At 42.8% G+C, this 243,793-nt stretch overlaps 7 protein-coding genes and 2 pseudogenes across 17 annotated transcripts; 7 read left to right on the forward strand and 2 right to left on the reverse strand.

Annotated features, from left to right (window-relative positions):
- Positions 1–100,375: 100,375 nt before the first annotated feature.
- On the forward strand, positions 100,376–107,460 carry DUXB (double homeobox B; the record flags this gene model as incomplete). Its single annotated transcript, XM_079907887.1, is given in 6 exon segments — positions 100,376–100,424; positions 103,024–103,185; positions 105,622–105,772; positions 106,380–106,398; positions 107,017–107,397; positions 107,401–107,460. Coding segments are annotated over 6 exon segments (822 nt in total).
- Positions 107,461–112,557: 5,097 nt separating this feature from the next.
- Positions 112,558–120,318, reverse strand: TERF2IP (TERF2 interacting protein). The gene is made up of 3 exons (XM_079908456.1): positions 119,510–120,318; positions 115,083–115,207; positions 112,558–113,778 (listed from the first exon to the last, which is right to left on the reverse strand). Exons 1-3 carry the CDS (start codon positions 120,183–120,185, stop codon positions 113,383–113,385), a joined length of 1,197 nt encoding a protein of 398 aa, XP_079764582.1. The 5' UTR covers positions 120,186–120,318; the 3' UTR covers positions 112,558–113,382.
- A 70-nt stretch (positions 120,319–120,388) lies between these two features.
- On the forward strand, positions 120,389–134,893 carry KARS1 (lysyl-tRNA synthetase 1). Of its 2 annotated transcripts, XM_079908453.1 has the most exons (15): positions 120,389–120,486; positions 122,004–122,183; positions 124,094–124,253; positions 125,181–125,346; positions 127,811–127,904; positions 128,247–128,433; positions 128,744–128,869; positions 130,275–130,394; positions 131,432–131,594; positions 131,702–131,875; positions 132,032–132,117; positions 132,441–132,526; positions 133,132–133,258; positions 133,920–134,063; positions 134,606–134,893. In XM_079908453.1, exons 2-15 carry the CDS (start codon positions 122,038–122,040, stop codon positions 134,702–134,704), a joined length of 1,878 nt encoding a protein of 625 aa, XP_079764579.1. In that variant the 5' UTR covers positions 120,389–120,486; positions 122,004–122,037; the 3' UTR covers positions 134,705–134,893. The 2 variants fall into 2 exon arrangements, with proteins under 2 accessions (XP_079764579.1, XP_079764580.1); XM_079908454.1 differs by lacking the exon at positions 122,004–122,183 and having other exon boundaries at positions 120,391–120,486.
- A 4,074-nt stretch (positions 134,894–138,967) lies between these two features.
- ADAT1 (adenosine deaminase tRNA specific 1) lies at positions 138,968–184,287 on the forward strand. 6 transcript variants are annotated; one of them, XM_079908279.1, is made up of 10 exons: positions 138,968–138,988; positions 141,098–141,288; positions 141,572–141,640; positions 142,605–142,659; positions 143,345–143,475; positions 146,220–146,823; positions 148,599–148,744; positions 149,276–149,375; positions 157,496–157,582; positions 160,395–161,942. In XM_079908279.1, exons 2-10 carry the CDS (start codon positions 141,120–141,122, stop codon positions 160,525–160,527), a joined length of 1,494 nt encoding a protein of 497 aa, XP_079764405.1. In that variant the 5' UTR covers positions 138,968–138,988; positions 141,098–141,119; the 3' UTR covers positions 160,528–161,942. The 6 variants fall into 6 exon arrangements, 5 of the variants coding, with proteins under 5 accessions (XP_079764405.1, XP_079764403.1, XP_079764406.1 ...); XR_013825360.1 differs by lacking the exons at positions 138,968–138,988; positions 160,395–161,942 and adding exons at positions 140,184–140,459; positions 153,166–153,227 and having other exon boundaries at positions 157,496–157,545; XM_079908277.1 differs by lacking the exon at positions 138,968–138,988 and adding an exon at positions 140,184–140,459.
- Positions 165,133–173,254, forward strand: LOC307179320 (growth hormone-inducible transmembrane protein-like; annotated as a pseudogene). Its single transcript has one exon. The product of its transcript is annotated as a growth hormone-inducible transmembrane protein-like (transcript).
- Positions 181,808–193,476, reverse strand: GABARAPL2 (GABA type A receptor associated protein like 2). The gene is made up of 4 exons (XM_079908282.1): positions 193,284–193,476; positions 192,897–192,952; positions 191,574–191,746; positions 181,808–182,687 (listed from the first exon to the last, which is right to left on the reverse strand). The coding sequence occupies exons 1-4, from the start codon at positions 193,315–193,317 to the stop codon at positions 182,597–182,599; spliced, it is 354 nt and encodes a 117-aa protein (XP_079764408.1). The 5' UTR covers positions 193,318–193,476; the 3' UTR covers positions 181,808–182,596.
- Positions 193,477–199,971: 6,495 nt separating this feature from the next.
- Positions 199,972–221,654, forward strand: TMEM231 (transmembrane protein 231; the record flags this gene model as incomplete). 2 transcript variants are annotated; one of them, XM_079907752.1, is made up of 7 exons in its annotated part: positions 199,972–200,110; positions 200,211–200,380; positions 214,023–214,151; positions 214,472–214,615; positions 217,580–217,661; positions 219,341–219,457; positions 219,819–221,654. In XM_079907752.1, coding segments are annotated over 7 exons (783 nt in total). In that variant the 3' UTR covers positions 219,821–221,654. The 2 variants fall into 2 exon arrangements, with proteins under 2 accessions (XP_079763878.1, XP_079763877.1); XM_079907751.1 differs by lacking the exon at positions 219,819–221,654 and having other exon boundaries at positions 219,341–219,654.
- Positions 203,113–206,046, forward strand: LOC307179077 (putative coiled-coil-helix-coiled-coil-helix domain-containing protein CHCHD2P9, mitochondrial; annotated as a pseudogene). Its single transcript has 2 exons — positions 203,113–203,134; positions 205,561–206,046. The product of its transcript is annotated as a putative coiled-coil-helix-coiled-coil-helix domain-containing protein CHCHD2P9, mitochondrial (transcript).
- Positions 221,655–236,906: 15,252 nt separating the features above from the next.
- On the forward strand, positions 236,907–239,925 carry LOC307178912 (carbohydrate sulfotransferase 6). 2 transcript variants are annotated; one of them, XM_079907577.1, is made up of 2 exons: positions 236,907–237,360; positions 238,183–239,925. In XM_079907577.1, the coding sequence occupies exon 2, from the start codon at positions 238,199–238,201 to the stop codon at positions 239,384–239,386; it is 1,188 nt and encodes a 395-aa protein (XP_079763703.1). In that variant the 5' UTR covers positions 236,907–237,360; positions 238,183–238,198; the 3' UTR covers positions 239,387–239,925. The 2 variants fall into 2 exon arrangements, with proteins under 2 accessions (XP_079763703.1, XP_079763702.1); XM_079907576.1 differs by lacking the exon at positions 236,907–237,360 and having other exon boundaries at positions 237,968–239,925.
- Positions 239,926–243,793: the final 3,868 nt, after the last annotated feature.

Genomic DNA, 243,793 nt, shown 5'->3' on the forward strand with positions numbered 1-243,793 from the left:
GAAGTCCCCGCTAACAGCAGAGAAGGAGAAACTTTGAGGCAACTCACAGAAGACATGGTCTCAGGAAACCAACCTGACAATACCTGGGAAATCAATACTGTAGATAACTTGGCTTTGAGAAGAGATGGCGAGGGTTTTTAAATCAAAGGTATATTGATCTCACATGGAGTTTGGGGGAAATGGCTGACATATCAAACCCTGTTCCCTTCTCATGCCATCTTACAAACACCCCTCAGTCCAATTCCACTCTTATTCTCAGCAAAGTGACCTTGAGAAATAGGAAGGAGATTAACCTTCCCTAGGCAACTCATTCTACTGTTTAACCCTAGCTTTCCACACTAATGCCCTTAAATCCTAGGTAAATCCTCCAGACGGGCAGGCTATTTTGGAACCATAATCTCTTCTCACCACAGGATCAAACTAACTACCTCTTCAAATACAGCCAGGTTTTGTTTTGCCTTTTTAGTACACTGAATGTAAAAGTTGACATCAGAGTCTGAAAGGGTAATTGTACGTGATTATATTTCTTTATCACTAATTTTAAAAGCCTGCATAAACCATAATTTGCTGTGTCTTTGCAGATGTTATCTTGTATGGCTTATAATCCATTAATTGCTACGTTGCTCAAATGTTCTTGTGAATTTTCTGGGTCTGCCTACTTATCTCATTTGAAAGTTACTCTCAGGTACACTTTTTTATAACCTTCAGTCATCTTCTTGAGTTTTGATGTTATTAAATAATAGCTTTTCAGAAAATGAAAGAAGAAAATCAATAAGCAATGGTAGAGGTGCTCTGACATCACTGATCACTATACTTTCCTATTTTACATTCCTTGCCCATATTTTATGCTGTATTTGTTACTTCCCAATTGTGCCATGTTAGGAAGCTGAACATTAATTAATTTGCTCCCCAGTTAGAAGGCTTAATCATTGGAATACCTAAATTGTTTTAACAATACCTAACAATACCTAAATTGTTTTAATTAAATGAGAATAACATGCATGTCCTTTTTCTATCTTCTTCATTCCTGTGTCTGGCACATATTGGGTACTTAATGAGTATGTGCTGTATGAGTAAATGAGTGAATGAAAGCATTTCACAGACTCTTGGCAGAATGTGCAATGGTCTAAACATGCTGCTATTAAAGGGGAAAGGAAATTACTGTGTGCATTTAGAGGTGTGGGATTCGTCAAATCAGTGCTCTCCTAGAGAAACTTCCAAGATGAAGAAAATGTTCCACGTGGTGTTGTTCAATTTGGTGTCCGTCAGCCACATTCAGCTACTGAGCACTTGAGATGTGACTAGTACACCTGAGGAACTGAACTCTTAATCTGATTTAATTTTCACTAATTTAAATTAAATAGCCACATGTGGCTACTGTAGTGGACAGTGCAGCTTTAAATGAATCATACATGCCCAGTCCCGTCCTTTTGAAAACTAGAGGCATTTTCCTGATAGGCCCATACAATGTTAGAAACAAACTAATTCAAACGCCAGTGTGAGGTGTTTATACCAGTTTGAAACATCAGCATCAACGACTAAGGCAGGGATGTAGTGGAGCTGGCTGGAGAAGTACAGCCGTTGACGGCATCTGCCCCCAGCACACACACGCTCCTCCACCTCAGTCATCTGTACCTCTCCCTCAGGATTTACCACGTTCACAAGATACGGTTTCTGCAAGCCCTGGGGCTGAGTCTCATTGAACTCAGTATATCCATTTCCCAGTGTGCCTGGCACAGAGTAGCCACTGAAGTGAATGCATATACAGAAAGGCATATACGTTGATTTTTTCACTTAGGTACAAGTAGGTCTATGTAGCACAAAGCCATATATTACACATACATAGACATAACCATGATTAGGGTTACCACATATCCCAGTTTAACCTGGGCAACGCTAAAACTTACTATCCCAATGTCCCCATTTGGGTTCTCATCCTCTTAGATTCTCAAAAGTGCCACTGTTTGAACTCTATCAAATCTCTACTCTTTATGAACTCTCCAGAGCTGTATTTATGTGGATTGCTACATTTTGGAATAACCAATTTATTATTGTTATTATTATTATTAATAATAAATTCTCCTTCTTGGTCTGATCATTGTAAATGTACATTAGAGGTATTTCTTGATTAACTACAGTATGTTCTTTTTTTTTTTTTACATCTTTATTGGAGTATAATTGCTCTACCATGGTGTGTTAGTTTCTGCTTTATAACAAAGTGAATCAGTTATACATATACATATGTTCCCATATCTCTTCCCTCTTAGTATGTTCTTATTAAGTAAAAGAAAATAATATTGAAATAGAGCCACTTGGTTTCCATAAAAATTAAAGACTTAAGTCATAATTAAAAGGGAATTATGTACAAAATTAAGACTGAACAGTGAAATTAAACCCCTGCTGCCACCCCACGTGTTGCAAAGAACACTAGAACGAGTTGAGAAACCACTCAACCAGCCAGGGGTGGCTCTGGCTCACCATGGGGATGAGGAACAGTGTGCTTACGCTTCAGGACACCCATAAATCTGCCCATGCCAAAGTTACCTGGCAGATCAGACCGGAATTAGAATTCCTGTGTTGAACATTATTCAAGCTAATTTGAAATGTAATTGCATAATCACATCAATATAGTCAAAGAAATGTGGCTTTTACTGAAAAGGTATAATCATTTTCTAATTACCAATTAAGAACTCTCCACAGTTTATTAGAATTGGAGAATTACAGTATGTGAATTAGCCCAATTGCCCTCTGGAAGTCCTCAGGTGACAGAAATATAAATAATTCACTGTGAAACTCTGGCTGTAATTGGTATCCTGAAACCAAAATTCATGCCCCCATGCTTTTTACCTTCTCATCTTCAATACCAGTTTATTTAATCCAAGTTCCAAGGGAGAATAATATTGATCCCAGTGGCTCTGAACAGTTTGTTTGTTGTAACTGCCGGTGAAGGATCAACTTTTGTAAATACCAGTTATTCAAAAATGGTCCATTTGCACAATGAAATTTAAAGTACAGCTAAGAGGGACTTCCCTGGTGGCCCAGCGGTTAAGACTCTGTGCTTCCACTTCAGGGGGCACGGGTTCAATTCCTGGTCGGGGAACTTAAGATCCCACATACCACGCAGTGCAGCCAAAAGCTAATATATATATATATATAAAATACAGCTAAGAGTTCCTGAGTAACCAGTTAAAATAGTTGCCTAGATGTCTGTAATGCATGGCCACTGGATGAGCAGTCAAAACACCTGCATTCTAGCCCAGCTCTCATTCTTATTACTGAGCCTCCCTCTTAAACTGTCTGAACCCCAGGTTCCTCCTGTACGGAATCAGCATAATTACCCCAGAACTACATATCAGACAAGCTTAGAAGGGCTCAAACAAAAGAAATAAAGTCTGTGGAAGTTCTCTATAAAATTAGTCTCACTATGCACATGCAATCAAATATTTTAAGGTATGCTTTAAGTAGAATTATAATGATAGAAGTCCTTTCTCTAGGAATCAAAATGCTCAATGAAACTAATAAATATCACTTGCTAGCCTGAAGGGTCTCTGTTTCCTCAGCCCTGGAAAGCTCTGTGAGAGACCCATCTCTGCCTTCAGAGTTTCCAGTCCAGCCCTCTACCTACCACCTCTACTAGTTTCAAAATCTGCCCCCAAAAATCTTACTGGAAAGACCAATTTTGTGTTTTCTCCCAGATGGATCTTTATTCCCTACGTACCTCAAGGCTGCAGGATGTTTCATTCTACCTCTCAAAACATTTTGACCAAGACCCCTAGCTGCCATTATATACAAGGATCAGTGCAAATATTCCATGGAAAAAATGCCTGACATTGTTATTGTTATATCAGCCCTGCATGACCAGGAAAATCTTTGTTGTTTATTCTCTCCCCCAAGATAGGATTTCTGTCTGTGTAAGCTCCCAGTTCACACCCAGCATCAGGAAATGCCCCTCCCCCAAATTAAAAAAAAAAAAGCTGGAGATCACTACCTCACCTCTGATACTTTCTCTCCTCCATGGAATTTTGGTTCATCTAATCCCTGTGCCTCCACAGCTCTCTGATATTTTCAAAAAAATTTTTTTATTTTATTAGGCATTTCTTTTTGCAATGGACACACTTGCCTGCTGTGTCTATTACATCATTCCTGGGAGTAGAAGTCATAACAACATCTTTTTAATTCTGAACTAATATATTTTGCACATATCCTTTAAGTAAGTTTTAAAATTAAACCTTGAGGTCCAATTTTCTAATGAATGGTATATTTAACCTTGAATCCTAATTGATGTTTTTTTTCAGAAAATGTTATCATTTGAGCAGATTCTCTAGCACAGGTACAAGGAAACTGACACCAGAAGTGTTTGGCTTTGTTCTTACACCTCGCAGAATGGCCACTCATGGGATCACCTACAAGCTTCTTTTTGACCTTGCCTTAGAAAAGATATTAATCATAGGATTATCTTAAGATTATATGATACCTTTTCCATAGAAGTGAAAATAAAATTGAACATATTGCTTATGCATTATTAAGTATTGTGTGGTATGCATCTAATAAAGATATATATACACAAAGGTAAAGTAAATTGCCCAAGAGTACAGAATTACCTGGTGGAAAAGTTTCAAAATAAATTAACCTGAATTTCAAGGATTGTCCTTCTTAGAGAACTGACTCCTACCTCTATTTGATACAATAAAAAAATTAATAATTCCCTCACAAAAAAATTAATAATTCAATCCTTCTAGTGTGAATAAGTAGTGGCTTTTGGTCAGTTCTGTCAAATTATTAATTTTAAAACTGCAAGTATGGTTTGCTGAACCAAGATGTCTAAGTAGAAGGTCCTGCTCTCACTCCCTCTTGTGAGAACACCAGAATCACAACTAGCTGCTGAACAATCATTGACAGGAAGACACTGAAACTCACCAAATAAAATACCCCACATCCAAAGACAAAGGAGAAGCCACAATGAAACGGTGGCAGGGGCACAATCACAGTAAAATCAAATCCCATAACTGCTGGGTGGGTGACTCACAGACTGGAGAACACTTATACCACAGAAGTCCACCCACTGGAGTGAAGGTTCTGAGCCCCACATCAGGCTTCCCAACCTGGGGGTTCAGCAATGGGAGGAGGAATTCCTAGAGAATCAGACTTAGAAGGCTAGTGGGATTTGATGGCAGGACTTTGACAGGACTGGGGGAACCAGAGACTCCATTCTTGGAGGGCACACACAAAGTAGTGTGCACATCAGGACCCAGGGGAAGGAGCAGTGAACCCAGGGGAGACTGAACCAGACCTACCTGCTAGTGTTGGCAGGTCTCCTGCGGAGGCGGGGGTGGCTCTGGCTCACCGTGGGGACGAGGACACTGGCAGCAGAAGTTCTGAGAAATACTCCTTGGAGTGAGCCTTCCCAGAGTCTGCCATTAGCCCCACCAAAGAGCCCAGGTAGGCTTCAGTGTTGGGTTGCCTCAGGCCAAAAACCAACTGGGAGGGAACCCAGCCCCACTCATCAGCAGTCAAGCGGATTAAAGTTTTACTGAGCTCTGCCCACCAGAGCAACACCCAGCTCTACCCACCACTAGTCCCTCCTGTCAGGAAACCTGCACAAGCCTCTTAGATAGCCTCATCCACCAGAGGACAGACAGCGGAAGCAAGAAGAACTACAATCCTGAAGCCTGTGGAACAAAAACCACATTCACAGAAAGATAGACAAGATGAAAAGGCAGAGGGCTATGTACCAGATGAGGGAACAAGATAAAACCCAGAAAAACAACTAAATGAAGTGGAGATAGGCAACCTTCCAGAAAAAGAATTCAGAATACTGATAGTGAAGATGATCCAGGACCTCGAAAAAAGAATGGAGGCAAAGATCGAGAAGAGGCAAGAAATGTTTAACAAAGACCTAGAAGAATTAAAGAACAGACAGAGATGAACAGTACAATAACTGAAATGAAAACTACACTAGAAGAAATCAATAGCAGAATAACTGAGGCAGAAGAACGGATAAGTGACCTGGAAGACAGAATGGTGGAATTCACTGCTACAGAACAGAATAAAGAAAAAAGAATGAAAAGAAATGAAGACAGCCTAAGAGACCTCTGGGACAACATTAAATGCAACAACATTCGCATTATAGGGGTCCCAGAGGAGAAGAGAGAGAGAAAGGACCTGAGAAAATATATGAAGAGATTATAGTCAAAAGCTTCCCTAACACGGGAAAGGAAATAGCCACCCAAGTCCACGAAGTGCAGCGAGTTCCATACAGGATAAACCCAAGGAGAAGCATGTCCAGACACATAGTAATCAAATTGGCAAAAATTACAGACAAAGAAAAATTATTGAAAGCAGCAAGGGAAAAATGACAAATAACATACAAGGGAACTCCCATAAGGTTAACAGCTGATTTCTCAGCAGAAACTTTACAAGCCAGAAGGGAGTGGCATGATATACTTAAAGTGATGAAAGGGAAGAACCTACAACCAAGATTACTCTACGCTGCAAGGATCTCATTCACATTCGACAGGGAAATCAAAAGCTTTAGAGACAAGCAAAAGCGAAGAGAATTCAGCACCACCAAACCAGCTCTACAACAAATGCTAAAGGAACTTCTCTAAGTGAGAAACACAAGAGAAGAAAAGGAACTACAAAAACAAACCCAAAACAATTAAGAAAATGGTCATAGGAACATACATATCAATAATTACCTTAAACGTGAATGGATTAAATACTCCAACCAAAACACAGACACTGGCTGAATGGATACAAACACAAGACCCATATATATGCTGTCTACAAGAGACCCACTTCAGACTTAGGGACACATTCAGACTGAAAGTGAGGGGATGGAAAAAGATATTCCATGCAGATGGAAATCAAAAGAAAGCTGGAGTAGCAATACTCATATCAGACAAAGTAGACTTTAAAATAAAGAATGTTACAAGAGACAAGGAAGGACACTACATAATGATCAAGGGATCGATCCAAGAAGAAGATATAACAATTATAAATATATATGCACCCAACATAGGAGCATCTCAATACATAAGGCAACTGCTAACAGCTGTAAAAGAGGAAATTGACAGTAACACAATAATAGTGGGGGACTTTAACACCTCACTTACACCAATGGACAGATCATCCAAAATGAAAATAGATAAGAAAACAGAAGCTTTAAATGACACAACAGACCAGATAGATTTAATTGATATTTATAGGACATTCCACCCATAAACAGCAGATTACACTTCCTTCTCAAGTGTACACAGAACATTCTCCAGGATAGATCACATCTTGGGTCATAAATCAAGCCTCAGTAAATTTAAGAAAATTGAAACCATATCAAGCAACTTTTCTGACCACAACACTATGAGATTAGAAATGAATTATAGGGGAAAAAACGTAAAAAACGTAAAAAACACATACACATGGAGGCTAAACACTACGTTACTAAATCACTGAATCACGTTACTAAATCACTAAATCACTACGTTACTTGATCACTGAAGAAATCAAAGAGGAAATCAAGACAAATGACAATGAAAACACGACAATCCAAAACCTATGGGATGCAGCAAAAGCAGTTCTAAGAGGGAAGTTTATAGCTATATAAGCCTACCTCAAAAAACAAGAAAAATCTCAAATAAATAATCTAACCTTACACCTACAGGAACTAGAGAAAGAAGAACAAACAAAACCCAAAGTTAGCAGAAGGAAAGAAATCATAAAGATCAGAGCAGAAATAAATGACATAGAAACAAAGAAAACAATAGCAAAGATCAATAAAACTAAAAGCTGGTTCTTTGAGAATATAAACAAAATTGATAAACCATTAGCCAAGGCTCATCAAGAAAAAGAGGGACAGGACTCAAATTGATAAAATTAGAAATGAAAAAGGAGAAGTTACAACAGACACCACAGAAATACAAAGCATCCTAAGAGACTACTACAAGCAACTCTATGCCAATAAAATGGACAACCTGGAAGAAATGGACAACTTCTTAGAAAGATATAACCTTCCAAGACTGAACCAGGAAGAAATAGAAAATATGAACAGACTAATCACAAATCATGAAATTGAAACTGTGATTTAAAATCTTCCAACAAACAAAAGTCCAGGACCAGATGGCTTCACAGACGACTTCTATCAAACATTTAGAGAAGAGCTAACACCCACCCTTCTCAAACTCTTCCAAAAAACTGCAGAGGAAGGAACACTCCCAAACTCATTCTATGAGGCCACCATCACCCTGATACCAAAACCAGACAAAGATACTACAAAAAAATAAAATTACAGACCAATATCACTGATGAAAATAGATGCAAGAATCCTCAACAAAATACTAGCAAACAGAATCCAACAACACTTTAAAAGGATCATACACCATGATCAAGTGGGATTTATCCCAGGAATGCAAGGATTCTTCAGTATACACAAATCAATCAATGTGATACACCATATTAACAAACTGAAGAAGAAAAACTACATGATCATCTCAATAGATGCAGAAAAAGCTTTTGACAAAATTCAACACCTATTTATGATAAAAACTCTCCAGAAAGTGGGCATAGAGCGAACCTACCTCAACATAATAAGGCCATATACAACAAACCCACAGCAAACATCATTCTCAATGGTGAAAAACTGAAAGCATTTCCTCTAAGATCAGGAACAAGACAAGGATGTCCACTCTCACCACTATTATTCAACATAGTTTTGGAAGTTCTAGCCTTGGCAATCAGAGAAGAAAAAGAAATAAAAGGAATACAAATTGGAAAAGAAGAAGTAAAACTGTCACTGTATGCAGATGACATGATACTATACATAAAGAATCCTAAAGATGCCACCAGAAAACTACTAGAGCTAATCAATGAATTAGGTAAAGTTGCAGGACACAAAACTATTGCACAGAAATCTCTTGCATTCCTATATACTAATGATGAAATATCTGAAAGAGAAATTAAGGAAACACTCCCATTTACCATTGCAACAAAAAGAATAAAATACCTAGGAATAAACCTACCTAGGGAGACAAAAGACCTGTATGCAGAAAACTATAAGACACTGATGAAAGAAATTAAAGATGATACCAACAGATGGAGAGATATACCATGTTCTTGGATTGGAAAAATAAATATTGTGAAAATGACTATACTACCCAAAGCAATCTACAGATTCAATGCAATCCCTATCAAATTACCAATGGCATTTTTTACGGAACTAGAACAAAAAATCTTAAAATTTGTATGGAGACACAAAAGACCCCGAATAGCCAAGGAGTCTTGAGGGAAAAAAACGGAGCTGGAGGAATCAGACTCCCTGACTTCAGACTATACTACAAAGCTACAGTAATCAAGACAATATGGTACTGGCACCAAAACAGAAACATAGATCAATGCAACAAGATAGAAAGCCCAGAGATAAACCCACGCATCTATGGTCAACTAATCTATGACAAAGGAGGCAAAGATATACAATGGAGAAAAGCCAGTCTCTTCAATAAGTGGTGCTGGGAAAACTGGACAGCTACATGTAAAAGAATGAAATTAGAACACTCCTTAACACCATACACAAAAATAAACTCAAAATGGATTAGAGACCTAAATGTAAGACCGGACATTGTAAAACTCCTAGAGGAAAACATAGGAAGAACACTCTCTGACATAAATCACAGCAAGATCGTTTTTGATCCACCTCCTAGAGTAATGGAAATAAAAACAAAAATAAACAGATGGAACCTAATGAAACTTAAAGGCTTTTGCAGAGCAAAGGAAACCATAAACAAGACGAAAAGATAGCCCTCAGAATGGGAGAAAATATTCGCAAGTGAATCAACGGACAAAGGATTAATCTCCTAAATATATAAACGGCTCATGCAGCTCAATATTAAAAAAACAAACAACCCAATCCAAAAATGGGCAGAAGACCTAAATAGACATTTCTCCAAAGAAGACATACAGATGGCCAAGAAGCACATGAAAAACTGCTCAACATCACTAATTATTAGAGAAATGCAAATCAAAACTACAATGAGGTTACCACCTCACGCCAGTCAGAATGGCCATCATCAAAAAATCTAGAAAGAATAAGTGCTGGAAAGTGTGTGGTGAAAAAGGAACCCTCTTGCACTGTTGGTAGGAATGTAAATTGATACAAGCACTATGGAGAACAGTATGGAGGTTCATTAAAAAACTAAAATTAGAATTACCATATGGTCCAGCAATCCCACTACTGGACATATATCCAGAGAAAACCATAATTCAAAAAGATGCATGCACCCCAATGTTCATTGAGCACTATTTACAATAGCCAGGACATGGAATCAACCTAAATGCCCATCGACAGCCGATGGATAAAGAAGATGTGGTACATATATACGATGGAATATTATTCAGCCATAAAAAGGAACGAAATTGGGTCATTTGTAGAGACATGGATGCACCTAGAGACTGTCATACAGAGTGAAGTAGTCAGAAAGAGAAAAACAAATATCGTATATTAACGCATATATGTGGAACCTAGAAAAATGGTACAGATGAACCGGTTTGCAGGGCAGAAATTGAGACACAGATATAGAGAACAAACGTATGGACACCAAGGGGGGAAAGCTGCGGGGGTGTGGGGGTGGTGGTGTGATGAATTGGGCGAGTGGGATTGACATGTATACACTGATGTGTATAAGACTGATGAATAATAAGAACCTGCTGTAAAAAAAAAAGATAACATTCTTTTCTCCCAGTTTAAAATATATATATATATATATATATGTATATATAAACAGTCTGGAAAAGGCAAAAAACAAAAAATCTGCGAGTATGATCAGCAAAAGAGAAAGGTAAGAAAGACCAGTTGATGCTTGAACTTAGTAGGAAGTCAGATGAGTAAAATCCTGAAACCACAAGAACACTCACTATCCAAGGTGCTAAAGCATTTCCCACCAATTGAGAATAATGGAAAATTTACCAATTCATAAAGAGTTACTTGTACAAAGAATCCCTCCTCTTTAATGTTGGGAGTATATTTGAAGAGTCCACAGATGAATCCATGTGCGATGCCCCATGGGCAGGGACACAAAAGGAACCTCAAGTAGCTACAGACATGCGGGGAACCAAGGGCACCACTTAGCCTCAAATACAGCTATTTATTTAATGAGACAAAATAAATACCAGATCATGATAAAAAAAAGATAATGCTCTTCACTTTGTATTATCTAGGAAATTGCTTGGGGAAATAGCACAAAAGAAAGCCGGATAACACAATTTTTAATTCCAGCTTTGTCGATGTTACCAATCTGAAACAACTTGTGAACTCTGTACCACTACACGTAAATAACATGTAAATATAGGAGAAATCCATTATTTTTATAGAATTGAGAACCAGTCCAAAACCAAGTCACTTTCATTTGTGTTGATTTTTCCTCCTCTGTACTACAAATGTATTGGGTTGGCCCAAAAGTTCGTTCGGGTTTTTCCATAAGATACAGAAAAACCTGAATGAACTTTTGGGCCAACCCAATACAAGTAGGAATAAAATCAAAGGGAATACAGAGATTTTTAAAGGGGTTGGTCGCTCCGGCCAGTTCCTCTTTTCCTGGCAAAGAGAGTTCCCTTGACTAACACCTGGATTTAAACATTTCACTAACGGCAAAATAACTTGTTTGCAGGTAATGCTAGATCAACTATGTATAAGTACAGACATTGAGAGGGACATGGCTGCTTTCTGGTATCAAATGTAACTGAAGTTCTTATAGAAACCACAGTTAGTCTTTGTTGGAATAACAAAAGGACAGCAGGACATTAAGAAGATAAGAGAGGTGAGGTAGTTGGCAGCTAAAAATAGATGCTGTTTCCTTTCAAAAAAAGCAAAACAAAGGTAAGAATGGAGAAAGACACTGCAGCAGTAACAGCCTAGGGGTTCGGGTGAGGGGCCGACAGTAGTTTTACTTTTAGGTTCTGCTAACAACTGGCATGAATTACCTTGGAGTAGAGTTCAAACCATAATAACCTAGCACATTTTCCCTCTAAGAGGATTATTGAAGTTTTACTGAAAACCTTACCTGTTCATAGCATGCTGGCTATTCTGTCTTTAGAGTCTCAGACCCAAAAATGAGGCAAAAAGAATTTTTTTTTCAAGAAAATCACTTTGATATTAGGCAGGAAGATAAAAAGTCAATTCATATGGCTTTACACTCATTTGTGATTATCAAAATAAAGTGAAAACAGTTGATTTCTGAGGCAGACATTCTCTGATACCTTATTCGCCAAGCCTTAGAAATTAGAACCAGCTGTCTGGGTTTGGTTTGGGAGCTTGTTTGTGTAACTTCTTGGTGGTAGAACTTAATTTCTGAAGCTCATCTTTCCAACAGTTTTTGCTGCCTACAGGGCTTGTGAAGGTGCCAGGCTGAGCCGTGACATGGAGGCCAGTCGCTCTGGAGCGTCCCAAACTTGCAGTGGGAGTTTGTGTGAATGAAAAATAAATGCTTGCTCTTTTAGGCCATTGGAATTTGGGGATTGCTTAGCTTTTCATCTGGTTCTTCAGGGGTCACCGCTAAAATCCTTAAAATCTAAATCTTAGTAGAGCCTTGGTTTAGAGAATAAGCAGTAAGGAAAATTATATTACAAACTGCAAAGATGGCAAGCCATATTATGAAATAGCAAATTATTTGGTAAACAATCATGTCTCACAGTTTTTGAGACAATTCATGTACCTCATCATATTGTAGCTCTACAGAAAGTAATTGGAAAACAGAATGTTAAAAGCATGAGTTGGTTATTATTGGATGCATTTCACAAAGTGCTTTAAGAGATTAAATGCTCAGAAAAGAATTTACATTTGTAAGAAGGAAAAAAAGGGAATAGAGAGAGTCCAAAAGTTCTAGGATTTGCAAAGTCAGAAGAGGGAACAGCCCCTCATACCCAGCTGTGTTTTAAACGCATCTGTATGCTATGATCAGAATAGATACTAGGTGGCTGGTAAGCGAGGAAGGAGGGAGAAAAATCAGGAGCCAGTGGGAGTAATTCTGGAAACAGATGAGGGTACTCACAGTGAGGTGTTAATGGAAGAGGTACTGAGAAGGGGTCAGATTCTTGATGTAGTTGGAAAAATAGAGCTAATTGGGTTGCTAATGGATTGCATGTGTGCTGTGAGGGAGAGGAGACAAGCAGGGCAGCAAGGCTTACAGCACTGAAACTGGAAGGATGGGATCTCCATATGCTAAAATGAGAAGCCTGTTGAAAGAGCAGGTTTGGGGGACTAGGTATTTGTTTGTTTGTTTGTGGAGGATGGATTCAGTTTCTGACCGAAAGGTTAGGATGTCTATTTGCCATCCAAGTAGAAACGTCAAGAAGACCTAGAATTTGGGGCAGAAGTTGGGAATTGTCAGTTTACGTGTGGTGTTGGAAAGCCTTGAGGTCTCCAAGGAGTGAGTGTACACACGGATGTGGAAGATGCCCATGGACAAGGTACGGTGGCCCTACACTGTTAGCAGAGAAGATATCAGAGACTGAGTTCAGGTTCCTCACAATTAGATGATATCCCGAGGCAAGCGAGCTTGCCCAAGATTGCACAATGTCTGTGGGCTAAAGCACAGAGACTGCCTTTGAAGCCATAACTCCAGGGCTTTTTTACTTCACTCAAAGCACTACTTACACACACACACACACAACATACACACGTGCATACATACACACATATGTGTATACACACATATATGTATATGCATATATTCATGTGTGTGTGCACACGTGTATGTGTGTGTATCTAACTGGTTTCTAAATACCTTAAGAACCAACTTGCCCTGAGTGACCCTGCAACAACAGGCTGCAGACTCTCAGGTCCTTGATTTCTTTATAAACTCAATATAGAGGCTAGAATCAATAATACCTAAAAATACCGAATTTTCCTTCCAGGACTAAAGAATAAGATATCTATTTTATATTCCAGCACTGGCTTCAGAGTTCAATACAAGGATAGGATTTGCACCCTTAGCAAATAACACTCTTTGGATCACCATAAACATGTCACGAAGCCTGATTTGGCTCAGCAAATCAGCTACTAATGACCCTGCTTTTCCTGCAGTGTTTTTTCCTGATACCAGGAAAAGTATTCTTCCTAACGTTTCAAGATTCCCCACACTCATGTTTTAAGATGTTTTTGCAAATTGTCCTGTACTAGTTTTAAGATTAGATTTCCATTTCAGTACTCATGTTGCAGTTTAATGAAAACTAAATCCTCTTACAAATCATGTGTCAACAGTCCAAATACCACCATGGCTGCACGTAACCAACCCAGAAAGATAAGTAAAGTATATGCTCCTACAACTCAGTCAAACCGCTAACAGCACCTCGTAGATGATACGCTCTGATAGATAGGTAATTAACGTTACTTGGAAGATCTCAATCTTAAATCTTATCTTTTTGCTAACAGACTCCCTCATAATAAAATTGGAAACAGAATTCAGAACTAAAGGAGACATTTTAGTCACTCCTTCTCTTGCTGTTCATAAGAGATGTGTTTTTCTGTGTGCCAGTTCAGTATATGTTTGGCTTAATGTACCTGGATATCAGTAAATCCAAACACAAGTGTATTTTTCATTAGCCAGGACGCTACCTGGAGATGCCCAGGCTTCATTTACAGTTATCCACCCAAGCAGACCAAGGCAGAGTCCATCCAGTTATGCTGGCTGTCCTGTATTTAAATCCCCCTTTATACACTGTTTGCCATGAACACTGCTGTGCTGGAATCAGTGGCCTAGAAATGCACATCCATTACAAGCAAGCTGAAATAAGCAAACCTCACTTGTACCCTGTACAGTAGTTGTTGGTGGTATGTGCCCAATGTACTCATGTCCTAAGAAGAAAATGGGATGTGAACATCCATTTATCTCAATTCCAGGCTCCATTAAGGTAATTATAAATCAGTTCCCCTGGTGTGAATGGAATACACGATGCTCAAAATGATGCTCATTTTGGGGAGACATTATATTCATTTATAACCACCCCATCCACATAAAGAAAACATCCTTCCTCTCATTAGTCTGAGAAAAAAAGCTGTCAAACTCTCCCTCAGTTGAACTAGTGGAAACATTTTACTCTAATACACTGTCTTGGTGTTTCCACCTTTAAAGCCTAAATATTTTCCTGCTATGTGCATTCATGCACTGCTGGCATCCACATCCTTGGGTATCTCTTTGTCATATCGGGGTCATGGCCGCTAACCTTTTAAACAATCTACAGAGATGCAGCAAGTTTGGAGAAACAAACGGATACAGCAGGTAAACAGGAACTGAGAAGTTCCTTTTCTGTGAGCTAGTGAAATCCATGTAATGCTTCATTTCCCTTTTACTATTCTCAATCATGTATTTTACATATCAAACACAAACTGGTTTGCTGCATTTCTCTGGTAGCTGGAAAGAAGTTAATATACAAATTACTCCATTATTTCACTGCCTTCGCCTATGTCTCTAGTGATTGATCCCAGGAGATTCAATTCTGGGAATGTTACTAGACGTGGTCCTAAGAGGAACAATCACCCACGGTCTCACTTTGTGTGTTTGCCTTTTTTCATTTTATAGACAAGCTAATCCACAAAGAAAAACTCCTTCAGAAATGAGTGAGCTTTTTCCATGGACCCAGTAGTGTCCTGCAGCATTTTAAAGACATTAAACCCTTGGCTTCTTTTTATTATGATTTAATCTTATACATATGGAATTAGTACCTCCAATTAATTCTAGTGTCTTAAAGATATTTGGTCATTTTGTTCCCATAATGTCTTCTTCGGTGCAGAGCGTTGAGTAGGGGTTACATAAATACTGAAAGAATGAAGGAATGAGAGAGCAAATGAGTGAACAAATTGTGTCTTTGTTGACTTCTGGGATGTTCTATTTCTCGTTTTCTTCAGAGAATACTCTGCTTTATTCACTGGTTTTGTATGTGTGTGTGTCTGTCTGTGTGACTGTGTGCATGAGCACACACATATATATGTAAATTATTTCACATTTTTGCCTCCTGCTGTAGTCTGTTTCTAATCTGCAAGACTCCGTGCATCTTCTCTTGAGTGGCAGCTTGCCAGCGTCCTCATCCTCAGCCCTGGTTCCAACCAGCCCCTTCTAGAGTCACTACTCATCTTCTGCACAGGTTCCAAAAGCAGAGGAAGCCAAGTCCTGGATAACTGGAGATTCAAGTACAGTATGACATGAACTCTTAGATAAGGAGAATGAAAGCACTGGAAAGAGCAAAAGATGGCTATAAAAATAGTTTCTATATGACTTTTATTAGTATAGCAGTCATCACTATACTAATACTTTTCCATTGTATAGCCTTTTTATCTCCAAATTATTTTTGTAGACCATCCATTAATTAACACTCACAGTGTTTGGAGTCATATCACTTGATTAATTTTGTGCTGCCTTGAAAATTGTCATATAAACTAAATACTGGAGTTTCACCAGCCATATTTCTGAAGCAATTTGAGCCAAGTCTCAAGTTCTCACTTCCAGAATTTCATCGCTATTAATAGAAGACATGCATCACAAGAGTGGAGTCGGGAGAGAAGACACACTTCTATTCTGCATGTGTCAAAACCGGATTCAGAGTCCTTTAAAGCAATGAAAAAGGACAAAATGCTCAGGTGTGAAAATTTAAAACATTTTTATTCTCAAACAAATACGAAAGGCTCTTTTCCTTAAAATGTAAGGAAAGGAATATAAATTTTTAATCTTATTTTCAGATAACTATTCCATAATAACAATTATACATTAACTTCCAAATGTCTTGCCCACCCCCTACCATGTAATAACCACATTTAATTAAAGTTGTTATTTATTTTTAAATACTTTTTTTAAGAAATAGAAACATGAACCCAACAAATAAATAGCCAAATTTGGATGATTCGAATGTGTTTGGGATGTTGACAATCTATTTACATTTTAATAAGATATTTCCTCAGTGCAGGTATTAGATAAATCTCCACAGAGCTGGGGCTAGGACACAGAATTAAGAAGAAAGAAGCGCCCTTGACAATTTGGAGAAAAGGAAAGATAAGCAGAATGGTGTTTAATAGAAACAGATGTGGATGTAATCTCTTTAGGAAGAAAAAAAGCTGTACAAATATAACATAAGAGATGGGGAAATGGCTTTAGACACAAAGAATGGAAAAACCTGGGGAGTTCTGAGAAACGCAAGCTCAGAATGACTTCATGACTCAGACTCTCTTCCAATTCACAGCCTAACAACGGGTGTGATATGCGGATAACTTAAAGAAAGACATGGTGTTAAGCGCAAGATGTTATTTATAAGAAAGATTAACACGAGTTTCTGAAGTGGCAATGGAGGCCTGAAAAAAGGAGGATTAATCAGCCTAAAATGTATACATCATATATATAGTCACAGATATATATGCTGGTTGGCACGTCTCTAATCTATGACCAGTGACAATTGTTTTCTATTCCAGCAAGAAGAATTTGAGTCAACCTTAAGGAAAACCTATTGACCAAAGGTAGAACATTAAAATATGTTAATGGAGGCTTCCCTGGTGGCGCAGTGGTTATGCAGGGCACATATGCAGGGACATTTCCTGGTCTGGGAAGATCCCACATGCCACAGAGCAACTAAGCCCGTGCACCACAACTACTGAAGCCTGTGCACCTAGAGCCCGTGCTCCACAACAAGAGAAGCCACTGCAAGGAGAAGCCTGCGCACCACAACGAAGAGTAGCCCCCGCTCACCGCAACTAGAGAAAGCCTGCGCACGGCAATGAAGACCCAATGCAGCCAAAAATAAATAAATAAATGTATAAAATATGTTAATGGGAGTCAAGAATTCTATTAACTCCTTTTTCTTTTAAAAATGACCACCTGTACTTGTGCAATGCTTTGCATAGCTTGCAGGAGTATAAAATAGGTTTAGACTTACAATCCCACCATCAGCTGATAAACGGTTAACAGTTAAGTGATAAGGAGAATTTTGTGGCAAGTTGGGTAGGAGAAAATGTCTCCCGGTACACATTGAGTCAGAACAGCACTCCCTCACTCTTCAAAGATATTCTCTCCACCTCTGAGAAAATATTTCCATTCCTTATGTTTTATGTTGTCCTCAATTTTAAGGAATTGAGACTCTGTGACTCCTCCACCTTCCTCCTTAAAGAAAATGAAATGAACAGAGATGCTGTCACGGAAAACCTTTACTGGGGAGGACTCAGAGACACAGGTATCCAAATCTGCCTTCCTAAAAACAAAAAATAAAAAGTAGCCATTCTGACTCCTCTAAACCTTGATCCTTCACCCCTACATCTCAAGCTGGAACTTGGACAGAACTCTAAACACACTTCTCAAAGCCACACCACATCACTGATAGTCATTACAAAATACTGTGAACAGTATTACAGTGAATCAACTAATCTAAGGCTGTGATTGCTTTAAATAATTCTCCATAAATGTTAAGTAAAATTTCTCCACCAATAAATGTGTTGTGCATAGTTGTGGCTATAACGTGATACAAAAAAGCAGCATCCTTCAGCTAGTAGAGTCACAGGGAGAGTAGCAAAGCAGCACAATGTAGGATACGTTCTCCATCTGAATCCACCAGTAAGCTACGCTTTCTGCCTCTTAATGCAAGAAAAGAGTCTTTAGAAGAGGAAGACAGAAGCAGGGCCAAGCCAAACTGAAACGTTTCCTGAGCTAACAAGTAAAGGATCAGCATTTTGTGATGCATATTATAGATCAGCAAAGACATTGGTATAAACAAATTTTTTTTAAATATTTATTTATTTGGCTGTGCCGGGTCTTAGTTGTGGCGCGCAGGATCTTCGCTGAGGCATTTGGGATCTTTTAGTTGCAGCATGCGGGATCTTTAGTTGCAGCATTGGAACTCTTAGTTGTGGCATGCATGTGGGGTCTAGTTCCCTGAGCAGGGATTGAACCCGGGCCCCCTGCATTGGGAGCGCGGAGCCTTAACCACTGGACCACCAGGGAGTCCCGACAAATTTTTTTAATCATTCATCAAGTTAACTTTAAGTATAAGTAGATTCAGAATAAATTCTCTACACATGATAATTATTACTATGATTAGTATTGTAAGAAGGTTCACAAACTCTAAAGAAATTATTTCAACATCATCATAAAATCTTGCATTAAAAACTTCATCCATGCTTTTTAAAATAGACGGTGGATGTTATCTATGATAAAGTGAGATACGGGTACCCAGGGTGGACCAAACTAGGCAAAGAGCACCTTTTCTAGGATCTGTATTAACAGCAATTCTCTCTCTCATATAATTTTTTTTCTTAAATATTCTGAGTTGCTTTGAGCAGGTCTTCATATTTCCATGGCAGTTTATTTAATTCATGGTATTGTATATCTGCTGTGCCTAGCACTTCCTACCTACGCCTAAGCTAGGTAGGAAAAGCAAAGGGCATTTCAGAGTCTACCCACAAGAGCCTAGATGGAGACACCTCAAACACACACAAACACACACCAGTGGTGTGCGTGGATGTAATAATCCAAGTGTAAGGACACTACTTATGCCTTGGGGGATAGAAGTAGGAATGGGAAGCGTTCCTTGGGTAAGGCACATTGTAAAACAAAAGGCAGGAGGTGGGGCAAGAGGAAACAGAGAGATCAAAGGAGACTTCTGTGACCCCTGTGACCGGAAACAGGAGCCGCCGCACTGGGGGAAGAGGTAACAAGGTTGGTTTTGGACATCATTAGTTAATGATGGCTGGACAAGGAGCTACCACCCAGGGGCCTTGTGCTGCCGTTCTCTGATCAACTGTAAGCTCTGAGCTGGGAGCTGAGAGGCGCCTGCAAACAGAGGAGGAGTGCTTGAAGCCATGAGTGTGTCAGCCCAGTGGGTTTGTTATGTCACAAAACGAGACATCACGGCATCGTTGCTACCACATAAAGAGATTTTCCTTCGTGTTTACACAGTAGGGAAATCTAAACATTTAACGCTTGACTGCATATGTGCGACATCATGCACCTTGGATTAGCCTATTCAAGAAACTATCATTTCCAGTTGCAGCTCTTTTCCACTCCTTCCTCTCTGTTTGCAATAATAATCTCATTCTGAAGCTCACCCCCAGAACAAGAGCTGTGCCCAGCAGACTTGCCTGATTCATATTCTCCACGTAGTTTGTGGGAAAGTGTCTGGAATGATTGAAGCTTATTAAATACCTGTTGTGGTCTTTAGAAATCACCAGGAAAATATCACATCTAGAACTACCACCAAATATTTCAATTTAGTATTTATAAATACAGGCTTCTTATCAAAATGGATTTTCTCTTCCTAGAGAGATAGTTAAGCCAGTATTCCTAATTCATATTCATCTTTCCTCGAAAATTAGTTGCTCTTAGGGCTTCCCTGGTGTCACAGTGGTTAAGAATCCGCCTGCCACCGCAGGGGACACGGGTTTGGGCCCCGGTCTGGGAAGATCCCACATGCCGCTGAGCAACTAAGCCCGTGTGCCACAACTACTGAGCCAGCACTCTAGAGCCCGGGAGCCACAACTACTGAGCCCACATGCTGCAGCTACTGAAACCCACGCACCTAGAGCCCGTGCTCCTTAACAAGAGAAGCCACCACAATAAGAAGCCTGTGCACTGCAACAAAGTGTAGCCCCAGCTCGCTGCAACTAGAGAAAGCTCGCGCGCAGCAATGAAGACCCAGCACAGCCAAAAATAAATAAAAATAAAATAAATGAATTTATATTAAAAAAAATTAGTTGCCCTTAATAAGCGGTGCTGATCAAGAGGGAAAGGACCTTGTATGTGGGCTAGCTCCTTCCTGCCCTTGCCACCTCTTGCCCAGGTCAGTGGAGAGCTGAGTGAGTGCTATGTTGCTAGGCAACTCTGAAAAGATTTATGAATCTTGTTAATTAATTAAAGAGCTCTGAAGGGCTCTTGGACAACATGGACGTATCCTGTCCAGCCAGGACAGGGGAAATACTTACAAACAACAGCAAGACACAGTGTGAAAACCAATCACAGAAGGAGCTTGATGGACACAGTTTACACAAGCAAGATTTCCTGCCATTTTTGACAACATGGATGGAATGTGAGGGCATTATGCGTAAATCAGACAGAAAAAGATAAACACTGTATGATATCACTTAGATGTGGAATTTTAAAAAGCCGACCTTGTTAAAAACAGAGAGTAAGATGGTGGTTTCCAGCAGCTGGGTTGTGGGGGTTAGGGGGTGGGGGGATTGGGGAGAGTTGTTTGAGGGTACAAACTTGCAACTAGTAGATGAATAAATCCTGGAGATTTAATGCACAGCATGGAGATTAGAGTCAACTATACTGTATCATAAACTTCATAGTTTCTGAGAGACTAGATCTCAATTGTTCTCACCACAAAAAAAGAAATGGTAATTATGTGATGTGATAGGGATGTTAGCTAATGTTGTGGTAGTGATCACATTGCTATACATAAATGTATCAAATCAACACGTGGTACTCAAACTTACACAATGTTATATGTCAAGTATATCTCAATTTTAAATTTTTTAAATAAAAAATTAAAAGAGATATTGAACCAAAGGAGTAAGAAAAAGTCAAAGCATACATAGATACCGCATACCACATACCCTGTAGAGAAAGCATAGTAGCAACTGAATTCTCCTGAAAATGTCTCATCTCGGGGTTTAGTAAAAACTCAGATATCCCATTTATTTCTGAAACTTTCCAAGCTTTGTCATTTTTCAGCAAATACTTTGAGTAGATGAGTAGACTGAACTGGCAGAAGGAGTGTCCTGTAGGTAGGCTCTCTCTCCAGTCATTTTTTTTTTTTTTTTTTTTTTTTTGTGGTACGCGGGCCTCTCACTGCTGTGGCCTCTCCCGTTGCAGAGCACAGGCTCCGGACGCGCAGGCTCAGCGGCCATGGCTCGCGGGCCCAGCCGCTCCGCGACATGTGGGATCTTCCCGGACCGGGGCACGAACCCGTGTCCCCTGCATCGGCAGGCAGACTCTCAACCACTGCGCCACCAGGGAAGCCCTCCAGTCACTTTTCACTCTCCTCATGCTTTCTGAATTCAGTGAGTGCATGCTTACTCTTTTTGTTGTTGTTTCGTTCTCGTGGGTACCTATTTTGTGCTTTACTCAATTAGAGTAAATGTATATCACAATATTTCACTGATAAAAGTAGAATCAGTTGTTTTAGTTTCCGCTTCTGTCACTGTTAGTGAGGAATCACCATCATTTTGTGCGTCAATTTCACTCATTTTTTTTTGGCATCTTTGTGTGGATACAGTTCTCCATCTGCTCTTGTTTCTATTATACTTGAAGAACTTCCTTTAATATTCCTTGTAGTACAGGTCTGCTGGTGACAAATCCTATACATATTTGTCTTTAAAAAGAATTTTGCCTTCATTTTTTACTTTTGGCCAACTTAACATTCTAAGTTAACAATTCCATTGTCCTTTGACTTATATAGTTATTGAGTAGACATCTGAAATTATTCTTATCTTCTCTGCCCAATATGTGATGTATCTTTTATTTCTGATTGCTTTTAAGACATTTTTTTAAGCACTGGTTTCCAGAAATTTTATTATGATGTGGCTCCGTTTGTTTTCTTTTTCTGTATTTACCTAGCTTGGCTGGGTTCATTGAAAACTTTTAGATCTGTGGGTTTATAGAGTTCATTAATTTTGGAAATTTTTCTGTCATTGTTTGTTTAGAAATTTTTCTGATTCCATATTTTCCACAACAGCAATTAAATGTAATTTAGAACATTTGATATTGTCCCACAAATCACTAAGACCAATCACTGTTCTTTTCTTATGTGTTTACTTTTCTCTGTGCTTCATTTTATACAATTTCTTTTTGTATAGCTTCAGGTTCACTGATCTTTCCCTTTTCAATGGCTGCTCTTGGTTCCATCCAGTAAAATTTTCATTTTGTATACTGTCTTTTTATGTTCATCAGTTCATGGTTTATTTTTATATCTTCCATTCCTTTCCTAATTATGTCTAAAGGGAAGATTTTAAACATAATGATTTAAAATAACTGTTTTAGGGCTTCCCTGGTGGTGCAGTGGTTGAGAATCTGCCTGCCAATGCAAGGGACACGGGTTCGAGCCCTGGTCTGGGAAGATCCCACATGCCACGGAGCAACTAGACCCGTGAGCCACAACTACTGAGCCTGCGCGTCTGGAGCCTGTGTTCCGCAACAAGAGAGGCCGCGACAGTGAGAGGCCCGTGCACCGCGATGAAGAGTGGCCCCCATTTGCTGCAACTAGAGAAAGCCCTCACACAGAAACGAAGACCCAACACACTCAAAAATAATAAATAAATAAATAAATAAAATAACTGTTTTAAAGCCCTTGAGCTAATTTCATCACCTCTGCTATTTCTAAGTACATATCTATTGCCTGATTTTCTCTTAGTTAACCATAATGTTTTGTATATAAAATATATATACACACATATACATGTATGTATATATGTTTATATACACACCTATATAAAATATATATAACTGTACATTTTATTATGGATAATATGATTATATATTGATTTTAATATGTATACATTTCTTTGCATGTTTCATAATTTTTTATTAGATTTTAAGTGATATGTTGTTGAGTGTCAGATTGAGCGATGAAATTTGGGCAAGCAGTTGAGTAACTTTCAGATCAGTTTATTTTTAAGCTTTATTAGGGCTGAATTAGCCTTTATTCTAGGACTAAGTTAGCCTCACTATTAAGGCCTAACCTTTCAGCCATCTCTATTGAATAATCACCCAGGTTTCAAAGAGATTTCTCTACTCTGGCTGGATGGAACTTGTCTCCCAGCACTGCGTGAGTTCTAAAGTTGTTGTTCTTTGTGTTGCCTCATGGAGTTTCATCCTACATATACATATTCATCCTACATAGTACTCAGCAACAGATTCAAGAGGACTCCTCTTCTGATTTCTGGAACCATTTTCTATAGGATTCCCTCTTCTCTAGTACTCTGCCCTGCAAATTCCACCCACTTCATTCTCCCAAAACTCTAATCTCTGTCTTCTCAACTCAGTGAGAATGCTGAACTCTGCCTGGGTTAGCCTTTCCTATGCCATGGTCCACTAAGGATTTCCAGGTGATTGTAGCCAGATCAACTGTAGTGTTCACATCATTTATTTTCCATTTCCCTGGATTACAGTCCTTCACTGCCTATTGCCCAATTTATGAAAACTGTTATTTCATACGTTTTTCCAGTTTTTAAATTCTTTACAGCAAGAAGACAAATCTAGTACCGCTTACTTCAACATGACAAGAAGTGGAAAATCTACAATTTTAGTGGGTAAGGTATTCAGAACAACCTGAATGGGTATTTCTGACACAGGGTCCCTCATAAGGTTGCAGATGACTTGTTGGCCAGGACTACAATAATATGAAGGCTTAAATGGGGCTGGAGAACCAATTCCAAGGTGACTCGCTAACATGGATGGTAAGTGCTACTAGTTGTTTGCAGGAAGTCTAGTACCTCACCTCCTGTACTCTGCTTGAGTGTCCTCCTGGTACAGCAGCTGGCTTCTCTCAGGGCAAGTGATTCTAGAACAACCTATGCTTTCTATGGCCACCAGAACACATAAAGCACAGGGATAAAGCACCTTTGATTCTTAGGAAATGACCAACCATTGACATTCTCTTTATTTTTTTAATAAATGTATTTATTTATTTTTGGTTGCATTGGGTCTTCATTGCTGTGCACAGGCTTTCTCTAGTTGCAGCAAGCAGGGCTACTCTTTCTTTTTTTTTTGTCTGTCCGGGGGCCTCTCACTGCTGTGGCCCCTTCCGTTGCAGAGCACAGGCTCTGGACGCGCAGACTCAGCGGCCATGGCTCACGGGCCCAACCGCTCCGCGGCACCTGGGATCCTCCCGGACCGGGGCACGAACCCGCATCCCCTGCATCGGCAGGCGGACTCCCAACCACTGTGCCACCAGGGAAGCCCCAGGGCTACTCTTCATTGCAGTGCGCGGGCTTCTCACTGTGGTGGCTTCTCTTGTGGAGCATGGGCTCTAGGCATGCAGGCTTCAGTAGCTGTGGCACTCAGGCTCAGTAGTCGTGGCTCGTGAGCTCTAGAGCGCAGGCTCAGTAGTTGTGGCGCACGCGCTTAGCTGCTCCGTGGCATGTGCGATCTTCCTGGACCAGGGCTCGAACCCGTGTCTCCTGCATTGGCAGGCGGATTCTTAACCACTGCACCACCAGGGAAGTCCCTGACATTCTCTTTAAATCAAACCACTCTGGATTGCATTCAGCACACAGAAGAACCATAGCTCTCAAATTCTTCAAAGAATTACTTATGAAAAAACCAACCAAAGTTCAACTTGGTTAAAATGAGTGCAACCCGCAAGGAAGCTGAGCAGCCGCTCGACAGTCACTGTCCTCCCTTCCTTTCACAAGAAGGTCGTCCTGTTATTTCAGAGATTCTAGAGTAGAATGCCCCCCAAGAGCCCCAAGAGGGCATGAGGGAATTTTGCGTGACACACAAGGTGAGGATCCCCCACATAACTAGAGCCCTGACACAACATTCCGTTGGCACATCTCAGTGTACTGGGCCACCCTCGCTGCTCATTTCTACAAGGCTAAAGCCAGCAACCTCTTTCTGAGAGTTCTGCCGGTCCATGCCACCACCTCAAAAAATATAATAAGAAAAGAAGAGAAAGCCCTTTCTAGTGAGAGGTATGCCAAGGACTAAGGAAAAGATGACCAAGCAGATGCTGCTTCACTATAAAGGGTCAATTCAATGATGGGCAAGGCTGCTTTTCCTTCTAACTGGAGGCAACTTGCAAGTCACATTTTTAAAGGTATGCATTTCCTTAGACTTTATGTATTCATTCCAGAAAATCCACTTTTCTTCCAAGCGCATAAGACTCATAGCTCTTAGCAATAAATTTAGCATTTAACATGCAGAAGACTAAGCCGGGAAGTCAACAGAGGGGAGAGATTCCAACTGAACTTTTCTGGCTCACACAAAAGTGAAAGCATTTTTATATATATTCATATTCGTATCATACATATAATTTCCATTTAGCTTTTCTAGATAAGAATTAAAGGAATAAACAGGTACAAAGTCTAGCAGTCAGTTCACAAGCATTTACTGCTACCTGCTCTGTACCATTCACTGTGCTAGAGACAGATGTTGAGGGGCTTGCCTTGAAGAACCATAGACTGGGCAACGCACAGACAACTAACACACTTTCAACTATTCAGTATATATAAATTCGGTATATACAAATTACAGCCCCTACGTGATAGACCTTCTGTCAGACTCTGAGGGTTCAAAGAATGACAAGAGAAAGATTCTGACATTAACATGGTCCAAAAAGAATAAGCCAGAATTGGAAAGAGGACATTGGGCGAGACACTGATACCATTTCTATGACTGTCCAAAATTTTAAATTAATTAATTTAAAATAAAAATAAAATGTTTGTATAGCATGTTTCTTGGTTGATGGTCTGAGATTTGATAATCATGAAATACCATACAGATTCTATGCTAAGATGTTTTAAAAAGAAAAAAAGAATGTCATCATTTCTCAGCCTTATTTGTACTCTCATTAATGCACTCTGGCATTTTCTAATGGCAATTTGTAAATAATCTTCTAAACATCTAATGATCCAACCTTCTTTTAGTGTCTTAATTTTCACCGTCCATAGCTGTGTTCTCTAATATGGCAGCCATATGTGGCTATTTAAATTCAAATTTATATTAATTAAAAGTGAAAAATAACATTCACTTCTTCAGTCATACTATTCTCATTTTAAGTATTCAGTAGCTACTGTATTATAGAATATTTCCATCATTGTAGAAAGTTCTACTGGACAGAACTAGTTTATTGATTTCTAACATAAGAAAATAGTCTTCCAACTCAAATCATATTGTTTGCCAAGCAAGTTTCCTTTTTTTTTTTTTTTTTTTGGCGGTATGCGGGCCTCTCACTGTTGTGGCCTCTCCCGTTGCGGAGCACAGGCTCCGGATGCGCAGGCTCAGCGGCCATGGCTCACAGGCCTAGTCGCTCCCCGGCATGTGGGATCTTCCCAGACCAGTGCACGAACTCGTGTTCCCTGCATCGGCAGGCGGACTCTCAACCACTGCGCCACCAGGAAAGCCCCATTTGTTTATTTTTTATTAATAAGTTAACTTTTTTCACTCCAGTGGATGACCTCAATGCTATTCATCTTATTATTATTAAAATAGTAATTGATTAATAAATGTTTCCTATGCTAAGTCTATTCTCTACCCAATGTCATCGCCATTTGAAGACATCATATTAAAAGTAACAATTCTGTATAAAAAATAAATTAAATAAAATTCAAAAATTCAAAAAAAAAAAAAAAAAGGTCTTGCTTTTTTGTCCACCTGTTCTCCACTCAGCCAAATCTCTTGAAAGAGTCTTACCTCCATGTCCTCTTTTGTCCCCATTCCCCATTCATTATTCAACCAACAATCACGTTTTCAGCACAACACTGAAAAATAATAATAAAAAATTTTTTAATAAATAAAAGTAACAATTTTATGTCCATTAACAGATGAATGGATAAAGAAGATGTGATATATAAAGAGATATATACACACACACACGCGCACACACACACACACACAATGGAATACTACTCAGCCGTAAAAAAGAATAACATTTTGCCATTTGCAGCAACATGGATGGACTTGGAGGGCATTACGCTAAGTGAAATAAGTCAGACAGAGAAAGACAAATACTGTATGGTATCACATATGTGGAATCTAAAAAATACAACTAGTGAATATAACAAAAAAGAAGAAGACTCTCAGAGATACAGAGAACAAACTAGTGGTTACCAGTGGGGAGAGGGAAGTGGGGAGGCACAATACAGGGGTAAGGGATTAAGAGGTACAAGCTATTAGGTATAAAATAAGCTACAGGGATATATTGTACAAAACAGGGAATATAGCAAATATTTTATAATAACTATAAATGGAGTATAACCTTTAAAAATTGTGAATCACTCTATTGTACACCTGTAACATAATATTATACATCAACTATATTTCAATTTTTTTTAAGTAACACTTCTAAATTTTTAACATCAAATTTGAAAATACCATTAAAAATTAAACATCAAGGACTTCCCTGGTGATGCAGTGGTTAAGAATCTGCCTGCCAAATAGAGACACAGATGTAGAGAACAAACGTATGGACACCAAGGGGGGAAAGTGGGGGGCGGGGGGGTGGGATGAATTGGGAGATTGGGATTGACATATATACACTAATTTGTATAATAAGAACCTGCTGTATAAAGTAAATTAAATTAAATTTTAAAAAAAAAGGAATCCACTTGCCAGTGCAGGGGACACAGGTTTGAGCCCTGGTCCAGGAAGATCCCACGTGCCACAAAGCAACTAAGCCCGTGCACCACAACTACTGAGCCGGCACTCTAGAGCCCACGAGCCACAACTAGTGAGCCCGTGCACCATAACTACTTAAGCCCACGCACCCTAGAGCCCACACACCACAACTACTGAGCCCATGCACCACAACTACTGAAGCCCATGCCTCTACAGCCCATGTGCCGCAACTACTGAGCCCGCGTGCTGCAACTACTGAAGCCCGGGCGCCTAGAGTCCGCGCTCCGCAACAAGAGAAGCCACCGCAATGAGAAGCCTGTGCACTGCAACAAAGAGTAGCCCCCACTCACTGCAACTACAGAAAGCCCGCGTGCAGCAATGACCCAACACAGCCAAAAATAAATAAATAAATAAATTTATATTTTACAAAATTAAAAATTGAATACATTAAAAATTAAATCAACTACTTATTTTCTTGATGAAACTCTCTGTGGAGGACACACTGAAAATACATCCCCCTTCCTTCTTGGAAACTTGCAAACTACTTGCTAATGAAAATTATGCAAATTCTGAATCTTGTACAATATGCTTCTAGATTTTGTTTTCCACAGTGAGACTGGAAGAAATGGATCTGCATATACTTCTTCAATTAAAGGAACTTTCAGATTGCTTTTTTTTTTTTTTTTTTTTTGCAGTAAGCAGGCCTCTCACTGCCGTGGCCTCTCCCACCACAGAGCACAGGCTCCGGATGCACAGGCCCAGCCGCCATGGCTCACAGGCCCAGCCGCCCCGCAGCATGCAGGATCCCCCCAGATCGGGGCATGAACCCGCGTCCCCCGCATCAGCAGGCGGACTCTCAACCACTGCGCCACCAGGGAAGCCCTCAGATTGCTTTTTAAAACTCAAACTGATATAACATTAAATACAGTGATAATTTACTTGTTATTGGACAAAGACTTATTAAACAATGATATTTGGACTCAGAGCTCCTCCTTGGAAATTTTATTATAATTGTTCATATTAGATAAGGGAAAATTCAACATGATAAATTCAAATATTCCACCAGACAAGGAGAGCTAAATAATACTGCATGGCATGGCCTTTTTTTGTGAATAGGCTTTTTCTCTAGCTTTACCCACAAGAACATCTTTCTGTCAAGGATTTAAGATGACCTCACCTAATTTCCTTGGCAGATAAAGGCAGTTTTTCTGTCTTGTGTTGGATCTCATGTTTGCTTAGATATTCTTCTACATTTCCAAGTTCCTCAGTTAAGTTTGTTGATATATCTGCTCTTTGGGGATATTGCAAAATATTTTCCCTAGTATGGAAGACTACCCATTCTCCCCAAATTCTATAACCCACAATTAGATTAAAAATTTAAATAAACTATCAGTATAACTAACTCTAAGAGGAAAAGACCCTCACTCCTCAATATTGGACACCTCAGAGTTAATTGTGGCTCAGCTGAACACAAAAATCTTGGAAAGAGACATGTTTCTTGCCTGGGGATTTATTTCTTTATGATTACACTATTCTAATTTTCAGTAAAAATTAGTTTACTAATATCTGAAGAAGTCTGTCTACAATCCTGGGACCTTTGCTTTCCCAACATTCTCATCATACACTTTCTCCTCTTCAGATCCAAGCAGATACATGCAGAGATCAAACACCAAACCCCTTGATCAAAATAGCTGTCATTCTCTTGCTAGAATGACTTTCCCCTTCTCTCTACCAAAGGGCTGGTATGATTTTTCTGTCAAATATGTCAAGGGAGTCTTTAAGGTGTCCGTCAGTTGCCAACATGTGTTCTGCTCAGACAAGAGTGCTGCCTTCAGGAAGGAAGCAGAAACTTTCAGAGTTACACTGTAAAAGGCGGTGAGTCTCTGGGTATCCAGGGAAGAAACACTTCTATTTGAATCTCAAATCTGGATTTTCATATGTGGACACATAGGAAAACAGTTTTCTACAAAAGCTTTGTAAGGGAGAGATATTCCTTTATTTCCAAAACAAGACTAATGGCTCATTAAACTCAATGTTCTATACGGGGTAGATAAATTCAATGAATTTAAATGTTATTTCTTATAGATTTTCAGGGAACTGGAGACTTCCTACTAGGATAACCTATTGATATCCTTTTTTATAACCTACTGAAGTCAAAGCTATAAGAACCTCCTTTTCTTTTCTCATCTCAACTAGATAGAAGGCAAGCCTATATTTAGGATGAGTCACTGAATATGGGAAGGGAGTTTCTGAAGTGGTCTAGAGACTTCTCGACAGCTAGATGTCCCATATTATCATTTCTTAACAGGGAGGGCTAATAAAGAGTTACCTCAAGTAGTTGGTCTATTCAAGCCTCATTTCAGCTCAGCTGCTGATTCATCAGATACATCTCTTGCTGTGTACAAGGGCTTTCCATCTGACAGAGTTTGGCTTAGAAACCAGAGTTCTGGTTGCTGTGTTTTCTGCCTTTCATAATATGCTCTCCTAAAGATCCTGCAATAAATAAACCAACTCTTCTTGCTGTCATCCTCTTATACTTTCTAGCAGAAACTAGAGAGGCACATAGCTGAGCTCTGTATCAACTTGATAAAAAGCTGAGAAAAAGAATGCAATGAATTTAATTTTAAAATAACAGATAAATGAGAATTTCCAAATGGTCTAGAGTATGATTAATAAAAACTGGCAATAATAGAATATGTGGGAGAAGTATTACTGGTTTCTTTTGAGATGATAATGGGATAGATAGATTACTTATTCAGAAAGTGTTCAAGGATTTTTGGTTGCTTAAGAATCAATTAAGGTAGAATGCATCCTTTATGAAGTAAAAATTCAGATGATTATCTGAAAAGTATTACATACTTGAATAAGTGAAAAGAAACTGTATATTGAAGAAGAAGAATATAAAGTCACATCACTCTGTTTATATAACATTACTCTTAATAATAAATATATTTAAATCAAACTAATGCCTAATAACAGAAGAAGAAAGTGATTTTATATATATAACAGAAGAAGAAAGTGACTTTATATATATACATACACATGATTCTCTATACACAAATATGCATGTATGAATATCTTCCAATTATATATACATATTCTATATTTATAAACATATATATTCCATGGATGTATGTATAATTTATTTGGAATTAAACTATAAATCTAAAATACTACATTGGAATATTTTTTTAAGATATCACAAAACATCAATATATTAAGTAATAAAGGTATAAAAATATTTTTAAGTCACTCAATAGAATAAAAAGTATTAAAACTCATATATATCATACATATTTATGATTATATAATATATAAATGTATTATGAAAGCAAAACTGGAAATGACACTTCAGCACAGATTTCAAAAGCCTTCTGTAACTTTTGTGCCTCATTATGAAAATTTTTAAATGTCCGTCTTAACAAAGATAAAAGTAAGTTTTTCTCTTAGAGGAAAACATAGGCAGAACACTCTATGACATAAATCACAGCAAGATCCTTTTACACCCACCTCCTAGAGAAATGGAAATAAAAACAAAAGTAAACAAATGGGACCTAATGAAATTTAAAAGCTTTTGTACAGCAAAGAAAACCATAAACAAGACAGAAAGACAACCCTCAGAATGGGAGAAAATATTTGCAAATGAAGCAACTGACAAAGGATTAATCTCCAAAATATACAGGCAGTTCATCCAGCTCAATATCATAAAAACAACCCAATCCAAAAATGGGCAGAAGATATACAGATGGCCAACAAACACATGAAAGGATGCTCAACATCACTAATCATTAGAGAAATGTAAATCAAAACTACAAGGAGGTATCACCTCACACCGGTCAGAATGGCCATCATCAAAAAATCTACAAATAATAAATGCTGGAGAGGGTGTGGAGAGAAGGGAACCCTCTTGCACTGTTGGTGGGAATGTAAATTGATACAGCCACTATGGAGAACAGTATGGAGGTTCCTCAAAAAACTAAAAATAGAACTACCATACTACCCAGCAATCCCACTACTGGGCATATACCCTGAGAAACTCATAATTCAAAAAGAGTCATGTACCACAATGTTCACTGCAGCTCTATTTACAATAGCCAGGACATGGACGCAACCTAAGTGTCCATCGACAGATGAATGGATAAAGAAGATGTGGCACATATATACAATGGAATATTACCCAGCCATAAAAAGAAACGAAATTGAGTTATTTGTAGTGAGGTGGATGGACCTAGAGACTATCACACAGAGTGAAGTAAGTCAGAAAGAGAAAAACAAATACCGTATGCTAACACATATATATGGAATCTAAAAAAGAAAAAAAAAAGGTTCTGAAAAACCTAGGGGCAGGACAGGAATAAAGACGCAGATGTAGAGAATGGACGTGAGGACAGGGGGAAGGGGATGGAGAAGCTGGGACGAAGTGAGAGTGGCATGGACATATATATACTACCAAATGCAAAATAGATAGCTAGTGGGAAGCAGCCACATAGCACAGGAATATGAGCTTGGTGCTTTGTGTCCACCTAGAAGGGTGGGATAGGGAGGGTGGGAGGGAGACGCAAGAGGGAGGAGATATGGGGATATATGTATATGTATAGTTGATTCACTTTGTTATACAGCAGAAACTAACACACCATTGTAAAGCAATTATACTCCAATAAAGAAGTTTTTAAAAATCATAAAAATTAAAGTCAAAAAATAAATAAATAAATAAAAGTAAGTTTTTAATTAAGTTTTATAAAGTAGATTACAGTAAATTATTTTAAAGAAAACAGCTACCACCCAAAGACCATGAGCATAATTTGATATACAATCTTCCAGTCTTGGTTTCAAAATGTACCCTAATGTGTTCCTATTTTCTGAAGGATTTGTTTATTCACTGTGGTTCAAATTCAGATAAGTAATCACTTGCATGTTTAGAATATTCTCTTTCAATATTTCACATTGTATTAGTTTGTTTTTTTTTAATTTTGTATTGTGTTATCTCCTATTCCACTCTCCACAAACTACTTACGTCCACATGAAGGAAGAGGAAGAGAAGAAAGAGCAGACACTGCTACAGTAGATCAACTTTGAAACCACCGTTCTGTATACACTTGTGGTTTATAAGAAGTAGTTCATAGAGTCTCTATAATCAGAGGTCAGTGTGTTTTATTTCCATGTTGCCCATTTCAATAGGCCTATTACTTAGCAATCAAGGCACATTATACATATGATTACAAACACATCTGGAGACTATGAGGTTCCAGGTAACCCAACATCTACAGCATGCGGAGAGGTTTCCCCAGGCTGGATTTTTTTTTCATGAAATAACGCATGTTTATTTACATTTATGCTGCTGCTGTGTTCCTGTGTTCTATGTTTTGGTTCCCCTGTAAGGAGAGGATGTAAACAACATTTAACGTATACGAACACGATGGAAAAGTGAAGGTATAGTTAGTATGCACGTTAGTAGCACAACGCCAAACCACTCTGTTTGAAGTCAGCACTTCTTTTTCAATAACTGAGCATCAAATTTTTTTTATCATAGAAAAATGGAAACTGTTCTTGGATGCTTTTCAAATCAGTCAATACCACACACACTGATTGAATAGCATCTATATATGTGCCAAGCTACTGTTGCTGGTACAGGCGCTTATGGTAAATTATTCTATCTCTGCAACATGTTATTTGGAGGAAAATTGGCACTATTTGCAAGGAACTTTGGGTTTAATTTGCATCTAAAAATTTTAAATACCCATAATTGTATATGGGCAGGAACATTACCCATGGTTAATTTGCATATTGTTCCTATTGTCCCTAAGATGCAGGACATTTAACAATGACTACTTTATGCCACATGACGTTGCACACCAAAGTGAGAGCAAAGATCACTCAGGGCTGATGAAACTTGGCATTGAGGACTTTTGGGGTCATGATGAACCACCAAACACTTTAGCACCCTTTCATCTCATGCCCACTGAATTTCCCTTTCGAGCATACCTTCTGCCCAGGCTTTTGCAGACTCATCCCAGGACTGTCTGGCTCAATTATCTTGGTCCTAGGTGTCTGTAAGCAAAATCATACTTCAGAGGTTCAAAGGGCTCAGGGGCTATCCATCAGGCCAGTTCCATTTCAAATATAAAAAAATCTTGTGCACTCTGATCAAATTGATGTTTCTCCTTCCTTACGTATCAGTAGCACAAAAGCTGACGCTCCCTTCCATCTTGAGAGTCTGAACTTCATTCTCCTTTAACGTAACAGTCCTTTCACTAAATCCTTTCTCAGGCTCATTGGCTGCTTCTGTTGAAAATACTCTAACCTTGTATCCCTTTCTTGTTATGAATAAAACAGTTATCCAAACCCTAATGCTGAGAAATTTTCACAGTTCTCCAGCACTTTCATACTGCAGCTCTGTCAACAGTGGAAAATGAATCAAGGCTCTGGAGGGAAAATTTTCTGCTTCAAAGGAAAAACTATGTGTTATCTATAGCATGTCTCCATATTATCTGTTTATGATTCTATGGCAGCTATTCTATATCTCTTTAAATTATAGATAACTGATAGCAGTGAAAAATAATTCTTATCTATAGTTATACAAATCTGCGCTGTCCATAGAGAGTTAATTGACCTCCCTCCGTCACTGTGGAGAAGCCAGGATTTTCTTTTGAACTGTTAAACATCTACTTGATTTCCTCATTGATTCACGAGTTAAATAAAATCTTTAATAATTATTCATTTTATATCTGCATGGAAGTCACATATTTATCTTTTTCTAATTACCATTTAACAGCTGAAAATGAGGAAAAATAAGCATAACGAGGTTACTGATCAGGGAATTTATAAAAATGAGATGGTAAAAGAGGACATATCCAGCAAGAGGGGATCAAGAGTCATATTCTCTCATGCTTTTCTTAGCATTAACATGCCATAATTTAGGGGGGATGAAAATAAAGTGTTATTTAATAAGTTTCTCTAAAAGTAATGTCACATTTGCATTCATATTGGAGAGTCTTGATGGAAATGATTAAAGGGTGATGTTTAGTATCTGAAACCACTGTCAAGGCAAAAATTGCATCAGACAAAGTTAAGCAGGTAAGGAAGGCTTTATTCAAGGCTATTGAAATAGGGAAGAGAGACAGTCTGAACTCAACTCCACCAAAACAATGGGCATGAGAGTTTAAAAGCTGGGTCGGTAGATATCATAGATCATCTGTGTTTGCTAATTGGCCTTACCCAAGGAAAAGGGAGGCAGAGGGAGATTCAACACACAGAGAGGAGAAGGCAGTGTAAAGACAGAGCAGCGAGAGATTTGAAGATCCTGGCCTTGAGGACTAGTGTGATGCAGCCACAAGCCAAGGATTGCCCAGAATCCACTAGGAGTTGGAAGAGACAAGGAAATTATTCTCCCCTAGGGCCTCCAGGGTGAGAACAACCCTGCCCACACCTTGATTTTGACCCAGTGATACTTATTTCTGACTCCTGGCCTCCAGAACTACAAGAGAATAAATTTCTATTATTTTAAGCCACCAAGATTGTGGTAACTTGTTACAGCAGCCAAGGGAAAACAGTACTGATTTTGGTACCAAGGAGTGGGGTACTGCTGTAACAAATACCTAAAAATGTGGAAGTGGCTTCGGAGTTGGTAATGGACAAAGGATAGAAGAATTTTGAGGCACATGATAGATAAAACCTAAATTGCTTTAAACAAACTACTGACAGAAATATAAGCATTAAGGACAATGCTGCTGTGAGCTAAGGAAGAAGGGAGAAGCACAAAAGAGGAAACCTGTATCATCTTGGAGAATAAGTATATTGTCACAAACAGAATACTGGTAGAATGTGAACATTAAAGGTGCTGCTCAAGGGTCTCAAAAGGAAATGAGAAACATCCTAGTGGAAAATGGAAGAAAGGCAATCCTTGTTATACAGCGGCAGAGAAATTCACTGAATTGTGACCTACAGTTCTGTGGGAAACAAGAACTTATAAGCGATGAATTCAGATATTAGCTGAGGAGATTCCCAAGCATAGCCTTGAGATACAGTCTGGCTTCTCCTTGCTGCTTGTACTAAAATGCTAGAGGAAAGAGACATATTGAGGAAAGAATCACTAAGCCAAAAGGAACAGGACTTGTTGATCTGGGAAATTCCCAGACTGCCCAGATTGCAAAAGATGTTAAAATTAGGAGACTCACTGTTACAAAAGCGTACTCTGGAAAGAAGTCCAGCAGTCTGGCTGGAGAACCTTTCGTGAGTGGGGAAGGGATTAAGCATGAGTGAAGGGGAGCACAGTTGAGGGACTGGACATTCTGGGTGAGAGAGAATGGTGCATTGATCTGCGAAGTACATGTGGCGGTCTAGCACTACAAGCGATGAAAAGTGGTTGGATTCTAAATGTATGCTGAAGACAGAAACGATGATATTTTCTGACTGACTGTATACACTTTGTGAGAGAGAGGGTTGAGGATTATTCCAAAGCATTGGGTCTCGGTAACTGGAAGGATAAAGCTGACATTTCCTGAGATGTAGGAAAATACCAGGAGCCCAGTTTTTAGCATAATAGGTTGATATTTCCATTGGGAAAAGCAAGTGGAGATTCTGGGAAGGTAATGGAATATAGGACTCCAGAGATCAGCACCTAGGTCCAGACTACAGCTATAAGTTTGGGGTCATCCAAAATATACAAACAACTCATACAACTCAACAACAAAAAAACAAATAACCCATTGAAAAATGGGCAGAAGACCTTAACAGACATTTCTCCAAAGAAAACATACAAATGGCAAGTAGGCACGTGAAAAAATGTTCAGCATCACTAATTATTAGAGAACTGCAAATCAAAACTACAAAGAGGGGCTTCCCTGGTGGCACAGTGGTTGAGAGTCCGCCTGCCGATGCAGGGGACACGGGTTCGTGCCCCGGTCCGGGAAGATCCCACATGCTGCGGAGCGGCTGGGCCCGTGAGCCATGGCCGCTGAGCCTGAGCGTCCGGAGCCTGTGCTCTGCAACGGGAGAGGCCAGAACAGTGAGAGGCCCACACACCACAAAAAAAAAAAAAAGAATCCGCCTGCCGATGCAGGGGACATGGGTTCGAGCCCTGGTCCGGGAAGATCCCACATGCTGTGGAGCAATTAAGCCCATGCGCCACAACTACTGAGCCTGCGCTCTAGAGCCCATGAGCCACAACTACTGAGGCCACGTGCCACAACTACTGAAGGCCACGTGCCTAGAGCCCGTGCTCCGCAACAAGAGAAGTCACCGCAATGAGAAGCCGGCGCTCCGCAATGAAGAGCAGCCCCTGCTCGCCTCAACTAGAGAAAGCCCGCATGAAGCAACAAAGACCCAATGCGGCCAAAATTAATTAATTAATTTTAAAAACTACAATGAGGGGCTTCCCTGGTGGCACAGTGGTTGAGAGTCCGCCTGCCGATGCAGGGGACACAGGTTCGTGCCCCGGTCCGGGAAGATCCCACATGCCGCAGAGCGGCTGGGCCCGTGAGCCATGGCCGCTGAGCCTGCGCGTCCGGAGCCCGTGCTCTGTGACGGGAGAGGCCACGACAGTGAGAGGCCCGCGTACCCCAAAAAACAAAACAAACAAACAAACAAAAAACTACAATGAGGTACCACCTCACACCAGTCAGAAGGGCCATCATTAAAAAGTCTACAATTAACAAATACTGGAGAGGATGTGGAGAAAATGGAACCCTCCTACACTGTTAGTGGGAATGTAAATTGGTACAGCCACTACGGAAAACAGTAAGGAGATTCCTCAGAAAACTAAAAATAAAATTACCGTATGATCCAGCAATCCCACTCTTGGGAATATACCCAGACAAAACTATAATTCAAAAAGATACATGCACCCCTATGTTCATAGCAGCACTGTTCACAATAGCTAAGACATGGAAACAACCTAAATGTCCATCGACAGAGGAATGGATAAAGAAGACGTGGTACATATATACAATGGAATACTACTCAGCCATAAAAAAGAATGAAATAATGCCATTTGCAGCAACATGATGCAAATAGAGATTATCATACTAAGTGAAGTAAGTCAGAAAGAGAAAGACAAATACCGTATGATATCACTTATATGTGGAATCTAAAATATGGCACAAATGAACCAATCTACAAAACAGAAACAGACTCATAGACATAGAGAACAGACTTGTGGTTGCCAAGGGGGAGGGAGAAAGGGAGAGGGATGGACTGGGAGTTTGGGGTTGGTAGATGCAAACTATTACATACAAAATGGATAAACAACAAGGTCCTAATGTATAGCACAGGGAACGATATTGAATATCCTGTGATAAACCATAATGGAAAAGAATATTAAAAAAGAATGTAGGGCTTCCCTGGTGGTACAGTGGTTAAGAATCCGCCTGTCAATGCAGGGGAAACAGGTTCGGGCCCTGGTCCAGGAAGATCCCACGTGCTGTGGAGCAAATAAGCCCATGCGCCACAACTACTGAGCCTGTGCTCTAGAGCCTGCAAGCCACAACTACTGAAGCCCACATACCACAACTACTGAAGCCCGTGTGCCTAGAGCCCATGCTCCACAACAAGAGAAGCTACTGCAATTAGAAGCCTGCGCACCGCAACAAAGACTAGCCCCCGCTCGCCGCAGCTAGAGAAAGCCTGCCTCAGAAATGGAAATAAAAACAAAAAGAAACAAATGGGGCCTAATGAAACTTAAAAGCTTTTGCACAGCAAAGGAAACCATAAACAAGACAGAAAGACAACACTCAGAATGGGAGAAAATATTTGCAAATGAAGCAACTGACAAAGGATTAATCTCCAAAATATACAAGCAGCTCATGCAGCTCAATGTCAAAAAAACAAACAACCCAATCCAAAAATGGGCAGAAGACCTAAATAGATGTTTCTCCAAAGAAGATATACAGATTGCCAACAAACACATGAAAGGACGCTCAACTTCACTAATCAGTAGAGAAATGCAAATCAAAACTACAAGGAGGTATCACCTCACACCAGTCAGAACGTCCATCATCAAAAAATCTACAAACAATAAATACTGGAGAAGGTGTGGAGAAAAGGAAACCCTCTTGCACTGTTGGTGGGAATGTAAATTGATACAGCCACTATGGAGAACAGTATGGAGGTTCCTCAAAAAACTAAAAATAGAACTACCATATGACCCAGCAATCCCACTACTGGGCATATACCCTGAGAAAACCATAATTCAAAAAGAGTCATGTACCAAAATGTTCATTGCAGCTCTGTTTACAATAGCCAGGACATGGAAACAACCTAAGCGTCCATCGACAGATGAATGGATAAAGAAGATGTGGCACATATATACAATAGAATATTACTCAGCCATAAAAAGAAATGAAGTTGAGTTATTTGTAGTGAGGTGGATTGACCTAGAGACTATCACACAGAGTGAAAAGTCAGAAAGAGAAAAACAAATACCGTATGCTAACACATATATATGGAATATTAAAAAAAAATGGTTCTGAAGAACCTAGGGGCAGGACAGGAATAAAGAAGCAGATCTAGAGAATGGACTTGAGGACACGGGGAGGGGGAAGGGTAAGCTGGGATGAAGTGAGAGAGTGGCATGGACATATATATACTACCAAATGTAAGCTAGATAGCTAGTGGGAAGCAGTCGCATAGCACAGGGAGATGAGCTCGGTGCTTTGTGACCACCTAGAGGGGTGGGAGGCAGGGTGGGAGGGAGGGAGAGGCAAGAGGGAGGAGATATGGGGATATATGTATATGTATAGCTGATGCACTTTGTTATAAAGCAGAAAGTAACACACCATTGTAAAGCAATTATACTCCAATAAAGACCTTTAAAAAAAAAGACCCAACTCAGCCAAAAATAAAAATAAATGAATAAAAATTTTTTAAAAAAGAATGCCTGTATGTGTATAACGGAGTCACTTTGCTGTAGAGCAGAGATTGGCACAACATTGTAAATCAACTACACTTCAACAAAAAAAATTTTTTGATAAAATAAATTTGGGGTCATCAATATACAGATAATATCTAAAGCCACGAAGCTGGAGGAAGTCATCAGGAAGGGACTGTAGATACAAAATAGAAGAGGTTTCAAAAGTGAGTCATGGGGTTTCCCTGGTGGAGCAGTGGTTGAGACTCCGCCTGCCGATGCAGGGGACACGGATTCGTGCCCCGATCCGGGAAGATCCCACATGCCGTGGAGCGGCTGGGCCCGTGAGACATGGCCGCTGAGCCTGCGCGTCCGGAGCCTGTGCTCCGCAACGGGAGAGGCCACAGCGGTGAGAGGCCTGCGTACCGCAAAAAAAAAAAAAAAAAAAAAAAAGTGAGTCATGGGAGCCTCCAAAATTATAAGGTCAAGAAGAGGAGAAGAGAGCAGCAGAGGAGACTGAGAAGGAGTGTGATAGGAGAAAAACCAGGAGAGTGTGGACTTCTGCTGAGTCAAGTGAAGAAAGCGCTTCAAAAAAGGAATGATCAAAAGTGTCAAGTACTGGGACTTCCCTGGTGGTCCAGTGGTTAAGACTTTGCGCTTCCACTGCAGGGGGCACGGGTTCGATCCGGGGCTGGGAAACTAAGATCCCACGTGCCACGTGGCCAAAAAAAAAAAAGCGTCAAGTACTGCTAAGAAGGTAAGTAAGAAGAGGATGAGAAGTGTCCATGGTACTTACCAGCCTGGAAGTCATTGGAGATGTTGACTACAGACGTTTTGTTATGATATTGACATGACGATTTCAGTGGGGGATAAGAGAGAGAATTTAAGGACAGTATATATAGGAAATGAAACGAAATGAACTGCAAAGTCAATTAATTTTGCTTTTTAAAAAATCCACAAATTTGGCCAGAATAAGCTCATTACTAACTTAAAAGAGTTTTGCTGAGAGGTACCAGGTGGCTAGAGGTACGGAGGAAATGAGTAACCAACATGGATCCTTCAGTTAGAGGGTTCGCTAATTAAAGAAGGAGGTGGTAAATGCATGGTAATTTCCAAGAGCTAAGGGGAAAAGCAAATGTGATTGTTTTAATCTGTTAAATCTGTTAAGTCTGTGAGGTTAAAAACAGAGAGAGAAGAGACTGAAGGGGGTTCTTGAAGAGTCGATGGCAATAAAAAAAGCAAAGGTGAAGGAACTGACTTTAGAAGTGAGTAATTTCTTCCTGAGACATATTAGGGACAGATGAGAAGGGAACTGCACACCAGGCTTTCTCAATCTCAGCACTATTGACATTTTGACCTGGATAATTCTTTGTTGTGGGACGGCCTCTCTGTGCATTATTGGACACTTAGCAACCCTGATCTCTACCAACTAGATGCCAGCAGCACTCTTCACCTGTCATGACAGCCCCAAATTGTCTCCAGACATTGCCAATGTCCCCTCAGGGCGAAATCACCTTGGTTGAGAACCACTGATAGATAAATTGAAGGGCAGAGATTGCACTGTGGGCGTTCTGAGTACTATGAGAAATTGGAATGGTAACTGCATACAAGGTATTAGAATGAGCTGAGTGATTAAGAGAATTTCTGGGAAGAATTCTTAATAACAACAGATACTATGGTGGCTTTGTTTTGTGTCAACTCGGCTCACTGGAACTGTGTCTGCCAGAATGCCCTTCCCTATATAGTTCTAGACTCATGTGGGCCACAAGAGACATTTTACATGAGATTTGAAGGTGGAAGGAAACAGCCACTACATTCGTTTCATAGTCAGAAGGCTACTGTAAGGCACCAGGCACGACTGCAGCTCACACACATTGTCACTAATCTGCTGGCTCACCTTGGAATGAAGCAACAACCAGGCCACGGCTCCTCCAGCCCCTCCCACTCCTGTACTAGGTGCCTCTTTAGCTCTGTGCTGAAGGGTGCCAGCTGCCCCAGCAAGTCATCCATCTCATCGAAGTGGGAGGCCTGGAAGCAGTGAGACACCCCTGTGGGTTCCATTTCATCTCTGAGGGCTCCAGGCCATCCCTCTAGTTTCCAGTTTGTGCTTACTCTCCCCTACTTCTTGTCCATCTTTCTTCCCAATTGCCAGTCCTGCTGACTTGAAGCGTCCCACACAGAAGCAATAGCTGTATATAAACTCTTCAATGCAATCTCTCAATTGTCTAAGGTCAAATCCCTACAACAAATCCCACATTCCATACCATTTATTTACTACTGCCTGTATGTCAAGTATAACAACACCATAAACTACGTTGTAGTATCCTTATTTTATAGGTGAGGAAACAGGAGTCAGAAAGACTAACTCTATCAAGGTCCCACATTTAGTAAGCAGTAGACATGGAGTCTGAACAGCATCCACCTTCCTTTAAAATCCTCTCTCTTTCCATTCTCCCAGTCTACAGTGCTGGCAGTTAGCGATTTTAAGAAATAAGGAGGCGTAGAACTTTTTAAAATTAATGACCTTGGCCTATTGGTAAATGATTGTACACTGTATTCTAATAATGGTGGGAAATAAATAAAAGCCCTTTTCGAGATAGCACTTAATGACGTTTTAGAGGTAGGAGGCACAAAAGTTAAAGATAAAATCTACTTGCTCTTCCCGGATATGAAATAAGAAGAGTTTCAGTTTTCCATTTTCTATTACTGCATAATGCCTCTGAGACACTAACATTTGGCGGCAGCAGATGTCCTGAAAGTTTAGAAGGAACCTGAATCAATCTATCAACACTCAGTTTAATCAAAACTAGCAGAGGGTGATCAGGGAGTTTATGACTATTACTTGTGCCACGGCCAATGTCCTGGCTTCTCCTTTCCTGTCTCTCACCTCCAAGGCAGAGCGTCTAGGCCTTCCCACGCCAGCTGACACTGACAGTAACAACAGCAGCCATGTTCGCAGTACACATGGACTGTGGCAACAGACCAAGATAGAATAAGTCTTGCTTTTTACTTGCTGGTATTTTTAAAAGCAGCATCATAACCACAAAGGCATTGATGAAAATGCATTAGGTTCGCTGGGTGAACAATCTTATGTGTACATATCTCCGTGTCTACTATAGCATATAAAGTCCTGAGGTACCGGGATCAAATCTATGAATTACTTTCCAAAAAGGCTAGAATGATAGAATATCAACATTGGAAGGGGTTTTTTTTCTTCAAGTCACCTAATCCATTCCCCTTCCAAGTGGATGAATCCATTCTAAAACTAACCAAGTAGTCATCCATGCTCTTCTTTCACTCTCCAAATACCATGCCACTAACCAATTCAAAAGGGAGCCCATGTTATCCTCTGATAGTTAAAAGCTAGACTATGCCTGCCTGTGATTATGACCCAAGGGTGTTGGAAGAGTCATTTTGCATCATCCAGAGAATGTCTCCTCCACCTATCATGTGCCATATTTATTAGTTAATGCATGTTCTATTGTTATAATAATGGCAATAATAATGAGATTGATATTAAAGCAGCTACTTTCTAAATCATTTTGTTCCATTAGTAAAATCTTTGTTAGATCGATTATTGGAAGCACAAATGATTATTGCTTTTGCCACAATTTTTTTTCATTTTATACCATAGTAGCACTATGATTATATTAGCTCAAAAGGTAATAATTATTTTAGTAGTCATTTTGAAAAGCCTCTTTTTCGTGATTTCCACAGAAAATTATTCACTTGAACGAAGTTTTATTTTTAAAGTTATATTAAATGTAGGCTATGTGGGAGTTTATCTTATAAAAATAAGCTTTGTATTGAAGCTCACTTTAAGATCACAGTTTTATTATCTGAGAAAAGGATAAAATTTTGAAATAGAATATCTTCATCAAAACTTGGGAACAACTTCTACAGAAATTGTCAATTAACTCTTGCATATTGTCTGCAGGTTTCTATCAGCACAAGATGGATCTTGATACATGTTATACCCGTTTTAAGAGCTGGAGAAATCAAGTCACAGGTAGTTCTTACTGTTTATGAGATCTCACAGCCATCTGCCAAAAATAGAAGGAAGGGCTTGCGGTGACCATTCTTCTGCTTTGTAACTAGAGCGTAGTCTCTCCAGGAACACCTTATATTTCACCTCATCAGAGTCTATCTCCACTAAGAGAAAACAGATAGCGCAGATATTGACAATAAGAACGACCTCAAGAAAAAAAATTACAGACACTGCCGACATGTGTTAAAGAGTTTATCAGGATTAAAAACTGATTCATCAGGGAGTTCCCCGGTGGTCCATGGTTAGAACTCCACACTCTTACTGCCGAGGGCCCTAGTCAGGCAACTAAGATCCCACAAGATGCGCGGTGCAGCCAAAAAAAATACTGATTCAACAGTTTAATTTCTCAGTAACTGGATTAGTATCTGTCCTCTAAATAAATCTGCTTCTAGGGTGACTGTGTTCTGATCAGTTATAGGTAAAATATGTTCAATAAAAAAATTGAGGTGGGATTGTTTCTTTCAGATAAAAGAGTAGAAAAGTCCTAGAAGCAAAAGGCTAGATATAATAGGAAGCTAAGTTTGATAATTCAACTTTATATGGCAGTACTCTATGGGAAAAAATACAATTTAGTAGGATTCAATAAATAGTTTTCTTAAATTAAATTATTTGTTAGAATTAAGCTGTGTTCTGGGTTTTTAAATCAAAGTGAATATGCTGTAGTAATTGGGGATATGAGAAAAAATACATTAACACTACTTGGAACATAGTTAACGTGTCTGAATTTGTGCCAATACCTGTTTGTAAGAGAGAACAATTTCTAGTAGATGAAAGTTGCCAATTATGTTTTAATAGGTTCATATACAATGATAGTAGAATTGTAATACTGATTTTCTTCTGAATACTCCAATTTGCACTGTTTTCCTCCAACAATTTCTGCTTCAATGACTGTATATTGATCTCCACTATGTATTATTTTTCCTTAAATTAAATACTCTGTTTCTAAGTTGCAGGGGAGGGGGAGTACACACACGGAGACTAATCCAAATTCTGGTGAAACCACCTGATCTTTCATCAGTTTGCCACTTCATTTTCAAACTAATTCCCATGACTTTTTTGCCTCGAATGTTCAAGAATTGGCTATCCAATGTATTTGTATTTATTCACCTTGCTTTCCTTCATATTTGATCTTTGTTTCTTGCTTTGAGTCATTTCACGACTAATGAATTCCTCTACCTTCTATGTGAGACAAAGAAAGACAAAATAACATAAGCTACTGTAGTAGTGTCAAAGGAGAAAAAAATAGAAAGGTACTAAACTGTTGCTCCAAAGGTCAGTGCCAGCTAACCCCAGGTCCATCGACTTCCTTCAGCACTGCCCCGGGTATGAAGAACCCTTGACACGCAGCTCTACCCCTGCCCGACTCAGAGATGGAGCCACTTCTGCCAAGCCTGGCTGTATATGTGGAAATAAACGCAGGCGCACCATGCCTGTAAGGTTGCAGGTAGTCTTGCTTCCCCAGGACAGGAAAGCCTTGGACACAGCCTGATTACTGAGCATTCCCTTCATTCCCTCCAAATCAACTTCTTCTAAGAAATATAGCTCTGCCTTCTTTTCCTGACTGATAATCTGTCCCAAGAGGGTCTAGATTCTTCCTCCCTTCCTGCTCTCAAATGGATAGATTTCCAACAACATACCCAGCCAGCTCCCACTACCACTCTTGCCTGCTCCCATCTCCCAGGGCCTAGAATTTACACGTGTACCATCAGGCACTGTTTCAGAGAAGACATACCGGTGGGAAATCTGCACCATCCACTCACTACAACTATTTCCACCACCTAGAAATCCCGAGAAGGCACCCTGTGGAACGCCATTGCTGGCTGGTGTTACCAAACCAGGTTTGTTTGCCCTGCTCGCAGCAAGCTGAGTGCTGAGATGCCGAGCTTTGCAGCAGAGAAAAGGTTTTCTCACAAGGCAGCCAAGCGAGCAGATGGGAGAACAAATCTCAAATCTGCCCCCCCCAAGGTGAGGGGCTCGGGATATTTATGGGATATAGCTGAGGTGTGGAGAATGTGGGGAATGGTGATTGGAAATAAGAAAAAGATGAGGTACTCCTGTGCAGGCACAACTAAGCTACGTGTTTCTTCATGGGACACGTGTTCAGAAAATAGCAGAGTTAGCATGCTCTGAGGGTGGAGTTTTGGGCCCTCTGATGTTAAAAGGTCACCAATCAGACACTCACGAATGCCCAGTTGGAGGGTTGGTGGTCCCAACTAGTCTTAACCATCTCGAGCTCAAACTGGACACAGCTGACTCCAAGTTCCCAAAAAACAACTGGGGCAAGCATCTTATTATTTAAGCTACATGAGGCTTGGAGGACATGCAAGCTTTTTGTGGCAACGATTAAAGCCAGCTTGATCAGTGACGGCAGCTTACACGTTTAGTGGATCTAACTGATGACTATCCTCAGTTTCACTAGAATACTCTTCTCTTCAGTCGTTCCCTCAAGGACAATATTCTGGAGACGTAGCCACTTCATTGAAGGCAACACAGCCTTGGGTTTGTCCTACTAATTACCCCCTGCCCATTCCTGGTGCTCTCTGCACCCCTCAGCAGCCAACTTTCACAGTCCCGTAACAGCTTATACATTTTAGGTTGATTTAATTTCACCTTTTTTGTTCTGTTTCTTATTATTCCAGATAATAAAAATGTGTCAGCAATTATAGTAGTCGCTGAGAACTGATGTTAGGTTTCTCTACAGTAAGTTTCTTTTTAGCAAGGTTGATAAAATATGCAATAAAACTGTGTACAAAATATTGATCCAGCCTCTCTATGGGTCTACGAATGCTTTGATGAATATGAAGAAGGCCTGGAGGGATTGCAACTATCAGAAAGAATTAACCATGCATTGATGTCTTACTTGGTCCTGTGATAAGGAAACTGGGGATCCAAAAAGAGTGCATAAGGTCACTCTATCTTAATCGTTGCTGCATCCCAAGTACCTGTCACAGTACCTTGCCATAGTGGGTTTCCATAAACATTAGTTGAATAAAAAGTGAATGGATAAATACAGGATCTCATGCCTGAATTGAAATTATCAAAAATAACTGAATAAACATCAGTTATGGGAGAATAATGAAAAAATAGTGAGGTGCTGCCTAAACAAGTACTATAAAAGTGAAAAGAGAGAATACGGTATAGTGAAGAAGTTAGAAAAGAGTACATTGAGAATTTAGACCTAATTCAGCCTTAAATTTGGGACAAGGTTTAGCATCAGGTAGAGACAAAGGCATTCCTGGCACAGGGAAGAGAATACATGAATATGTGCAGGTGCATAGGAGCATGGATCAATGAGAAGAAATGCTCTGTCAGAGTAGAAAATGTGTGGGAAATACAGATAGATGGGTGGATTGAAGCCAGAACATGGAGATCATTAAAACTCAGTCTGAGGAGGACTTGGAAAAGCACCAGAGAAGTCTGAGTCTGGTCAAGCAAGATGTTTTTTGTATGTCAGGACATTAACTTCCTCTCTATTTCACTAAGTCCATTTTTCCAAAAGACGCGTATTTCTTTCTCATGCTCTGAGTTTGACAGAAGACCCCATGATAGGTGGGGCAGGGCAGGGGGTAAAGAGCTCATGGTAAACCGGGAAAAGAGAGGCACAATCAAGTAGAAGACACGGTAACTTGGACAATGATGCTGTCAAATCCTGGTTCCCCAAACTATCACCAAAGCAGCTACTAACAAAACAAAGCACAGTTAATTTCTTACCATGGTAAGGGAGGACACTAGGTCAGCAGGGTCTTAATAATGTCCTGGAGAGGGAAGGACAAAGTCGGTATATTTATTGAAATTTTGAAGTCTGGTTTAAAGCGGGTCTTACAATGTGGAGGCTTGATTACTACTGGGCAGGAATCATGACATAAGAGTTTAGGATTAGTAATAGTTAAGGACATAGCAATGCAAGACTTTCGAGGCAGGGATTCAAAGAGTCTAGTGTAAACTGTCCATGGATGCTTTCTATTAATGAGTTGATAGAACTCTCTGGGAGTCCTTGGAATGAAAAGTAAACTTATTTACAGCTTGTATCCTCCAGGGAAAGAGTCTCTTGAAATACTAAAGTTAAGTCAAAGACAGTGGGATAATAAAGTCATGTTAATGTACATGGTAAGGTGCATAGATGGCTTCTATTCTGAGTGTACATGCATGCAAAGAACACAGGAAGCAGAACCAAGGGAAGAGGGCTGAGACCTGCTCAGTAGATTCAGAAGAGTCTTCAAAGAAGAGGTGGCCTCTGTGCCATGAGCTAAAAAATGAGCAGAGTTTGATCTGTGTACAGAAGGGAGAAGGGATTCAAGGAAAGGGCATAATGTAGTGTAAGAAAAGGGGTGAAAGAATGTGTCCGGTCTGAGGGACTATCTATAGATTCCACAAGCAGAACCCTTCACTATTGTTCTAAGTTAGAAATTGATGCACTTCTACTGTGTTCATTTTAACGATTCAGAGTATTTTGTTGGGAAAGAACTTTTTGCATAAGTTAAGGATGTTTTAAATTTTCCTGAAACTACTCTTGTGTTTTGAGATGAGCTTAAAAACAAATAATGATTTGGGGATGTAAACTTAAAATCATGTGGGATTTTTTAAATATACTTTTTTAATAAACAAATTGTTGAAACACATAGAAACTCATTCCTATCTAGAGAGAATGAAAAAGAAAGGAAGCACGGAGCTTCCAGCAGTGTTTGTAGTTTCTCTGAGGTAGTGTAATAGCATTCAAATCCTCCAGGAAAAGAAAGGAAATTTTCTATACTACCAAAAGCCAGAGTCGAGACCATTTAGCTCTCTCTTGCATGTCAGGGAACTTCTGGTAAATTAACCTAGAAATAAATCCAAAGGGATTATGATTGCTGTGCTTTATAATAAAAGAGATGGCCTTAAGGAGATTTAATCAGAAAATAAATTTCAAAATCTAAAGCATGCTTTGATGCAAGAACACCGGGAAACCAATCAGCATTTGATGCTGTTGTGTAGCCTTTCCTAGAAAGCACCTTATCCCTTTGGTGCCTTTGTCTGATAAAGGTCAGGACACCCCTATGTGGCCCTTTCGTGAGTTGGTCAGACCCAGGTCCCCCAGTTAGTGATGAGCACAGCTCAGATTCAACAAGCTGCAAGCCTGCTAACCCCACACCTGAGAGCCCAGACAGATTCAAAACAACCAGCTAATTAAACCTGGAGCACCAAGCTATCATCATCCAAGATTCATGGGCATCCAACAAGCAGAAGAACTAGCAACACGGCATTCGGCAACAGCTGTCACCTGCTATAATATTCTTTAATTATCTTCAAATCTCTAAGAACTGACAAATGGGTGACAAAATGCAATTTTCTGTGTCAGGAAGTGAGAGACAAGCCTGTGTTACTTTGATGAGAGGAAATACTGTAAAATCATCACTCTCAGCTCTTCTTATTGGGGAGAAGGGGACTGTTGTCACTCAATTCTTGTCTGTAAACACGCTCATTACAGGACTCCTGGAGGGACACTTTCCTTCTTTACAAAGATTGAAGAAGAGGAGCCAGAATGGGTTCTGGGCTATGCTGAGCTGTCCCCCATAGGTTTAGCACGTCTTTCAAATTCAGCCCCAGCTCCAGCGCTAGCCCCACCATGGTGCTTATGTCCTGTGGACATGCATTCCTAGTGTGGACCCCTAGCAAAGCCAATCCAAGTTCCCTGGAATCAAGTCATGCCTCTTTCCACAGATTCCTCCCGGTGCCTGTCCAAATTGTGACCTAATCCCTCTACATTGCAGTGATGTTTATTTCCATTAGTCACTAACTTCTGGTCATTACATTCTACTAAATGTTTGTGATAACATCCTTTGTCCCCTTGAGGCAAGTTTGCTTCTATCACCTACACAGCTTTGCCAGCCTTTGTGTGTCAAAAATGTCCATGAGAACACAAAATAAATTGCAGAAAGAAGGTCACTATGTAGTAAATAGCTCTTAACAACATCAGCTAGAAAAACTATATCATCTGTATAGAGTAGTAGGGCACTCATATGCTAAGAGCACTGTACCACTCATGGTTCTAGAACATAAAAATAGAGAAAAATATGGGCTAGCTCACATTGGCTGAAAGTATAAGAGAGCCCTTAGAGTTTGAGGAAAACATACATTAACAGTGTGCTACAATAAACTGTTATATACAATTAAAACTGATACATATATATAGGTTTTTTTTTAGTATTTGAGAGACAAATGACCACTCAACATGATGTTACCAGGTGCTGACAATCTAAAAGCATAATAATTCTCAAAACATAAAGTGTTTGTGACTTGTTCTTAAAATATGCATAAATATATTAACACAGGGAGAAATGATTGAAAGCTCTGGTTACATTTCTGAACCATCCAAACAAAATTTTTATATTAAGATTTAAATTAGAGTGTCAAAAGCTGATCAGTGAACGTTCCTGTCTACTAGTTATAGTATAATCATTTAAATTTTGTATTTAAAATTATTTTATGCAATTAGCATATTATTTTAAATGTCAATTAATACAATAGTTAAATTAGTCTGTTTTTATGATCTCTGAGATGTAAGTTCTCTGGGGATAAGGACAAGATCTGTTAGGTGATCTTGTTCATGGTACTCTGATAACCAACATTTGGTATTTGATCATTTTAATAATAAAGTCAAGTGTTTTCTCCAAGGCCATGAAGTCAAATTAATTTTTTTCTTCTTTATTTTCAATCTTATTATCCACACCATCAATGCTTCTCACCTTATCACTTCAGAGCCCACAGGTCAAGGAATCTTAGTGTCCAGTACATGATTAAACCCATTAACTGAAATGGCACCTGAAATGGACATGCCACGAACCTAAAGAGATAACAGGGGGCTTCCCTGGTGGTTCAGTGGTTAGGAATCTGACTGCCAATGCAGGGGACATGGGTTCGAGCCCTGGTCTGGAAAGATCCCACATCTTCATTGCCGTGGAGCAACGAAGCCCTTGTGCCACAACTACTGAGCCCACTTGCCACAGCTACTGAAGCCCGCGCACCTAGAGTGCATGCTCTGCAACGAGAGGCCACCACAGTGGGAGGCCCGCGCACCGCAACGAAGAGTAGCCCCCGCTCGCCACAACTGGAGAAAGCCCACGCACAGCAACGAAGACCCAAGGCAGCCAAAAAGAAATAAATAATTTTTTTTTAAAAAAAAAAGAGATAAAAGGAGATCATTATTTTCTCCAATCAACTTCCACTGAAAATGCAGGGCAAGGCAGGAAGTTGATCTAGAAGAAGGTACAACATCAGAATGCTGCCCAAGCTACCACCCAAAAAACATCTATATTCCCAATTTACCTATTTTACTTAAGGCAGAAAAAACTTCTGGGGATTAACATACCCATTTTATACATTTAATGTAATTGGAGAATATTAAAGCTAGAAGAAACCATCGTTTCATCTCTAAAAACAAGAGCAAAAGTACAAGAACCCTGATTCCCAAAGAAACAAATTGCAGCTTCTAAAACATGGACATTTAAATTACATATCACAGCCCCTTTGGTTCCTTTCAAAATAGAATAGATAAGAGGAATGTGACAAGGGTCATATACCTCCCCTTTCCCCATCTCTGCAAGGGTGGCCTTCAGTGGAACTTGGCCATAGACAGGGAGCCCAGACAATGCTGATAATCTAACAAGACTGAAGAAAGATTAGGGACTTCCCTGGCAGTCTAGTGGTTAAGACTCCACACTTCCACTGCAGGGGGCATGGGTTCAATCCCTGGTTGGGCAAATGAGAACCCACATGCCCCATGGCTCAGCAAAAAAAAAAAAAGAAGAAGAAGAAGAAGAAGAAGGATTAGATGGTACAAAAGATATTCTTTCACCATGTGTCAAGTCAGTCTCAATAAATTTATTTTGTTTTCCATTGTAATTCATTCATATTTGTGAAATAACAATGTCAAATATTGAAAACAACTTCACAATTTACTAAACATTTCCATAGACATTCTTTAGCACTGACAGCAATTGAACAGAGGTAATGGGCTGACTAACAGAGATCCGCGTTCCTCGTTCATAGTGAAAAGTTGATGGAAAGAGGTGGCCCAGCTAGGGACCATGTGATGGAATGTGAGCCAAAGTGATGTGTGCCATTTCTGGGCTCAGATGTTAAGTACTAGGTGCTCAATCCTCTACACTCTCACTCTTCACTACCTAGCCAACTAAATGCAAAGGATCCAGTAAAAGACACCAAGGAGGTCTTAAGAGATAGAAAGAGTCACAGCTTAAGAGGAGATTCACAGATCTGGGATGTGAGCAGGAAATTACAGAGATTTGAAGATTTTTTGTTTTATTAGCTAGTGAAAACAACAGTGCAAAAAGAAGTGACAATGCAGGTACCAGTCAGTGCCTAACTCACATCAGGCACTCAACAAATGTTGGGTGGACGGATGGATGGATGGATGGGCAGGTGGATGGACAAATGGCAGAAGCATTATATTCTAACCTATTAAATCTGAAAATCATAAAGTCCTGCCACAAATATAACACTAGGTAGTGATGTTAATTTCTAACGCATGTGAACTGGGCCAATGATTATTTTTAAAGAAATATGGATGACCTCTAAAATAGTAATGTACTTTCCAGAGGAATATCAGAAAAATTGTAAATGGCACTAATTAGAGACTAAACTAAATAATGTGATTGTCTCAAATCATCTGAAGACTAGTAACCATGACTTTGCCAAATAATTCAGAATAAATGGGGATTGGAGTACTATTACATAGGTTTAAGAGCATTGGGCTTTGAGATTAGGGAGATGTTAATTCAGATGAAGGTCACAGCGCATACTAGCTGTGTAACTCGAAATGAGCAGTATCCTCCCTAAGCTTCACTTCCCACATCTGTAAAATGTGAAAATGGAAGTAGAAACCTTAGCACAGTGTCTGGCACATAGAAGACGCTCAATACATGCTAGGCTATTATTCTTGAGAGTGAATCTACATGCTGTTTTTGTTAATTAAAATATATTCAAGTTACTCTGCCACATGGCATGTAATTTCAAAGATACTAAACCATAGAAATCTTTAAAAGATTCCTCCAATTTTCAAGCATGGTTAAAAGACAGTCAATAACTAACTCTCATATTGCAGAACTGGAAGCTTTTCAAGGGTGGCTATCAGTGGCTGCAGTATGATTTTATAACTGCTGGGCTATTCTTTCTAAAATACAAATTTAACTTGTCCATCCAGTGGTTGCTAGCCTCTACTGGATATCAAGGTCCATATTCATGACATTTTCATTCTCACTCATTTGTTTCTTTTCTCTCCAAATGTGCTTCCCAGTGCTCCTACCACCATCTTCCAAACAAGCCACAATTTCTGCTTTTGAGCCTCCCCAGTTCTGTGAACCACTTTCCTCCTATTCTTTAATCTCCTGAGCAAATATCAGACTCAAGGTCACACTGATAAAGCCTCTTGCAAACTTTATATACTCAGCAAATGTCAAGGCTCTTAGCTCTCTCCATCTACTTCTACCACAATGGATCTCTCCTCTCTTTGGATTCCTAGAGCATATATAATCCACATAAAATAGAGTATTGGATCCTATACTCTTGTATACTCATATTTAATTATTTCAAGTTTTTTTTTAGTCCTCTTAAATAAATAAGATTGTCAATTTCTTGGGGGCCTTAGTATCCTCATCTATGAAATGAGGGTATTGTATTAAAGATGTCTTGGCTTCTTCTTACTCTCAAATTCTTATGATCTCTCGGGTCATCTTGTCTGTGAAGCCCAAAGCACTGAGCACAAATATGGGTACATCTTAGCTCAGTCACTACAAAAAGAGTTAAGAGAAAAGATAAGCCGTACTTAACAAAATTCAATCAAGGTCAGATCTAAAGTGAACCTTTTTTTGTATACATCAGCATATAGAATAACATTCACAAAGATTTTCTCTTGACAGGTTTAGCTCTAAGGTAAGAAAATTCATGGGATTTCTTTTCTTTATTTTTGCGAAATTGAGAGGCAACACAGGGCCAGGCAGCCTGGTAGAAACTTTCTTGTGCCTCCGGAGGAAGTACCCTATTTTCAAAGGCTTCCTCGAATGCTCCGGGATTTCTGCTGCCCTCACAAAAACCGACTCAGACAGAATTCCGCTTTCTTCTACTTTCCTCATGCTCAAAATTGATTTACCGCGAAATGAATAAGACTGAGCTTTCAGGGGCCCTTATTTGAGAGAATTCTAGCAATGTGTCCACGTGGTCCAATGTTGTACAATTTGCAAATGTAAGATATTTTATTCATAATTAAGTGACTGCTGTCTCTTTCTACCCTGATTTTTCCCCCTTTTAATTCCCTTTGCTGAAGTGGTAGTGTTGTGCCCGTGGGCACATGTGAAGTCCAGGTAAAAAGATGTAAGTTTGTGATAGGTAGTTGGGAACACCGTCAACTTTTGTTTAGTCAAATGTTTTCACGTGGTTCACCATCACTTCCATAAAGTTAAGCTCTAGCTTGTCCAGTAAGTGGCAAAGCTAAGATTCAAACCTAAGTTTGTCTGATTCTAACGCTACCATATCATATTATTTACTCCTTTCATATTCTTTGGGATGTATTAACAAGTCTTTGATTCCGTAATTTAAGATATGATGCTCTATGCTGAGCAACTTAGCAGCATCTGGCACTTCCTCCCATCTCTCAACCTGGCGCCAACAGACTTTCCGAGCCCTAACATCCACCACTGTCCTACCTGTACAAACAATTCTATCCACGTGGGATTCTTCGTTTACAGACCGTGCTTTTGTTCATGATCTTTCCTTAGGCTAAAATGGTCTTGACCAATCGCATTTATGTAAATTCTTATTAATTTTTCCCTAAATTGACATAAACCACTGACATCAATGAAAAGAATATATAACTCATATTATGCCACTACTATAAAGGCATCAATGAAAAACTGGGTCATGATTGTTGTCAAATTTAAGAGCTGTCCATTGAAAAAATCTGGAGACAAAGATCAAGCCAGTAGTACTAAACACCTCTAGCACCCAGGTTTTGCTCTCTAAATGTAAGTAAATGTTATTTTTTAATTTAGAAATTAAAGCACCTTGGAAAAAATTACTAATTACAGGTCAGGGCAGGAAATATACAAAACTAGATAATCTTTTGTCATAGCTGCAAGCAAAAAAGATTTCTAACACTGCAGTTGTCCCCCCTTATCCAAGGTGTCACTTTCTGTGATTTCAGTTACTCCCATGGTCAACCACAGTCCAAAAATATTAAATGGAAAATTCCAGAAATAAACAATTCATAAGTTTTAAATTGTGCAACGTTCTGAGTAGCATGATGAAATATCGCACCATCCCACTCCATCCTACCTGGAATGTGAATCCACCCCCATTGTCCAGCATATTCTCCCCTATGCTGGTCACTTAGTAGCCATCTGGGTTATCAGATCGACTGCCCCAGTATTGCTTGTATTCAAATAACCCGTATTTTACTTAATAATGGCCCAAAAGCACAATAGGTAGTGGTGCTGGCAATTCAGATATGCCAAAGAGATGCTGCAAAGTGCTTCCTTTAAGTGAAAATGTGTCTCAAGTTAATGAGGAAAGAAAAAAATCCTATGCTGAGGTTGCTAAGATCTACGGTAAGAATGAATCTTATATCTGTGAAACTGTGAAGAGGAAAAAGAAATTCGTGCTAGTTTTGCAGTCGCACCTCAAACTGCAAAAGTTATGGCCACAGTGTGTGATAAGTGCTTAGTTAAGATGGAAAAGGCATTAAATTTGTACAATAAGATATTCTGAGGGACTTCCCTGGCAGCGCAGTGGTTAAGAATCCGCCTGCCGGGCTTCCCTGGTAGCGCAGTGGTTGAGAGTCCGCCTGCCCATACAGGGGACGCGGGCTCGTGCCCCAGTCCGGGAAGATCCCACATGCCGCGGAGCGGCTGGGCCCGTGAGCCATGGCCGCTGAGCCTGCGCGTCCGGAGCCTGTGCTCCGCAACGGGAGAGGCCACAACAGTGAGAGGTCCGCGTACCGGAAAAAAAAAAAAAAAAAAAAAAGAATTCGCCTGCCAATGCAGGGGACACCAGTTCGAGCCCTGGTCCGGGAAGATCCCACATGCTGCAGAGCAAATAAGTCCGTGCACCACAACTACCGAACCTGCGCTCTAGAGCCCGCGAACAACAACTACTGAGGCTGCATGTCACAACTACTGAAGCCTGTGCACATGCTACAGCCCATGCTCTGCAATAAAAGAAGCCACTGCAATGAGAAGTCCATGAACCGCAATGAAGAGTAACCCCCGCTCCCCGCACCTAGAGAAAGCCGGCGTGCAGCAACGAAGACCCAACACAGCCATAAATAAATAAATAATAGAAAGGAAAAAAAGATATTTTGAGAGAGAAACCATATTCACATAACTTTATTACACTATATTGTGGTAATTGTTCTATTTGTTATTGTTGTTAATCTCTTACTGTGCCTAATCAATCAATTAAACTTTATCATAGGTATGTATGTATAGGAAAAAACATAGTATAATATATGTGACCAAAAGTGGGGGTCTGACCAAAAGTCACATATAATATATGTGACTCAAAAGCCAATAAAGAGGCAAGTTTGGTGGAAAGGAAAGTTTGCTTTATTTTGGATGCCAGCAACTGGTGGGGGAAGGGCAGATCCCTGTCCAAAGGCCAATTCCCCCCAACTACAACCAGTGGGCAAGAGCATTTATAGGTTGAGGGAGGGGGCTACATGCAGAAACATCACAGTCAGCTCTGACAATCATCTTGAAATTGGTCATGCAGGGGTCTGACCAGCGTCATCCTGATTGTTTTAAGTATTGATACTATTAATCTTCAGTTCCAGGGTCGGTTTGTTCCCATTTTCTTGAGGCCAATTCTCAGAATTGTGGCAGCTTATGTCATGGCTACAGTCGGGTCATCATGTAGTTAACCTCTTCCACCTGGTGGGGGTGTCAGTATCTACAGGACAGGTCCCAGGATGTGGCTCAGAATATTATCTATAGCCCTTGAGGAGGAACTAAAGGTCCTTAAATGTGCTTAATGACTAAAGTATTATTATTTAGTTTTGTTGGACTGTTTTCCTTTGTTTCTGCATTTTCCCACTTCTCTGATTAAACTTATTCTTTGGCTAAAGTTTTTCCACAGACAAAAGGCAAGCGGAGCACATGGGGGTGGGGGGAAGGACCATAGGGTCCTGCTCCATTTCATATATATACAGAGAGTTTGGTACTATTCGTGTTTTCAGGTAAACACTGGCGGCCTTGGAATGTATTCCCCATGGATAAGGAGGGATTTCTGTATTGAAGTTATATCACAAGAACAGAGGAGTCAATTTGAAGAGGCTCCAATTGACCAAACAAAGTACTGATAAAAATAAAAATACGTCAGATATGTTAAACTGCAAAGAATAAAAACACTCCAAAAATGTTAAAAATTCATGAGTTTGAAATGTTACTAAAACAGAAAAAAGTAAAACCTTCATTAGTCACCTTTAAAAAATGCTAAGGAATCAACTCTTTTTTCTGAAAACTGGTAAATAAAGCAAATAAATTAAATATTGAATCTGCTTTTCTTTTTTTCCTTTTTTTAACTTTTTATTTTATATTGGAGTATAGTTGATTAACAATGTTGTGATTGTTTCAGGTGTACAGCAAAGTGATTCAGTTTTACATATACATGTATCTATTCTTTTTCACATTCTTTTCCCATTTAGGTTGTTATATAATATTGAGCAGAGTTCCCTGTGCTATACAGTAGGTCCTTGCTGGTTATCTTCTTTTTATTTTGGCTGTGTTGGGTCTTCGTTGCTGCACACGAGCTTTATCTAGGTATGGCGAGCGGGAGCTACTCTTCGTTGCGGTGCGTGGGCTTCTCATTGTGGTTGCTTCTCTTGTTGCGGAGCACGGGCTCTAGGCACACAGGCTCCAGTAGTTGTGGCATGCAGGCTCAGTAGTTGTGGCTCCCAGGCTCTACAGCGCAGGTTCAGTAATTGTGGCGCATGGGCTTAGTTGCTCCGCAGCATGTGGGATCTCCCCGGACCAGAGATCGAACCCGTGTCCCCTGCATTGGCAGGTGGACTCTCAACCACTGTGCCACCAGGGAAGCCCACCAGATACTTTATTAGGAAATTTTTCTCTCTATGGAATCACTCTAAGTGCTATAGGAAGAGGAAATGATTGAATAGGAACATTTGCAAACTCCTAACGAAGACAGGCAATGGTCATGAATGACTTCAAGCAGTCCCAAAGAGAAGACAACCAGACACCTTGTACCTGATGACAAAAATACATAACACCATTTACGAAATACTTTTGCCAATAATATCAAACCTAAATCAAATCAAGCTTCTCAATATAATTATAAATATTCTGGAAAAAGAGTAGACAGAAGAAGATACTGTGTGACATCATTAAAATGCAATTTGTAAAATCCAAACAATAATAAGGACAATAGATAAGTGTATTTTTACACCATTTTTTTACACTTGTATAACCAACAAAAAATAAAGATGTTTTGAAAATATAAAAAGGCAATATAACAAAAAAGAACCTTGGTTTACTTGTGATATTATTATCACCTTAACAAAGAGATTCTCTCCTTGAAAGATTATTCACCAAAAAATATCTTGAAGAATGAATTGTATTGGTGCATTTATACTTAGTCACAGATTATAGGCTCCTTGACTTAGGGTCCTATGAACAGAGAAATTCAAGAATGAAGTCTTAAAGGCTATTGTCAATGGAAGACCTGATAGTAATAAGTAAAAAGTGTCTTTAAATTTATATCTGAAAATGTTACACACTGAAAAAAACTTATAAATTTGCAAAACTCTCATTTAAATTTGATATATACATGTTTAAAATCAGGTCCAAATGTATTTGTGCTAGCCCAGCTTCCTGCAGGTCCCTATGGAGTGCAAGTCACTGCTGTGCATTGTCAGGGCAAATTCACCTTCGTATACAGCAAGGAAGCAGCACCAAAGAGCAAAGGCAATGGATCTGAGTCCTAAAGCAGGAGGCTAAAAGTCGTTGGCAAGATGTAAATAAGTGTCATGCATGCTGACTCATGTTAGGACCTTCTGGTTTTTTATTCTATTAATTCTATTTCATTATTTAACTCTCTTTTGCATAACCAAAAAAAGATATCTTTGTAAGTCTTTGGCACCATCTTTTGGACAACGTGATTATTTCAAAACTGAAATTTGTTTCAATGAAAAGGATTTCTGAGTACTTTATAGGCAAATTGAAATCAGACATATTTTTATGTATTTTTGAGTTTTTTTATAATTAATAGACTTTACTTTTAGAGCAGTTTTAGATTTGCAGAAAAATCCACCAGATAATACAAAGTCCCCATATACTCCCCTCCCACACTTAGGTGGTGCAGTGGTTAAAAATCCGCCTGCCAATGCAGGGGGACACGGGTTCAATCCCTGGTCCAGGAAGATCCCACATGCCACAGAGCAACTAAGCCCGTGTGCCACAACTACTGAGCCTGCACTCTACACCCCACAAGCCACAACTACTGAGCCCGTGCACCACAGCTACTGAAGCCCATGCACCTAGAGCCCGTGCTCCACAACAAGAGAAGCCATCGCAATGAGAAACCTGTGCACCACAACGAAGAGCAGCCCCTGCTTGCCTCAACTAGAGAAAGCCTGCACACAGCAACGAAGACCCAATGCAACCAAAAATAAATAAATTTTAAAAAATCCCTTGTGCTTCATCCTTCCTCCCTTCCCCCCAACCCCTGTAACCACTAATCTTTCTACTGTCTCTATAGTTTTTTGTGTCTCTGTAGTTTTCCACAGTGACAAATAGTGGATAATAAAATATGTATCCTTTTCAGACTGCCTTCTTTCACATAGCAATATGCATTTAAGAGTCCTCCGTAACTTTTTGCGGTTTGATAGTTCATTTCTTCTTGTCACTGAATAATATGGATTCCATTGTATGGATGTGCCAACGTTTATCCCTTTCCTATTGGTGAACATCTTGATTGCCTCCAGCTTTGGTAATTATGAATAAAACTGCCATAAACATTTCTGTGCAGGTTTTGTGTGTGTGTTTATGGAGTTTTCATTTGGGTAAATGCCAAGGAGTTTGATTGCTGGATTATATGGTAAGATAACGTTTAACTTTGTAAGAAACTGTCAAATTGTCTTCCAAACTGATTGTACCATTTTGCATTCATACTAGCAATGAATGAGAGTTTCTGTTGTCTTCATTCTCACCAGCTTTTGTATTGTAAATTTTTGGGATTTTAACCATGCATATTTGGGACAAATCCTACTTGGTCATGATGTATAATTTTTTATTCATTGTTGGATTCAATTTGCTAATATTTTGTTGAGGACTTTTGCATGTTTGTTCAGAAGTGATACTGGTCTCTGGTTTTCCTTTCTTATAATGTTGTTACCTGGTTTGGGGGATTAGTGTAATGCTACCTTCACAGGATATGTTAGAAAGTATTCCCTCTGCTTCCATTTCCTGGATGAGGTTGCAGAGAATTGGTGTCATTTCTTCTTTAAATGTTTGGTAAAATTCACCAGTGAAATCATTTAGAACTATTGCTTTCATTTTTGGAATTTTATTTATTAGTAATTCAAAATCCTTAATATATATAGTCCTATTCAGACTCTCTATTTCTTTTTGAGTTTCAGTAGTTTCTGTCCAATTGGTCCATTCTATCTAAGTTATCAAATTTGTGGGCATAGAGTTATATATAATATTCCTTTATTATCCTTTTATTGTCCATGAGATCAGTAGTGATCAGTTTTATCCATTTTTTACTTCATGTATTCTGATGCTCTATTGTTAGGAACATGCATATTAAGGATTGTTAATGACTTCTTGGAGAATCAACCCTGTTTTAATTATGTAATACCTCTTTTTATCCCTGATAACTTTCCTTGTTCTGAAGTCTGCTTTGCTTAAAAGTAACATAGTTATTCCAGTTTTGTTTTGATTGATGTTAAGATGGTATAACTTTCTATACCCCTTTACTCTTCATTTATCTGCATCTTTATATTTTAAAGGGCTTACTTATAGACAATAGGTAGATGGGCCTTGTTTTTTTATCCACTTTGACAATCCCTGTTATTTTAATTGGTATATGTAGACCATTCACATTTAAAGTGATTATTGATATAGGTGGATTAAAATCTACCATATTTCTATTTGTTGCACTTTTTATTGCTCCTTTGTTTTAATCTTCCCCTCTTTTTCTGCCCCTCTTGTTTTTTGGGCGTTTTTTAAATTTACTTACTTATTTTATTTACCTATTTTTGGCTGTGTTGGGTCTTCACTGCTGCACGCAGGCTTTCTCTAGTTACGGCAAGCAGGGGCTACTCTGTTGCAGTGCGCAGGCTTCTCACTGCGGTGGCTTCTCATTGCGGAGCACGGGCTCTAGGTGCGCAGGCTTCAGTAGTTGCGGCACACAGGCTCGGTAGTTGTGGCTCACGGGCTCTAGACCACAGGCTCAGTAGTTGTGGTGCACAGGCTTAGTTGCTCCACAGCATGTGGGATCTTCCCGGACCAGGGATCAAACCCGTGTCCCCTGCATTGGCAGGCGGATTCTCAACCACTGCACCACCAGGGAAGCCCCTGCCTCTCTGGTTTTAATTGAGCATTTTATATGATTCCATTTTCTCTGCCCTCCTAACATATTATACTTCTTTTTAAAATTTTTTTTCTGGTTGCCATAAAATTTACAGTATTCATTTACAACTAATCCAAATCCACTTTCAAGTAACACTATACTACTTCATGAGTACTGCAGGTATCTTGTAACAGAATATTCTCAATTCCCCCTCCCGTCCCTTATAACACTGCTATCACTTCACTTATCCCTATCTACAATCGCCCAATATGTTGCTATTACTTGAACAGCTATTTATCTATTGGATCAATTAAGAATAACAAAAATAAAAGATCCTATTTCACCCTCATATATTCCTTCCCTGATCCAATCCCTTTCCTTATGTACAGCTGAGTGCCTGACCTACATCATTTTCCTTCTCAGAACTTCCCTTTAACATTTCTTGTAAGGCAGGTCTACTGTCAACAATTTTCATCAGCTTTCTTTATCTGAGAAAGTCTATATTTCTCTTTCACTTTTGAAGGATGATTTGTCTAGATACAAAATTCTAGGTTGGTGGATATTTTTTTAACACTTTAAACAATTTCACTACATTCTCTTCTTGTGTGCATGGTTTCTGAACACGGAGTCCGATGTAATCCTTATACAGCTTCCTCTATAGATTAGTCCCCCATCCTCCTGACTTTGATTTTCTGTCGTTTGAATGTGATATGAACAGGTATAAACTTTTTGATATATATCCTGCTTGGTGCTATCTGGGCTTGTTGGTTCTGTCATTTGGTGCCTGTCATTAATTTGAAATATTGTCAGCATTATTCCTTCAAATATTTCTTCTACTCCTTTCTCATTTTCTTTTCTATCCATTACTCCCATTACATATGTGCAGCTGTCCCCACAGTCCTTGGATATTCTGATCCATTTTTTTCCTTTTTTTTTTTTTTTTTGGTTTTCAGTTTAAGAACGGTGAGTATGTTGTTTGCTAGTATCCTATTCTTTTTTTTTTTTTGAAAAGAAAATGATTCATAGATTTCAAATTCATAGTCCTAATCCCCAGTATCTCAGAAGGTGACTCTATTTGGAGATAGGGTTTTTAAAGAGATAATTAAGTTGAAGTCATTATGGTGGTCCCTAATCCAATGTGACGGGTGTCCTTATTATAATAAGAAGTTACAGAGGGAAAGCAATGTGAAGACACAGGGAGAAGAAAGTCATGTACAAGTCAAGGAGAGAAGTCTTGGAAGAAACCAATTTTGCAGACACACTGATCTCAGATTTTTAGCCTCCAAGACTGTGAGAAAATAAATTTCTATTGCTTAAGCCACCCAGTCTGTGGTACTTTGTATGGCCAACCTAGCAAACTAATATAAACACCAATCAGTATTAAGGCTTTAAGGACCTTAAAAACAAGTGCTTTCAATGTACATTCATATATCTACACTTCAGCCCAAAACTTTTATTTTGAAACCAGTATTTTCTCTTTGACTATACAGAAGCCATTCTTGAGGTTATTTGATGCAGTAATGAACAGGGAAATTTAGACAGAAATGTATCCCCTATCACACAGGTTTCACATAGCTCAAACTGCTGGCTGCTTCTTGGTGACTAAGAATTTTTATAATCCCCAAATAATACCAAGGTTAAAACCAAGTCCATGAGAATAGCTGTGGGGCTATGCATGGGCCTTATGGTATCTCATTATTTTCAAAGTCTCCCAGGGACTGGGCCGAATGCCCACACAAAAGGGAAATAATGTAGAGAAGACTGGGTGATAAGACTCAGGAGAATTGCAAACAAGGATTTTACTGAGTATTTCTGTTATAGCTCTATCCTGCAGTTTAAAGACTTCAGTTCTCCTCTAGACTCAACTACCAACTAGAGGAAGAAGCCAGGCAATTCCCTTCTCTTTACAAGGGGTGCTCATGTGTTTTCTCGTGTGTGAAACAAAAGGATCAATCCACTAGCCAATCTCTAAGGCTGTTTATAGCTCCCAAAATTTATAAATCATAAAAGTTTAAGAGGATGATATTCAACGAGGAGTTCCATGGTGATGGACTTAGAAGAAGCCTGAGTCAATCTTTCCATGGCATCCATATGACTGGACAAGTGTGTATGAAAAAACCAAAGGCAAAGCAGTCATCCCACTGTAATACAAGTCATGCAATTGAGGTGATATCAGTGAAAATGTCAGAATGAGAGCCTCTGAAAATGTATCCCTTCGTAAAAGTAATGAAAACAACTGGAAAAATTTGTCAGAATCAACTTTTTCAGACCTATGGATACTAACCAAAGAATTGTAGTAACCCAAAGAGCATTTGTTCAAGAAAAATGGCTAAGGACTTCCCTGGTGGCACAGTGGTTAAGAATCCACTCGCGGGCTTCCCTGGTGGCGCAGTGGTTGAGAGTCCGCCTGCTGATGCAGGGGACACGGGTTCGTGCCCCGGTCCGGGAAGATCCCACATGTCGCGGAGCGGTTGGGCCCGTGAGCCATGGTCGCTGGGCCTGCGCGTCCGGAGCCTGTGCTCTGCAACGGGAGAGGCCACAGCAGTGAGACGCCAGTGGACCGCAAAAAAAAGAAAAAAAAAAAAAGAATCCGCTCGCCAATGCAGGGGACACGGGTTCAAGCCCTGGTCCAGGAAGATTCCACATGCCACGGAGCAACTAAGCCTGTGTGCCACAACTACTGAGCCTGTGCTCTAGAGCCCATGAGCCACAACTACTGAAGCCCACGCACCTAGAGCCTGTGCTCCGCAACAAGAGAAGTTACTGCAGTTAGAAGTCCATGCACTGCAATGAGAAGCCCATGCACTGTAATGAAGACCCAACACAGCCAAAAATAAAAATAAATAAATCTATTAAAAAAAAGAAAAATGGCTAAATAGTCATGAAAGCAGTCATGAAAGCTTATTTTGTGGTGTTTTAACTTGCCCTAGTACCATCCTCCACTGCCCATCTCAACAGTAGCCTTGGAAACCAACAGTCTGCATTCCTATTGCCAGATGGAGCAAAAGACACCATCATGAAATACAACCCACAGTAGAAAATATCCACAAATCATATATCTAATAAGGATATAGTATCCAGAATATATAAAGAACTCTTATAATTCATAATGAAGGACAAATAAACCAAACAAAAAATGGGAAAATGTTCAAATAGACATTTCTCTAGATAGATACATAGGTAGGATGGATAGATAGATAAATAGATAAGCAGATAGATAGATAGGGCAAATAAGCATGAGTGCTCATCATTCATTAGAGAAATAAAAATCAAAACCATAATGAAATACCACTTCATACCCATTAAAATGGATATATATATTTTTTTTTAATGGGAAATCACAAGTGTTGACAAGGATGTGGGGAAATTGGATCCTTATATATTGCTGATGGGGATGAAAAATTGCACAGCTGTTGTGGGAAACAGTTTGTCTATTCCTCAGAAGGTTACCTGAAGCTACCATATGACAGCAATTCCACTCCTAGGAGAATATACTCAAGAGAAATGAAAACAAATGTTCACACAAAAACTTGTGCACAAATGTTCACAGCAGCATTATTCATAATAGCCAAGAAACGGAAACAAAGCAAATGGTCATCAACTTATGGATAAATAAAATGTGGTATAACTACCTATACAGTGGAATACAATTCAATGAAAGGGATTGAAGTACTGATACTTGCTGCTGAATCTTGAAAAGTTTTTGCTAAATGAAAGTAGTCAGACACAAAAGAGCACACATTATATATCATTTTATGTGAAATATCCAGAATAAGCAAATCCATAGAGACAGAAAGTACATTAGTAGTTTCATCTTTTCTGGATTAATGAAATATTCTGGAGTTAGTCATGATAGTGGCACAACCTTATCAATGTACTCAAAACCACTGAAATGTACACTTTAAAATGATAAATTGTGGAACTTCCCTGGTGGTGCAGTAGTTAAGACTCCACACTCTCAATGCAGAGGGCCCGGGTTCCATCCCTGGTCAGGGAACTAGATCCCACATGCATGCTGCAACTAAGAGTTCACATGCCACAACTAAGGAGGCTGAGTGCCACAACTAAGAGGCCTGAAAGCTGCAACTAAGGAGCCCGCCTGCCACAGCTAAGGAGCCAATGAGCCGCAACTAAGGAGCCCACGTGCCACAACTAAGGAGCCAGCAAGCTGCAGCTAAGGAACCCATGAGCTGCAACTAAGGAGCCCATGAGCCACAACAACTAAGACCCGGTGCAACCAAATAAATAAATAAATAAATTTTTTTAAAAGATAAATTTTATGGTATGTTAATTACATATCAACAACAACAATGAAACAAGACACACAATTAAACCAAATATTGCTACTGATTCCAAAAGATTGGCCTTAAACATGGGGCAAACAAGCTACATCAATAAGAATGAATAAGGACACCAGCACTGTGGCTTCTCTGGTTTTGACACATATTCCCAATCTTTCCAAAGTCCAATAGTGTTGCCAATAAAGCATTTTCATTTTAAGCTTCATAATAAGCTGGTCCGTTGTTATCATTATTCCTTTCCTGACATGTGATTTTATTTTATTTCCAAAACATATTAACTTTTGATACATCACAGTAATTTCAATCCATGAGGATCTTTCAATGTAGGAGTGAATTAGAAAGATATTTTTTGTCTATTTGAGATAACAGGTCCTGGCACCATGCTTTGGGCAAAATACATCAAAAGAATGAACTGAAGTTTAAGGTTCCTTTTAGATCACAATTTTTATAACATCAGAAAAATTCTTGCCTAAAAACAATCCGAATTATTCAACGGTAAGATATTCTATATTCACCTCATTCAGCCTGAGGGAAAGAACAAAGTCAGCAGCTGGAGAAACTTCTAAGTTTGAGGCACATTCATCTTCTCATTATGCCCTTCTAAGTCACCAACGCCTGAATTCAACACCAACACACTCAGAGAGAAAACGCAAGTAAAAGGTTTCTGAAAACCTTTCTATTATGTCGTATTTGCAAAGGTAATTCTCACGTGGAAAGAAGCCATAAGAAATTCAAGTCATGAAATTTAAATACCGTGTCCAATAATTACTACCATTCTATCCTACCCGTATCAGTCAATTAAATTTAACTAACTCTCCAAATTAGCGTTAGATAACACTTAATCCCAATTTGATAAAAAAAAATTTTACTTTGTGTATATCCTTGTTTCTATGAAAAAAAAGTTTCTTACTCTGATTATGAATCTTAGAGAATCGAAAGATTCAAAGCTCTTTGCCTCCAAAGCTGTTTATTATAGAGCAAGGTTTGTATTCAGTTTAAGGCGGCTCCATGGGAGTATTTACCCAAAGGGGTTTATTTACTGAACTATCCAGAGATTTTCATTATGAGATGACTTCAAATATGGAGGAAACCACTGACATTATCCATGAGCAACGTTGGTAACAAGTTTATATTTAATCAGGTCTTTCTTGGCTTCAGCCTCTTTTGTGCAAGGCCTGACCCTTGACACACACACAGAGCCCACTGGGATTTTGCAACACTGTGGTCCTGCTTAATAAATGATTCTTTTCTTAGTCTTTATTGAGATATAATTAATATACAAAAAAATCACTTCATTAATATTTATATCTTGATAAGCTCAGACATATACTTACACCTGTGATACTCACTGCAACCAAGGCTTTAAACATATCTTTCACCTTCCAAATTTTCTTTGTGTTCTTTTGTGAGTTTCTTGTTTATTTGTTTGTTATCAATTTAGGGGGTTAGGAGATCTACCCTCTTAACATATTTTAACGTACATGCACAATAATGTATTGTTAACCATAGGTACTACTTGAATAAATGCTTTTTTATATTGATGATGACAATGTGCATGACATCAGGTACTATTACCCACATTCATGCATTCACATAACCAATGGTTTTGTATCGATCACTCAATTTGTGCCAGGCCCTGTCTTGGCACTGGTGACAGGATGATAAAGAAGGAAAACACAGCCCCTGACCTCATGCAGTTTTTTGTTCGTTTGTTTGTTTTCTCATGCAGTTTTATACTTTAGTGAGAGGAGAGAGAAAATACACATAGCTTGAGTGAGTAAGATGACTTCAAATACTGCTAAGTGCTATGGAGAAAATACAGTTGAATAATGAGACAGGAAGTGACAGGGCAGGACAATTCACAAAGGTTCACTGAAGTGAAGAGAGAATGCTCAGCTCATCAGGCCATCCTGCCCCTGCAAAAACCAGTGGAGCTCCTACACGGAGAACACTGTGGGAACATGAAATACTCAAGTAGCAGAGGCCTGAAGACCAAGTAAGGAATCAGTGCCCCAATAAAAACATTCAACTCACATCAGGTTTACTCCGGGATCTGCTTCCAAAAGTCTCCCGTTAGATTTGGTACACACGTAGCTCTATCCTGTTTCAGCTTTCAGAAGGTATCCGCCTAAAGACTAGCCCCTATTCTGATATCTCACACTGAGAAAAACCACACTTGCGATTTTATCTGGAAGACAGAATTCAAGAACTGTGAATTCTGAAGTATCCCACTGAACTGTTGAGATCACCATCATACTCAGAAGTAAAAAGTGGAATGCAATTTTTTTTTGGTAGAAATTTATTTATTTTAGGGGCTTCCCTGGTGGCACAGCGATTAAGAATCCGCCTACCAATGCAGAGGACACAGGTTCAAGCCCTGGTCCGGGAAGATCCCACATGCTGTGGAGCAACTAGGCCCGAGCGCCACAACTACTGAGGCCCGCACGTCTAGAGCCCGTGCTCTGCAATAAGAGAAGCCACCATAATGAGAAGCCCACGCACCACAACGAAGAGTGGCCCTCGCTCACTGCAACTAGAGAAAGCCTGCACGCAGCAACAAAGACCCAACTCAGCCAAAAATAAATAAATTAAATAAATAAATTTTTTTTAAAAGAAATTTATTTATTTTTTATTTATTTACTTTTGGCTTTTTTTTTAACATCTTTATTGGAGTGTAGTTACTTTACAATGTTGTGTTAGTTTCTGCTATATAACAAAGTGAATCAGCTATATGTATACATATATCCCCATATTCCCTCCCTCTTGCGTCTGCCTCCCACCCTCCCTATCCCACCCCTCTAGGTGCACACAAAGCACCGAGCTGATCTCCCTGTGCTATGTAGCTTCTTCCCACCAGCTATCTATTTTACATTTGGTAGTGTATATATGTCAATGCTATTCTCTCACTTTGTCCCAGTTTACCCTTCCCCCTCCCCCATGTCCTCAAGTCCATTCTCTACAGCTGCATCTTTATTCCTGTCCTGCCCCTAGGTTCATCAGAACCTCTTTTTTTTTTTTAATTTCATATATATGTGTTAGCATACGGTATTCGTTTTTCTCTTTCTGACTTACTTCACTCTGTACGACAGACTCTAGGTCCATACACCTCACTACAAATAACTCAATTTCGTTTCTTTTTATGGCTGAGTAATATTCTGTTGTATATATGTGCCACATCTTCTTTATCCATTCATCCGTCAATGGACACCTAGGGTGCTTCCATGTCCTCGTTATTGTGAATAGTGCTGCAATGAACATTGTGGTACATCACTCTTTCTGCATTATGGTTTTCTCAAGGTATATGCCCAGTAGTGGGATTGCTGGGTGAGATTGTAGTTCCATTTTTAGTTTTTTAAAGAAACTCCATACTGTTCTCCATAGTGGCTGTAACAATTTACATTCCCACCAACAGTGCGAGAGGGTTCCCTTCTCTCCACAACCTCTCCAGCATTTATTATTTGTACTTTTTTTTTTTTTTTTTTTTGCGGTACGTGGGCCTCTCACTGTTGTGGCCTCTCCCGTTGCGGAGCACAGGCTCCGGACACGCAGGCTCAGCGGCCATGGCTCACGGGCCTAGCCGCTCCGCAGCATGTGGGATCTTCCCAGACCAGGGTACGAACCCGTGTCCCCTGAAACAGCAGGCGGACTCTCAACCACTGCGCCACCAGGGAAGCCCTGTACATTTTTTGATGATGGCCATTCTGACCAGTGTGAGGTGATACCTCATTGTAGTTTTGATTTGCATTTCTCTAATGATTAGCGATCTTGAGCATCCTTTCATGGGTTTGTTGGCAATCTGTATATCTTCTTTGGAGAAATGTCTATTGAGATCTTCTGCCCATTTTTGGATTGGGTTGTTTGTTTTTTTTGATATTGAGCTGCATGAGCTGCTTGTATATTTTGGAGATTAATTCTTTGTCAGTTGCTTCACTTGCAAATATTTTCTCCCCTTCTGAGGGTTGTCTTTTCGTCTTGTTTATGGTTTCCTTTGCTGTGCAAAAGTTGTTAAGTTTCATTAGGTCCCATTTGTTTATTTTTGTTTTTATTTCCATTTCTCTAGGGGGTGGGTCAAAAAGGATCTTGCTGTGATTTATGTCATAGAGTGTTGCAATTTTCCAATCAACAAATTAACAAGGTCAAAATGCAATTTGGAAGGGGAAAATTAGCTGCAAATTGTCTAGGTATAAATTATTTATAATCATTACTTTAAAGACATCTATTTTAATACTTCACATGATATTGAGATGAAACTTCTCTGAATTTATGTAATATCTTCCATGTAGTTGATGCAATTTACCAACAGTAGTTTATAAATTCATACAAGAAAGGTATCTGCAGAAATGGAGCAGAGGATTTCCCTGGTGGTGCAGTGGTTAAGAGTCTGCCTGCCAATGCAGGGGGATACAGATTCGATCCCTGATCCAGGAAGATCCCACGTGCCGCAGAGCAACTAAGCCCATGCACTACAACTACTGAGCATGCACTCTAGAGCCCATGAGCCACAACTACTGAGTCCGCGTGCCACAACTACTGAAGCCCACGTGCCTAAAGCCCATGCTCCACAACAAGAGAAGCCACCACAATTAGAAGCCTGCACACCGCAACAAAGAGTAGCCCCCACTTTCCACAACTAGAGAAAGCCCATGCACAGCAATGAAGACCCAACACAGCCAAATAAATAAATAAATAAAACCTTCATTAAAAAAGAAAAAAGTGAAGCAGAACGTGTGATACTCCTTGCTACACTTGGAAAACTCAGTATCTTGAGTTAGGAAGCCACATTCACCTGAAGGACTAGTGGATGGCAAAGAAATGGAGAGACGGGTGCCAACTCAAGTCTTCTCAGGCATCTTCTACAACGCAGTGGCAGATAACACAGGTCAAATACTCCAGTTTATCTTTGTTCTTTGTCCTACTCCTTTTGAGCTGCTACAACAACAATACCACAGACTGAGTGGCTTATCGCTAACAGAAATTCATTTCCCACAGTTCTAGAAGCTGGAAGTCTAAGATCAGGGTGCCCCAGTGGTTGGGTTCTGGTAAAGGCCCTCTTCTGGGTTGAAGACTGCCAACTTCTAGCTGTGTCCTCATAGCTAAAGCACCTTGTCCTTTCTCAGGTGTTGGCCTGAGAATCAGTCCCAAAGTTTTCTTTCTGAGATAATTCTAATCCATCTTCACTTGTGATACCAGAACTGTTTAGAACATAATTGCTCTTTTTTTAAAAAAAAGATTGATCCATTGATTGACTGATTTGGCTGCGCCGGGTCTTGCAGCACGTGGGATCTGCGTTGCAGCGTGCGGGATCTAGTTCCCTGACCAGGGATGGAACCCGGGCCCCCTGCATTGGCAGCGTGGTGTCTTAACCACTGGACCACCAGGGAAGTCCCCATAATTGCTCTTTTTAATGTCTTTGCTTTGTTCATTTACAAGAGGTCGAAATGAAATACATATATTTTTTTAACTGGACTGTAACTATTTATCTCAGTCTTAATTGAGTCTAATTCATTATCAACAGACAAGGTCAGGTATGGTGTCTGTGTGCTGGGCTCCTGCCTACACTCTGTTATCTCTTCATGCTGCAGTCTTAGCCACCCAACCCAGAATGCCTATGAAAGGGCACATGAATCCCAGCGTGCATAGAATGGTCCATGGGGAGCAAATAAAATAGTATATCGCCATTAGCATTTGTTTTATACTAATAAATAAGACAGAAATTAGACCTTTAATATTTACTTGGGAGAGTAATCTTGCTCAGTTTATATATAAGATGGTCGTGCTGCATGTGCAGTGTGCCAGGCTCAAAGAAATAGTGGACGTTCACCAAGATGTTCGCATTTTCTGAAGTGAACAAGAGAACGCCAAGACTAAAATGTCTTCGATTCCACTTAAATTAGCCTCATTATGGCAGAAAACAGTGATCTAATCAGACCTGACATTATCTGCAAAAATTTCTAAGTTGCCAATGCAATTTCATTATTAGCACAAGTGTCACAGTTTTGTGTATATTTTGTAATCTATACAATTGCATGGAATGTATGACATAGGTATAATTCATAAATAACTAGATATAAATATATTGGATATTTACTAAACCAATATTTTATTATAAAGTCTGTTCATTCAAAAGAGTTTGGAGACTCTAGTCTAAAACACCCTTTTAATCATATCAATCACTTAATCGAAAATTGTCATTTAATCTCCACCGGCTAAAAGGTATAGTCCAAATTCTTATTGTAGTAAATTTAGTGCTTCACAAAGTGGCCCCAAGCCCATTTTTAATTCTTGCTTCCTGCCACTCTTCTCATGGATTCACTCAGTGTTCCCTGGTCTTGTCATGATATTCTGAGCACCTGTCTCCTTCTACTTTACGTCACATTTGCACTGTTGGGGATAGAGTTATTTGCCCCTTTCTCAAGTGGAAAGCTTACACATCTTTTGAACACTGATGGATGGTCAGCTACTCTGTGAAGCTTCTCAGACTCCCCCTGACAGGGTTACAAAGCACGTTGCCTTGTGCTGTCATTAGGGGTCCACATCTGTGTCTCCCACCCCTGCAAAGACAGGAGCCCTCTGAGGCAGAGTATAGTTGCTTTACAATGTTGTGTTAGCTTCTACTGCACAGCAAAATGAATCAGCCATACCTATACATATATCCCCTCCATTTAGGACACTACAGTGCATTAAGTAGAGTTCCCTGTGCTATACCGTATTAAAAGAACCTAGAAATGCTTTGGGCTCTGCTGATTCTGAAAAGCATCTCAGCTGTATAACATTGCCACCTAGTGGTAGACTTCAAAACATTAACTCAAAATAATTCTGTTTCACTGTTTCAAAGCTAAGTACAGTAAGTCCCTTACATGCGAACGCGTTCTGTTCCAAGAGCGCGTTCATAAGTCCAATTTGTTTGGAAGTCCAACAAAGTTAGCCTAGGTACCCAACTAACATTGGCTATATAGTATTGCACTGCAATAGGTTTAAAACACTTTTCACACAAATAATACATCTTAAAAAATACAAAAAGGGCTTCCCTGGTGGCGCAGTGGTTGGGAGTCCGCCTGCTGATGCAGGGGACGCGGGTTCGTGCCCCGGTCCGGGAGGATCCCGCGTGCCGCGGAGCGGCTGGGCCCGTGAGCCATGGCCGCTGGGCCTGTGCGTCCAGAGCCAGTGCATCCAGAGCCTGTGTGCTCCACAACGGGAGAGGCCACAGCAGTGGGAGGCCCGCATACTGCAAAAAAAAAAAAAAAAAGAAAGAAAACATTTTTTGTCTTATAGTAATCTTACAGATACATGAACTAACTTACGTGGTTGGACATGCGAACACAGGTTAGCATCTTTGAAAGTTTGCAACGTGAAGGTTCGTATGTAGGGGATTTACTGTACATAAATAGGAGGTTAGCTTCTGGCCATGATGGAATAATAGGGAACATATTTTCCCTTCTACCAAGAAAAAAAAGAAGACAAAATATAGCACATAATGGTTTGCAAGACACTGAACAACAGGCAATAGAGGAGAGTGGCTCTGTGAAACCAGAGACAAGGTCAGCCCTACAATCTCCCCAGATTGCTGCCTTGAAAGAGATCGCAGACCACAGAGCAAGTATGGGGTGGGGGTGGGTAGTGGACTCATTACTTCTTCTTTTTAAGTTAACCATTTTATTTATTTATTTATTTTTGGCTGTGTTGGGTCTTTGTTGCTGCACGCGGGCTTCCTCCAGTTGCGGCGAGCAGGGGCTATGCTTTGTTGCAGTGTGCAGGCTTCTCATTGCGGTGGCTTCTCTTGTTGTGGAGCACAGGCTCTAGGCACGCGGGCTTCAGTAGTTGTGGCATGCGGGCTCAGTAGTTGTGGCTCACGGGCTCTAGAGCGCAGGCTCAGTAGTTGTGGTGCACGGGCTTAGTTACTCCATGGCACATGGGATCTTCCCGGACCAGGGATCGAACACGTGTCCCCTCCATTGGCAGGCAGATTCTTAACCACTGCACCACCAGGGAAGTCCCTGGACTCATTATTGATCGTGTATCAATATTTGTTCATCAATTGTAGGAAACGTGCAGCACTAACACAAGATGTTAATTATAGAAGAAACTATATGTTATAAATTGCATCTTTATAAGAACTCTTTGTGCTCAATTTTTCTGTAAACCTGAAACTGCCCTTCAGAGTGTGTGTGGGCAAGGCACGCAGAGCGCTGGGGGTGGAATGGGCCAGTTGGGGGTATCCGTGGGTGAGGCGTTCACAGCAGCTCATGAGCTGTCTTCTTGATGGAGTCTGCGATGCAGTTGGTACGATCCGCGTCCCTTAATGCCCTCTGAGAGTCCTCTCTGCCACTCTCCCAGCCTCTTCCACCCCCAGTCACGTAGCCCATATTCAGCCTTCTTGATGAGGTGAAAGAGGACCCTTCGGCAGTGTCCTGTGTTCCTCCGCGGGAGATCACAGGCCAAGAAACTTTCTCGTGGCCCTAAGCTGTGCTGTTCTGGGGAAGGAAAGATGTAGGCAGAGTCAAGCTATTCCTCTTATCCATTCCAATGCATCCAAACTTGTTTCCCCTCCAACAGTGTGCTGGAACTTCTCCTCTGGAAACTCAGACTTCCACAAAGGCTCTCTTTTCAATGTCTTTTAGAGGCTCCCTGGTCTGAATCACAGAAGGGCTGGAGCTGGTTCACAGGCCACTGCAGGGTCCATGACCAGGACTAAGGTGTGTGTGCCTATTACTCAATGCACAGGGGGGTGAGACGCCTCCTGGGTCACTTGGCATATGGTGCTGGATCCCACAGATCCCACAAAGGCAAGTTGTCTGTGGATGAATGCCAAATCTTTGTTGTTGGGGGGGAGGCGGTGACAAAAACGAGTGACATCTTACTCTGCCATGATGCTGACATCCTGGAGACATGTTGATTGTCATGGTGGGGAAGGATGCCACTGACATCCAGTGGGTAGAGAAACCGCTAAACATCCTACACTGTCTAAGACGCCTCCCACAGAGAATGATCCTATATAAAAATGCCAATAGAGACAAGGTTGAGAAATGCCGATGAATAATATCCAGTTTTGAAAAGGAAGAACAAAGTCAGAGGACTTAAACCACATGATTTCAAGACGTAATATAAAGCCACAGTGACCAAAACCATGCAATTGGTGTACAGATAGACAAACAGATCAATGGGACAGATTAGTGAGTGCAGAAATAGACTCATACATATAAACTGATTTTCCACCAAGGTCCCAAGGCCATTTGATGGGGAAAGGATAATCTTTCAACAAATGGTATTGAAATAATAAAATATATGTGTAAACCTCTACCCTTAATCTCACACCACATACAAAAATTATGTTGCGTCATAGACCAATTTTACGAGCTTAATCTATAAAATTCTAGGAGAAAACATAAGCAGGGCTTCCCTGGTGGCACAGTGGTTAAGAATCCGCCTGTCAATGCAGAGGACACAGGCTCGAGCCCTGGTCCGGGAGGATCCCACATGCCACGGAGCAACTAAGCCCAAGCGCCACACCTACTGAGCCTGCGCTCTAGAGCCCGCGAGCCACAACTACTGAGCCCACATGTTACAACTACTCAAGCCCGCATGCCTAGAGCCCATGCTCCTCAACAAGAGAAGCCACCGCAGGGAGAAGCCCGTGCACTGCAACGAAGAGTAGCCCCCGCTCGCCGCAACTAGAGGAAGCCCGTGCGCAGCAATGCAGACCCACTGCAGCCAAAAATAAATGAATAAATAAATTTATCTTTAAAAAAATAAGCAAAAATCTTAGTGATCCTGGGGTTGGCAAGGTTGCTTAAATACAATACAAAGAGTACAAAGGTTTTTTTTAATGTAAAAAATTGGACTTCATCTATATATATTTTGCCTTGCTAGGAAAAGGTCTCCAGGAAAATGTTATATGCATTGTCTGAAGTCAGGATACCCAGTGAGGGGAGAAGCCAGGGGCTGGCAGGTAGGTCCCCACCAGCCCAGGACCCTGAAAGCCCCACATTCAGACTGCACAGGGGCAGCCGCACTCTGCCACCAGCGTCCCCCCCGTGCAGCAGAGGGTAGAGTCCACGCTGCCACCTCCCACAACCAGGGCCTGCCTGTGTTTGCTCATCTTTGGAATAGGGGGGAGTGTGAGCCAGGCTAGTGTCCACGGCACTCTCATTCACGGTGTGATGGTGCAGCTGTGTCCTTGGTGCAGGGTCACTCACGCTTGGCTAAGCTGTTGGGTGCACGTGGATTTCCACCTCCCATGCCTGGAACCAGCTCAGTCCAAGCAGCCAGATCAGGCTCCTGGCTTGAGTGCTGTGACCAGCCCTGGCTCCAAACAAAGCCATGTCCCATGTAAAGACAAAGCATATTTCTGCGTGGAGATGGCGAGTGTGGAAACAACGGGCACTAGGGGATGGCAAGAGAGCTTGAGTTTGTGATCTGTCCTGGGCCAGGTCCTGACTGTGCTCCCACCTCCCTCATTCCCACCTCAGCCTGAAGCCCCCTCTCCCAAGGAGGGACAGGATCAGAAATGAAAGGAGGGGCTTCCCTGATGGTGCAGTGGTTAAGAATCCACCTGCCAGGGCCTTCCCTGGTGGCACAGTGGTTAAGAATCTGCCTGCCGGGCTTCCCTGGTGGCACAGTGGTTGAGAGTCCGCCTACCGATGCAGGGGACACGGGTTCGTGTCCTGGTCCGGAAAGATCCCACATGCCGCGGAGCGGCTGGGCCCGTGAGCCATGGCCACTGAGCCTGTGCATATGGAGCCTGTGCTCCGCAGAGGGAGAGGCCACAACAGTGAGAGGCCCGCGTACCACAAAAAAAAAAAAAGGATCCGCCTGCCAGTTAAGGGACAGGGGTTCGAGCCCTGCTCCAGGAAGATCCCATGTGCCGCGGAGCAACTAAGCCCGTGCGCCACAACTACTGAGCCTGAGCTCTAGAGCCTGCAAGCCACAACTACTGAAGCCCGCGCACCTAGAGCCCGTGCTCCATAACAAGAGAAGCCACCGCAATGAGAAACCCGCACACCACAAGGAAGAGTAGCCCCCACTCGCCGCAACTAGAGAAAGCCCGCGCACAGCCACAAAGACCCAACACAGCCAAAATAAATAAATAAATAAATAAATTTATTAAAAAAAAAAAAAAGAATCCGCCTGCCAATGCAGGGCACACGGGTTCGAGCCCTGGTCCAGGAAGATCCTACATGCTGCAGAGCAACTAAGTCCGTGCACCACAACTACTAAGCCTGTGCTCTAGAGCCCACAAGCCACAACTACTGAGCCCATGCACCACAACTACTGAAGCCCACGTGCCTAGAGCCCGTGCTCCACAAGAGAAGCCACCGCAATGAGAAGCCTGCTCACCGCAACAAAGAGTAGCCCCCACTTGCCGCAACTAGAGAAAGCTCACATGGAGCAACGAAGACCCAACGCAGCCAATAAATTAATTAATTAATTTTTTTAAAAAAAGAAATGAAAGGAGATGAAGAACAAGTGTCAGGAAATATTGGACATGAGGGTTCTTAGTGCAGTGATTGAAAGGTTCTAAAGCATATTAATGCTGATTGTCGCACCAGTCAGTAAATTTACTTAAATCATTGAATCATACATTTGGTAGGGGCAAATTTCTTATCTGTAAAATGTACCTAAATAAAGCTGTTTGAAAAAAGAGCATTGGCCAGGGATTACTGTATTTGTCCCTCTCCCTCAGCTCAGCTGAGGTCTGCCTGGTTGCCAGGCACTGGTGTGGTTCCAGACACAATGCTCTCAACATTCTCTGAAGTCTGTTGTGAGCAGCAGCGTTCTGGACATGAGGTAGTGCTGCAGTATCTGTGATGCTGTGTGTTCTGCTGGTCCAGGAGATGTGGAGCTGGGCAGTGGCGACACTATCAGGGGACCTCAGACCAGGCCTAGCTCTCCGCTCATTGCTGTATTTGATGGCAGTCGAGATGGTCATGGTCAGAATTATCAAGGTCTGACTTCTTCATTCAAATAGAGACAAACTAGACACTGGAGACTCTGCCCCTCTGGAGGAAAGACAACATATCTTTACGCTTTGCCTAATTGAAAATGAATTTGAAGGGCATGAGTCAACTTCGGAGGAACCCCTTTGGGAGACCACAGTATCAGTAATAAGAAAATTAGAAGCCATGAATAAAGACCTAGAAACATCTAACCCTTTTCTTAGGTGTAAAGTGGACATTCCAAAAACTACCAAAAGAGGACAAATCTCAAAATGTAAAACAAGTTGAGCTAATGGCTGGCATTACCAGAAAAATCTGGTCCTTAACAAGGCACAGCAGAGGACACACAAAATGCAAGTCGTTGCTCCTGTTACATCCTTCAAAATCCATCAGGCAAATGAAGAAGAAATTCAGGTATCTCTATAAGGAAAAGTCTCATCTTCAAGGAAGCCTAACACTGTTTTCAAGAGAAGCTGAATGAGTGAAAAGAGTGAGCACATTTACTATACAGAATAAAAAGATATTACAAAACTTTTTTTAAAAAGCCAGATCAAGCTTCTGGGTGAACTTCAGGGAAGAAGGAGGATTGGGCTTCTGCTCCTGGAAAAGATACATGGATGGTGGGAGCTTGCAGTTGGATGTAACAAGTTCACCAGAAAACAGAGACCACATGGATGACAAATCAAAGGGAGTTTTGAAGACTATGACTGTTGTGACTGAGTTAAATACTTACTTAAAAACTCTTGAAGAAAAAAGAAACCAACTGCATACTAACTGAACTGAGGAATATGAAATAATTGATGCCCTTAAATTTCATATGAAATGTCTCCAAACTGGGAAAGCTTCACTGCAGTCAGAAAAACAGACCTGATAGGTTTATAATGTTTAGGATTGTGTTGTACCTGATGTGAAAGTGAATCACATTTAACACTGAAGCCACAGCTGCTTTAACCTCCACAACCTAAACTCCTTAGGGTGTTGACTACAAGCAACCTTAACCTTGACCCTGAAAGCTGCCCTCGGGGGGAAAGGGAGGGCTGACTGAGTTCACAGGTCAAACCCAGCCACTCTTCACCCAGCCCTGCCCCAGACAAAATTATGAAGGTGACAAGGTTTTTTTGGGACCCCTGATTCCCTTGCCTGTCCCTGTCCTGTGTGCTATACCACTCCGCCCCATCATAAGCCTGGATTTGGGATTGGGAAGGACCTCAGAAGCCAGAGTCAACCCTCACCACTCCCTCCCTGAGCTTTCTCACCTTCACAACTGTGCAGTCAGTGGAACATTTAGACACCCTAAATGAGGGCTTCCCTGGTGGCACAGTGCTTAAGAACCCGCCCACCAATGCAGGGGACACTGGTTCAAGCCCTGGTCCAGGAAGATCCCACATGCCGTGGAGCAACTAAGCCCATGTGCCACAACTACTGAGCCTGCACTCTAGAGCCCACGAGCCACAACTACTGAGGCCACATGCCACAACTACTGAAGCCCACATGCCTAGAGCCCGGGCTCCACAACAAGAGAAGCCACCACAGTGAGAAGCCTGCATACCACAATGAAGACCCAATACAGCCAAAAATAAATAAATTAAATAAATAAATAAATAAAACCCTAAATGAGACCATGAGACCACCCTGCTGAAAGCCCATCAATGCCTCCAAGTCACACTGAGACTCAAATCCATGCTTCCATGACCCCCCCCCCCCGCAAGGTGGTGCATGGCCTGCTCCAGGCATGTACATGCCCAAGCCCCTCCTAACAGCCACTGGCCATCCTTCTGTTCCATTAGCATCTCAAGCTCACTTGTGTCATTCCCTCTGTCAGAAGCACCTTTCCACTGATAGGTGGGTGCTCCATCTTTCATTTAGGTACCAATTCTGATCCTGTCTTCTTAAGGTGGCCTTTCCCAGCCACTGTAGCTTAGTGATGGCATTTCATCTGCCCCCTCTATTCCTTTGCCCTATTTACTGCCTCCTAGCAGTCATCCTTCCTGAAATCATTTTATTTCCATGTTTATTCACGTCTACTTTCTGCATCACCCTCTGCACTATAAACAGCCAATAGGACAGAGAGATTATCTTACTTCCGCTGAGTCCTCTCCTGTCTGGCACATGACAGGAGCTCATTAAGGATCTGAGAAACTGAGCAAGAAATTAATGAGTCCAGTGGGAAGACCCATGAGATCTCAGACCTGCCCAAACATCAGAGTAAGGCCATTCTGGGCCTCCAGTACAGAACCTCCTTGGAGCCTGACCTGGGACCCAGCTGCTCCCACTACCTGAATATTCCCAGAGAAACAAAGCTTATGTCCCAGAAACTGCTCCTCTCTCACGAGTGGGTTTCAGGCCAAAGACTGTGCATTCACACGGTCCATGTGGAGGGCAGGGGAAGCTCCAGGTTGCAGGGAAACAGGGAGGTGGTATTAAGGAAAGAGACATGGTGGGGTGGCCACTGCCTCCTGTACCGCAGGGTTGAGCAGGAAAGAGCTGGGGTGCCTTTGTGGTAAAGGAAAAGCCACTGGGCCTCAGGGGCCCAGATTACTTCACTGGTTCGGACAGTCAGTCCCTAGCGAGGAGGGACCTGCAAGCGTTTAACACCCAGGTCCTCCTGGGAGTCATGACTAATATCTGCGAGGCGAGAAGTCACAAAGCACAGACCATCATCAGAGCTCCATGCTGTCTTCTACTTCATCACCTGTAAGCCCCCCTGATGGCTCCCCTCTAGTGCAAGGGTTACATACAGAGATGAGGAAACAGGTTCAAACAAGCTCCAAATTATGAAACACTGAGAGGTGGTTATCAGCTCAGAAACTTAAACCCGCTCCCTGGAATCCCTCAACTCTAACACAGAGACATGCAGGTTAAATGAGATGAATTTAGGCAAAACTCTTAGCACATGGTAAAATAAGTTGCTACTTTTATCATCACATTCATAACTGGCATTGAATCTGGGACTTCCATCCCCAAATCCCATTCATCTTCCACTCTCTGAAAAGCTGTTTTGCCTCTGTTTACGCTTTTTTTTTCCCCAATTATTTTTTTTTAATTGAAGTACAGCTGATTTACAATGTCGTGTTAGTTTCCAGTGTATAACAAGGTGATTCAGATATAGATATATATTCTCTTCAGATTCTTTTCCATTATAGGTTATTACGAGATATTGAGTACGGTTCCCTGTGCTATACAGTAGGACCTTGTTGTTTATGTATTTTATATATAGTAGTGTGTATCTGTTAATCCCAAACTCCTAATTTATCCCTCCCCCTCCTTTCTCTTTTGGTAACCATAAGTTTGTTTTCTGTGTCTGTGAGTCTATTTCTGTTCTGTAAATAAGTTCATTTGTATCATTTTTTTAGATTCCACATATAAGTGATGTTATATGATATTTGTCTTTGTCTGGCTTACTTCACTTAGTATGATCATCTCTAGATCCATCCATGTTGCTGCAAATAGCATTATTTCATTCTTTTCTATGGCTCAATAATATTCCACTGTATATAGGTACCACATCTTCTTTACCCATTCATCTGTCAATGGACATTTACATTGTTTCCATGTCGGCTATTGTGAATAGTGCTGCTATGAGCATTGGGGTGTGTGTATCTTTTTGAATTACAGTTTTGTCTGGATATATGCCCAGGAGTGGGATTGCTGGATCATATGGCAACTCTATTTTTAGTTTTTTGAGAAACCTCCATACTGTTTTCCATAGTGGCTGCACCAACTTACATTCCCACCAACAGTGTAAGAGGGCTCACTTTTCTCCACATCCTCTCCAGGATTTATTATTTGTAAACATTTTATGATGGCCATTCTGACCAGTGTGAGGTGATAGCTCAAAGTAGTTTTGATTTGTATTTCTCTAACAATGAGAGATGTTGAGCATCTTTTCACGTGCCTGTTGGCCATCTGGATGTCTTCTTTGGAGAAATGTCTATTTAGAGCTTATGCCCATTTTTTGATTGGGTTGTTTGTTTGTTATTGAGCTGTATGAGCTGTTTATGTACTTTGGAAATTAAGCCCTTGTCAGTCACATCATTTGCAAATATTTTCTCCAATTCCATAGGTTGTCTTATTTTGGTTTTGGTTTCCTATGCTGTGCAAAAGCTTGTAAGTTTGATTAAGTCCCATTTGCTTATCGTTTAAACTTTTACGGGCTGGCGAACTGCATCAAAATGTTTAGGGTGAGAGGACCTCTCATGGAGGGAAATGGTCATTTACTCAGGAGGAGGGCCCCCAGAGATTGTGAGCATGCGCATGCTTGGGCCAGGTCTGTGCAGCTTGGAAGCGTAAGAGCACACCTTTCCAGAGGCAGATCCAAACATCAGTGGGCGCAGGTGGGAAAGGGGTTCAGCCTTGAGTTCAGATCACAAGAACAAGGGAAACCAAGGGTAAAGGGGGTCATTTCAGGCTCACTATGAGTGGGGAAGAAACAATGGGAGCAGAATTAGCAAATACAATCCTAATTAGAACCACAGTGGGGATTCTTTCTGGAACTGGGCAAAACCTTTTGGAGGTAACTATGGGAATAAATGTGAGAGGGTAGTAAAGTCAGTAGTATGACACTGGAAATAAACGTGTGTGCTTCTCTGCAACATAACAGCTGAAGCCTAGTGAGTGCTCGCTCTGCCTCGCTCCGAGCCCTGACATCCACCAACCCGTGTCACCATCTGGTATCACCATCATTTGAGTATGTGCCTCTTTTCAAGTTCAGAGTGTGGAGTTGTTCCTGCCTCATTCTCGGCCATCGGTGACCTGCAGAGCTTTCCACAGACCACTAACTGCTTCATGTGGGAACTTAATAGGATTGTAATTCTTAGATAATGCTCCATAACTGTAGATTATTTCCATGTGACTCTGGGATGTCCTTCCTTGTTATTCTATTTGTAGGTGGTATAATGACAGTATTTTGTGGCTACCAAAAGACCACTAAAATCATCAGAAACACAGAATTTTCTTTTTTCTAAAATGATTTAGCTCTTTTTCTCTTCTATTTTTATTGCTAGTATTTAAGTAAGGGCAAAATTTTGGTTGTTTCTGTTTAACAGGGCCCCGTAACGTGAACACTGAGGGAGGATTTTACATGAGTGGACTCACAACTAGAAAGATGTAGAAGGCAAAGTTTATTTCAATGTAACAAGAGCTGAGTTACTCTAGTTACAGCACTAATATGTTTAACAAAACTGATTTTTGATTTAAGAAAAAGTAGGTCGTGAAACATTTTATATGACCCAGCATCCCTTTCTTCAGCATTTATCACATGTAGTTTTGTTTGGGTTTTTTTACTTTTTATTGGGATACAGCTGATCCACCATGTTGTCATCATGTATAGTTTTGTACTAATGGCCCCTGTGAGCTGTGCCACCTTCCCCCTTCCCCCTCAGAATGGAGCTCTGGCCCTGGATTAGCAGCCCAGAGTGGGTGCTTTCCTCCAGAGGCAGCCCAGTTTCTCACTCTCAGGAGGCAATGCTCTCCACCCACCCCCTAGCAGCACCATAACCCTGATTAACATCTCCAACCAGCCTTTCAAAAAACACGTTTCAGTTAAGTTTGGTGTAGAAGAAATAGCGTTATCCAAATATGCAACAGGGACACTGAACTTAGATTTAATCCTAAGGCTCAAGCTAAACTCCCCAGGACGATCCTTAAGACATAACCTTAATCCTAACTCTGAAATGTGCCCCAGTTGGGCCCCTACCCAGTTCACAGGTCAAACCCAGCACTTTTCAGCCAGGCCAGCCCATGGCAAGAATACGACTGTAACAAAGATTTTTTTCAGGACCCTGATCCCCTTCTCTTTTCTTTGTCCTTCACCACCTGTCCTCACCACAAGTCTGGACCTGGGGTTGGAAAGGACCTCAGAGGTCAAGGTGCCAATCCTGCTCCTCCAGGGTCGTCACCTGCATCCTCTCAGTGGCTGCCTAGACAACCCAGTGACAGTTAGAACCGATGTCCATGGACAGTTTACAACTGTGCCTTCCATCAGGGAAGGGCTTCCTAATGTTCCGTTAATACGTCAAGGTCAATTTTTTCTCAGAGCCTTGCACTGGCTATTTGCTCTGCCAAGAACGCCCTTCCCCAGACAGGTGGGTGGCTGCCTCCTCCATATAGAAACCAGTTCTGCTCCTGTCTTCTTAAGGTGCCATTTCCCAACCACCAAGGGCTAGTGACTGTGCTTACTGCATCCCTCTCTACTCCTCTGCCCTACACATGGCCTCATAGCACTCATCCTCCCTGAAATCATTTTACTTCCATGTTTGTTCCTTGTCTGCATTTTCCTCTGAATTGTAAAGGTTGTTAAGACAGATATCTTACTCCTGCTGAGCCCTCTCTCCTGTCTGGCACATGTGAGGCATTCATTAAGGCCCTGGGGAATTGAGTAAGAAATGAAAAAAGTGAATCCAGTGAGAAGACCTGAGACCTCAGATCTGTCTAAACTTCAGAGTAAGGCCGTTCTGGGCCTCCCAGTGCAGGACCCACACACCTGCAGATGCCTCCTTAGAGCCTTACCTGGGACCCTGTTGTTCCCCGCTGCCCACACATCCCCTGAGGAACCCTGGCTTTGTCTTACAGACTGCCCCACCTTCATGTACAGGTGATGGGCCAGCCTCTTTGAGGTCCACCCCTAACAGTGAGTTCTATGACTCCACATTAATGTAGGTCATGGAGATGGCTGGGAATCCGAAGGTTGTGGGGAAAGAGGACAGAGATGCTAAGGAAAAAGTCATGGTGGGTTGGCCACTGGACTCCTAAACCACAGTTGAGCAGCAAAGAGCTTGGGTGCTTTTGTGGTAAAGGAAAAACCACAGGACCTTGGGGACCTAGACGGTTTCACTGGCTTGGAGAGTCCCTAGCGAGGAGGCAGGAAAGTACCAGCACTCACCAGGTCTTCCCTGAGTGTGGTAACTAATGTTTGTGGGCGAACAGCTCAACGAAGCACAGAGCGCCATATAACCCCTCATGGCTATCTTCGAGAAAGGGAATTGTATTGTACGCAGAGGTGAGGAAACCGAGGTTCAAACAAGCTCCAGATCACACAATATTCACAGTTGGTGTACAGCTCAGGCTCTAAAACCAGACTGGGGACCAGTCTCACCTCTGCACCTTCCTAGCTGGGTACTCAGGACATATTCTTGTAACTCTTCATCCCCTCGACTTCCTTAACTCTTAGCTTAGCTGAGGGTTGTTGTACAGGTTAAATAAGATGAAGTTATGTAAAACTCTTGGCACATGGTAAACCCTCGTGTAAGCTGCTCTTTTTATCATCACAAACTAAGCTAATGACATACCTGGCATTGAATCTGGGACCTCTACCACCAAATCCTATTCACTTCCCACACTCAAAAACATTTTGCCTGTGTTTAAACTGTGTTTGCCTTATAGACTGCTTCAAAGTGTTGAGAGTATGAGGATCTTTCCTGGAGGGAAATGGTAAGCATCATTCACTCAGGAGGAGGGACTGAGAATAACTCAGCTGTGGCCAGGTGTGTGCAGGTGGGAAGCACAGGAGCGCACTCTTCAGGGGCAGATTCAGCCATCAATGGGGACATGGTAGGAGAGAGGTTCAGCAGGAAGCTTTGAGTGCAGATGGCAAGAACTGCGCCTGGGGTGAGGGATACCAGGGGTGGAGGGGGCATTTCTGGCTCAGCATGAGAGGTAGAGAAATGTTGGGAAATTCACTAACACATGTGATCCCAACTAGTCCCCTAGGAGATACTTTCTGTACATGGACAAAACTAGTCCCCTAGGAGATACTTTCTGTACATGTGATCCCAACTAGTCCCCTAGGAGATACTTTCTGTACATTTGAAGCTTACTATTGAAACAAATGTGAGTGGATACCTTAGGTAGTATTAGAATAAAACACTTGGGGACTTCTCTAAAATGATAGCAGATAAATGTCAGTGAGTGATTTCCCCCACCACTGCGCTGCCCTGAACACTCACATTCACTAATTTGTGGCACCATCTGATGTCACCACATTTGAGTTTGAGCCTCTTTTCAAGTTCAGAGTGTGGAGATGTTTCTGTCTCACTTCCAGCCATTGGTGACCTGCAGAACACCCACTGCTCCATGTGGGAACTTGATAGGATTGTGATCCTCAGTACTCTAAAACCATAGATTACTCAACATGAGTCTCAAGATTAAGTGTTCCCTTGGCACTCTATTTGTAGGTGGTATAATGACAGTATCTTTGTTCTTGTTAACAAGGCCACGAAAGTAATCAGAAACACAGCAAGAACTTTGTCTTTCTTCTGAAATAATTTTTCTTTGCTTTCCTGCTATTATTTAAGTGATCACACAACGTCTCAAATGGAGAATTAATACGATTATAACGTATAGGGTAGAGTTTTGTAAATGTTCATTATATAAAATATGAATTATACGGGTGATTTGTCCTCATATTATCTGCTTTCTGGGCAGCACAGAGAGAATATTTTTGTCAGTACTATTTAGTCTAGAGACACATTTTTTTCTCTCTTTTGATGTAATTTTGGACTTTCTTACCATTGTTTTCACTACTGTTGCTAAGTAACTGTACATTTGCTCAAGTTGAAGCTTGAGAGAATTATAATTTCTAAGATGGTGCTTCAAAAATGGATTTCATTAGGGAGTAAATTTGGTGAGTGCCTTGTTTTCCTTTCCTCTATAGCTAGACTGTGTAAGGACAGTATTTTGCTGATGGATATTTATTAATGTCCCGTAACTAGTGAGAGTTTACCGCGAGTGGCCTTACGACGACTAGAGAGATTTGAAAGACAATGTTTACTTCTGTGTCCCAAGAACTGGATTGACTCTAGTTATAAGACTAATATAGTTAACTAAGTTATTTTTGGTTCAAAAAGAAAGTAGTCTGTGAAAACTTTTAGAGGCCAAGCCTTACTTCCTTCTGTACCCATCTATCCATCCTGTGTTTAGTGTATAAACAGCATTGAGGAGACCTGCTCTGTGGATTCAGCCACCTTCAGCCTCAGAATCCAGCTCTGCACAACGATTACCAATATGGAATGGGAGGTTTCACCCAGTTTCACAATTTTTTTCCTACGTCACCCTATTCCATGCCCCCCACCCACTGCTGACCCACCGTAACCCTGATGAACATCTCTCAAAACCAGCCTTTCAGGGTGCACACTTTAGTGAATGAGAATGTAGGTGAAACAGAGTCACTGTGATGCATAAGAAGGACTCTGAACTCAGATTCAACCTTGAGATTCTTCACCCTCTAAACCCAGCCAGCCCAAGGCCAAATTATGATGATGAAAATATTTTTTTAGGCCTGCTGACTCCCATCTCTGTTCTAATGCCCTTCACCTCTCCCTCGCCACCCCAAGTCTTGTCTTGGGAATGGAAAGGACCTCAGCCAAGCTGTCGACCCTCCCCCACTTCCCAGTGGCCATCTCCATCCTCAGCCACTGATTGGCCAACCCAGTGACAGTTGGAGCTGATGTTCACAGACAGTTTAGAACTCTGCCTTCCACCAGGACAGAGCAAGGGCACATGGTCCAGGAGGCACAAGCCCCCGCTGAGGACCAGCCTGCTATGACTGGGCCTTGGGAACCCCTACCTCTCTCGGGATCATTTTCCACTCGCCACTGCAGACTGCCATGAGACGTAAGCAAGGTTGTGTGCAGCCAGCTGCCCTTCAAACCTCACAGCATTGTCGGTGCCCAGGTCATCCATGTCACAGGCAGAGACAACCATCTACACCAGCTGGGCTATAGCAGGCCCCCTTCCCAACGACCTGAGGTCCTTCAGAATGGCTGATCTGAATGAGGTGGTGGAATCTAGGAATAAATGTATTTTGTTGTTCAAATTAACAGAATACAGACCACTTCCTGGTCTTGTGGAGAAGAGCATAAAGCATGCAGTAGTGCATGTCTCTGACCTTGGCCACGGGTGAGCGAGACTACTATCAATTCTACTTTAAAAAATAAAATTTCAAAGTGTCTCTTATTTGGTTTTGATGGAAAAAATTTTCATATATTGAGGTATGGGGAAGTCATTCTGTCTTTCACATGATTTAACTTGAACTTTATGCTAACTAGAGTAGCTTGTTTTGTGGCCCATCGAACATGTACAGTACATCTGTTTTAACCATTAAAGAAAAGAATGCATTCAAAAATCAGAATGCAGTAAGTGTGGTTCAGGCGTCCAAACTAGAGCCAGGTGGCCATTGTGGATGTAGTTTCAGACAAGTTCCTGCATCACTGAGAACTCGAAATTTCTGAACTGGATGAATTCAAGGACACCACCAGCCGTTCTCAAAACAATATCTGCTAGCAGCTGCCGGCTGCAACCTTGTGGTCTCAAGGTCTTCACTTGTAAGTATACAACTATTTCAGACTCCAACCAATCCTTACTTGACAAGCACCCTTACTTCTTGCCAGCTTCAGTCCTAATTCTTGACAAACAACTTACGTAGTTTTGTGAGTTTTGCCTTTATAAGCCTCCCCCATTCTGTAGTCCAGCAGAGCACAATTCAAGTGCTTCTGGAATCTGTATCTCCCAGATTATAGTCCTCAGTTTGGCTCAAATAAAACTCTTTTCTATTCCCTTTATAGATTGTTTGTTGATTATGTCAGTCAACAATTTATTATTTTTTGTCACACGGTTATTATTTGGGGTGGGGGTGGGAATAGTAGACCAAAGAAAGCACCCTCCCCCCACAGCCAAAGAAGCATTGTTAGTTTTTAGTTGTATCATGACATTTTGCCTGATCATACAACTGAAGTTTTTCTTTGATCACATTGAATCATGAATGCTTTTGAGTTTGGCAGATATGTCCCCAACTAACCCAAGTATATGGGGTCTCCATCAGTTGATGCATTTTCATCCTAGGTGATGTTCTAGGATGTCTCTGCCTAGAGGCTTCCTGATGCAGCCCGCACCTAAACGGGTTTCCCATATAGGCTGGCCCTGGCCCTCTGCTCCCCTGACATGACCCAAGATGAGATCTGACCCCTGGACACATCGCTGAGTATTGATTTACCTGAAGTGTCCCTCAATGTCGAATGTGCCTGGGTGACTTCATGGTGTCCAGGACAAGCCCAACTCGGGTCCAGGCAAATTACCTCCCAGCAAAGATCTGTCTCTCAGCACACTGTTCTGGGCACTATGTCCACCATTCTCTTTTTTATCCTATTTGCAATTTTGTCTTTCCTTATAACTGTGGTTTTTATTCCTCTTGATGTAATAGGCATAAGTTTATGAATTTTGAATTATGGTTGACTCCAACTTAGGGATGTCTTAGAATTGGATCTTGTGGGGGAAAGGCATGTAGCAAATGAATATACATTCCATAGTAAACTGAAAGCTATTCAGCATGATTTCATGGTTTGTTCTAAAAACACACAAAAAAATCTTTTTTCTGTTAAATAAATAATTGTACTAACCATGGAACCTTAAAACAAAATCTGGAATCTGAGTTTCAGCGACAGCCTTTTTTTTTTTTTTTTTTCGCTGCGCCGAGCAGCTTGTGGGATCTTAGTTCCCTGACTAGGGATTGAACGTGCCACGGCAGTGGAAGCACTGAGTCCTAATCACTGGACTGCCAGGGAATTCTCCAGACAGACTTCTCTTTAATGACACTTTTGTACTTCCTCAGTACAATGGAAGATGTGTGAATAATTAAGAAAAATAAAATTAGAAAAGAGGAGAGAGTTTAGAATCGAAGGTTGATTATTTGGATAGACTATTTGTTTTGTATTCCTTCCAACTGATAGAATATTTAGGACACATCAGGTTTCAGAAAGGCAAGTGGTATTTTTCTTAGACAAAATAACAGAAGAATATTATCAGGATATATAAGTGTTCTGTAAATAAATATACATGCATCTATATTCATATACATAATGTGTTATATCCTTAGGAATATTAAGAAAGTGCTACACTTGATTATTTCTCAATGTGAAGTGTGTGCTATAATGAATACAAGGTTAGAGATAAGAATATGTGATCTGACATAAAAGTTGGTAGTAAAGGAAATCTTAAGGTCTAAATACCATTACGAAGGTTTTGGCTACATATGTCAAGTTTTCTAGGTTTTAGCCTAAAGTAATATTATCCAAGGATCTGAAATTGTCTCCCAGGTCATTAGCATCCCAGCCATGGCAGCTTAACCAATTTATTCCTGGGAAAATGTCGCTAGTGTGTCATGATTATATGCATATGAAACAGTTCTGAAAAGGACCCCAGGACTGAATAAGAAGAAATATATTTCACGTGTACTCAGTTTCATTGTATTAAAGTCTCTATTCTTGGGGATTTCACATTTTATTTGAACTTCTTAATTTGAATGTTAGAAATAAAATATAGGGAAGGATAAATTAGGAGTTTGGTATTAACATATACACATTCCTATATATAAAATGGGTAACCAACAAGGACCTACTGTATAGCACAGGGAACTATACTCAGTATTTTGCAATAACCTATAAGGGAAAACAATCTGAAAAAATATATATATAATATATATATAAAATATATATAACCTACTGTAACCCTGATGAACATCTACATTCTCATTCCCTACATTTACATATATAAAATATATATATAAAACTGAATCACTGTGCTGCACACCTGAAACTAACACAACATTGTAAATCAACTATACTTCAATTTTTTAAAGTAATAATTTTTTGAATAAAATATAATTAATATATTAAAACCTACTTACGTGTCTTCCTGAAGCACCCAGACAGCAAGAGGCCTCAGATTTTAGAACAGCAGAATTCAGTGGTATGTTGATTTTTATCAAGTCTGGGAGTCAAGAGGAAAGTAGCATGAAGATCTTGGAAAACCAGAATGATGTTAAAGCATTAGAAGAATAGAAGGGTAGATTTAAATGATATAATAATTATAATTTTAATGAGTAAATAATTAACAAGAGTTAAACATGAATTATAATTTAATGTTCTAATGGTAAACATACAGTAAATTTCAATTTTCTTAACATTATATCATCTGGGCTTATAATATTGATATTGGGTTATGAAATAATTATTATTTCTCTAATCATAAAATCTATTTTATAAATATAATAAATATGTAGTACTATTAAAATATTAATAGAAACTTAATTTGGAATTTAAAATGTTTTATTAACACCAATATTACATTAGTGATTGATAAAATATTATATTTTCATATTCTTTTAGGGCAATACTTTCCAAGTTTATAATTAATACTTATATAGAATCATATATAGTATCTGTTGGCCAATAAATAAAGTGATGTTCCTTATACTGATGTCATTTTCCATTTGACTGAACAAAGAAAGTGAATGTATTCCCTCTGGTGAGAGCACCAAAATCACAACTAACTGCTGAACAATCATCCACAGGAAGACGCTGGAACTCACCAAAAAAGATACCCCACATCCAAAGACAAAGGAGAAGCCACAATGAGACAGTACGAGGGGCGCAATCACAATAAAATCATATCGCATAACTGCCGGGTGGGTGACTCACGGACTGGAGAACACTTATACCACAGAAGTCCACCCACTGGAGTGAAGGTTCTGAGCCCCACGTCAGGCTTCCCAACCTGGGGGTCAGGCAATGGGAGGAGGAATTCCTAGAGAATCAGACTTAGAAGGCTAGTAGGATTTGATGGCAGGACTTTGACAGGACTGGGAGAAACAGAGACTCCACTCTTGGAGGGCACACACAAAGTAGTGTGCGCATCAGGACCCAGGGGAAGGAGCAGTGACCCCACAGGAGACTGAACCAGACCTCACTGCTGGTGTTGGAGGCTCTCCTGCAGAGGCGGGGAGTGGCTGTGTCTCACTGTGAGGACGGGGACACTGGTGGGAGAGGTTCTGGGAAGTACTCCTTGGTGTGAGCCATCCCAGAGTCTGCCATTGGTCCCACGAAAGAGCCTGGGTAGGCTCCACTGTTGGGTCACCTCAGGTCAAACAACCAACAGGGAGGGAACCCAGCCTCACCCATCAGCAGACAACTGGATTAAAGTTTTACTGAGCTCTGCCAACCAGAGCAACAGCCACCTCTATCCACCACCAGTCCCTCCCATCAGGAAACTTGCACAAGTCTCTTAGATAGCCTCATCCATCAGAGTGCAGACAGCAAAAGCAAGAAGAACTACAATTCTGCAGCCTGTGGAAGGAAAACCACATTCACAGAAAGACAGACAAAATGAAAAGGCAAAGGACTTTGTACCAGATGAAGGAGCAAGATGAAACCCCAGAAAAACAACTAAATGAACAACCTTCATAGTCAACCTTCCAGAAAAATAATTCAGAATAATCATAGTGAAGATGATCCAGGACCTCGGAAAAAGAATGGAGGCAAAGATCGAGAAGATGCAAGAAATGTTTAACAAACACCTACAAGAATTAAAGAACAAACAAACAGAGATGAATAATACAATAACTGAAATGAAAAATGCACTAGAAGGAATCAATAGGAGAATAACTGAGGCATAAGAATGGATAAGTGACCTGGAAGACAGAATGGTGGAATTCACTGTGGCAGAACAGAATAAAGAAAAAAGAATGAAAAGAAATGAAGACAGCCTAAGAGACCTCTGGGACAACATTAAACACAACAACATTCACATTATAGGCGTCCACAAGGAGAAGAGAGAAAGGACCCGAGAAAATATTTGAGGAGATTATAGTCGAAAAGTTACCTAACATGGGAAAGGAAACAGCCACCCAAGTCCAGGAAGCACAGAGAGTCCCATACAGGATAAACCCAAGGAGAAATACAACGAGACACATGGTAATCAAATTGACAAAAATTAAACACAAAGGAAAAATTGAAAGCAGCAAGGGAAAAACGACAAATAACATAGAAGGGAACTCCCATAAGGTTAACAGCTGATTTCTCAGCAGAAACTCTACAAGCCAGAAGGGAGTGCCATGACATATTTAAAGTGATGAAAGGGAAGAACCTACAACCAAGATTACTCTACGCTGCAAGGATCTCATTCACATTTGATAGAGAAATCAAGAGCTTTACAGACAAGCAAAAGCTAAGAGAATTCACCACCACCAAACCAGCTCTAAAATAAATGCTAAAGGAACTTCTCTAAGTGGGAAACACAAGGGAAGAAAAAGACCTACAAAAACAAACACAAAACAATTAAGAAAATGGTAATAGGAACATACGTATCAATAATTACCTTAAACATAAATGGATTAAATACTCCAACCAAAAAACACAGGCTCACTGAATGGATACAAAAACAAGACCCATACATATGCTGTCTAAAAGAGACCCACTTCAGACCTAGGGACACATACAGACTGAAAGTGAGGGGATGTAAAAAGATATTCAATGCAAATGCAAATCAAAAGAAAGCTGCAGGGGCTTTCCTGGTGGCGCAGTGATTGAGAGTCTGCCTGCCAATGCAGGGGACACAGGTTCGTTCCCTGGTCTGGGAAGACCCCACATGCCGTGGAGAGGCTGGGCCCGTGAGCCATGGCCACTGAGCCTGCGCGTCCGGAGCCTGTGCTCTGCAACAGGAGAGGCCACAACAGTAAGAGGCTCGCGTACCAGAAAAAAAGAAAGCTGGAGTAGCAATACTCATACCAGATAAAATAGACTTTAAAATAAAGAATGTTAGAAGAGACGAGGAGGGACACTACATAATGATCAAAGGATCAATCCAAGAAGAAGATATAACAATTATAAATATATATGTACCCAACATAGGAGCACCTCAATACCTAAGGCAACTGCTAACAGCTATAAAAGAGGAAATTGACAGTAACACAATAATAGTGGGGGATTTTAACACCTCACTTACACCAATGGACAGATCATCCAAACAGAAAATTAATAAGGAAACACAAGCTTTAAATGACACAATAGACCAGATAGATTTCATTGATATTTATAGGACATTCCACCCAAAAACAGCAGATTACACTTTCTTCTCAAGTGCCCATGGAACATTCTCCAGAATTGAACACATCACGGGTCACAAATCAAGTAGCTTCAAGATGGTGAAAGAGGGCTTCCCTGGTGGTGCAGTGGTTGAGAGTCCTCCTGCCGATGCAGGGGACACAGGTTCGTGCCCTGGTCCAGGAAGGTCCCACATGCTGTGGAGTGGCTAGGCCCGTGAGCCATGGGCGCTGAGCCTGCACATCCAGAGACTGTGCTCCGCAATGGGAGAGGCCACAACAGTGAGAGGCCCGCGTACTGCAAAAAAAAAAAAAAAAAAAAAAAAAAACCTATGGGCTGCAGCAAAAGCAGTTCTAAGAGGGAAGTTTATAGCAATACAATCCTATCTTAAGAAACAAGAAACATCTCAAATAAACAACCTAACCTTGCACCTAAAGCAATTAGAGAAAGAAGAACAAAAAAAACTCAAACTTAGCAGAAGGAAAGAAATCATAAAGATCAGATCAGAAATAAATGAAAAAGAAATGAAGGAAACAATAGCAAAGATCAATAAAAATATTTGCAAATGAAGCAACTGACAAAGGATTAATCTCCAAAATTTACAAGCAGCTCATGCAGCTCAATATCAAAAAAAAACAAACAACCCAATCCAAAAATGGGCAGAAGACCTAAACAGACATTTCTCCAAAGAAGATATACAGATTGCCAACATGAAAGAAGCTCAACATCATTAATCATTAGAGAAATGCAAATCAAAACTACAATGAGATATCATCTCGCACCGGTCATAATGGCCATCATCAAAAAATGTACAAACAATAAATGCTGGAGAAGGTGTGGAGAAAAGGGAACCCTCCTGCACTGTTGGAGGGAATGTAAATTTACAGCCACTATGGAGAATGGTATGGAGGGTCCTCAAGAAACTACAAATAGAGCTACCATATGACCCAGCAATCCTGCTATTGGGTATATACCCTGAGAAAACCATAATTCAAAAAGAGTCATATACCACAATGTTCACTGTGGCTCTATTTACAATAGCCAGGAGATGGAAGCAACTTAAGGGTCCATCGACAGATGAATGGATAAAGAAGATGTGGCACATATATACAATGCAATATTACTTAGCCATAAAAAGAAATGAAATTGAGTTATTTGTAGTGAGGTGGATGGACCTAGAGTCTGTCATACAGAGTGAAGTAAGTCAGAAAGAGAAAAACAAATACCGTATGCTAACACATATATATGGAATCTAAAAAAAAAAAAAAAAAAAAAAAGTGGTCATGAAGAACCTAGGGGTAAGAGGGAATAAAGACACAGACCTACTAGAAAATGACTTGAGGATATGGGAAGGGGGAAGGGTAAGCTGTGACAAAGTGAGAGAGTGGCATGGACATATATACACTACCAAATGTAAAATAGATAGCTAGTAGGAAGCAGCCGCATAGCACAGGGAGATCAGCTTGGTGCATTCTGACCACTAGAGGGGTGGGCTAGGGAGGGTGGGAGGTAGGGAGACGCAAGAGGGAAGAGATATGGGGACATTTGTATATGTATAACTGATTCATTTTGTTATACAGCAGAAACTAACACACCATTGTAAAGCAATTATACTCCAATAAAGATGTTAAAAAAAAAAAAAAACAACGGAGCTGGAGGAATCAGGCTCCCTGACTTCAGACTATACTACAAAGCTACAGTAATCAAGACAATATGGTACTGGCACAAAAACAGAAATATAGATCAATGGAACAGGATAGAAAGCCCAGAGATAAACCCACGCACCTGTGGCCAACTAATCTATGAAAAAGGAGGCAAGGATATACAATGGAGAAAAGAAAGTCTCTTCAATAAGTGGTGCTGGGAGAACTGGACAGCTACATGTAAAAGAATGAAATTAGAACACTCCCTAACACCATACACAAAAATAAACTCAAAATGGATTAGAGACCTAAATGTAAGACTGGACACTATAAAACTCTTAGAGGAAAACATAGGAAGAACACTCTTAGACATAAATCACAGCAAGATCTTTTTTGACCCACCCCCTAGAGAAATGGAAATAAAAACAAAAATAAACAATGGGACCTAATGAAACTTAAAAGTTTTTGCACAGTAAGGGAAACTACAAACAAGATGAAAAGACAACCCTCCGAATGGGAGAAAATATTTGCAAACTAATCAACGGACAAAGGATTAATCTCCAAAATATATAAACAACTCATGCAGCTCGATATTAAAAAAACAAACAACCCAATCCAAAAATGGGCTGAAGACCTGAATAGACATTTCTCCAAAGAAGACATACAGATAGCCAAGAAGCACATGAAAAGCTGCTCAACATCACTAATTATTAGAGAAATGCAAATCAAAACTACAATGAGGTATCACCTCACACCAGTTAGAATGGGCATCATCAGAAAATCTACAAACAACAAATGCTGGAGAGGGTATGGAGAAAAGGGAACCCTCTTGCACTGTTGGTGGGAATGTAAATTGATACAGCCACTATGGAGAACAGTATGGAGGTTCCTTAAAAAACTAAAAATAGAATTACCATATGATCCAGCAATCCAACTACTGGGCATATACCCAGAGAAAACCATAATTCAAAAAGACACATGCACCCCAATGTTCACTGCAGCACTATTTACAATAGCCAGGACATGGAAGCAACCTAAGTGCCCATCGACAGATGAATGGATAAAGAAGATGCAGTAAATATATACAATGGAATATCACTCAGCCATAAAAAGGAACGAAATTGGGTCATTTGTAGAGACGTGGATGGATATAGAGACTGCCATACAGAATGAAGTAAGTAAGAAAGAGAAAAACAAATACCGTATATTAACACATATATGTGGAACCTAGAAAAATGGTACAGATGAACCAGTGTGCAGGGCAGAAATTGAGACACAGATGCAGAGAACAAATGTATGGACACCTAGCGGGGAAAGTGGCGGAGGGGGGAGAGTGTGATGAATTGGGAGATTGGGATTGACATATATATACCAATATGTATAAAATGGATAACTAATAAGAACCTGCTGTTTTTTAAAAATTAAATAAAATAAAATTCAAAAAAAGAAAAGAAAGTGAATAACTTCGAAATGAATGGATGTTTTTGAGATATTTTTTGTTTTCTTTTGTTTTTTGTTTTTGCGGGACGCGGGCCTCTCACTGCTGTGGCCTCTCCCGCCGCGGAGCACAGGCCCCGGACGCGCAGGCCCAGCGGCCATGGCCCACGGGCCCAGCCGCTCCGCGGCATGCAGGATCCTCCCGGACTGGGGCACAAACCCGCGTCCCCTGTGCTGGCAGGCGGACTCCCTACCACTGCGCCACCAGGGAAGCCCTGGTCTTCACTTTTTAATAAACAAATAGATTAGAATCTAGGTAACTAAATCCAGAAAGGTCATTGTTTTACTTTCTTCCTAAAGTACAAATAAACATCTTCTCCAGGATTAAGGAAACACTTGGACAGATTCACTCTTTTCTCCCACACGTAGGCAACATCCCAAGTCTCTATCCCCTAAATCCAAGAGATTCCTTCATTTTCTGCACATCAGATGACCACATGAGCAAACAGCTTCCCATGATTTTCATCATGGTGGGTCCTGTCCTATGTACGGTACCTCCTTAGGCTTCACACCTGACACAAGGACAAGTCCCTTGGAATTCTTCATTTAGAAAATGGATTTCATGCCCTTCTAAATTTCACAAAAATTTACTGCAGTTGAAAAAAACAGGGTTGGGGGAGGCTATTAAACAGTTATAACAAATGGGTTTCTGGAAATGTTCAGATAATTGTTTTTTAAAAAAAAAGACAACTCTGGTCATAGAACTTAAAGATACAAAAAGCAAATTTGTATATCCATCACCTTAGTCTCAATTATGTCATTGTAATACGTGACCTTAAACACTAATGACTCACCTATTTCTCACTCATCCTTCTGGGATTCAGGTTAATGGTATCATTATCTAGGACCAAGAAGGCGCATGGTAGTGAGAAGAGAATGATGGCCCCAAAGATGGAGGATTCTGCTCAGAGATGGCACAGGCTGCCTCATTAAATCCATTCATATTTCACTGGCTGAAAGAAATCACAAGGCAAAGACTGAAATCAACAATTTGGAAAGTATAAGCCTTTTGGAAGACATGGCCTGATTGGGCTGGTGCCATGAAATATTCAGTCCCTATAAAATATATTGCACGGGGGCTTCCCTGGTGGCGCAGTGGTTAAGAATCCGCCTGCCAATGTAGGGGACATGGGTTCAAGCCCTGGTTCGGGAAGATCCCACATGCCACGGGGCAACTAAGCCCGTGAGCCACAACTACTGAGCTGGCGTGCCTGGAGCCCGTGCTCCACAACAAGAGAAGCCACCGCAGTGGGAAGCCCCTGCTCCCGCAACTATAGAAAGCCCGTGGGCAGCAACGAGGATCCAACGCAGCCAAAATAAATAAATAAAATTTATTTAAATAAATAAAATATATTGCACGGGACTTTCCTGGTGGCACACTGGTTAAGAATCCACCTGCCAATGCAGGGGACACGGGTTCGATCCCTGGTCCAGGAAGATTCCACATGCCGCGGAGCAACTAAGCCCATGAGCCACAAATACTGAGCCTGCACTCTAGAGCCTGTGAGCCACAGCTACTGAGCCCACATGCTGCAATTACTGAAGCCCATGTGCCTAGAGCCCGTGCTCTGCAGCAAGAGAAGCCACAGTAATAAGAAGCCCACGCACCGCAACAAAGTGTAGCCCCCGCTCACCGCAACTAGAGAAGGCCCGCACAGAGCAACGAAGACCCAACACAGCCAAAAATCAATCAATAAATAAATAAAATTTTAAAAAAAAGAAATGACTTTTTAAATTTTTATTTATTTATTTATTTATTTATTTATTTATATTGCAGTCCATCTATTTGGTCAAAATTATTGGCTTCTACCCCTAAAGTACACAGAATAATCTTACCCTTCTCCACCAGGCACAGTATGAAAGATTTTTCCAAACACAGTTAGGACTCAAAGCCCAACACCTCCATTCACACTCAAAGCAGCTGAAAGATCCAGATATAACTCTTCCTCATCAAAATATCAAAGAACAAAAGCCCATGCTATGAGCTAGTTGGAACATGGACTGGATCAATGTAATATCCTGCCATGATATGGAAGAAGAGGAGGGACACTGCACCCATTGAAACGTAGCAACAGCAAGATTCAGATGGGGGGATGTTTTGAGGAAGAGCTCCCTTTAGCTGAGAATGCTTTTCCCCCTAGTTAGGTCAATGTCTGATCCTAGATGAAGTCCTTACACCAGATACTTGGATGTCTTCTATGTTGCTTGGCCTCATTTGTAGGGCTATAGAGGCTATACCTCTTTGAGGGTTTTACCATCTGGATATAATATGAGGGGGTGCAGTTCACAAAATATTGTTTTTATCCAAGCTAAGTTTCTTTTAGTTAAAGCATGTGAATTTTCTGGTAATCCCACACATATATGTCAACAAAGAAAAACACACACAATTAAAGATGAATTAACCTATCTAATTATATCTATTTCCAGGTGCAATTAGCCCATCCCCCAATTCATTGTGCCTAATATTTCTGTTTCTCATCTTAAATATCTTGAGTTTATCAGTGTCTGTGGCAAAAGCACATACCATTTTTTTTCTGGTGGCAGTTTATAGTAATGCTGTCTTAAATAATAGAAGAATGATTGGTAGAAGTTATAATGCAATCACTGCTTTAAACCAAAGGTTTTAAGCCACAACCCAGGTTTTATTTTTGCTTTTTTTTAACTGTGTAAACTTTTTGTTAGAAAATATGTCTCCAAGTTCGTATTTCCTCATATAAATGATACAAAGTCTGCCTGTACACGTTATCTTGCAGTTCATACAATCTTTCTATCCCCTTCCATTTTTCCTGTTAAGGAACACATTTCTTTCTGAGCTCATTTCTCTCTAGCTGTTCCCAAGGCAATAGTAGCCAAGAGCACATGAGTCTTGACAGAGATATTCTGTTGTCCTTAAGTCAAGGCATAGAATATTTGTCGCATTTCCTGCCTTCCAGTTTTTCACAGCTGACGTTTACCAGAAAAAATTTACAGCAGCAAAATTTACAGTTGCCATCTTTTCAGGATTCAATAAATTTTTCCATCACCCATGGTCTAGCCCCATGACAAATCCACATATATATTTTTTTCTTGTTAAAGTCATCACTTCAAAGTAAATAATTTAATAATTGTATCAGATGATTGTATTCAACCAGAGAAGCAGAATCAGTGTGTATGTGGAGATTTATTGCAAGGAACTGGCTTACCTGACTGCAGAGAAGCCTTCGCAAGTCTAAAATCCGTAAGGCAGATTAGAACTCTTGGGCAAGAGCTGATGCATCTATCAACAGGCAGAATTTCTTCCTCTCAGTGAAGCCTTCACTCAGTCCTTCTGGCCTCTCAGATGATTGACTTAGGCCCACCCAGATTATATAGGATAATCTCCCTTAGTGAAGTGATTATGAACTTTAATCACATCTACAAAATACCTTCACAGAAACTCCGAGTAGGTGAGTGTTTGAATTACTAGGGTCTGTAGCCTAGCCATACTGACACAAAACTGACCAGCTCTGTCCATACCTTGTCAACCTGGAAACCATACACATCTCCTGAAACCATAAATAATTTCCAAATAAAGATAATAACAAAGTGGTATTTCTGCCTAATATGGTGCAACTATCATGCCTACAAGAGAAACATGCTAATCCTTTCCCCAAAGAGGATGCAACATCCTTGGCTGACGTGAATACTTCTCTTTTGATGCCCCTTAAATACGGTGATTTAATGTTAACTATTATTAACACATCTTATATTGGATCATCAGGGAATAAGAGCAGGAAGAAAGCAAAATATTTTGTTAATATTTATACAAACATATTCATAATGCAATCCTCATAATTAGTATAACCTCATTTATGCAAATGGTCACATGGTAATAGCTGGTATTTGTAACTTTTCTTCTGTTAGGGAACCGTTGACCAAAACTGCCCGCCTTGGCCAGGTATGATAACCGCTTACCTGAGTTGTCTCACAATAGGAGGTCCTGATAAAGAATGAAGTGCAACTAACCAGAATTCAGGCGGGGCCAAAAGGAGGAGGGAGGAGACGATGTGTCCTGCCAACCTCCCAGAAGCCCTCACGCTGAAATCCATCTTGACTGAGAGATGGGTGCGCCACCAGGAAGGATCCTGAGTCAGACGAAACATGGGCCAATCAAGATGACTGGCCAAAGACAACCTGGAAACTAACCCCATTACCATAAAACCTGAGACAGTGAGCCCCACAGGGTCCTGTTCAGTTTCAGTACCAACATCTGTATCATTTAGTGTTCAATCAGAGAAACAGAATCAGTAGCATTCTGAACTCAAGTCACACAGGGAACTTGTGAAATTATATACATACTTGTGTGTGTACATACATACATACACATACACAAATAAAGACATTTATTAAATGGAAATGGCTTATACAATTGTGGGGACTGGCTAGGCAAGAATGAGATTTCTAGGGTAGGCCCTTTGGAAGGGCAGGCTGAAAGTCTCTGGCAGGAGATGAAGCTGCTGTCCATAGGCGTGATTTCTTTTCCTTTACGAATGCACCCAGATTTGCTCTTAAGACTTTTCGCTGATTGCATCAGCCCCACCCAGATTATCGAGGATAATCTCCTTTACTTAAATCCAACTGATTATATAATTCAATTTATAGAATACCTTCACAGCAACACCTAGATCAGTGTTTTTTTTTAATAACTGTGGAATATAGAATAGCCAAGGTAACACATAAACCCTACTAACAATAATGGAAAGAAATTTGTTTCAGTAAGGGCTAAGGAAAACAGGGAGCCTACAAAGTGAATAGGAATATCGATCTAATATTAAAATAATATCATCAAGCCAAAATAACTAAGAAACAGGAGTACTAAAAATTATAGAGAACAAAGCATATATTATAATATATATTGATACATACATATGTACTATGTAAAGTAGAAAGCACAGATTCTAAGTCATATTTGGGGAGATATTATAATAGATGCAAAATTAGAATCTGGTAGAATCTGTATTTCCTCTTAACCTGATTACTTCAACTCTCTTCTGAAAAGTGTTAAATATTTAATGAAGGGATTAAATAGGAGGGTATTTAAGAAATGGGTGGGTCACTCTGGGTGTTTTATAAATCCTGTGTCTTGCTTAGTTGTCCACTCATCTCTGCAGAATCTGGATACCTCTTCCCAAGATGGATTTGAACAGCACTGCAAGTGGTAAATTCCCATCTGTGTTTTGCTCTCTTCTTTGATAATGCCACATGCTTTGTTTATTTTCCAGAGTTTATAAAAAGTAAAATCCCAATTATGATTAGAGGAATAGGTTGTTAAAGCAGGGGCTGTTTTGCAGTGATAAGTTGTATCAGGGGATTGATGGGTGCTTTGAAGTGAGAGAATGCAATTTCAAATTTAAGAGACAGCCGTGAGTCCCATATGTGGGTTTTCAAAAGTCTTAAAGTTAACACTTTAAATGGAGAAAAATATATATGGAATACATAATATTTTATGTTTAGTTTATATCTAATAATTTAACATTTTATATTTATTTAAATGTATTTTATCATAAAGTATCAGTTTTGTGTATTGTATTTAATTTATCCTTTTAATGTTTTTCTTGTTTTTGTTTTAATGTTTTACTTGTTTCATTTATTTCCATTTATTTTCCTAACTCCTATTTTCTTTGCATGTAATTTTGTGGATTTCTAGTAACTTCTTCCTTTGGTAACTCAGAGATGACAGACTGTCATTTTTTCTATTATATATATATTTGACCTGTATGTCTCCAATTTTTTCTTTTGGCCACGCCGGGCTGCTTGTGGGATCTTAGTTCCCCAACCAAGAATTGAACCCAGGCCCTTGGCAGTGAGAGCATGGAGTCCAAACCACTGGACCACCAGGGAATTTCCATGTCTCCAATTTAGAATGACTTTAGGTATATCCCTAAAGTAAAAATACAGAATAATCATTGGATTTACAGACTTTCAACCTGAAGTAAGATACATGCTCACCCAGTTTTTAATCCATAAACATATCCTTCATAATTCTCCCCATTTTCTCTTCATCAGACATACTATTACAAAAAGAAACCTGGCAAGGCAAGATTATTTACAACCAGAGTCAAAAGAATATCCTCCAAGCATGGTTTGAACATGACCCTTACCCTGAAAAAGCTAACAGGAAACAACTGGCCAAGGAAATTGGCATTCCAGAATCTAAAATTCAGGATAGTATCAGGTTTCTATTTCATTATCTGTCAGGTTCAAGGTAAAGAGAAAGGCCAAGCTTAGCACTGGCAGGTGATTCTCTTATGTTGGGTATGTTTCCTAAAGGTTTTTCCTGTTAAATAATATTTAAAAAAAAATAAAAACAAGAATTACCTCTTTTACCAATGGTAGAAAACTGTTACTTCTTTTACCAATTGGTTGGGGGCATTCACTCTTGGAGAAAAGAATATACTGGTTGAGGCTCTCCAAAAGGAGATAATTAAATCAACTTCTGAGATTTAGAGATTATAGGAAATTGGATCACTATGATAATGATATGGTATCAAGTACTGGAATATATACTGCAGAATAATGATTAATGTATAATTATGAGGAAACTGTGGGGTAAGCACTCATGTAAATTCCCAATTCTCAAGCTAGTTTTTTTTTTTCACTAATATCTGAAATGTGATTCATACACAGGAGTGTATGAAATAAAATCCCATATTGTATCATTTTGAATAGAACTACTGATGTAAAAATAAAAATAAACTGGATTTCTTCAGTCAGCAAAAAGATAGCTGTAAATAATACAATTATACCAACTGAAACAGTATTGAAATCAATAAAGGTCAATAAAAAAGGTGCTTTCAGAGGAGAATAATGAGTTCAGATTTTTGTTATCAAAAATAGTCTCCAGGGGCTTCCCTGGTGGCGCAGTGGTTGAGAGTCCGTCTGCCGATGCAGGGGACACAGGTTCGTACCCCGGTCCGGGAGGATCCCACATGCCGCGCAGCGGCTGGGCTCGTGTGCCATGGCCGCTGAGCCTGCGCGTCCGGAGCCTGTGCTCGGCAATGGGAGAGGCCACAACAGTGAGAGGCCCGCGTACCGCAAAAAAAAAAAAAAAAAAGTCTCCAATAAGTCAATATATATAAGGGCATCAGTCTGAGGGGACGCTGGGGAGAAGAAAAGTTCCCCTTTTCTTAATGCATTTGTTTTAGGTGTAGGAAAGAGTTTTCCCAAATCCCAGAATAAAGTGCACTTTGGGGGACTATCTAGTGATTAGCTGCATGAGAGGTACTAGGCCCATTTGAACTGAGGTGGAGGATGGCAAGTCCAGGAAACAATGTAGGATGAGGTTAGTTCTGCAACTGTGTTCGGTAACTTACTCATTAGTTTCCAGTTTCCACTTGGGCTTAAGACTTCTTATTGGAAAATATTTTTATTAATTAATTTAAAGAATAGATATAACCTTTTAGCACAATGCCTGGGATATGAGTGCTACATCAGATATTGGTTATAACTGACACCCTAATCTTACCATGAATTATCAAATTATCAAAATAAAACACTCAGAAATACTTAGAAAGCACCTTGCAATGTCAACTCCAGTAATGAGGAAACAAGCAGAATACAACTGGCTATGTTAGTGATGATAGTTTTAAAGCAAGATATATGGGGTCCCTAGGAGTTTCATTATCTATTGCTGACTATGGAATGAAATAAGTAAAAGTGTAGGTGAGTTAGCCCTGCTCTTGACTGTGGCTAATTCTACTGCCCTACATAAAGAAATTCTTTTCTAAGATCAATCCCATATGTATTGTGTATTATGAAATGGTATTCTAATGAAAAGTTGATACAACACAAGGGGGAGAGAAAGAGAGAGAGAGAGAGAGAGAGAGAGAGAGAGGGAGAGAGATTGATTGACTTCCTTTGAGAGAACTACACTGTTTTTCTTAAATCAGGGAAATTTATTTTGGATACCCTGAGGATGACCATACAAGAAATGCTAACTTGAGTTGAGAGCAGATTGTATACCATCCTGAATTGTATGCTAATAATAGCATCAATCCCAGGATAACACATTGTCTTTCTCTTAGGGGTATTATCCCAAGAGCAGTTGATCAATTCGTTTTGTTTAACTGCATTGATATTTGGAATGACACAGAATGAATTACATGACTTTCACGTCGTCTTTTCCCACTCAGATTTGGTTTAAAAACCACAGAGCAAGACAGAGCCCATTGGGGTTCAGCTCCTCCTAGGAGAAGACCAAACCCATGGACAGAACCAGCCTCAGCCTTATACTCAAGGTAAGAACCCACCAGTCCAAATGCAGTTCATCAGTGGGTCCCATTGAGAGGGGAATCAATTCTGCATGTTGTGCCCAAATTCTCCACAAAGAATCCTTAGTTTTGGAGCCAGTTACAGCTTGTTCTGAGCAACCTAAGGTCATCAATATAAGCATGGTCCCACAGTGGCTGGGACAGACAGGTTCTGAGCAACAAAGGCTTTGGACTTTTTGGTCCTGCTGCTCTGAGCAGGGCAACATCCTCCTCTTCTGTCATCTCAGGGGGATTCAGAGGGAGTAAGAGGTCAGCACTATCTTCCCAAGTTTGAGTTTCCAGCTTGAATGCAAAAATGTCCTAAAAACCCTATTGTCCCTGCGTTCTCTTTTAGAATACTTACCAAAAGGAGCCACACAAGACTACACATCGGTTCCAAGATCTCAATCAAACATTCTAGCTCAAGCCTTCAAGAGGAACCAATTCTTTGATATTGCAAACAGGAAAACACTAGCCAAACAGGCATTCCAGAATCGAGAATTCAAGTAAGTTTTATGTCTATGGCAGCAAATATCCCTAACCCATTAAACGATGTTACCCCGAGTGGTTGCTGGAAAACCTTGACTAACCTAGATTACCACAGCAATCAAGGACAAAGGCCTGGGATAGTAAACACCTGGCGTTGCAAGTCACATTCCTGCAAAAGGAAGAATTTTGTAATCAAATTGTCAGTGGTGCATCTATTCAGAATCACCAGCAGCAAAACTGTGGGAAAATGTGAAAATTAATGCCTATTTTGAGAACACTCTCGTTAGGTTTTCTAAAGCTTGGCACTGCTGTCATTTTGGGCCAGACAATTCTTTCTTGGGAGGGGCAGTCCATGCCAGGTATAGTGTTTTTCAGCATTCCTGGCCTCTACCAACTAGATATCCTGCCCATCTCTCCTTCCCCCACTTTTAACACCCCAAAAAAATCTACAAGCATAATCAAATAGGGGAACAAAAGCACCCTCATTAGTACCTTCTTCTACCTAAGCTATGGGGATAGTGGTTCCGTATACATTCAACGCTCATGACTAGGAAGCATGTTCATAGGTCTATCAGCACAATGACCCTCATAAACACTTATCTGTGTTTATTAATCCTTATTCAGATTTATACACGTTTACAAGGTATGTATTCCTGTGCAAACACTGATTAATAGGAGGAAAATGTCAACCTCGTCAAGAGACCTTGTTCCCTGATCCATCGTTGAAATTGAAGGGTGGATCCTAAAGCATATGCCTTTTTAGCCAGTTTCAATTCATCTATAGTTGATTGCTGAATGTGCTATGACCTAAATCTATGTGTTTGTATGTATGTATATGTATACATATACACACATAAACACACATATATATACACACATACTTATGCATATGCACATATATACGTGTCCACACACATATGTACATATATACACATACTGAACACATGAACAAGGGCAATTAATTTCATATATATGTATATATATATACGTATAGACACACACACACACACACACACACACCTCTTGAGATTTGGGCCTATATAATAGGCCCTTTGCTTTACACAGTTTGAGAACAGCCAGAATCGCTTGTCTTATGATATCCATGTCTCTGTTTTTCTCACGGAGATGTGGTTTCAGGACCCAAGATCTCTGTACCCTGGGCAGAGCACAAGTGAGCCTGTGAATTCCTTGGTATATGGCCCAAATGGGAGACCTGGTATGACAGCTCAGCAGCACGAAATTGACCTATGTACTCTCCCAGGCAGATCTCATCATTTTGCTTCCTCCAGTTCTTTCAGCAGGAACCAACCATTTCTACCTGTTCTTCTCCCATCCCACGTATTCTGTCCCTTGTGCGATCCAAGGACAAAGTGTCATGATGCAGCCCATGCAGGCTGTGCAGAGAGGAGAGAACTCTCCCTCTATTCTAACACTTGGGAATTATGTGCCAGCACTGCTGACTATGGGAGGAGACCCAGATACTCAGTACCCCTTCTGGCCCCAATACCAAGAACGCCAGGATCACCAAGAACAGACTGACATGGGAGTACTGCAGTTGGAAGACTATTCTCAGCCTCAAGCTGAGCACAAAAAACCACCACCACAGGATCTGAGCCAGGTGGACATATCTTACTTTCTGCAGTGATGGGATGAGTGCTGCCAGGCTCTGACTGCAGAGCGGGATCCTCAAAAAGGGACCCACTGAGACAGACTGGTGGCCACACCACACAGAGTCAGCTGGAGAACCATCTCATGCCCTCAGCCAACCGCACCAGCAATATATAGAAACCTCAAGAAGCGTTTAGGTCAACTCCTGCCATCCACAGATTGTCAGTAAAAGGTACAAACTTTTTTGAATCCTGATCCACAGGAAGAGGACCCTCCAGGATTTTCAGGTTCTTCTGAACATTTTGCAAAGCTCACCAGGGCTTGAGCTTCAGGAGGAAGAAGATAGCATTCTGAACCTGATCCAGTCCTCCTTTCTTTTGATGCAGATCACAGCAATTTAAAGAACAATGAATAAGGAGGTCATCCTGTCAGAGGCAAAACTAAAGCAGGGGGAAGGAAAAACCACTTGGAAACCCACATGGAGGTTGTTTTTCTTGTGGGCAGTGGTTATCTTCTATACTCCACTAAGTGAAGGATTGTTTCCAAGCTCCACACTGCCTATGGAAGCACCATGGGCACTAGGTGGTGGACATGTCTACTGAATTCTTCCAGAAAAAAAGTATTTTACTCAAGAATATGACCTTCTCTCTGTAATCACCATGTCCTCCACGGTCTGGAAAACCCACAAACTGTAACCTAACTCAGGTGAGAATAGATCTCTGAGGGACATATTAGAACTTCTTTCCCTCCTGGCATCATGAGAGGGCAAACTTGAAATTAGTTGACTGTGTAGAAAACGAAGGGATGCTGTACTTCTTGATGATGTGAGCTCATAAAAGTGAGCTTTTCCCCAAAGCTCCGAGGGTTTAAACTGGGAACTAGATACTACCTCAGCATCCATCATTACGGGAATGATTAAATGGATTTGGACAAATCCATAATACTGAGTAATCTTCACTTAGAAGTGTATTTCTACTTTGACTATTTAAAACATACAAAAAATTACAAGGAAATTATAATAGCAATACCATATCATCACTGAACATAGTCTAATGATGCTAATATTTCCACTTTTTTAGTTTTTTGTATATATTTGCATATATGTATATATATATGTCCATAATATTTCTCCTCTTATTATAAATACATTATACGTTCATCTAAAACCTGGGATAACCATTCTCATTCTCAGTCTTCCCCCCTCTTTTGAAAAGGTAAATTCTGAAAACAGATTTTGGTATATGTGGGTTTACCTTGGCAATAAAAATGTCTTTAAAAAATATCACTTCTGGGCTTCCCTGGTGGCACAGTGGTTGAAAGTCCGCCTGCCGATGCAGGGGACACGAGTTCGTGCCCCAGTCTGGGAAGATCCCACATGCCGCGGAGCGGCTGGGCCCGTGAGCCATGGCCACTGAGCCTGCGCGTCCAGAGCCTGTGCTCCACAACGGGAGAGGCCACAACAGTGAGAGGCCCGCATACCGCAAAAAAAAAAAGAAAAAAAAATCACTTCTTTGTTCATTTTATCAATTTGCTTTCTGTTTTGTCATATTTGCTTTGTTTACTTTCCATATGAAGGTGTTGAAAGAAGATCAGTACGCATACCATCTAGTTCTACAAAGATACCAGTTTTGCACAAATATAGTCGTGAGGTGGACATCCTTCTGGTATCCGGGTGCGTTACATGCAGGAGTTCTCTAGATGTTTATACACTGAAGCACAAGTGCCAGAATATTCCAACATCAGTATTTATGGCCAAATAACACTCAGCACAAGTTATTTTTCCTAATATGAGCTGTATCTTCATTAACCACTTAGGGAAATAAAAGTCACATGCGTATGTGCAGGTATTAGTGGCACAAATCTACAAAAAGAATCTGATATATTTAACAGTGTTGATACCATGCCTAGTTTGATTTTTAAATTTCTCCCCCACATGATTCTCATGTGGTCAGAGATGAGAGGTCCTAGTATCTTTCCTGTACTTCAAACACATACATGGACAGAGTTCTCCAACTTATGAAAACAAGTCTGATTATTTGTGAAGGGAAAACTATACATTTGTGTCTATAATCTACTTCTTCATTTATATGCATATCTGTATCTCCATGTTTATATGTATGGATCTATGTAAATATATTATCTATTGTTCATCTACATTGTCTCTACAGCTCCCCTCCATACTCTTTATGCCTATCTCTATATCTACACATCTAACTATAGCCTCTGGAGGGAGACAGATGGGATGACCTTCTCTAGAGAAATAGGTAAATTTTCACTTCTGAAGCAAGCAGTGGGATTAAGTCTCTAGAGAAAAAGGTAAGGAACAGTATCTGACCAAGAGAACCACGTTGACCAGTTCAGAATCTCCTGCAAGTCAAATGTCCCTTTCATGGATTGGGTGACCAGACATCCTATTCTTATAACAGACTGAGGTGACCATGAATGTGCACTGGGCTCACAGCCAGTGGAGGCCTTAAAGGCTGTCATGGTTGAGGCCTCTACAGCCTGAAAGCAGGGCTGAGAACATGGATCCTGCAGGGTGGCAAGTCCAGTGGACCTTGCTTGGTGCCCACGGCTGGAGCATCTGATTGCCCCATCCCAGCTCTGCCTCCAATAAAAGGCACCTGCCCTCTTCCTAGAGGCCCCTTGGGTCCCAACAACCTGGTCCCTTAGTTCTTGGACCCCTTGGGGCTGAAAACCTTTGGATGGGAGGGTCCGTGGATGAGGTCACGCATCTCGCAGGCCAGTCCTGGTCCAGGTTGTGTCCACTGTTTGGGTGATGGCCAAAGTGCAGACTTCACCTCTGGAGCAGAAATCACTGTATATCCTCTGGAGGGGGCATTGGGGATTTAGTCACTAGCTGTGCTGCCTGCTCCTGGGTAGAATATTCTTGCCCCTGAAGAAGGTGACTCGTCCGTACAATGGAAGTTCTTAGCAGACCCTAAACTCCCTGACTTTTATTTGGGTATACACCCTCCCCTTTCAGGCCACATTCCCAAGGAAGGATACACAATCCGCAGCCCAAGGAGTATAGTTCTTAATCACTCTCTGTCAATTTCATTTACCCTGCAGAGAGGTGGAGTTAGGAAGGGGCACGTGTCACAATTCTGGCCAGTGAGATGTCTATGAGGGGCTTCTGAGAAAGGCTGCCCACCAATAAAGGAGACACTTAGGAGGAAACCCTCCCTCTTCAGCTGCTGGAGCTGTAGCTGCCACCTTTCAACCACAAGGGGAGAAGCTGACAGAACACGTTAAGGATGGCAGAGCAGAAAACTAGAACCTTAAAGCCACCCAACCTCAGGGCTTCTTGTTATATATACAAAATATAAATCCCCTTATTTATTAAAGTCCTTTAGAGTTAGGTTTTCTGTTACGTTCAATGAAATACACCTTATTGCTATAGCCAGGTAGGCATATGATTCAGCCAAAAGCATTAGTCCAAAAGCAAGAGGATCAGAACAATTCAAACAGCAGCTTCAATTTTTAAAACTCAACTGCACCCACTTAAATGGAATAGGGAACAGAGGAAAATAATGAATAGCCTCATTGTTGCAGAGAAAGAGAAGACAGAATGTTTCTGCCACTAATGAAGTTATGGAGGTTATTTAAGGTCTAGAAAAATTTCAAAAGCTGGAGTAAGGGGGAGCCAAGAGGGAATAGTGAGGAAGGCCTAGAACTCAAGAGCTAAAATGAGTAAGAAATAACATATCCCACATCATAAGCAGAAAAGCCAAACTCACGAAGTCAAGGAAAGAAAACCCAAAGAACAAGAATCTGGCAGCACAAAGCAGAAGTATCTCAATTCAAGACTTCAACTGCTGGTCTCTGGAGTAGATACAGCCATAGCTCAATGCCATTAACCATTAAGATCCAACTCATTTTCCTTGCTTAGTTTTGTGCTCCCCAAAATATTTCTGATAATTTGTTTCCCCACATATATCCCAGCCCAAGAGATGAAATGACCAGAGAAATTACAAAACCAGATATTTGAAAATTACTGGTTTATAATGAGCACTAGAAGTTGGTGTGTGTTTAGATTTAAACATGTCTTCTGGGAGTCTGGGTATAATAAATCAGACCCTTTTGCACATGACTGACAAAACTGGAATTTCTAGCTCTGTAAAGCCAATAGGCTATGGTAACTTTATTGAGATACAGACATGCTAGATGACATTTCCATTTCATATCTAAAGCAATGATTTTCAACCACTCTAGGGTCACATCACAATGGAGGAGAACCCATTTTAAACAAATATCCACCACCCAACCCCTCCCAAGCCCCATTTAAGAATCACTACTGTGGGGACCTCCCTCGTGGTCCAGAGGTTAAGACTCCGTGCTTCCACTGCACGGGGCGTGGGTTCAATCCCTGGTCAAGGAACTAAGATCCCACATGCCGTGCACCACAGCCAAAAAAAAAAGAAACACTACTGTAGTGAGCTACGTTTACTGCTGGGTGTGTGTTGTATCCTTTCAACATTCTAAGGAGGAGTAAAAGGTTAAATGCATTGCTTTAGGCTGGGTTCTCCCAGAAGCAGACTCTAAGGAAAAAATGTGAATTTAACTGATGATTCCAGGATGCACTAGTAGGGAAGTGGGTATGTAAAATAAGAGGAGGTCTATGCAGGTGCATTCATACCACTGTGGGCAACTATGCTTTCTTCTACTGGCGGCCTCGGATGGTATGGGGTAACTCCACTCGAGGGGTAACTCAAATATTCAGCTGTCAGTTCTCTGGTGAGCAAGGAAGCTGGGATGCATCCTCTGATTCCTATTCACCATTAGCTGAAAGCTGCTCTCAGGGGCATTAACTCCACAGCACTTCAAGCAGAGAGGGAGCCTTAGGAAGGTGATTGCAGTAGGACTCCTGATGGTGGCAAGTGCTGGAATGGTGAGTGCTCAGGCATTTGGGACAGGCACTGACACCTTCTATTACACACCGGATGGTTCCTTATTGGCTTCTCTTCCCTTTTGACTCTCAGCAGTTCACCTTGTTATGCTATCTTTCACAGTCCCTGACACAGATCTTCTCTTTGCTCCACCCAGAAGAAACAGTTTCTTTCTAATAACCCATTAGTCTTAAATGGAACTCTTTATTAGTTCTAATTACTAAGAGCCAAAAATGTTAGTTCCTTTATGGTTTTTATACCTAAAAGGTTTTGTGAACACAATCAAAGAAAACACTTTGTGGAGACTCAAATACAAAGTTCTATTTATTTTCAATAATGAAATCAACACAACAAAGAGGAATTAATCCTCTAATTTTTAAATCTAACACTATTCTTAGCACAAAACTATCCTCAATAAATAAAAACACATTCCTAGTAACCAAGTAAGACTTTTCCCAAGACTCTCTAAATTTTTGTGTTTTAAACAAAACTGGATGGTAGATAAAGAAACACATGGTAGAGACTTAACTGACACAGACTTGAAGAAAAGAACAGCCAACGAACAGGCTCCCCAAATATAAGCTGGCAAAAGGAATATGGGGTTTTCAAAGCAGCCCAGAAATCAGAGTTCACTGGGGGATGCAAGGGTTTGGGACAGTCCATGTTCAAAGGCCTTGTAATTAAATCTTTCCACATTCCTAGATTCTTGATTTGGAATCTATCATAATCTAGAGAAGCTTCTGCTAAAGGATAGGAGGCTCTTTATTTATGCTTTCTGAAACAACCCATCTAACTTTCCGCCTTTGACTTTGTCACTAGCTCCTCTCACCAATACAGCAGGGATTCCATTCCAGAAAGCGGTTATTACTATGTAAACCAACCTCTCTGTTTTTGATTTTCCTTGTACAAACACATTGATACTGCCAGGAACAGCTCTAAATATATCCAATTTCTTTTATTTTCATCCTCCAACTTTGCTTGGCTACAAAATCTAGGACTCACAGAGCAACAATAGCATTGGTCAAAAGATGAGTGTCAGTTCCAATGTAAAAATCTCTGAAGTTCAATAGTCACAAAAAAAATTTTTAATGCCTTATGTGCCAAACCTTTTTTTTTCATTATCTTGCCAATTATTTCTTTCGGAATTCAATCCTCCGAGCTACATTCTGAGCACCAAATTTTTTGACCAGTGCATCTCGGGTACCCTCATCATCTTTTTGCAAATCTAAGTCATCCTGTCGGGACCAAATGGGATACCCATCAGCCCTCTGACCAGACTCTAAAAAGGAGGAAGTAGCCTCCAGCTCACCACTATTTTTTAGGAAGGCCTGTGTAACTGTTGACAGATCCAAGTTAAACTTTTCCATTAACTGCCGGATGATCTTAATGGCAGCTCCCACCTCTGGTGCGGAAACTTTTTCTTCTTCTTCTTCCTCATCAGGCTGTGTTTCTGAGTCCTCCTCAGGTGTGGGTGGATCATCATCACACATTGTTATATGTATTTCAAAATCAGGGCTCTCATCCACCTAGAGAAAGTGATGAATATGACCAGTTACTAATTACCAAGTCATGAATACTTACTCTTAAAATATCTGGTCTCTCCCAGCTACCACTTCCTTGCCCTTTTCACCCCAATCACACTGGACTTCCTTCAGTTCCTCTTATGTGCTATGTTCCTTCTTACATTTACTCATGTTGGATGTGTGCATATGTGTATGTGTATATATATGTATGTATATGATAGGGTAAGGAGAAGTGTGAGTGTGGATGGAGTGTGTGTGTGTGTGTGTATGCATGTGTACATATGTACGTACGTGTATGTATATGGTATTCCAACAGAACATTAGAAGCTACACTGAATGTGAAAAATAAATGTTATGTGCATACACATATATGTATACACATGTATGCACTAGATTATTTGTTAAAAATTTGACTTCACTCTCAGATTGTAAGCTCCATAGGGCAGGAAATGTTATGTTTTGCTCATCACTACATCCCCAGTGCCTACCAATGCCTTCACATGGTAAGTACTCAAAAAACATTGCTGTATGAATAGATTAGGGTCTCCACACTACACTATATTTAGGCACGTTACGAAGCGTGTTATGTGAGAGGAGACCTATGTAGGCCATGTTTGAGAGTTGTTGAGAGTATTTGAAAGTTTACAGAAAATGAACCAACTTTAAATTAAATGAACTTTAAATTATTTTCCTGTTTTAGACTGATACATAACCATTTTTCTTAGTGTTAGTAAGAAAAGTTAATTAACAAGATCCTTTTTCTTAGAGAAGATATGCACATATAATTTGGATTTTTTTATTACTCATTATTTTATGGTTGCCTTTCTCTATAACTATGATTAAATATGGGATTCCAACAAAGTTTTAGAACTTAACTGAATATGGAAGAGCTAAAAAATTCTAAAAAAGCTCTAAGTATACAAAGAGCTAAAATTGCTTGATAAAAAATTAACCTCTTTAAAAAATTACTTTTACCTGAGAATAAAAACATTTTAAAAAGATAAATCCGCAAACTTAACTTAGAAAAACTTACAGATGAAAGTACTCAAAGTAAGATGCTTTATACTGCTTAAAAATAATTCTCCCCCATCTTTCTCCCTCCCCTCCTCCTTAAATCATCCTACCAAAAACTAAAAGTACATGCCCAGAACCTTGATCAGTCTCACCTTCCATTTTCCTCCTCCATCTTGAATTTCTCTCTTACCTTTCTGGGCCTCAGGTATATAAAAAGAACAGATGGGAAGACCAGTTTCAAAGGAGGAGAATGGACATAGGAAAAAAACATGAGTTAAATCTAGTTAACATACCACAATCTCTTCAAACTCCCGGGTGGCTTCTACAAGCATCTTTTTGACTGCTTCTTCATTCTCCTTGATCTCTTCCTTTTCAAATTCTTCTTCAGGCAAGTCTGGAGTTCTCTTATTCTGTGGTTCTATTAAACAGAACAGCACCAGATTAGAATTAGCCTTTTTTACAGAAACCAAAAATATAGTAAATGCTCTGTGAGCTCTGGGCCAGAAGTGAGCCTGCACTTTTTTCCTATTAGAGAATATGTTTTTGATCAGAAGGGTAAGAAAAATATGACATGCATGTTCAATAATTTCTACTCTTGCTTCTGAAAAGTTGTACAATAAAAATGGTGGTAATTTTCCTAGGTTCTGATACGTAAAATAAAAATACTCTTCAAGTTTAATTCATTTTTCACTTTGTATTTATAGATCTTGCAAATTAACAAAACTGTGCCATAAATTGGGTTGTCTGGGAAGTAGGTTCTGAGATGGAGATTAACAGGTAAGGTGTTGATTAAGGAGTGTTCACTGGGCAGAAAGAAGCTGAGAGCTGTGAGAGTTCCAACAAGGCCGCAACTGAAACCATGTAGAAGTCTGGAGCTAGGAAGGCCCTACAGAGTTGACCAAGTTGGGGCAAAGGAGCCAAGATGTTATTTTAACCGCGCATAGATTAGTCATTGGATGCTAGCCTAGAATGACAGAACCTTGGGTAAGGCAGTTCTCCCAGGGGGAGATAGATCTGGGCGTCTACCACAATCCACCACATACAATCTACAGAAAGGAGAGCCTCCTAAAGCTAAACATCCTCCTATTTCCCTTTTAGTCTTTGTTCTCTGAGGACTTAACTCTGCTATTTTCCACTTAACAAAGACTGACTACTAAGGGGCAACACGAGAGAGATTTTTTGTGATGGAATTGTTCTGTATCCTGATTTTGGTGGTTACATCACCATCTGTACATGTGTTAAAACACCTAACTGGAAAACTGTATGGCAGTTTCTTAAAATATTAAACATATAATCACCATATGATCCAGCAATTCCACTTCTGAGAATACACCCAAAAAAAAAAAAAGCAGGGTTTCAAACAGGTATTAGTAACCCATACTACAGCAGCATTATTCACAATATCCAAGATGTGGAAACACTAGGAACAAAATTCTCACACATGTTGCAACATGGGTTGGTGTTTAATAGGTACAAATTTCAGTTCTGGAAGACGAAAATGTTCTAGAGATGGATCGTGGTGATGACTGCATCACAATGTGAACATACTTAGTGCTACTGAACTAAACACTTAAAAACAGCTAAAATGGTATATTTTATCTAATGTATATTCTACCACAATAAAAAAAATTTAAATACATAACTGTACACCAAAATAAGTCAATTTTATTTTACATAAAATTTTAAAAAGAAGCCTTACATTTTAGAGATACTTGCTGAAACTGATAAAAAAAAAAATGGGATAATGCCTGGCACTGGCTTCAAAATAATCCCAGAAGTCAGGATGAAAGGTGTAGATGAAAAAACTGGCCACAAACTATAATCAGGTGAAGTTGGGTGATGGGTACGTGCATTATACTATTCTCTTTCTACTTCTGTAAATGTTTGAAATTTTCCATAATAAAAAGTGTAAACAAATTATGGCTCACATAATGAAACACAATGCAATAAACAAGAAAGGAATGAAGCAAACAATGAGCAGACACACAAAAGCTTCAAGATCTATTAAGTTAAAAAAAGAAAGCAAACTGCAGAACAAACTTCTGTCTAGTGTGCTAGTGTTACTATGAGCAAAAAGGACACAAACAGGGGACAACAACAGTGGTTGCCTCTGGGAGAGGAAGCGGGGGAAGGGGTATGGAGCAGTGAGACTCACTTTTCACTATGTACTCTTTTACACTTGGAGTATATCTGAGGATAAATTCCTAGAGGCAATAATTACCATGTTTAAGGGAACATGTATTTTAAATGTTGTCAGATGGTGTCAAAATTCCTTCCAAAGAAATTGCACTGATTTCCTTCTATTAATAATGTAAGAGTGTACTTGTTTTCATATACCTCGTTAACTCTGGGTATTACCCATTTTGTTAGTTATTGCCAATCTAACTGATAAAATATGACATTGCCTTGCTCTGATCTACTTTTCTAAAAAACACACCAGACACACTTATTTCAGTTTCCATGGGCAGAAGTCCAGGCATGGCTTGTACTGGTCCTCTGCTCAGGGTGTAATTTTTTGTTTGTGGGGCTGCGCCTTATGGCAAGGGGGGGGGGGAATCTTAGTTCCCTGACCAGGAATCGAACCGTGCCCCCTGCAGTGGAATCACGGAGTCTTAACCACTGGCCAGCCAAGGAAGTCCCCTCAGGGTCTAATTTATTTTTATTCAGTAACAATATTTCTGCATTTGTTTATTTGCCATTTATCTATTTCCTTTTCTGGAAACTTCCTGTTCCATTTCCTTTGCTCACTTTTCTACTAGTTTTTCTTTTACTTACTAACTTCTACAAGCTCTTTGGATATTAAGGAAACTCACTCTGTTGCAACGTATTGAAAATACTTTTCCAGTTTGCCCTCTGACTTTATTTATCATGAGAAGCTTTAAATTTTAAGTAATCAAATATATAAAGTTTTTTCTTAGTCTTCCTGGTTTCAGAACTATCAACATGTAACTATTAAAAGGGATATTCGAGGACTTCCCTACTGGCGCAGTGGTTAAGAATCCGCCTGCCAATGAGCGGACACGGGTTCAAGCCCTGGTCGGGGAACATCCCACATGCCCCAGCAATGAGAAGCCTGCGCACAGCAATGAAGAGTAGCCCCCACCCTCCGAAACTAGAGAAAGCCCACGTGCAGCAACAAAGACCCAATGCAGCCAAAAATAAATAATAAAATAAAATTAATTAATTCAAAATAAATAAATAAAATTTTAAAATAAAAAGGATACTCGGGAATTCCCTGGCAGTCCAGTGGTTAAGACTCTGTGCTTTCACTGCCGTGGGCCTGGGTTTGACCCCTGGTCAGGGAACCCTGCAAGCCGCGGCCAAAAAAAAAACCCACAAAAAACAAAAAAGGATACTCATCCACATTTTCTCCTGGTCATTTTATGATTTTAATTTTTACATTTAAATGCCTGAATATCAAAACACTGAGTAGGGTGAATCCAGCTTAATTTTGTCCCAAGTTCCAATTGGTCTACCAGCCATCTCCACACCACTGATTTAAAATCAGGGCCCTACATGATCTCCTTCACCCATACACACAGCCCAGTCTCTCCAAGAATTCTCCCTCTTGCTTCCTCCATCCCAGCCACACAGGTCTCTGTTGCTCCAAGAACACACCAGCTATACTCCACCTCAGGACCTTTGTACTTAATACTCCCTAAGCCTGAAATACTCTTTCTCAGATAACCAACTGCTGAGTTCTTTCATTTCCTCTGGTCTCTGCTCAAGCATCAGCTTACAGTAGTGACCTTCCCTTCTCATCCTGTAGAAAACCTCCTCCTCTCCGGCCCTTACCCTGATTTATTTTTTTCTGTAGCACTTCCCGCTGCCCAGCTAGCATTTTAAACTCCATGACTGAAGGGAGTTTTATTTACTGTTATATCCCAGCAGGATAAAGGTCTGGCACTCAAACATCTGTTGAATGAATGAATCTCAAATGTCACTTTTACCAAAAACAAAATTCCTACTAAGCATACTGAATAGGATTAACAGATTTGCCTTCCCAGATTTCAACTGTTATGCAGAATAGCCACGTAAGGAAAGAGAAGCTGAGGAAGCAGCATGACTCTTTAAACAAAAGGGTCTGTCAGTTTACGCTGTCAATACCCGTTTTATCAGAAGTGAAGCATCTCAACAGCTATGCACTGTGTCCTAACCGGCCCTGAATCCCAATATTCTGTTCAACTGCGTTAGAAATACACTTCACCTAAGCGAAACGTGGAAACGACTTCCCACTGAGAACCTTCTTATGTGAATATGCAGTCATTTAAGCCAAGAAATTAAAATAAGCTGGTCTGGCAGGCATGGCTTTAAAACGTCTTATACTGAATGTACCTGAATACAGAAGAACTATTTTTTAAAACGAGTCTGGGAAATCTCTTAAAAGATACCCAAGAAGCTGGTTCCCCGTTGTCTCTGGGGTGGGGGGGGAAACTAGGTAGCTGGTGGGAAAGGAAAGGGGGGAGAATTTTCCACATACTCTTTCTGCACCTTTTGAATATCGGACCATGCCAATACCCCAGTTATTGGAAAAGTGAATTAAGAGAGACCTTAGAAAACGGCGCAATATTACCCGGATGTCAAAGGGGGGGTGAGGAGGGGGCTGGACGATGCTCCCCCAAGACGCCAACATGGACGCCCAACAGAAGAGGAAAGAGGCCGACGCCCCCGCCTCACACAGGGGACAGCAGAGGGCTCGCGGGTTCGCAGCAAGCCTCACCCCCGCTATCAGCATCCTCGGGGTCTTGCTCAGTTTTCCGCTTGAGTTTCTGGGAGGAGGGGCTCACTGGGGCCTCCCCCAACAGGTACTTATGCTCCTGGCCCCGCAGGCGCTTGAGGTAGCGGTCCTTCATGGACTGCCACGAGTGCTGGGTGAGCGAGCTCTTCTCCATCGCTTTCCACAAGGCGTTGCCGGTGACGGAGCTGGGCGAGCGGGCATGTTCCTTCACGTACGTCAAGATGGCCACGTCGTCCGCGTCCGTGAAGACGATCCGCCCCGCGTGCGGCTGCAGCTCGGGCTCCGTGGAGGCGGCGCCCCCAGCCTGAGCCCCGGGCTTCGTCTCTGGGGCCTGGTCGGCCCCTAGAGCCGGGCCCAACCGGTAGGCCTCCAGCTCGAGCCTCTCGTTGCGCTCCACGCAGTCCAGGATGTACTGCGTGGAAATGAAGTCGCCCGAGGCCTCGGCCGCCGCCTCCCCGGGCTGAGCCAGCAGCACGGCCCCAGGCTCCTGCACGCGACACAAGGTGCCGCCGCCGTGCAGGATGAGCGTCGAGAGCCGGCGCTTCGCCGGGCTGGGACGCACGTAGAAGGACATGGAGCTGCCATCCTCCCTCACGAATAGAGTCGAGGAATGGGTTGGCCCATTGGGGTCTTTGCCCAAATCCATCGCCTCAGCCATAGCTCACGCCGAGCACCAGAAGAAGGTGCCGTCTTGCCAACGCGCGGCGTACAGAGCCCCAGTGCCTGAGGTAACGCTCCAGACGCTACTGCCGCCGCCCCACAACCCCGTACTACGCCTGCGCTGCAGTTGCACAGAGCAGTGCCCGCCCCCTTTCCCCGGAAGAGGCGGGGCTTCTGAGCGTGACCTGGAAATTGCAGTGCGACCCTCGTCCTCTTTAGGTCCGGCCCTCTGGGAAGATGGCTGCGGTGCAGGGACCTGAAGTTAAAGTGGACGACTGCGAGCCGAAACTGAGCAAAAAGTAAGTGTCGCAGCAGGTCATTAAAACCTTTGCTGTCGGAGAGTCTGAACTAGAAGGCGCCTCGAGGCTCCGGCCGAGGCGGCTGTGCCTGGGGCCTTCCTGCTCGTTCTCGTGGGTATGAACATGCTGGGACGTAGTCGCTGCGCCCCGAAACTACATCCCCCAGGATGCCCGGGGGCCCCCCGCTGGTTGGGTCCTTCCTCCTTCTCGTACTCTTGGAGTAAGAATGCGGAGAACTGGGCGGGGACAGAGAAAAGCGAAATTTACTCCTTCCCTTTTCTCCGAGAAATGCGTTACTGTGCCACACCACGGTAAAGAAGTTGGAGAAATGTTAAATACCCTAGCTTTTCAGAAGCACCTTCAACGTTCGAACTTTATGTATCAAAGGCCATTCTGAACCCTTTGTATTAAAGGGATCAGTTGTTAAACTGTGTCGTACACCTCTCCATATGGGTTAGAGCATTGTGAGTATGTCTGGCAGTAGAGACTGTCTTATTTAGCCGGGTACACCAAACTGCACTTAGCTCTGCTGGATGTATCTTTGTTAATCACCCCAAATCCTTGGAGTATGAAGGTGAATATAAATAAGTTAAGATTAGCCGCCCTTTCACTGACTGTGTCTTGTATTCTCTTAATACTACACTCCTTCTCAACCGGAGTTCTTCATAGAACATAGGTAATGATCTGAGTGACTAGTTCCTCAGTACGCCTAAGGACAGTACATAAATATAGTACCGTTCCAGAGGCATCGGAGAGAAGTTAGTTTATTGCATATAATGCCTGCTTTAGTGCATTTTTTTAGTTCTGTTTCTTAATTGCTCTTGGAACTTCCTTGGTGTGAATCTTTAGTGAGCACCATTGTATGCCAGTTATTTTCTCCAAGTTTAAAAACAGATAGGCTCCCTGCCAGGTGATTCATTCAAGGCCACATTTATTTTAAGGCAATAAAGAACATGATCTCTGTCGTTCTGTTGCCTTCCAGTGTTAATGTATAAACTTAATGTAGTCTAAGACTCTTTCTGAATTTCTTCTTTCCTCCTTGCTCCTGGAGCTCCAAACAAGGCTTGTCTTTGATTCAGGTGCTTTTGTGTGGCTTGTTTTTAGCTTCCTCTAGAGTTTGCAGTTGATGGTGATGTTTTGTATGCTTCCCATTGCCATCTTTGTGGACAGGTATTTCATCACCAAGAGAGAAACTACATGTCAGGGGCTTCAGAAACATTCCCATTTTCTAGACTGTTGTGAGCATTTCTACCCGTAAACCATTGACTGACTTGCTGTTGACCCCAAATAAGCACCATCTTACCATAGCCAGGAATGAGAACACTGTCAGTTAATTTGCAGCACAGTGAGTGTTACAGGGTTGATGTCAGTTGAGAGGGTCTTATGTAAAACGGGACACTAAAAGGTTTCGTAACCTCGCCTTCTCCCCGCACCCAACCCATAAGAGTAGGAGTGCTGGCTGGGAGTATGTGTACTGTCTGTCCCATCTGACACCACATCTCTGTGTTTCCTGTTAGGTGGTGGTAATCATTAGTTCCAGGGTAATCTGCCATGTTGACGCAAGCTGCTGTAAGGCTTGTTAGGGGGTCCCTGCGCCAAACGTCCTGGGCACAGTGGGGGCAGAGGGAGCTGCGCCTGTGTCAACTTGCTCTTTTGACAACGATTCACAAGGACAAGCCACTTTTTGATAAAAGAAGGTTGGTGCCCATTACCTTCTTTATTGCTCTGGGAGCAAAAATCCTTCCCTTACTTGGTTTCTTATCTGCTAAGCCTCTGGCTAAGTCTTTGGACTTGCTAATGAAACAACCCTGCTACCTACCAAAACCAATAGTCCTTTCTCAGTTTCTCTTTAATAAATTCAAATTCTCACTCCATAGATTTTTGGGATGACTTTTAGGTCTTATTCTAGAACAGTGCTGAGAACAAAACCCTTTATGAATAAAGAATTTCTAATGCAGGTTATTTTCCCTTCCCTGTCTTTCTGGAATTTCTTTGCTCCTGAGATTAACTTGGTTTCTAGTCTTAGTTCTTACTCCTAGGACCTTTTTGAATTATCCTCATTATTGATTTGACTTAAAGAGCAACATCCAGTTGAATGGAAAACAAGTTCATTATGTTAATGCCAGGAAGAACCAGAGAGGCTTCAATGCCCACTGACTGAATGACAGCACAATAAATCTAGCACACTGTTCTAGAAAGGTGGCTTCACAACTGCTACAAAACAGATTTTATCCAGAGACACTTACTTTGAGGCCCTCAGAGTCAGTTTTCTTACTTAAAAGATAATCATTTCAAATCTCCAATTAAGTTTTTTTAATTGAGTTATTCTAAACTCATAGATAATTTAAAATGGACCCTGAAGCCAAACAGTATGCAAGCCTGACTAAGGATCATCTGCCATGGTTCGTTATGACAGGATATTCAGTTAACATTGGTGGTTTAAAGGAATGATCAAGTCTATTTGAATAATGAGGGTATCCCTCTCTACCCAAATCTGTTTGGTTTCTGGGTTCAGATAGCAAGTTTTCAAGTTATTTAAACCAAGTTGTACCAATCGCTTTAGTTTTTGAGTCTCAGGTGACGAGTATGAAGAGTTTGAATAGTGAGAGATTTGACAAGAAATTTATCCACATCTGTAAAATTTCTGTCCTTGAGGCAGAGTGTGAAGGGTTAAGATAGGGATACCTAGAATGGTTCACATTTTGCATGGTTACTAAAATGCTAGGGGTGGGGTCATCTCTTTATGTATATTATCTCAATCCTCACAACATCTGGGGAGGAGGGTGTCTATTATTATTTTACAGAAGAAATTAAGTTACTTGCCCAAAGTCACATAATTGGTAGGTAGGCATGTCGGGATTTAGCCCCAGGCAGTCTGGCTCCAAAGATGGTATATTATCCCCTGTGCTATGCTGCTTTGTACACTATTCTACCCAATTTGTTGTCAAAGTCAGGCTCCATTGTGGAGAGTGAGGCCAATGCTGAGGGCCATTGTCAATGCCTTGATCAATGGTGGGGGAGAGATTGTCAGTGGAGTGTCTCCCTGAACTCTGAAGAGCCCCCTCTTCCTCACCCCACCCCAGACTAACCCACTCCTTTCGGGAGGGGAGAGAGATGACAGACAAAGCTAGAGATGTCACCTTATCACACATCAGATCTGATGCTCTAGGAACTTCGTATTCTGCAGAGGAATCCAAACAACTAAGATTCAGTCCCTGGCCTCAAGGAGCTCCCAAGCCTGATTAGCTTGAGAAAAGCCTACCTTGCTGATTTTCTGGAAAACCTTTTTCCTATTCTAAATATAAATTAATATGTAGGGTTTTCTTTGTCCTTGTCTATCTTGATTTTAGTTGGGATCTAATGCCAAGGACCTCAGACTGGAAAAAAGAGACTGAGAAAGATCTTTCACATCTTTATTCTAAGTTTATTTTTTTCCCTTGTCTGTTTCACATATAGAGTTCAGTGACTGAGAGACTAACAGTGGGCATGTAGAACTGGGCATGAGTGTTTCCCCAGGTTATTCATATTTTTGATAAGTAGCTATGGGGCAGATCATAGAGGACTCTTCAGGCACCTGTCACGTTGAACATTTTCATCTTCCTGACAGTGAGCTAAAGAGACGCCTGAAAGCTGAGAAGAAAATAGCAGAGAAGGAGGCCAAGCAGAAGGAGCTCAGTGAGAAACAACTAAGCCAGGCCGCTGCTGCTGCCACCAGCCACACTGCTGATAATGGTGTGGGTGCGGAGGAGGAGAGCTTGGACCCAAACGTGAGTCTTCGGGACCACTGCCCTGGCTGGGCATAGGGAAGCTTCTAATGCGCATTATGGCAAATTCCTTGGGACCAGTGATTAAGGAGATAAATAGGAACTGAAACAGGCACAGGGACGGATGAGGGTGGGCCCACCACTCCATCTGGTTAAAGGCACAGGCCCTGCGCATTCTTCTTGTCGACTACTTACAGATATTTGGGAGAATCCAGTACTTCCAAGTGACTGATCTTCCTTGGAGCTAGCTGGGCCTTATAGCAGCCCCAGAGAAAATGTCTCCCTAAACGTGGGCTGGGGTTTACTTTAGCCCAGAGATTGGCAAACTATGGCCCACAGGCCAAAGCCACCACTACCCCAATCCCTCCTCCCTGGTTTTATAAATAAAATTGTGTCGAAACACAGCCATGCCCATTTGTTTATATATGTCTAAGACTGCTTTCACACTGCAATAGAGTTGAGTAGTTACATCAGAATAAGTTTGCTGACCCCTGATATAGAATATTCCTTTTACACATCCTCCAGGCCCATGGGCCTGCCTTGGGGAAAAAGTCTGGTGTGTGGCCAGGGGCAGGAAAGTAGGAAGATAAGTGACTCACCATGCAGATGTGTCTACAAAAGTGGTAACCAGGGCCATCTGTACCAATTAAACATTATTTTAGGCAGAGATTTGATTTTTCTTTTTGTTGAATCTTGTATTTTGGAATTCTGGCCTTTATTCCCAGCTGTGGATCTGGCCACCCTGCATATTTAAGTGCAAATCTCACTCCATATTCCAAGCCTATGATTTCAAGGATTCAGGTGGGTTGGTTAAAGAAACCTCACTGTATTGGGGCCCCTCTGAGGCAGAATACAGAACTCCATTAGACAAGCCTCTGGACTGACCATGTTCAACTTCTCAAAAGCTCTTTTGTTTTTTGTTTTTAACAGCAATACTTCAAAATCCGCAGCCAAGCAGTCCACCAGCTGAAGGTCAGTGGGGAAGACCCATACCCACACAAGTTCCACGTCGACATCTCGCTCACTCACTTTATCCAAGAATACAGTCACCTGCAGCCTGGGGAGCACCTGACTGACATCACCTTAAAGGTGGCAGGTAGGAAGATTCCCTGGCAGTTTGCTGAGCTCCCACAGCAGGCAGGCCTCTCCAGTTGCACAAAGGAAGGTCTGGGGTGGTCTTGCTCTCAAAAAGCTTAAGTCTGAGGCTACATTACTAGAGATGGCACCAGTATGTCTATTCACAGAAAGTAGAGCAGCCCTGAGGCATGAGGTCACATTCCAGTGGTGATGCTACAGAGGAAGGGGCATTCTTTGTGGGGGACCCCTGGCCTGATACTGCTACTCATTCACAGTCCTTTATGGGGACTTCCCTTCATCAGTGGGAGCCATGGCCCTGAGCTCCTAAAAACTGCAATCTGTGTTCCTAGACTACTTTACACTAGGCTATTTTTCTAGAGCACTGTTATTTTGGAGTTTACTGTCTTGTGTGGGATCTTCTCCTTAATTTAAAAGATAATTAAATCCTGTCTTTCGTTTATACCTTCCCCCCCAAAAAATATATAAAACTATTTGTTGTAGAAAATTTAGAATGTTGAAACATTCAGAAAGGCAAAGAAAGAAAAGTTTGATTACCCATAATCCCACCACCCAGAGAGAACCCCTGCCAATACTTAAATGCTCCCCAAATTTCTTTTTCTTTAAAGTCCAGTGTTTTCACTAAAATATGTCTTGATGTTAGTTGTTCTGGGTCAGTATTCTCAGGTACACAGTGTGCCCTTTATTTTTTTTTTAAATAAATTTATTCATTTTATTTATTTATTTGTGGGGTCTTCATTGCTGCACACGGGCTTTCTCTAGTTGCGGCGAGCGGGGGCTACTCTTCATTGCGGTGCGCCGTCTTCTCATTGTGGTGGCTTCTCCTGTTGCACAGCACGGGCTCTAGGCGCATGAGCTTCAGTAATTGTGGCACGAGGACTCAGTAGTCGTGGCTTGCGGGCTCTAGAGCACAGGCTCAGTTGCTCCGAGGCATGTGGGATCTTCCCGGACCAGGGCACGAACCAGTGTCCCCTGCATCGGCAGGTGTACTCTCAACCACTGCGCCACCAGGGAAGCCCCTGGGGCTCCTTTTTATCTCTTTTTTTGTACTTTGATTTTTAAATTGTATCCTCCTTTCCAGTGTAATTCTCTTAAGGCACTATTTGTTGTATTTATTCACTCTTATTTCCTTCTAATTTAGGCTTCCTTTCTGAGATGATTTTTTCCTTTATTTCTAATTTTTTCAACGTGTCGTCTCATTTCTTAGTTTCTTCTAATTCTAATTTGTGTTCTTTCACATTTTGTGTCATATTCTTAATGTCTTTCAGCTCATGAAATAGAATTTTTTGCTTTTTCCTGAGCATGTCTTTCTAGTGCTTTTGTTGCCTGTGATGATGTTATTCTCCTTATTGTCTTTTTTTTAATTTAATAACTTTGGTATTTGACCTCACTACTTTTATGTTGTTTATTTTCATGTGAGATTAATTTTCTTCAGTGTTAAAAGGAAGCTTCGTTCAGATAGCTTTTCCACCTTCACTGAGCTCCCTCTTCTGTTGTTTTTGTGGAGCATTCAGAAATACAGCAGCTTACTTTCTGGGATTTTCAGGCTCTTCTCCTTTCTCGCTTTTGTTGGACCTTCTCTTTCCTTTGTCTCTGTTTTCTTGGTCTTGTTCAATTTTGTGGGACCTTGTCTTCGGAGAGATCCCTTGCTGTTAAATTTAGAGAGTTCTTGGGGGCTACACTAAAGGGCTTCATCCCCTAGACCTTCTTAATGCAGCCAACTATATTGACTTGTATGTTAGTAAGCTGCCATCCTCTCCGTGTCCGCTGCTATCCTCCACTTAGCCCTGCCACATTTTCCAGTGAATACCTATGGCTTTTTGGCAGACTTCCAGTTCTCAGACCTGCCAGAGACTCCATTGCTTCCCATAGCTTTTTCCCATATAGAGGTCTTGGCGCCCTTAGTGGTTTTCCCCAGTGCTTGTATTTGGGGATTCTTGGGAATATCTTCCCACATAATTTTGTTGTAAATTTTGTCCATGGATTTTTGGGCTTGCCTGTCTAATTGTGCTTTCTTTTTTTTTTTTTTTTTTTTTTTTACTATTTATTTATTTGGTTGCACCAGGTCTTATTTGTGGCATGAGGGATCTAGTTCCCTGACCAGGGATCAAACCCAGGCCCCCTGCATTGGGAGCACAGAGTCTTAAACACTGGACCACCAGGGAAGTCCTTGTGCTTTCTATTTTTATGTGAAGATTTAGGAAGATCCCACAACTACGCTGCCATCAACATTCCAGGAATCCATTGAACACCTTTAAAAGCCAGATCTTCCTGCACATCTTTTAACTGGTTTAAATGAGGAGCCAACTTTGTCATGAAGAAAATGGCAGGGCTTAGGCCTCAGGCTAAAATCAAATTGTTCTAGTTTATATTCTGCCTGGGTGTAAAAACTGCAGAGGGAGCTTTTTTGGCACTGATATCATGAAATAGCTTCTGCTTCTGTCATTATTTTTGCTGTTCTCTAGGTAGGATCCATGCCAAAAGAGCTTCTGGGGGAAAGCTCATCTTCTATGACCTTCGAGGAGAGGGGGTCAAGTTGCAAGTCATGGCCAATTCCAGGTATATAGAAATACCCAGTTACAGGCCTTTCTAGTTTGGCCCAGAGCAACATGACTGGGGACAAAGGCCCATATAGTCTTCTTTTCCCATAGGAAATTAAAGTTAAAGGGAGTGGTATATGGTTGGGAAAATAAAAGGGCCATCTGGTCACCTGAAGAATAAAGACTGATCTTGGGTTGTGGAGCAATTAAAAATAAAAGATAATACTTTTTAACAGTTGACCTTGAATCTGAGATTCTTCTTGGGTACACATTAACACTTTAGTGAGGGTTCCACAGTAAAACCAGTGGTCAGTTTTAATTTGGGATACTGTATACTGAATTATGTTTTCCATTTATTCAGGAATTATAAATCTGAAGAAGAATTTATTCGCATTAACAACAAACTGCGCCGGGGAGACATAATTGGAGTTCAGGGCAATCCTGGGAAAACCAAGAAGGGCGAGCTGAGCATCATTCCCTATGAAGTCACACTGCTGTCTCCCTGCTTGCATATGTTACCTCATCTTCACTTTGGCCTCAAAGACAAGGTAGGGGCTTCCCTGGTGGCGCAGTGGTTGAGAGTCCGCCTGCCGATGCAGGGGACACGGGTTCGTGCCCCGGTCCGGGAGGATCCCACATGCCACGGAGCGGCTGGGCCCGTGAGCCATGGCTGCTGAGCCTGCGCTTCCGGAGCCTGTGCTCTGCAACGGGAGAGGCCGCAGCAGTGAGAGGCCCGCGTACCGCAAAAAAAAAAAAAAAAAAAAAAGACAAGGTAATTTTTCGTGGCCCCCTGGCTCTGGTTTATCATACCATTGAATCAAACGCATCAGTGATTTTTATCTGTTACTTTTCATTTAGGAAACACGGTTTCGTCAGAGATACTTGGACTTGATCCTGAATGACTTTGTGAGGCAGAAGTTTATCATCCGCTCTAAGATCATCACATACATAAGACATTTCTTGGATGAGTTGGGATTCCTAGAGGTGATGGAAAGTTCTTACCTGACATGATGAGCTGCATTCTGTGCTTGCCTCTTACTCTTCTTACCTTCCCTTCTCCACAGGCACATCCTGTGTCAGTATCCTTCATGCTCAGTGAAAAGTCTCCTCTTGCCAGTGTCTTTGTTCCACCTTGTTTATTTAGTGCCCTGATTAGGAAGGTAGGACAGGACTTCTAAGATAATGGACAAAGTAGAGGGCCATCCACATGCTAACAATGCCATGTTCAATGTGTTATCAACTCATTTTGCTTTTTTGTAGCATTAAAAAATATTTTTCTTGATTTTTAATTCAACTTATTTAAACTAAAAAATGTTGTTTAGGAAAATTTGTAGAGCAAAAGAAAAAAATTTTATTTTCTAATTTTATGGGAAAGGTGAGTACCTATTACCATACAACAAATTCAAACAATAAAGAAATAAATAGAAGCAAAACTGAAAGTCCCCTTTCATTTTTTCCCAGCTAATGTCCCTCTCCAAACTTGAATTTGAGGTGGCACAGTGGTTAAGGCTGCGCTCCCGATGCAGGGGTCCAAGGTTCAATCCCTGGTCAAGGAACTAGGTCCCACATGCGTGCCGCAACTAAGAGTTTGCATGCCACCACTAAGGAACTCTCGAGCCTCAACTGAGGAGCCTGCGTGCTGCAACTAAGACCCAGCGCAACCAGATAAATAATAAATAAATATATTTTTTAAAAAAAACAACTTGAATATGTATCCTTCCTCGCCATTTGCTCTGCATATTTATAATACCTCCACTCCTGTGCATGTTGCAGGTGGGGTACATGTGTAAGTGTTTTAGCAGGGTTTTATTTTTTGCTTTAAACATAAGTGAAATCACATCGTATGTATTATAATGAACCTCACACACACACACACACATACACGATATATTCTGGGACCCTTTGCATGTCCATATATATGTGTGTATGTATATTCCTTTTTGATGCTTTATAATTATTTCCCCTATTGATAGTTTAAGTTTCTGATTTTCTTCAGTAATGTTTTAGTGAACATCTTTGTACACATGGACAGGTGTTTCTGTAGGATGAATTTCTAGAAGTAGAATAAGTCAAAGGGTATAAGCAGTTACAATTTTTAATAAATACTGCAAACTGAACTCAAGAAAGGCTGTACCCATTTAGACTCCCACTAACAGCTTGTGAAAGTTTATGGTACTGTGTTAATGGTGTTTGGTATTAATAGAGACTCTATTCTAGAAAATCAAGCTATCTCTACTTTTTTTGTCAAGCACCTATGCATTATTATTGAACTTAACTTTTACTTGGGATATAGTAGGCTTAGCCTATCACATTCAAAGCCTGAGCCATTCCCAAGAACTCTAGTTTGAGGACCTCTGTCTGTGAACTAAATGTTTTTCCTCTCTTTTAGGTTGAAACTCCCATGATGAACATCATCCCAGGGGGAGCTGTGGCCAAGCCTTTTATCACCTACCACAACGAGCTGGACATGAATTTATATATGAGGATTGCTCCAGAACTCTACCATAAGGTAGTCAATAAGAAGATGCCCTGTGTCCTTAGAGAAGTAGAAGGCTGAAAAATACTGGCTAGACAGGTACAGTCAGAAATAAGAGGAACATTGAGGGTAGAACAACCAGGAGAGGGTTCTAAATTGTCAGGCTTCTGAGTGTTACATTTCTGGAATTTATCTATAGGATCAGTAGAGCATTATAGGGCAAAGGGGGTATCTTTCCTAGGTGTACCGATCCTCTTAACATACTTTGTTTCCCATAATCTCATAATACTTTTAAGTTTATAATCCTTGGATTAAATTTGATTTTAGTCTTTTGTAGAAGAATGAGTTGAATCTCTGTCTGAAAGTTGGAAATATCCTCAAATCACCAGAATAAATATCGAAGACTGTGTCGTTTAAGATTCTTACTTGCAAACGACAAAACCTGTTAATGGTGTTTAAGCAAAAAAAAAAAAAAAATGTATTCGAATATATAAGGAAGCTCACAATTTCCAGGAAGATCAGAGAATCAGGCTTGGAGGCCACACAACTGAAATGATTCTGAATCATATCACTGGGCTGTTCGCATGAAGAACCCAGTATCTTCCAGTCAGGACCGTTACCACAACTCATAAGCTTGGCACTAGGCACAGGTCATTGCCATTGGGACTTCTGCAGTTACTGCCTCTATAAGCCGGATATCTCTGGCCCCCTTCACCAGAAGGGATTCTGTGCAACACTGCATCTTCTTTGCATGTTGAAGTCTCACAGGTTGGGCAACTTACGTCACATGCCTACATCCTAACCCCAGAAGAGGCTTCTTTCTTGGGGAGGCTCACACTCACAAGATGGGGGACACCCCAGACAAAGGACGAGAGTTCAGTGATCCTGGACAGCCAGAATGATGACTATCCACGAAGGCCTAAAGAGAGTAGGGCACTCAGCATTTGGCTAGAGACCTGAAAGCATGCCTTGAGCTGTGAAATCCAAGTTACAGCTTTTGTAGGCAGACACTTTCCCTAGCCAGTAAGACAAGATTAGCTGCCATGACCATGGCCGTGTGTTGTTATTAGATGCTGGTGGTTGGTGGCATTGACCGGATTTATGAAATCGGACGCCAGTTCCGGAATGAAGGAATTGATTTGACTCACAATCCTGAGTTCACCACCTGTGAATTCTACATGGCCTATGCAGACTATCATGATCTCATGGAAATCACAGAGAAGATGATTTCAGGTGACCCCTCCTGTCCCTTTGTCTTTCACACGTGTCTGCAGGGCTGGTGTGCCTCTTTCAGTTGGACTTCCTGTTGGTCCTCTTTAAATGACACATTTCTTTCCCAGGGATGGTGAAACACATTACAGGCGGTTACAAGGTCACCTATCATCCAGATGGCCCAGAGGGCCAAGCCTGTGAGATTGACTTCACGCCACCCTTCCGGAAAATCAGCATGGTCGAAGAGCTGGAGAAAGCCCTGGCCGTGAAGCTGCCAGAAACTAAGCTCTTTGAAACGGAAGGTAAAGTGATGCACTCCTTCACTCTAGGGCCCTCCTTCCTGTTCAGCTCTGAATTAGATTAGGTCAGGGCTAGAATCTCCCATGTTATTCTCTTTATATACCTCTTAATGGGGTAGTGTGATGTCTTCTGTCCTAACTTGTATGTTTGCATTACAGAAACTCGCAAAATTCTAGATGATATCTGTGTGGCAAAAGCTGTTGAATGCCCTCCACCTCGGACGACAGCCAGGCTCCTTGATAAGGTGAAAGGCCGTGCACTTCTAGTACATGCCCTCATCCAGTGGTAACGCCCCTTCCTCCCTATGAAGGTGAACTCCACTGTAGAGAATGAACTTCTACAGCTTCACAGAGGAAAGCTCTAATGAGAGAACAAGTTTTGAACTCCTGCTGTACTAAGCTCTGTGCCAAATAGTTATGTTCGTTACCTTATTACTAACCATTGAGAAGCTTAGGATAAACCCCTATAGCATCAGGTATAGGGTTGGGGTCCGAGGCCTCTACCACCAAGACGGAGACGATCAAAATGCCATTTAGAAGGGCTCTCTAACTCTGCTTTCTCCTTAAGCTTGTTGGGGAGTTCCTGGAAGTGACGTGCATCAATCCTACGTTCATCTGTGATCACCCGCAGATAATGAGTCCTCTGGCCAAATGGTAAGATAAAGCACGGTGTTGCAGTTACCTGTTGCTGCATAACCTCAGAGCTTAGCGGCATAAAACAGTTTATTCTCAGGAGTTTGTGGGTAGTCTTTCTGCTCTACGTGGTGTTGGCTAGGGTAACTCAAGTGGCTTTTTTCAACTGGGAACTCTGCCAGGGCACCTTGCATCTCCTCCACATGGGATCTCATCCTCTGGGGCCTCTCTGGCAGCGTAGCCAGGGTTCCAAATGGAAGCATTCCAAAAGAATAAATCCTGATGTGCAAACACATATCAAGCCTCTGCTGATGTCCCATTGGCCAGAGCAAGTCATATGGGCAGCCCAGAGTCGGTGTGGCAGGGACTACAGAAGGGCATGAATACAGGGGGTATGGTTCAGTGTATCAGTCTATCACACAGCCTGTTGTGAAGATAATTAAAGCTTCTTTGTCTCTAACCCTCCTCACTAATGTACCAAATGATTTGGTGCCAAGAATGCATGCAGGCTATGGGTCACAATCAGTAACAATTTTGAGTCAACTAGATTTCAGGAATCCTTGTTTGTACCAGATGTTCTTGCTGAACCTGCATATTCACCCTCCCCTTTGGTCTCCTGTCCCCAGGCACCGCTCTAAAGAGGGTCTGACTGAACGCTTTGAGCTATTTGTCATGAAAAAGGAAATATGCAATGCCTACACTGAGCTGAATGACCCTGTGCGACAGCGGCAGCTTTTTGAAGAACAGGCCAAGGTAAGGAAGGAATGTGTGCCCACTCACCAGAAGATATCAGCCTTAACCCTGGTCTGTGTCTTGTCTGCAACTCCTGGTGACTTCAGCACAATGAAGGATGAAAGCCACAGGCTTCACTGGAGGAAGTCACATTTCAAGATGGAGAACTTGACTAGTTTGGGCCCTAGAATTTCTATATAAATGGAGCTTAGGCATGAATATCTGTTTGAGGAGTGTGACACCTGACAAGAACATAATTTTTCTTAGATGGTACATTTATTGAGGGGGCGTGAGGATGAGAAGCCACAGCACCCACAGGCTGCCTATGCTAGCACTGCCACTGATGGGTGGTTCAGGAAGTGGGAGAAAGACTGTTGGGAACCATCAGAGTCTCTGAAAGAAAATGCGTTTCGCTGGACTCGAAGAGCCCCAGGCAGTAGAAGTATTTTCATTTCGCAGAGAAATTTGCATGTATTCTGAGGTAGAATTCATCAGTCCTGACCTCCAGGTCTTTGAAAGAAATGACTCCATCCTGGAGTTACTGGGAAACCAATTCCCAGCAAGTGCTGGGTGTCCAGAGCATCCCTGGAATGATAACGCCTCTGGACATTTTCACGTGCTCACTCAGACGCTGAGAGAGCACAGCCTAGAACGACGTCGCTGTGTGGTTCTCCTCTTCCAGGCCAAAGCTGCTGGCGATGATGAGGCCATGTTCATAGATGAAACCTTCTGCACTGCCCTGGAATACGGGCTGCCCCCGACAGGTGGCTGGGGCATGGGCATCGACCGCGTCACCATGTTTCTCACAGACTCCAATAACATCAAGGTACGAGGAGACCCTGAAGGAGCACCACTGTGTTGGAAGCGGGGTGTGGTGGGCCTGGAGCATAAAGAGAGGGCTTTGGGCTAGGAGGAGGGGCAGGCAGAGAAGTTACAGGTGACTTCACAAGAGGAGGGGCAGAGCATCTGACCTTACAGAATTTGGGGGGTTTTCAACCTGAGGCAGGAGAAATACTGATTGTTCACATTTCTTAAGGATCCAAGGAACCTGCTAAGCCATCTACATGCATTACCTCATTTAACTTAAGTCAGCTTATGATGTGTAGAAACTGTTGCTATCCCATGTTTATGGTTGAGGAAATCATATTTGAAGAGAACCTCTCTGTTTATTCCTTCTTTTGACATTGTACCCTAGGCAGCGCTGTGCATTTCTTCTTTTCCATCCTCTGTAACTGAGAGGGACTGAATTGAAATAAAAGAACACAGATCTCCGGGTTTTGGTGATAACAGTAATGAGGGGAGAAAGGAGTAGGTGGATAGCCAGGAAAAAGTGTGTCTTAGCTTCAGAATGCATTCTCTCTCCTGTAGGAAGTGCTTCTGTTTCCTGCCATGAAACCCGAAGACAAGAAGGAGAATGTAGCCACCACTGATGGACTGGAAAGCACAGCAGCCGGCACTTCTGTCTAGAAAACAATAACAGCAAGTCGTATGACTTGGGCATCTTTGCGTTTGTGCAGAAGATCAAGGACTGCGAGGGAATTCCTGTGTGTGTTGCTATCTGTTTGACTATCACATTTCATGTCAGCCATCAAAAGAGAGAAGAGGAATTAAGAATTCCTTTTTACTCCTTGTTACCAAATAAACCATTTGTCTCTACTCCTGTCTCATCACTCTTTTTACTTTTGGAATGTCATCTTATTTCTCAGACAGCTGATATAATGAATGTTTAGGATTATACCACTTTATTCATTCAACAAATTTATATTAATGTCTGCTCTGTGCCAGCCATTGTTGCAAGGGATTGGGGACACACCAGTGAACAGAAGCCAAGTTCCTGCTTTTGTGGAACCTATACTCTTGCTTTAGGGGCAGGAGTTTGGGGGGCAACTAAACAAATAAGAAACAAGTAAATCCGTATTTGTGATAGTGATGCATGCTAAGAAGAAACATGAAGCAGGGAAAGGGGACAGAGGTGCTATTATATTTTATTTTAAAGTCTTTATTGAATTTGTTAACAATATTGCTTCTGCTTTATGTTTTGGTTTTTTGGCCACGAGGCATGTGGAGTCTTAGCTCCCCGACCAGGGATCCAACCACCCCCTGCATTGGAAGGCGAAGTCTTAACCACTGGACCTCCAGGGAAGTCCCCAGAGGTGCTATTTTAGAAGTGATGGAGGCAGTGCTACGTTGCATATGTGGTCAGGGAAGACCTCTTCTAGGTGACATTTAAGTAGAGATCTGCAAACAGAGATCTGAGTGGAAAAGGGTGATTCAGACTACAGGGCTGCATTTTTGAGGAACAGCAAAGGGGTCTGGTTTGGCCGGAGAGGAGAAAGTAAAGATCAGTAAGGGGCCAGATCATGCAGGCATCTGTAAGCCATGCAAAGGAGTATGTATTTTATTATGAGTGAGGTGTGAAGTCATTGGAGGGTTTTGAGCAGTGTTGTTTTGTTTGTTTGTTTGTTGGCCACACCACGTATGGCATGTGGGGTCTTAGTTCCCCAACCGGGGATCGAACCCATGCCCTCTGCATTGGAAGCATGGAGTCTTAGCCACTGGACCACCAGGGAAGTTCCCTTGAGCAGTGTTTTTATTTTTTATTTATTTATTTTTTTTTGAGCAGTGTTTTTAAAAGATTGTTCTAGTTAGCATGTGGAAAGCAAGAGTGAAAGGGAGACAGTTGCACTGCAGCAGTGGGCTGAGGAGAGATGATGGCTTAGCCTTGGGTGGTATAAAGTGATGGTGATGGTTGAGCCATTGGACTTTGCCTGTGTTCCTGAGGTCAACAGAATCTGCTGTCAATGTGGGTTATAAGAAGAGGAATCAATAATAATTTCAAGGTTTGGGGCCTGACCAACTGGAAAGTAGAGTTGTCATTGACTTGAGATGGAAAAAACTTGAGGAAGTGCAGGTTTGAGAAGGAAGGTTGAGTGTTTGGTTTTGGACATAATTAAATTTAACATGCTTGTTAGATATTGGGTGGGAAGAGTGAATAGGATGCTGAATAGTGAGTCTGGTGTATTCTCATTTTCAGCACAGTTCAATTGAGCTAAGAATGTGACAAGGATACGGCTAGGGACCTGCTGTTAAAAGAGAGCCCGTGACACAGGGAGGCAGCTGGGGGAAACTTTTCTCCAATGAGACAACAAAGGACTTGTCTTTTGCACTTCAGCAAAACCTCTGCAAGCGTCTCGGCTTGGGAGTTACCAGTCTACTTTCACAGAGCAGGTTTTTACTTTGCGGTTGGTAAAATGATCTAAGCACGCAGAAATTACCTAACTGGGAACTACAGGGAGTGTTGAGAACCTCAGTCCTTGCTGGTGTTGAACATAGGCTCCAGGAGCACTTGGCAGTGCTGGTTAGATGACCAGGTGGTATTTCAGAAGAAACGCATCATATGGCACATCCTTCAGCAAGGTGGTGTTAATTAAAATGAAAAGTCAACTCACCAGGATAAGGGACTGGACTTCAGGCACCACTGTACCGTCAATGTGGACCATTGGAAAAGGCAACAAGGATTAATGAGGTCACAAGTGATCTTTCAAGAGCTGTTTAGTAGTAGGCTGGGGGCAGATGCCAGCTGTCTGGTCTCAAAGAGCTTGGGGATAGAGGAACTGAAGCAGCAGTAGACATCTTGTCTTGCGGTTTAGCAGGAAAAATGACAGAATGAAAGCTGGAAGGGGACTTCCCTGGTGGTGCAGTGGTTAAGAATCCTCCTGCCAATGCAGGGGGCATGGGCTTGATCCCTGGTCTGGGAAGATGCCACATGCGGCAGAGCAGCTAAGCCCATGTACCACAGTTAAGCCTGCGCTCTAGAGCCCGTGTGCCACAACAACTGAGCCCACGTGCCTAGAGCCTGTGCTCCACAACAAAGAGTAGCCCCTGCTCGCCACTAGAGAAAGCCCGCGCGCAGCAATGTAGACCCGACGGAGCCAAAAATAAATAAAATTAAATCTTTAAAAAAAAATCCTTTAAGAAAATAGATATTTAATAAATCATCCCCCAAAAAACAAAAAATGGCAACTCTGGAAAATGCTTTGAAGGAGGGATCCATGGGGTATTGAGAAACTCTAACAGACCTAGTTAAGGAAGGCTTCCCTGAGGACATCAGATCTGAGATCTGAAGGAAGATAGAGTACTAACTAGTCAAAGAAGGGAAGGAAGGGCTTTCCATAGCGTGGCAACAAGTGCAAAGGCCCTGACGAGGAAAGAACAAGGAGAAGACCAATACCACTAGATATAAAAACCCAAAGAAATATGCCAACAGATGAGGCAGGAGGGTGCTGATCATACAGGGCTGTGAGCCCTACTATGGGACTTTGTCTGCATTTTAAAAGTGCTGGGAAACCACTGAAGCATTTAAGCAGGAGAGTGACATCATATCTGCATTTTGAAAACATCATTCTGGCTGCTCTGTGAAAAAGAATTGGAGTTGGGCAGAAAGAGGTTAAAGTCCAAGATTAACAAGCAGTCCAAGAGGGAGACAACAGCAGTTCACACTAGGGTGTTGCCATGAAAATGGACAGAATTGGATGGACTCAAGAGATAGAAAGCTCAACAGGACTTGGTAATGGATTATATATTGGATTATATTATGGGGGTGAAGGGAAGGGAAATGACAAGGTGATTCACTTTTCAGTTTATGCAACTAGACAAATGGTGGTACTAATCCCTGAGATAACCCTGGAAGATGATTCCCCCACCAGGAGTCTTTAAAGACAAGGAGTCAGTCGCAGATTAAAAATGCTGGAGGGACTTCCCTGGCGGTCCAGTGGTTAAGACCCCGCGTTTCCAATGCAAGGGACGCAGGTTCGATCCCTGGTCAGGGAACTAAGATCCCACATGCCGCACGGCCAAAAACAAAAAACAAAACAAAAAAAACTAAACATGTTGGAGAGAGGAACGAGGATCAGGGTCCTGACACTTGGAGGAGGCCTGTGGCCCTTTTCCTCTGATCTAGAGATAAAGATGGGGGTCAAGTAAGTTGCACTTCTTCTCTAGCTTTTGAGGGGTAGTAAGAAAAGTGAATTCTCTCATCTTTAGTAATTGAGGTATAGAGCTGCTGAATGGTACAGGCTCCTGAACTATCCAAGACAGCTATACTACCTATACCTGACAATCTGAAGGTTTAGAGCTGTCCAATATGGTAAGCCACTAGCCACATATGGCTATTGAGCATTTGAAATGTGGCTGGTCAGAACTTAGATGTAGTGTAAGTGTAATATACACACCGGATTTCTTAAACTTAGTATGAAAAAAAGAATGTAAAATATCTGAAATTTATTTTAAAAATATTGATTACACGTTGAAATATGTTGAATATGCTGGGTTAAATAAAATATATGGTTAAAATTAATTTCACTTATTTCTTTTGACTTTTTAAAATGTAGCTACTAGAAATTTTTTAATTACATATCTGGCTCGAATTATATTTCTACTGGACATCGCTGTTTCAGACAAAAATTCAGACTAGTGTTTCAAGATACGAAATCATTCTACTATTTGAATCTATCCTACCGGGGAGTCAGCTTCCCTGAGCCCGTTTAACCGCTACCTAAGCACAGCGCCGGAAGTCGCTAGACTCTAAGGATCAGCACAGCCGCCCCTGGCTCCGCCCCCTGAACGACTACAAGAGCCAGCGTGCACTGCGCCCCGCCGGAGACGGACCTGAAAGAGCCGCCTCTTTGTGACGTCACGCCCGTTGCGCCGCGCGGGTTCTGTTCTTTCTCTTCGAGAGCTCGCGTTGTAGAGGTGGGAGGGGAGCGTCTGTGAAGGGGGTGGCGTCGTGCGGCCGAGGGCGCGCAAATAAGGGGGACCTTAGGGGTCCTGGGTGAGGTCTCCTCTGTCCGACTTTCCGGAGCCCTTTTTGTGTCGGGAGAGGATATCAGGACCGCGCCTCTCGCACCGCGCGTCCGGTGGGAAAATGCGGCTCCTTTCAGGGAAATGCCAATGTCCCCCCGTGCAGAGAGCTCCTGCTGCGGACGAGAGCGGGGCGCGTGGCCTCTCGGCAGCATCCCACAAAGCCCAAGGGGGCAGGCACGCACGTTGTCCCTGCTGCAGGGGCGTGGAGTCTCCTAATGGGCCCCACCCGGGCCCCTGGAGGATATTGAGGAGGGGGTCTAAGGGAAGTAGGCTTCACTTCCAACCCTTCTAAAGCCTTTTATCCTCTGGCAGCCGAATTACCTTAACTTTTTTTTTTTAATTTAATTTATTTATTTTTTGGCTGTGTTGGGTCGTTGTTTCTGTGCGCGGGCTTTCTCTAGTTGTGGTGAGCAGGGGCTAGTCTTCGTCGTGCTGCACGGACTTCACATTGCGGTGGTCCCTCCTGTTGTGGAGCACCGGCTCTAGGCGTGTGGGCTTCAGTAGTTGTGGCACACAGGTTCAGTAGTTGTGGCTCACAGGCTCAAGAGCGCAGGCTCAGTAGTTGTGGCGCATGGGCCTAGTCGCTCCGCGGCGGGTGGGATCTTCCCGGACCAGGGCTCAAACCCGTGTCCCCCGCGTTGGCAGGCGCATTCTTAACCACTGTGCCGCCAGGGAAGCCCAACATGCTTAGATCTTGGTTTGCTTAAATAGGCCACCACAGCATTAGAGCCTCATCAATCTAATGGCTTCCTTGTTTAATCAATTTAACACAACGCAATTTTTCTCGTTGTAGAAAAGTCAGTTGTCTGCTATATGCATTGGGGTTCAGTAGAGCCTTTTTTGTTTGTTTGTTTGTTTTTGGTGACATGTCTGGCTTTGTCCATCACCATATGATCTTATTTTCTACTAGGAAGCTTTTCATACATTTGAGTCCAAATGAGGTCACTGAGTGAGCATCCATAGAGTCAAGAGTGAGAGAGTTTCCAGGGAAGTACTCTAGGCCTCTTTTAGGTCTGATCTGCTTCATGGTTTCTTACTCATGGTTTTACGTGTCCATTACAGTTCCACTACCTGATAAGGAGCCCAAGGCAAATCAATCAGGAAATTCAAGTGTTCTTTTTTGTAATATTAATCTCAGTTGACATTAATTATGCTCAACGTTGTACCAATTGCTTTTTGTAATTATTTAAGCCTCGCAGTAACTCCAGTGGATTACATACTACTGTCTCTATTATCAGATGATACAGAAAGGTTAAGTAATCTACGCAGTATCGCACAGTTACTTTGTAGCAAAAGCAGGATGAGAATCCGGAAATGCTAACTCCAAAGGACTCACTCTGAGAAGCAGAATACTTGACTGGTGAGAAACCACTAGACTCTTGTCACTTCTCCCCTCTGCATCATAAAACGCTGTAGAAGAAATTACAGGGTTGCTTTCCTGATGGGGGCATCAGTGGAGGTTTACTAGAGGGAGGTAAACTATCTGCTATGACGGAATGACAAGTATGACGGAATGACAAGTCTGAAAAAGAGGACGGAAAAGAAAAACCTTCTCCCCGGAAAGATAAACTTTGTATGGTGAGGGTCTGTCCAAAGCAAGCTGAGGTCTGCAGCCTCAGCTATTTTACATGCTATTTCCAAGTGAAAATTGAGTAACAAGGATACTTCCCTCTCATATGCTTTCATTTTGAGTAGTTAGGTTCAGATTCATTAGAAGCATGTCAAATATATAACATTAGAAGAAGAAAAAAAGCAGCTTGAAGAAATAGGGTATCTTCTGGTGTTGTGAGATTTGGGACTTCTTTAGTCTTTCATTAAAGATGAAAAGAAGGCAGAGGGGTAGTAGGAGAAGATGATACATAGGGTTCTGAACTGAGAAACCTCAGTATGAACATGAATGGGCTATATCTGAATGCCTGTTGAAGCACCGGTGCAGGGTTGTAGCATCTTGCATTCGTTCTCCTTTCTGCCCTTCTGATGGTTGTGGGTTTTGATCAGGGCCTCAGCGCCAGCTCACACCATGTGGACCGCGGATGAGATTGCGCGGCTCTGTTATGAGCACTATCGGAGCATGCTGCCCAAGCAAGGGAAGCCCGAGCCCAACCGCGAGTGGACGTTGCTGGCAGCCGTGGTGAAGATACAACCTACAGCTGACCAGGCCTGCGACCGCCCTGACAGACCGGTGCAAGGTGAGACCTTTTCTCCCTGGAATGCTGTCTCTCCCTGTAGGAGATGGTAGAACTACACAGGGCTAGGCAGGGACGATGGCGGTTGGGTGTAAACCGCGATGTTGGGCATGTTCCGCTGCTCCCCGCCAGGGGGCGGGGTACCTCTGGTGGTGGTAGATGGCCGTGCAGGAAACGCAGTGCACAGTTGAGTCAGCCTTTGGGGGACTCAGTGTGCACACTTATTAAACCTATAGATCATTCAGATTCTGAGAGCACACTTAATGATTTTTTTTTCCCCCCTCAGTGACAAAGGAAGTTGTCTCAATGGGAACAGGAACCAAATGCATAGGCCAGTCCAAAATGAGGAAGAGCGGTAAGCCCCGGTGGGGTCTGAACAGCGCCTGTTAGGGAGCTTTTGGAAACCCGTGTGCATGTCATCCGTTCCTCTTCTCGGCAGAGCAAAGGGGCAATATCGCTAGGTGGCTGACCTTTCATTTCCCACTGACTGTCGCTCCACTTGAAAGGACAGAACTCATTTAAAGAATGGAAGTAAGCTGTGGAAGCAAAGGCCACCAAGAACATCTTTCTGAGTGGCTTGAAAGTTGGCCAGTGTTTTCATGCTCAAACCAAAAGTTGCCTGGGCTTAGCTATTCCATATTAGATCTGAAGCCCCACAAAGCAATCTTTAATTAAATGGAGATTTTGGCACCAGAAAGAATATGGAAATCCCTTAGAGGTCTGGCATCTTCACCTTCTGGTTGCCAGTTAACAGATTCCTCCTCCAGTTTGCTCTCCTCATTCTCCTAGCCTTTCCTCCTGGATATGATGAAGCTGTTCCAGGACCACTATTGATAGAATTCGATGGAATTTTATCACTATGAGCACAAGTATGGCATGAGGGTACAAAAGATCTGGACTCTTCTCCTCCAGATAAAGATTTCCCTATAAATCAGGGGTTCTCAGCTAGGGGAGATTTTGCCCTCCAGGAGACATTAGGCAATATGTGGAGACATTTTCGTTGTCAAAACTGGGGAGAGGGGAATATGCTAGTGGTCTCTAGTGAGTAGAGGCCAGGAATGCTGCTAAACATCCTGCAAAGCCCAGGACAGCGCCCCCCTGCCCCATTCAACAAAGCATTTTCCAACCCTAAATGTCAGTAGTTGAGGAAACCCTGCTGTAAATGCTTTGCCAGTAATGATTGTAAAACTTTCTGGCAAAGCCCTCCAGGAGCTACGTGGTCATTCTGGGTGCTGGGAGAAGCTACTATGTTCTGCTTTTAGGAACCAGGGAATCTCCAGGTTCCATATGTTTTCACTAATGTCCTGTCTTTGCCGCAGGAGACATCCTCAATGATAGCCATGCTGAGGTCATAGCCAGAAGAAGCTTCCAAAGGTAAAGCTATATCCCAAAAGAGTCTGATTTAGCCTGGGTGGGGGCCCCAGAATATGCATTTCTAATAAGCTCCTAGGTAATACTGATTATGTAGGCCTCTGAACTGCACTTAAAATAGTGCTCGTCTAGACAGTGGTTCTCATGCTTGATGTGCATCAGAATCACCTAGAGGGTTTGTTAAAACCCAGGGCTTCCCTGGTGGCGCAGTGGTTGAGAGTCCACCTGCCAATGCAGGGGACGCGGGTTCGTGCCCCGGTCCGGGAAGATCCCACATGCCGCGGAGCCGCTGGGCCCGTGAGCCATGGCCGCTGAGCCTGCGTGTCCGGAGCCTGTGCTCCACAACGGGAGAGGCCACAACAGTGAGAGGCCGCCAAAAAAAACAAAAAAAAAAAAACAAACCAAAAAAACCCAGATAACTGGGCCCATCCCCAGAGATTCTGATTCAGCAGATCCGGGTGGAGCCTGATAAGTTGCATTTCTAATAAATTCCAGCCAATGCTGATGCTGCTGTTTCAGGAACCGCATTTTGAGAATCACTGGGCTAGGTCATTCTCATAATTCCAAATCGCTACCAGTCCCATTGGCCTGCAGTATCTCTTTCTTTCTTAGTAATCACGCAACCAGAGTCTTTCCCTTTACCACAGAGACTGGTTGTTCGTTCTGATAACATCCTGCACCCCATTAGGTACCTTCTCCATCAGCTCCACTTGGCAGCCACCCTGAAGGAGGATTCCATCTTTGTCCCAGGAACTCAGAGAGAACTGTGGAAACTCAGACCAGACCTCTTGTTTGTGTTTTTCTCCAGCCATACACCCTGTAAGTATATTAATGCCTTTGGATTCATGTTACATGGTCTGCTTCCTTATTGTTGTCTTATCCATAGTTTCTCAAAAAAACACCTTAGATGAAGTGTAGCTACAACCATTTATAGTCCCTTTTTGTGAACAGCCCAGTGTGCCTAATCACGTCTCTACCAAGGAAAAGTGGAGGGAGCTTCACTCATACTATTATTCAGTTCTCAGTTCCCAAGCAGGATTTGGAAGCTTAAAGCTGAGACCCCACAAGGTCCAAAACCAACAAGAGGGCTTAGAGGTCCAAAGCCCTGAGTTCTATGGTGATTTATCCTGAAACTCATTTCATTCATTCATTAAACATAAATTTTCTACTCCTTGTCAGGCAAGTGTGACATACTGGTTATGTAGCAGTGAATAAGACTAGTCCCTTGCTTACCCTTTAGTTTTTTAGGAAATGTAGACAGTCATGGTTAGTTAAGGTAAATTTTGATGAGTTGTAAGGGGATGTTCAGGTGCTCTGGTTGCATTAGGCAGGAAGAGCAGACCTGGCTGATTTTCTCTCCTTTGTTTTTCTGTCTTGAAAATTGGGAATAATTTCTACCCTTTGTAGACAACAGTTCAGGGATGGTAGTAAAATTTCGTCACCCTAAAAACTTTGAAATAAGGATATAATATTGTCCCCTGAGTATTAAATTTTAAAATTAACTATGCAATTAGAGCAGATAGGTGATCACTCTTAAGAGACAATAACTGAAGATCATAACTCAAATCAAAAATATAATATAGCTTATGAAAGAACAGGAAAATGACATACAGAGGGAGGGAGGACTCATCCATACTCTATTCTTAGCAGTGCCCTGATAGGTTGTTTCCTAACTCAGTGCTTATCAAACTGTAATATGCATATAAATCACCCAGGGATCTTGTTAAAATGCAGATTCAAATTCAGTAGGTCTGGGGTAGAGCCGGAGGTCTGCATTTCTAACCAACTCCCAGGTGGTGCCAGTGGTATTGGCCCATGTATCACATTTTGAATAGCCAGGGCCTGGCTGATCCCAGTGGGAGGTGTAGCATTCCTGTGGAGAGAGATACATCTGGAGATCACAGCTGGCCTGACCGCTTAATCAGAGGACATAAATCAGTGGTCTCCAGGCTGGTACTGCTTTGTGAGAGTGTACTGGTCCATGGCCAGATGAGAAAAATCAGGACTACTCAGTGAGTTTTTCAAAACACTAATTTCCTTCCATTTTAAGGTTATGAGATTTTTATGCATTTTTAAAATAATGATAAATAGGATTTTTAAAGATCTTACTTGGTGGAATAAAAAGTTGTCAACACTCTAGTTGTCTTAAAATCTTCTGGAGATTTTACTGGTCTTTGAAATCAAAATTTAGAACCACTGATCTAACTCCCAGGGTGATGGGTAATCTTTTACAGTGTGATGTCCACCGATGGTTTGTCTGCAGGGAGAAAGAACACTACCTAGAGAATGTGACTATTTGGCGCCCTTGGCATTTATTCCTCATTACTAATTGATAAGTTGGTGCCTGGATTGGCTACTTCAGACTGGTACTTGTGAGCTGTATTAGCATGAGTCAGCCTCTTGAGTTCAGGCATCTGTCAAGATCAAATCTCTGAGCCTTCAGAGTGGGAGGTGGGCCCTGGGGAATTCTCCAAAGTCACTGTCACCTTGTGAGGTCTCTGGAAGCCTGCCAGCCAGCCTCTCTGGCAACACTCCCACTTCTGCATCTCTTGCCTTTCCCACTCTTAGGTTATAAAGACCACAGACGTATTATTTACACACTTTAGAAAAGCAATACACATTAGTGTTTGAAGAAGAAGCTCCCTTCTCACAGGGGCGGTGTGCTTTTTACTGACCTCTGGTTTTCTTTGATTACCTGTAAACACAGAGTGGGTCAGAAACCTCTAAACCAGCTTGGGGAAACACCAGTTGTGTAATTTACTGTGAGTCTTTACTGTGAGGATATGCAAGATGGGGAAATTGTGAGCATTATTTGCCAAACTTATTTAACCCTGAAATCAACCATCCACTTTTGTTTTCCAAGGCATCTTATGGAATAATATTCCACAAAATGCACTTGAGAAACTGTGCTCATTCTAAGCCACGGGTTCCCAACTCAGGATCATTCTGCTGCCCAGGGGACATTTGGCAGCATCTGCAGACATTTTTGATTGTCAGACTCAGGGGTGCTATTGGTATCTAGTAGGTAGAGACCAGGGAGGCTGCTAAACATCCTGTAATATATGGGGCAAGCCTCCGTGGCGAAGAATTATCTGGCCCAGAATGTCAACGTGGAGGTTGAGAAACCTTGGTCTAATCTAGTGTTTCCAAAACTCCTGTGGTAAGAATCACCTGGGATCTTTGTTAAACAATTCAGTCTTCAAGACTCCTCCCACTGAGAGAGGCTAGCTCACTGGGTCTAGGATACGGTCTTCAGCAAGAACCTCAGAGAATTCTTGTTAGGGAAATTTGGCCAAGTGTTCTTAACTCATCTCAGGTAGCTGGGAGAATAGAATTAAGCTTCATTTAAGTCAGTGGTTCTCAAACTTGACGTTGCATCAGTATCACCTGGAGACCTTGTTAAAACAGACTGCTGGGTACCACCTCTAGAGTTTCTGATTCAACAGGGCTACTGTGGGTCCCAAGAATTTGCATTTCTGTCAAGTTCCCAAGGGATGCTTATGTGGCTGGTCTGGTGGCCTCACTTTGAGAACCACTGGTTTAAGTGATTTCTTCTCCTACAGGTGGGGATGCCTCCATCATTCCAATGCTTGAGTTTGAAGATCAGCCTTGCTGTCCTGTCAGTAGAGATTGGGCCAATAATCCATCAGTAGAAGCTAGTGGTAACCTAGAAGCTCCTGAAGATAAAAGGAAATGTGACGACTCAGATAGTCCTGTGACCAAAAAGATGAGGCTTGAGCCCAGGACTCCTGATGGTATGGCTCACCATCAGAGTTTTGGCAACCAGGAAAGTGGCCCTAATTCACCAGATGTCAGCAGCTCTAATCTCACTGCAGAGGAACTAGCCACTGTCACTGGAATGGCCCCCGGTGGCGCCAAAGTGGTGGACGTTTATAGAACCGGAGCCAAGTGTGTGCCTGGGGAAGCTGGAGACTCAGGGAAGCCTGGTGCTGCCTATCACCGGGTGGGGCTGCTCCGAGTGAAGCCAGGCCGGGGGGACAGGACTTGCTCCATGTCCTGCAGTGACAAGCTGGCACGGTGGAACGTCCTCGGATGCCAGGGGGCACTGTTGATGCACTTCCTAGAAGAGCCCATCTACCTGTCAGCTGTGGTCATTGGGAAGTGCCCGTACAGCCAGGAGGCCATGCAGAGAGCACTGATTGGGAGGTGAGAGGGCAGGGAGGGAACAGTCTTTCCAAAAAGCAGTCTGAGAATATGTGCAAAGAGCCTGGACATACATACATACGTACAAAGAGTTAAGAATTTGTTTTAAGGAAATAATTAAGAAAGTGCTCAAATATTTAGCTTTGTGTGTACTAATTTAAGGGAAAAAAAGAGGAAACCACTGAAATGGCCAGCAATAGAAGATTGTGATTTTTGCTACAACTAATATTGATGAATATTTAACATGGAAAGATGCTCATAATGTTTAAAGAGCAATTTAGAAGGTAAAACGAGTTCGTTTTGGTCTTAAAGTATATATGCCCATAGAAAAAATTTATAGGAGGATATACACCAAGGTATTAATATGATTACCACTGAGTTGTGGTATTATGGGTGATTTTTTCTTCTTTGTGATTATTCTATTTTCTGATTTTTCTGCAGTGTGCATATATTGCTGTTATAATGTTTAAAAACCTTCAGACATTAGTGTTAATTTTTTAAAAAGAAAAAAAGACAAATGATGACCACTCAAGCGTGGTCTCCCTGAAGAAGGGCAGCCAAACCTGATTAATGCTGTAGTAACTGAGGGCAGATAAGGCCATGACCAGAGGAGGCCTGTGGGCCCTTGTCAAATGTACCACTCCTAAAGCTGACTCTTGGAAGCAACCCCAGGATATGACCCACTAATTCCACTCCTGGGTACATACACAAGAGAAATAAAGACATACATCCACATAAAAGTTGTACATGAATGTTCCATAGCAGCATTAGTCATAATAGCCCAAATGTGCAACAACCCAAATGTCCATCAGCTGGTGAATTGATAAACAAAAGGTGGTAGCTCCCTGCAGTGGAATGTTACTCAGCCACAAGAAGGAATGAAGGACTGATACATGTCACAACATGGATGAACCTTGAAAATCTTATGCTAAGTGAAATAGGCCACATGTTGTATGGTTTCATGGAGTGAAATGTCCAAAATAGGCACATCCATAGAGACAGAAAGTAGATTCATGGGTGCCAGGGGCTGGGGAAGGGGATGGTGAGTGACTGCCGTTAGGTGCAGGATTTCTCATCGGGGTGACGAAAATGTAGATTGCAGTGCTTGTTGCACAGCTCTGTGACTATCCTTAAAAAATTGAATTATAACTTTAAATGGGTGAATTTTATGGTGTATAAACTATATGCCAATAAATATGTTAAGAAAAAAAAGGCAATCCTAGGCACTGTGCCCGAGACATTTTCTGTTTTCCATGTTTTCTTGATTCCAAGACTTTAAGTTGCTGTCTGCTCAGCTCGAGACCCACTACATGTTGGCATCTAGTTTGTGTGAAATATTCAAGAGGAAAAAATGAAGCTTTTATATTATAATATAATTTTGGTTTCTGGCCTGTTTTAAGGACTCCCTAGGAAGCTGATGCCGACGGGTTAGTATTTCTTCTTAAGGTTTTCAAATCTGTGAAAGAGAAATGGAGTTTCTCAATATGAGAAATGGAGTTCGGTGTTACTGAAGTCCCTGAGGGGTGGTGACTCAGTTTATAGCTGTCACTTCAGAGTGATGGAAGAGATCTTTCTTCAGCCATAAGGTTCATAGGATCTGGATTCTATTCTGTCACAACCTCCTATACCATCCTCCCCATAAATAAATAAATAAATACACACACCTTCTAAGGCCTTTGCCTCCCACTGAGACATGGGTGGTGATGTGGTCCACAGTCCAAGATACTCTCTTTCTTGATGAGTGAGCCTAAACTACATGCCTTTCCCCTCACGTTTAGGTGTCAGAATGTCTCAGCTTTACCTGAAGGCTTTGGAGTTCAAGAAGTGAAACTACAGCAGTCAGATTTACTATTTGAACAGAGCCGCTGTGCAGTACAGGCAAAAAAGGCTGAGAGCCAAGGCCGACTTGTTCCTTGTGGGGCAGGTAAGGGATCCATGTTCCACTTGCTCTGGAGTAACTTGTCCCTGGACATTAGAGTGGCCTGGAAGGGACTGCATCCTCCCAGCCTGGGGTAGCAGTTTACCACTCAAGTGGCCAATAACATGGGCTCGGGAGATACCCACACTGGGTCAAGTTCATACTCTTTATGACCCTGGGCAACTTGTCCTCTCTTAGCCTCAGTTCCTTCATCTTCGGATAAGAATATCATTTGTCAGGGTTGTTACGAAGAATAAATGAGAAATTCTGTTTCATGCATTTACTTTGTTCATCATATAATAAATACTCAGTGATTGTTAGCTATGATGATGATGGTGGTGGTGGTGGTGATGATGAATCATGAACCACTTATACTGTTGTATTCTGGAGGCCAGGCATCAGAGTGGCAGCCACTGTCTCTGGCATCATATCCAGCTCTCATGAGTCTTCAGTGGTAGGGGAATATTTTTATTAAAATACCTCTGACATTTACAGAAAACTGAACAGTTTTAACCCCAGAATCTTATCTTTTCATAGCCATCAGCTGGAGTGCAGTTCCTGAGCAGCCACTGGATGTCACCGCCAATGGCTTTCCGCAGGGAACAACAAAGAAAGGAATCGGACGCCTTCAAGCCAGGTATAGCGTATTGGGGCAGAAGGAGATGGTGGCAGTGCATTCACACCTCACCACCCTCTAATTCCAGAACTTTTTCTTTCTTTTTTTTTTTTTTTTTTTTTTTTTGGCTGCATTGGGTCTTCATTGCTGCACGCGGACTTTCTCTAGGCGCGCAGGCTTCAGTAGCCGTGGTTCGCAGGCTCTAGAGCACAGGCTCAATAGTTGTGGCACATGGGCCTAGCTGCTCCACGGCATGTGGGATCTCCCCGGACCAGGGCTCGAACCCATGTCCCCTGCATTGGCAGGCGGACTCCCAACCACTGCGCCACCAGGGAAGCCCCTATCTGTTCATCCTTTGGTGGGCATTTGGGTTATTTCACTTTTTGGCTATTATAAATAATAATTCTGCTCTGAACATTCATATACAAGCTTTTGGGTGGACATTTGTTTTCAACTGTCTTGGGTATACCTAGGAGTGGGATAGCTGGGTCATGGGATAACCTTATGTTTAACTTCTGAGGAACTGCCAAACTGTTTTACATAACAGCTGCACCATTTTAAACTTCCATCAGCAATGTATGAGTATTTCAATTATCCTGCATCCTTTCCAACACTTGTTATTGTCTGTCTTGTAATCATTTTAGTGGGTGTTAAGTTCTATTTCGTTGTGGTTTTGATTTGCATTTCTCTAATAACTAAGGATGTTGAGCATCTTTTCCTGTACTTATTAGCCATTTGTATATCTTCTTTAAAGAAATACCTGTTCAGATCTTTTGCCCATTTTTTAAATTGGTTTATTTGTCTTTTCATTGTTGATTTGAGAGATTTCTTTATATATTCTGGATATGAGTCCTTTATCAGATATATATTTCAGATAATTTCTCCAGTTCTGTGGATTGTCTTTTCAGTTTTTGAAAGTGTCCTTGAAAGCACAAAAGTTTCAAATTTTAAGGAAGTCCATTTTATCTATTTTTGTAATTCATGGTTTGTGCTTTTAGTATCATATGTAAGAAACCATTGTCACAAAGATTTACTTTGTGTTTTCTTCTCATGGTTTTAGCTTTTATGTTTAGGACTTCGATCCATTTTGATTTAATTTTTTATAAGGTGTGAGGTAGGGATCCAACTACATTCTTTTGCACGTGGATGTCCTTGTCTCAGCATTTCTTGGAAAGACTGTTCTTTCCCCTGGGAGATTTTGAAAGGAACACTTTCTTGGGCTTTACCACTAGAGATTCTGGTTTAGTGGGTCAAGGCTGGAACCCGAGAATCATTTATGAAGCTGCACAGTGATCAGACTGGCAAGAAGGGTGCCATGAAAACAAGACTTTGTATCTTCAAATTGGCTTTTATTGAAATGTGGAGCATATGATCTGTTGGACATGAGACTTGGGTTTCATGATTGTGTGTTTGGAGTTTCATGCATCTGCCTTATTGGTTCTTCTTTTGTTAAATGTTCATCTTGCCCCCTCTGCTTTTCCCTCCCAGTGAGCCACAGAGGGTCTGCAATAACACGAGGGTGGGTGGGGCTATGGGGTAGCAGCCTCCCCACCAAAGGCATTTCCATCTGTTTGGATTGAGCTGCCTCTGAGTGACTGTTGTAGGACTCCCACAATTTATAGGTAGTTCTTTTCATTCTAAGTGGCTTTTCCATTTCTTTATTATGCCCTTATAAAAAGTTGTATTGGGGCTTCCCTGGTGGCGCAGTGGTTGAGAGTCCGTCTGCCGATGCAGGGGACACGAGTTTGTGCCCCAGTCCGGGAGGATCCCACATGCCGTGGAGCGGCTGGGCCCATGAGCCATGGCCGCTGAGCGTGCGCGTCCGGAGCCTGTGCTCCGCAACGGGAGAGGCCACAACAGTGGGAGGCCCACGTACTGCAAAAAAAAAAAAAAAAGTTGTATTGTAATTAAGTTCACAGGTGGATTTGTTTCTTTTCTTTTTGACATGCTTATTTGTCTCCCTCAATGGAAATAATAATAACTTACATCTTTTTAGACTTAAAAAAAAAAAAAAAGTTTTTTTCTTCACAGACACTAAGCAGGGTTCAAATGGCCTATACAGCAGACCCAGCCTGCCTCTTGGTGGCCTGAGCTGTTGAATTGAGTAGTATTTACAAAATTGTTAGGGGTAGAAATTTTTTAACCAGTTTTTTCTCAAGGGCCTCCCTGCTTCAGGCCATTGTCTGCATCTCTCCGGGAACCAGCAGTTAACCACAGGCCACGATGTGTGAGCAGAGCAGGTCACAAGGGACAGGGAGCACACTTCCTGCTGAGCTCTGCCTTTACTGTAAGTGACAGGCTAGCAGCAACCCATACTGGCCCCACCCACCTGCCTGTGGCTTCAGTTTGCTGCTTTGCTCAAGTCTAAATGCTCTTCACTGTGAACCTACACCATCTTTTACCTTAAAAGCTTTCCTTACGACTTCTTTCTGGCTCAAAATTACCATCTTTTCTCCAGATTCCTAAAGTGCTGTTTTCCAGTTTATCCTAATATGTCAGTGTTTTATGTGTGATTGGGAGTGCCCCGTGTTCTCACCCTGGCTCCGTCTCCAGTTGTCAGGTGACTTTGGACAAGTCCAGTAGCTCTCTGGGCCTCAGTGTGTTCATATCTGTAAAACAAGGATATTGGAGTAGATGATCTGAGGTATCTGACATGTTGTGGATGTCTCTCCATTTAGAAGGCAGACTCCATACAGGAGTAAGTTCATGGTGGAAAGAGCAGAAGCTTTGCAGTTCAAGAGACTGATGTTTAATTCCTGGCTCCCTTTCCCCCCAAGTGTGTGAATTGGGCAAATTACTTTACCTCTCTGGGCCTCAACTTCCCTAACAATAAAGCAAGGGTAACTCATAGTATCTGTCACACGGGAATGTTGTGAAAATTGAATGAGAGAGAGTGCCTCTAACATGGTACAGGGCTTGCAGTAGACATCTTGTTAAGATAGATTTCTTCTTCAGTCATCAAATGAATCTGCACATTATGTGTTTTGGGTTTTTTTAAGACACTTTTTTTTTGGCTGTGTTGGGTCTTCGTTTTTGTGCGAGGGCTTTCTCTAGTTGCGGCAAGTGGGGGCCACTCTTCATCACGGTGCGCGGGCCTCTCACTATCATGGCCTCTCTTGTTGTGGAGCACAGGCACCAGACGCGCAGGCTCAGTAGTTGTGGCTCACGGGCCTAGTTGCTCCGTGGCATGTGGGATCTTCCCAGACCAGGGCTCGAACCTGTGTCCCCTGCATTGGCAGGTAGATTCTCAACCACTGCGCTACCAGGGAAGCCCCTGCACGTTATGTTTGAAAGGGTCAAAGTTACTTTAATTTTAAAGACCAACAGCTGCTGGGGAGAGTGGGTTTTTCTCACTTCTCATTCCTGAGGGCTATCCTGGAACCACCTTTTTTAGAATGATCTGGAGTATGAACTCAAGACTGGGATGTTGGAACCATTTAAAATACTAGTGCGACACTCAAAGGTAATATTTTATTTTAAGTCTTTGTGTTTATTGCAAACAATGAGATAATAACAGGAATCAGATAAAGGACCCTCATTTTCAAGAAATTTAATTTTTTTGGCGTTACGCGGGACTCTCACTGTTGTGGCCTCTCCCGTTGCGGAGCACAGGCTCCAGACGCACAGGCTCAGCAGCCACGGCTCACGGGCCCAGCCGCTCCGCGGCATGTGGGATCTTCCCGGACCGGGGCACGAACCTGTGCCCCCTGCATCGGCAGGCGGACTCTCAACCACTGCGCCACCAGGGAAGCCCGGCAAATCCTTTTAAATTCTCTTTGCCCTGAAGAGGCATATTCTCTTCCCTTCCCAGATGAGCTACCAGAGCATCCTGGAGAGATCATTACGTGGCTCATTGGATTATAAAAGAGAAGGGTAAGAGATTAAAAAAACAAAAACAAACAAAAACTAAGCGTGTCTAAGTATGTTAGAATAAAGATAGGGCTAGGTTGAAATGTGAATGTGTAATCTTTAAAAAATTATGTATGTATAGCTTTCCTAGCTCTTTGATACACCAACCAGTAGTGTTAACCAGCTCACCAGGAAGACTAATATCTAAGAATGTAATCCTCACTGTTAAAAGGAACTAGGGCTTGTTGGAGCATAGCAGCTAGCGGCCACCAAGATTATTTTGGTCCACAGATGACATCATTGGTTATTTTTGGGTGGGCCTCTTTGACAGAGGAATTACTATTATGGTCACTCTGTTCTGCTGTTGAACAAGTCTTGAGAAAGGTCTTACTTCTCTGGAGGGAGATATAACACCTTAACATTACTCATGAGGTGACTTAGACCAAAAGCATTCATAAGAGAAAGTGCCATTTGCTCCTCCAGAGGGAATAATGTTGAAAACATTTTACAGATCTGGTCTCAAGAAGCTGTTAAGCTGTCACTGATGGCTTTTCACAGTGACACTGGAGGCCTTGACATTTCGCCCAGTGTTGGTGGTAAATAGAATCCAGTGTGCCACCTTCCAGTGAGGTTTAAGTGTTGTGTTTCTTTAATGAACCTTGAGTGGATCCCATCTCCAGACTACAGATCGTGGCATGGTTGATTACTAAGGCTTGTGAATGAAATGCCTTGACATATTTCATTAATGCTCTGTAATAATATAGCCAAATTTTCTCTCATAGTTGTACATCGGTAGCCACTGGGTTATAGCAAAAGTCTCATGGGCTCACCTATCAGTATTTCAAAGGGAAATGTGAGCATCCCGGGCAAGATATTAGTTTATTTTTTGATGTTCCTCTTTTGCTGATTCTGAGTGATGTGGACAGTGGAAATGTTGAGTCTGTAAGACTCTCTGGACTTCTTGAGCAATAAAATGTGTGGTCATGTCACCAAAACTTTCAGAGTCTTGAATCTGGAGATGAAATCTTTGATTCTGAGTAACAGTGAACATATCAACTTATCTACCTGAAGACATACATACAATAAAACATAAATAATGTTTGTTTTTAACTGGGTAAAACCAATCCTGATACAGTGCTAGTTGTCTGAAAAGAAAAAAATTCTAAGTCTCCCTTTTTTGAGGGTCATGGCCTCCTGGCTTTACTCTTAATATGTTTCTATTAGCTATAAACTTCATTGTCTCTCTTTTTATGCTTAGGCCTAGAAAGCATAGGGAGCTGCCAGAGAGCCTCGTTTCTTTGTCCTGTATGAGATTTTCCAGGAGCATCACTTCCCTGCTCCAATATATAGAATAATTTCTCTTCAAATTGCGCTGGTTCTTTTACAGGAGAATAACATCAGCATCTAAACTCCATGTTCGAAGCATGTATGTTCGATGGTTTCTTACAAGTCCTTGAGGTGTTAGCTTCATATAAGTAGTTGGTGCACCAGTGAATGAGCTACACAAAATATTATGTAAAGCTGTAAGGCTTGGCTAAAAGTAATTAATTGTCTAATCAGTCAATATGAATTAGTCAGTATTATTCACACTTAAACTACTAGATGAATAAAAGATTTAACATTACAGTTGCCTTTGGTGACCACCCTTTGGATATATTTTCACTAATATTGAACAGTCAGATTATTTTCTTCTTGAGTAATAATTTTCAGTTCTAGTGCAGTCATATAAACACTTGCACAGTATTTTAGTTCTATAATTTAAGTTCATTTTCAGTTCAAGGGGATTGATATTTCAATCTGACAATTCTTACTTAGTGGCAGCTTTAGCTACAACTCGTTATTAGCTCTACCAGGCCACTTTATTAATTGAGTGGAAAAAAATATGAGAAATACCATTTCTCTACCATCTTTCTAGTCCACCTGCAATGACCCAATACATAGTATGTATAAAAGACTCTCATATACAATACAAGCTCTCTGTCAGAGAAACTCATTTTATTTTCTACTCTTGATAGAAAAAGAAACTGTAGTAATTTTCTTGAAATCTACATGTTTTAAGTGAACACATATCAAATGTAGAATATCTGTATGTATCTGTATTATATAGAATAGCTGTATTTTATAGATAGATAGATAGATAGATAGATAGATAGATCTGTTTCTGGGCATTCTGTTCTGTTCCATTGGTTTGTTTGTTTTTCCCTGCACCAAAACCATACTCTTAATAACTGTAGTTTTATAATAAGATGATATCTGTTAGGGAAAGTCCTCTTACCTTGTCTTTCAAGAGTGTCTTGGCTTTTCTTAGACTTTTAAATTTAAAGTTCAGTTTGGGGAGAATTGACATTTTTCATTGTTAAGTCTTCAAACCAGGAATATGGTGTATATCTTTTTATATAATGCTGGTGCCAAATTGGCAGTTGTGCCCCAAATTTAAAATAAGCAGTTTTTAATGTTCACTTATTTAGGTCTTCTTACATATATTTCAGTAAAGTTTTATGATTTTCTTCACATAAATTTTCACATCTTTTATTAGATTTATTTCTTGAATGATGTATTAATTATCTGTTGCTGTGTAACAAATTACACCCCCCCCAAAAAAAAACCTAGTGGCTTAAAAAAACAATTAACATTTATTATTTCACAGTCTCTGTGCGTCAGGAATTTGGGAGGAGCTTAGCTGGATAATTCTGACTCAGGGGCTTATGAGGTTGCAATCCATTATGTCAACCAAGACCACAGTCATCAAAGGCTTGACTGGGGCTGGAGGATCCAGATTCAAAATGGCTCACTCATGTGGCTGCAAGGTCAGTCAGTGCTGGCTGCTCGCAGGAGGCCTCAGTTCCTCTCAATTTGGGTCTCTCCATAGTCCTACAAGTATTCATCTTTACAACATGATGGCTGGTTTCTCCCCAGAGCAAGCAATCCAAGAGAGCAAGGCAGAAGCCACAGAGTCTTTTGTGAGTAGCCTCAGAAGTCACACTCCAACCCAATCTCCTAATGGTTATTCACATAACCCCTATTCGGTGTGGGGCGGGATTGCATAATGGCATGAATTCCAGGAGGTAAGAATCACCATTCAGAGATTGGCTACCACAGATGCTGTTTTAAGTAATTTCCTTTCATTTCATTTTCTGGTCATTGCTACTGCAATCAACTTTTTTGTTGTTGTTTATTTCTCTTACAATTAATGTTTGTATCCAGCAACCTTGCTAACTCTTATTATTCTACTAATGTATCTGGGCATTCTTTCGGAATTTTTGAACATAGTCTATCTTTTGCAAATAGTATTTCCTTTCCAAACCTCCACTCCTTTTATTTTTTTTTCTTGACTTATTGTGCTGACCAGAACTGACAATATCACAATCATCTACGAATAATGACTTGTTTTTTGCTTTTCAATCTTTATTCCTTTTATTTCTTGTCTTACTGGCCAGACCTTCTGTATAATGTTGGATAAAAGCAGTGATAGCAAGTATCCTTGTATTATTCCTGATTTTTTTTTTCTTGGCTACGCCATGTGGCATGCGGGATCTTAGTTCCCCGACCAGTGATGGAACCTGTGCCCCCTGCGGTGGAAGCACAGCCTTAACCACTGGACCGTCAGGGAAGTCCCAAAGCTTTGTAAGCATTGTTACCCAAGGGGCCAGCTCCCTTGAAAGGAGGAAACCAAACATAGCTGATGGGTATCCTTGGGGGCAAAATTTAGTAATCCCCTCTGTCTTTACCCCATTTCAGCCTGTCACCTTGATGATTTCACTGCTGGTAACATTTCTTGAGAATTTTGGGGGTTTTTGTTTGTTTGTTTGTTTTGGCTGCATTGGGTGTTCGTTGCTGCACATGGGCTTTCTCTAGTTGCAGTGAACGGGGGCTACTCTTTGTTGCGGTACTCAGGCTTCTCATTGCGGTGGCTTCTCTTGTTGCGGAGCATGGGCTCTAGGCACGCAGGCTTCAGTAGTTGTGGCACACGGGCTTAGTTGCTCCGTGGCATGTGGGATCTTCTCGGACCAGGAATGGAACCCGTGTCCCCTGCATTGGCAGGTGGATTCTTAATCACTGCACCACCAGGGAAGTCCCTGATAACATTTCTTAAGATGAGAATCAGTTTTGTCCCTCAACCTAATCAGACTCTTGGGTCTGGATTTTTCTTCTTGCCAAGTGCAAGAAGGTGAAAATGGGGGCTCAGGACCTTCAGACCTAAAAAGATACCATGTGAAACCCAGTATCTTTGATAGGGGCCTGATACATAGTAAACACTTAATAAATCTTCTTGGTCTTCTTTTTCCAAACAGATCCCGAATCAGCAAAGTAGAGCTCTTTAGATCATTCCAGAAGCTGCTAAGCAGTATTTCAGAGGACAAGTGGCCAGACTCCCTCAGGTGATGCCATTGACCTATGTTTTTTCATATTTAGGAAGACTTCTGGTTTAATTCTGCTTATGGATGGCAGGAAGCTTTGGCAGGAATGGTGGTTCAGTAGGCGAGTGGGTACTTATTACTAACCACATGCTCTTCAATCCCCATGGCCCCATTTGCAGATATGTGTATGATCTGAGCTGTGGGAGATGGGTAGTTGGTAATACAGAGTCACACGAGCCTAAGGGCAGAATTGGGGCCTGGGCCATTACAGGCCCTCCTCTTGTTCCACCTCCAGATGGACAGCATTGTGGAAATGTGAGTGCTTGGGGAGCAATAGATTCTGTTGGGAATATCATTCTCTTCTCTTTTTCTTTTGTTCACATCACTGCTTGTGAACGGAAGCTCGAAGACTTAAATTACTTTCCAAACAGGAATGTAGAGAACTATAAAACCACTTCTGGGGCAGGTGGGTAGGTGGAATTCAGATACTAACTACCCAGAGTTAGGCCAAATCTCACAGGGTAGGGGCACAGCCCCTACAAACTGACCTCACTTCAGGACACCAGCCACATACTGGGGGGGCCCCAAAGCCACTTACACTTCTGACCAACTGACTACAAACTCAGGTTCCTACTTCCCCCTCAGGTTCAATAATTCACTAGAAAAACTCACAGAATTCAGGAAAGCACCATACTTACAATTACCTTTTATTATGAAGGATACAACTAAGGACCAGATGAAAGAAGGGACACATAGGGCAAGGTCTCCAAGGGTCCCCAACCTGACACTTCTGTGTCCCCAGGATGCATCACCCTCCCAGCATGTCACTCTCTGTCACCAACCAGGAAGCTGACCTGAGCTTCACTGCTCAGCGTGTTTAGTGTGGTTTCATCAATAAGCATGATTAATAAAATTGTTGGCCACATGATGTGGTTGAACTCAGTCTCCACCTTCCAATATCCCCACCCCAGGAGGTCAGACTGATATCAGATGGCTCAAAGCCCCAACTTTCTAAACTCATGGTTGGTCTTTCTGGCATGGCCAGCCCATCCTGAAACTATCTAGGGCCCACCATGAGTCATCTTGTTAAGCAAAAACTTAGGTGTGATCTGAGGGGTCCACCATGAATAACAAAGACATTCCTATCATTAGGGGAATTCTAAGGGCTTAGAGGCTCCCTGCCAGGAACTGACAACAAAGATCAGCCAGTCTTTTTTATACAACAGTGGGGAAGCGAAGGCGTAGCTATATGCTTCCATATGAAGAGGCTACCACCTGTTTTCACCATCATGCATCCTACAGTCAGTATTGATGCCCTCCCCGTCATCCATGGTCAGTTTGCTTGTTTCTTGTCTGGAAGAATGAATCAGACTGGAACTGGGTGGGTTTCCGTACATTCTGTGACTTAAAAACAAATCTGGACTTAGGTAAGGAGAGACTTCATTCAAAAGGATTATTGTAATAAGAGAAAGGGCCTGTTACAATAGGAGGAGGACTAACGCAATAGCAAGGGCACTGCAATCTTAAGATCTGTAAGCCTCTTGAAGAGCAGGTGCAAAGGAATTTTCTTTTATACGGAGAGAGAAGCAAAGTTAGACAGAGCCGGGAATGGGGGAGTAGGACGAGCCGGTAGTGTGATGGAACAATTGAACAGGAAGTGTTGATTCTCAGGAGGGGCTGTTAAAAGAAGGGCTTGTTACACATGCTGATGCTGGCTCAGGCTGAAAGTGGCTCAAAGTTCGGGGGTCTGGGGGAAGCAGAGAAGCATAACTAATATTTGGTCAAATTAGCAGGCATGTGGTTGAGATTTTGTCAGTGGGTACAGTTCAGCTAATCATTATGAGGCAAAGAATGGGGTCTGTGTCTGGCCTTGTTAGAGGTAAGCGAGGGGGGCATTCATGAGTCTGTCTAAGCCATGAAGAAGGGTGGTTCTTTGCAGTCAGCCACTTCCCACAACACAGAAGTATGGAATGGAGATTTCTTAACCATAGCTTGTTTGGGGAACTGAGGGCTCAGGTAAAGTTTAACATTGTCATGTGTGTGGTTCCCATCCATTAACCACCAAAAAGCTATGGGAAATTGATCAAACAACGAAAATCAGTGTTTGCTACCATTAGCAACTTTAATCTTTGCTGAAGTGAGTGAAGAAACAACTTGGGTCTCCTCAGATCTTGGCAAAGAACGAAAGAGTAGAAGCAGGATAAAACCTGAATCAATGAGACATGAGGCTCAGTTTCTTCAGCTATGAGATGGCAAGGACAGAGCTCAAGGTCGGGGCTGGATAGAGAAGAGGGCTCAGAGGAGCCTGACTCAAGTTTGATCAAAGGAAAGAATCTTTTCACAAGAAAATCTTTTGATCTGGGCGTGAGTATTATAGATATTATTCAGCACGTCGGCCATTCTTCAGCAGTCAGAGACACTAAGGGATTTGGGAAGGGGTATTGGCTGGCAGTACATAGGAGAATATGAATAAGATGGAAAGTGCTTTGGGAAAATGCAGTTGAGAAATTTCTAACAGCTAGATCCTAATGGCGGAAATTATAGACACATAGAAAATTTTAAACCAAGTAGTAGATACAGTTATTCTTGTTTTATCTGATTCCACCAGGACCAGACAAAACTAGCATTCTGTTTATTCTTACCTGTTTTAATCCATGCTGTTTTCTAGTGAATTCCCTACAAAGGAGGTAAGAGTCAGCATAGGACAGCATAACAAAATCCTCCTGCTTCCTAAGTCTCTTGTAATAAATCTGTCCAGCCTGAGGTGTCTTGCTGGCCACAGTGGTGAGCTGTCCAGTGAGAACTTGTGTGCTTGGTGGTGTGTGTGCATTAGGGTGCAGAAGCTAGTGACGTACCATGAGTACAAGGAGGCCGCATCCACTTACCAGCAGGCCTGGAGCACACTCCGAAAGCAGGCATTTGGATCCTGGATCAGAAACCCACCGGATTATCAACAATTTAAATGAGCAAAGTTTACTGGCAGCAGGGTGTTTTCCATTCATTCATTCTGGACTACCTTCTTCCTATGTGCTGGATAAGCCTTAGCTTTTCTTGTGGCTGATCAGGAAAAAAAGACTGCCATCTACCAGAGTAAAATATCTCTTCTGTGTGAGATGGATAGAATTCTGGACATGGAACAATCTATACTTGACTGAAGTAGCTCACTGCTAAAACAGCATCTTGCTAATGACCTTGGTATGTGTCCTGTGTTTTATTGCTTCTCTAAGAATAAGAATTTGGAATGTGATGCTTTAAAAGTACTCTGCAATAGCTCCATTTTGTCTGTTCCTACATTGACTTGGCAAGTACTTATTGGGCTGAGATGATGTTTGAATCTCTGCAAGTTTTAGAGTTTCGCCTGTCATAGTGGACATGTATTTTGTATATCCAGTCTTTTTTCCTTTGGAGAACCACCCTTTCCTGCTTTACCCATGCTTGGATGAAGTGAACTTTACTCCTTGGCTCCAGGAATGTGAGCCAGCCCTGAACAGTCCTGGAACTAGTGCCAGAGTGATCAGGTAAGATTCTCTCTCCTCTTGTATCGGGAGCTATAAACGCCACGTAATCTTGGGATTGCCTGTGGCTGCCGTTGCCTACTACATAGAGACAGCCAGCTTGAGAACAAAGGCAATGAAGGAAACAGCTGAGAGAATCAGAGCTCTCGTGACCTTGTCTGGATGCCTGAAACTAGTGCCTACTCTGGACTTCAATTATGTGAGATAAATTCCTATTGTTGTTTTGAGTAAGCCTGTTTGAGACCATTTTCCTATGACTTTCAATGGAAAGAGTTCTGTCTAAAAGGCCAAAAGTCCCTATAGTAATTCAGCAGCAGAGCTAGCAATCAATGCTGTTTTTACTAACAACTAATGTTTAACTTTCAGCCTCTTCACACTCTAATTTATTGACTAAAAGTGGAAGTTCTCCATGTTGGGATTACTCAAGGTCATTGTTGGTTCTTCAGTATTTCCTTATACCTTTAAATATTTTAAATAACAGCTTTATTGACATATAATTCACATACCATAAAATTCACCCATTTAAAGTGTACAGTTTGGTGGGTTTTACTATATCCACAAAGGTGTGCAAACATCACCACGATCAATTTTAGAACATTTTTGTTCTCATCTGGGGGAGGCGGGGGGATGCTGTTTGACCCAGTACAGTATCCATTAGCAGCCGCTCCTCATTTCCCCTTAACCCCCTCGGCTCCAGGGCAAACAGTAATCTACTTTGTGTCTCTATGGACTTCCCTGTTTTGAACATTTCATATAATGGAATCATACAATATGTGGTCTTTTGTGACTGCCTTCTTTCACTTAACATGATGTTTCAAGATTCATGATGTTATAACGTGAATTGGTAGCATGAGTCAGTACTTTATTCCTTTTTATGGAATAAAAATAATATTCAGTTCTATGGATATACCACATTTTGTTTATCTAATCATCAACTGATGGACATTTAGGTTGTTTCCACTTTTTGGCTATTGTGAATAGTGCTGCTATAATCATTCATATACAAGTTTGCATGTGAACATATGTTCTTAATTTTTTTTGTTACAGAAGTAATACGTAAGTTTTTCTTTTTCTTTTTTTTTTTAATTTACCATTGTAACTTTTTTTTTTTGGCTGTGCCGTGCGGCTTGCAGGATCTTAGTTCCCTGACCAGGGATTGAACCCAGGCCACGGCAGTGAAATCACCGCGTCCTAACCACTGGACCACTGGGGAATTCCCCCATAAGTTTTTCATAACAAGTTATCCTTGAACTTTTTTCTATAAGGAATCCTTTTAGATAGCAGGAAAGAAAGACAAAAACATCACTACCTGAAGGCCAGACCCCTACCATATGCTGCTTTAATCAGAGAGATCCTTTTGCCTGACCCCAAATCCTATGATATGAGAGCAGTTAAGATACCTCGATTGGCAGAAGCTTTTTTTTTTTTTGCAGTACGCGGGCCTCTCATTGCTGTGGCCTCTCCCGCTGCGGAGCACAGGCTCCAGACGCGCAGGCCCAGCGGCCATGGCCCACGGGCGCAGCCGCTCCGTGGCATGTGGGATCCTCCCAGACCGGGGCACGAACCCATGTCCCTTGCATCGGCAGGTGGACTCTCAACCACTGTGCCACCAGGGAAGCCCTGGCAGAAGCTTTTATCCACAGAAAATTATGCATCTCTCTCTCTCATGAGATTCTTTTTCTTTTTTAATATTTTTTTATTTTGTCTGCGCGAGTTCTTAGTTGCAGCATGTGGGATCTTCGTTGTGGCATGCGGACTTCTTATTTGCAGCATGCAGACTCTTAGTTGCGGCGTGAGGACTTCTTAGTTGCGGCATGCGAACTCTTAGTTGAGTCATGCATGTGGGATCTAGTTCCCCGACCAGGGATCAAAACCAGCCCCCATGCATGGGGAGTGCGGAATCTTACCCACTGGACCACCAGGAAAGTCCCGAGATTCTATTTTAAAGGATAAAGATTTATATGAGAATGTAAGGAGATAGTCTTTTTATTCCTAAATTTTATAGTATTCATCACATGTGCACCCAAAAAACTAAATATTAAAAACACTCCTGAATTTACGCTTCAGAACAGAGACTGGCAAAACCCTGAAAGATAGAGACCAGAGGCAGCTTCACCTTGGATTCTGCCTGTTTTCTCAAGAGCTAAAAGGGGAGCTTAGACAGCCAACTTCCTACATTTTGCTTTAATCTCTTAAAACCCAAGTTTAGGGACTTCCCTGGCAGTCCAGTGGTTGGGACTCCATGCTTCCACTGCAGGGGGCGTGCGTTCGATCCCTGGTCGGGGAACTAGATCCCACATGCCACGTGGTGCTGCCAAAAAAAACACCCCAAAAACAAAGCCAAACAAAACAAAAACCCAAGTTTAGAATCTCACCTATGCCTTAAAATCACATCTCTGCAATATTGGCAGTTTCTCGGACTTCATACATTTAGATCATATGTTTTTACGGATAGCTGCTTCCAATTTTTAAGTACCTTTTTAGACACTTGTTATAGGACATCCCTGGTGGCGCAGTGGTTAAGAATCTGCGTGCCAATGCAGGGGACGTGGGTTCTATCCCTGGTCTGGGAAGATCCCCCATGCCAGGGAACAACTAAGCCCATGCGCCACAACTACTGAGCCTGTGCTCTAGAGCCTACGAGCCACAACTACTGAGCCCACGTGCCACAACTACTGAAGCCCCCACAATGAGAAGCCCGCTCATTGCAACGAAGGGTAGCCCCTGCTCACTGCAACTAGAGGAAGCCTGCCTGCAGCAACGAAGACCCAACGCAGCCAAAAGTAAATAAATAAATTTATAAAAACTTGTTATAGAAGTTTTTAAATAGACAAAAAGTAGAATAGCATAGTGGGCCTCCATGTACCCATCACCCAGACTTAACAATCATCAGCTTTATGCTGTTGTTATCTAATCTATTCCCCCCCACCTCCAATTTTGTTTTTCTTGGAATATTTTAAAGTGAATTCTAACCATCATATTCTACCCAACAAAATTAACAATCATTCCTTAATATTTATTATGCAGGCTGTGTTTTATTTCCCCTGTTGTCTCAAAAATGTCTTCTGACTATTGTTTTGTTGAAATTAGGATCCAAACAGTGTCCACACAATGCATTGGATTGACGTGTCTTTTTCTCACTAAATCTGTAGCAGTTCACTCTCCTTTTTATGTGCTTAACAAATGGGTTATTTGTCCTGTAGACTGTCCCCCATCCAGGATTTGGCTGCTTATTTCCTCCAGTGTTGATAGCAGGTTCTCTCCCTCATATTTCCTGTAAATTTGTGGTTACGTGGAGAGGCTTGATTACATTCAGGTTCAGTTCTTTTCAGGTGGTTCTGCACAACATAGGGTTGTCCCGCTTTCAGTGATTAATCAGTGGGTTCATTGGTATCAGCCTGATCGATCCCATCACCCTTTTACAGAATGGTTTTAGCAACTGTGTCACGAGGTCCCCAAGACCACCCTTAGGTTGATTCACCAGACAGACTCACAAAACTCAGAAAAAGTGTTACAGTTACCACTTATTACAGTGAAAGTCAGCAAAGGGAAAGAAAGGCACATGGGCGAAGTCCAGGAGACAGTCTGCACAAGCTTCTAGTTGTCCTCTCTGCTAACCTTGGGTCTCTGATGCTTTGACATCTTTGCCTTGCTGACCCTGGAAAGACTGCCCCTCCCAGGGATAGCCAGTTTCTAGGGATAAAGACTCATCTCTGAGCACACCTTTTGTACGTATACCAACCAATCCAGAGCCCATACCCCAACCACCTCCTTTCTGGGGCTCTCACATTCTGGGCCACTATCCACCTGCCCTAATCACACCAGGGCCAGGCACCAGAAAACCAGGGGCAGTCACTGTGCCTCCAGAGTCTACTGAAATTAGTCAAACCAGCCAATCCCAAGCCTGTTTACCTTGCCCGTCCCGTCCCTTCCCCTTCACAGTAATGGCTCTTGCCCACATTTCCTCCTTCCTCCCTGTGCCTCCTGACCCACCCTGGTGCTTCCCCAGGTGGCTCCCTCCTCCTATATTTAGAACATTCTCCCAGGGCAATCAATATTTAGTTTTTTGGGTGCACATGTGACAAACACAGCACTTAATTCTCGGGGCAACAATGTGTGACTGTATGTGCAAAATGTTGCCAATCAGGGAAGTTCACCTGAGCCTTGGGTGCTGACAGCCTATGGTGCACAGGACAACCCCCCGCAACAAAGAATTATCCAGCCCAAAATGTCAGTTGTGCTGAGATTGAAAAACCAGATCGAGGGATTGTGAGGTTTTTTGATTTTTTTTGTTTTTGGCCTCGCCTTGCGGCTTGCAGGATCTCAGTTCCCCAACCGCGGATTGAACCTGGGCCACAGCAGTGAAAGCCCCGAATCCTAACCACTAGACCACCAGGGAACTCCCAGATTGTGAACATTTTAAAGTCACTTGAAATAGTTCCTCTGTAGTTAGTGCTTCAAATATATATAGTTAATTTTGTCTCCTTTCGCTTTCAATTTTTAGGGGGACTTCTAAAAATTATGTAAAATATTTAAAACAAGTTTTTGTTTTGTTTTGTTTTGTTTTTGCGGTACGCAGGCCTCTCACTGTTGTGGCCTCTCCCATTGCGGAGCACAGGCTCCAGATGCGCAGGCCCAGCGGCCGTGGCTCATGGGCCCAGCCGCTCCGCGGCATGTGGGACCTTCCCGGACCAGGGCACGAACCCGTGTTCCCTGCATCGGCAGGCGGACTCTCAACCACTGCGCCACCAGGGAAGCCCCAAGTTTTTTTTTTTTAAGGTACATTCAGAGAGGTCTTACATCCTTGTCCCCTCACCTCTGTTTCTTCCTGCCCCCAGCAGTAACCATTTTTATTAGTTGGTGGACATTGCATATTCTTTCTTTTTGAAATACTCTGTGAATAGCCTACATAGAATATTTTGTATTTTTGCCAATGTATATTTTGGATAGATTCTTAGAGGTGGGATTCACTGTGTCAAAGGGTAAATGAACATATAATTTTTCTTTATTGAAATATGTCTTCAAAATTCTGTTTCTAAATACAATGAAGTGCAAAAAAAAATAGCAAAATGTAGGACACCATTATAACATTCCATTTCTAAAAAAAAGAAGGATGAAAGGTATATATCTATGTTTTGCTAAACTAGCTCTGAATAGATGCACAGGAAACCACTAACACAGGGCCTATAGGGTGGGAAAGGGAATGGCTGGGGCCTGGGAGTGGGAGGGAGACTTCTTATTTTTAAAATTTTGAACCATGTTAATATAGTGTCTATTTTTAAAAGTAAAATTTAGAAAATGAAAAAAAATAGAAAAAGTTTAAAATATCAATAGTTTTAAACTGTAGAAAAGCCGCAACATACTCAGAAGTGACATTGCATAGGGAAGAGGGATTCAGCATGCTTTAGGCAGCTACTTCCGCAGAATTCTCTCTTTACTAACAAAATGTCTTCTGAAATTTGGCTCTTTCAGAGAAGTTTACATTTTCAGCATTGCTTCCTCTTTATTCTGTGTTCACAAGTGGGTTCCAATGTTATGACTATGTGTGCATAATTTTTATTCTCTTAGAATTTTTAAAAGTTGTCTTGATTTAAATAATTTTGTGTATATATTCCATTTAGTCATTTCTGCCTCAAAACATGGGGTTAAATGCCTTTTTTTTTATGGTGTTTTTTGGTGCCAAGCATTAGCTCACTGTCTGGGGAGACAAGCTGATGCGGAGAAAATGATCCAGGCTGGCCGTCAGCGCTCTGCTTAAAAGAGAAGCAGGCCCCGTATGATTTGGTCGTGTCTGTGGCTGGTGGAAAGCTGCCTTCACCTGGACCTTGCCAACACTTTTTGGCCTTAAGACAATGTTCTGAGCAAGCCTTAGCCAAAGTTTTCCAGTTTCTAAAACCCAGATCCCTTGCTGACTAAATAGCTTAGGACAATGTTAGGTTTTTAACTGCCTCTGCCCTCCTGTAATGATGTCTGGGGAAGTCAGAGGAGCTGCGAAGAGGAATCCCACTGCAGCAGAAGGTTATCGAAACTAGGAAACAGCTTCCAAGTAGAAAGATAATGCATATGTGCTCACTTTCAAGGGCTCAGGCAATTCTTTCCATAGGAACAGAGGCAGCTACTCTAAAGGAGTGGTGTGTTACAGAAAGAGCCAAGAAGGCAGATATTTTGGAGATAGCAACTTTATTTTCCAGAAGGTAGAGTTCTTTTTATACCACATATTGAGGAATCATAGTTGGCCTTTGCTTCTTATAAACGTGGATGCCTTTAACCCTAAATATGTCTGTGCTGGGCCTAAGGCTGACTTTCTGGAAGAATGTCCAGATGGATCCAAAACAAATCTTAAGTAGTACTTGCGGTCCAAAAGGGAGAGGAAAATTCTGCAAAGAGACATTTCAGGGCTTCAGGCAAATTCACATGCATTCAATTTTTATTTCTTAAAACTGGAGCCCCGAAACTTAATCAAAAGGGCTGGAAATCAGAGCAGGGGTTGTTGCTGGGTGCAGGAAGATGGGACAAGGGAGTTGAGTGGGAAAAGGCCCAAGGGAACTTTCTAGGATGATGGAAACATTCCATGTTTCGACTGGAGTTTTGATCACGTGGGTGTAAACATTTGTCAAAATGTATTAAGCTCTACACTTAAGATCTGTGCATTTTATTGTGTGGAATTATATCAGTATAAAAATGTTAAAAAAAAAAAAAAGAACAACCCAGTCCTTATTAGTGACTTGGCATAGTAGAATAAACTTTGGTCTGGATATTCAAGTAATTATGTTCTAGTACCAATTCTGCCACTACTTCCTATGTGGATGTGGGGAAAGCATTTAATCTCTTCATTCTGTCACCTGACCTAGAAAATGAGGCCTCAGGATAAGGATGCTCAATTTTTTTCCACTTGTATTAGGATTTCTCATAAAAATTCTTAACTCGGTAGATAATACAAAGAGAAATTTTCTCCAGGAAACTAAGCCCATTGATGCTGTGAAATATGTATGTATGCCCTCAGTCGTGTTGGTAACAAGGGAGGGATGGAAATAATTTTTGTCTTTGTAACCTGGGCTCTGGATTTTGGTGTGAATTTTTTGTCCCTCATCCCAGTGAGCTAGCAGGATGAGGAACCAGCTTTTAAAACTAAGCGTGTTCAGCACTGCTCTTCAGTCTCCAGATTCAGGAACTGTCTTGATGGGAAAAAGGGAAAGGCAGAAAGTCGCTCCAAGTGGGGACCCAGGCTGCCAAATGTTGGTCGCAAGCACATGTTCCATGAACTTGGGCTTGGCTCCAGACGGAGAAGAGCTCACAATGGAAACAGTGATGGCTGTTTGCTCAGGCAGCCAAGAGAATGAAAAGCACATTGAAACCCAGCAGTGTCTCCATGGGGAGAGGCACGGTGGGCCCCTGGGTGGTGAAACCAACCTGACAACAGAGCAGGATCAGAGAGCCTATTCCCAGCATCTTTCTTCAGTTCAACAACAGACCTTTATGTGCAACCTCTCAGGAAATCTCTGAGAAATTAAACCGTGGGCCATGCCACAACTACTGAAGCCCACGCACCTAAAGCCCGTGCTTCACAACAAAATAAGCCACTGCAATGAGAAGCCCTCGCACCGCAACGAAGAGTAGCCCCCACTTGCCACAACTAGAGAAAGCCCGTGCGCAGCAATGAAGAACCAATGCAGCCAAAAGTAAACAAATAAATTAAAAAAAAAAAAACGGAATTAAACTGTGGGCAACCTGAGCTTTGCCCAGCAATAGAGGCACCCTCAATCTAGTCTGCCCCAGTTTTAATTGAATTAGCTTCTATTAATTGAGAGAAAGCAAAGAGCTCTTCTCAGTGTATGTTCCCTGTCCCTCCCCCCAAAGATTTCATCAACTTCCTTTTTTATTGCTGCTACTAGTGGACTATTTTGACCTCTAGTGAGTACCTTTTCAGTTGGTATTTTCATGCTATACTTTTCCTCATTTCCCCAGTGGTATGTGAATGCCCTCCTATCCCAGCACATCAGTAACTGCTGGGCTGAGAAAACAGCTGGCAGCAGGAGAAACCAGGCTTCGGGGCGAGGGAGCAGGAGTACAGTCTCAACAGGTCCGGGTGACACCGTTCGCTTACCTGTGCCGACGCAGGCAGGTCATGCAGCCCAGCTCTTTGCCTCTCCCATGAAAGATGGGGTTGACCAATGTGGGTTAGTATTTTGCTTACATATACTTTGGAAGAATTCTGTTCTAAATAAAGGATGGCACGTAAACTATGGTGCAAAGGTTGTAAGCCCAAAGATATCCAGGAATAGGAAACGTTTAAAAAATAGGTGGCATGAGTGACTTCCCTGGTGGTCCAGTGGGTAAGACTCCACGCTCCCAATGCAGGGGGCCCGGGTTCGATCCCTGGTGGGGAACTAGATCCGGCATGCATGCCGCAACTAAGAAGCCCACATGCCTCAACTAAGACCCAGTGCAGCCTAAATAAATGGATAAATAAATTTTTTTTTTTAAAAGTATGTGGAGTGAACTGGCAAGTTCCTTGTCCAAAGAGGAGCCATTATTTTGGAATTTTTTGAAGAGAAGCAAGAAAGTTGTGTTTTTACGTACATGTCTAGGGTCCATGTAGACACAGGCCTTCAGCTTCTAACCTCTGGTCTAGCAGAACAAGGATGGACTTTGGCCATAGACGAGTTTGAATTGTGACTCCAGGATGGACTGAGTGTGTGATCTTGGGTGGGTAAGTGCATTTTCAGAGCGTCAGTATCCTCACCTTTGACATGAGGGCAACACCACCCCGGCAGTGGGGTTGTGGCGATGAGATGAGATACTGTTCAGCACAGGCATGAGGAGGGCTGCCTACCGCGTGTGCAGTTCCTGCCTTGGTCTGTCACTGCCGCTTATAAGGTACTCTGCAGTTTACTGATCCTGATTTCCAGAACTTTTGCTAACAAACGTTAAGAGATCGTCCTTAGGAGAAGCGTGTTGGGCAGATGTTTGTGGAGCCCCTTGCTGTGCACCACCCCATCCCACATCTGGAAGCAGCAGCCTGTCTCCAGCAGCTAAGGAGGTGAGGAAGCAGAGCTGTTGATCACAGAGAAATATGTAGATCCTCCTACCTAACTCCGTGGCCTCGCCTTCCTGATGTCAACCACCAGGATTGTTTTTTTCTCCCTGAGGAAATAAAGATGAAAGGGGTAATTTAAAATCCACAATTGAGTAAGAGGTGGGCGGAGGGCACGGGAGGTGGTAGTCATTGCGTGTTGCCGGCCGGAAGGGGAACTGCGCGCTTGAGTTGACCAGGGACTGAGCGTTTCCGATCGTTTGGTAAACCTGGTGCACCACCATGCTGGCCGCAAGACTTGTGTGTCTCCGGACACTACCTTCCAGGGTTTTCCACCAGCTTTCACCAAGGCCTCCCCTGTTGTGAAGAATTCCATCACGAAAAATCAATGGCTCTTAACACCCAGCAGGGAATATGCCACCAGGACAAGAATTGGAATTTGGCGTGGGAAAACTAGCCAAGAACTCAAGGAGGCAGCTTTGGAACCATCATTGGAAAAAATATTTAAAATTGATCAGATGGGAAGATTGCTGGAGGGGCTGCTGTTGGTCTTAGAGCTTTGTGCTACTATGGCTTGGGAGTGTCTAATGAGATTGGAGCTATTGAAAAAGCTGTAATTTGGCCTCAGTATGTGAAGGATAGAATTCATACCACCTATATGTACTTAGCAGGAAGTATCGGCATAACAGCTTTGTCTGCCCTGGCAGTGAGCAGAACTCCTGCCCTCATGAACTTCATGATGAAAGGCTCTTGGGTGACAATTGGTGCAACCTTTGCAGCCATGATTGGAGCTGGAATGCTGGTCCAGTCGATATCATATGACCAGAGCCCAGGCCCAAAGCATCTTGCTTGGTTACTACATTCTGGTGTGATGGGTGCAGTGGTGGCTCCTCTGACGATATTAGGGGGCGCCTCTTCTCATCACAGCTACATGGTACACAGCTGGTATTGTGGGAGGCCTCTCCACTGTGGCCATATGTGCACCCAGTGAGACGTTTTTGAACATGGGAGCACCCCTGGGCGTGGGCCTGGGTGTCGTCTTTGTGTCCTCACTAGGATCTATGTTTCTTCCACTTACCACTGTGGCTGGTGCCACTCTGTACTGACAATTTATGGTGGATTAGTTCTTTTCAGCATGTTTCTTCTGTATGATACACAGAAAGTAATCAAGCATGCAGAAGTAGTACCAGTATATGGAGTTCAAAAATATGATCCCATCAATTAGATGCTGGGAATCTACATGGATGCGAGTTGCCAGTATTCTGGCAACTAGAGTCAACAGAAAGAAATGAAGTGACTCAGCTTCTGACTTCCTTAATACATCAGATATCTGGCTTGTTTAATAGGGGCAGATATTCTTTTTTTTTTTTTTTTTTCAGTACGCGGGCCTCTCACCGTTGTGGCCTCTCCCGTCACGGAGCACAGGCTCCGGACGCGCAGGCTTAGCGGCCATGGCTCACGGGCCTGGCCGCTCCGCGGCATGTGGGGTCTTCCCAGAGCAGGGCATGAACCCGTGTCCCCTGCATCGGCAGGCGGACTCTCAACTACTGCGCCACCAGGGAAGCCCGGGGCAGATATTCTTTAAATAGTTTGTGCAAGCAGCTTTCGTTGAAGTTTAGAAGGTAAGAACTTGTCAACATTTCAGGTGTTCCAGTAATGTGATGCTTCAGGTCTGCTTTTTCTTCTGGAGAATAAACTCAGTAGTTCTCTTCCAAATAGCAACACATTTTCAATTCTCATGTTTGAGTAATTCGAAAATGTTCAAATGAATATGAAAACCAAGTTTTGTGTTGCAGGAATTTAAGTATTTTATCTATTTTTAAATTTATTTGGTTAAATGAAATTTAGCAAACTTGTGTACCTGCATTTTTCATTTTGGATTGCAAAATATTAACAAGTAACGTCATAAGTGATGTAGGGGTTTGGTAAAGGGACCAGAGAGAAGTAAAGCGACACCTGCAGTCTTTCTTCGAATACATAGAACTTAGCACTCGTGTAATCGTGGTGAGCCAGTGAGGGGGTCTGGATGTTTGGAAACAAGTCATGGCCGTACATCTGCTGAACTTATCAGAAGCACTGAGCAGAAAACAAAGACATACGTGATTCTCCAGGCTCTCCTTACGATATGGATGTGATCACGTTTGGCTTCTCATTGTTTGACACTGTTAGGAGAGTCCACAATGCTAATCATGTGGAGAATTCCTGTTGTATATATTATGTGTGTGTGTAAGTCTTACTTTTGAATTGTCGAGAACAAAACATGCTTAAAACACTCAGGAAAAAATATTCGAAGCATGAAAATTGTTGCATTTTTAAGTATACAAACAATACATGCACAGTTGCTGAATATTTTTGCAAATTTATTGAAATGTTTAAATGTTTAAAGGAATACATGCTTGCCTTTCTTATCTCTTCAGGCTTTAAAGCTTTTATCAGAAAAGCCTATTCGTGGTTTACACTTGAGATTATGAAAGCAGTTTTCCCCCTCAGATTTAGTTTCTTGCATTCCCTCTCAGAGAAATCACTAAAAAAAACGAAGGCAAAGCGAGGCTTCTTTCATGAACTATATCAATCAAAAATGTAATGGAGAAAATGCTTCACTAGAGTTTCCCCTAGCAGAATTTTCCTTCTCTCCTCCATAGACCATTATTTATAAGTTTTTTGACACAGAAGAGTTATTTTTGTAAGTTCTTATGAATGAAATGTGTATGATTATTGAGATACTTGGTGTTTTGACAAATATTTACTACAGTAATCCATAAGTAACTATTCTACCCACCTCAAGTTACATAGGATGCCTATTTCTGAAATAATAAAGGTTCTAGCCAGAAAAAATTTTAAAAGTAAAAAAATAAAAAAATAAAATCCCCAATTGTGCTTTTTAAAGCATTCTACCATTCAGCCTAATGAAGAGTGAGGCTTTTGAGAATAAGAACATTTACATGGCCTCCTTCTAAATTCTCCTTGAAGGAGATGCTTGGGCCCCCTTTGGAATTGGTGCCCTGGTGCACATACCTGCCCCATGCCTTCTGTGTGGCTACAGTACATATTTTACGTATTTCAGCCACTGCTGCAACATTAAGATGCATTAGCACTTGTTAGGTAGGCTCTCAGTTCCAGGTGGACCTGTCATAGATCTTCTGAAACCATCAGTATATCAGGCTTTGTGCTGTGCACCTGAAATACAAGGAGGGGGGTTAGTCCTCTTGTTAACTCCTTGACTGATAGGGAAGGTGGGAAAGTGACTTTGCAGGGAACACAAGGATGGCCATGATAGAGGTCTAATTCCCAACTTGGGAGAGGAAGGGGCACAGGAAGATCTCATAGGCCCAGGTATACTTGCTCAGAGGTGAAGGGGAAGCAAAGAGAAACTGGTGGCGCACATAGGGACAGCTTTGAGAGAAGGGTATTTGAGGTGGAGAATCGACGTATGCAAAGGCCAGAGATGACAGCACTGCGTGGCTGGGCTGGGGGAGTGTGGGAGGGGTTGGAGAGGCACTCGGGGCAAGTCGGTGAGGACTTCTGAGTCCTGCAAAGGAGAATGGTTTTATCCCAATGACTTGCCACTTAAAGGATTTTTGAGGAAAGGGTATTGGGATGGAAGTTGCATTTTAGCGATATCGCTCTCCTCTGTAACAAGGAGGATGGATTAGTCAGGGACAGGGATGGTGGCAGGGAGACCACAGTTGGGGGATTACTGTAATAATAATAAGAGAAATGATGAGGCCCAGACAATAACAGTTTTAGGAGCCATTGGGAGGGGACTGACTTGAGAAACATGCAGAGGCTGGTGAGGCTGATTGGCTGATTGCGGTAGGGGATGAGGATTGAGGGAGCATTGAGGATGGCTCTCAGGTTCTTGTGTGGGTGAGAGGAGGGAAGGGGGTGCTGTATATGAGGAAAGGGGATCCAGGAAGAGTAGCTGCTCTGGGCTGGGGAGGGGGTCAGTGTCAGGAGTTGCAGGCAGGGGACGATGAGCTCAGACAGTTGGGATTTCTGTGATACTGCTGGCCAAGGACCTAAGAGGGGGCATTTGGAAGGACTGGCTTGGGGCTCAGGAGAGAGATGGACTGAGGATCAAGATTTTGGAGTCACTTATAGGAGGTCTTTAAAGACACGGGTTAGGATAAAACCATCCAAGCAGAATGTGTAGAGAATGAGAAGAAAAGGGGACCCTGGACTGAACCCTGGGGAACATGGAGAGTTCAGGAATAGGTGGAGAAGCACAAGAAGGAGTGTGACCAAGAGGCCAGAGGAAAATCAGGAGAAAGGCAACTAGGAGCTTCAAAGAGGGAGTAATCTGGAGTGTAGAATATATTAAAAGAAAGAGAGACAAGGAAGGTAAGAATTAAGAACCTCGTGGTTCCCCTCCAGCCCCTCAGCTGGGCGGACAAGGTTATTTTTGGTAACCTCAGCAAACGCAGGGTCAGGGAAGTAGAAGCTGGCCTCTCCTGGGCTGAGGAGTGAAGGGGAGTGAGAAATTGGAGGCACCCGTGTGCTGTTCTTTGAGAAGGACCCAATCCCTGTTCTCACTGATGTAACTTAAAAAGTTATTTAATAGTTCAAACATAACAATAAAAAGAAATAACAGCAGTAAATATTTTGCTATATTTGCTTCAGGTTTTTATTTTCTGGAGAAATAAAACATGACTAGCTATATTTGAAACCCCACATTGACCCCTCCCTGATACTGTTCCCCTCCTTCCATTAGGTAACCACCACCCTGAATTGCATGGTTATACTTTTATTACATAACTTTATATCTGTGAGCAATACTTAGAATTGTTTTCCATGTTTTTAAACTTTATAGAAATGATATGCTGAATATACTTCTGCATCTTGCTTTTTTCATTCATCAGCACCATTTTGGAGATTGATTTATGTTAACATATGTAGTTCTAGTGCATTCATTTTAACCGCTATATAGTATTCCTTTGTATGGCTATACCACATATTATCCTTCTGTTCTCCTGTTGCTGGACATTTAGTCTGTTTCCAATTCTTGGCTCATGTAGACAAGGCTGCAGTGATCATTCTTGTACACGTCTCTTGTACATGGGTGGGGATGTTTCTAGGATATATACCTAGACATGGAATTTGCTAGGTCATGGGTTATCTGCATCTTCAACTTAACTGAATATTGTCAGATTGCTTTCCAGTGTGATGGTACCAGTTTACACCCACAGAGCAGTTTATGAGGATTCCAGATGTTTCATATCCTCCCTAACATTTTATATGTTGAAACTTTAGCCAATCTGATGAGTGTGAAAAAATAAACCAGAGTTTACTTTCCTTTGCATTTCATAAGGCCACCAACTGTACAGTGCAAGTCTGCATCTTTTAGTGTAGAGGTTGTACACTGCACAACTCTAGGGGGCACCGTTCATATTGTAGTCTTTGTGAAAGGCACTCGATAGAGTTAGTGCATGGACAACATATACAGTGGCCTGGAGTGAAGTTAAGGATTCTTTGTCTTTGCCCATTGTTCTCTTGGGTTGTTTGTCTTATTGGAAGAGTTCTTTATTTATTTTGGATATTAATTCTTTTTTGGTTTATATTTGTTACAAACATTTTCATCCAATCTGCAGCTTCTATTAATTTTGTTTAAATAAAGTGTTTAATTCTTTAAAGTTATGAAGCTTTTTCAAATTCCATAATATATGTGGTCACCTTTTATTAAAGAGAGGTGGAGTGATATTCCCATTTAATAAGACAAATCTTTTGTGACATCAAAACAACTTTTCAGCATGCCCTCAGTAAAAATATTACTGAAGAATAATATTGAGGAAATAAAAAACATAATTTTTAAAATTTTAATGTGATAGACCTAGAGTCTGTCATACAGAGTGAAGTCAGTCAGAAGGAGAAAAACAAATACCGTATGCTAACACATATATATGGAATCTAAGAAACAAAAAAATGTCATAAGAACCTAGGGGTAAGACGAGAATAAAGACACAGACCTACTAGAGCATGGACTTGAGGATATGGGGAGGGGGAAGGGTAAGCTGTGACAAAGTGAGAGAGTGGCATAGACATATATATACTACCAAACGTAAAATAGCTAGTGGGAAGCAGTCACATAGCACAGGGAGATCAGCTAGGTGGTTTGTGACCACCTAGAGGGGTGGGATAGGGAGGGTGGGAGGGAGGGAGACGCAAGAGGGAAGAGATATGGGAACATATGTATATGTATAACTGATTCACTTTGTTATAAAGCAGAAACTAACGCACCATTGTAAAGCAATTATACTCCAATAAAGATGTTAAAAAAAATTTTAATGTACTTAAATTTAACCTTTTTCTTTATTGTTTGTATTTGTGTAGCTTATCTTAAGAACTTCCTCCCAACTCTTTTTATTTTATTTTTTATTTTTTTGCGGTACGCGGGTCTCTCACCGCCGTGGCCTCTCCCGTTGTGGAGCACAGGCTCCGGACGCGCAGGCTCAGCGGCCATGGCCCACGGGCCCAGCCGCTCCGCGGCATGTGGGATCCTCCTGGACCGGGGCACGAACCCGTGTCCCCTGCATCGGCAGGCGGACTCTGAACCACTGCGCTACCAGGGAAGCCCCCAACTCTTTTTATTTTGAATTTTTATTTTATATTGGAGTATAGTTGATTAACAATGTTGTGTTAGTTTCAGGTGTACAGCAAAGTGATTCAGTTATATATATATATACATGTATCTATTCTTTTTCAAATTCTTTTCCCATTTAGGATATTACAGAATATTGAGCAGAGTTCCCTGTGCTATACAGTAGGTCCTTGTTGGTTATCTATTTTAAATATAGTAGTGTGTACATTGTCAGTCCCAAACTCCCAATTTATCCCTCCCCCCTTACCTTTCCCCTTTGGCAACCATAAGTTTGTCTTCCAGGTCTGTGAGCCTGTTTCTGTTTTGTAAATAAGTTCATTTGTATCACTTTTTTTTTTTTTTTTTTTTTTTTAGATTCAGCATGTAAGTGGTATCATGTGATATTTGTCTTTGTCTGGCTTACTTCACTTAGTATAATAATCTCCAGGTCCATCCATGTTGCTGCAAATGGCATTATTTCATTCTTTTTAAAGTTTTGCTTTTCCAGCTTTAGATGTTTAATTCACCTTGAATTTATTTTATAATCCTATTATATAGTATAGGAATCTATTTTCATGTATATATAACCAGTTTTAAATAATGGATTAACTAGTTCATCATTTCCCCTTTGATTTTTCACTCCAGATACTTTAAAGTACTGCCTTTTTTTTTTTTGGCCACGCAGCTTGCGGGGATCTTAGTTCCGGGACCAGGGATAGAACCTGTGCCCCCTGCAGTGGAAGTGCAGAGTCCTAACCACTAGACTGCCACGGAATTCCCAAAATACAGCTATGTTTTAAACATGGATCTGTTTCTGGGTTTCTGTTGTGTTCCCTGGTTTATGTGTCTGTCTCTTTGCCATATGGCACAGTCTTAATTACTTAATTACTGCTAATACAAATCTCCCTGGCCTGTTTTTCTTAACACTTCTTGGTTATCCTTGGCTTTTGCTTTCCTACATGGATTTTACCATCAATTGTCAGATACCACACATACACACACATACTGATTGGGATTTTTATTGAAATTGCATTAAACTCACAGATTAACCTGGAGGCAATATGCATCTTTACCATATTGGATGTTCTCATCCTGGAATATGGTATATTAGTGTATCTTATATTAAGTTTATTCCTATGCACTTATACATTTTGCTCCTATTGAAACTGAAATTTTTTCCTGTAATATTCCCTAACTGGTTACAAATGGTGTGTAGAAACATCATCAATATTTGTAACTGATCTTGTATCCAGCAACTATGGAGAACTTTATTATTCTAATTTGTATAGGTTCTCTTAGATTTTTCTATGTGGATTATCACTGTCTATATATTATGGTTTAGTCTTCCTTTCTGATTCTTATGCCTCTCATTTACATTTCCTCATTATATTCGTTTTATGCCAGGACAAAGTTGAGTAAAAGCACTGATCGCAGACTTCAACAGCTTCATTGAGATATAATTCACATACCATAAAGTTCACCCTTCAGATTTCCTTTTTTAGTTCCTCTTTTTAATAGGAATGCCTCTGAAATTTTACCATATAAGTAACTAATTGCTGCAGTCCCATTTGTTAACTGGTTCATCATTTCCCTGATGACTTGTCATGCCACCTCTGACATGTTTTATACACAGATCTATTTCTGGGTTCTGTTCCATTAAAGTATTTGCCTATCCCATTGTCAGTACCACACTGCCATACTCACCATAGCTTTATATACTAATGTACGTATTTGCTATAGAGTTTTTATGAATACCCTTTATCAAATTAAAGAAATCTTAATTTGCTAAGAAGTTTAAAAATAAAAAACTATAAATAGGTTTTGAGTTGTTTCAGGTGCTTTCCCTTCATCTAGGACATGATCATATAGTTTTTGCCATGTGATCAGCCATCCAGGATGCCTTGTTCTCTTGCTCTCTGTACATCCCCTGCTTAACCAGTCCCTGCTTCACCTACACCCTACTCACATGGCTGACCTTCCCTCTTAATCATAGAGCCTAATCAGTAACTGCCTATGTACTTGCCCCCAGCTAGTGATTCTTCTAATCTTTATATCAAAACAGCTCCACCCTGCTAGTTTTATCAAAGGGGCTTTGAGGGACATGCCTCTCTGATGGTTTCCCTGGTAATGGATGAGCCAACCTGACATCAGTTCCCCATAACACGTAACCTTCCCCCCCACACACAGCTCCCTGGACTTCTGCCATGTCCTGCCTGCTGTCTGCCATCCACAGTGGAGTGTCACTCCAGGACCCTTTTGCTCCGGACGTGTATGATCCCCTATCCATTAAACAACTGATGTCTCTGTCACTGACTCTGGGCTCTTTCTTCAGTCTGAGGCTGGGCAAGTACAGGCCTTGAAGGCCTGCGGGGTACAGCCCAACATTCTCCTTTGTTAAATTTGGTGTTTTAGGGCTTCCCTGGTGGTGCAGTGGTTGAGAGTCCACCTGCCGATGCAGGGGACACGGGTTCATGCCCTGGTCCAGGAAGATCCCACATGCCGCGGAGCGGCTAGGCCCATGAGCCATGGCCACTGAGCCTGCGCGTCCGGAGCCTGTGCTCCACAACGGGAGAGGCCACAACAGTGAGAGGCCCAAGTACCGCAAAAAAAAAAAAAAAAAATTGGTGTTTTATTAATAGACATAATGATGAACTATATAACCCATTCTTGGGCTAAGTGCTACCTGGTCATGATTGTTTTGGTATACTACTGAATTTTATTTACTAATATTTAGGATTTTTCTATGTTGATGAGATCAATGTATAATTTTTCTCATAAAGTTTTGGCCATTGAGATTTTGTCTCAAAATTAATTTTTGATTATTCCCTTTTCCTAATCTCTGAAATTTTAAGAAAGGATTAAAGGTTCCTTACATAGTTTGATAAAATTCATCTGTAAAATCTTACTAGTGTCTGTTACAGACTAGAGTCGGGGGAGACTACGTGCAACTTTTTTTTTTTGGCCACACTGCGTGGCTTGTGGGATCTTAGTTCCCTGAACAAGGATTGAGCCCAGGCCCTCGGCAGTGAAAGTGCAGAGTCCTAACCACTGGACTGCCAAGGAATTCCCTTTTTTAAAAAAAAAAACCTTCACTCATCTGTTGCATTTTAAAAGCAATATTAACAAATCCATTTTTATTGACTGCTATTAAAAATAAGGCTGCTTGAATAGTTTTTATAGGTAACAGTTATTCTCTCCTCTGTTCCAATAATACTTTCTACGTACCACTTAGAACAGTGCTTTGTAATTGTTTATGTGTTGGTTAGCACCAGACTGTAAGCTTCTGGAGTAGGGGGTAATGCTTTATTCATATTTTCCCCAGTGTCTAGCACAGTGTGAGACATACTGTAAATAGGAACAAAAAAAAAAATCACAAAATGACACTGCCAGCTATGTCTTTTCTCTTAAATCTCAAGTTTGGAGTCTCAGTTCTGCCACTCGTTGGCAGTGTGGCTGGCTGCAAGAATGACACTATCTCGTAAGGGCTTTTTGAAGATTAATTGCAACAATGTATGTAAATTATCTGGTATATCTAGTGAGTGCTCAATAAATGCTAACTATAAACTACTTTTAAAAGAAAAACAGTTGGCTTTCTGATCCCATCTGGAAAGCTGACATTAGTAGAGTACTTGGAGGGATTGCTTACATAATTTGGTAAAGATGAAGTTAAATCTCTTTATTCCTTCCCCAGTAGAAAATTGGATAGTCATTTTAACTACATGTTCTTAGATCCCTGGATGATACCTGGTTTCTTTATTCTGATGATCTGTGTAATGGCTTTAGCCTCCAGCCACAGTCTGGGGAAGACTTAGAGAAGTAAATAAGCATTTCCTTTAGATGCATCTGTGTAGTGGCAAGCCTACACATCTAATTTGTGAGAAATCATAAAATGTATGGCCTGGAAAAATCTGAATTTTCATTTGTAGAAAGTGGTTGTAAAGCAGCACCATGAATGCATGTACATATAACGTGTATGGTTATCATTCCAACACGGTATGTAATAGTAAAAGACTTCAAACCACCCAAATGCCGTTAATAGGGCACTAGTTAGGAATGTTGCTGAAAACTCAGCCTCTGTGCACCAGTGCTGCATTCAATCTCGGAGACAAGAGTTTTGGGTGAAGCAGAAAAGCTTTATTGCTTTGCCAAGCAAAGGGGGACACAGTGGGCTCGTGCCTCAAAAACTGTGTATCCCAACCCCGGGGGGATTTGGTGAGGAGTTTTATAGCAATGGGCAGAGCTGCCCATAAGATTAGGGTGTGTGCAGGGCCTGCATCCCTTTAATCTGGCCCCAGGTGGTCTCCTCCTACTGAGCTTCTCTGTTTCCCTTAATCTGGCCTCAGGTGGTCTCTCTCTTTTTTTTTTTAATATTTATTTATTTGGCTGCCTGGGTCTTAGTTGCAGCACGTGGGATCTTTAGTTGAGGCATGGGGGAATCTAGTTCCCTGACCAGGGATCGAACCCAGGTCCCCTGCGTTGGGAGCAAGGAGTCTTAGCCACTGGACCACCAGGGCAGTCCCAGGCCTCAGATGGTCTCTTGAGATAAGCTTCTCTGGTTCCTTTAATCTGGCCTCAGGTGGTCTTCTCTGGAATGAAGAATGCTAACATCTTCCATTTGTTGGGAGTTTTAGTTCTGTAAAGAGCTCAAAGGTGTTATGTGTACCCCTTGACCTGGAACCAGGACCTCCCCCAAGGCTACACTGTTGTTTCTTGGCTGCTCCTACCACCTTGTCTCTGCATCCCCTCCCTTCCCTGATCAGCAACTGTTTGAATCTGCCCTTCGAAACTCAGGGAAGGTCATGGAGGCTGGAGTCTATTCCCTACAAGAAACGGGGAACACGTAAAGGCTTCTGTGCCCAGGAGCCCCACAGGGTCCTGTTCAGTTTCAGTAATAATGATATATCCACACAATGCGATACTAAAATAAATTTAAAGGCTTTCTATGAACTGATATGGAAAGATCACTAGGATATACTGTTTTTAAAAAAACCAATGTACTTAAGTATAGATATAATGTGTTCTCTTTTGTATAAGAAAAAAACATTTGGGACATATATTCATATTTAACTGAACTTGCAAAAACAAACTCTGAAAAGAAAGAAGATGCCAGTACAAGTAGTTTCCCAAAAAGTGGACGGTTAGGGTAATCAGAAAACAGTGGTGGGAGAAGGACTTCTCCATGTATACCTTTTTAAAGAGACTTGACATCTGAATCATGTGAATATATTAACCACTTAAAAAAAAAGTTCCCTCCTCATGACACAGACCACTGCTTCCTGTGCCCAGCCGTGCTGCCATAGGCCCCACAAATCCTCCTCCTAGCCTGGCAGGTGTAGAAGCTGCTTCTCTGACCCATTTATGAGAAGGTGAATAAAGGACATGGTCACACTGCAATGCCTTTATAAGAGGAAGTTTTATTGTTAATTATTTACCTTAACAGTTTCAGAAAGAGGAACAGATTAGCTCAGTCCAACATGATTGGCAGTTGGCAAAATCTAGTGAAGCAAGTGTTCTGATTGCTAAGGATTCAATTTGGATGCTTTTAATACTTAGCCATCTAACACCTCAAACATAATCGAGAATAAATGCATCATCTCCCTCCCTTTCATTTTAATTCCCACCTACCTCTCTTCAATATGGAAATATCTTCGTTAAATAAGATTCCCAGAGGAACAAGCTCCCTGGAGAGTATAGCCATGAGGACAGTGCACAAAAAGAAAAACTCAAAATAAAACTCTGTATGATAATTTACTAGTCTAAGGAAACAATACCTTCCAATATATTAAGAAATAAATCCAGTTACAAATGCACTGATAGGTCTATGTTAAGAGGTTCTGGTATAGTAACTGAAAATGGCCAGCTATTTACAAGATACACAAGCAGGAATGGTGCACCTAGCCCAGCACTGGCCCTCAGAAACCAAAAGTGTTTTCTCCACTGTAGGCCACATACAAGAATCCATCTTCATCTTTTTCCTTCTCGTAAAGCTGTCCCATAGTTAGGCTTGAAAGAGAAAAACAAAAAACAACATTGAGAATTGGGTTTGATTACTGAGTCTACGTGTTGGGAGAAAGATGGCTTGAGGATAAGGAATTTCACTACTTAAACTAGCTACTCTGTCACACCTTTGGTGGTAGGTGATAAAAAGTAATTCTCTGGGAATCGGTAGATAAGACTAGAATCAACCTCCATCCTCCTGTCCCAGGCAAGGCCATTTGACTCACCCTTACACCAAGGTATTCCTTCAGAAGCCAGCTCTAGCTCCTAGGGTGGATGTGGTTGGTTAGTACTGGTTAGTGCTTTCGCAATGCTTTCTGAATGGGGGGGGGGGGCTAGGGAGAAAAGCTAATAAGCAAAATAAGAGTCTAAGAGGCCCATCCCTGTGTGGGTGAGAGACAAAGGTAAGGACGAGTACTTGTGCTTTCCTTTCCTCAGGGCTGGTCTATTTGAAGATTTATAATTCGTACCTAGCATGATAAAGAATGAGGGGGCTGATTCCTGTGGAAGTTCGCCCGCCAGAAACCCTGTGCCCCAGAGATCTGCATCGGCGTCATCGAAGGGAAGTTACTTTCCTCACATGTAATGCAAAAAGCTCTCATATTGTATCTGGGATCCAAAGAAGTCTTGCCCAAGCTTCCTAAGAACCCTCCAGAAATAGATATTGCTCAAACTAAACATGTGTGGGTGGGAGAGCTGGCTTTCCCTCAGCGGTAAAACAGACTGCAGCAGGGGAGACCTAATCTAGTTCTCTGCCATGAAGCTGAGGTGCACTGGCTCCAGAGTAAGACTAGTAACACCTGGAGCCCCAGGTGAGCTCTGGCCACATGACTGCTCTATTAGAGATAAGCAGGAGGTGCAGACATGTGCTAAACCTCAGCATGACCATGCGTGGTGGGGTCAACCAGAACCAGCACTGACAAAGCAGTCTGAGAGCCGGCCCCCGAGGTGACAGAGGTCACTAAGCCCGGACAGGTCTTAACAGATGCTTAAATGCAGGACTCAGGAGAACAAGGGCCAGAGGGTAGATAAAGAGGGGTTGGAGGCCTCAAGCTGGTGAAGCAAAGACTGCCCCATGCTGCTGCTTTGCTCCTGGCAGCTGTATGGGACCACCATGTAAACAGGAATGCAGACCACATTTACTTATAAAGGGGAGTTTTTCTCCTTTCCTACTCTTCCTGCCCATTTTCAAGCTTAGCTGGTTCGGCTGTGTGGGTAGATGAGAACTAGTAATAACGTAGGAGTGGATGAGTATGAATACAGAATGGCCTGTCACTGGCATCTTGTACAATAAAATCGTGCTTCCTGTGAGGATCTAACTGGAATTTGTAAAATAAGGACTCCCTGAAACAGCACTGTCCACTACAAATTTCTCCTGTGATAGAAATGTCCTATATTTCTGCTGTCCAATGCAGTCGCCACTATGTTCAGCACTTTAAATGTGGCTCATCTGAATTGCTATGTGCTGTAAGTGTAAAACATACACAAGATTTCAAAGTATCAGAGTATGAAAAAAAACATGTAAAATATCTCAATTTTGACTACATGTTGAAATGATGCCATTTTGGATATACCAGATAAAAAAAATACTATTAAAATTAACTTCACCTGTTTTTCTTTTTTTAATGTGGCTACTAGAGAATTTTAGATTTCATATGTGGTTCACATGCCATTTCTATTGACGACACTGCCCTGGAACGTGTGAGGACTCGGGGGGCAGCAGGTAGAGGGAGGAACACGTGCCCATGAGAACACCTGTGGTGGGTGGTAGGTCTCAACCTCAGCTGCACAGCAGAAACAATGGGGAGCTTGAAAGACATGCCCCACCCCAGACCAATTAAATCAGAATCTCTGGAGGTAGGACCCAGGCATCAGTAAGTTTTAAAATGCCCAAGATGGGGACTTCCCTGGTGGCACAGTGGTTAAGAATCCGCCTGCCAATTCAGGTGACACGGGTTCGAGCCCTGGTCCAGGAAGATCCCACATGCCGCAGAGCAACTAAGCCTGTGCGCCACAACTACTGAGCCCACATGCCACAACTACTGAAGCCTGTGCGCCTAGAGCCCATGCTCCGCAACAAGAGAAGCCTCCGCAATGAGAAGCCTGCGCACCGCGATGAAGAGTAGCCCCCGCTCACCGCAACTAGAGAAAGCCCGCCCGCGCGCAGCAAGACCAAACGCAGCCAAAATAAATTAATTAGTTTTTTAAAAATGCCCAAGATGATTCCATAGGCAGCCAAGTTGAGAAACAATCCCCTTGCCAGAGGGAGAGATGCTTGTCTGTCTTTGTTTGTTTTGGAGATGCTTATCTTTAAAAGCATGGGATTAGGAAGTAGAGTGAGCCAGGAAGTGGAGTGAAGAACCAGCAACTAGCAAAGGGCTTGAACAAGTAGCGGGGGGTCTCTCGAGAAGACTTTTACCCTGGTGGTTAGGAATGCCCTGAGGAACCCAGCTTTTCCCTGAGAATCCTCAGAATGAGGCAAAGGGGAAAACAGCTACCGCTACTGCCACAACTCTCTTGCCCCGCTTGGTACAAGTGTCCAGGGTGACCGTGATAAGACCTGAACTACAGTCTCTCCACTATCATTACCAAAGGGGTTTGGAAGGAGCAGACACTGTGTGCAATTCAAAGGCGGCAGCCACACCTTGATGCCTATGTCAAGTTTGGTTCCATCTGCCAGACTAAGTTCTGCTCTTCTCCTAGCAAGTTACAAGCCCAAGGGCAGTGACTCTAAGTTGTGCTGCCGAGTTAGAAATACTTGAGGAGCTTATAAACCCCAGACTCTGAACGTTGTCTGCAGTGAACAAGACCACGGAACGACTACTGTCTAAGGCAGGCTCTGAGACTGACGGGGTTGGGGGAGGAGGACCCATAATCATGTGGCTTTCTGTCTTCAGATTCCACTGTCTTTTAAGTAAAACTTTGGTTTATAAATTTAACAGTGCCCTAGCAGCTATAAAGGCTGATCATAAAAATTCTAATTATAATAGCAAACACTATGTGCCAAGCACTTGTTTTAAGTGCATTACATGTATTAACTCTTTACCCTCAGAACAATCTTAGGAGGCAGGTACAACCATAATCCATAGTTCAGATAATAAAAGTGAGGCACAGGGCTTCCCTGGTGGCACAGTGGTTGAGAGTCTGCCTGCCAATGCAGGGGACACGGGTTCGAGCCCTGGTCTGGGAGGATCCCACATGCCGCGGAGCACCTAGGCCCGTGCGCCACAACTACTGAGCCTGTGCGTCTGGAGCCTGTGCTCCGCAACAAGAGAGGCCGTGATAGTGAGAGGCCCGCGCATCGCGATGAAGAGTGGCCCCCGCTCGCCGCAACTAGAGAAAGCCCTCGCACAGAAACAAAGACCCAAAACAGCCAAAATAAATAAGTTAATTTAAAAAACAAAGTGAGGCACAGAGAGGTTAACTAATTCATGCCAGATCACAAAGCTAGGAGACATTCTTACCACCAAGTTGTGCTGCCTCCATGTGAATACACAACTAGATCTAATGACCTAATGTCAGCATTCTTGTACCTTTTGTGAAGACCTCCCTTAGAATAGCACTTCTCACACATACAAACATGCATAGGGAATCACCTGGATGTCTTGTTAAAGTGCCTGTTTTGATTCTGAAGGTCTGGGTCAAGGATGAGATTCTACATTTCTATCTAACAAATTCCCAGGGAAGGCCACTGCTGCCAGCTTCTGTATCACACATTGAGCAGCAGGTCCTTCAGATCCTGTAATTTTACAATTAGATGGCTGTGCCTAATGATTTTAAGAGCCCTTTCACTGTTCTCCTTTTCTCTGCCACGCAGTGTCATGTGGAAACTCTACTTAGTTGGCAGTAGCACAGTGTCCTTATACTCAGGGTATCCCTTGGGCAGGAACTTGAAAACTGACAATGCTCAACACTGGGAGCTAAATGCTCCAGTCAGCAGCCCGTGACTGAACGCCTGATTCCAAGGCTTCTCTAGGTGACGAGAAAGAAGACTGGCGCATCTGTACAGTATAATTCAAAAACAGCACGTGTGGGATCAGGCCACACACATACAGAGTCAGAATAACTTGGTCTGGAGCCAAAAAAGAGCAGGGCTACAAATATAGTTTAAAAATACTTTTTTTAAAAGTCCCATTAAGGGGCTTCCCTGGTGGCGCAGTGGTTGAGAATCCACCTGCCAATGCAGGGGACACGGGTTCGAGCCCTGGTCCAGGAGGATCCTACATGCCATGGAGCAACTAAGCCCATACGCCACAACTACTAAGCCTGCGCTCTAGAGCCTGCATGCCACAACTACTGAGCCCGCAAGCCACAACTACCGAAGCCCACGCACCTAGAGCCGTGCTCCACAACAAGAGAAGCCACCGCAATGAGAAGCCCGCGCACCACAACAAAGAGTAGTCCCCGCTCGCCGTAACTAGAGAAAGCCCACATGCAGCAACGAAGACTCAATGCAGCCAAAAATAATAAAATAAATTAAAAAGAAAAAAAAGTCCCATTAAAAGAATAGCCAAGGCGGTTACCCGCTGTCTGGTGCAGCGACCTGGCGTGGGGAGCCGTGGGAGGGGAGGAGAGGGTGTCGCTGTCGCTGATGGCTGAGGCGGCAGGAGGGAAGCTGGATCCCGGGCAGTGGGAGGGAAAGCAGGAGAGAGGGTCTGGTGAGGCAGCAGCACTCAAGGCCACGCTGGGTCAGGCTTGGTTCTTGTGGAGTGGGGTGCAGGGTGCCAAGCCAAAAAAAAGAAGAAAAAAAAAAAAATAGCCAAGGGCTTCCCTGGTGGTGCAGTGGTTAAGAATCTGCCTGCCAATGCAGGGGACACGGCTTTGAGCCCTGTTCCGGGAAGATCCCACATGCCGCAGAGCAACTAAGCTCGCGAGCCACAACTACTGAGCCCACATGCCACAACTACTGAGCCCACATGCCACAACTACTGAAGTGCCCGTGCTCCGCAACAAGAGAAGCCACTCCAATGAGAAGCCCGCACACCACAACGAAGAGTAGTCCCCACTCACCGCAACTAGAGAAAGCCCGCACACAGCAATGAAGACCCAACACAGCCAAAAATAAATAATTAAATTAAATTAAATTTTTTAAAAAAGAGCCCTCTTTAAAAAAAAGTCATGAGGGACACAAAATAATTAAAAAAAAAAAAAGTATAGCCAAGTGGAAGGGCAGGGATGCAAAACGTGCCCCTTTTCAGCAGGCAGCATACAGCAGAAGGCTGGTGTGTTCCTTTAGGACAAGTTCTGTACACCTCTGAGAAGTCGGGCTCCCCTCTCAGAATCCAGAGGCCCAAGCCACACAGCACCAGATGGGCCACTACTGGAGCAGCAGAGGATCTGAAAGCAAAGAGACACTCATCCAAGAAGAAGGCTGCTGAGCAGTGGTGGTAGGGGACTGCCACCTTCAAGCTCTGAGTCTGACAAGGGAAGAAATGGGAAAGCCAGTGGCAGTTTTAAGCCATGGAGCCAAGCTAAAGGTATGGTGGGACCCTGAAGTACTGAGTGAAGTGAACCTAAATTGCCCCCTAAAACCCTGTCCCCTACACTTCCATTCAAGATAAACCGGTCTAGACAAACTAACCAATAATAAAGGCACTTTTCAGAAGGATCCACACCCAGGAATGGCCATGCTGCTGAGGGCACGCCAGTTTCAAGCTGCTCACCAGCCTATGAACTGGGGGAGGCTGACCTAGAACTGTGTGGATGCCCTATCCCTGCACAGCCTTCCCCTGGGCCCAGCCAAGGCCAGGCTGCGGAGGCTGTGGGGTCCAGCCTGACTCAGGAATTGGCTGGGCTGATGGGCCACCCGGCCATCCATCTGCTCTGCGCCCCACGTGCTTCCACTGTATCTGGATTTATCTCTTTCCCAGCAGGGGGAGGGTGGGTGGGGTGAACTGGGAGGACAACGGCCACTGCTGTGGATCCTGGAAAGGCACAGGCCTCAGAGTGAACGTTAACATGGCCCTAAAGGCTGCCCAAGATTCTAAAATACAAAAATTAACTACTGCTTATTCCTTTTATCAGATTTTTCTCTGATATAAATAAACTCTATTCCACTGTTAAGATAAACCCTGCTCTTGAAGAGGTATTTACCCAGAAATGATCAAATGTGCTTCATTTTAAGCACCTTTCTAAATGAAGTCTGGACTGTAAGACATCACAACTTCTTTTACTTAGTACCTCTTTAAGAGCCAGGAGCAACTAAACACCATAATCTTAAACAGGACGGATTTCCCAATATAACATTCCCAAGTTATAACATCTTAGATATATTTTATTTAATAATATACTCCTGTTTCTATTTTAGACAGGGGATTAAGAAGACTCTTATCTGTGCTCTAAACAAAGACCAAAGGTGGGCACCACTGCCACGTCTGGGTTCCCCTCTAAAGCTGTGACTGGGAAACATACACTGATATTCCTTCTCAAGTCCTGTCTGCACCAAGGCATAGTTTTCCCTTCGTTTCTGGCCCAATTCTGGATGCAGGCACCTAGGCAGAGAATTCAACTTTTCAATGGGAAATGGGAAAAGGCAGTTGAGATTTCCCCTTTTTTAAAAAAGAGAACTCAGAATTTTGAAAGTAAAACTCTTAGAGACTTGCTTCTGTCTCTATTTCTAGAATCAATATTTAATACTAACTACTCAAACAATAATCACGTTATTTTACGTGATGGTCACCTGCAAAGTTCCGCTCCAAGGCAGGAACAAATGAAGTTACTTTCGCTCAGCCTCAGACGTAAATTATCCTTGTGTAGATCTGTCTGTTACGGTATGGGGGAGGGCTCCTCCTCTCTCAACTCTGATTTCCCCAGCCACTCTCCAAAGGCTGCAAGCACTGGCTGAAGGTTAAAGGAGGCTCCATGCTTCCCTAAGGAGGCTGAAAAGTGCTACGTAAGAGGCTGCTACTGCCTTGGGGAGGAAATGGCAACACTGAGTCAAACAATAGCTTTAGGAAGGAGACTGGCAATTTTGTTTGTGAAGCCATCAGTTGCATAAAGGCCAATGATGTCACATGCCTCTTTTATTTATAAGCAAATTTGTTTTTAAGAATAAAACCAAACAAACAAAGAACTGGTACATTAAATATGGGGCAGGAAGTCATTAACTGGGTCCAAGGGTGCTGAAGAGCCTGGGCAGAGGGGCTGGTTAGTGACTTGGGTCACTGGTGTAATCTGTTTCAGGGAGGATTCTTACCAGGTTGGAAAGGCAAATAAAACTTAGAGAGAAAATGGCCCTGAAGCAGCCTCTGCCGCCCTGAGAATCACTTTTCATTTCCAATTCTATTTATATTTCAGGGATAATGGGGGAGAGGGCGTTAGTTAAAATCTTCAGCCATTTTAATTGCTAGATAACGTAATCTTAATGTCTCCAGAAGCCTGCTTCATTTCTTTCAAGAAGTATCAGAGGATTAGAATCAAGGAAAATAAAACTCAATGCCACAGATCCTAGTCACCTACTTCCTCCCATAAGAAGCCACCACCAGGAAGGAGAAAACATAGGGCCACCAAGGAGCTGCAGAAGTTGCAGGTGGCATGAATGAAGATTTACCTCCCCCACTACCTGAAGGGAAGTGGAGAGTGACCACAGATGCCCAGGGCTTCACCAGCCTTCCCTAGTGAAGAGTGTACCTAGCACCACACTGCCCAGAGGCCTGCGAAGGAAGGCTGGGAGAGCCCAATGGGATGACCAGGTCACCCCTGGCAACACCGCAGCTTCCTGAGCTAAAGCTGTAAGCAAACCAATGGCACCCATTAGGCAGGACCTGGCCTGTCTCCTCAAGCAGAACCTTGGCCTAACGGAAGAACCTTCCATTTCTCCCTTATACTCTGCCAAACACCAAGAGGTGGAGGTGGTAGAGACTGGGAAAGAGAAAATCAGACCAAAAAGTAGCCAGAGTTGTCTACCTTTCATAGGAAAAGGACTAGAACTTGGCTTAGGCCTCTTCTGGAGCTTTCAAGGATTTTCAAAAGAAACATATTTTGGCCACATTGGGCTAGTTCCCAGGAGTTCTTAAAGCCTTAGCTTCAGAAGTACTATTTTTGGGGGGATAACAAATGAAACTTAGTTTGGGTCACTAAGATGAGATGCAGCCAGGAATTCACATTCAGAGGAGGGGCCTAGAAGTACTCAAATCAGTAATAGGAAAGGACTGACCAGGGATACAGACTGAGCCAGAAAATTTTCCTCTTTCCACAGAGGACTAAAGTCAGACTGTCAACTACCTAGAAGGGAACTGTAATGCCCCTGCCTAGATTCAGGCCCCAAGTTATCCCAAAGATTGCTTCCAGGCAGCACAAGAGCAAGAGCAAGGGGGTGGTTACTCTGAAAGTCAGAGCAGGTGGTACCAAGAGAGGTGTAAGTCTGTAAAGAGACCTCAGAGCCCTTTGCTGGCCAGCAGCCATTTCCACGTACTTGAGGATCAGGCAGCTGCTCTCAGGGTACTCTCACAGTGGCCAGAGCTGAGCCTGGAAAGCGAGCAAGTAGGCAGGGTGATTAACTGAAGCTGAGCCTCAGCAGAGACCACAAGCTCCTGGGGAAGAACGACAGGACTTATTTCATGGATCATTTGGAGAAAACCTTGTTTCAGGCTTCAGTTCTACTGATAGCTTAAGCCTAATTAAGTCCTGAACTATTTAAAAGGATTCTTGGGTGTTTGAGGATAAAAAAAAAAAAAAGAAATGATGATATTTAAGTCCGGGCCTTGTTCTGTTTTTTTAACCCAAAGCGCACACCCACCTATTGAAGCCCTTTCTTGTTTTCCTTGAACTCCTGATGTCAGGGAGCACAAAAATCAGATTTCTCGTCAGGACCTCTAAGAGTTTTCAGACCTCCAAAGTTTTGAGTTCTGTAAGCAGTCAAGCAGATGGCCAATAGCAGTAAACAGCTCTCACCTGGACTGTGGGACTGTCTTATCCACAAACAGGAATATTGCCTTTTCAGAAGGAAGCTGGATCCTTTTCCTGATGATCCACATGAACTGAGCCACAGTGATGTCAGATGGAACCAGATACTTCCGTTTGTCAATGTCAACAATCTGAGAGCCTGAGACTTTTTCCACAATCACCTGTGAAAGTAAAGAAAGGTCAGGACTAGATTTCTAATGTGAGGCTCTGGCCCTGCATTGGTGGAGAGCTGATGAACAGTGTGTGGGCAAGGAGGTGTTTGGGAAACTGCATAACATGAGAAAATATGCCCCTGATTTAATAAACCACACACTCTGGAGGTTAAGAACTGATATAAATGTGTTATAGGGAAACGGTAAGTGCTTTTCTGTGGTCAACTATTATATTTCTCATCCCTGATGTCAGCACGCATAAGAGAAACACAGCCCTCACTACAAAGCTTTTCAACATTTTGTCTGGGCAGACTCGAAAATATCTGGTGAGGGTTTCCTCTACAGCCTGTTACTCCAGGCTGGACCACAGAATGGATCTGCCTTCACACTACAGAGGAATTAAGATCTCAAGGAACACAGGAAATGAGAATGGATGGACTAATGGGAATGACTGGCAAGCCCAGCCAGCCAAGAACGAAGCTCTTCATTTGGCCTGTTGCTTCTCTCTGAACTAAGTTTCAAATTTATCCCTCCTGCCCCCTCCCCAAAGGAACTGTTCACAAGCAATAAGCTACAATAACAGGTCTGGATGTCCTTAAAAATAAATAAGGGTTACAGAAACTATCTCCCCTACCATAGGATAAATACAGGATAAGTATCATTGATTAAACACAAGCCACTAGAAGTGGCTTCTCAGATTTTTTTTTAGTCAGGAAAGGATGTCAAGATCAGAGTGAGAAAAGGGAACTAGAAGTCAGGTAAAGATGGAGGCTCAAAGTTAAAGATCAATGTCCTGAGACTAAAGTACCACTTCCAAGACCAAAGTGAAAGTCTCCCTCCACCACCATTCCCCAAAGTGGCTGTGACCTGTTGCCCTGTCCTAGAACATCGTTTATTACATAATTGTCTAGGGAAGCCCAGAGGCTTCTGACAGCTTGTTGGCCTAGATCAGGAGATTCAGCACTGAGGCATCCTGAACAGCATCAACTCAAGCCCCTCACGCCCCGGCCCCAGCTGGTCCCTTACCCAGTCTGGCCCATCTACTACTATAACTGGGACTGGAATCTAAACTTGTCAACTGTTGAATGGCCTGGGGCCCTATCACGGGTCCTAAACAGCAAGGGTGACAGCGAGGTGAGGGGGCGGGGAGTCCACTCACCGGAACCCGGTCGGGATATTTCGCTCGGATCTTCGCAGATTCCACGCATCTGTGTTCTATGGGAGAAACGCACCGGGCTGACTGTCGCGCCTGACCGGCCGGCCGGGTCCCGAGCTCCCGGCCCTCCTCCCCACCGTGACCTGCGAACGCCCCAGGTCCTCGTTCAGGCGTCCCGGCAACCTCGGTCCCCGGTCCACTGGCTCCGGAAGGTCCCGCAGAGGTCGGCGCGGGGTGGGTGGGCAGCCGCCAGGGGTGCCGGGACCTCGGCGACCCGAGACCAGAGTGCGGCATCCGCCCCGCCGGGCCCAACCCAGGGCGGCCCGAGTGGGGGAGGGGGCCCACCCGCCGCCCCAGCCCCCATGGCGGGGCCAATGGCCGAGCGCTTACCCAGCGAGTGGTCCTCCTTGAACATCCACTTCATGGCGGCGGCGGCAGCGGGGAAAGGATGCAGCCGGCTCTCGGAGCCGCGGAGCTCAGCGCACCAACCACAACAACAACGACGGCGGCGGCGGTGTCGGCGGCGGCGGCGGCGGCGGCGGCGGCAGCGGTAGCGGCGGCGGCGGCGACTACACGGCAGGCGGGACTTCCGGCTACCGGAGTCTAGCAACCTTCAGGGGGCGGAGCTTCCGGCGCCGCTCGCTGGGACGCCGCGCCAAGGGGCGGGGCCGCATGTCAAGGGGCGGGGCCGCATGTCAAGGGGCGGGACGGGAGAGGGCGCTGAGAAGGGCTGCCGGCGGAGTGGGGATGACAGAGTTGGTGACAGATGTCCGTGAGGGATATTGGTGAATGGGGAGGGGATATTCGAGAACTGGTAACAGGAGTGGGGTCTCGGTGGACGTTGGTAAGGGGAAGGGGTGAGTGGGGCTCTGGCTGATGGGATAGGGCTCTTATAGAGGACTATTCATTAGGGAAACCTGCCTGGGGCGTTGGTGACAACAGGGGGATTTTGTAGGTATGGATGACAGAAGAGGGTTCTCTGGTGGTTGGTGATGGCAGGGGGTCTATTTCGGGCATTGGCACTTTGGGGAGTATTGTTTGGAGTGGTTACAGATTCGGGGCTCAATCTGGAGGCTGTGACTAGTTTGAGGGGACTGTGTGGGGTGGGGTACTGATGACAACCCGGTGGTTCAGTATTGGGGACAGCCATAATAGGTTGCATTGGACCTAGAAACTGAATTTAAACAAATCCCATTTCCTTCCCTTATTCACGAATAAATGTTTGAATAAGCATTTAAGAAAAGCTATCATAACTACGCATTTGAGGAGTGTAACATCACACTTACCACAAAGAGCCCCCTTCGCCTTAACTGGCAGAAGAGTTAGAGGTGACTGCCTGGCTCAGAGAATTCCCCTGATAGCTGGTCATGAGACGGGTTTCTTTGCCATTCAGCATGGGGTTCAGCAATCACAGCCTAGGCTGTGTGTGTGTGTGCCATCTGCCTGAGCACAGGCCTTCAGGGTCTCCAGTGATGTCATTCCTTTCTTCCTCCAAGAGTCATCAGGGCAATCTGCTCTGGTTCATCATCTGTTTATGAGCTGGTGAATACGGAACAAGATACTCACTTAATTGGGACACATGATCCTTGCCACGTGCTTGTGATTCTGATGCATCTGACAGGCCTGTTTGTTTGAACATTGTCATTCATCATTTCCTCGGTTGAAACTCCTGATGGATGTTGTGGAATCTAGCTTTATTCTGAAATTATTTTTGATATTTTAAGACTGTGTGTCTGAGCAGCTAAAATCCGTGTTTGTTTCTTGCCTGTTTTAAATGAAATGAAAAATCCTTTGAATTTCATACCTAGAAATTATTGTTGTTGCATATAGGAGCACTGTTCTAAGTGTTGGGGGTAAGCAGTGAACAGAACAGACAACACTTGCACTCTTACGGAGTTTGCATTCTAGTGGGACAAAACAAAAAAAAATATGTTGGGTAATGATAGGTGCTGTTTAGAAAAATAAAACATGGTGCTTGACTAGAGAGTGATGTGTGGGATCAAATGCATATTAGATAAAGTGGTTTGGCATATTCTAGGAACAGGAAGGAACCCCTTGTGGCTGGAGCTGAATAAATAAGAGGGTGTGTGTTAGGAGGTGAGATCAAAGGGATCTAGAACAAAAGTGAGTTGAGCTTTGAATTCCATTTGAAGAACTTTGGATTTTATTTAGAATGAAATGAGAAGTCAGTGGAGGGTTTTTGTTTTTGTTTTTGTTTGTTAGTATTTATTTATTTGGCAGCGCCGGGTCTTAGTTGCGGCATGTAGGATCTTTAGTTGTGGCATGTGGGATCTAGTTCCCGGACCAGGGATTGAACCCAGGCCCCCTGCATTGGGAGCGTGGAGTTTTAGCCACTGGACCACCAGGGAAGTCCCAGTGGAGGGTTTTAAGAAGTGTGACAGGCATGAAGAACCTAGGGGCAAGACGGGAATAAAGATGCAGACCTACTAGAGAATGGACTTGAGGACATGCGGAGGGGGACGGGTAAGCTAGGACAAAGTGAGAGAGTGGTAGTGTATATATGGACATATATACACTACCAAATGTAAAATAGAGAGCTAGTGGGAAGCAGTCACATAGCACAGGGAGATCAGCTTGGTGCTTTGTGACCACCTAGAAGGGTGGGATAAGGAGGGTGAGAGGGAGGGAGACGCAAGAGGGAAGAGATATGGGAATATATGTATATATATAACTGATTCACTCTGTTATAAAGCAGAAACTAACACACCACTGTAAAGCAATTATACTCCAATAAAAATGTTAAAAAAACAAAGTGTTATGATATGACTTTCCTTTTTAAGTGATCAGGCTAGCTTCTGTGTAGACAATAGACTATAGGGGGTTGAGGATGGAAGCAAGGGAAGAGTTAAGAGGCTATTGTGATAATCCAGGTATATGATTTTGTTGGTTTAGACCAAGAAGTTATCTGTGGAGGTGGTGGGAAGCAGCTGTGTTCTAGATATATTTTGAAGGTAGATCCAACAAAATTTGCTGGTCAATTGAATGTGAGATGAGAGATGAGTCTAAGTCACGGTTTTGGAAGAATGGAGTTGCCATGTACTGGTGTACTGGAATAGGGTGGAGCCAGCGGGGCGGGGGGCAAAGCAAGGCTTTGGTTTTGGTTATATTAAGATGCCCAAGAGACACATCCAAGTAAAGATGTAGAGTAGGTAGATGGATCTATGAGTCTCAAATTCAAAAGAGAAGTATTTAAACTATCGAACTAGAGATCCGCTAGAGAGTGAGTATAAAAATGAAAATACTTATTTTGCGAATAGAGCTAAACACTGAGGAATGAAGATGGTTATTCACCATCTGATAATGAATCAGTGAAGGAGATAGAAATTGGACCGAAGACCCCCTGCTTCCCTTTACAGAGCTGGCCATTGAGTCCTAGTTCAAAGCATGTGTACACCAGCTTGCACCCGGAAGAACTCAGTACACTTCTCAGGGGAGAGATCCGCTGCTCACCAGCTTACAGGCATGTATGTCATCTGATGGTCTCAATGATGTGCAGTGTCTGTCTTCTATCTTTACCTACCTTCTTGATGTCCTTTTCCAGTTCACCATTCTAACTGGTGTCTCTGATCTGCCTTGATGATATGCATCACCTTCTTTACCTATTGGGTCATTATATTTAGCTTACTGAATGTTCTAAGGACACTGGATCTCTTCCTTGAGAGGGTTGTCAGTTGATGAGGTGAGTCAGAAGGAGAAATAGGATAATACATATATGCAATTACACGTTCACCAACTTGTGAAACATGGAGAGTAAATTTCAAAGGTATGTGAACATGGATACTGAGGGATGGCTAGGACAATGGGGGCTGACACAAAGCCAAGTGTGGCTTATCAAGAAGGACTTCACAGAGGGACTTCCCTGGTGGTCCAGTGGATAAGACTCCACGTTGCCAATGTAGGGGGCCTGGGTTCAATCCTCAGTCGGGGAACTAGATCCACATGCATGCTGCAACTAAGGAGTCTGCATGCCGCAACTATGAGCCCACATGCTGCAGCTAAAGATCCCACGTGCTGCAACTAAGACCCAATGCAGCCTAAATAAATAAATAAAAATTTTAAAAAAGACTTCACAGAGAATGTGAATTTTATGTTTCAGAAAGAAGGGTGCATTTTCCAAACTGTAAACTTTCCTTAACAGATAGAAACAAAGCCTGGAGTTGGAAGAGGGAACTGGGAAGTCAAAGGTTTGGTGATATAAATGCCAAGGTGAAAGAAATGTTGGAAAATGTTGAAGCAAACATTCAGGAGTTCTAACCTGGTTCAAGACACCCTGAATGGGCGCTTATAGAAAGGAGTAGAATACGATTTTTTAAAATTTAATTTTATTTATTTATTTTTGGTTGCATTGGGTCTTCGTTGCTGTGCGCGGGCTTTCTCTAGTTGCAGCGAGCGGGGGCTACTCTTGGTTGCTGTGCGCGGGCTTGTCATTGCCGTGGCTTCTCTTGCAGAGTACAGGCTCTAGAGTGCAGGCTCAGTAGTTGTGGCGCAGGGGCTTTTTTTCTCTGTGGCGTGTGGGATCTTCCCGGACCAGGACTCGAACCGGTATCCCCTGCATTGGCAGGCAGATTCTTAACCACTGCGCCACCAGGGAAGCCGTAAAATATGATTAAAATGCATAGTTTTTAGAGAACGACTTTCTTTGTCCTTGGAGGTAAATTGCATAAAACACAAGAAAATTATGGAAATAGAAACTGAGACGTCAGTTCTTAGTCAAGAATGTGTGAAAATGACACAATATAGACAAATCTTTAGCATTTAAAAAAAATTTAATATTCTGTCAAGAATTGAAATAAAACCACAAAAAGTAGTTGCCTCAAATCAGGGGAACAAAGAGTAAATATTAGTATCTGTTATTATTAAACACTTTTGCAAAGCTCATGGCATCTCAGAGGAGGCTGAAGCACTTCATACACCCAAATTCTTAGTAGTTACCTCCGTTTCAGCAGTGACTAAGCTGACACCAGCTACAGCATGTGTTTCCTTCTGAAAGAAGGAGCTTTGGAGGCAAACACCTCCTTCCTCACAGCAGAGCCACCCTCAGGAAGCAACATCAGAACCATCTATTCTAAATTTTATTTTAATGAGTTTTTTTTAATACTTATTTTTTTATCTTGGCTGCACTGGGTCTTAGTTGCAGCACTCGGGAGCTTCCTTGTAGCATCTTTAGTTGCGGCATGCAGGATCATTAGTTGCGGCATGTGGACTTCTTGGTTGCGGTGTGTGGGCTTCTTAGTTGCGGCATGTGAACTCTTAGTTGCAGCATGCACACGGGATCTAGTCCCCCGACCAAGGATTGAACCCCAGCCACCGATCTAGTTCCCCGACCAGGGATTGAACCCCAGTCACCAGCATTGGGAGTGCAGTCTTAACCTCTGGACCACTAGGGAAGTCTCCTGGTTATTTAAATAAATGAAAGACATTCACTTAAAGCATAAGTACAGTATAATGGCAGAATCATAACATAGATTTAAGCCTAACAGTTGTTGTATTTAAGAGCTGTGTTGCCACCCCAGAAAAGCTTTAAAGCAAAAATGAGTGGTAATGGACCAGATATGTCAAAAAAATGACATGGCTGATTACATTGTCACCTTGGACTGTGGTAAGGGCCCTGGATAGTTTCCCCTTATGGGACATCTTGACCTCTTTCTGTGTTGTTAGGATCTCGGCTGTTCTCTTCATCTGAAACCCACTTCTAGGTTATGGTGACTAAACTTATCATGGTGATCATTTTGAAATGTATAGAAATATTGAAACACTACGTTGTGTAACAGGAACTTACATAGTGTTGTAGGTCAATTATACTTCAAAAACAAACTCATAAAAAAGAGATCAGATTTGTGGTTATCAGAGGCAAGGTGGAGGGAGGGGGGAATTGGATGAAGGAAGTCAAAAGGTACAAACTTACAGTTATAAGATAAATAAGTACTAGGGATGTAATGTACAACATGATAAATATAATTAGCACTGCTCTATGTTATATATGAAAGAGTAAATCCTAGGAGTTCTTACCAGAAGGAAAAAAATTTTTTCTATTTAATTTTTAATCTATATGAGATAAGCAATATTCACTAAACTTATTGTGGTAACCATTTCATGATGTAACTCAAATCATTATGCTGTACACCATAAACTTATACAGTGCTGTATGTCAATTAAACCTCAACAAAACTAGAAGGAAAAAATCCTTCTAGCTTGCGTTCAAAATAGGAGCATCTACTACTGGACTCCATTCTGAGCACAAACGTCACACTATCTCTTGGAACTGCAATGTGATCCTTTTGATGAAGAACTTGGCTATTGACCATGTTAAAAAAAAATTCCTTCTGCCATGTTCGAAATACTAGGGGGCGGGTGGAGTCGGGGGAAAGCATTCAATTAAGTGATACTCCAACATTATCTTTGGAGAGGAGCATAGCTTCCCCTAAAACAGGTAGCCAAGCTTGTGCCCAATTAAGGTAACAAAGTATAGCAGAGCTATATAGTAATTATCCTTTCTCTCTCTCGAAGAGCAGGGAGATTTGTGTCCTGTTTCTGTCCGGCTATGGAGTATAATGAAAGCGATAGAAAGTTTGGAGACAAAGAGACATGGTTTGGTCTTGGCGCAGGATCAGGTCCAGGACCACGGCCACATTTATGTTCTCTGTGTTTTCCTCCAATGTAGGGTGTGCTGTGACTGGTTGGACTTAAGTACACAATGAACCATATTGGGGATTAACAGATGACACATATGCAAGTATTTACTTTAAGTCAACACTTATGCAAATCTTATTTTACAAAAATGTTAACACAGGCGATGGCTACGACTTTGGTACACAGAAACAGTCCGCCTTTGGGAAAGCGCAAGTAATGCGTAAAGCGACGACTACACTTCAGTTGCGGGCGCCGCCCCGTTAGCCCCACCCCTACCGAAGCCCGTCTCCTTGCTATTGGTTCCTTTCCCTGCCCCGTCGGTTGCCGTGGAGACCAAGGCTATGGCAACCAGGAGAAGCCAAAGTTTGTCGAATCTCTGGAACCGCCGAGGAATCCCGAGCTCTTGGCCCGACTCACCGCTGCCCTCATGGCGCTCTACGAGCTCTTCTCTCACCCAGTGGAGCGGGGCTACCGCGCGGGGCTCTGCTCTAAGGCCGCGCTGTTCCTGATGCTGTCCGCCGCGCTCACGTACATCCCGCCGCTGCTGGTGGCCTTCCGGAGCCACGGTGAGCCTGCCCCCCGGCCGGTGCGCGACGCGGCTCTCCGCGGCGACCGCGCCGGCTTCCCTGACCTCGGCCCCTCCGCCTCCCGCCCTTTTTACCTCAGGGTTTTGGCTGAAACGGAGCAGCTATGAGGAGCAGCCGACCGTGCGCTTCCAGCACCAGGTGCTGCTCGTGGCCTTGCTAGGACCCGAGCACGGTGGTTTCCTAGCCTGGAGCACGTTTCCCGCCTTCAACCGGCTGCAGGGGGATCACCTGCGCGTCCCGCTCGTTTCGGTGCGTGGTTCCCGCCTGGGCCCAGCCGCCCGCCGGTACTGGGCTGCGGTGGGGATGGGGGAAGGGATGGGAGGGCGCGCCGCGGCCGGAGCCCCGGCCCCTGTGTCCGGGGGAGCCCGGCTTGGGTCTGAGGGAGTCACGAACCCACGGGAAGTTCTGTGCACAAGTTCACTGACCCGAGCTTATGTTTAATTTCCTGGGGAGCAAATTTGTTGTTTCATTCGACTTCTCCAAGCCGTCCACCACCCCAATAAAGTTAGCTACAGCTGTCAGCGTCTGTGACCTATACAGAGGCCAGAAACCTGGGGGGCAACCTGTGTCCGACCCCGTCATTTCCGTGGGCCTGCCCCTTCCTAATGGAAGGGTGGTCGCGAAAGTTGCCTTATAAGTCGTGAAGGCCGAGTGGTGGTCTAGTTAATTACCCCGTCGTGCAGCTGCAGTAGTGCATCAGCACTCGGTAGGAACGGAAAGGTCAGGCATTTTTAGGCAGACTGACACGCGGAAGCCAACGTGCTGGTTGGTTAAGCAACCTCCGCAGAATGTGCTGCTGGCCCAGGCCCGCCTCCCTGGGCTCGCCTCCTTAGATGCCGCTCCATCCTGCCGCTGTCTGGGATGAAAATGAAGCATTTTACTGTCTGTAATCTAGTATCTGGTTCAAGATAAGTGAGGGCTTCCTATACAATCACCCCCTTTACACTCATTTTGTGAAAACATTTTCCTTTAGAAGTAGGAAAAATCTGGATTTCCTTCTTCCAAAGTTGAATCTCTTTAGACATCTCTGAGATGATTGGCCTACAGTCAAATTTGTGCAGCGGAAAAAAAAAAAATTGACTTTTTGCCCAGCAACTAAACAAAATGACAAAAATTTAAAAATCTGATTGGTCATATGAATAACCGCAAACAAAATATGATTCCGATTATTTTTATGATTACTTTAAATTTCCTTTTTTTTCCTGACTATAAAAATGCATGCTCATTGTAAAATATTAAAGAGTTACAGGTACGTATAATGACATAAAATTAAAGGCTCAGTTTGGTACATGTATCAATACTTGTTAATTAACCTTCGTTTTAGGGTCTGCAAAGTATTTCATGGTATGGAAAACTGCAGTGGATTTAACAGTTGCCTGTTGGTGGATTTTTGATTTGCTTTTACTTTTTCACTAGTAGAATACTGCAGTGAACAAGATTTTGAATAAGTCATACACCTTTAGACATCAAATTGTGAGGAATTGGAATAGAAGCTGTTTGTTGAAATTGTATAAATACATAGAAAACTAAGCAAGCAAATAAAATAATTATTAACTCCAGAAAAATAAAAGTAAGGAAAAGCAATCAGAGTTATGAATAGGATTTACATATCATAATTTGGTGAACACTGAATGTTAACTAACCAGAATAAGACTTTAACGCTACTGGGGGGATGGGAAGGCGGCAGTGCTGGCTGGAAGGGAGGGGGAAAGAAAACTAAATCATCCCTCCTTGTGGGAAGACAATAGAGGATGCCTGAAATGGAAGTTGAGAAGTGCCAGCCAATGCCAAGGTTGTGTAAAGACATGGAGATACATTTCTAAATAATAAGGTAAATGAGGCAAAATTAGTTGCCCTGTGGGTGGAAGCCTGCAGGTTTTTGTAACAAACATTGTTGAACACTTTGATTCTTTAAATGATCAGGTCTTTTAAATTTATTTAAAAATAGAAGCGGAGTAGAGACAAATTTATTTTCGCAGCTCCTCCCTAATCATGACATATTGCCCATTTTTTCTCAAATCTCATTTGAGATTATAATGCCTCTGGGGAAGGGTGACTGCGGGGGAGAGTCCAGCATCGAGGTACGTTTCCTTTTCCCTGTAAACCCACTGTACTTCTGTTCCACCTGTGTTTCCTTTCCAAAAGTGGAAACAAAGGTTGTTGTTCTTGTTTGTATTATAAACACACAAAAAATTAACTTGTTAGTTTTACTTTAGGTTAGCATTCCTTATCTTTTAAATTTTTGGTAGAAATTTTTTCTTTACCTTTGTTTATTCCTATCTGTCATACTTTCTGGTTACTTGAGTCTAAGAAATAATCATGAAAACTTAAAATAATCATGAAAACAAGGATACAGCATTAGGTTTCATTCATGTGTTCTTTTCACTTGTTCATCCACCATGACCTGGGTTGGCTTCCCAGTTGGATTGCTAGTTAGCCTCTTATCTCTGTAACCAGAAACCACTCCCTTGAGAGCACTGCCCACCAACCCCCTACTTCTGGTGTGTGTGTGTTGCGATTTTGTGAAGCCAAGACTACCTCTTGTTTTTATGGTGTCCAGAGCTATCAATCCTCTTTAATACTGGGCAGTTTTACACTGTAAAACATAAAGCCAAAGCTCCTTTTTCTTAGTCTTTTTTTTCTCTCCATTCTAAGCCTCTATAAGTAACTTATGACCTTGTCTACAGTCTTTCTCAGTAAGTTATTTGCTTCCTTGCTGGCTGAGCTCTTAGTTTGAGAACAGTTTGAAATCATGAGATACAAATAAATAGTTAGAAGATATAAAGGAAGTACAGAAAAAAAGTAAGCAAAAATTCTAGGAGAAAAAGGATAATATCAATACAAGGGAAAGAGGTCTACCAGATATTAAAGTATACCTTAAAGCTCTAATAAGTAAAGTAGTGTGGTTTGGGGAATTATATAAAAAGTATGGAAATGGACCCTAATATGACAAAGGTGGCATTTTAAATCAGTGCGTAAAGATGGAGCTAGTCCTCAGAGACTGTACAGCAGAATTAAAGTCCAGATAGATCAAAATTAAATTTAAAATCATAAAAGTACTGAAACAAATGAGTGAAAGCTTTTTTGTTTGTTTTGTTTTTTGTTTTTTTGCGGTACGCGGGCCTCTCACTGTTGTGGCCTCTCCCGTTGCGGAGCACAGGCTCCGGACGCGCAGGCTTAGCGGCCATGACTCACGGGCCCAGCCGCTCTGCGGCATGTGGAATCTTCCTTGACCGGGGCACGAACCCGTGTCCCCTGCATCAGTAGGCGGACTCTCAACCACTGCCCCACCAGGGAAGCCCCCAAGAGTGAAAGCTTTTAAATCTCTAAGTATGACGTAAAATTTAGAAGGCATAAAAGAAACTTTTTTGATAAATGCAAGTATATAATTTAAAAAATCATTGGCCTGGTGAAAACCATAAGCAAAGCCAAAATACAAATGACAACAAGGAAAAAAGTTTTACTATTTGTATCACTTGTAAAGGGCTAATTTTCCTAACATAAAGTGCCTACAGATCTATAATTAAAAGACCAACTACCTAGTAAAAAAATGGGCAAAGAATATGAACAGTTTATAGAAGACAAAACACACTGTGAACTAAAAAAACATATGCACAGCCTAAAAGTTGAGAGTTATGTTTTATTAGGCAGACATACTGAGGACTTCAAGCCTAGGAGGCAGCATCTCTAGTAACCCTGAGAAAACTGCTCCAAGGAGGTGAGGTAGGATATACAGGAGTTTTGCAACAAAGGGCAGGTAGTAGGAACAAAAGATTACTGTTAGTAAAAGAAAACTAGATCTCAAGTTAAGGAATTTAGCGCTTTGCTATGTATGGGAAGATGCTAGAGTTTGGGCTCACTGAAATCATTCCTTTGATATGCACCTCAGCTGTCTGGGGCCAGTATCCTGTGTTTTCACATCCTGAATTTCCTCAGGGTGCACCATGGGGAGTGGCTGCAGTCTGATGGCTGCTAGATGGCAGGTATTCTTTGTTTCTGTCCTGAGTTCCCTCAGGGCTCGCCAGCTCACCATCAGCGTGGGTGTAATCGCTAATGACTGTGACATCCTTTGTTTACTGATGTGGCAGGCAGTATTCTATTTCTCAACACATAACTCTTAAACATATGAAATCGTGCTCGTAATTAGATGCAAATTAAGAATAATTGAGATATCATTTTTATCTATCAAATAGGCAAAAATTGAAGTTTCGTAGCACGGTGAGCAAGCTGTAGGGAATTGTGCATACACTCCTGTATATCTCTGGTGGGAGTGTAGATTGATAAAACCCTTTTAAGGACCATATTTGTTTGTCCATATATGTCAAAATTACCAATTCATGTGCCTGCTTCTACTTCTAGTAAGGTATCCTAAGGTTTGTGCACACATGTGAAATGACATATGTAAAAAGTTGCTCATTGCAGCATTGTCTGTAGCATCAAAAGATGGTAAACAGGGCTCCCCTGGTGGTGCAGTGGTTAAGCATCTGCCTGCCAATGAAGGGGACACGGGTTCAAGCCCTGGTCTGGGAAGATCCCACATGCCGCGGAGCAACTAAGCCCGTGCGCCACAACTACTGAGCCTGCTCTCTAGAGCCCGCGAGCCACAACTACTGAGCCCGAGTGCCACAGCTACAGAAGCCCACACGCCCAGAGCCCGTGCTCTGCAACAAGAGAAGCCACTGCAATAAGAAGCCCAAGCACCACAGCAAAGAGTAACCCCCGCTCGCCACACCTAGAGAAAAACCCACGCGCAGCAATGAAGACCCAGCGCAGCGAAAAATAAATAAATAAAATAAATAAATTTTTTAAAAAATGGTAAACAACCTATGTAGCAATAGAAGACTCATTTAAAAAGTTGTTACATCTACCTAGTGGAGTGTTACGTAGCTTTTTTTTTTAATGAAGTTGGATTTATATCTATTGATGTGGAATTACCTCCAAGAGAAATTGATAAGTGTAAAAAACAAAAATTGTATATAATATGCTTCCATTTGTATAAAAATAGAAAAAAAAACCCCAAAATACACGAATGTGTGTATTTACATACACACACATGCATGCTTCAGCTATCTCTGGAAGAATTCAAAAGAAACTGACAATATTGATTGCTCTGGGGAAGGAACTAGGTGGCTGAGGTTAAGGTGGGAGAGAAATTTTTCACTACATAGCCTTTTGTACCATTATAATTTTGTAACATGGGAATGTAATACATATTCAAAATTTTAAAATTACAATGACAACAATTTTTAAAGGAAAAATTTAGAAAGCGCCATGTAAAACAAAAGCAAACCAAAAAACCAGTAAAATTTTAAAAGCAGGTAAGTATATAAAATGCCACAGTTACTTTGGAAAATAGTTGGCAGTTCCTCAAAAAGTTAAGCATAGAGTTATCCTCGCTCTTCTAGTCCCCGCTTCGCCGCGCATTTAAGATTCCTCTGGAAGCCGAAGCTGTGCTTTCGGCGTGGCCCCTCCAGCCAGCCGGGCCCCTCAGATGAGAACCGTGCCCAGGCAGGCGCCCGCAGCTCAGCCACCAGCAGCGGCTCCACCGTCTGCTGTTGGCTCCCCTGCTGCTGCTCCCCGGCAGCCAGGTCTGATGGCCCAGATGGCAACCACTGCAGCCAGCGTCCGCCACACTCTGGGTCATGCCTTCCCTGGTGGCTTCAGTAGAGGAAGTAATGCTGAGCCCTCAAGGCCTGACGTCACTTACCGGGAGCCTCAGGGAACCCAGCCGGCACAGCAGCAGCAGAATGGCCCATGCTTTTTTCAGGTGAAATAGTTTTTGGAGTGTGCACTGAACCAGGGTGACCTTAAGCTTTGTGAAGGTTTCAGTGAGGTGCTGAAAGAGTGCAAATTGGCGAACAGGTTAGCTTCATCAAGAAGTTCCAACTGAAGACATGAAAAATCATCTCTCATGACCATGTTGATTTAGCATTAAAAATATAATTGATAGTGAAGATATAAAGTGTGAAACCACCAGTTAAGCCTCTCCTCGATCATTAATAGCTTTTGTGCTTCAGAATTGCAGTGGAAGAGGGTATTCTCACCATGTAGAAGCTCATGAGATGGTATTGAGTTTGGGGCTGGGCGGATGTTTGGCCTCTTAAACAAGCTTTTGTTTGTGAATTAATTAGAATAAAGTGATTTTCTTTCCAAAATAAAGAAAAAAACATAGAGTTATCCTGTGTCCCAGCATCCCTACTCCTAGGCATATGTGTACCCCCCAAAATTGAGGACACATGTGTACACAGAAACTTGTGCACAAATGTTCATAGCAGCCTCATTCATAAGAGCAATAACAATTCAAAAAAAAAAGTCCAAACAACCCAAACGTCCATCAGTGAGTGAATGGATAACAAAATATGTTATATCCGTACAATAGAATATTACCCAACCACAAAAAGGAATGGAGTCATGATGTGTGCTACAACGTGGATGAACCTTTTTGCTAAGTAAAAGAATTCAACCACAAAACAGCACATGTTGTATGATTCCATTTAGATGACATGTCCAGAATAGACAAATCTGTAGAGACAGAAGGTAGATTAGGGATTCCGGGAACTTGGGGAATTAATTGGTGGAGAGGAGAGACGGGTAGTGACTGCTAGTGGGGATGGGTATGTGGTTTCTTTGGGGGCTGATGAAAATGTTTTGAAATTGGAATCGGTGGTGATAGTCACACAACTTTGTGAATATACTAAAATCTACTGAATTGTAGCAAAAGGGTGAATTTTATGGTATGTGAATTATGTCTAAATTTTTTTAAAAGCAGGTTGGTGATATCCTGGTGATATGCTTACAAGCCATAGTAAAAAAAATTGCTATTGGGAATTTCCAGGTTAGGACTTCGCGCTTTCACTGACTAGATCCCTGGTCTGGGAACTAAGATTCCACAAGCCCCACAGCACGGCCAAATAAATGAATAAAATTGAAATTGCTATTGATTTACCATGCCTCTGGCATATGCTAAGCATTTCATCATTAGATAATACATTTAAATTCCTGTATGTGATACTTGGCCTTTAACAATCACTTAGTAAAGTGTTAGCCATTGATATTTTACATATATTATCTCTTTAAGCCTCACAGTAACCTTGTGAGGTAGAGGTTATACCCTCATTTTACAGATGAAGAGAATGAGACTCAGAGCTAAGTGACAGTTTCTAGCTCTCAGCTGAGCAGTCAGGACTACAGCTCAAGGGTTTCTTGGGGTTTTTTTAAGATTTATTTTTATTTATTTAGGCTGCTCCGGGTCTTAGTTGTGACACACAGGATCTTTTTTTTTTAGTTGAGGCATTCATGCAGGATCAAGTTCTCCCACCAGGGATCAAACCCTGGCCCCCTGCATTGGGAGCGCAGTCTTACCCACTGGACCACCAGGGAAGTCCCCAAGGTTTCTTCTTTTGTGTCTTATACTCTTAACCCTAGTGCAGCAAAATACTCTTCTAACTCTGAACATAAAGCTAGACTGACTACGACCTGTCCAAGAAACTGCCCAGAGAGCCAAGGAAGCAGTGGTTTTAGGTCAAAGTTTGACCAAATGAGGGCCTTGCTGGTGGCGCAGTGGTTGGGAGTCTGCCTGCCGATGCAGGGGACACGGGTTCGTGCCCTGGTCCGGGAGGATCCCACATGCCGCAGAGCGGCTGGGCCCGTGAGCCATGGCCATTGAGCCTGCGCGTCCAGAGCCTGTGCTCCGCAACGGGAAAGGCCACAACAGTGAGAGGCCCGCGTACCGCAAAAAAAAAAAAAAAAAAAAGTTTGACCAAATGCTTGGAGGTGGCTTTGCGGGTGCTAATTTGGGAAAATGCCTTAGAAGTCAGAAACGGCCTTGTTTCTGCTTTAGTCAGCTCACTTTGGACAGCGTCTCTGAAGTCCCTATGCTTTTAATGCTTTAAAAGTCAAGTTTCTTGTTTCTAATGAAAGAAGAAAAAAAGCACAGAGTGACCTTTTTCCTCAATGAGCCTGACTTGGTTCTTTAAACATGTGTGACCCAGAGAATATGGGGGCTGAAGACTACAAGAGGATGCAAGAAGATGAGTGGAGAGTATTGTGTGTCCGAGACGTGTTTTTTCTCCTCTCCGAAATCAGAATGTGTCTGCCTGTCAGTGGTATCTTTTTTGTTTTGTTTTGTTTTGTTTTACGCGGGCCTCTCACTGCTGTGGCCTCTCCCAATGCGTAGCACAGGCTCCGGACACACAGGCTCAGCGGCCATGGCTCACGGGCCCAGCCGCTCAGCGGCACGTGGGATCCTCCCAGACCAGGGCACGACCCGCGTCCCCTGCACCGGCAGGCGGACTCCCAACCACTGCGCCACAAGGGAAGCCCTGTCAGTGGTATCTTACAATAGCTGTTGTCCAGAAGACAGGCTTGGCTAGTCCTCATTGACTACATATGAAAACTCAAAAGTACCAGCACCAAAACTTGCAGAAGGGACATCAGCAACTTGAAAGAAAACCCCAGAGACAATAATAAAACATTTTAACCCTAAGAACCAAGTGATAAGCAGGTAAGGGAAGGTTCAAGAGGCACTTAATAGTAAGATAACTCCACAGAATTTTAAAGCCTGCTTATAAACCCAGACCAGTGAATTTTAATTCCCTTAGTGAATGTTTTTTAAATGCTGTAAAAAAGCAGCAGTGTGCTTCATGGCACAAAGGACAAACTTGCATAGAAAAGTATGGATAATACTGAGTCAAAAAATGATTCAAAGAATCATGATGTAAAGAAGTTTTAAGAATCCCTGGATCAATTCATTTTGCATATATTTTTCTATGTGCATAAATAGGATATCTGATATTAATATGCCTAAATCTAAAAGCTCTTTCAATAAGTATAACATAAATACCCTTAGTGATTAGAAAGCATTGTGTCATAGTTTAATTGGAAATATTTTTGCTTTCTTACTGGTATATAAAGTATTGGTACATTTTATAATTAATGGTATCTTAGGTTAATTGAAATACAGGTAGCAAGGATTTTATATGTCTAGGAGACATGGAGTAGTAGTTCCTACTTTGCTGGAGACCCAAAGACTGGTGTCAAAGAGTACTATCAGCTTAAAAAGAAAAAATGGGAAACCCCAATGATGACAAGTATATGGTAAAGTGGACACTGGTATAAACTAGGAAATTAACCTTCAGTAAAAGAATATGACTCTAGGGAATTCCCTGGTGGTCCAATAGTTAGGACTCTGTGCTCTCACTGCCAGGACCTGGGTTTGATTCCTGGTCAGGGAACTAATACCCTGCAAGCCACGTGGCACAGCAAAAAAAAAAAAAAAAAAAGGAAAAAAAGAGTATGACTCTAGAGAATAAAAGATATGAAAACAAACAGGAACCAAATAAAATTCCAGCAAACTATCAAATACTGTAGAATCCCTGATGAGAAAAATGTTGCAAGTCAAGGCACTGTGGAAACAATGGCACTAGTTAAATATACAGCTACTCTTACTGTCAGATGCTGTGCTGGTTATTAGGTCTTGTCTCAGCTCCAAACCTACCCTCCTATACTCTCCTTTGTGATGCTCATGCTGAGATACTGAAAACCACATTTTCCTCTGCCTACTGGCTCCCTGTTAGATTCTGCCAGTAGGAGGCATGGTGAGCCTTGTTCTGGGAGTGGCAGAAGACCAGAAATTGCAACCAGGGTGAAGAACCATTGCTGGGGTGATGCAAACAGCAAGGAGTACATCTTTCCTCCTGCCTTATTGACTCCCTCATGGATTCTTCATCCTAGCTCCAAAGGTACCAGTACCAGCTGACAGCACTCCCTTTTTGAGGTCTGAGTCCTAGCTCCTTGAGGTAACGCCAGCCTCTTCCTTTTCTTCTCTGGCCCTAGGTAGTTATCCTGCAAAAAGTGTTCCCTGTTTGCTTTTTTAGTCCACTAATGCCTGTGTTATTAGTTATCCCCTATACTACATTCCCCTGTTAAAATAACTGTTTATTTTCATTTCTTCCTTCCTGATTGGACCCTGATTGATACAGGTGGACTGATGGGCATTGACTAAATCCAACGATGCCTGTATTTATCCTATCTAGTATGTTAGTATTGATTTCACACATATCTGTAAAGGATTACCTGTTTTAACTCCAGAAATCTTTGAAATTAGGGTTCTTATGGGCTATTATAGAATCAGGAGTCAGTAAACTTAAGTTCTAACCCCAGTTCTGTCATTGGGTTCCATACCCTCTCTTGGCCTCAAAGTAATTATATAAAGAGGATGACAGTACCTGCCTCTCTAACTATTGCTAATTATTACTAGTAATAATACTTCTCTCCTGGGGTGTGCAGAGGGACGAGACAGGATGAACCGTGGATATAAAAATTGCTCCAAATTGCACATATACCTTATAGAAATAAGGTGATGGTGTGATTTATGAATTCTCTTAGCCAGACACACCCATTGGATTTTAGTTACTAATCCTAAACTTGTGTTAAAGAAGTATTAGCTCATTGAGGGGACTTCCCTGGTGGCGCAGTGGTTAAGAATCCACCTGCCAATGCAGGGGAAATGGGTTCAAGCATGGGTCCGGGAACATCCCACAGGCCTCGGAGCAACTAAGCCTGTGCGCCACAACTACTGAAGCCTGCATGCCTAGAGCCCGTATTCCGCAATGAGAAGCCCACGGACCACAACAAAGAGTAGCCCCTGCTCGCCGCAAATATGTGCAGCAACAAAGACCCAACACAGCCATAAATAAATAAATAAATATTTTAAAAATGTTTAAGAAAAAGTATTAGCTCATTGAACACCTGCCTTTGTAGCTGTTGCATTTTGTGTTAAGCTTGGTTTGAAGTAAATGGAATTAACTAATTGATTCCATCAGTGGTCCAAGTGATAGCACAGCGATGTAACTCACCTTGCCAGCCCCAAGGGAGCGAGAGTCTTACTTGGTGACAGGTCCTCTGTGGGAGATGCACCATTTGCACCATCACTCATCCCCATGGGCCTCTTTGGGCCCTCATCTTCCACTGTCTCCAGCTCATGCACTCTGCTCAGCTGCACTGGCCTCATCTCACTCCGTTAAACACTGACCCGCTTTCACCCAGAGTATGTGTGCTTTATTAGCTTGGATCACTCTTCCCCAAGACATTTATATGTCTTATCACCTCACTTCACCTGACTTCTCGGACAGTCAGGTATTCCTGAATACTTTGTATAAAAATTTTTGTTCTGTCCTGGTCATTCTCTAATTTTAGTTTGCTTCATTTTTCTTTGTGACACTTAGCACTACCTGTTAGCACATATCTGTTGATTTACTTTCTGCCTCCCTGGCTGGGAATGTAAGCTCCATTAGGGTGAGGACTTTGTCCATTTTGTTTGCCATTATATTCCCAGAACCTGAAGCAATGCCTGGCACATAGTAGGCCCTCAGAAAATATTTGACAGGTTGGGACTTCCCTGGTGGTCCAGTGGTTAAGACTCCACATTCCCAGTGCAGGGGGCCTGGGTTCGATCCCTGGACAGTGAACTAGATCCCGTGTGCCGCAAGTAAAAAAAGATCTCACGTGCCGTAACTAAGACCCAGCACAGCCAAATAAATAAATGTTAAAAAAAAAAAAGGAAAAGAAAATATTTGACAGGTTAATGAATGGATTTAACAAGTAGATACCAGTTATGGTGCTGTGCTGGATCTCTGTCCTCTGTGAACATGGCGTAAAAGTGTGCTGGCTTCTTGCAAAAAGATCTTTCTTAACCGACATCTTCTCCTTGAGTTTAAGTCTGGACATTTTAGTCCTGGAAAGAGGATCAGATTTGAAGTCAAAGATGTGGTTTCATATCCTGTCTTTACCAATAGTAGCCATACTCCATAAATCCCTTAATCTCTCTGAGCCTTGGTTTTCTCATATATACAATGGGGATAGTACTTGCTCTGCTTACCTTCACCTTATTGTAAAGGTCAAATGAAACATGTTTCTCTCCCTCTCAGACTGTGTTAGAGTCTGGATTCTTCTGGCATTTCCCTCCTGGTCACTCTCCTCTCTTGCAAGTTGTTGATCTTTGTCTTCCTATCCAACCCTAAAGATCCAGAAAAGCCATGGATCCACTGCAGAGAGTTAACCTGATTTGTTTTCCAAATCTTCCCAGATACCAACTGAAAAAAATTCACAGGAAGACAAGCCTGTGAATTCACAGACTCTTTTCCATCCTACTCATAATTGCTAATACATAATTGCCTCGGTAACCTGATCGTCAGCCATGGTAACAGATATCCCTCGCCTACACCGGCAAAGCTGATGTAACAGGACAGAGAAAATAGTATCCAACAGAAAGAGAGGGTAGGTTTCTCTATAACAAGGCCTAGGATAAGGACATTATTGTCTAGAAGGAAAGAAATGATTGAAAGGTTCTGAAAACTGAGATATCTCCATCTCAAACGACCTTACTAGCCTGAAAAAGAACAAAGAATCTCTTCCCCCACATAAAGATATGGTGGAAAACCAAATGAATCAGTACATGGGGAATTCAGATGGGAATGCTGATACCCCATAGCAGAATCCTTCTGGGAACCTACAGTGGAAAAGGATCAGTTGTAGTAACAAGACCCCGAGTTGTGGCAAGGAATCATGTCACCAGTGATCACATTTCAGTGAGTCTTTCCTGCTAGTCATTTTAGGATCATTTTAGGGTCACTATGAGGTGAGACTGGATTCTGATGTTTTTTAAGGATCTGTGATTTGTGTTTTTCCCTCCTTGGATCTCTGTTTTCCCTACTTTTTTTTTTAGTATTTATTTATTTATTTTTGGCTGCGTCAGGTCCTAGTTGCGGCCCTGGGGCTTCTCTCTAGTTGTGGTGTGCAGGCTCAGGAGTTGCGGCCCGAGGACTTAGTTGCCCCGTGGCATGTGGGATCTTAGATTCCCAACCAGGGATCAAACCCACGTCCCCTGCATTGGAAGGCGGATTCTTAACCACTGGACCGCCAGGGAGGTCCCTTCCCTACTTTCATGGCCATAATTTATAAAGTACCTGTGTAATTTTCATGCCTCACTGATTTTACTTAGCTTTCTTTTTCATTGTATTCATTGGTACTAAAAGATGCACTAGGCTATAAAGCCCTGACATCAGTCCAACACTGAGAATCTGAATCAAAGCACTGTGGTTAAAGAATATATAAATAGAGCTTGGTGTTTTTCTGCTGAGTCTGTTTGGGGAATGCATAATGATTAGGATTCTTTCTTTTCTGTTTTAAAAAGTTGACTTCTAGAGAAGTAGAAGTCTGTTTTGATATGCTATTTAAATGTTCCATACAAACTCAGGCATGTTTCTAAAAAGGAAAGAAAACACCAGCAATAAAACCAAAAAAGCAAATGAGGCAACTGAAAAAGAACAATGCATCCAGATGTTTACACTGTCGTTACTGCCACTTCCAGGTCTTCTTCAGTTTGGCCCTAGAACATTTGAGAAGCCCAAGTATGCAGTTTAGGGGCCATGCATATGTGTCTCTTTCACCACGATTGATCCACTTATACCTATGTATTTTTCTCTTTTCTTTTCTTTCTTTTTTTTAAAAAAATAAATTATTTATTTATTGGCTGCGTTGGGTCTTCATTGCTGTGTGCGGGCTTTCTCTAGTTGCGGCGAGCGGGGGCTACTCTTTGTTGTGGCTCGCGGGCTCAAGAACGCAGTCTCAGTAGTTGTGGTGCACGGGCTTAGTTGCTCTGCGGCATGTGGAATCTTCCCGGTCCAGGGCTCAAACCCATGTCCCCTGCATCGACAGGTGGATTTTTAACCACTGTGCCACCAGGGAAGTCCCTTTTTCTCTTTTCTTCCGGTGAGGAAGATAATGCCTCTGTGTGGCAGAACTATGAGTCACTGTGTACGTCCAACAGTGAGATGCATTCCTCCCAGACTTATTAAGGAGCGAGGTCACTGGCCTCTTTTGGCTTTCCTAGACTAGAGAAGAAGACAGGAACCAGGATGGGAAAATGGACATGTTACATTTTAAACTGGAGCTTCCCCTGCAGTCCACGGAGCACGTTCTTGGTGTGCAGCTCATCTTGACTTTCTCCTACCAACTGCACGTGAGTCCTCTCCCTTTTGTCTTTCAATAGAACAGAGCCCCCTTTCTGATTTCTGGGAAAACCCACACTGCAGAAGACTTTTCAGAGGTGTCGTTTGGGATTTCACTGCAGAAGTTAAATTTGCATGTTTTTCATTGAGGTCACATTAATTTACATGAGCTATTAATAGGTCAGAGGGTTCTGGGCAGAGTGCTTCCTGCATGGCTGAGTGAGGCATAGGAGGGATGGCTAGGCTTCAACTACAGACAGGTGACACTTAGAACCCAGAGCCCCTTGGATCTGGCCGAAATTGATACTGTCTCTCCTTCTAATGACTTCAGAGGATGTCAACATTCGTGATGCAGAGCATGGCGTTCTTCCAATCCTCCTTTGCTGTTCCGGGGTCCCAGTTATATGTGAACGGAGACCTGAGGCTGCAGCAGAAGCAGCCCCTAAGCCATCGTGGCCTAGATGTTCGGTACAACGTAAGGATATTGCTTACTGTCCATCTCTTTTCTTTCTGTATGTTACTGGTGTGTGTGTGTGTGTGTGTGTGTGTGTGTGTGTGTGTGTGTGTGTGTGTTGGGGTTTTTTTTTTGGCCGCACCACGCGACATGTGGGATCTTAGTTCCTGGACCAGGGATCGAGCCCATGCCCCGTGCATTGGAAGCGTGGCGTCTTAACCACTGGACTGCCAGGGAAGTCCTTGTATGTTACTGTTTGTCAAGTTCTTTGAAGAGGGAGAAAGGAACATTGGAAATAGCATGTCTTTGTGGGTAGCATAGAAAAGGATTTCTGAGGAATTCTTACCATGAGTTATTTTAAAATATGGAGACAGATACCCCTGTATTTACATGTAAAAAGAGAGGAAAAGAATATGTCTTTGTTTTTAAGAATTGAATTGCTTATAGTTTTTGGGTGCGCGCACGCGTGGGCACACACACACGGTGTATTTATTTCAGTTGATCTTTTTCAGTTCATGTAAAATATTTGAAAAAGAATACTGGGACTTCCCTGGTGGGGCAGTGGTTGAGAGTCCGCCTGCCAATGCAGGGGACACGGGTTCGAGCCCTGGTCCAGGAAGATCCCACATGCCGCAAAGCAACTAAGCCCATGCACCACAACTACTGAGCCTGTGCTCTAGAGCCCATGAGCCACAACTACTGAGCCTGAGTGCCACAGCTACTGAAGCCTGCGCTCCACAACAAGAGAAGCCAGCGCAATGAGATGCCTGCACACCGCAACGAAGAGTAGCCCCTGCTCCTGGCAACTAGAGAAAGCCCGCGCGCAACAACAAAGACCCAATGCAGCCTAAATAAATAAATAAATAAATTTATTTTAAAAAAAGAAGAAGAAAAGAAAAAGAATACTAACCACGATTTGTTAAGCATATAACATGCCAGCCTGAGTTAAGAGGTTTAAATGTGTTATCTCATTTAATCATTACAGCAACCTCATGAGATGCCTTCTCTTGCAACTTCCCTGCTCTCCAGCCGCTGGTCCTGTCATTGTCCCCCTATGCTCCTTTCTAGGTTGCTTATCCTGTTGCCCCATTCTGGTCCCTGTTCAAAGCTCCTGAGCACAGTCCTTCCCTGGCACTCCTTCTAAAGAACATTTACCTGTCCCTCCATCATTCCTCACCCAGGTTTACTCCCCTTACCTCCACCCGAAATATGAAAGAGAGGTTTTCAGTTTGTTCATTTGCCATCTCCCTCAGTGGTAAAAGCGCTGCCGTCTTCTGTCTTCTCTCACCCCAGCGCTTGAAACAGTGCCTGCTGCATTGTAAGCACTCAGAGTTGATGTGAGAATGAACTCTCATCTCACACATGAGGAAACTGGAGCTTACAGGGGTTGATTAATTTTCCCAAAGTCCCACAGCTTGAAAGTAACGGAGCCATGAATTGTCTCTCTGAGGCCAAAACTCATGCATCTGATCACTTTTTACTAACCTTTACATTATCACAGGGAGGCCCGTATAAGTTGGGCTGGGCTACTTTTTTTTTTTTTTTTTTTTAGTATTTATTTATTTGACTGCACTGGGTCTTAGTTGCAGCACAAGGGATCTTTGTTGCCACGTGTGGGATCTTTGGTGTGGTATGCGGGATCTTTTTTTTAGTTGCAGCATGCGGGATCTAGTTCCCTGACCTGAACCCAGGTCCCCTGTGTTGGGAGCACGGAGTCTTAACCACTGGACCACCAGGGAAGTCCCTGGCTGGGCTACTTTAGAAAATGAATATGAGATGTTATCATTTGTTATAGGCATAAGCCAGGACTGTTCCAGATAAATTGGGATTCGTGGCACCTAGCTATAATCAACATACATTTTGTTTTGTTTTAATTAATTTATTTTTGGCTGCTTTGGGTCTTTGTTGCTGCACGCGGGCTTTCTCTAGTTGAGGTGAGTGGGGGCTACTCTTCGTTGCGGTACGCAGGCTTCTCATTGCTGTGGCTTCTCTTGTTGTGGAGCACGGGCTCTAGGCACGCGGGCTTCAGTAGTTGTGGCTCGCGGGCTCTAGAGTGCAGGCTCAGTAGTTGTGGCACACAGGCTTAGTTGCTCCACGGTGTGTGGGATCTTCCTGAACCAGGGCTCGAACCTATGCCCCCTGCATTGGCAGGTGGATTCTTAACCACTGCGCCACCAAGGAAGTCCCAACATGCGTATTTTAAAAAGGAGGAGACTATCAGATATATACTTAATGTAGCACTTTTTATTTGAAGGTTTGTATATTACATTATGTCAACAGGAATATGATATTAGAGGGCAGATCTTTCTTTTCTTCAAAGGATTATGTGCTTACTGTTTGCACTTTATCCTATTTCCATCTCTGTATTTCAAAGAGATCAATTAGAGAGAATCCAGGCAAGAGCAAGAAAAAGACAAAGGAGTTGAAAATGTGGTCTCTTAAAAAAAATTAATCATTTCTCCCATTGGAATAGAAAGGGGTATTTTATAAATAGCTTTTAACGTGTAGAAGGTGTAAAAGGTGGATATCGACCCCTTGTTTCCGTCCCTGCAAAAAGAAAGACTGAGAGTAAATGACTTAAATTGTTGCAAAGGAGTTCATTCATCCTTGAAGAAAAGATTATCAATACTGGAATGGGCCACCAAGCAAAAGAGGGTTGTCTCTGAGGTCAGCCTGGGTGGGCAGGAGGGTAGAAAAACAAGAGGGGAGGGCTTCCCTGGTGGCGCAGTGGTTGAGAGTCCGCCTGCCGATGCAGGGGACACGAGTTCGTGCCCCGGTCCGGGAAAATCCCACATGCCGCGGAGCGGCTGGGCCCGTGAGCCATGGCCGCTGAGCCTGCGCGTCCGGAGCCTGTGCTCCGCAACGGGAGAGGCCACAACAGTGAGAGGCCCGCGTACTGAAAAAAAAAAAAAAAAAAAAACACCAGGAAAAACAAGAGGGGAAGCCGCTTGGGTGCTCACATCACATCCTCCTGTCGAATCCCAGGTATCTGTAATCAACGGGACCAGCCCTTTTGCCCGTGACTACGACCTCACACACATTGTTGCTGCCTATCAGGAGAGGAACGGTGAGTCATGGGGAGAGTTCATTCAGCTGCTTCTCAAGGACTTTGCAGGTTAATGGCGTTATTGGAGAGAAACAGAATTAGAGCCCACGTCATATGAAAGTATCAAAACCAGTGAATGCTTGGGACTTCCCTGGTGACGCAGTGGTTAAGGATCCGCCTGCAAATGCAGGGGACACGGGTTTGAGCCCTGATCCGGGAAGATCCCACATGCGGCGGAGCAACTAAGCCCGTGCGCCACAACTACTGAGCCTGTGTGCCACAACTACTGAAGCTCTCGCGCCTAGAGCCCATGCTCCGCAACAAGAGAAGCCACCACAATGAGAAGCCCACACATCACAACGGAGAATATCCCCTGCTCGCTGCAACTAGAGAGAGCCCTTGCACAGCAATGAAGACCCAATACAGCCATAAATAAATAAATACATTTATTTATTAAGAACGAAACAGTGAATGCTCAGTTATGGAAGGTGAACAGGTTGCTCAGGGCTTGTCCTTTTTCACCTGATCCAAAGACCCACACGCTAACCATCCCCTCCACTGCTCCTATGGTCTGGCAGGTTAGTGCCAGTTAACTGCCATATGTATCCCACCGCTGACTTGATGGGTTTATATGTATAGCTATGTGAGTTCCTCCCCACACCACACCTGTAAAAGAAGCCAAAGACAAGTTGCTGTCCACAGTTTTCAGATGGAAATAGGGACTGTGCGTGACTCACCCCATGTCAGCAGCTGCAGTAGGAGAAAGCACCCAAGGTTCTAGCTGGAAGGCCGAGGGTATCCATCCCTTTCAAGAGGTGGGCTCTCAGGCTGTCCCTGAGTGTGTGCTGGACTCAGCACATCTGGCTGGTTGGTGGTCTGAGGTTTTCTCTAAAGGCATCTAAAGCATTACTTGGCAACCAGACATCATAGATACTATACAGAGACATTTAACAAGTGAGGGGACTGCAATTCCAGTATTTCTTTCTGATTTTATGTAATACCCTAGCAGCGTTATTCCAAAAATAAAGAATTTTAGAACACAAAAACGTTTATCTACAAATCAACTTTTCTTTCTTAATTCCTTCCAGTCTTTGTACATGTGTAGATTTTTTTATACAGCTTCTATCATAGTTTATTATTTATTTATTTTGGCTGCACCGGGTCTTAGTTGCTGCATGCAGGATCTTTTTTTTTTTTTTAGTTGCAGCATGCGGACTTCTTAGTTGCGGCATGCATGTGGGATCTAGTTCCCCGACCAGGGATCTAACCCAGGCCCCCTGCATTGGGAGCACGGAGTCCTCCCCACTGGACCACAAGGGAAGTCCCAGCTCCTATCATAGTTTAGAGACACTTTATGATCTGTCTTCTCTTTTGTACTTTGTAATATAAATATTTTCCCACACTGCTACAAAGTTCTAATTGGTTTTCTTTTCAGAGGTAGCATAGCATTCTTTTGCTTAGCCGTTCAACAACTGTAGAACACATAGACTGTTTCCAAGTTTTTAACTTATTTTAACAAGTATTTTAACAAATAATATGTGAGCAACTTTGAACATTCAGTTTCTCTTTCCTTTTGAATTATTTCTTTGCTATGAGTTCTGAAGTGCAGAGTTTGCCTGAGAGGTCAGAGTATTTTTATAACCCTCAATATTTTATTGCCGAAGAGAGTGTTCATGGATTAACTCCCCATTGTGTTGCAGTAACCACCATCCTGACTGACCCCAACCCCATCTGGCTGGTGGGAAGGGCTGCAGAAGCTCCATTTGTGATTAATGCTGTCATCCGATACCCCATGGAAGTCATCTCATATCCTTTCTGTTAAAGGGCCAACAGTAGCTGGGTTTCAAAAAAGGAAAGGATTCCTCAGTTGTCCCAGGAAGGAACAGATGTGGGAAGCCTCAGACTGGAAATTGCTGCATTTGTAGCCCCCACGCAAATGACTGTCTGTCTGCAGTTCATACAGGAAAAAATATTCATTTCCTGTTCCTATTTCTTCTTGAGTAATTCTTCTAGATCAGAATCATCCATATTTATATCTTAATAATCTTTTATTATCTCTTTTATCTTAAGGGTATTTGAAACATTTTTGCCATTTTCTGTCTAAACTAACCCTTTGGTTTAACATTTCCTTAGAAAATGTCATCTGTGATTCCTTAACTGTTTGTACTTATCTACCAGGATTCTGGGAAATGATAAAGTTTGCTTGGATCCAGTATGTCAGTATCCTACTTATCTTCCTCTGGGTATTTGAAAGAATCAAAAGATTTGTGTTTCAAAATCAGGTGGTGACCACAATCCCTGTAACAGCAGTGCCCCAGGGAGAACTGTATAAGGAGCATTTATCTTAAGAAGACCCTGTCTGAAAACTCTGAGCTACCTCACTGTTGTCTTCTGAGGACTGTCATCTTACGAAATTTCTGAAAAGAGCCTGTGGACACTTGCCCAACTTGCCCACGTGTGTGCTTTTCCTATCAGAGACAAAGAACATTCCTTTCTAATTTCCCTCTACACAAATTCTATATTTTCTACGCGCCTACAAAAATAATCACAGACTAGTTTGTGGAAATGTTTCTGAGGGTTCCTGAAGGCTATAATTTGCTTTTGTTTTTTGTCTCTGACTTGAATTTCAGGAGAAAACTACAGTCAGTTCAGAGAGCTTGGAAAGAGTCCCATCTCTGGTCAAGCAAAGACTTTTCCTCTCTTGAACTGAGAAACATGCTATGTATTTCTTCCCCCTATTGTAAACCACGTTTTACTCTTTTCAGGGCTCTCTGGTGATAGATATGCAAATCATCAGCACTTTCCACTCCTGGGCATCTAAATTTCCCATTCAGAGCTGATTTCCAGCACTGAGAGGCCTTTAACTGGAGATCTGGAGAGTGAGAAAGGGAGCGCTCCAGAGCACATGTGTGCACGTGCGGGAGGGTGGGCGACTTGAGGACACTAGGACCATCCATCCACCTGCCCCGAGTCTAACAGACAGTCATCTGTCGGTAGCTCAGCTGAACAGCCCTTTATCCCTGCCCTGCTGTGGCTGGCTCTTTGCCCTCTGTCTGGGCCCCTGGAATAGCAGGCTGCAGTCAGAAGTGCTGTTCCTTTCACAAGCCCCTCAGCAACAGTGGGGGAAGTAAGGAGTGTAACAACAGGTTCTTTCTCTTTGGCCCTCACCCAACACCCTGGACGCTTGCCACTCCTTCTCCTTGACAGCCCTCCCCCTTCTTGAAAAGGACATGGGTGACAGAGGAGCTGTTGTTGGTATTGGCTCTCACTGCCTGACAACCACAGAGTTTACTTGGAGGGCTAGCGGGAAGCCCAGCTACTTGTGTTTCCCTCGACTAAGGAACAGGGTGCCCATCAGAGTGGGCCGCTTTGGAGAGGACACACAAGGAGCAGGGAGGGGATAAAGAGGATGCTAGCCCAGGCAGCCCAATCCGGGCCTGGCCTTTAGCAGAATGACACGCAGTCCAGCCAGATTACCCTCATGACTAAGTGAGTGTCTGCCGAAGAGACCGCTGGAATGGGCCTCTGTTGCAGAGAATTCTCCATTCTCGCCCTAAGGACACCTGGACCTGCTTTATGATACCGAGATATCACTGGCACTGGAAGGACACGCCCTCTGTGATCCAGGCTTCACTCCCATCCACACACACACTCCTGAGTGCATGCCTCAGTTTACCCTGGAGACTCAGTTTTTATTTCCAAAGCACCTTTTCAGTCAGGCTGACCAAAATAAGAGTTTTGGAAACAAACCTGTTTTGAAGTATCCAAGCACAAAAATATCCTAATATCGACCCCTCTGCTTTTTCTTTTAATATTTTGGGCTGTTTATATGCCTAAAGTTTTTTTCTTGAGATTTAAATTAAAAATGGTTTCTGGTTTGAATCACCAAAAGGTAATGAGTATGGAAAGATAGCTGAAGATGTGTATAAACATGGCTTTGCATTTTATTACATTATATTCATGCAAAATGTGTATAAAGAACCGTGATGTTTTGTAACTTTATAATTAAAATGTTCAAACTGGAAGGTTGCATGTGGCTCCTTAGAGGGAGAGTATTTGGAAAGGGGAGGATGGGGAGGGCAGAGGTTGTGCACACTTCTTGGGGTTACTCACCAGCAGCCTTGCTTTGCCAGGGCTCTGCCCAAAAACCTTGGAGCTTTTGTTAGCTCTTCGCAAAACTCTTGTGGCCCTGCCCCAAGTAAATGCGAATTTTTGGTGAAATCCACATGGCGTGTGGAAACCACAGGCTGGAAAATTACAACTGCGTCTGGTGAACATTTATTTACAGATCAGATGTTGGTAGCTTCTGAACCTGAATCACACCTTATAGCTGAAAGAGGGGAAAAATGGAAATATACAGGATATTATTAATTGGACTGTAACCCATCACTACATCATGGTTTGAGACAATTAATTTTTGGCAGGGGGGAATCCCTTATTTTGCCAAATGATTTTCCAGTTTCTGTTTGAATCAGGTGAGGTCCCATCATGTAAGATTGATAAAGCAATTAAAGCTTTCTTCCTTTCTCTTCATGTTCATGCTTTGTAAAAGAAGTTTTGGTTCTTTGTGACCACATAAGTTCTAAATGCCTATTGGGGGAAATGTGTAATTACAGAAACCTAAAGAAAATAAGTTGTCTGTAAATTGCTCCCTAGAAGTTATCACTGTTGGCTTTCTGATACACATCTTTTTAATCTTTTGTTTCTAACATTTTTTGCTATCATAAACAACACGTCTATGAACCTTGCTTATAAATCCTTTTTGCTAGTTTATTTTCTTTAGATCCTAGAAAGAAATTATGAATTCAAAAGCTTATGATGTTCTCAAGGATTTTTTTTAATATATTTACTTTATGTATTTATTTTTGGCTGCGTTAGGTCTTTGTTGCTATGCGGGTCTCCTTGTGGTGAGCGGAGGCTACTCTTCGTTGCAGTGCTCGGGCTTCTCAATGCGGTGGCTTCTCTTGTTGCGGAGCACGGGCTCTAGGTGCGTGGACTTCAGTAGTTGTGGCTTGCCGGCTCTAGAGTACAGGCTCAGTAGTTGTGGCCCAGGGGCTTAGTTGCTCCGCAGCATGTGGGCTCTTCCCTGACCAGGGCTCGAACTCATGTCCCCTGCATTGGCAGGCGGATTCTTAACCACTGCACCACCAGGGAAGCCCGTTCATAAGGATTTTAATTCATCTTGCCAAACCGCATCCTGGAAAGAATGCACTAATTTATACTTCCAGCGGCAGAGATTTCTTTTAGATCCCACAGCGGATTACAAGAGGTCAGAATTCTCTTTCTTTTTCAGGTGCTTGGACTCTGCTCCGTTATTTGTAGGAGGAAATAGCATCTTTATTTATTGAAACATACCCTGTATTTATCGGGACCTGCTATCAAGTTGAGGCTAGAGCAGGGAGGGGACAGAAAGAGGGGCACAGCCAGCTGCAGGCCTAGCTCCTGAGGGCCACCTGGTGTCCCGGCCCCCAGCTCGGCTACTACCCGGGGAGGCCGCGCGGATCCGCCTGGCATCAAGGTGCCTGGGGCTTGGTTTAGGGCTGAGGCTGGGGGCTTGGGAAGCGGTTTGGATTCCAAGTCCTTTAGCTGTGAGGATGCCACCGAGAAGGAGGAGGGGCAAAATTAAGATTCGATTTCCTTCACAAGGGCCTTTTGTGTTCCCAGTAGCCTCCCTTCTCTGGGGATTGGAGGGGGAAGACAACTTTTTGGTCAATTAGTGGGATGAGAGCTGACTCTGCGAGCGCCCTCTGACATCCTTGGCCAAGCCGGGCGCCCCCGGCAGCCCCCCGGGCCCACCTGTGCCCTCCTTCCCCGGGGCTCGCCCGCCCCCGCCGCTGGACGGCCGCCCCTCCCCCGAGGCGTGGCCCCTCCGCCCGAGGTGGGCAGGGTAGCCGGAGCCGGGGGCCAACCGGCTTTTTCCTTCCTTCCCTCCCGCTCCGGCTCCCGCCCGCCGGCTCCGGGACCGCAGCCACGTCTGAAAGCGCCTCATTGTGCGCGCTCCGCTCGGGCCGGCAGCGCAGAGCAGCGCCGCGGGCCTCCGGCGGCCGCCCAGGTAGCGCGGGGCGCGGGGCCGGGCACCCAGGGGGCTCCGGGGCAGGAGGGCCCGAGTCTGTTTCTTGTCCTTGCCCCGGGTCTGCTCCGCCAACATCGCATTCTTACGACACCTCTCTTTTTTCAGGGGGAATCCTGCCCTGTTTGCTGGTTCCCGCCGCCTTGGGTCTCCAGGTGCCTCCAATATCTTAGTATCCGCTTCTCAAGTCCATGCCTCCTGGAGCCCTCTCCCCGGTGTCACTGGGTACCCCTTCATAGCCTTGGGACCCTGCGGAACAAATCAGCCGCAGCGGACTCTCCCGGCGAGGAGACAGAGCGGCTGTGGAGAGGAGCTTGGAAAAGACGTCCAGGAGCCTTTGCTGAGACTGGGGCCAGAGGCGTCTGCCTCCCGCCGCGCCAGTCGGGCTGGGACGCCTCGCTTGGGGTACGTTGGTTCGTCCTCTCTCCGCTCGGGATGCCCACACCCTGCGCGGCCTGGGCCTAAGCCAGTGTGGCACAACTGGGAAGGCCCTGATCTTGCGGCCGGGTCGGCTGTGCGAGTTGGAGCTGAGGGTGGTGGTTGTGGTTTTATCAGAACGTGAAAAGAGCATCGCCGCCCCGAGTGCGGGTTGGAAAGTGTCTTCCTGGGGCTTCAGCTGCCCAGGAGATCACTGCTTGGGGATCCCTTGTCTCTTGAAATTTGAGTTTCAAAGGGTATGGCTTTAATCTAGAAAATTCTCCGAGGGCTTTTTCCAGGGAACTCTGGAGGAAAAGCAGCTCGGTGAGTGAATTTGGAACCAGATCCAGCTGAATGTGAGTCTGGCGGCCCCTGCTTCTCGCTGCTGGGTCTTGGGCAGCAATAGAGACCTCTCTCGGCCTCAGCATAGGTGCCCAGCAAATGTTAACTCTCTTTCCTCTTCCCTCTTGTACTGGAGGCATGAGGATGGGAAAACTGAGGCCTCAAGAGCAGAAAGGACTTGGCTGAGGTGAAGCCATGAGCGAGTGAGCCAAGTACCAGAGCATAAGAGCTTGCTGCTCAGGGAGCGTTGGCTATGCTAAGGGTTGGATTGTTCCATTTACTCCTCCCGGACCCGTGTGGTAGGCGCTGTTAGAGCCTCCTTTACAAAAGAGCCAACTGAAGCACAGAGAGGTTAGGAGTGACCTGTTCAAAGTCACGCACCTCACTGGTGGTAGAGCGAGATTTTAACCCAATCTGGCTTCAGGAGCCAGGCTTTTAGCCATTATTCACTGTCTTCTGTTTTGTATGTAATGCCCCTGCCTAGGCCTGCCACTTTCTGCGGCTAGGGTGCTAGGGTCACTTGGACCTGGTTAGGCTATTGTCCTTGAGCTTTGCTTATGAAAAGGCTTTCCCTTGGATTCACAGAATATAGTTGTGACCCAGGATTTGGGAGATTCCTGAACAAATACTTATAAGTGTACTATGTGCCAGACATTATTCTGAGTGCTTTATAAATATTAATTCATTTACTCTTCAAATCAAGCCCATGAGTTATGTTATATTATTTCCCCTATTTATAGATTTTTCTTAAAAAGGCACAGAGAGGTTAAGTCACTTGCCCAAGATCACACAGCAAGTGATCAAGTGGAGTTCACACTCTTAGCACCTGTGCTGCTCCTACGCCCTCTAATGAGATAGGGTCCCACTTCTAGTCTAGTAAGGGGAGTTAGGTACAGAAATGCATGAACAAGAGTATTCTGGGTGGTGATAGTAGCATTAACAATGATTTCCCCATATCACCTAATACTCAGTCCACATTAAAATTTCTCTGATTACCTCACAGATATCTTCTCGCACTGGGTTTGTTCGAATCAGAATCCAAACAAGGTCCACATGTTGTCTTTGGCTGTTTTGTGTTTTGAGTTGTTTTCTTCTAAAACAGTCCCTTCCTTTTTTCATTTTATGTCATTGACTTGTAAGAATGATTTACTTTTTAAAAATAAATGAATCAAAATAAGAGATTAAAAAATAAACCAGAGGACACTCCAGACTATCCCTGTATATATAAGAGAGCTCAGTCCACACCTGGGGGAACACAAAGGAATGTGCAAAACATGCACCCTCTACACCCATTCCCTGTGTGTGTTACTGCAGAGAAGAGGTGGGTGCCCCAGACTTTAGGGTACTTCAGCCATCAGGTGCTGTGATTTAGACCAACTTAGGTGCTGTGTAAGGTGTGCTTTGAGAATCCCCAAAGCTCAGAGCCAGGGAAAAGGGATTTATGCGTTGATATCTGCTCATCTGCTCTGAAATGCCCCCGGGGTGGCTCTGAGCCAAGGAGGCTTGAGGCTCCTTTCCCAGACTAATTTGATTTCATTTCCCAATAGATTCTTGCAGGCAGATCTGTTTTCTCCAGCAGCATCCGGGTGTGCAACTGTAGCCTCCCTGCCTCTGGCTGATGCCACACAGCTGCTCCTCGGGGCAGGCGCAGAGACGGCAGATGTGGCCAGGGCTTAGGGCCAGGCACGTCTCCTGCCACAGCCTGGCCCAGCCCACAGCCCTGAGGCTGAGTGTGGGCTGGGGGCCCTTGACCAGCCCCTCAGGTAGTTCCTTCCCATGCCCCTCTCCTCTGGCCACCTGGGTACTCAGGTCAGGTGGGAGATGGTTTGCAGGCACCTCTCTCCCTGCAATGAAAGCTGAAGCAGGCAAACTCCACCCATGCCTCCTTGAACCAGTGAAACAGAACTGATAATTTATGATTGACAAAGTAATAAAAGTCTCTTGGAGACCACCTGGAAAATGCAGCAAAGCAATAACGAGAAAAAAAATTACCTGTAATCTGGCCATAAAAAGATAGCCACTGATATTCAGCATGCATCCTTCTGGATTTCTTTCTATACATAGTCATGACTTTTGTTTTTTAATAACAGCTTTATTGAGATATAATTCACATAATTTAAAGTTCACCCTTTTAAAGTTTCCAATTCACTGGTTTACAGTAGATTCAGTGTTGTGCGTTAATCACCTCAAGGTTCATCCATGTTGTAGCACGTATCAGTATTCATTTTATTGCCAGATAATATTCAACTATATGGGTACACCCCATTTTGTTTATCCATTCGTCGATTGATGGACACGTAGGATGTTTCCACTTTGGGGCTATTATGATTAATGCTGCTGTGAAAGTTCATGAAGAAGTTTTTGTGTGGATATATGTTTTCAGTTCTCTTGGATTTATGGGATTGTAGAGTGGAATCACTGGATCACATGGTAGCTCTATGATTATCTGAGGGACTACCTGTTTTCCACAGCAACTGCATCATTTTACATTCCCACCAGCAGCATATGAGGGCTCCAGTTCTACCATGTTCTCAGTAACACTTGCTATTATTCGTCTTTTCTCTTATAGTCAACCTAGTGGATGGGTATCTCATTGTAGTTTTTTTTTTTTTTTTTTTTTTGCTGTACGTGGGCCTCTCACTGTTGTGGCCTCTCCCGTTGCAGAGCACAGGCTCCGGACGCGCAGGCTCAGCGGCCATGGCTCACGGGCCCAGCCGCTCCATGGCATGTGGGATCTTCCCGGACCGGGACACAAACCCGTGTCCCCTGCGTAGGCAGGCAGACTCTCAACCACTGCGCCACCAGGGAAGCCCATCCTTTCAGTTTCTTGATGGTGTTCTTTGATGTTCATGTATTTTTAACACAATTGGATGTTTTCTTGTGTTTTTTCCACTTGATATTATATAGTGAAGTGCTCTAAAGTTAGACAGTTGGGGTTCATATTCTGACTTTGCTGCTGTGTGGGTCCTTTAGGCAAGTTCATAAATCTTTCTAAGCCTCAGTTTCCTCTTCTGTAAAATAGGGATGAGCATCAGATGCACTTCATAGGGTTGTTGTGGGGTAATCCTGATTTCATAATCAGAAGATGGGTGGGAAAGGCTTGGCATATAGGAAGCCCTCAACAGGTAGTATTAACTGGTGTTCCATGTTTCCCACTCCACTGTAGACACCCATCTTTCTCCTCCTCTCTCTCCCCTTTTCTCCCTTACTGCTTTTCCCTTGTCTCTTGCTTTTCTTTTCTCTTTCCCTCTTTGTCTCTCCTCCTCTTTCTTGCCCTCCTTGTCAGCCTTCTCCGTAACAGATGCCTTGACCTCCACTAGAGCTGGTTTACCTACAGGGATAGCCCTTGACGCCTAGAGTCCACGCATCCCTCATCCGGAATCTCTTTTCTTTAGCCTTTGGGATTCCTGAACAGGGATGGCCTCCAGCTGATGCCAAAATGAGATAGATCTGAGCCAGGGATTTGTACCTAGTATTACCTTTCACTCCCTTAGATTCTGTGCCAGGGCTGGGAGACGCTGGTGACCAGAGGAGCTGCTGAGTCAAGGGCCGGCAGAGCAGAGCTACAAGTGAGTGCTGCCCGGAGAGCTGGATCCCTGGGCTCCCGCTCGGGCCCTGCTGTGGCAAAGCCTCCCCTGTCCTGTAGCTCAGTGTTCCCATCTGCACATCAGGTAGGACAATAGCACCTTCCTGTGTCTCTCAGGCCAAGAATTAGTCAGGGATGGTTAGAAGCTATTGAAACTTTAAGATGCTCAGCAGAAAGAAATACGGGACGAGTGGGGAGTTACTCCCTTTGGATTTGGATAACAGAGGACCTGATATCAATTCCGCAAATATTTATTTTTATTTTGTTTATTTATTTATTTATTTTTGGCTGCGTTGGGTCTTCGTTGCTGCGCATGAGCTTTCTCTAGTTGCGGGGAGCGGGGGCTACTCTTCCGCTGTGGTGCGCGGGCTTCTCATTGTGGTGGTTTCTCTTGTGGCGGAGCACAGGCTCTAGGTGTGCGGGCTCAGTAGTTGTGGCTTGTGGGCTGTAGAGCGCAGACTCAGCAGTTGTGACACACGGGCTTAGTTGCTCCAAGGCATGTGGGATCTTCCTGCACCAGGGCTCAAACCCATGTCCCCTGCGTTGGCAGGCGGATTCTTAACCATTGCGCCACCAGGGAAGCCCCAGCAAATACTTATTAATATCATCGACTCACTCACGCTTTGGGACAATCCCTGACATGACACTTAACTATCTTATCAGATTCTTTTTTTTTTTTTTTTTTTCTGGTACGCAGGCCTCTCACTGTTGTGGCCTCTCCCGTTGTGGAGCACAAGCTCCGGATGCGCAGGCTCAGTGGCCATGGCTCACGGGCCCAGCCGCTCCATGGCATGTGGGATCTTCCCGGACCGGGACACAAACCCGTGTCCCCTGCATCAGCAGGCGGACTCTCAACCACCGCTCCACCAGGGAAGCCCCGTCAGGCAGGATTCTTAACTTTTTTTTTTTAAAGCAATCCAGTGATTTTAGTGTTAGGTTGTTTTTTGTTTGGAAAAAATAAGAGGTTACTTCACAGTCTCTGCTTCCTGAAATGTGGCATCAGGCTTAAATAGCTGGGTCATTTTTTTTTAATTTTTTTTTTTATTTTTGTGGCTACGGTGGGTCTTCATTGCTGCACACAGGCTTTCTCTAGTTGTGGTGAGCAGGGGCTACTCTTCGTTGCGGTGCGCGGGCTTCTCATTGTGGTGGCTTCTCTTGTTGCGGAGCACAGGCTCTAGGCACGTGGGCTTCAGTAGTTGTGGCGCATGGGTTCAGTTGCTCCGGCATGTGGGATCTTCCCGGACCAGGGCTCGAACCCATGTCCCCTGCATTGGCAGGCGGATTCTTAACCACCGCGCCACCAGGGAAGCCCCTGGATCATTTTTTTTTTAATTGATCCCATTCTTTGAAAGCCTTATAGTTTGTAGGCACTGAATTTATGACTATACAGCCAGTGTTTCTGAAAGGACAGGAATTAAAAAGCTGCAGTGACCTCCTACCAGTGCAGGACCAGTTCCATATTCTCCCATGTGCCAATGGGCAACGTGTCTTAGTGGCCTGAATACACAGGATCCCAGCTCTCTACTATGGGAGACCTAATCTTGCTGGTCTTGGATACAAAACAAGGTCTCCAGGCCTTTTGATAAAATTAATTAGCATTTCTCTCTGCCTTATCTTGTTAATTGAGATTTTACAGGCTATCATATTGGCCATTATTATAGAAAGCAGGACAGAGCGCTTTTCCTTCCTCTCAGTCCCTTTTCCTTCCCTCCAAATTACTGTATTTACAGAAACAATATGCTTTAGTAAGCAGGACACTTTCCTCTTTTTTTTTTTTGGCTGCATGACTTGTGGAATCTTAGTTCCATGACCAGGGGTTGAACCCGGAAGCCGGGCCCTCGGTAATGAAAGCAACCCAGTCCTAACCACTGGACCACCAGGGAAGTCCCGACACTTTCCTCTTCACATACTTCTTACTGAACCAAATCTGTTTCACGTTCCTTGAGGCAGGTATTGTTTTTCTAATTAAAATTTTACACAGATGATGTTCTATGTATAGTGAGGGCGAGGGAATAAAAGAGGTTTGGGGAAATTCAAGAAGCAGTTCTGGGTAGATTGTATAGAATAGGGCAAGTACAAGTTGAAAATACTCGGCTGTGGCCCTGTCAGCAGTGTCTAGCTGTGTGAGATCCAGGAAAGCATGTATCACTAGGTTTTGCTTTCTTTAACAGAAAATCTGCAATGAATGGGACTGGGTTCAATGGGATGATTTCTTTCTTTTCTTTTTCTTGAGACACTGTACGTACAGCCTGTTTGGCCTTCCTTCAGACCCTTGAACATGAAATGTTTTTTCTCAGAGCCTTTAGAGATGCTGCTTCATCTGACTACTCCCAAACCCTTCTCTCTGCCCGTTCCTCACACAGCCCTTCCCATGGTTAATCCCTACTCATGCATCAGCAAGTACTTCCTAAGGAAAGATTTCCCTACTCGCCCTTAGCTATGGGCTCCCATAGCACTGTCCTTCCCCTCCATTACACTTATTATGCTTGTGGTTAAATGATCACTTGTTTCATGGTGACCTTCTCAGCTAGAAATTAAGCTGAAGGCAGTGGCCACATGTCGATATTTAGTTTCATACTTTGCACATAATAGTCATGTGATAAATGTTTACAGAATGAAGTAGTATATGTAAATACACTAAAGAATTTCATATAAAATTTCAGGACATTTACAGATTTTCCAGTATCTATATACTTTACTTTTTCTTTTAGGTCCTATATTTTTTTTTTCTTTTTTTTTTAAATTTTGGCCATGCCGGGTCTTGGTTACATCACGTGGGCTCTTAGTTGCAGCATGCAGACTCTTGGTCGCAGCATGCATGCAGGATCTAGTTCCCCAACCAGGGATCGAACCTGGGCCCCTTGCATTGGGAGCACAGAGTCTGACCCACTGGACCACCAGGGAAGTCCCGTAGGTCCCATATACTTTAAAATTATTTATTTATTTATTTATTTTTATTAAAGTACAGTTGATTTACAATGTTTCAGGTATACAGCAAAGTGATTCAATTATATATATATTCAGTTATATATATATACAGTAGGTTATTACAAGATATTTCCCGTGCTATACAGTAGGTCCTTGTTATTTATCTATTTTATATATAGTAGTGTGTAGCTGTTAATCCCAAATTCCTAATTTATCCCCCCCCTTCCCCCTGGTAACTGTAAGTTTATTTTCTATGTCTGTGAGTCTATTTCTGTTTTGTAAATAAGTTCATTTGTATCATTTTTTTAGATTCCACATATAAGTGATATCATATGGTATTTGTCTTTCTCTGTCTGACTTACTTAGTATGATAATCTCTAGGCCCATCCATGTTGCTGCAAATAGCATTATTTTATTCTTTTTTATAGCTGGGTAATAGTCCATTGCATATATGTACCACATCTTCTGTATCCATTCATCTGTTGATGAGCATTTAGGTTGCTTCCATGTCTTGGCTAATGTAAATTATGCTGCTGTGAACACTGGGGTGGATGTATCTTTTTGAATTAGAGTTGTTGTCTTTTCGGATATATGCTCAGGAGTGAGACTGCTGGATCATATGGTAGCTCTATATTTAGTTTTTTGAGAAACCTCCATACTGTTCTCCATAGTGGCTGCACCAATTTACATTCCCACCAACAGTGTAGAAGCTTCCGAAAAGGAGAAAACTCCACACTCTCTCCAGCATTTATTATTTGTAGACTTTTTGATGATGGCCATTTTGACTGGTGTAAGGTGATACCTCACTGTAGTTTTGAGCTGCATTTCTCTAATAGTTAGTAACGTTGAGCATCTTTTCACGTGCCTGTTGGCAATCTGTATGTCTTCTTTGGAGAAATGTCTATTTTAGGTCTTCTGCCCATTTTTTGATTGGGTTGTTTTTTGTTTTTTTTTGATATTGAGCTGTTTATACATTTTGGAAATTAATCCCTTGTCAATTGCATTGTTTGCAAATATTTTCTCCCATTCTGTAGGTTGTCTTTTCGTTTGTTTTTTTTTTTAACATCTTTATTGGAGTATAATTGCTTTACAATGGTGTGTTAGTTTCTGCTTTAAAACAAAGTGAATAAGCTATACATATACATATATCCCCATATCTCCTCCCTCTTGCGTCTCCCTCCTGTCTTTTTGTTTTATGATTTCCTTTGCTGAGCAAAAGCTTTTAAATTCAATTAGGTCCCATTTGTTTGTTTTTGCTTTTGCTTGCAATACTCTAGGAGACAGATAAAAAAAAATTGCTGCAATTTACATCAGAGTGTTCTGCATATGTTTTTTTCTAGGAGTTTTTTTTTTATAATTTATTTTTTGGCTGCATTGGGTCTTTGTTGCTGCGCACAGGCTTTCTCTAGTTGCAGCGGGCAGGGGCTACTCTCCGTTGTGGTGGGCAGGCTTCTCATTGCAATGGCTTTCTTGTGGTGGAGCACGGGCTCTGGGCACGCAGGCTTCAGTAGTTGTGGCTCGTGGGCTCCAGAGTGCAGGCTCAGTAGTTGTGGCGCACGGACTTAGTTGCTCCGCGGCATGTGGGATCTTCCCGAACCAGGTATCAAACCCGTGTCCCCTGCATTGGCAGGAGGATTCTTAACCACTGTGCCACCAGGGAAGTCCTTTTCTAGGAGTTTTATAGTATTCAGTGTGACATTTAGGTCTTTAATCCATTTTGAGTTTATTTTTGTATATGGTGTTAGAGGTTTCTTAACTTTTTATTGAAATATACATGCAGAAAAGAGCACAGTTCACATAAAAGTGACTTTTCCCAAGTTGAACATGCTCATGTACTTAGTACCTCCATCAAGAAACAGGGCATAACCAGCCCCTAGAAGCTCTCTCTGCCCATGCTCCCTTACAGTTCTACCCTCAACCCATCCCACCAAGGGGATCCACTATCTAATCAGAACTCTTGGTTGTAAGTGACAGAAACTCAACTCATGCTGGCTTAAGCAAAAATGGAGTATTTTCCCCAACTGAAAAGTACATGGGTGAATCTTGGCACTGCTGGATCTGGTGCCGTCAGCTTGCTCATGGGCTCCCAGTCTTTCTTTTCTCTGCTCATTTCTCTCCTATATTGGCTTTATACCCAGGCAATTTCCCTCTTCCCTTCAGATCTGCAAAAATCCTGGGATTAGACTTGGGGCTGATGTCCGTTCCTAAGCCAGTCGCTGTGGCAGGGAGATAGTGTGTGGAATATACAGATGAACCAGACTTGAGACACAGGACTCCCTAAGAACCAGGGGGTGGTGGGTCAGCCCTACCCAAACCACACGTGCTTTATGTGGGTGAGGGGTGGTTCCTCAAAGAAAAATCTAGAGGCTGTTACCAAAAGAAGGGGAAATAGGTTCTGAATGAACACAGACAGCCCTGTCCAATGCACCTGTGCAGTACCGAGCCCACACTAGGTACCTGAGAACAGATGCTCCCTTGCAAAAACCCACCATCCCAACCCTCAAGTTGCTCACAGGCAAGAAGGAGAGGCAAAGTGTCACACAGGGCAGAACGGTGTGTGCCTGGAGAGAGGCAGGGATGAGGTGTCTTCAGAGATGCTGAGATGACTTCTGGTGGGACTCAGGGCTGGGTACTCACAGTGGAGGGGTAGGAGAGCATGGAGCTTGCTGGAGGAACAGTAGTGATTCCAGATTATCTGAAATATAAGATGCTTGCTGGGAATAATGGGAAGTGAAGTTGGATAGCTGAAGGTTGCTGAGTAGGAGAATGGCATGATCAAATGTGGGGACTTCCCTGGTGGTCCAGTGGTTAAGACCCCACGCTTCCACTGCAAGGGGCATGGGTTCGATCCTGGGTTGGGGAACTAACTGCATGCCAAGCGGCTGGCTGAAAAAAAAAAAAAAAAAGGGATTTATTGTGAAATATCTTTTCTCAGCTATTTCACTCCCCTCCCAGGGGAAGCTAATATGGTCACTGTCTTGTATAAACTTCCAGGGTTACCTAATGCTTATTCAAGCTCTGTGTATTATTTTGACAAAAGTAAATTTTAAAAATGCTTTATGACAAAAAATTTTCAGTGACTTGAGATAGACAACTGTAAGGTGGTCCTGGTTATCAGGGTAGGAAGAGGAATTTTATATTCCTTCAGTGGCCTCTTGCACTTTACTCCTACCCGTCTCCCTTGAAATATATAATTAATTTAAACATCATCATCATCACCGTCAAAGACTTTGCGGAAATTGGAGACAGGGCTGCCTCTGAGGTGGGCTTGGGGGGAGACAAAGGGGACAGAGAACATCACTTCCTGTTGACTGAATGGCCCTTTGCTCTCTGATGTGGGGCTGTATCTGCCGGAGGATGGGGCCCCTTTTCTAATTTTGACAAATAAAACCTGAGCCCACGACTCCCTCGCCTGTACCTTTCAAATTTTATGCCTCCTCTTTGTATCACCTTTTCCAAAAATTAGACATATAATTAATATAGACCCACAAAAAATTAAAAAGAAAAGAATTCATATCAGAGGCAGATGGCCCTTCCAGGATGGGGGACTTCATTGAGCAAAGGCTTAGGAGAGGGGCCACCCAGAGTCCCACGCCTGGGGGTCTGGCACTTGGATTTAAACCCCTGCCCTGCCCATTACCAGCTGTATATTCATGTCTCTGAGCCCCACTACCTCAATTAAAACAGACAGGGATAGTTTCTACCTCCTAGGGATTTGGGGAGAAGAAAATTCAATCATGAAGATGAAGTACCCATCACAGTGCCTGCCTGACATGTTCTTTGTAACTTGAACCCTGGGGCAGTTGGTGGGTGCGCTGAATATAAGGCACGTTCTCAGAAAACTCCCAGCTGAGACCTGGACTTCTCTGGACACTCTGCGTGGGTAGTATGTTTCCATCCCTTTTCTAGTTCTTGAGTTCCAATCACAGGATCAGATAACAGTTCCCGTATTGTGTGAGTCACTTAAGAAGACCCCTGGCATCCCTGGAGTGCATGTAACAAGCACCTTGGCCTGGGATCAAGATCCTCCTTACCCAGGGGAGGGCAGGGCTGGCTTGGGCAGCTGTGTTTGGGCCCAGGAATCAGGGTCCTGTGTTCTGCAGGGATCTCCCAGGGATGGGAGAGGCCAGCAGTCTATGACAGAAAGTGCCAGGAACTTAGAAGTCCTGGGTTGGGGTCCCAGCTTCCCTGCTGTCTCTCCAAGCCTTGGGCCCTTTGTCTAAAAAACTGAGATCATGATGCCCACCTCAGGGGCCGTTGAGTTAAATCACCTAGCACTTGAGGTAATTTATATCAACAAATATGTGTTCGAGTTTCCTCCCTCTCCTGCACCCTGTTCTCAGGAAGCACACCCTCGAGGAGAGGAGGTGACGTGTGCAGAGCAGGTGGGTGGCTGCTGTCCTCGTCTTCAATGTGATCCAGGAGTGGGCGAGGTATCCAGGAGGCAGTTCTGGACTCAGCAGGTGACAGAGCTGTTGGGCATCCTCCACCCAATCCTGCAGCCTCCTGATAAGGGGAAGAGGTAGATATGGGCTCTGCTCATAGTTTAGATGCCAGCTTCCCTCAGTGGTGAGGTGGACAGTGAAGGTGGCTTGGTGGGGAGCAAAAGGAAAGAGGAAAGAAACTTCCAGGTCCTTTCCTTCCAGCTTGGCTCATCCTTGAGATCATTGCAGGAGCAGCAGTGCAAAGAAGAGAAAACTCTGGGGCCTCGGGGTGTGGGGGCTGGGCTCAGTGTTCCTTTCACTCTGTAGGACACTCTGAGGGACACTTTTTCTAATTTTTATTTATTGTAACATCTTTATTAGAGTATAATTGCTTTACAATGGCGTGTCAGTTTCTGCTTTATAACAAAGTGAATCAGTTATACATATATCCCCGTATCTCTTCCCTCTTGTGTCTCCCTCACACCCTCCCTATCCCACCCCTCTAGGTGGTCACAAACCACCTAGCTGATTCCCTGTGCTATGCGGCTGCTTCCCACTAGCTATCTGTTTTACGTTTGGTAGTGTATATATGTCCGTGCCACTCTCTCACTTCATCCCAGCTTACCTTCCCCCTCCCCGTGTCCTCAAGTCCATTCTCTCATCTGCGTCTTTATTCCTGTCCTGCCCCTAGGTTCTTCTGACCATTTTCTTTTTTTTAGATTCCATATATATGTGTTAGCATATGGTATTTGTTTTTCTCTTTCTGACTTATTTCACTCTGTATGACAGTCTCTAGGTCCTTCCACCTCACTACAAATAACTCAGTTTCGTTCCACACTTTCTTTTTAAATTAATTTTTATTGGAGTATAGTTGGTTTACAATGTTGTGTTAGTTTCTGCTGTACAGCAAAGTGAATCAGTTATACGTATACATATATCCACTCTTTTTTAGATTCGATTTCCATATAGGTCACTACAGAATATTGAGTAGAGTTCCCTGTGCTATACAGTAGGTCCTTGTTAGTTATCTACTTTTTTTTTTTTTTTTTTTTTGCGGTACGCGGGCCTCTCACTGTCGTGGTCTCTCCCGTTGTGGAGCACAGGCTCCAGACTCGCAGGCTCAGCGGCCATGGCTCACGGGCCTAGCCGCTCCGCGGCATGTGGGATCTTCCCGGACCAGAGCACGAACCCGTGTCCCCTGCATTGGCAGGCGGACTCTCAACCACTGCGCCACCAGGGAAGCCCTAGTTATCTACTTTATATATAGTGTGTATACGTCAATCCCAATCTCCCAGTTTATCCCTCCCCCCCCCCCGGGAGGGTGACATTCTTAAGATCCACTGAAGGACTCAGGGGTGGTTGGGGGCTACAGGGGGCCTGGGAGAAGCTGGGATTCCAAGCGTAGGTGACCTCAGGGGTCTTATCTGGGTGGGGACTTCCCATGGTTCCTCCTCTCCAGACACAGCTGAACGCTACAACAGTAACACGGGGCGTGTATGGCACTTTACCAAGCCCTTTCCTCGTATGTCTTTGTAGCAGCATCTCTCACAAGAACCCTAAGGTCAAATGTTATCATCCCCGTTTTACAGAGGAAGATATTGAGTCTTGGAGTAGTTAAGTCATTTGCCCCAGGGTTCACAGCTTCTGAGTGGCATCAGAGGAACTCAAACCCAGCAGGAGAGACGGTTATTTCACTCCCATCTGGAAAAATGTATCCAGCTGCCTGCTGGTCTGGGCCCAGCTCCAGCCAGGGGCAGGACAGCTACACTCCCACCCGTGGGGAACTTTCTGTCAGTCTGGGAAGGCAGAGCCCTCCCAGTGTGCAGGGCCATCTCCTCCTGTGGGACTCTGACCCAGCTTCCCTCCTGCTTTCCCAGGCCCTGAAAAACCTCCAGGCATCTCCCATGGATCTGTGACCGAGGTGGGCAGCTCTCCCAGCAGCCCTGGACAGCAGTGAGTAACCTCAGCATGGAAAGGGGTCTGACTCTGCCCTCATCTCTCCCTTTCTCTGTCTCCATCCTACCTCTCCCTTAACTCGTTTCTTCTGCAAAATTACACGAATCCAGAAGGATATCCTCCCTTGGGAATCCTGCAGCACTTCACTCTCCATGGGTGAGAGCAACAGTTGCTGTTCTTTGTCTATATGTTTATTTTTAATAACAAAAGTTGTATCTGCTTGTTTAAAAAGTCAATGCAGAAGCACACTACGTAGAAAGTCCAAGTTTTCAGTTATGAGAAATGCCCCGCCCCTCCATGCTCATCCCAATACTCCAGAACCAGAATTAATCCCCTTTTTACAGAGGGATAAACTGAGTCACAGAGAGATGAAGCGTTTGGTCCAAGATCATAGGCTAGGAAGTGGCGGAGCCAGGGAGGGTTCTGCCAAATCACCCATCAAGCTATTTAGCTAAACTACCTACAACTTTTCCCCTAAAAGGAATTTTAAGTGAAAAGCAGGAATTCTGTTTTAAATATATTTCCCCCTCTGGATAGAAAGAAAAGGGGGCGTGGGGAGAGAAAGAGAGAAAAGGGAAAAAACACTGCCCCATAGTATTGTGCAACTGGCCTTTAGCTCTGTAAAGGCTGGATCATGGCTCATGTCTTAAAGTCACATTCCCGGAAGGGCGCCCAACTGAGACGGCCGTGGCCTTGGGAGGCCTCCACAGGTGGGGTGGTCAAGTCCCGGGGCTGCTCCCTGGCAGCACCAGACAGGAGTTGGGGTGTGGGATGGGTGAGCGGGTCGCGGTCCCTGACGGCTGCACTCTCCCTCCGCAGGCCCCCGGCCGGCGGCATGTGGCTGCGGCGCATCTCCAGCACCGCGGTGACCGCGCTCCTGCTGGCGCAGACTGGCCTCCTGCTCTTCCTAGTCTCCCGGCCCAGGCCGCCGTCCCCGGTGGGTGGCGAGGAGAGGGTGCACGTGCTAGTGCTGTCCTCGTGGCGCTCGGGCTCGTCCTTCGTGGGCCAGCTCTTCAGCCAGCACCCCAATGTCTTCTATCTGATGGAGCCTGCGTGGCACGTGTGGGCCGCTTTGTCGCAGGGCAGCGCGGTGGCGCTACACATGGCGGTGCGCGATCTGGTGCGCTCCGTCTTCCTGTGCGACATGGATGTGTTCGACGCCTACCTGCCGTGGCGGCGCAACCTGTCGGACCTCTTCCAGTGGGCGGAGAGCCGCGCGCTGTGCTCGCCGCCCGCCTGCAGCGCCTTCCCGCGCGGCGCCATCAGCAGCGAGGCAGTGTGCAAGCCGCTGTGCGCGCGACGGCCCTTCGGCCTGGCCCAGGAGGCCTGCCGCACCTACAGCCACGTGGTGCTCAAGGAGGTGCGCTTCTTCAACCTGCAGGTGCTCTACCCGCTGCTCAGCGACCCGGCGCTCAACCTGCGCATCGTGCACCTGGTGCGCGACCCGCGGGCTGTGCTGCGCTCGCGCGAGCAGACGGCCAAGGCACTGGCCCGTGACAACGGCATCGTGTTGGGCACCAACGGCAAGTGGGTGGAGGCCGACCCGGACCTGCGTGTGGTGCGCGAGGTGTGCCGCAGCCACGTGCGCATCGCCGAGGCCGCCATGCGCAAGCCACCGCCCTCCCTGCGCGGCCGCTACCGCCTGGTGCGCTTCGAGGACCTGGCACGGGCGCCTCTGCCCGAGATCCGCGCGCTCTACGCCTTCGCAGGCCTGAGCCTCACGCCACAGCTCGAGGCCTGGATCCACAACATCACCCACGGGGTCGGGCCAGGCGCCCGCCGTGAGGCCTTCAAGACTACGTCCAGGGATGCGCTCAACGTCTCGCAGGCCTGGCGCCACACGCTGCCCTTTGCCAAGATCCGCCGCGTGCAGGAGCTGTGTGCGGGTGCACTGCAGCTGCTGGGCTACCGGCCAGTGTTCTCTGAGGACGAGCAGCGCGACCTCGCCCTGGACCTCATGCTGCCGCGCGGCCCGAGCAGCTTTAGCTGGGCATCGTCCACTGCCGAGCACTCCGGGCCGTAGCAGAGGCCCCCAGCTGTGGCTGGCGGTTGCCAGGAGACTCACGCGTGGTGGGGAAGGAGCTGGGGCGCACGAGGCCGGGAGTTTGGGAGGTCCCCCACGTAGTAGGAAAGGACCGGGTCCGCAGACTATGTTTCTTTCTCCCCACTTCTTGTTTTTCCTTTGAATCCTCTTTAGGAGCTAGATTCCCGCCACACTCTTCATGGAAAGCAGACTCGTGCCCCCACTTCCTCTGGGCGCAGGGAATAAGTTCAGATGACTTGGCTCCTACTGCAGCACTTTCTTTCCCCTTAAGTCTCTGTTGGGATGCCTCATCCTGCAGCTGAGAAGGCTGTCCCGGCCCTGCCTGGGAGTGGAGGGACGCTGTGGTGAGCTGGTCCCTGAAGTCGGTACATCTCCCCCTATAACACCCCGTGCCTCTGGCACCACACACCACCAAAGCCAGTGCTTTTATATTCACCTGTATCTTCAGTAAGAAATCAGCCAAGGTGCCTCTATCTTGTGGGCTCCCCTTAGTCTCTCTCTACCCCAATCTCCTGGGAGCCCACATGCCCCCATCACCTGCCCAGGGAAGGTGAACTTTGATTTGTCCAGACAGGAAAGATCCTACCCCCAGAAATAAACATAATTCACCTGTATGATACAGATTAGAGTTTACAGCCTGTAAAGTTTGACAAGCAAAAGCGAAGGGACTTGTCCAAGGCCACACGATAAGAAGGAGGATGAAGGGAGGAGGGGGGGTTTGCTCCGGGCCCGCAGTGGGGAGGAGAGGGTGAGTCAGGCTTGCAGAGGCCTGTCTCCTGGACGAAGAAGGGTCAGGTGTTCCCATCTTATTTGCTCAAGGGATCAGCCAGCAGCCATGGCTAGGGCCACAACTGCGAGGTGAGATGTGGGAAGTGGTGAGCTCTGGGTCCAGGGTGCAGAATCTAGGGAGCCTCCTAGATAAGCCTGGAGGGAGGCAGTGAGGGGGAAAAGTGGAGAGAGAGAAGGCAGGGCAGGCCAGGGCAGCAAGCCAGGCAGAGCGTGTGGCAGAGCAAAAGGTTGGCAGCAAGATCAGTGCCTGGAGGGCAAGTCACGGGGTGAATGTAACTAGATAAAGCTTGCCAGGAGCTTGGAAGAAAAAAGGCCCTGGAGTGGTTGTCTTCCTGTGGTCCTTATGTGCCAGGCCCTGGAGAAGAGCAAAGTACAATTCCTAGCTGTGAGCCACAACACCTGGCTCTAGTGGCAAAGCGTCTTATTAAATGGATGCTGGATTTAAAAAAAGGGGGGGTGGGTAGGGGGATGCCGGATGTGTAGAGGGCTAGTCCTGAGCTCAGGAAATGAAAGCCAGCCATGCTTTAAAAATGTTTAAAAGAAAGGGGGAAAAAAGGTCACAGCACCTCTAGGAAGGACAGAGAAGCAGATTTGAGTCCACACGAATAGAATACCCCAAATCACACTGGGATACAGAGTTGGTCTGGGTACTGACAGTTGCCACCAGAACTCCTGTGCCCATTACCTCTGGAAGTGAGGGAGCTGCCCTCATCATTGCCATCAGTCACCGGAAGGGATCCTGGAGGTCTGGCTTCTGATTCTCAGCCTGGGTGTGGCCTTGGATTGGTGGGACCTGGATGGTAGACCCACATCCTCGCTGCAAAGCAGCAGGTCGAGGGCAATCTGGCACTTTTCATTTCTTTTCTTGCAGGGAGCAGAGGTATACTGACCTTGAAGCTGAAGCTTCAGGATGCCTCAGTTGGGGATCCGTCAAGCTGTAGAAACTTCAGGCCCCATAAAGCCCCCATCTGCCCCTGCTCACAGTAGCATGGAGAAGGTATTTAAAACCCAGAATTTATTAATGGAGACTTTGGCTTAGAAAAACTAAGGTCACATAGCTTAATATATGGGCTGGAACTCAAACTCATATCTTTGACTTCAATACTTATGGTTCTAACAAGGAAACTGAACTGGGGATGCAGCGGAGGACTCCATCACAGGCTTGGAAAGCCAGATCATTACCCAGAGACGTGTGTCTCTGGGTCAGGGAGTGGTCCTGGCATTTTGTTTGTTTCCAGTTTTATTGAGAAAGAATTAACATACATCACTGTATAAGTTTAAGGTGTACAACATGATGGTTTGATTTACATGTATTGTGAAATGATTACAACACTAGGTTTAGTTAACATCAGTCATCTCATTTAGATACAATAAAAAGAAAAGAAAAACAGAATTAAAAAATTTTTAGGGCTTCCCTGGTGGCACAGTGGTTGAGAGTCCGCCTGCCGTTGCAGGGGACGCGGGTTCGTGCCCTGGTCCGGGAGGATCCCACGTGCCGCGGAGCGGCTGGGCCTGTAAGCCATGGCCACTGAGCCTACACATCCGGAACCTGTGCTCTGCAACGGGAGAGGCCACAACAGTGAGAGGCCCGCGTCCGGCAAAAAAAAAAAAAAAATTAAGTTTATAACTGTTATAAGAGATGAAGATTTAATACCTCCATCTCACCTCATCTTCTCTCCAAACTTTTATTATACTTTTAATTATATAATTGACCTACAGTACTGCATTAGTTCCAGGTGCACAACATAGTTACTTGATGTTTCTATATGTTACAAAATGATCACCACCATCCTGGCATTTGTCTGCAGACATCTCAAGGACCAGAATGATGAATGGTGGGCAGTTGGCTGGGACAGTGGGGCCACTGGGGATAAAAGCAGCCTGCTGGCCCTGCCTGGAAGGAACGCATTGTTAAGTGGAGGAGTCGGCTAGGAAGTCTCCAGCAATGTGGTATGTTCAGGCAAAGAAGGTTGAGCAAGAGGTTCATGGAGCCAGAGGTTAAGAACAGGGAGACACTGATCCCTAGTGGGGTTCAGGAAGGCATTTGGGGTGGGGCTTAGAGCCCAGCCTGATAGTAGCATCCCACAAGTTTCATTTGCCCCTGCTTGGGTCACCGATGACACAATTAACGGCCTCTGTTATGTGACTCATCCGTTCTCACCTGTCTCCCAAGGTTCCATGATAGCGATGACTGGCTCTTGGATGTGGCTCCCTGCACATGGGGCCCTCTGCGCAAGCCTCTGCATGAGCTACAGGGCGCAGCAGGTTCCGAGCAAGCCTCTAGGTGAACCCACATCAGGTTTCAGGACAAAGATAGGCAGTGCCAGTCCAGTGTTTCAATGAGTCAGTCCAGGGCTAAGCCCTGGGGACATAGTCACAGCCCTTGCTCTTGTGGGGAGTGCAGATGTTAAATAAATAGTCCTACAGATAAATATGCATAAGTGTCACTTGTGCTCTAAGAATAAATAAGAATGGGTAGAGGGTGACCTACTTTAGTATGGAGAGTCAGGAAAACACTTTCGAAAAGGAAACCTTTGGTTTGAATAGATAGGGACTTCCCTGGTGGTCCAGTGGGTAAGACTCCGTGCTCCCAATGCAGGGTGTCCGGATTCAATCCCTGGTTGGGTAACTAGATCCCACATGCATACCGTAACTAAGAAGTCCGCATGCCACAATTAAAGATCCTGTGTGCCACAACTAAGACCCGGCACAGCCTAAATAAATAAATAAATAATTTTAAAAATAGGTAGGAGTTAATTGAGCATAGGATGAAGAGGCAGAGAGAGACTGAGGGATTGGTCTCTTTGGAATCAAGGTTCCTTGGCAAAATAAAAGAATCAGTCCTGGGAATCGAAGCTCATGGGATGGGAGAGGCCCCAGGACGTGACTGAGTTTGTGTGTCTATGGTAAACAGTACTAGAAGTAGAACTGATGGATCAAAGGGCATCCATGTTTTAAATATGGAATTGCCAAATGGAGTACTGACTTACGTTCTCTGGAATGGTGTCAGGAAGGCCCTTGTCACCCTTTTCTATTGACCCCCTCCCCATCATCTGTACAGGGTAAATCATTTTCATTTTTACCTACCTGATGGAATATTATGCAGCAGTAAAATGAAATGAACTATCAAACCATGAAAAGACATTCAGGAGGGAACCTGACTGAAAGAAGCCAGTCTGAAGAAGCTACATTTAGTATGATTCCAACTATATGACATTCTGGAAAAGGCAAAGCTATTCAGACAGTAAAAAGATTAGTGGTTGTGAGAAATGGAACATTTCCTGCCATATCAGTAAACAAAGGATGTCACAACCACCAGCGATTGCAACAGAGCTGGTAAGCCCTGAGGGAACTCAGGAAGGAAAGAATACCTGCCATCTAGCAGCCATCAGACTGCAGCCATTCCCCATGGTGCACCGTGAGGAAACCCAGGATGTGAAAATACAGGATACTGGCCCCAGATAGCTGAGGTGCATATCAAAGGAATGATTTCAGTGAGCCCAGGCTCTTGCATCTTCCCATATATAGAAAAGCTCTAAATTCCTTAACTTGACATATCTGGTTTCCCAATTAACAGTAATCTTTTGATGTTCCCGA

The sequence above is a fragment of the Stenella coeruleoalba genome (genome assembly GCF_951394435.1).
Source record: "Stenella coeruleoalba genome assembly, chromosome: 20".
Lineage (NCBI taxonomy): Eukaryota > Metazoa > Chordata > Mammalia > Artiodactyla > Delphinidae > Stenella > Stenella coeruleoalba.

Coding starts and splice junctions, on each gene's coding strand:
- LOC307178912 (XM_079907576.1), top strand. CDS start 237,998: ATGGCTCATGTCTTAAAGTCACATTCCCGGAAGGGCGCCCAACTGAGA.
- TERF2IP (XM_079908456.1), bottom strand. CDS start 120,185: ATGGCTGAGGCGATGGATTTGGGCAAAGACCCCAATGGGCCAACCCAT. Junction 115,208..119,509: donor CGAGGATGCTGATAGCGGGG/GTGAGGCTTGCT, acceptor TCTGTTTAATAG/AACCACAGAATAAGAGAACT. Junction 113,779..115,082: donor GGGAGTTTGAAGAGATTGTG/GTATGTTAACTA, acceptor CACTTTCTCTAG/GTGGATGAGAGCCCTGATTT.
- GABARAPL2 (XM_079908282.1), bottom strand. CDS start 193,317: ATGAAGTGGATGTTCAAGGAGGACCACTCGCTGG. Junction 192,953..193,283: donor CAAGGAGGACCACTCGCTGG/GTAAGCGCTCGG, acceptor TTTCTCCCATAG/AACACAGATGCGTGGAATCT. Junction 191,747..192,896: donor AATATCCCGACCGGGTTCCG/GTGAGTGGACTC, acceptor TTACTTTCACAG/GTGATTGTGGAAAAAGTCTC.
- KARS1 (XM_079908453.1), top strand. CDS start 122,038: ATGTTGACGCAAGCTGCTGTAAGGCTTGTTAGGGGGTCCCTGCGCCAA. Junction 128,434..128,743: donor ACTTTGGCCTCAAAGACAAG/GTAGGGGCTTCC, acceptor CTTTTCATTTAG/GAAACACGGTTTCGTCAGAG. Junction 128,870..130,274: donor ATGAGTTGGGATTCCTAGAG/GTGATGGAAAGT, acceptor CCTCTCTTTTAG/GTTGAAACTCCCATGATGAA.
- ADAT1 (XM_079908281.1), top strand. CDS start 141,120: ATGTGGACCGCGGATGAGATTGCGCGGCTCTGTTATGAGCACTATCGG. Junction 141,641..142,604: donor GTCCAAAATGAGGAAGAGCG/GTAAGCCCCGGT, acceptor TCTTTGCCGCAG/GAGACATCCTCAATGATAGC. Junction 142,660..143,344: donor GCCAGAAGAAGCTTCCAAAG/GTAAAGCTATAT, acceptor GCACCCCATTAG/GTACCTTCTCCATCAGCTCC.